General features: G+C 43.9%; 1 protein-coding gene across 6 annotated transcripts in view; it reads right to left on the bottom strand.

Annotated features, from left to right (window-relative positions):
* Nucleotides 1-287363: 287363 nt before the first annotated feature.
* The window catches only part of LOC141259373 (uncharacterized), an 18505-nt gene continuing 17510 nt past the window's right edge, over nt 287364-288358 (bottom strand). For 5 of the 6 annotated variants that reach the window (XM_073675264.1, XM_073675265.1, XM_073675267.1 and 2 more), the window contains one exon: nt 287364-288358. This exon is cut by the window's right edge and continues 409 nt beyond it. In XM_073675264.1, coding sequence (XP_073531365.1) covers nt 287395-288358 — 964 coding nt within the window. In that variant the 3' untranslated portion in view covers nt 287364-287394. The other variant, XM_073675263.1, reaches the window with a different exon arrangement.

The following is a 288358-nucleotide window of genomic DNA, read 5'->3' as shown; positions in this document are numbered from 1 at the left end:
CCTTCATGGTAAAATAGCTGCTAGGAAAACACTGCTAAGAACAGGCAACAAGCAGAAGAGACTTGCTTGGGCTAAAGAACACAAGGAATGGACATTAGACCAGTGGAAATCTGTGCTTTGGTTTGATGAGTCCAAATTTGAGATCTTTGGTTCTAACCACCGTGTCTTTGTGCGACGCAGAAAAGGTGAACGGATGGACTCTACATAAAATAAAATAAAATAACCTATGGTTTAAAATTCGCGCTAATGGTAGTAGAAGAAGGATACGGGAGAAGGAATGGCTAAAAAGTATTTTTATTGATACAGTTATTTAAAAACAAAAAGAGGGTTAAAATAGACGATATGAGAGGTAGATAAAAAATTAATAAATAAATAAATATGGTTCTGAGTTAAAGGATAAAACAGCTTTCCATAAAGTCTTGGGGTAGTCGATGCTGGGGTAGTAAAAAGGTGGACCTAATAAAAGAGGAATCGTATTACAATATGGTAATATGGTGTGGTGTCGTTGTACTAAAATATCGGTTCTAAATAAATATGGTATAAGTGTAAGTTACCTGTTAGGATTAGACTGGGTGTCCTTGTAGTAGCCCTGAGGCCCTTTAGGCGGCGGACTCTAGTGTCAGTAGGAAGCTTCACATATTCTGGATACCTGGGGTGCAAGAGAAGTGCATAAGAACTTGAGAGTAATAGACTAGACGTTATTAGTGGAAGTGGTATTTTACCTGCTGTTGGTGAACAACAAGGACAGAGGCGTGCGGTGTTTGTATTTCTTGGACCGAGGTCTGTAGGGAGCCACCTCTGGTGGTGGACTAGTCCGGGATGGATATGATCCTAAGATCGTAGAAGATATAGGTCGGATACTGCAGGCACTAGGTTCTCAGTAAATATGACAAAATTAGGACTTACCCTAAGGTAGATGTGTTTTATGTGAAGTTGAGTAGTCGTAGTAGTCCTTATTGGAGATGCGACAGGTGGGTCTGGTTATATCCCTGTCTTGGTGAGAGAGGTGCAGCAAGGTGCCACTGGTGGTACTGACGATGTGGCGTCTATGTAGTACCCCTTATCCTGTTTGGGAAATTAATGAAGGGTTAATGTTGGAGGTATAATGGAATTAGTCTGCAATTATGTTGTATACCTTATATCATGTATTGCAGACATAGGAGGACAGGTGCGTCGAGTATTCCAGTGGTACGGAGGGTGCAGCAGGTAGCTCTGGATGAATTTCTGCAGCAATGGTTCTATGGTAGCAGGCTCTGGTCCTGGATACCAAAAAGGTGCGGTAGGGGGTTCTGACTGGGGGATCAGACAGTCAGGCAGTGGTCAGGAGGTGCTGTCACGATGTAGCAGAAGGCTGTGGTAGCAGGATAAATATAGGGCAGACCGTGTGGTCTATGGGTCTGCCTAGGATATAATGCCGAAAGTTAGGGTATCTATTCCTGTCAGTAGTATGATGACAGGCGGTGGGGGCCGAGGCCCGAGGTTACTTACAGTCTGCAGTCCCGCGGTTATCGATAGGCAATGGAGCCCGGGGCGAGAGCGGAGTCCCGGCCGGTGACCGCCGCAGCTCACGTGCTTCCGGGTAGGTAGAGCGGGAGAGAGAGAGGGGGGGAGAGAGAGGGAGGAGGCGCGCTTTCGTTGAAAGTGCGCGAGAAGGGCAGAGTGACGCGCTGTCACGTGATCAGCAGCGTGCACTCAGTACGGAGGCCTGAGGGGGCCTGATCAGCTGGGTCAGAGACTTTTCCAACGCGTTTCGACAGCTGCGGCTGTCTTCATCAGGGATAGTCTGGCCCAGTGGGAGGTGTACTTTATATACCTGAGAGTGCTGACGTCATAGTCGCTGTCAATCATTAAAAGCAAACAATTCTATTTCACTGTTGAGTCCCCGTGGTCTTAACGTGTTTAATTTAAAAATCCATTCACTTTCTTTTTTTGACATACTTTTTATAAAGTCACCTTGTCTCCAGTGTTTATGAACTATTTCTATGCCCACCACTTGGATTCCTTGGGTGGATCCTTTGTGTTTTTCTAAAAAGTGCTTGGAGAGAGGGTGGCCTGTGAATTTGTTCTTAATATTCCTTAGATGTTCATTGATTCTGGTGCTCATGGCTCTCTTGGTTCTACCTATGTACATTTTATCGCATGGGCATACTAGTCCATAAATGACTCCCGTGGTGGTACATGTGATGAAATCTGTGATGGGGTATGACTCCTTGTAGTGACTAACTGTTTGTTGTTTAGATGGTTTCAAGGTTTTACATATTTTACATTTTTTACAAGGAAAAAAACCTGTTATTTTTTGTTTAAATGGGGTAACTGTTTGTTTATTGGCAATATTGTGTTTTATGGTGGGAGCTATGATTGACCCCAGGTTCCGTGCTTTTCTGAATATGAATCTTGGTCTGTTAGGCATCTGGTCACCAATTATTTTATCGTCTTTAAGTGTATACCAATGTTTTTGTACGATTCTCCTAAAGATATGGGTGTTAGCGGAGTAGGGAGTGATAATGGGAATGATCATATTGTGATTGGTTGGTCCTGGTTTCTCAGTGTTTTTCTCGGTTAGGAGATTTTGTCTAGGTATTACGGCTATTTTTTCCTTTGTATTTTTTAGGAAATCTGCATTGTATCCTTTTTCCAGGAATTTATTAGTGAGTAATTTTGCTTCATTATTAAAATCTTGATATTCAGAGCAATTTCTGTGGAGGCGCAGATATTGGCTGCGGGGGACATTAAGCAGCCAATTAGGAAGATGACAGCTATCTAGTGGAATATAGCTATTAGCATCAGTGGGTTTATGGTGTGTACGAGTCCGTATAGAGTTATTTTCCACAAAGATATTGAGGTCTAGGAAATTGATAGTAGTGGTGCTAGTGGTTGAAGTGAATTTCAAAAAGAATTCATTATTGTTGAGTTCTTGTATGAATAGATCAAGAGATGCTTGGTCTCCTGACCAGATAAACAATATATCATCTATAAATCTCCGCCATAGGACCAGGTTCGCATGGGGGAGACCTCCCGGGTGGATGGCTAGGGATTCCCACCAGCCAACATAGAGGTTGGCATAGCTGGGTGCGAACCTGGTTCCCATGGCGGTGCCCCACTGCTGGGAGTAGTAGTCCCCCTGATAGAGAAAGTAATTGTGTGTTAGGATGAAAAGCATACAGTCTATAATGAATTGGCTTTGTTCTGGGGGCATCTTTTGGTTGAGAAAGTGGGAAGAGGCTTCGCATCCTTTGGTATGTTGGATGTTCGTATATAATGATGTTATATCCAATGTTCCTAAAATGTAGTGGCTTTCCCATGGAGTATTATTCAGTATACGAATAGCATGTGTGCTGTCTTTTAGATGTGATGGAAGGGTTGGGACTAAGTCCTGTAGGTGATGGTCCACCAGTCTGGAGAGGTTGGATGTCAGGCACTGGATGCCAGAGATGATAGGCCTTCCTGGTGGGTTTATATTATCCTTGTGAATTTTTGGTAGATGATAAAAGGCAGCTAGTCTTGGATGTTGGATGTTCACATATTCAAATTCATTTTTATTTAGGTAACCTTCCCGAAGTCCTTTTATAGTTAGATCTCGTAGTTCTTTTTGGTACTTGCTAGTTGGGTCGGAGGGGAGTATTTGATAGGTTCTATGGTCTCCTAGGAGTCTTAGTGATTCCTTGTGGTAATAGTCTTGGTCAAGAATGACTATGCCCCCACCTTTATCGGCTGGTCTGATTACTATCTCATAGTTTTTTTGTAGTTGTTTCATAGCACGGATCTCTGGTTTAGTAAGGTTATTCTTAAATTTTTGGCATTTTTTGTTGTTAATTTTGCGAATGTCATCTGTGACATTTTTTTCAAAGGTCTTGATTGCCTCTGAATATTCTTGAAGAGGGTGGAAGTTGGATTTGTTTTTTAGGGAGGTGTGTTGGAATTTGGGTGGTTCCCCATGCTCTGATGTTTCAGGAATATCTTTCTTTTTGGTGTAATATTTTTTAATAGCTAGCTGTCGTAAAAACTTTTTAATGCCTATATATGCTTGGAATTTATCAAATTGTGTAGATGGAGCATATTTTAGGCCTTTTTTTAGTAATGCATTTTCGTTATTAGTTAATTTGTGTTTGCTTAGATTGAAAATGGATGTTTGGTTATTTATTTCCTTTGGTTTGTTCTTTTTCTTTTGGGCGAGTTTCCCTCCCCTCGTGCCTCTTTTGCATTTTTTCTTGTGGCCATCCGAAAAAAATCAACATTGCTGGTATGTTTTCGTATTAGTGGACGTGAGGTGGCGATGGCGGTGACGTTAGAAACTGAGGTTGCAGACACTTGGGGAGGGGTTGCTTCTATGTGGGTAGGTTGTCCATGGGCTAGGGGTGGGGAAGTAGTTTGGTGTGGAGTTTCATCGATAGTGGTAAGCAGAGGCGAGAACCTATTGTGTGTGCTAATTGGGGTAATGATATCCTGTGAGGTAGGGTTAGTCTGGCTTGAACCTGGTTCGTTAAGAATAGGGGGGGATTCTATGTCCGAAGTGGGGTGGATAGAGATTCTGTCAATGGAATTGAGGGAGTTGTTCGGGCTTCCGACTACCTCATCCAGGGTTTCAAAAAAGTTTAGTGGTTCCCTATCAGGGTGTTGGGTAGGGAGGGGGACTGCGTCTCTGCCAAATTTGGCTCTTTTCTTTTCGACTATGTCATGTTCCTTCTGATTGATTCTGCTTTTAATGCTGTTGGTTAGACTTAGGATTTCAGGGTGGTTCTGGTGTGGTTTTATTTCATTGAATAGTAGGTTAATTTTATTTTTATTTTCCATCAGCTGTCTTTTCCTTTTATTGATTATGAACCGAACAGCTTGTGTAGAGAAATTATGGAACATGGAGTTCCATTCCTCCAGGGTGGTTGGATCTCCTATGTCTCCCGATAGAGCTTTGGTCACTACTAGGCCAGAGGGTATAATATTGAAGGCCAGGTAGTGTTCGAGGGTGGCGACTTCCCATAGATCCCTCATTTCTTTTAGTAATAATTGTTCTAAAGTTCTGAGTGAATCTTTTATTGATTTTATGGTTTCTGGATTGGTATTTATAGTTTTTTTCTGGGTATGATGGAAGAAAAGTTGGATGTTTTCTATTCTTTCCCTCCTGTCATACCAGAGGTCTCTACATGCCTGGTTCCCACCGTGAAGCATGGAGGAGGAGGTGTGATGGTGTGGGGGTGCTTTGCTGGTGACACTGTTGGGGATTTATTCAAAATTGAAGGCATACTGAACCAGCATGGCTACCACAGCATCTTGCAGCGGCATGCTCTTCCATCCGGTTTGCGTTTAGTTGGACCATCATTTATGTTTCAACAGGACAATGACCCAAACACACCTCCAGGCTGTGTCAGGGCTATTTGACCAAGATGGAGAGTGATGGGGTGCTACGCCAGATGACCTGGCCTCCACAGTCACCAGACCTGAACCCAATCGAGATGGTTTGGGGTGAGCTGGACCGCAGAGTGAAGGCAAAAGGGCCAACAAGTGCTAAGCATCTCTGGGAACTCCTTCAAGATTGTTGGAAGACCATTTCCGGTGACTACCACTTGAAGCTCATCAAGAGAATGCCAAGAGTGTGCAAAGCAGTCATCAAAGCAAAAGGTGGCTACTTTGAAGAACCTAGAATATAAGACATATTTTCAGTTGTTTCACACTTTTTTGTTAAGTATATAATGCCACATGTGTTAATTCATAGTTTTGATGCCTTCAGTGTGAATGTACAATTTTCATAGTCATGAAAATGCAGAAAAATCTTTAAATGAGAAGGTGTGTCCAAACTTTTGGTCTGTTCTGTATGTTACAAATTGTATGTATCTGCTATGACTTTGATAGTTTTTTTGTGGTGTGGGGGAGGTGTCAGAAAATCTTACAAAAATTGGAGTCCCTAAATTTTACATATAACCATTTTAAATTAATAAAGCTTTTTCTTTTTTTACCTTTATGTAAATTCCTCTATTTTTTGTGATTACATGTTACATTACATGGTGCATGTTATTTCTTTAGACTGGCATTTTATCTACAATATAGGCAAAGGTTGTTACAGAAATCATAGGGTCCTTGTGGTCATTGGCGGTAAGCCACTGTCACCGAGCTTTGTGTAGACCTGTGTTTCTGAATCTTTTTAAATCAAGAAACCTCTGTACTCAACATCAAACTCCAAGTATATGATTATACACAATGCTTCATATTAGAAATACATGAGCACAGAGGGAGTAGCAGCCTTCCCCTGGCCCATCACCATAGATATGTGTACCTCTCGGGGTAAACAATTGTTAAGAACCTGGGGAAAACAGGACACAATTCTACTCTTATCTTTGTTTTTGCTGAGAGTAAGTTTTTGTACCGCTTTGCAGCATCTGAACAAGAGAAAAGTCAGTAAGAATTTGTCTCAGGAAGCATCCAACATTAAAGAGATTGTCTGAATGTTTGGCAGGTATCATGCACATATCCTCATCTAATAAATAGGAGAGGTGCACAATACCTGCCAATCATGCAGAACACAATGGCCCGGATTCATCAAGGTGTTTTCACCAGAATTCTTATATAAAACACCTTCAAATGTTGCAGATTTTTCAATCAGAACAAAGTTGCACAGAAATTTTGAGACTTTGGGCTTTTTCATACCAGTTTCGGCCAGTTTCACCAAATCTTTTGGAACTTGGACGGGGCTTGGCAACGCCCGACCTTAAATTCATTAAAAGTTGCAACGTACCTTATCCTAGAAATGTTACTGCAGTCCCTGACTGACTAGTAACGGAGGTGCACGGAGGCTCACACGAGTGATAAGATGTGCCAAATTCATTATTTGGAGTGCACCTCTTAATACATTGTGTACATCTTATTACTGCAAAACCATCATTAAGACTGATGTATGAAATACCAGTCTTATGGCTCATGCAGACGTCCATGGATCTGTCTGATTACGGACCGCAATGTACGGACTGACAGCAGGTCTCCCAACTGGAGCATGACAGTTTACTATATTTCTACGAGGCTGTCACGCTCGAGTTGGGAAACCCACAAACTGACTGTGCGTTGCGGTCAGTGATGGGACCAAGATCCACCAACGTCTGCATGATCCCTTAATGAATAGGCGCCAATGTCGTCAGCTCTGCTTACCTCATGATTTGGAAGCAAGTAACACCGCAAAACCCTTTTAAATCTCTATGTTGCAAAGGTGTAAATGAATAGTTTCAGGACATGTATGGTAACTTGTGGTCAATCTTGTTTAACACAACACTGGGCCGCATGTTGCTGGTGTTACTCTGAGTAGCCTGCACGGCCTAAAAATGCAATCATGGCCTACAGCGTCTCTGGACTTGTCTCCCATCAAGCTCATCTGAGACGTCATTGCAAAGGGAGCTGCCAGAATCGGAACATGATGATTTGTGTTCAAGTGCATTTAGGGCATGTGCACACGGTCAGGAGCCGCTGCGGGTTTTACGCTGCGTGTTATGCAGTGTTAAACCCGCAGCGGCCAGCTGTTACAACATAGTGGATGGGATCTGTAGAAATCCCATGTCCACTATGCGTCTCTGTGCACCTGCGGATCATCCGCGGACACGGACATGTGGTGCGTCTTTCCAGACAGCAGCATGTCAATTTCTTTTGCGGAGTCGCTAGTCTCCGCAAGAGAAATTAGATCACTATGTTTAGGATGAAGAAGCTGGCCACTGATTGCTGCTGCGTGTGTTTTGGGCAGCATGAATCACTGATGGGTCCCTTTTAACTTTCTGTATTATACTGCTTCCATCCAAAGCATAAATTCACATTAAAGATGCAAAGTTATCTGACAATGCCAGAAGTTCATGTTTCCCTGCATACTGTACTGTCGGGCTTGTTGATAGGTTGCGTGGTGTGAAGTGACCGGGCACTTTCCGTGTCATGTGTAATATGTGTTAAGCCATAGAAATAGAATGGTCTATAGTCTACCGCTTTACAAAAAGGCAAATGACATTCTGCTGTCTACTACTACACTCTGCTGGTAACTTAGGATATTGCAATGCCGACCACATTATACAGCCGCTGACTGTGCATCTTTTCTTTGCTATAAGGTATAAGCTTTAAACAAGTTTGGTTATTTCTCTCTGTTGCTTATATAACTGACATATTCCACAGCAATGTACAGCAGAATAGCAACGGTCTGAATTACTGTACAGGTTATAAAAATATAAAGCTTTTTTTCCAGTGATGTAAACAAATCGAAGCATCTGTGACTTTTCTTTTGTTAGCAGGAGGAGCCTATGATTATAAATGTCCCCATTTTACAGTCAACAGAGACTGCGGCTGTGTTCATATCAGTATTCTAAGCTGTAGACGTTACAATCTTTATGATTTATCATGGTTTCTCAAATAAGTCTGTAAAAATCATCTGTCCGTGATTGTTTTGATAAGTTGTCAAGAAAAAAAAAAAGAAAGAATTAGGTTGGTAACCCTGGTGTACAATGACGGGAGTGATGACTGTATCACAAGTGTTCTCTACATTGTAAGATATTTCAAGGGAAACTGTCACCTTGGAAAACGTTATGTACAGTGGGGAAAGTAAGTATTTGATACACTGCCGATTTTGCAAGTTTTCCCATCTACAAAAAATGGAGAAGTCTGTAATTTGTATGGTAGGTACATGTCAACTGTGAGACAGAATCTAAAAATAAAAAAAAACAGAAAATCACATTATAGGATTTTTACATAATTAATTAGCATTTTATTGCATGAAATACGTATTTGATACAATAGAAAAGCAGAACTTAGTATTTGGTACAGAAACCTTTGTTTACATTTACAGAGGTCAGACGTTTCCTGTAGTTCTTGACCAAGTTTGCACACACTGCAGCAGGGATTTTGACCCACTACATACAGATCTTGTATCATTTTTAAATAATTACAATGCATTTTATTGCATGAAATTTGTATTTGATCACTTACCAACCAGCAAGAATTCTGGCTTTCACAGACCTGTTAGTTTTTCTTTAAGAAGCCCTCCTACTCTGCACTCATTACCTGTATTGATTGCACCTGTTTGAACTTATTACCTCTATAAAAGACACCTGTCCACACACTCAATCAATCACACTCCAAACTCTCCACCATGGCCAAGACCAAAGAGATGTCTAAGGACACCAGGGACATAATTGTAGATCTGCACAAGAATGGGATGGGCTACAGAACAAAAGGCAAGAGCTTGGTGAGAAGGCAGCAACTGTTGGCACAATTATTAGAAAATGTAAGAAACAGAAGATGACTGTCAATCTTTCTCGGTCTGGGGCTCCTTACAAGTACTCACCTCGTGGGGTAAGGATGATTCTGAGAAAGGTCAGGAATCAGCCCAGAACTACACAGGAGGACCTGGTCAATGACCTGAAGAGAGCTGGGACCACAGTCTCAAACATTACCATTAGTAACACACTATGCCATCATGGATTAAAATCCTGCAGGTTACGCAAGGTCCCCCCTGCACACCAGCACATGTCCAGCCCCGTCTGAAGTTCACCAATGACAATCTGGATGATCCAAGGGCATGGGAGAAGGTCATGTAGTCAGATGAGACCAAAATAGAACTTTTTGGTATCAACTCCAGTCGCCTTGTTTGGAGGAAGAAAAATGATGAGTACAACCCCAAGAACACTGTCCCAAACATCATACTTTGGGGCCGCTTTTCTGCAAAGGGGACAGGACGACTGCATCGTATTGAAGGGAGGATGGATGGGGTCATATATCACGAGATTTTGTCCAACAACATTCTTCCCTCAGTAAGAGCACTGAAGATGGGTCGTGCCTGGGTCTTCCAGCATGATGACTCGAAACACACAGCCAGGGCAACTAAGTAGTGGCTCCGTGAGAAGCACTACAAGGTCCAGGAGTGGCCTAGCCAGTCTCCAGACCTGAACCCAATAAAAAATCTTTGGAGGGAGCTGAAACTCAATGTTGCCCAGCAACTGCCTCGAAACACGAAAGATCTGGAGAAGATCTGTATGGAGGAGGATGTCAAAATCCCTGCTGCAGTGTGTGCAAAGGTTTCTGTACCAAAGATTAAGTTCTGTTTTTCTTTGTATCAAATACTTATTTCATGCAATAAAATGCTAATTAATTATGTAAAAATAATACAATCCAATTTTCTGAATTTTTTTTAGATTCTGCCTCTCACAGGTTAAGTATACCTACGCAGTGTATCAAATACTCTTTTATCCCACTGTTCCTACAGATTTGGGGTTAATCTCCAGGTATATAGCGTTATAATTCTTCATCTCCATACTGAAAGCGCAGCTACCGGGAGAAACTTTTTTCCTTCCAGGAGCCGCCGCTTTTCAGTCATGGGGGTATGAAGGCTGCTGTAAGCACATCCCAGTACTTTGATTGACAGTCAGCTATGCAGCATTTATGTACAGAGCAAGCTATCAATAAAAGTGGTGGGGTGTGCTTAGAGCTGCAGCGCTTAGTACAGTGAGTATGCTATAAGTCTAAGAGGTACTAGCCGCTCCTTGCACGCCCCTATGGCTGAAAGCTGACTGCTCCCTGGTGAAATTAAATTAATTTTCTCCCAGTAGCTGCACTTTCAGTAAGGTGGCTGGGCACCATTGTAACACTATTTCCCTGCAGATTAACCCTATATCTTCAGGTAAATAGTGTTCTCTGAACTGACAGGTTCCCTTTAATTCATGTATTGCACAGCTGAGAAAAATCAGTATGGTTATCATTACATAATCAGAGACTCCGCAGTATATTATATACAGTGGGTACAGAAAGTATTCAGACCCCTTTAATTTTTTACTCTTTGTTTCATTGCAGCCATTTGGTAAATTCAAAAAGAAAAACTGAAATATCACATGGTCATAAGTATTCCGACCCTTTGCTCAGTATTGAGTAGAAGCACCCTTTTGAGCTAGTACAGCCATGAGTCTTCTTGGGAATGATGCAACAAGTTTTTAACACCTGGATTTGGGGATCCTCTGCCATTGCAGATCCTCTCCAGTTCCGTCAGGTTGGATGGTGAACGTTGGTGGACAGCCATTTTCAGGTCTCTCCAGAGATGCTCAATTGGGTTTAGGTCAGGGCTCTGGCTGGGCCAGTCAAGAATGGTCACAGAGTTGTTCTGAAGCCACTCCTTTGTTATTCTAGCTGTGCTTAGGGTCATTGGCCGAAGGTTCACCTTCCAACAAGACAAGTCTGAGGTCCAGAGCACTCTGGAAGAGGTTTTCAATGGTCACAGAGTTGTTCTGAAGCCACTCCTTTGTTATTTTAGCTGTGTGCTTAGGGTCATTGTCTTGTTGGAAGGTGAACCTTCGGCCAAGTCTGAGATCCAGAGTTCTCTGGAAGAGGTTTTCATCCAGGATATTTCTGTACTTGGCCGCATTCATGTTTCCTTCAATTGCAATCAGTCGTCTTGTCCCTGCAGCTGATAAACACCCCCATGGCATGATGCTGCCACCACGTTTCACTGTTGGGATTGTATTAGGCAGGTGATGAGCAGTGCCTGGGTTTTCTCCACACATACCGCTTAGAATTATCACCAAAAAGTTCTATCTTCATCTCATCAGACCAGAGAATTTTGTTTCTCATAGTCTGGGAGTCCTTCATGTGTTTTTGAGCAAGGAAGACTTCTGGTGGTCCCAAACTTCTTCCATTTAAGGATTATGAAGGCCACTGTGCAATAAGGAACCTTGAGTAATGCAGAAATTCTTTTGGAATCTTGGCCTGATCTGTGCCTTGCCACAATTCTGTCTCTGAGATCCTTGGGCAGTTCCTTTGAGCTCATGATTCTCATTTGGTCTGACATGCACTGTGCGCTGTGAGGTCTTATATAGACAGGTGTAAGCCTTTCCAAATCAAGTCCTATCAGTTTAATTAAACACAGCTGGACTCCAATGAAGGAGTAGAACCATCTCAAGGAGGATCACAAGGAAATGGACAGCATGTGACTTAAATATGAGTGTCTTAGCAAAGGGTCTGAATACTTATGATCATGTGATATTTCAGTTTTTCTTTTTTAATAAATTTGCAAAAATTTCTACATTTCTGTTTTTTTCAGTCAAGATGGGGTGCAGAGTGTACTTTAATGAGAAAAAAAATGAACTTTTTAGAATTTACCAAATGGCCGCAATGAAACAGAGTGAAAAATTTAAAGGGGTCTGAATACTTTCCGTACCCACTGTATGCTCTCATTTATACAAGGTGTACACTTTGCACTGTAAATATAACCCCTGACCTCTTACAGGACTGACTCCTATTATATGCTAATAAAAAGGGGCCCAGTATGGCCTTCTGAACGAGGCCTATAACACAGTACACTACACATGAAGGTCTGGGCGCTCAATACAGGCTATAGGACAGGAATATTTATATGGTGTTTGTGTGCTAGATTTCTCGTAGTGTGCCCATTGAGGTAGAGAGCAATATTCTGTTGGAGGACCATCTTTTTGGGTAAAATATGTGAAAGAAAATGTCCCCTTTTGACCATATGGCAATTGAGAAACACCTGAAATGCTGCATATACTTCCCTTTATACATCCTGCGCTGCTTCTGGTCGACATGTTGTTTACTTCATCCTTTATATCTTAAGTGAAAGTAAAAATTCAGATTCTTCCTCTTTCTTAGGTGTTTTCCACACATATCGCTATGACCTAACAACTTACCTTTGAGTAGGGCTGTGTTCAAACTACATAAATGGGCAGGTTTATCAAAACCATCTAAAAAAAAAACTTTCTTTGTTGTCCATAGTAACCAATCACAGTGCAGCTTTCATTTTACCAGAGGTGTTTAAGAAATAATATCTGAGCTTTGAGTGGTTGCTGTGACTGTGCAATGAAGAGTTTTCTTATAGACCGCATGAATATGATAAGTCTGATGTTTGGGGTTTGACATATTCCCCCAACGAAAAGTTCAGACACAATGTGAATAGTGTATGTCACATGAGCTCACACAATGCACTGCTCTTGGGTTACAGAAAGTCTGAAAAATTCTAAATGTAATGTTATGCCTGAATAACTGTGCCAAATCATGACAAGAAAAGCATTCACAAAAGCCTTACATTTAGAGTACACTTGCCAAATCCCGATTTTGTCAGGAAAATCTTCAGAACTGGACCGCAAAAGGGACAGACTTAGCAAAACCATGCTCAGAAGATGCTGTTTAATGGATTTAACAGAGGGGTTGTTTCTTTTCAGAAAATATTTTCTCATGGGCCCTGTCAATAATAATAATAATCAAAAAACCTTTACTCACCCTCCCCAGGTCCAACGCTGAGTATCTGCCACTGCTCCCGGTATCAGCAGCTCTGCCTATGTACATGGCACAGGCTGTTGAGTTCACCGATTGGCTGCAGTGCCGTCTACGGGAGGACAACGCTGCAGACAACAGACACCGGTAGCAGAAGCGTAGGCTCAGCATTGGAACAGGGAGGGTGAGTGAAACTGTTTGTTCTTTTGCTACTAACGAAGCTCACAGGAAAAAAAATTCTGAAAGGGAACAAGCCCTTTAATGTCCAAAGCTTTGCAATGAAAATGTTCATATCTATTCAAGAAACTATTCAGAATTAGTTAAAACATAGCTGTTTTTTCCAAAGTTAGTGCCACACTTGTTCATAGGCCACATTCACACGTTCAGTTTTTTACCTCAGTATTTGTAAGCCAAAATTAAGAGTGGAACAATCAGAGGAAAAGTATAATAGAAACACGTCACCACTTCTGTATTTATCACCCACTTCTGGTTTTGGCTTACATATACTAAGGTAAAATACTGAACAAATACTGAAAGTGTGAACATGGCTATAGGTTGTATGTGGTATTGCAGCTAAACTCTGTTTATGTCATTATAGCCAAATAGCAATAATACAAGACACAGTCTAAGACCATGTTCACACATTCAGTATTTGGTCAGTATTTTACCTCAGTATTTGTAAGCCAAAACCAGGAGTGGGTGATAAATACAGAAGTGGTGACGTGTTTCTATTATACTTTTCCTCTGATTGTTCCACTCTTAATTTTGGCTTACAAATACTGAGGTAAAAAACGGGCTAAATACTGAACGTATGAACATGGCCTAAGGCTATGTGCCCACGTTGCATTTATGAAGCAGAAAATTTCTGCTGCATAAATGCAAGTCCTCTCCCGGAAAAACGCATGCGGAATTCCACACGCGTTTATCGGGCATTTTTCGCGCGTTTATCACGCGTTTTCCACATGCGGAATTGCCTTGCGTTTTTTATGCATTGGACAAAGGCAATTCCGCTTGCGGAAACGCAAAATTAAATGACATGCTGTGGATTTTTGAACGCGAAAAATCCGCAGCATGTGCATAGAACTTGCGGAATCCCATTGGGGACCATGGGGTGCGGATATACATGCGTTTTTCAAGCGTTTACGCTGCGGAAATTCCGCAGCATATACGCTTGAAAAATGCTACGTGGGCACACAGCCTAAGAAGAGCAGTGCCACTTCTTCTAAAGCAAAGCAAGGCATGTTTTTCTATTCTACAACTATTTTATCTGTATGCAAAATATTAGTCTAGATACAATTCGGTGAAAGACCCCTTTCCAGTAGCAATGTCATAAATTATGTGGCAACTTAAGCATGCCATCTGATGCCAATGTAATGTATATGGAGACAACCAACTGCCCCTAGTATGCGTTGTGGGAGGAAACAAGGATACAACAAGCATGTCGGATAGTAACATAACTGAACCTTTGTTTAGCTGCAAGTGACAGCTGCCTATCCATCACTTTTTATGGCCACAACCACCACAGCTTTTCTTTATAGTTCTAAGGCTACGGTCACACTATCAGTATTTGGTCAGTATTTCACATCCGTATTAGTAAGCCAAAACCAGGAGTGGGTCAAAAATGCAGAATTGGGGACTTGTTTCTATTATACTTTTTCTCTGATTGTTCCTCACTTGGGTTTGGCTTACACATACTGATGTGAATTACTGACCAAATACTGATAGTGTGACCGTAGCCTAAGTAATAAATATTTGCTTAAAACTGCAAAAAAAATCTTCTGCCACTTTAAAAACCCTTTAGATAGTAACAGTTCTACATTGTTCCATGTCTTGCTAAAGAGAGTTTCTGTGTCTTTCGGATGGAGGCCTAACAATAAAGCCCTGTCCCATTTTAGTAATGAGCAGTCCGACCCTTTTTGGTGATCTAGAACAGGGTTCCCTAACTTGAGTCCTCAAGGCCCAACAACAGGTCATGTTTTCAGGATTTCCTTAGTATTGCATGGGTGATAATTCCATCACCTGCACAGGCAATAATTCCATCACCTGCACAGGCAATAATTCCATCACCTGTGTGATGCTAAGGAAATCCTGAAAACATGACCTGTTGGTGGGCCTTGAGGACTGGAGTTGGGGAACACTGATCTAGAAGATCACTTTGGCTCCGTTCACCAAAAAGAGTCAGCTCTTTTGGATCCTAAATAGATCCCTAATAAATATGTGTTCCGTCCATTTTCTATGATCCAGCCACAAACATTGGGGAGCTCTTTTGATGAGTTCTGATTTTTTTTATTTTTTAAAAGGAATGCTTATCACATTGTGGGCAAATCTTTCAATCAGTTATGTTGCAAAAATGGCAATGAGAGGACTAATACTTCTTAGTCATAGCACAGGCGAGAAAGTTTATGCTATCATTAAGCATAAAGTGGACTTCTAAGTTCCATCTCTGCAACATGTTTTATGGATCTGCTCATTAAACAGATTATATTTTAGATATGTTGGATCGGTATTATCTTCTATATTGCACCATGAGAGCAGACAAGGCTTAGGGTTCTTCCTACTATTCAGTACACTATTTGGCTAGTGTCTGATATTCCTAACAGAATATGGTGCTCAAAGAACTCTTTCTTTTCTCCTTTCCATCAATAACCAGTTTTATACATTTCTTAAATAAAGTGTTTGATGTTCAGTTTGTCACTTTCAAACCATTCTTGTTTTTATGAGAAAAAATGTTAAGAATTAATATACAGTATGTACTGACTGTAGATAGATTCCTAAAGGACTTTTCCTAGACTGGATTATTGATGGCATATAGAATAAACTGTAATATCTGATCAGTGAGGATCTGATTCTTCATTGTTAACCCAGGCACATCTTCACACAATCAGTTGCGGCTGTGCCTGGTACTGCAGCAGCTAATGTTGGTTATTCACGGAAGCGAAACACGAACCGTGCTCACATCGTAAAACCTGGCCCAACTACTGGGTATCCTGAGCTGAGCTAACATGATCATACATGCCTATGATGAGGCAGTTAGGTCAAGTCGGGAGACCTACTAGTCGGGCAGTGAATTCAGATTTGAGCACGGTTCATGTTTCAGACGTGTGAAACCGACCTCAGCAGCTGCAGTGCCAGCAAAACTAATTGTATGGCGCTGTGCCTGGGTAAACAATGAAGAAGAATGAGATCCCTACTGATCAGAAATTGATGGTCTATTCTATATCCCATCTATATTACAGCATCAGAAAAGCCCTTTAGGAATGTTGGAAACCTGTGTGAATCCTGCCTATAATCTGACTCTTATCAAAGCTACTGTATAACTAAATGTACAGCGCTGTCCTCGGCAATCAATGTGTCTCCTTGATTTGTACTACCATTACATTTAAACTAATTTTTTGTAGGTAATTGGCCATTAGCACTACTTAAAAGAGAATGCTATGCCCCTCTGCCACCAATTCCTTAGAGCTGTGCAGAGAAGATGAGGGCATTCATTTTTCTTTAAATGTTTAAGAAAATTTGTTTTTCAGGGTACTAAACACCAGAAAGACACTGCTGCTCATTTCCTGGTTTAGCATTTTATGTTTCACGTTTGCCTTTGAACACTGACAATCAACCACATTAGGCAATGCTGATTTGAAATAAAAAAAAGATATTGTTGGTCACTCCTTTTTGCATATTTATTAGCAGGAATGATGGGGCATTGGGTGCGGAGTGCTTTCCCCAGAGTACAGCTACAGCAGTTGTATCTTCATTTGATCTGTGTAATACTTAGCCATTTCCAGTAGGGGGAAACCTTACAGTCTCTTCTTATATTGCAGTAGAAGCTAAAAATATTTGCAATAGAGACAAAACAAAGCTACATAGTTTATCATCAAGGGAAAAAAATCCCCTTTACTTAACGCCCGCAGCATTGAAGGTTTGGATAATTATAGACGGCAAGTTGGCAAGCAGAGTATCTTCCTGCATATATCTCAATTCTTTACTCACTGTTTTCCACTTCTGGGTGCAGGTTAATTATATTTAGAAACAAAAGAAAATTCCTTTAACCTGACATTCAGTGTTCCAGAAATTAACAAATTTGGCACCTGAATGCAGCAGAGTACTGTAAAATCATTTCTATCTTATAAACAAAGTGATCTTAACAGTTTTAGAGAAATCATACTTTTAAAAAAGCCAGATTCAAGAAAGATAGCATCTGCTGAGCTGCTCTTCTCCGGCTCCTTTGTACCTGATTCAACTTAGTTGACAGGTGTCCAGTTATATACAAACATGGACAGTCCTGTCAATCAAGCTTAGCAGGTTGGGGAAAAACTGGAGGGCAGCAACCCAGCAGACACTTCGAGCTCTATTCATTAAGACTGGCATTGTATATGCCAGTTTTAATGAAGGAGTGTGGTAGAGCAAGATGGAACTAATTCATTAAGAGGCACATCTTATCACTGGCGTGATCACTGGCGTACGCCTCTGTGCGCCTCACCAGAGATGTTACTCCAGTCGGGGACCGGAGTACATCTCTGGTATAACCTTTGAAGAATTTGTCAGGCTGGTTTTTCCATGCCTCATCCTATCCATGATCCGCTCACTTTGGTGGACCTGCAGGGACATGCATGAAACCGCCAAAAGTCATAAAACCTTTACACAGCGTTGAGTTCTGCAAAAATGTTTTGACTTTTCAAAGTGTATTACTACAGAATTCTGGCAAAAACACTCTGATGAATCAGAGCCTTTATCCCTAACCCAGCACTTAAAGGGGTACTCTCAAGTTGTATGTTGATCAGCTCAGACCAATGCAGTCTCCTTAGTTTCATCATTTCCTGGTTTCTAGCAGGGCGGACTCTCTTCCTTTAGTGACAGTTCTGGTGAGTAGCAGAACTGTAGTATTAGTGAAACTATAAAGCTTAGCATAAGTTCCACTATAACACATTCATCCATCAGTGCTTTGCTCTGGAGTGTGCACTGTTAACACTGTATTTACACATAGAGATAACAGGGCATTTCATCAATCACACAACTACAGACAACTGAGAGCAGTGATTAGGAGACTTGCTGTGAAACCTGCAGGCAGGTGATTTTGCAAGATTTATAACAGCATCTTTTCAGACGATGAGAGGGAGGGGGCAGTAATGAGCAGCTAACTGCTGTTTAAAAATCAATGGGCTGGAGAGAACTGACAGGTATGTTAAGAGTTAAGTCCTCTCCTGAAATGTAACTTCTGTGCACACTTGGCCAGGGTCTTGAGGCGGAGCTCCATGGAAACAAACTGTACACTATAAAAGCTCTAGAAAGAAAGAGCAAGTCCAATGCAAACTTGCTTATTTTCATGCTGTCTAATTAAAGCAATTTAAGAACTTGAGAATACCACCTTAAGACCTGCTGGGAGTCAGCCAGCGGTGCTTTAAGGCTCATTTACACTGGCCAACCAAAGGCTGTAAGCAAGGCCAATTAGCTACAAAGAAGCTGATTTAATAGCCTGTTTAGAAAGGCATACTGCATCTCAGATGCGCACAGAACAATAGAAAAGCATGGATTTCTCTGGAATAAGACATCAGATATCAAGATATCATTATATTTAGCTATGACCTACATGCACTATAGACAGCTTAGGAGGGTTGATCCTACGGACAGATTCCCTTTAAAGACGTCAGATTTCACAGGCCAAGTTTAATTTACACAACTTCCAATATAAAGGGCTCTTGCATTTGTTGAAGGAACCTTGAAATTCTTTTGTAATCATTATTAAAATTGATTTTAATTTTCTTCCAACTCTCTTACCGAACAATTATTTTGCTTTACTGTTTTTTTGGGACATCCGGTTATGCCCTGCAGGCGAAACACAATGTGCCGCAGGAGGTTTCAGCCTGGGGAAGGATTTCTCACTGTCAGAGTCTTCGTTTTATAATTATTGCTTCTTTTCATTGAACACCTTCAATCCCCTAAGTTAGAGAGCAAAGTAGATCTCTAGCTAAAGTTGACCATAGTCTTGAGAAATAGTGACTACAGAAATGTTTTTCTGTTATTGGCCATTAGTTGTCATCTTTTATATACAGTATGCAGTGGCCTAACTAGAGTCTGATGGGCCGGGGCGCAAGATTTGGACAGGGCCCCCCCCCCCCCCAATATATATATATACACACTTTATTTATAAATATGCCCTCCATCCTTGTATTTATGTCCCTCATCCTGGGCCCCATCCAGGTATATGTCCCCCATTCTGCCGCTGTTCTTTAACGTATATAAAAAAAAAAAAACATTATACTCACCAGAGGCGAACATAGCAGTCATGTGGCCCCATAGCAGAAGTATAATGCACTAGCCATGGTCCTCCATACAGTATAATGCACTCCCTAGTCCTCTCTGTAGCATAATAATGCACCCCATAGTCCTCCATGTAGTATAATTTACAGCCTATAGTCAGCCATGTAATACAGTGGTGTGAAAAAGTGTTTGCCCCCTTCCTGATTTCTTATTCTTTTGCATGTTTGTCACACTTAAATGTTTCAGATCACAAAACAAATTTAAATATTAGACAAAGATAACACAAGTAAACACAAAATGCTGTTTTTAAATGAAGGTCTTTATAATTAAGGGAAAAACAAATCCAAACCTACAGGGCTCTGTGTGAAAATGTGATTGCCCCCTAAACCTAATAACTGGTTGGGCCACCCTTAGCAGTAACAACTGCAATCAATCGTTTGTGATAACTGGCAATGAGTCTTTTACGACGCTCTGGAGGAATTTTGGCCCACTCATCTTTGCAAAATTGTTGTAATTCTGCCACATTGGAGGGTTTCTGAGCATGAACCACCTTTTTAAGGTCATGCCACAGCATCTCAATCGGATTAAGGCCAGCACTTTGACTAGGCCACTCCAAAGTCTTAATTTTATTTTTCTTAAGCCATTCAGAGGTGGACTTGCTGGTGTGTTTTTGGATAATAGCTGCATAACCCAAGTGCACTTTAGCTTGAGAGCAAACAGATGGTTGGACATTCTCCTTCAGGATTTTTTGGTAGACAGCACAATTCATGGTTCCATTTACCACAGCAAGTCTTCCAGGTCCTGAAGCGACAATACAGCCCCAGACCATCACACTACCACCACATTTTACTGTTGGAATGATGTTCCTTTTCTGAAATGATGTGTTACTTCTACGCCAGATGTAATGGGACATACACCTTCCAAAAACTTTTGTCTCGTCAGTCTACAGAGTATTCTCCCAAAAGTCCTGGCGATCATCAAGATATTTTCTGGCAAAACTGAGACGAGCCTTTATGGGTTTTTTTGCTCAGAAATGGTTTTCGCCTTGGAACTCTGCCATGCATGCCATGTTGGCGCAGTTTCTTTCTTATGGTGGAGTCATGAACACTGAACTTAACTGAGGCAAGTGAGGCCTGCATTTCTTTGGATGTTGTGGGGTCTTTCGTGACTTCTTGGATGAGTCGTCACTGTGCTCTTGGGGTAATTTTGGTCGGTTGGCCACTCCTGGGAAGGTTCACCAATGTTCTCTGTTTTTGCCATTTGTGGATAATGGCTCTCAGCGTGGTTCGTTGGAGTCCCAAAGCTTTAGAAATGGCTTTATAACCTTTTCCAGACTGATAGATCTCAATTACTTTGCTTCTCATTTGTTCCTGAATTTCTTTGGATCGCAGCATGATGTCTAGCTTTTGAGGATCTGTTGGTCTACTTCACTTTGTCAGGCAGGTCATATTTAAGTGATTTCTTGATTGAGAACAGGTGTGGCAGTAATTAGGCCTGTGTGTGGCTAAGGAAATTGTACTCAGCTTACCAAAGATGTGATAAACCACAGTTAATTTATGTTTTAAGGGGGGCAATCACTTTTTCACACAGGGCCCTGTAGGATTGGATTTCTTTTTCACTTAATAATAAAGACCTTCATTGAAAAACTGCATTTTCTGTTACTTGTGTTATCTTTGTCTTATATTTAAATTTGTTTTGTGATCTGAAACATTTAAGTGTGACAAACATGCAAAAGAATAAGAAATCAGGAAGGGGGCAAACACTTTTTCAAACCACTGTATAATGCACAGCCCATAATCATACATGCAGTATAATGCACAGCGGAGCCCATGGTCATACGTGTAGTATAATGCACAGCCCATAGTCATACGTGTAGTATGATGCATAGCCCATAGTCATTCATGTAGTATAATGCACACCCCATAGTCATACATGTAGTAGTATGGCCACAGGCACTGTGTACTCACTGATTTAAAAAAAAATGAACGATTATACTCACCTTCCCTCTGCGTGGCGTCTTCTTGTGCGCAGGCGACGCAAGTGCATAACGTCACTGCCATGAGCCCCATATCACGTGCACACCAACATCAGCTGCTGGCCTCTGATTGGCCGGCAGCATGTATTGCGGTGCATGGACCCGATGGGTCTGTGTGCTGAAATACACTCCAGCTGAATGTGTATCTGAGGACACACATCCAGCTGAAGTAGGGGCTGGCATTGGCGGGCCCCTCACCTGCCGGGCCTGGTCGCCCCTGACAGCATTGTACATGCTAGTAATTCAAAGATACAGTCATGCATCAACCAGGTATTGTAACGGTCTGTGGCCAGGCTTAGGCCTTGTGCACATATCTGTATCACCACTCCATACAACCTTTGAACAGCTAGTGTGCGACACTGTACCTGTTAAAAACGTAATAGCATAAAATGTATTTGAAAGTGAATGTGCACTCTACAAGATGTTCAAAATTAATACATTTTAGAGGCCATTTAGAACTTCGATAGAGATTTAATAAGATAAAACACAGGCTACTCACAGCCACCACTAGTGGGAGCGCGGGTGCTCAATGTGACAATTACATTGACATCCATGAAAGACAGTATGCAGTGAGCTCCTGTGGTCCCACTAGTGGTGACTTCAAACCACCAACATCATATCTTTCAAATCTATGTCTATGTTGGATTTTTGGTGTTCACAAAACCAGAACTCCAACCTCTATAAAGATATATTAAGAAATTAATCAGCACAGAATGTAACATTTTAAAAACAAGATGATAGAAGTTTTTGATTCGCTGTAAAGTTTAGCTTTCTATGTATTAAAATAATAGTTATTGCCATCTCATCTGTACAGATATGTCAGCAGCATGCAATGTGTTTCCTGAAATATCGCAGGTGAAACATAATCTGGGCATATGTGCACCCAGGTGTGTTCCTATGGGTGTGTCTTTATTGTCATGCATGTTTGCAGTAGTTACTATGTAAGTAAGACAGAAGGAAAGCAGGAAACAAAAGAAAATAGTATATTAGTAAAGTGAACATTTTATCACCTGCTGTACAATAGAAGTTCTACATCTCATTAAATCTGGAAAGCTCAGGGTTAAGCTACAAATCTATCTAGAAGTATTTTTTGTTCAAACACCTTAAAGTCAAAGTATGCCCCCTAAATCCAGGAATCTGATGCACTGCTCCAAAGTGACGGATTCCAGTGTCTGCCAGTTTACTTATTTTTGGCTCTGATCTGTGGCTTTCACCCCTTGACTCAGATGTTACAGCATGGATTTAACAGACATACTTCATATCTACTGCACTTACTATCTATTTATACAACGGATTGACAGCTGTCCATGAGATCACTGTTACCAGATCACATCTCAGTGGCATCTCTCTCCACTTGCTGTTCACAAATCTTCAGTTGTAATTTTAGTCTCCTGGGTTTTCATGGAAATTTAGGAATGCAGATTACAATACACCGATTACTTCGGTTTTACCTGTCGCTGCGACCGTTTCACCTCAATGAGAGTTTATTCTTACTGTGACAGCTATAATCCCTGTGTAGTGTGTAAATCCGCAGAGTCCTCACTAAAACAATGAGATTTGCAATCTTTATACAGTATGTGTGACACGTTGTGAAATTAGTGCTGTGGCTGGTATGCAGTTACAAGTGTAAAGGAAGCATCAACAGTATACTGCCCCTCTGTGGTTAAAGCTAGAAGTGTAGGCCATGGTACCACACTGCATCAATGATCAATGTGATGTACACAGACTGCCAGATACTTGGAATCCACATGCCAGCAGTAATAGTGCCCAAATGTAGGTCACACTCTTGTACAGAGAGATTAGCACATTATCCCATTAGACAGAAGCGCAGGCTCACATCAGATATAAAGGCATTTTTGTTCGAGAATGACTTCAACACAATGAAATGCAAATTCTGTAAACCTATTGTGTCGTAGCATGAGATCTGAGAACTTTTACCATTATACCTATAGAATAGGACTCTGACATGAAAATAAAGATGTAGATTGATAGTCTAAGGCCCACTGCAAAAGCAGTTCTGGTGCCCAGAAACCCTCTTGTGCTATTTCTTGTACCGCTGTCATGATTCCTTTAGGCACATGGCCTCAGCTTTGATACTAGTTTTCCAAAGACTAGTCTACCAGACCACCTAATTTACCATAGCCTAGCCTCACTAGACCATCTAGTTTACCATAGACTAGCCTCACCGGACCACCTAGTTTACCATAGACTAGCCTCAGTAGACCATCTAGTTTACCATAGCCTAGCTTCACTAGACCAACTAGCTTACCAGACTAGCCTCACTGGACCACCTAGTTTACCATAGACAAGCCTCACTAGACCATCTAATTTACCATAGACTAGCCTCACCAAACCACCTAGTTTACCATAGCCTAGCCACACTAGACCACATAGCTTACCAGACTAGCCTCACTAGATCACCTAGTTTACCAAAGACTAGCCTACCTGGACTACCTAGTTTACCACAAAATAGACTCACTAGACCACCTAATTTAGCATATACACTCACTAGACTATCTGGTTTACCATAGACTAGCCTCACTAGACCTCCTTGTTTACCATGGACTAGCCTTACTAGACTACCTAGTTTACCATAGACTAGCCTCACTAGACCACCTAATTTACCAAACACTAGCCATACAATATTTTTGCCAGCAGGAGTCAACAATAAAATGTTTCTGGTGCCGGCCTGACGGACTCCTAGGGAAGGATCTGAGAGGGTGGATTTCAACCTCAATCCTCTGTTCCCTGGGAAATAAGTGGAGGCCAAATATTTTCAGAAGCTGCTTCATTTTTTTATTTATTTTTTATTTATTTTACTCACTTATATAGCGCCATTAATTCCGCAGCACTTTACAGACATTATCGGCACTGTCCCCATTGGGGCTCACAATCTAAATTCCCTATCAGTATGTCTTTGGAGTTAATTTATTGTTCCTTTTGGAATAAACATGCCCACTCAACCAATCCAAGCAGCAAGATCCTGTACAATGGTCTGCAGGAAAGGGGATCCGAAATGGAGATGGAGTTTATTTATAGAGGATGTTGTATTCATGAAGTGTTTGTGTTTTGCCTTATGAGGACTACATGCTCTATGTCTGTCTTTTAGGCTGGTCCGTCTCTTCTCCTGCCTCCATAGTACATCACTCAGATATTTTCTTAAAAAGTTGCTCTGATAGTAGTAAGTACAGCACCTTTACTCTCAAAACCAAAATATTTCTCAAATATAAAAAAATTGTAGCATCAGACTTGAGTAGCAATAAACCCTTACACTGATAGTTTGCTTTTACTATTAAAATGTGACATCCAGTTAATTGAAAGTTTTACTTTTACTCCTTATAAGGAATCATATAATGTAATGATCAGTCCACCAAGACATGGCAATAAATAATTGAGATTTCTACAAGGAAAACATTGGGAGAATGGAACATTCTAACCTTAAATACAGGGAGATTGCAAAAGGATGGGGCAAAATGATAGTTCGGTATTCATAACCGAGAGGAAAAGACACACTATCCAAATTACACACTATCCAAATTTCATCTACATACTACACATGATTCCCATCGGTGACAAGGCGAATCTCTAGGCGATAGTCCGGTTCTGTCCAGATACTTGCCAGAATGTCCTCAAATATGGACTCCAGTGTTTCAGTGATGTGTTGTCTCCAGTCGTTCAGATCCTGTAGCTGGCGGGTGCAAATACTCTTAGACCCCGATTTATCAAAACCGGTGTGAATAATGCTGGTGTTGACGAGGGGCGTGTTGGAGTCAGACGCTCTTGATTCATTAAGAGACTGGGGTAAGATTTCTGACGTAAGGCATGCCATAGTTCATCATGAATTAAATGAGCTGTGGCGTCATGACCCTAAATCCCCCCCTACGTTCACTTTGCCGGATATGGGCGAAACTAACATTAAAATGCCAAAAGTTGCTACATTTTTGCTCAACGTCATTTTGTGCAAATTTTTTTTGCAACTAAACAAAGTGTTTTACATCAGATTTGTAGTGCAAATACTTTTATGAATCAGAACCTGAGTTCTTGATGTAGCCCGACACAAACATGTTGCAGGGTGTTAGAGCTGACGATCCTGGAGGCCAGTGCAGCATTGGTAAGTCGAACTGAGACAATGCATGACTGGAACATGGTGTCCATATCTGAGGATATGCTGCCACACATCTGGACATAACTGCCATACATCTGCCATGTCACCAGTGGAAATCCCTTTGTAGGCTATAGGTAAAACCTGGCTAGATAGTGTGTCTTTTCATATCAATTAATTTGTTTTATGTTCTCTCAGTTATGAATACCATCCTTTTTTAATCACCCTATATAGTAAAAGAATGCTTGAAATAACTTATGCCATTGGTTTGTAATATTTAACACATTTTGTCTCTAAGATTTCATTCACACCTGCATTTAAAGGGGTACACCGGGGAGATAAAAATTGTACTGTCCCTGCCCTCATACACTATAAAGATGAGATGCCCAGTGCAGTTCTATTATTTGTATAACCCTTGTAACAACCAGGCTGAGAAGAGGGGGTGTGGCGGGAACGTGGCCTAATCCCTACGGTGACAGACACATTATTAGGGGGCTGGCTGCTACTAAAAGCCAAGAGCAGGCCACAACCCCGCCACGCTCCCTCACCTCAGACTGTAGACAGGGAGACATTATCAGGGGGGCTGGCGTGACAGGAGCTGCTCTTCAGTACCCACCCCTCCCTTCTGGTACGTTACAGCAATATGCAGCTCCATGATGTTACTATCAGCCAGTCTCCTGATAATTACTGTTTCTCTGAAAAGTACAGGGGGCTTGGCCACAACCCCTCTTCTCGGGACTGGCTATTATTCACAGGTGGGAGCTGAACACTGGTGTGTGATGTAATGTCTCAGACGGGAAGGGAAAGCAGTGAGGAGCAGCTGCTGTCACACTGGATTACAAGTGTTCTAAAGATAATCTTATTATTTATTTATATACAGTACAGACCACAAGTTTGGACACACCTTCTCATTTAAAGATTTTTCTGTATTTTCCTGACTATGAAAATTGTACATTCACACTGAAGGCATCAAAACTATGAATTAACACATGTGGAATTATATAGTTAACAAAAAAGTGAAACAACTGAAAATATGTCTTATATTCTAGGTTCTTCATCTTTTGGTGAAATTTCTGGTTTCCATTCGCCTTCCCTTTTCTGGACCTGGATCGTCCTCAGCGTCTAGGCATTTGGCTAAAAAATGAACCGCAGGGTTGCTTTCACTTGATGAGATAGAGTCACTTCTAGATAATGATGGTGTACGAAAATTTTTCCAGGTCCAGAAAAGGGAAGGCGAATGGAAACCAGAAATTTCACCAATACCAAAAAAAAGACAGGAGCACCATGGAGGGAACGGCAGCAAAAGATGAATTGAAGGTAATTAACTTATCTGATAAAATATTAACAGATGAACAGATCGAGGTTTTAGGCAGAGGACTTACCTTCTCCCCTGTTTCAAACTTCGATCAGCCATACAAGATATTAATCTATTTAGTCGGAAACTGCTTCTTAAGAAACATTTTTCCAAATCGGAAGATGTCTTTCTTAGAGAAGCATCAGCCGAAGAAAGAGAAGCAGTCCAAATATTGGAATCACTCCTCAATGAACAGGATGGGACTATCGAGGAGATTTTAAAATTCCCTCCATACACCAAAAAAAGATCAACAATGTTTCCTCCCTTGTCTGCTTGTCCAGTAATAGAAATGTTTACAAAACTATCCACTGAAGAGCTGAGACATCTTCCTAGTAAAAGATCTCATGACAATTTGAGCTTTGGTCAGAGAACCGCATTAAATGAATTAAAAAAGATGAAAGACATAGTTATAAAAAGAGCGGACAAGGGAGGCAACGTTGTTGTCTGGCCTACTATAAAATATGAAAGGGAGGCTCATAGACAATTAAATGATAAGCTGTGTTATCGAAAATTGGATAAAAACCCTACATTAGCTTTCAGTAAAGAACTGATGAGGACTTTGGATGATGCATTGCAAAAAAACATTATCCCTAAATCAGTATATGATGGCCTTATTATTTCAAATCTGGTAATACCAACCCTATACTCTTTACCTAAAGTTCACAAAGACATTGCTGACCCACCTGGCAGACCCACTGTCTCAGGCAACAATAGTCTCTGTGAACCAACATGCAAATTCTTGGACTACTATTTGAAACCCCTTATGCAAAATTTACCATCTTACATTAGGGATTCTACTGACCTATTGATAAGACTTCAGGATATTTCCTTTGATCAAAACATCATCATGGCTACTGCAGACATCAAGTCTCTTTATACCTCAATTAAACATGAGGATGGACTTAGGGCAGTAGAGTTTTTCCTAAAAACAACACATCTGGACCTTCACCTAATTCAATTGATCCTGCATCTACTTGACTTTGTGTTAAGACACAACTTTTTCTTATTCAAAGATAGAATATACTTACAGGAGAGAGGTACCGCAATGGGGGCGTCTCTTCCTTGGGTATTGGGAACATAATATTACTTTCCCAGCAGAAGAAAATGATGCGGTCCACATGTGGGTGAGATTCATCGACGATTTATTTATTATATGGCAAGGGGAAAAAGTACTTTTGGAGGAATTTTTTCAGAACCTAAATACCAATACACACAACATTAGGTTGACCTATGCCTCGAGTCCTGAGGAAATTGACTTCTTGGATCTAAAAATCAGAAAAGATGAAAGTGGAACAATATCTACGGATATCTACAGAAAAAACACGGCTGTTAATGCTATTCTAAATGCTAAATCATCTCACCCTCCTCAAGTCATTAGATCAATACCCACTGGTCAGTTCCTCAGGGCTCGACGCATCTGTTCAACCGATGTTTTATTTGAAAAACAGGCTGCGGATTTGAAAAAACGATTCAATGCTCGTAATTATAGGAATGACGTTATTCAAAATGGTTATCAGAGAGCTAAAATGACTACTAGGGATAAACTCCTGAAACCCAGAATTAAAAAACAGGATCAGAGCGTGAGATTCATTACTCCCTATCATGGTCAATGGAGGGAGATGTATGACATTATTAATAAATACTGGCCTATTCTCCGCTCTGACCCTGTTTTAAGTCGATTTATTTCACCAAAACCTTCAATAACACCAAAACAGTCAAAAACACTAACAGACATTTTAGTGAGAAGTCATTATATTCCTCCAAAACCACAGAATACACTTGCTGCCGGTACTATCCAAAGACCGGGATGTTTCTCCTGTGGCTCATGTGGAGCCTGCCCTCAAATTGATAGATCTAAGGAATTTTTTGATTCTACAAAAAAGAAAATATTCAAAATCTTTGAATTTATTAACTGTATATCATCAGGAATAATTTACTGGGCAATTTGCCCATGTGAATTAATTTATGTAGGACTGACATCATGTGAATTCAGGGTGAGAATATTGTAACACGTTAAGGATTAGTGTTGAGCGAACATGCTCGACACTGCTCGGTACTCGCCCGAGCATCACGCTACTCGGGATGTTCGGCGAGCACCGAGCATTTCCGGGTTACTCGGGCGGGAGCTCGGGTCTCCGCCCTGCAGTTTGAATGTGTCGCTCACTGTTCAGCCGCAAATATCTCTATTTAAAAAAGTGTGGTATACGCCAGTAAACAATAACTGTGGTTTTCCTCTTCCACGGTTCTAATCTACTCTTTATTACCATTTTTCCATTGATAGTGCAAGTGTAAGCTATTTTATTTAATTTACAATGGGCAAGGCGCGTGGTAAGGGACGTGGAAGTGGACGTTCTGGTGATGGTTCGTGCAGAGGACGGGGCCGTGGCCAAGGTGAAAATGTGCCACAACCAACAGCCACATCTTCTCGCTCCCACTTCTTGACCGAATTACTAGGGAAGCACAGAACAACACCAGTATTGAGAACTGATCAGTGTGAACAGGTTATTAATTGGATAGCAGATAATACTTCCAGTTACCTGAGCACCACCACCTCCGGTCTGTCTTCCACACGGTCAACTCTTAGTAGCCGTGAGTCTCGACCGCATACTCCTCCTCACCCTGATGCTCCTTCCTCCCACCATGCCGAGTGTCGTCAGACAGCAAGTGATCCCACACTTGGACACTCTGAAGAGCTGTTCACTGGTCCATTTCCATATTTGGGCCCCTCGCCTGATACGCTTGAAGTGGTGGAAGAGGAGATCCCATGTTGCGATGCCCAAATATTTGAACAGCCACGGCCACAGGAGGTCGACGTTGGCAATCTGTCACAAGAGGTGGACGATGACGAGACACAATTGCCAGGAAGTGAGGAGGAGGATCGTGGTGCGCAAGTGGAAGAGGAGGAGGTGGTGGATGATCTAGTAACTGACCCAACGTGGAAGGAGGACATGCAGAGTGAGGCCAGCAGCACACAGGGGGAGGGAGGCAGAGTACCCCAACAAGCAGGAAGAAGCAGTGTGGTGGCCGCAGACAGAAGGCAGGCAACCGTTCCCCGTAACACCAACACGAGGGACGTTGCCAGTACAAGCGGTAGGTCTTCCAGAGTCTGGAATTTTTTTAAAGACTCTGCTGATAACCCCAAAAAGGCCATATGTTCCACCTGCCATGCCAGCATCAGCAGGGGTGACAAAACTACCAGCCTGACCACCACCAGCATGATCAGGCACATGGCAGCAAAGCACCCGACTTTGTGGGGCGAAACCCAGGGTCCACGACCAGTGTCAGCGGGTGTCACCACTGCTTCTTCCACTGTTGTGCATGCAATAGAACCCCTTGTTGTGTGTGCAAGGCAATCCCCTGTCCATACTGCATGTAAAGATGCCCCCTCCTCTCAGTCTTCACTTGTTATGGCAGTTTCTCAAGAAACAGCATCAACGTCCACGTCCACGTCCCACCGCAGCGTTCAATTGTCCATATCCCAGACCTTTGAACGAAAGCGGAAATTCGCAGCTAACGCCCCACAGGCCACAGTCCTAAATTCGCACATTTCACGACTGCTTGCGTTGGAAATGCTGCCTTTTAGGCTGGTGGAGACGGAATCCTTCCGCAATCTTTTGGAAGTGGCCGTCCCTCGGTACTCGGTCCCCAGCTGACACTATTTTGCCCGGTGTGCCATCCCCGCACTACACAAGCACGTGTCCCAAAGCATCTGCCGAGCTCTCAACAACGCAGTTACTGGGAGAGTCCACCTGACAACGGACACGTGGACAAGTGCTTGTGGCCAGGGACGGTACATCTCTCTGACGGCACACTGGGTAAACATAGTGGAAGCCGGGACCCAGTCGGACCTTGGGACGGAACACATCCTCCCCACACTGAGGATTGCGGGCCCTATGTCAGTCAGAGTTGCCCCCACAGTGTACAGCTCCTGCGCATCCTCCTCCTCCTCCTCCTCCTCATGTTCAGCCTCCATCTCAGATATCACCACATCAGTTACAAGCTGGAAGCATTGCAGTACTGCCTCCGCCAAGCGGCAACAGGCTGTGCTGAAACTCATAAGCTTAGGTGATAAACCTCACGCTGCTTGTGAGTTGTGGACAGCTGTGAAAGAGCAGGCAGATCTGTGGCTGAGACCGCTGAACCTACATCCCGGCATGGTCGTGTGTGATAATGGCCGTAACCTGGTGGCGGCTCTGAGGCGAGGTGAGATCACACACGTACCATGCCTGGCTCATGTGCTTAACCTCGTGGTTCAGCGGTTTCTTAAATCGTACCCCGAATTGCCAGATCTGCTCGTGAAAGTACGCCGCCTGTCAGCTCATTTTCGCAAGTCGGCTACAGCTTCCGCCGCCCTTGCTGTGTTGCAGCAACGTTTGCAGCTTCCGGCACACCGACTGGTGTGTGATGTCCCCACACGTTGGAACTCTACCCTCCACATGTTGCAAAGGATTTGTGAGCAGAAGAGAGCAGTTGTGGAGTACCAGCTGCAACAAGGCCGTCGATATTCAGGTCAGACTCCACACATAAGACCTCAGGAGTGGACCTGGATGTCTGACATATGTACCATCCTGACAAACTTTGAGGAGGCCACCAAGATGGTGAGTGGCGATGACGCCATCATTAGTGTCAGCATCCCACTTGTCTGTCTTTTGCAACGCTCTCTGCAGAGAATTAAAGAGGAGGCATTGCAGCCAGAGTATGATGAGATGGATCAAGAAGCCGTAGCGGGCGATTACACACAGCCCAGCCTCATCTCATCCCAACGTGCATTGGGGGACAATGAGGGAGAGGAGGAGGAGGAGGAGGAAGAACAGGAGCTGCTATCATACGTTGTAGACGGTAGTACCTGTACAAGTGTCATACCGTCGGTTCAGCGTGGGTGGCCTGAGGACAGGGGGGAGGAGGAAGCGGAGGAGGAGAGCATGGTCAGTCATCTTCTTGGTGAGGACACGGAAATCTTGCCCTTTACCAGTCTGGCACGCATGGCTGACTTTATGTTACGCTGCCTTAACCGTGACCCTCGCGTTGTCAAAATGTTGGGTGACAGTCATTACTGGTTGGTGACACTTGTAGACCCCCGCTACAAGGAGAACTTTCACTCTCTTATTCCTGAGGTCGAGAGGTCTACAAAAATGGGGCAGTACCAGAAGGCCCTTGCTGCAGAACTCTTAAAAAAATTCCCATCTGAACACGCTAGCGGCAGAGGTCACAGTTCGTTGCCCAACCAAGGCGTACAGGTGAGAGAGATGCAACTCCAATCCAGCATTGGCAGGGGAACACTGTCAACGTTCTGGGACAGTTTTCTGACACCCGCCCAGCTTACAGGCCCTGAGGCGCGGGGTACTCTCACAAGGAGTGGAAAGTTTCAAAAGATGGTGAGGGAGTACCTTGCCGACCGTACCAGCGTCCTCTGTGATTCCTCTGTGCCTTTTAATTATTGGGTATCCAAGCTGGACACTTGGAATGAACTCTCTCTGTACGCCTTGGAGGTCCTGGCCTGCCCTGCCGCTAGCGTGTTATCGGAGCGTGTTTCTAGTGCCGCTGGGGGAATTATAACTGATAAGCGCACTCGCCTGTCAACTGACAATGCTGACAAGCTGACCCTTATCAAAATGAACAAGGGCTGGATTGGGCCAGACTTCTCATCACCACCAAATGACAGCAGAGTAACATAAAGTCAAATCCACTGTGTTATTTCGGGAGGTGTATTCACATGCACCGCTTCACACCCACACATGGGTATACGCTACCCCGTTTCGGCTGTTTAATCTTCTTCTCCTTATCCTCAGCCTCCACCACCACTATACCACCAGGGTGCCAGCATTGCAAGTTCCTCCGTCCTTATTTTTGGCAGCTTTTGCTTGCAAGGCATAAGCAAATACTATGGGACACCCACTCCCCAATAATGGGACTTATGTTTGTAATATGCTGTACTGCATGGCTCTTGTAAGGGGCATTGCAAGTTGCTCCGTCCTAATTTTTGGCAGCTTTTGCTTGGAAAGCATAAGCAAATACTATGGGAGATCCACTCCCCAATAATGGGACTTATGTTTGTAATATGCTGTACTGCATGGCTCTTGTAAGGGGCATTGCAAGTTGCTCCGTCCTAATTTTTGGCAGCTTTTGCTTGCAAGGCATAAGCAAATACTATGGGAGACCCACTCCCCAATAATGGGACTTATGTTTGTAATATGCTGTACTGCATGGCTCTTGTAAGGGGCATTGCAAGTTGCTCCGTCCTAATTTTTGGCAGCTTTTGCTTGCAAGGCATAAGCAAATACCATGGGAGACCCACTCCCCAATAATGGGACTTATGTTTGTAATATGCTGTACTGCATGTGACGCGCCCCCTGGGCCGTGTGTACACGTGTGTGGGATACCCGGTGCCGGGTCTCTGGGGTCTGTAGTCTCCGTGGCGGTGACCCGGTCCCGTGGCTCAGGCTGGTCAAACCAGTGGCAGTCTTTCTTAGGTTTTGAGGTTAATTGTCCGACTGCGCCACCCGTGGATTGCGGTCAGGGAGTACCACCGCTGCGAGGCAGACCGCTGAGGCTGGTGTTGTGTGCGCAGCAGAGAATGGGATAACTCCCCACGGGAGGAGTATAGCCTCAGGGCAGTGAGTGTGGATGATGGGGGTGATGGTGCACGAGCGCAGCAGGAATGAATCAGAGTCTTTTCAGTGCAGTTCAGGGTCTTTACTGATGATTATAAGGTAGACCCTCCCGGGAGTACTGGCTAGCATAAGAGGCCTGGTCAGTCTGTGAGCAAGCAGGAGTTCCCCTGGCCAGGTGGAGTTGTAGGCCTCCCCGTCTGTCTGCACTCTTCCTGGCTACCTTGCTGTAAGCGGGTAGAAGTAGCCCACGTCCCTGAATGTACCGTGTAGTGCTCACCCGTATGGCTGGTGACTTGGGGCCTTCTGTTAGCCTCCGCTCCACGACGGCGGTGCTGGTCCCTTACTTATGACTGAGCCTCCAGGCTTCTATGGCCAGAGGACCTGAAATCCCCTGCCGGCTGGTTTCTGCTGCTGGATATATAAGTCCTCACAGCCTCGGACTCCTGTGTCCGGTTCCTATTGTCTTCTGCCAGGGCGAGCTCTGCTCAGCTTCCAGCCCCTGGTCTTTAGCTCCTAGCTCCTACAGAGCTCCTTGCTGTTACTTTCCCTTGCTCTCACTCTGACTCTGACTGTTCTCTGTTCTCTGACTCACTCAACCTCGCCCCAGATCCAGTTTATAAGGGCAGAATTCTCCCCTCCCAGGACTGGGGCAGGAGGATGTTGCATGTTTAAGGGATCCTGACCAGGAAACCTCCCACTTGCTCTCCGACGTCATATCTCTATTACTCTGGTGACCAGACCCCTGGGGTGCCACACATGGCTCTTGTAAGGGACATTGCAGTTCCTCATAATTTTTGGAACGTCTTGCATTCACTGCTTAGGCCAACAGTGCACAGGAGACCCAGTTGCTATAAATGGAAAAAAAGGTTTAGTTAACGCCCTCTGACCTCCATGTCATTTCCAAGGGGCATTGGAGTGCCTCGAAATTTTTGGTAGGCATTGCACTCACTGTATGCCCTATAACTGTGTAGCCGAACCGCTCCTTTTGTTACAGAAACATATCCTACAAGACATATCTGGTTGACTGGCCTGATATTGATGTGAATGGTCCCTGTTCCTCCTGCTCTTTCTCCTTTGCCACTACCTCATCCATCATTTATCACCTGAAGCTTTGTTTTAACGGGAGTCATAGAACTTGGATAGTAGCAGGAAAACATCCAGCAATCCTCGGAGGAGGTAAGATATGCGCCAAAACGCTGACCACCTCAGGCCTAGCCGCTACTACATACATGCGCTTGCATTACAACAAAACAAAGCAGATGCTAACTTCTATCATCCTCATCATGCTCCTCACCTTGGCACTCTCAACTCCCCTGATGGAGATGCCAGGGCCCACCGGAGGAGTCTGATAGTCCGGTGGGCTCGGCCAATGCTGCCCTAAAGCAGGCCAGGCTAAGAAAAGTGTGGGAAAGGTTACCGGGACAAATAGGGGTGGCTGGGGACCGAGTATGGACACCCGGCCACCCCCTGGAGGCTGGGGAGCAAGCGGGGACACCCGGCCACCAGGCGGCTGGGGACTGAGTATGGATACCAGGCCGCCGACACAGCCATGGCGTGGTGGCCAGATTCCGCCTCCACATGCCTAAAAGGCCCAATTTAAAGTGCAAGCATGCAAGCAGTATGGTATTGCAGCCTGGGGGTGGGTGGGTGGCAGGCTGCATACTTGCGCTTGCATTGCAAGGAATGGGAGAGGTACAATTCAACACTGCCCTGGGACAAGGACTTGAATGGGGATAGTTGCAAGTCTGCAACGACAGGTGCAAGGTGGGAGGCATCTTCGCATGTACCATGAACAGGGGTTTGGCATGCACACACTACAGCGGAATAGGCTCTCCTTCCCACTAAATGCACTGGGGAGGGCACAGGTAATGTTTTGGTATACGCGCTTAATCTTATGTATAAGGCACACCAGGACAAATAGGGGCAGCTGGGGACTGAGTATGGATACCTCGCTGCCGAAGCAGCCATGAGGTAGTGGCCAGCTTCGGCCTCCTCCAAACTAAAAGGCCCCATTTCAAGTGCAAGCTAGCAGTATGGAATTGCAGTCTGGGGGTGGGTGGGTGGCAGGCTGCACACTTATACTTGCATTAAATGAAAACATAGCAGATGCTAACTTCTGTCATCATCATCATGCTCCTCACCTTGGCACTCTCAACTCCACCGATGGAAAAGTCAGGGCCCACCGGAGGAGTCTGGTTCTCTGGTGGGCTCGTCCAATGCTGCCTAAAGCAGCCCGAGCTAAAAAAAGTTTGTGGGGGGATGTTCCAAGGAGAAATAGGGGCGGCTGGGGACCGTTTATGGACACCCGGCTGCCCCCAGGCGGCTGGGGACCGTGTGTGGACACCCGGCTGCGGGGCGGCTGGGGACCGAGTATGGACACCCGGCCGCCGGGCGGCTGGGGGCTGAGTATGGATTCCAGGCCGCCAACACAGCCATGACGTGGTGGCCAGATTCCGCCTCCACATGCCTAAAAGGCCCAATTTCAAGTTCAAGCAAGCAAGCAGTATGGTATTGCAGCCTGGGGGTGGGTGGGTGGCAGGCTGCATACTTGCGCTTGTGTTGCTAGGAATGGGGGAGGTACAATTGAACACTGCCCTGGGCCTAGAACTTGCATGGGGATAGTTGCAAGTCTGCATCTTCTGATGCGGCAAGGATCACTTATGATGGGCACACTTTTAGACAGTGACCTGGGAGTCAGAGATGCTTCCAGGGGTCTTCCCCATGCTGTTCCCATGTCTTTTCAGCACTTTATGCATGCGTCACACAGCACATGGCCAGATAAGGTTGTAAAATGTTAAAATGACATTTCCTGGTGAATGCTACTTGTGAACATAGCCGAAGGTGTGGAGGAGTATTTTTGTTTTTGGTGATTTATTTTAACTTATACACAAGTCTTTTCCCTGGAAAGGAACTTCCTTAACATATTTCACAGGAAAAAAGTTTCACTTTCATTTTTGAACATTTTATTGTGAGCCCGTAAAAGTGGCTTAATGCCACTTGTTGACAGCAGTGACCTGGGGGTCAGAAATGCTTCCTGGGGCGATCCCCATGCTGTCCCCATGTCATTTGAGCACTGTCACTATCGTTTTGGGCACTTTTAAAAGACTGCCGGGGGTGCCACCGCAAAAATGCTCGAGTCTCCCATAGACTAACATTGGGCTCGTTGCTCGGGTCGAGCACCCGAGTATCACGGCGAGCTCCAAAACCAAAACCAAAAACAAAAATACTCCTCCACACCTTCGGCTATGTTCACAAGTAGCATTTTTTATGCGTTTTTGCACTTTTGTATTGCTTTCAACTATGACAAATGCATTCACCGTGAAATGTCATTTTAACATTTTACAACCGTATCTGGCCATGTGCTGTGTGACACATGCATAAAGTGCTGAAAAGACAAGGGAACAGCATGGGGAAGACCCCTGGAAGCATCTCTGACTCCCAGGTCACTGTCTAAAAGTGTGCCCATCATAAGTGATCCTTACCGCATCAGAAGATGCAGACTTGCAACTATCCCCATGCAAGTTCTAGTCCCAGGGCAGTGTTCAATTGTACCTCCCCCATTCCTTGCAATACAAGCTCAAGTATGCAGCCTGCCACCCACCCACCCCCAGGCTGCAATACCATACTGCTTGCTTGCTTGAACTTGAAATTGGGCCGTTTAGGCATGTGGAGGCGGAATCTGGCCACCACGTCATGGCTGTGTTGGCGGCCTGGAATCCATACTCAGTCCCCAGCCGCCCGACGGCCGGGTGTCCATACTCGGTCCCCAGCCGCCCCACGGCCGGGTGTCCACACACGGTCCCCAGCCGCCCCTATTTCTCCTTGGAACATCCCCCCACACACTTTTCTTAGCCCGGCCTGCTTTAGGCAGCATTGGACGAGCCCACCAGAGAACCAGACTCCTCCGGTGGGCCCTGACTTCTCCATCGGTGAAGTTGAGAGTGCCAAGGTGAGGAGCATGATGATGATGACAGAAGTTAGCATCTGCTATGTTTTCTTTTAATGCAACTGTAAGTGTGCAGCCTGCCACCCACCCACCCCCAGACTGCAATTCCATACTGCTAGCTTGCACTTGAAATGGGGCCTTTTAGTTTGGAGGAGGCCGAAGCTGGCCACTACCTCATGGCTGCTTCGGCAGCGAGGTATCCATACTCAGTCCCCAGCCGCCCCTATTTGTCCTGGTGTGCCTTATACATAAGATTAAGCGCGTATACCAAAACATTACCTGTGCCCTCCCCAGTGCATTTAGTGGGAAGGAGAGCCTATTCCGCTGTAGTGTGTGCATGCCAAACCCCTGTTCATGGTACATGCGAAGATGCCTCCCACCTTGCACCTGTCATTGCAGACTTGCAACTATCCCCATTCAAGTCCTTGTCCCAGGGCAGTGTTCAATTGTACCTCTCCCATTCCTTGCAATGCAAGCGCAAGTATGCAGCCTGCCACCCACCCACCCCCAGGCTGCAATACCATACTGCTTGCTTGCTTGCACTTTAAATTGGGCCTTTTAGGCATGTGGAGGCGGAATCTGGCCACCACGCCATGGCTGTGTCGGCGGCCTGGTATCCATACTCAGTCCCCAGCCGCCTGGTGGCCGGGTGTCCCCGCTTGCTCCCCAGCCTCCAGGGGGTGGCCGGGTGTCCATACTCGGTCCCCAGCCACCCCTATTTGTCCCGGTAACCTTTCCCACACTTTTCTTAGCCTGGCCTGCTTTAGGGCAGCATTGGCCGAGCCCACCGGACTATCAGACTCCTCCGGTGGGCCCTGGCATCTCCATCAGGGGAGTTGAGAGTGCCAAGGTGAGGAGCATGATGAGGATGATAGAAGTTAGCATCTGCTTTGTTTTGTTGTAATGCAAGCGCATGTATGTAGTAGCGGCTAGGCCTGAGGTGGTCAGCGTTTTGGCGCATATCCTACCTCCTCCGAGGATTGCTGGATGTTTTCCTGCTACTATCCAAGTTCTATGACTCCCGTTAAAACAAAGCTTCAGGTGATAAATGATGGATGAGGTAGTGGCAAAGGAGAAAGAGCAGGAGGAACAGGGACCATTCACATCAATATCAGGCCAGTCAACCAGATATGTCTTGTAGGATATGTTTCTGTAACAAAAGGAGCGGTTCGGCTACACAGTTATAGGGCATACAGTGAGTGCAATGCCTACCAAAAATTTCGAGCCACTCCAATGCCCCTTGGAAATGACATGGAGGTCAGAGGGCGTTAACTAAACCTTTTTTTCCATTTATAGCAACTGGGTCTCCCGTGCACTGTTGGCCTAAGCAGTGAATGGAAGGCTTTCCAAAAATTATGAGGAACTGCAATGCCCCTTACAAGAGCCATGTGTGGCACCCCAGGGGTCTGGTCACCACAGTAATAGAGATATTACGTCGGAGAGCAAGTGGGAGGTTTCCTGGTCAGGATCCCTTAAACATGCAACATCCTCCTGCCCCAATCCTGGGAGGGGAGAATTCTGCCCTTATAAACTGGATCTGGGGCGAGGTTGAGTGAGTCAGAGAACAGAGAACAGTCAGAGTCAGAGTGAGAGCAAGGGAAAGTAACAGCAAGGAGCTCTATAGGAGCTAGGAGCTAAAGACCAGGGGCTGGAAGCTGAGCAGAGCTCGCCCTGGCAGAAGACAATAGGAACCGGACACAGGAGTCCGAAGCTGTGAGGACTTATATATCCAGCAGCAGAAACCAGCCGGCAGGGGATTTCAGGTCCTCTGGCCATAGAAGCCTGGAGGCTCAGTCACAAGCAAGGGACCAGCACCGCCGTCGTCGAGCGGAGGCTAACAGAAGGCCCCAAGTCACCAGCCATACGGGTGAGCACTACACGGTACACTCAGGGACGTGGGCTACTTCTACCCGCTTACAGCAAGGTAGCCAGGAAGAGTGCAGACAGACGGGGAGGCCTACAACTCCACCTGGCCAGGGGAACTCCTGCTTGCTCACAGACTGACCAGGCCTCTTATGCTAGCCAGTACTCCCGGGAGGGTCTACCTTATAATCATCAGTAAAGACCCTGAACTGCACTGAAAAGACTCTGATTCATTCCTGCTGCGCTCGTGCACCATCACTCCCATCATCCACACTCACTGCCCTGAGGCTATACTCCTCCCGAGGGGAGTTATCCCATTCTATGCTGCGCACACAACACCAGCCTCAGCGGTCTGCCTCGCAGCGGTGGTACTCCCTGACCGCAATCCACGGGTGGCGCAGTCGGACAATTAACCTCAAAACCTAAGAAAGACTGCCACTGGTTTGACCAGCCTGAGCCACAGGACCGGGTCACCGCCACGGAGACTACAGACCCCAGAGACCCGGCACCGGGTATCCCACACACGTGTACACACGGCCCAGGGGGCGCGTCACATGCAGTACAGCATATTACAAACATAAGTCCCATTAATGGGGAGTGGGTGTCCCACGGTATTTGCTTATGCTTTCCAAGCAAAAGCTGCCAAAAATTAGGACGGAGCAACTTGCAATGCCCCTTACAAGAGCCATGCAGTACAGCATATTACAAACATAAGTCCCATTATTGGGGAGTGGGTGTCCCATAGTATTTGCTTATGCTTTCCCAGCAAAAGCTGCCAAAAATTAGGACGGAGCAACTTGCAATGCCCCTTACAAGAGCCATGCAGTACAGCATATTACAAACATAAGTCCCATTATTGGGTAGTGGGTGTCCCATAGTATTTGCTTATGCTTTCCCAGCAAAAGCTGCCAAAAATTAGGACGGAGCAACTTGCAATGCCCCTTACAAGAGCCATGCAGTACAGCATATTACAAACATAAGTCCCATTATTGGGGAGTGGGTGTCCCATAGTATTTGCTTATGCTTTCCCAGCAAAAGCTGCCAAAAATTAGGACGGAGCAACTTGCAATGCCCCTTACAAGAGCCATGCAGTACAGCATATTACAAACATAAGTCCCATTATTGGGGAGTGGGTGTCCCATAGTATTTGCTTATGCTTTCCCAGCAAAAGCTGCCAAAAATTAGGACGGAGCAACTTGCAATGCCCCTTACAAGAGCCATGCAGTACAGCATATTACAAACATAAGTCCCATTATTGGGGAGTGGGTGTCCCATAGTATTTGCTTATGCTTTCCCAGCAAAAGCTGCCAAAAATTAGGACGGAGCAACTTGCAATGCCCCTTACAAGAGCCATGCAGTACAGCATATTACAAACATAAGTCCCATTATTGGGGAGTGGGTGTCCCATAGTATTTGCTTATGCTTTCCCAGCAAAAGCTGCCAAAAATGAGGACGGAGCAACTTGCAATGCCCCTTACAAGAGCCATGCAGTACAGCATATTACAAACATAAGTCCCATTATTGGGGAGTGGGTGTCCCATAGTATTTGCTTATGCTTTCCCAGCAAAAGCTGCCAAAAATTAGGACGGAGCAACTTGCAATGCCCCTTACAAGAGCCATGCAGTACAGCATATTACAAACATAAGTCCCATTATTGGGGAGTGGGTGTCCCATAGTATTTGCTTATGCTTTCCCAGCAAAAGCTGCCAAAAATTAGGACGGAGCAACTTGCAATGCCCCTTACAAGAGCCATGCAGTACAGCATATTACAAACATAAGTCCCATTATTGGGGAGTGGGTGTCCCATAGTATTTGCTTATGCTTTCCCAGCAAAAGCTGCCAAAAATTAGGACGGAGCAACTTGCAATGCCCCTTACAAGAGCCATGCAGTACAGCATATTACAAACATAAGTCCCATTATTGGGGAGTGGGTGTCCCATAGTATTTGCTTATGCCTTGCAAGCAAAAGCTGCCAAAAATAAGGACGGAGGAACTTGCAATGCTGGCACCCTGGTGGTATAGTGGTGGTGGAGGCTGAGGATAAGGAGAAGAAGATTAAACAGCCGAAACTAGGAAGCGTATACCCATGTGTGGGTGTGAAGCGGTGCATATGAATACACCTCCCGAAATAACACAGTGGATTTGACTTTATGTTACTCTGCTGTCATTTGGTGGTGATGAGAAGTCTGGCCCAATCCAGCCCTTGTTCATTTTGATAAGGGTCAGCTTGTCAGCATTGTCAGTTGACAGGCGAGTGCGCTTATCAGTTATAATTCTCCCAGCGGCACTAAAAACACGCTCCGATAACACGCTAGCGGCAGGGCAGGCCAGGACCTCCAAGGCGTACAGAGCGAGTTCATTCCAAGTGTCCAGCTTGGATACCCAATAATTAAAAGGCACAGAGGAATCACGGAGGACGCTGGTACGATCGGCAAGGTACTCCCTCACCATCTTTTGAAACTTTCCACTCCTTGTGAGAGTACCCCGCGCCTCAGGGCCTGTAAGCCGGGCGGGTGTCAGAAAACTGTCCCAGAACGCTGACAGTGTTCCCCTGCCTCTGCTGGATTGGAGTTGCACCTCTCTCGCCAGTACGCCTTGGTTGGGCAACGAACTGTGACCTCTGCCGCTAGCGTGTTCAGATGGGAATTTTTTTAAGAGTTCTGCAGCAAGGGCCTTCTGGTATTGCCCCATTTTTGTAGACCTCTCCACCTCAGGAATAAGAGAGTGAAAGTTCTCCTTGTAGCGGGGGTCTACAAGTGTCACCAACCAGTAATGACTGTCACCCAACATTTTGACAACGCGAGGGTCACGGTTAAGGCAGCGTAACATAAAGTCAGCCATGCGTGCCAGACTGGTAACGGGCAAGATTTCCGTGTCCTCACCAAGATGACGACTGACCAGGCTCTCCTCCTCCTCCTCTTCCTCCTCCCCACTGTCCTCAGGCCACCCACGCTGAACCGACGGTATGACACTTGTACAGGTACTACCGTCTACAACGCATGATAGCAGCTCCTGTTCTTCCTCCTCCTCCTCCTCTCCCTCATTGTCCCCCAATGAACGTTGGGATGAGATGAGGCTGGGCTGCGTGTAATCGCCCGCTACGGCTTCTTGATCCATCTCATCATACTCTGGCTGCAATGCCTCCTCTTTAATTCTCTGCAGAGTGCGTTGCAAAAGACAGACAAGTGGGATGCTGACACTAATGATGGCGTCATCGCCACTCACCATCTTGGTGGCCTCCTCAAAGTTTGTCAGGATGGTACATATGTCAGACATCCAGGTCCACTCCTGAGGTCTTATGTGTGGAGTCTGACCTGAATATCGACGGCCTTGTTGCAGCTGGTACTCCACAACTTCTCTCTTCTGCTCACAAATCCTTTGCAACATGTGGAGGGTAGAGTTCCAACGTGTGGGGACATCACACACCAGTCGGTGTGCCGGAAGCTGCAAACGCTGCTGCAACACAGCAAGGGCGGCGGAAGCTGTAGCCGACTTGCGAAAATGAGCTGACAGGCGGCGTACTTTCACGAGCAGATCTGGCAATTCGGGGTACGATTTAAGAAACCGCTGAACCACGAGGTTAAGCACATGAGCCAGGCATGGTACGTGTGTGATCTCACCTCGCCTCAGAGCCGCCACCAGGTTACGGCCATTGTCACACACGACCATGTCGGGATGTAGGTTCAGCGGTCTCAGCCACAGATCTGCCTGTTCTTTCACAGCTGTCCACAACTCACAAGCAGCGTGAGGTTTATCACCTAAGCTTATGAGTTTCAGCACAGCCTGTTGCCGCTTGGCGGAGGCAGTACTGCAATGCTTCCAGCTTGTAACTGATGTGGTGATATCTGAGATGGAGGCTGAACATGAGGAGGAGGAGGATGCGCAGGAGCTGTACACTGTGGGGGCAACTCTGACTGACATAGGGCCCGCAATCCTCGGTGTGGGGAGGATGTGTTCCGTCCCAAGGTCCGACTGGGTCCCGGCTTCCACTATGTTTACCCAGTGTGCCGTCAGAGAGATGTACCGTCCCTGGCCACAAGCACTTGTCCACGTGTCCGTTGTCAGGTTGACTCTCCCAGTAACTGCATTGTTGAGGGCACGGCAGATGCTTTGGGACACGTGCTTGTGTAGTGCGGGGATGGCACACCGGGCAAAATAGTGTCAGCTGGGGACCGAGTACCGAGGGACGGCCACCGCCATAAGATTGCGGAAGGATTCCATCTCCACCAGCCTAAAAGGCAGCATTTCCAATGCAAGCAGTCGTGAAATGTGCGAATTTAGGACTGTGGCCTGTGGGACGTTAGCTGCGAATTTCCGCTTTCGTTCAAAGGTCTGGGATATGGATAATTGAACGCTGCGGTGGGACGTGGACGTTGATGCTGTTTCTTGAGAAACTGCCATAACAAGTGAAGACTGAGAGGAGGGGGCATCTTTACATGCAGTATGGACAGGGGATTGCCTTGCACACACAACAGGGGGTTCTATTGCACGCACAACAGTGGAAGAAGCAGTGGTGACACCCGCTGACACTGGTCGTGGACCCTGGGTTTCGCCCCACAAAGTCGGGTGCTTTGCTGCCATCTGCCTGATCATGCTGGTGGTGGTCAGGCTGGTAGTTTTGTCACCCCTGCTGATGCTGGCATGGCAGGTGGAACATATGGCCTTTTTGGGGTTATCAGCAGAGTCTTTAAAAAAATTCCAGACTCTGGAAGACCTACCGCTTGTACTGGCAACGTCCCTCGTGTTGGTGTTACGGGGAACGGCTGCCTGCCTTCTGTCTGCGGCCACCACACTGCTTCTTCCTGCCTGTTGGGGTACTCTGCCTCCCTCCCTCTGTGTGCTGCTGGCCTCACTCTGCATGTCCTCCTTCCACGTTGGGTCAGTTACTAGATCATCCACCACCTCCTCCTCTTCCACTTGCGCACCACGATCCTCCTCCTCACTTCCTGGCAATTGTGTCTCGTCATCGTCCACCTCTTGTGACAGATTGCCAACGTCGACTTCCTGTGGCCGTGGCTGTTCAAATATTTGGGCATCGCAACATGGGATCTCCTCTTCCACTACTTCAAGCGTATCAGGCGAGGGGCCCAAATATGGAAATGGACCAGTGAACAGCTCTTCAGAGTGTCCAAGTGTGGGATCACTTGCTGTCTGACAACACTCGGCATGGTGGGAGGAAGGAGCATCAGGGTGAGGAGGAGTATGCGGTCGAGACTCACGGCTACTAAGAGTTGACCGTGTGGAAGACAGACCGGAGGTGGTGGTGCCCAGGTAACTGGAAGTATTATCTGCTATCCAATTAATAACCTGTTCACACTGATCAGTTCTCAATACTGGTGTTGTTCTGTGCTTCCCTAGTAATTCGGTCAAGAAGTGGGAGCGAGAAGATGTGGCTGTTGGTTGTGGCACATTTTCACCTTGGCCACGGCCCCGTCCTCTGCACGAACCATCACCAGAACGTCGACTTCCACGTCCCTTGCCACGCGCCTTGCCCATTGTAAATGAAGTAAAATAGCTTACACTTGCACTATCAATGGAAAAAGGGTAATAAAGAGTAGATTAGAACCGTGGAAGAGGAAAACCACAGTTATTGTTTACTGGGGTATACCACACTTTTTTAAATAGAGATATTTGCGGCTGAACAGTGAGCGACACACTCAAACTGCTTTTTTTTTTAGATACCAAAGGCCCAAAACTGGATAGTACAGCGATTTGACCCGTGGAACTGCGAAACCACACTGGGATGTCGGGCCTACACAAGACTATTTTCAACAGATATATTTTTGTGTCACAACAGTCAGGAGACACTACTGTTTTTCTTCACGGAAAAAACTACCAAAAGCTGAATAATAGAGATTTTTTACCGTGGGATGGCAAAACCACAGTTATTGTTTACTGGGGTATACCACACTTTTTTAAATAGAGATATTTGCGGCTGAACAGTGAGCGACACACTCAAACAGTTTTTTTTTTTTTAGATACAAATGGCCCAAAATGGATAATACAGAGGTTTGAACCGTGGAAGTGCAAAACAACACTTCTGTTTCTCTAGCCTACACCAGACTATTTTCAACAGTTATATTTGTGTCTGAAAAATCAGAGACACGCTTTTTTTTTTTTGGGGGGGGGGGTGGGGGGGACACACCAAAAGGTTAATAAGACGAGTATTTGTACAGTGTGAAGGAGGAAAAAAAAAGGAGGATTTAGATGAAAAAAAAAGGATTTTTCCTGGCCCCCGACACCTGGTGCTAAGTCCAGCAATTTCAGCAACAGGAGCACACAGGACTGTAATGCAGCGTTTGCTGGCATAACCACTGTGTCTCCTATACAGCCTGCCTGCCTGGTATCTGGGATGGATATTAGTCCTGAAAAGGACTGTTTGTTTGTTCTTGCAGCCTTTACAGACCCTACACTAACTATTTCGCAGTTTATATCTCTCCCTAAATCAGCAGCGCTGTCCCTACACTGTCTAATCCGGAGCGACTGTGTCCAAGATGGCGGCGCCCCGTTTTAAATACTCGAGGTGACGCTGTGTGGCCAGCCAATCACTGTAATGCCCACAACCAACATGGCTGCAGCATTACAGTGACTGGCTGGCAATCCCTGCATGTTCATTGGCTCTGTAAAGAGCGCCAAACATGCAGGGCGGAGACGCGAGCTCCCGCCCGAGTAACCCGGAAATGCTCGGTGCTCGCCGAACATCCCGAGTAGCGTGATGCTTTGGCGAGTACCGAGCAGTGTCGAGCATGTTTGCTCAACACTAGTAATGACATCTATAACAACTTATGTGCTATGAGGATATATGTATACCACACTGCCCGGAATTTTTAATAGGCGTTTTTAGGGGAAGAATGATGAATTTTTAATATTTACCTTTTTGCTTGCTGTGTCTAAATAAAGCATTTATATGAAACTAATTTATATGACTACTCTATGTGATACTTATAAATTTAATAAGGGAGGAACAATAGATGTTTTGGATTTGTTTGGGTAACTCCTTATGCATTATTAATGGATCTATATATCCAAATTTTGTTAATTAATTTTACCATGAAGGCCTGCTGCACAAAGTCTCCTCTTAACAGTTGTTGTAGAGATGTGTCTGCTGCTAGAACTCTGTGTAGCATTGACCTGGTCTCTAATCTGAGCTGCTGTTAACCTGCGATTTCGGAGGCTGGTGACTCGGATAAACTTATCCTCAGAAGCAGAGGTGACTCTTGGTCTTCCTTTCCTGATGTGAGCCAGTTTCTTTGTAGCGCTTGATGGTTTTGCAACTGCACTTGGGGACACTTTCAAAGTTTTCCCAATTTTTCGGACTGACTGACCTTCATTTCTTAACCCCTTAATAACATCTGACGTACTAATACGCGTCTGTGCCCTGGGACTTAAGAGCCAGACCCGTATTAGTACGTCATCGCGATCGCGCGCGCACACAGGCTGTGCGGGCGCGATCGCCGCCGGGTGTCAGCTGATTGTCACAGCTGACACCCGGTACTATGTGCAGGGAGCGGTCACGCACCGCTCCCAGCACATTAACCCCCGCGATGCTGCGATCGAAGTCGATCGCGGCATTGCGGGGGCAAGGGGAGGTGATCGGCGATACTCACCTCCTCTTCCGGCTTCCAGCGCAGTCTGCAAAGGCTTCCCGGGTGTTGCCATGACGACCCGATGTCGTCATGACAACATCCGGGTCACCAGAGAGCAGGAAGATTGCTTGGACATGCGCAGTGCATCTCCAAGCAATCTTCACACTGTGCACTTCTGACAGCCTTCATGGCATAGGGATGGTGCTCCATTCCTGTGCCATGCAGGCGATCAGAAAAAAAAAGTGAAAGTCCCAGAGTGGGACAAAGTAATAAAGTGGATAAACTGTGTGAAAGTGAAAAAAAAAAAAAAAAAAAATGTGCAAAAATATTATAAAAAAATAAAAAAAATAATACACCAAAAATAAAAATATAATGTACCCATCAATAAATATTATTATAAAAAAAATAAAAAAAAAACAATAAAAGTACACATATTTGGTATCGCCGCGTCCGGAACAACCTGACCTATAAAACTGTCCAACTAGTTAACCCCTTCAGTGAACACGGTAAAAAAAAAAAAAAAAAAAACCAAGCAAAAAACAATGCTTTATCACCATACCGCCAAACAAAAAGTGGAATAACACGCGATCAAAAAGACGCATATAAATAAAAATGATACCGCTGAAAACGTCATCTCGTCCCGCAAAAAACAAGCCGCCATATAGCTCCATCAGCCGAAAAATAAAAAAGTTATAGCTCTCAGAATAAAGCGATACTAAAAAATATTTTTTTCTATAAAATAGCTTTTATTGTGTATAAGCGCCAAAACATAGAAAAATGATACAAATGTGGTACCGCTGTAAACATACTGACCCGAAGAGTAAAGCTGCCTCATCAATTTTACCACACGCGGAACAGAATAAAAAAAAAAAAAAAAAAACAATTCCTGAATTGTTGGTTTTTGTTTATTCTGCCTCCCAAAAATCGGAATAGAAAGCGATCAAAAAATGTCACGTGCCTGAAAATGGCACCAATAACAACGTCAAGTCATCCCGCAAAAAACGAGCCGTCACATGACTGTCTGCCAAAATCTGGAAAAATTATAGCTCTCAAAATATGGCGATGCAAAAACTAGATTTTACAAGAAATGCGTCTTTTAGTGTGTGACAGCTGTCAGTCATAAAAACCCCATATGATTCTGGCATTGCTGTAATCACACCGACCCGAAGAATAAAGTCGTCTAATCACTTATACCGCACAAGGAACGGCGTCAAAAATAAACTCTTGGGTTAGGATTGGGCTAGGGTTAGGGCTGGGTTTGGGGCTAGGGTTGTGCTGGGGCTAGGGTTGTGCTGGGGCTAGGGCTGGGGTTGGGATTTTTTTCAAAAGTAAGAAAAAAAGATGACGATATGGCGACTAGTGTTGAGAGCAAGTGCTCGCTACTTGAGTTTGCATCGGGTGCTCTGGTATGCATTGAGTATCGTGGGTATTTGAGTGACATGCTCGAGTCTCTGCCCCATATGCTTCGCGGCCAAAAAACTTTACGGGGATTGCCTGCCATGCACGAGCGATCCCCGCATGTTTTTTTTTGGGTGTCTAATAACCGTGAAACATGCGGAGCAGGGACTCGAGCATGTCACTCGAGCACACGCTGTACATGGTGCATACCTGAGTACCCGATGCAAACTCAAGTAGCGAGCACTTGCGCTCAAGAATAATGACAACTTATTCAATATGATGACCTAATGTAAACAAATAATGTGCCGTACCTCTGGGTTCAAAATGTTCACTATACACCTTAATAAAATCCTTGAGGGGTATAGTTTCCAAAATGGGGACACTTGTGGGGGAGCTCCACTGTTTAGGCACATCACGGGCTCTCCAAACGCGACATGGTGTCCGCTAACAAATTGAATGGAAAATCGGCTCAAATTGTTAGCGGACGCCATGTTGCGTTTGGAGAGCCCCTGTGTGCCCAAACATTGGAGCTCCCCCACAACTGACCCCATTTTGGAAACTAGACCCCCCAAGGCACCTATCTAGATGCATAGTGAGCACTTGGAACCCCTAGGTGCTTCACAAATTGATTCGTAAAAATGAAAAAGTGTTTTTTTTTCACTTTTTCATTGTTACGAATCAATTTGTGAAGCACCTGGGGGTTCCAAGTGCTCACTATGCATCTAGATAGGTGCCTTGGGGGGTCTAGTTTCCAAAATGGGGTCACTTGTGGGGGAGCTCCAATGTTTGGGCACACAGCAGCTCTCCAAACGCAACATGGTGTCGCTAACAATTTGAGACAATTTTGCGTTAAATTTGTTAGCGGACACCATGTTGCATTTAGAGAGCCGCTGTGTGCCCAAATATTGGAGCTCCCCCACAAGTGACCCCATTTTGGAAACTAGACCACCCAAGGCACCTATCTAGATGCATAGTGAGCACTTGGAACCCTCAGGTGCTTCACAAATTGATTCATACAAATGAAAAAGTGTTTTTTTTTTTCACTTTTTCATTGTTACGAATCAATTTGTGAAGCACCTGGGGGTTCCAAGTGCTCACTATGCATCTAGATAGGTGCCTTGGGGGGTCTAGTTTCCAAAATGGGGTCACTTGTGGGGGAGCTCCAATGTTTGGGCACACAGGGACTCTCTAAATGCAACATGGTGTCCTCTAACAAATTTAACGGAAAATCGGCTCAAATTGTTAGCGACACCATGTTGCGTTTGGAGAGCCGCTGTGTGCCCAAACATTGGAGCTCCCCCACAAGTGACCCCATTTTGGAAACTAGACCCCCCAAGGCACCTATCTAGATGCATTGTGAGCACTTGGAACCCTCAGGTGCTTCACAAATTGATTCATAAAAATGAAAAAGTGTTTTTTTTTTTCACTTTTTCATTGTTACGAATCAATTTGTGAAGCACCTGGGGGTTCCAAGTGCTCACTATGCATCTAGAAAGGTGCCTTGGGGGGTCTAGTTTCCAAAATGGGGTCACTTGTGGGGGAGCTCCAAAGTTTGGGCACACATGGGCTCTCCAAACACAACATGGCGTCCGCTAATTATTCAAGCAAATTTTACAATCAAAAAGTCAAATGGCGCTCCTTCCCTTCCGAGCCCTGCCGTGCGCCCAAACAGTATTTTTTCCCCAAATATTGGGTATCTGCGTGCCCAGGGGAAATTGCACAACAAATTTTGGGGTCCATTTTTTCTTGTTACCCCTGTGAAAATAAAAAAAATTGGGTCTAAAGTAACATTTTTGTGAAAAAAGTTAAATGTTCATTTTTTTCTTCCACATTCAAAAAATTCCTGTGAAGCACCTGAAGGGTTAATAAAGTTCTTGAATGTGGTTTTGAGCACCATGAGGGGTGCAGTTTTTAGAATGATGTCACTTTGGGTATTTTCTGTCATAAAGACCTCTCAAAGTGACTTCAAATGTGATGTGATCCCTAAAAAAATGGTTTTGTAAATTTTGTTGGAAAAATGAGAAATCGCTCGTCAACTTTTAACCCTTATAGCTCCCTAACAAAAAAAAAATTTGGTTCCAAAATTGTGCTGATGTAAAGTAGACATGTGGGAAATGTTATTTATTAACTCTTTTGTGTGACATATCGCTCTGATTTCAGGGCTTAAAAATTCAAATTTTGAAAATTGCAAAATTTTCAAAATTTTCGCCAAATTTCCATTTTTTCCACAAATAAACGCAAGTGATATCGAAGAAATTTTTCCACAATCATGAAGTACAATATGTCACGAAAAAACAATCTCAGAATCAGGGGGATCCCTTGAAGCGTTCCAGAGTAATTACCTCATAAAGTGACAGTGGTCAGAATTGTAAAAATTGGCCCGGTCATTAACGTGCAAACCACCCGCGGGGCTTAAGGGGTTAAAGTAAAGATGGCCACTCGTTTTTCTTTACTTAGAATTTGTATTATGGCAAGAAAAAAGCTGCTAACAGTCTATTCAGTAGGACTATCAGCTGTGTATCCACCTGACTTCTGCATAACACAACTGATGGTCCCAACCCCATTTATAAGGCAAGAAATCCCACTTATTAAACCTGACAGGGCACACCTGTGAAATGAAAACCATTTCCGGTGACTACCTCTTGAAGCTCATCAAGAGAATGCCAAGAGTGTGCAAAGCAGTCATCAAAGCAAAAGGTGGCTACTTTGAAGAACCTAGAATATAAGACATATTTTCAGTTGTTTCACACTTTTTTGTTAAGTATATAATTCCACATGTGTTAATTCATAGTTTTGATGCCTTCAGTGTGAATGTACAATTTTCATAGTCAGGAAAATACAGAAAAATCTTTAAATGAGAAGGTGTGTCCAAACTTTTGGTCTGTACTGTATAATTATAAAGACTGCACTGGGCATCTCATCTTTATATTTTATGATGGTAAGGACAGTACAAATTTTTTTTATCTCCTGGGCGTACCCCTTTAAGCCTCTGTCACAAGGCTATGCTTCAAGTTCTTTAATTTTCACTGCGCTATGTTTTCCAGTAAAAACACAACATACCTTATTATAGTGAATGACATCCATTTGGCACAGTTTGTGTCCGTGATGTGACTGTAACAATTCTTAACGCTGGTGTAAACCTAATCTGAGGTAAAGCAGAGACAAGCTGTGGATTGTCTGGGCCCTAGGGCAATAATGAGTCAAAAGGCCCCTTACCTTGCAATTTACAGATTTTTATTTTATAATTACTGTAACTACAAACTAAATATGATTGTTTATATTGCATGGTCTTTTTCCATTTAATTAGTTTTCCAGAACTTTCCTAGTTTTAGGAAACCAGTAGAATTGGAAAAAAAGTCTTTGATATTATTTATTATATCCACAATGGTGACAAGGCAGCAGTGATATTTTGTGCATAGTGAGATGACATCATGTCTGCATCGGTACCAGTTGTACTTTTGAATGCCACCATTCCGTCTGCCACATAGTGCACTGGGAAATGGGAAAAAATTCCAAGTGTTGAGAAATTGCAAAAAAAAGTGCAATTCCACAATGGTGCAGAAAAAAGCAAGAAATCTGGAAAGTGCGGCCTTAGTTGTGAAAATACAGTAGCTTATTCTTGTACTGGCAAAAAAATAAAGGAAAGTAGACAAAGAGCTGTTTAAATATAAGCTACAATATAATCCTAGATCTATAGTATGAAATGTATACAATAGTGGATATACAATTTCACGTATGTAACCTAACGAACTGTCTTTCAAAGATCAGATCAAGGAAACCCATAGAACATTGCAAATCCTTTTTATATATTTTCATTACCTAGATAATAGTGCCACCTGGTGGCAGCAAAAAAGTTTGCATTCATGTAGATGTAAAAGAAACTGTAGCATATTGTTTGTGCATTTGTGTAATCATTGAGGTTTATCATTAGGAAATATACATAAAAAAGTACATTATGCTTTGAATGGATCTATTTTTAGCTATTACGCCATCAAAGACAATGTTCAGCATTTTTTTTTCATCTTAAAGTTTCACATTATTCTCACTTTATTTTGATCATGTTGAGTGAGTGAAACAGTTTAAAATCTAATCACCTTGTTATTTTTCTTGTGGTATAGCACCTGTGTTTTAGAGATTCTGGGATAAATCTTGAATCATATTGAGACATTGAGCTGCACTCGGATGACATCTGAGTACAGTCCAATATCCACAGACTGACAGAATGGAGAAGATGGAGAATTTTTTTTCTCCATCTTCTCATCCGAGAGAATAGGAGCACACGATATTCTCAGTGTGATCAGAGTGTGATTAGCATAATTGGCACAATTCTCTTGGATGAGACAATAGACGGTCGTCTACACCTAGCCTTTTAGTGAATTGTGTTCATATCATATTCTAAAGTTTTTCTTTTCACTTGATATCAAGTGATTAGTCACATGATCCCAGAAAGTAATAAAGAGAGCGTTCGTTTCTGCCTTTACATATTACAGAACGCAGTGATAATTAATCTCTGAATATGTATGTTTATGTACATACAGTACCAGTCAAAAGTTTGGACACACCTGTTTATGCAGCAGTTTTTCTTGTTCTTATGAGAACCCAATCAGATGATTCGGGATTAGTTAGGCTGCAGAGTGAAGACAAAGCAGCCAAAAAGGGCACAGCACCCCTGGGAACCCGCTCAAGACTGTTGGAAGCCATGCCAAGTGACTATCTGATGAAGCTGGTTATGAGAATGCCAAGGTGTAAAGCTGTCACCTGAGTACTGTACTGAGTGGAGACTGAAGCCACACTGGCCATGCCTCTATGACTGAAAGCCAGAGGCTGCCGGGAGGAATAAAGTTCATTTCCTCCCAGCAGAGGGACTCTCAGGGCGGCAGCCGCACGGCATCAGAACGCTAATAACCTGCAAGTTCAGGGACGGACAAATCATTGGTGCAACCGCCCAAGAGGTAAGGGGGCCCATTTCTATCTCCAAAGTAGGTGCAATTTTTAATTTTAGGAGCTCTTGGGATGCTAAGGGCCCATATATTGTTGTTGCACAGGGGCCCTTTTCTGTCTGTGTACGCCAGTGTGCAGATTAATAAGTGTTTTTTGTTTTTTTTTTTTACACAAGAGGTTCCCTTTAAGATCCACTGTACACTTGACAGATTCCATTGTGACAAAATGTATGCATTTCATGTTTTTAGTTTTAATGGCTAATTTGTACACTTTCTTATACAAACATATATGTCAGACGTGGCCCAAACAAAACGTGGAAGGAGAATTTGCGGAGTATTCCCAGGACAGCCTCCATTGCTGGCTTACAAATCATAGGCTTTTCTAATTCCATTTTGATAACTTACAACTCACCATCTGAACTGGGAATCCCCTGCAATGTTTGTACACTGATTTCATGGCTCATTATTCAGACTGGAAACCTCAGTCAGTTGGCCTGTGGCCAGTGCATGTCAGACAGAGATCAGACACTTCTAGTTTTCCACTTCAGTTTTTTGACTGTACAAACCATGGGACTGGAGTCTGGTTGTGTGGATTAGGCCACATACCTACAGCCATGTTTCACGGGCCGTAAAATGGCTGTGGGTCCCGTGACCCAAACTTAAGAACCTCATATATGCCTTTGAAGTTGTCAAGTTCGGGTCAGGAGAACTTCAACTGGTCTGTGAATCGCAGTCCTAAGACCACAAAAACACGGATGTGTGAATATGGCTTGAAATGGGATTCCAATGATGCCTTCTGACTGAAATGTTCCTAGCAATGTCTGCCGGACGCAGCTGCTCCTCATACAATAATGCTGCATGGGAGGGGGAATTCCTGCATCCTATAATAGAATCCAACCAGCTCATCATCGTCTGCTCTGCTCTAGCTCCTTTGGTAAAATGAGATACATGCTACACATTTGTTTCATTTTAGGTGAAGAAAGTACAATGTCAAGCTTTCAAGTAAAAAAAATAATTGAATTACTATGATAAAACACATTATCATAAACAGGTTATAGAAATATCACTGAAAATAACCTTCTCATTTTCATCTGAGCACTTTGGGGCCAATTCATCAAGACTGGCTTTATGCACTCAGCTGCCATAGGGCTCATGCACACAACGATATTTTGGCTTTATAAAACCTCTGCGCTGAATGGAACTATATGAGGTCTGTATACACCGCTCTTCCAGTCTTGATGAAGGGTAGTTGAGTAAAATGCACCAAAGGGGTGTGCCTCTTAATGAATTTGGCTCATCTTTCAGCTGCCATGTGCCAGAGTCAGAAACGTACCCGTCATAAACAGGAAGCTTAAAAATGGCGAACATGGGACAAACTTTCAAAAAACGTCACAGAAAAAGATACAGCCTTACCAACACCAGGTCAGATTACCAATGCACTAGCAGGATACTGCAGGCCTCCATGATAAAGTCGGGGGCAGCACATGTGCAAAATACTGATGGGACAGCCACTCACTACACTCACACCACATGATGTATTAACCCCTTGATGCAGGTTGTGAGCTTGCGTATTTTGGCCAAAATATCGACCAATACCTCATGTGGTGTATTTATTTTATACACTATTCTATTTTGCAAATTTTTATTCAGGATGCGGCCAGGCCCCTTTAGTGCTGGCTGGGTGAATTTGGGGCGTCTGTCCTGTGGGGTGCGGTTATATAGTGCTGGCCAGCACTAGCACGCCTGATCTAATAGTATGGGCGTCATCAATAGGCTGTAAGCCAAACACTGTGCATCACACATATCTGTGTGACTAGCGTCCTATGCACACTCCATCTGTGTGTATGTATAATACTACACAGCCACTCCCTCCATGAATTAGTGAGTGGCTGTCGCATCAGTATTTTGCACATGTGCTGCCCCCGACTTTATCATGGAGGCCTGCTGCATCCTGCTAGTGCATTGGTAATCTGACCTGGTGTTGGTCAGGCTGTAGCTTTTTCTGTGATGTTTTTTGAAAGTTTGTCCCATGTTCGCCATTTTTAAGCTTAGTGTTAGGACTCGCCCTTGACGCGGGTTGCGAGCTTGCGTATTTTGGCCAAAATATCGACCAATACCTCATGTGGTGTATTTATTTTATACACTACTTTTCATCTTTTTTTTTGCACATTTAGATGTGCCAATTCTGGAACTTTGTCCAATTCATCCCGATTGCCCTGGTGCGGTGGCAATCGGGGTAACGGTAGTTGGGGTTGATGACAGCTGTGATTTGTCAAATATCACAGCTGCCATCAAGCCCTGGAGTTAGTAATGCAGAGGTGTCTATCAGACACCCCCATTACTAACCCAGTATTAAAAAATAAAACCACACACAGAAAAAAAAAACTTTATTTGAATAATCCCTCGCTGAGCGCAGCATGAGCCTGTGACGCTGATGAGTATTGTCTGCATTACCCGATGTTGTGAATAGCAGGAACTTTACTGCTATTCAGAGACGCCAGAGCCGGATCCAAGGAACATGGACTACATCGGAGCTTCGTGGGAACATATCTTCAAATAAATTGGTGAATGAGGGACAATCTCTTGTGTTTCTTTCAGTCTTTTTATGTTTTTCAGGTATCCATTTCTGGACTACGTCAGATTTGGTTGACTACGGTGGACCTGCATGGAATTTTTTTTTTTTCAATTGGTGGGGGAGACTTTATTCAAATAAAGTTTTTTTTTTCTGTGTTTTTATTTTTAATTACTGTGTTAGTAAAGGGGGTGTCTGATAGACACCTCTCCATTACTAACCCGACGGCTTGATAGCAGCTGTGATGTTTGACAAATCATAGCTGAGATCAAACGCAAATACCATTATTCCGATTGCCACCGCACCAGGACAATCGGTAAGAGCCGGGCAAAGCACCAGAATTGGCTCATGTAATGTGATGCGCCAATTCTGGGGTGGCTGCAGGCTGGTGTTTTTAGGCTGGAAAGGGCCCAATAACCAGGGACCTTCCCAGCCTGATAATATAAGCCCACAGCTGTCTGCTTTACACTTGCTGGTTATCAAAAATAAGGGGGACCCCACGTCGTTTTTTTTTTAAATTATTAATTTATTTAATACGTTAAATAAGGCTAAACACTCTTTAGTGCCACATGAAAGGCACTAAAGGGTGCAAGCTTATTAAATGAGGGCTAGTGACATTATATATCTGCAGGACATCTAGTTATTCTATATACATATATACAGTATTCTATCTCTCTGTTCTAACGGTTCTGGCTGTGAATTTACTATACTCGCCTGATGAAATTTTGGGTTTTCTTTGAGGTGTGCTTAAAAATTGGACGGCATACGAATGGTAAATCTGATTTTTTTCTTGCACCCATAGTCTTGCATTGGCGAGTCCCTTCCGATATACGTGGCCATACGCAGCATGCTGCGATTTTTTTTCCCCCACTGTCCGATTAGAGCTGAGAAAAAACTTGCAGATGTGCACTGACTCGTTTAATAACATTGGTATGAGTGCAATGCAATGTTTTCTCGAATTGCACACACCGATTTTATATGCAAGTGGGAGCGAGGCCTAAGTGTAAATGCAGTGGTTGTTTTCATCAGTGCCATGCACTTTGAATAGAATGTAAAAGTGTAAAGGTACATGCTCCACTTAAACTCCTCCTAGTGGAAGTAGTACAGCAGGTGTCCTCCCCAATACTATGTTCACCGTTTTAGCAATTGATGGGGTTGCAGTGAGCACTCCAAAAGATGTAGCATTTATCAGCTATACAGTAGGTGAAGAATGCTTTGGCTGGAATACAGCTGCTTGCTAAAGTATTCACCCCCTTGGCATTTTTCATGTTTTGCTACCTCACAACCTGAAATTTCATTGTTTTTTTTAAGGCTTTCCATTAGTTCATGTAAAGAACATGCCTACAACTGTGAACATTTGGTTTTCTTTTTATTGTGAAGCAAACAATAAATAGGACACAATTCCTGAAAAGTTCAGGGTGCATAACTATTTACCCCTCTAAAGTCAGGACTTTGTAGAGCCTCCTTTTGCAGCAATTACAGCTGCAAGTCGCTTTGGATAAGTGTCTGAGCTTTCCACATCTTGCCACTGGGATTTTTACCCATTCCTCAAGGTAAAACTGTTCCAGCTACTTCAACTTACTGGTTTCCTCTGGTGAACAGCAATCTTCAAGTCCGACCACAGATTCTCAGTTGGATTAAGGTCTGGGCTTTGACTAGGCCACTCCAAAACATTTACACGTTTCCCCTTAAACCACTCAAGTGTTACTTTAGCAGTATGCTTTTGGTCATTGTCTTGTTGGAAGGTGAACCTCTGTCTAAGTCTCAAATCACTGACTGAAACAGGTTTTGCTCAAGAATATCTCTGTATTTCGCACTATCCATCTTCCCCTCGACTCGGACCATTTTCATTGTCCCTGCTGCCGAAAAACATTCCCACAGCATGATGCTGCCACCACGTTTGGTGTACTTGGGGTGGTGAGCTGTGTTGGTTTGGCGCCAGACATAGCGTTTACCTTGGTGATCAATAAGTTCAATTTTGGACTTATCTGACCACAGCACCTTCCTCCATACATTTGGGGAGTCTCCCACATGTCTTTTGGCAAACTCAAAACGAGCCTTACAATTTTTGTGTGTAAGTAAAGGCTTTTTTCTGTCCACTATTCCATAAAGGCCACCTCTATAGAGTGTATGGTTTATTGTGGTCGTATGGACAGATACTCCAGTCTCTGCTTGGGAACTCTGCAGCTCCTTCAAGTATACCTTTGGTCTCTGTGCTGTCTCTGATTAATGCCCTCCTTGCCCGGGCTGCGAGTTTTGGTGGACAGTCCTCTCTTAGCAGGTTTGTTATGGTACCATGTTCTTTCCTTTTGATGATAATGGATTTAATGGTGCTCCGAGGGATCATTAGAAATTGGGACATTTTTTTTTTTTTTTTTTATAAATCAAGCCTGACTTGTACTTCTCAACAACTTTGTCCCTGACTTGTTTGACTACCCCCTTGGTCTTCATGGTTTTGTTTGGTTAGTAGTGACTCTTGCTTAAAGGAGTATTCCTATCCCATTGCAGGACCTTAGGTATCCATGGTTACGACCACTGATATAGTGACAGTTAGCTAGTTGCTAGTGGCCGTAAAAATGGATACCCAAGGTTCTGCAATGCCCTACATGAGGAAAGAGACATAGCGAATCAGAAAAACTATACTACATTTCTAATTGTAGGTATTTGCTAATATTATTATTATTACACCTACTACATATTGTGATAGGATCTTGGAAATGGGAATACCCCTTTAATGGTGCTGCAGCCTCTGTGGAATTTCAGAAAAGGTGTGTATATACTGACAGACCAAGTGACACAGAGTGCACACAGGTGGACTTCCTTTCACTAAGCATGTGACTCATGAAGCTGTGTTGCTTGAACCAGAAATTTTTAGGGGCTTCATAGCAAAAGGGATGAATACATATGCACATGCCAATTTTTAGTTATTTGATCCCATATATTTAATTTATGCCTAAATTTTTCTCACTTCACTAACTTAGACTATTTAGTGCTGATAGATCACACACAAATCGGATTACAAAAATATATAAACACAGGTTGTAATGTAACAAAATAGGTAAAAAGCCAAGGGAGTGAATACTTATACAAGCCACTGTACGCCTGGTATTAGCAGGAAGTAACGAGAGATGGGTAAGTATTTTAATGCCCCCACATTACTGGTAGCTAATGGAGGGGGCAATATAAAATAGTGATGTTGGAGTGGTCCTTTAGGTGAGAACCCCATAAAATGATGTAATTTCTTAAGAGATGGTAATTTGTTTATTGAGAATTGCACCAAGATCCTGCTTCAGAGCTGTAGTATTGACTCTAGGTTTCAGAGCTGAGACATGATTGATCATGCTTTTTTCTGTAGAACAGCTGCTTGTGGCCTTATGCTTACACGTTCAGGATTTGCCTATGGCAAATCCGTCATGTATTTTTCATGGAATCTGCAGCAGAATTCCAATGTTTGATCTTGGATCTGTGCAAAAGTATGTGCCAATCAATAGCTAAAGTGGTCTCGGTGATTGCAGTCTGAACCACGCCTTGAAACTGGTTGATCTCATGACTCCCCTGCACCACACTTGTGAACATGTTTATTGTAGTAATTGGGGCTTTCATTACAAAAGCTGTAATTACATTTGACCAACTCTGAAAAATTATTCAAGGCTTTTTACTACAGTAATACAACCAGATACTTACGCTCCTTGCTTCTTAAGACCCTCATACACATTAGACTGATATCTGAACCGGTTGATATTGGTGTGTTCGGCTGACAATACTCTAGTGCGTATGGGGGCACCGGCCGACTGATTGTCGGGGTAAATGTTAATCCCGCATGTCCGATGTCGAAATACCGATCGCTTTGTTCTCCAGGAGATAAACCACCAGCAGATATGTATGTTGGTGGCATTTTTTGAATGTACGACTTCTCGGCCAAGCGAGTTCCCCTGTGTATAGGGTACTCCTGTGTATCATTTGGCAGCCATCTAATGTGTATGGCCGGCTTTAGTTTGGTCCTTTTTGGCTTTGGACATAGCACCGAGTCCTTACATCATTCGGGGTGAGAACATTGTATGTCCAGTGCACACAGCATCCTGACAATGATCAGTCAGGACCTAGTGCAGCGGTGCCCTGAGCTGACAACGCGCAACTCTGGAGCGAGGAGAGTAAATGAATTGCAGTGTTAGACTTTGGATTGTAATATACGAAAAATTGGAACAATTTGAACCACCAGAGAATATATTTGACGGACCCCTGATGCAATTTATTTAGACAGTTTTCCACTCATAACAATAGAGACTGAATTTTGATCAAGAGAATCGGCGACGGGCCTAGCACAATAAAACCAGCATTTTGTTCCTTCTCCTCATTTCTATTTTTGTTCCATTTAAACTAAGTAAAAATTCTCATCTTTAGGGCTCGCTCACACGAGCGTACAACATGGCCGATGTTTTATCAGATAGCACTTGACCAATATTATACAATGGGGCAGTGCTGATCTGCAAGTTTTTTCTCATGCTGATTCGGCATGAGAAAACAATCGCAGCTGCTGCAAGTGCATCCGATGATCGGATCACAAGCACCCATACAAGTCTATGGGTGCATGTGAAAGATCGGACTGTGCTCGGATTTCATAGAATGCAGAAGATGAAGAAATTAAGTTCTCGGTCTTCTCCACACCTGTGCTGTGAATCGGGTCACAGTAAGATGACACTCGGATCAGAGTCTGACAGAGTTTGATCCGAGTGACATTCGCATAATCGGCCCAATTGTTTTACATGAAAGAACATACGCTCGTGTGACTCCGGCATTAACAGTATAAACCAGTAAGTGTTTATTTTTCCACCCCTTCTTCCAAGAGCAACAGATTTTTTTTTTTAGCAGACATAGCATTCTAACTATATTAAGATTTGTATTTTTTTGGGATGAGTTGTAGGTTAACCGCTTAAAGACTAGGCAACTTTTTGTTTTTGCCCTTTTGTCCCCCAACTCCACGCTTTCAAGAGTCAGAAGTTCATCTTTACTTTACACATAGCTATATGAGTACTTAATATTTGCTTGATGAGTTGTAATTTTGACTGACAGCATTAATTTTAACATTCAAGATAATGGAAAAAGAAAAATAATACCCAATATCCAATAATATCCAAAAAAATGCAATTACGCCATGGTTTTTTTTTTCCTTTGTTTTTACAGAGTTTTTTCTGTAGTGAAAATTGTCCAGGTCAGAATGGCTATGGTGATATCAAACTTACATAATTTTATTTTGATTTAAGTAGAGAGAAAAAAAAACAGAAATTTGTAAAATAAATAAATTAAAATAAATAAATAAAATTAATTAATTAAAAAATGAGGTTTGTGTCACCATTTTTTCAAAACCTGTATTTTTATTTTTTCATTGATTGAACTGTGTAAGAACTTGTCTTTTGCATGCGATCTGATGGTTTTATTGATATCAATTAGGGGTACATGTGATGTTTTGATTAGATTTTATTGTATTTCTTTTTTGGAGTGGAGGAAGAGCAGTGATAAAAAAAAATGCAACTTTTTTTTTCGTTGCAGCAATTAGCAATCAGGTTAATTAATTTTACATTTTGATAGATTGAACTTTTATGGATGCGGCGATACCAAATTATGTTTATTTTTATTTTTTGATTTGTAATGGAGGAAAAAGGGAGTGATTGACTTTTTATCACCCACAGTACTCCGGGACCCATTTTGCAGCAGATGTCAACGTTCGTCAATGGGGCAAATTTGTGACTTGTAACTGTTTAAACGGTCTTACCTTGTATTGAATTTATTGTCTGTACATGTCCCCGCTTAATTGTAAAGTGTTGCGGAATATGTTGGCGCTATATAAATAAAAATTATTATTTATTTTTCACAGCGCTTTACAGGATCATCACTGTCCCTTGTTGGGGCTCATAATCTAAATTCCCTGTCAGTATGTCTTCGGAGTGTGGCAGGAAACTGGAGAACCCGGAGGAAATCCACGCAAACACCGGGAGAACGTACAAACTCCTGGCAGATGTTGTCCTTGGTGGGATTGGAACTCAAGACCGCAGCGATGCAAGGCTGCAGTGCCTTTTCTATGCTATTAATTCTGCTGCATATTAACAAGGAATATTATACCCCAACTCATTTGCATTGGATGTGGAATATCTGGATTTTATCAGGATGCAGGCCAGGCACATAGACTGAAATCCTGACAGACGTGAAAGGCCTGTAGCAGAATTCCCTAATATGCGCTTCGGGAGCCAGATCAGATTCTGTTTATCCCCATGTGGCTTACCAGCAGTTGGTTGCTGCAGATACCAATCTGCACCTATAACACCCGGTATCACTATATGGACAGCTCTCCCAATTATTGCCAGTAGGTGCCGGACACAGTACTTCCTGCTGAACTGATGATTCCTGACCTTTAACCCATATTATTGCTCTAGATAGGGAAGGCAAAAAAACAATGAGGTAAAAGCAAAATATCCTCATCTATGGGAAAATGTTCTTTCCCATCTTCAATATGTCAATCCTTTGGAGAATTCACTAGACCACTTCCTCTGGCAGTGTGTTCATTAGTTGCACTGCACTTACAGGAAAAAATCTCTGTCTTCAGTTGAGCAGCGCATCATGTGATGCTTTTCTGATGATAAATGTCATCTGACCGCTGCAGCCAATCACATGCCACAGTAGTTATGCTGCTGTTAGACTGGTGACGTCTCCACTACCTGTGCCCACGGAGCGGCGTGTGCTGTATCCAGGTGTGTGCCGGGGGGGGGTATCACGCGTGCTGGATCCAGGTGCGTGCCGGGGGGGGTATCACGCGTGCTGGATCCAGGTGCGTGCCGGGGGGGGTATCACGCGTGCCGGATCCAGGTGCGTGCAGGAGGGAGTATCACGCGTGCCGGATCCAGGTGCGTGCCGGAGGGGGTATCACGCGTACCGGATCCAGGTGCGTGCCGGGGGGGGGTAGCACGCGTGCCGGATCCAGGTGCGTGCCGGGGGGGGGGGGGGTATCACGCGTGCCGGATCCAGGTGCGTGCCGGGGAGGGGGGTTATCACGCGTGCCAGATCCAGGTGCATGCCGGGGGGGTATCACGCGTGTGGGATCCAGGTGCGTGCCGGGGGGGGGGGTATCACGCGCTGCTGGATCCAGGGGCGTGCCGGGGGGGGTGTATCTCGCGTGCTGGATCCAGGGGCGTGCCGGCGGGAATCACACGTGCTGGATCCAGGTGCGTGCCGGCGGGAATCACGCGTGCAGGATCCAGGTGCGTGCTCGATCCAGGTGCGTGCCGGCGGGAATCACGCGTGCTGGATCCAGGTGCGTACCGGCAGGAATCAGGTTTTTTATTTGTTACAAATCCTAGCCAATGAAGTTGGCTGGGTGTCCAATAGTCGGGGTCTCGGTCCTGCTCGGCCCTTATTCACACTGACATCACTATGACACATAGTAAGGTTTTCATACTAGAGCAGTAGGTTAGCTACCAGGGGGCAGAGGGGCACTCTGAGGGGGCCCACCCGGAGCTACGCTATTGCAACTGTATGGGCGTGCGCAGAGAGACTCGATGGCCCTGCCCTGCTCGGCGACCGCCATTGGGCCCTTGAGTGGGAGGGGGGCCCCCGGTGCCAGCATTGGGGCCCCCTGCCCGTCATCGCAAGCTCAGTGATGAGAGAGGGAGCGCGACGCTCCCTCTCCCATCAGTCACCCTCCGCGTCTGACGTCACTGACGTCATGACTTAGCACCCGGCCCGCTGTGCTGAATATGTTCCGGCGCTTGGAGCAGCGAGGGAACGAGGAGGAGAGGTGAGTATTGTATTTATTTATTTGGGGGGTGGGAGTATGCTACAGACTCTGCCTATGGGGGCGGGGGTTTTACTATATACTCTGCCTATGGGGGCGGGGGTTGTACTATATACTCTGCCTATGGGGGCGGGGGTTGTACTATATACTCTGCCTATGGGGGCGGGGGTTGTACTATATACTCTGCCTATGGGGGATTATTCTATATACTCTGCCTATAGGGGAGATTATACTATATACTCTGCCAGTGGGAAGGGGGGGGGATTATGCTATACGGCGGGTACGGAGAGTAGTCAGACCCCTGTAAATTTTTCACTTTTTGTTTCATTGCAGCCATTTGGTAAATTCTAAAAGGTTCATTTTTTTCTCATTAAAGTACACTCTGCATCCCATCATGACTGAAAAAAAACAAATGCAGAAATTTTTGCAAATTTATTAAAAAAGAAAAACTGAAATATCACATGGTCATAAGTATTCAGACCCTTTGCTCAGTATTGAGTAGAAGCACCCTTTTGAGCTAGTATAGCCATGAGTCTTCTTGGGAATAATGCAACAAGTTTTTCACACCTGGCTTTGGGGATCCTCTGCCACTCTTCCTTGCAGAGCCTCTCCAGTTCCGTCAGGTTGGATGGTGAACGTTGGTGGACAGCCATTTTCAGGTCTCTCCAGAGATGCTCAATTGGGTTTAGGTCAGGGCTCTGGCTGGGCCAGTCAAGAATGGTCACAGAGTTGTTCTGAAGCCACTCCTTTGTTATTCTAGCTGTGCTTAGGGTCATTGGCCGAAGGTTCATCTTCCAACAAGACAAGTCTGAGGTCCAGAGCACTCTGGAAGAGGTTTTCATCCAGGATATCTCTGTACTTGGCCGCATTCATGTTTCCTTCAATTGTAACCAGTCATCCTGTCCCTGCAGCTGAAAAACACCCCCAAAGCATGATGCTGCCACCACCACGTTTCACTGCTGGGATTATATTGGGCAGGTGATGAGCAGCGCCTGGTTTTCTCCACACATACCACTTAGAATTATCACCAAAAAGTTCGATCGTCTCATCAGACCAGAGAATCTTATTTCTCATAGTCTGGGAGTACTTCATGTGTTTTTGAGCAAACTCTATGCGGGCTTTCATATGTCTTGCACTGAGGAGAGACTTCCATCGGGCCACTCTGCTATAAAGGCCCAACTGGTGGAGGACTGCAGTGATAGCTGACTTTGAGGAACTTTCTCCCATCTCTCCACAGCATCTCTGTAGCTCAGCCACAGTGATCTTGAGATTCTTCTTTACCTCTCTCACCAAGGCTCTTCTCCCACGATTGCTCAGTTTGGCTGTAAGGCCAGGTCTAGGAAGACTTCTGGTGGTCCCAAACGTCTTCCATTTAAAGATTATGGAGGCCACTGTGCTCTTAGGAACCTTGAGTAATGCAGAAATTCTTTTATAACCTTGGCCAGATCTGTGACTTGCCGCAATTCTGTCTCTGAGCTCCTTGGGCAGTTCCGTTGAGCTCATGATTCTCATTTGGTCTGACATGCACTGTGAGCTGTGAGGTCTTATATAGACAGGTGTGTGCCTTTCCAAATCAAGTCCTATCAGTTCAATTAAACACAGCTGGACTCCGATGAAGTAGAACCATCTCAAGGAGGATCACAAGGAAATGGACAGCATGTGACTTAAATATGAGTGTCTGAGCAAAGGGTCTGAATACTTATGACCATGTGATATTTCAGTTTTTGTTTTTTAATAAATTTGCAAAAATTTCTAGATTTGTTTTTTTTAGTCAAGATGGGGTGCAGAGTGTACTTTAATGGGAAAAAATGAACTTTTTAGAATGTTCCAAATGGCTGCAATAAAACAAAGAATGAAAAATTTAAAGGGGTCTGAATACTTTCTGTACCCACTGTATACTCCGCCTATGGGGGGGATTATACTATATACTCTGCCTATCGGGGGGATTGTACTATATACTCTGCCTATGGGGGGGTTGTACTATATACTCTGCCTATGGGGGGTTATACTATATACTCTGCCTATGGGGGGGATTATACCATATACTCTGCCTATGGGGGGGGGGATTATACCATATACTCTGCCTATGGGGGGGGATTATACCATATACTCTGCCTATGGGGGGGGGATTATACCATATACTCTGCCTATGGGGGGGGGTATGCTATATACTCTGCCTATGGGGGGATATTATACTATATACTCTGCCTATGGGGGGGAGGAATTATACTATATACTCTGCCAATGGGGGGGGATTATACTACAGACTTTGCCTATGGTGGGGGGATTATACTATATGAAGGACTATCTGGTGCATTATACTATATGTAGGCTATTTATACAGTGTGGGAGATAATGTGGGGTCTTTGCACAGTGTGGGGGCCATCATACAGTGTGGCAGATAATGTGGGGTCTTTGCACAGGGTGGGGGCCATCATACAGTGTGGCAGATAATGTGGGGTCTTTGCACAGGGTGGGGGCCATCATACAGTGTGGCAGATAATGTGGGGTCTTTGCACAGGGTGGGGGCCATCATACAGTGTCGCCGATAATGTGGGGTCTTAACACAGTGTGGGGGCCATCATACAGTGTGGAGGATAATGTGGGGTTGATCATACAGTGTGGGAGATAATATGGGGTCTTTGCACAGTGTGGGAGATAATGTGGGATCTTTCTATAGTATGGAGGCCATCATACAGTGTTGGAGCCATCAGTTTGGAGGCTACTAATGGGTCAGTATACTGTGTGGGGTACTATACAGTGAGGGGGCATTATACTATGTACAGGAGAGCATCATACTGTGTAGAGAGGGGCTGTACATGGGGGGAGACTCAGGACATTATTAAATGTTAAGTGCGCACTTATTGTTATAGGGGGAACTCAGGTTATTGTGACTGTCAAAGGGGCACACAGAGGGCATTATTACTTTCTAGGGGGCACAATAAGGGGACTGTTTTCTAGGGCACTTGCACACTCCATTACTATATTCTAGAGGTTTGTTTTACCATCTAGAGAGCACACAGTAGGTGCAGTAATAGGGACACATACAGCAGCAGCGGCTCAGTATTGGGGTATCAGCAGGATGAGGAGTTTGTGCAGGTTGGGAATATATGTGAACGGTGCCTGAAATGTAAGGAGTCAAATGTGTCTTTGTTGTGATCTCTGCAGACCTGAGACTCTCAGTCCTGGCTGGGGAAGTTGTTGTGTCGGTCTGGGCCAGATGGAAAAGTGAACAAATTTAAACAGAAAGAATGTCAGCTGTAAGTTACTATATATAACTGTGTTGTGATCTCTTATATGTTCTGCAGAACATATATCAATATGTATGGTCACCATATACCAGTAATATCAGTGTTGGTCTTTGTATAGAGATTATTCTCAGTAACAGCGCGGTCATCTGCTGAGGGTCTCCTACATTCACTATTAGGGTGCACCACCATAGTTGTAATCAGGGTTACCTGGTTAGGGGCCCATCAGACGTTTCGCCCCCCCAGAACCAAAACCCTAGCTACGCCTCTGTACTAGAGGTTATGACCATCCTGATTTTGGTACACCTTGACTCTGGTGGTGGCAGTGTTTACTAAGTGCCCCATGTTATGTATACGCACTATTGCTTTTACTTACAGCCGGGTATATTTTCTTTTTGTTCCTGTCAGGTTTTATCAGCTCCTTGCGAAGTAGATGAGAGCTGAGCTGCAGTACCCAAGAACAGCCACTACACAGTGTACAGCGGCCTCATGCCTGTGCCCATCAGACACGGAGGACAGGTCAGCAATGCAGGACTCCTGGACACGCCCTCTAATATTCTCACTAAAGCAGTGATACAAGTCGCATTGTATGTGGCGGAATATAACTGTGAGCTTATTGCTTGTGAACACCGGCAGGAGCGGGGTCTCTCCTCGGCTAACACAAACAATGGGCCGCTTTCTCCAGTACCTGTGTTCTGTCAGGCAGCCATAGGCCGCACCAGGCGCCATCCATCACGTCCGTGAAGCCCCGCCCCCGGACACAAGCCCCGCCTCTCTAATTGTCCCTTATTAGGTAACGGCACATACGGTCACACACCGAATACATATATTCCCGCTCTGCGCGTGCTGCCACATAACCGCTGCGGTAATTCTCTCAGCTACAAGTCATAATCCAGCGTGTGAAAAGACTTGAGAGCAGTGTGACCCTGCACGCTTCCTGCTGCACGCACACACACAATGGCCGCCGCTCGTCTCCTCAGCTGCTGGTTGTGGCGTCCTGTACAGCAGTCACACGCGGGCTGCCATTCTATAGCGCGCAGTTATATCACATCCTGCACTCAGTGCCGATACGACGCTTATTCTCCCTCAGCAAGCTGGACTTTGCCATAGTCAAATCCCCCCCGCGTGTGAGAAATGGTACAATCCCACTAGGGCGACTGTGAAGAAATTCTCCCAATATGGTAAAGACACGCAGACTGTACCACTGTAATGTGTGCGGATGGGGGTGTCACTGGTTTCGGCACATGGTAAATCCTGGAAGTGGAGCACGATTCGGAGTTGTTTGGTGGCAGGAGAAGCCAGTGCTCCTCGTTGTGCCTCAGGGGGAGGGAGCGTCCTGATTAGTGCAGGCCTGGCTGTTTGGCTGCTGTCATTGAGGCACATGTTTTTAAACCTTTATAGTGTGCCTGGTTTTTGCTACCTTGTTAAATCACGTTTTTTTAAGCCACTAAGGCGTATTCTCATCTCACATTTATCACACGTCCACAGGCTACACAATAAGTGTATAGTAGAAGCGGGTCTTACCAATATCATTACAGTAAGACCCTAGGTGTCAGAATTCCCATATAGATGAATGGGAACGTCTCCACCGACAGCAACGCACATCTCCGGCCCATTGGTGGGAGCCGTGTGTACGGCATACCCTAATTTATCTATAACCCATTCATAAATATTCATTCCTTATAATTACAAGCAAATCTGTGGGGGTCCGTGTCCTGATGCCCCTATGAGAGGTGCGCAGCAGACAGGGGCACACAGCTTAGCTGAGGCTTTCTATTGAATCTGTGAGCGTATCAAACAGGAGCTGCGCACCTCTTGGGGTGTGTGGGGGCTCTGAATGATCGGTCTCAGAACCTGACCCCGAACCCCCCCGATCTGATGATAATTGGGCAATGAAATCTGAAAAAAAATAATTTAGCTACTCTTTAAAGAGCACCTGGCAGCAGGATTGTGCTTAGTAAAGCACATACACTGTCAGGTGGGCACCATTACACTGAGTAAAATGATACCTTTGTTCATGAAATCCGTCCAGTGGTTTATCGGATCACACTCAGACATGCAAGTCAATGAGTCCGTAGAAAACATCAGACTGCACTCAGTTGACATCTGACTGCAGTCCAATTTCTACGGACTGACAGAATGGAGACAATGGAGAATTTTTTTTTCTCCATCTTCTCCTCATCCGAGAGAATCAAATCACACTCTGATAAAACTCTGATCACAGTGTGATTTGCATAACTGGCCCAATTCTCTCAGATAAGAGAAAATACAGTCGTGTGATCCTACTAGCCTAAAAAGGTGTAATATGTGAAGATTTGCAGCATTTCCACAGCGTAACAAGCATGTAGATTTTAACCCCTTTTTGCACCTAGTCAGGGTGCACGTGTATTTTGTGGGCTCTAACACAGACAATGGCATCACCCAGATCGATTGATGGGAAAAATAAGTTCCGATTATTTTTTTTTAACATTAAGCTATAAAGAAAACATTGAGTTTTGTATCACTGTGTTCATACTAATCTGGTAAATCAGGTGATTTTTACCGCACAATGCTGTAAAAAAAAATGTCAGAATTTCATTTTTTTCACCTCACTTTTTCCTGTTTTTCAATTATATTGTAGAATAATTGGTGTCATTCAAAACTACAACTCGGCCCGTAAAAAAACACAACAACCTTCATATGGCTATGTCAGTGGGAATATAAAAACAAATTATGGCTCTTGAGGAAAAAATTCACACGCAAATATGATAAATCTCCTGGTCATGCAGGGGTCCAAAATCTGCAACATGCTTATTTTTCCACTACATATGGATGAGGTTTTGAAAACCCTATGCACATGTACTGTAATTTGCTACAGATTTTAGTGGGAAATCCTCACTGAAAATCTGCAGCGAACATACCACATCTGAAACTGATCCCAACTGTTAATGTTGGTCTAAACTTAAATGGACTCTGTCAGCACAGAATGGCTGCTCACAGCAAGCACCGCCGCTCGATGCTCCATGGCGGGGCCAATCATTTATATACACCTTCCCACCGCTTGTTTTCGAATATGTCCTCTCTTCTCTGGCTCTGTGAAGCCTGAGCTGTCAATTAAAGAGGGAATGGGGGTTGGCGAATGAGAGAAAACAAGAAAGTGGGAAGGTGCAGTTAAATGATTGGCCACGCCATCGTGCACCGAGCGTTGGGACTTGGTTTGAACAGTCATTCTTTGCTTACAGAGTCCCTTTAAATTGATTCTGTCACCAGGTATTTGCCAACTAATCGGAGAGCGGCATGATGTAAGAGCAGAGAACCTGATTCCATTGATGTATCACTTACTCGGCTGCTTGCTGTAGTTTTCATAAACCCACTGTTGTCCTCCATAGTCATAACCTCTGTGTAACCTGCCCCCACCATTGACTGACATTGACTTTCTGCCTATGCACAGGTCAGCATTCAGAGAACTCGTAGATCTGCAGCAGATAAAACAATGAGTTTATCAAAACTACAACAAGCAGCCCAGTAAATGACACATCGCTGGCACTGCAGGGGCAGAGGAGCACTAGTCAGCTCCCTACCTTGACTCTCAGCAGCATGATGAGGTCACCTCATCACACTACTGATGTCACTGCAGCGTCACAGAATTAGTGAAGAAGTGGGGGATGGTAAGTGTGCCATAATAGAGCAAAGATTCAAGGGATTTTATTGCAGTCAGGGGAGGGGGGTATTATAATTATGCAAGGGGAAAAAGTGGGCACAGTATGTGAAGCGGACAGTGTGAAAAGCGGAACAGGATAGAAGTGGAGAGTTTAGGATTACAGTGTGATGGCACTTTGTGAAAAAAGAGCACTGCATGGAGGAAGGTGTCGATGGGAAGAGGACAGTGTAAAGAGGGGTAGCATAGGGGAGGCATTACGAAGAGAGGGCAGCGTGGGGAGGGACAGTGGGAGGACACACTGAAGAAGTAGTCAGCATGGGGGAAATCTGAAGATGGGGACAATGTCTTGAGGGTCAGCATGGAGATTATAGTTCATAAGGGGGGACGGTGTACAGGCAATATTTGATAGGAGTGGACATTGTGGCAGTTATAATTCATAACAGTAGCCAGTGTGATGGTTAGAGCTCAAAAGGAGGGACGATGTGGCATATTTTGTAAGGGTGGACAATGTGACGGTTATAGTTTATTAGGGCTGACAATGTAGCGGTTATAGTTCATAGGGGTGACAGTTTGGCGGTTGTAGATCATAAGGGGGCAGGATTTGGAGGCATTTTACAGGAAGGCAGTGTGGAGGCAATGTACCATATAAAAGACAGTGTATGGGTCATATTTTGTGCAAGAAGCACAGCAAGAGAAATTATTTTTGGGAGGGGGCAATGTGTATGGGCAGATATTTTTATTCACAGCACTATAATGACATTATTATTTTTAAGACCTGCCATACCACCCATATTGGGATGTTCTGCAGATACAAGGAGAAGAGGGAATTGGAGACAAACGATGAATGTGAAAAGTCATGCAAATAGGGATGAGAATGACTCCAATAAGAGCAGAAGCCACCGGTACCTGGATGTAAATGTTTATTTGTTATACTGACTACATCTAATCAATACTGTGGCTTTTGCATGTTCCGCAGTCTGATGACATCTGGTATCAACATCTCAAAGCATCTCCTTACCACTGTTAAGGACATGCTGGGAGTTGTAAACTAAAGGTGTCTTCCACTTTTTTATATGGCCTATCCTTAGGAGAGGTCATTAATATCTGATCATTTGGGTTGCGGCTCCGGACAGTTGTTCTTCCTGCTGGCGGCGGTTGATTGTGATCAGTTGTGCAACAGCACAGCATTGAAGAGCGGCTGATGTGCAGTACCTTGCTGCAACCACTATACAGTTGACGGAGCTGTGCAGATCGGCAACTGATCACATCCGGGAACAACTAATCGGTAAGTGTGCTAGGTATCGCTATCAATATAAAAGTACTGGACAACCCCTGTGATGATATTGCATTCAGTGGGACTGACTTGACATTGCAATTGATCACTGTGTTAAGGTTGGTTATGTATCCATGTTCTGATGAAGGGTTTGGTGCTGCATTCAGATACTAAGGGTGGTTCTCCTCTACATTCATGTACTTGTTATGATTATGGTGCTGTATTCATGTACTGATAATAGTTCTACTGCTGCATTCATGTACTGATAACGGTTGTGGTGTTTTATTTATGTACTGATGATGGTTCTGCTGTTTTATTCATGTACTGATGATGGTTCTGGTGCTGTATTCATGTACTGATTGTGCTTCTGGTGTTGTATTTATATACTGATGTTGGTTCTAGTCTTAAACAGATGTAGTAATAAATAACTTGTCAGATGATATGCTCATTTATATGTTAATAAAGTGGTGTGCCATCTGACAAGTTACGGATTACAATTTCTGTATTTATGATAGAAACGTTAAAACTTTGGCCCCAGCTCATCAATACTGCAATTTTTTTGATAGTTTTGATGAGGGTGTGTGTTGGTCAGACTCTTTTGATTCATTAAGAGGCATATGCCTTTTACTGAATCCAGCATGTCAATTAAGTGGCATGCGCCTCTGTGCACCACACCACAAATCTTACTCCGGTCTGGGACTGAAGTAAGATTTGTGGTGTAAGGAATGTCACCATTTGTCATGCATTTGACAAGCAGGGGTTACCACACCCCTTTTCTTCCCATCTCCGCCCACTTTGTCAGAACTGGTCGTGAAAACTCCAAAAGTCACAAAACTTTAGCACAGCCTCGCATTGTGCCAAAATTTTGCAACTTTTCAAAGATTTTTTTTTTACACCAGACTTCTGGTGTAAAAGCTTTAATGAATTGGAACCTTTGTATTTGGTGGGGGACGAAAGATGGGAGTCTGACCTCGGAGTGCTATGTAATCTGTGTAGATCCTGTAATCTCATGAAATACTGGTATAACATCTACTACATTATTAGTACTAAGTACTACCACTGGACAACTATTGCTTAATTAATTCAGGGTCGAATAGAAAATCCAAATAATGTGTACTAGTCTCCCGCAGCAGTGTTGTTCCAGTAATGTCAGCGCTGCTGTTCCTATTGGGTGACGTGACATTGTTGGATCACGTGATCTCTAGAGTCAATTAGCAGCCACCGACTGTTTACAGCCTTTTCCTATTTCGTCAAAGCAGATGTCCAAACTGATGGAATATTGGTAAGCTGCAGACAATCAGTGCCCACATGATGCAATAATGTCATTTTATCTGCTGAGAACAGCAGCACCATCACCGCTATAATAGTAAGTATACATTGTTTTTATTCTCTATGGGGCCCTGAATCCATTAATCATGGTTGTCCAGTAGTGGACAACCCCTTTCATTTTGGTTATCATTACCCTTCTTCTATGGGTGAGAGAGGGCCGTGTAAGAAGGTATGGTCTGTAGAAAGGGACATGGTCTGAAAAGGGCCATAGTTTCCCTCATCCCTCATGCAAACAGGGAACCTCTGTTTTTGTAGATAGAACATGAACCAGTTACAATGAATGTGCCATTTCACCCGTCCTTTTTTACGGACTGATTGCAAAAAAAAAAAAAAGCTGAAGTCCTACTTTAACTCAAAAATGCAAGTTAATGGTCCTGTGAAAAATAAGGATAGCAAACAGATATCAGATATGCGCTTATTTAATTGTTTGATGGATGGTAGAAGTGAAATTCTTTTCATTTATGAAAAATTGATGCAATAAAGATTGCAAAAACTCGTCCAGCGCACTGAAAAAAAATCACAAACCGTTTTTCACATGAGTAAAAAAAAAAAAGGATGTGTGAAAGCGGCCTAATGCAAAGAAAAAGTAGAAGTATTGTTGAAAGCAACAAATCAAGTAATTGTTTTCATTTGCCAAAGGCTTCAGAAAAATATGGGCTTGGATCTGATTCGTTCTTATGGGCAAATCCTTTACTTATTTGCATTTGTTTTGCTGTTTTATGATTTCAGTTAAAAGAGAATTGATAATGGTGACTTAAAGCGCACCTGGCAGCAGGATTGTGCTCAGTAAACCACATACACTGTCAGGTGGGCACCATTACACTGATTAATATGATACCTTTGTTGATGAAATCTGTCCTGTGGTTCTTTTTTAATCTTTATTTTCAGTTTTGAGTTAATGATATGTCTGTGCTTCGGGGCGGCCTTTGGGTAGTGGCTGTAACTGGTGCTCTGCTTATGTATACCTCTGTATGGCTTCTGATAGATCACTGTGCCTTCAGTGACCTGCCTCCTATTTTAAATACTGCCTATGTAATTGTGGTAGAAATCAAGAAATTTACATGTAGCAAAATGGCCCCGCATGCGCAGTAACATTTCTCGTTTGCCGAGAAATGGTAATGCGCAAGTGCGGCCGCGGCGCCATATTGCTGCAGACAATTTTTTTTTACTCCGGCAAAATGGCGCGTGCGCAGTAGCATAGATGCTACTGCGCAAGCGCCGAGCCTTTTTGCTGGAGGAAAAAGAAATTGCTTGCAGCAATATAGCACAGCTGGCCACGTTTGTGCAATTAAAGATTAAAAAAGAACCACAGCACGGATTTCATCAACAAAGGTATCCTATTAATCAGTGTAATGTCGCCCACCTGACAGTGTATGTGGTTTACTGCGCACAATCCTGCTGACACGTGCACTTTAATTAAGTGATTTTATGTCTTAAGGTAATTTTGATGAATTGAAAATTATGACCTTTTAGCATAAGTTGAAAAGTGGCATTACATATATTTTTCAATAATACTCAGAAGGAAGGTGCCTTCATAAGGCCTAAGACCTCATGAAGATGACCACGTATCACCTATGTCCTATTCTTGTTTTTCACTGAAAAAAATATGTAGATATCTCCAATTTTTATGCAAGTCATGGATCAAGATTGTGTTTTCAAGTCTATGGATCCTTGAAAAACTCAGACAGCACACTGATATCTTCCTAGCGCTCTTTTTTTTTCATGTTTGTTTCAGAGGAGAAGCTTGAAAAATGGAGCCTCAATGATTTTATACTGGTGACCTATTCTAAGGAAGGGTTATTAATATAAAAGTAGCCAAGTAAGGCCCAGCATGCATGGATGGGGGAGGGGTTAAAATGAAAGCTACTTACCAATTGCACAGCACCATATGGTAAGTAAATAGAATAATTTAAACTGAATGTGCAATAAAATATAAATTACTACAAAATACAGCCCACAAATTTACATAAAATAATGTACCAATATTACTAAATCTCCCCCAAATGTTGTAGCAATATATCAATATAGCAATATAACAGATCATTTGTCTTTAGTTTGACATCAGGGACTTGGACTTTCTTTTGTTTGCTCAGTTGTGTGTAGAAGATTAATGTTGTGATTTGTTATCCAAATTTAGCTTTTTATTAAAATATAGCAAACCTACAGTAGATAATAAATATAGTATTCATTAGAATAGAGAATGGCCTAGGACAGTGATGGCGAACCTATGGCACGCGTGCCATAGGTGGCACTGTGAGCCCTATTTGTCGGCATGCGCCATCGCCCGAGCACTATGACCTTTTCTAGGAGCTGGCCATTCTCTGTCAGCTGTCAAGCTGACAGCCGGCACAGAGTAGGTGCAGTTCATCGGTTCCCAGCAATCAATTGCACTCGCGTCTTTCAGGTGCGAATACAATTGAAGCCCTGACCACCGGGTCAGGGCGATGTCAGCAGCATGATCAGGTCATGTGATCACGCCGCTGACATGATTTGCCAGGTCCTGTAGTCTTTTGGGAGCACTGCTTTATAAGGCATGGCAGGAGCAGGAACTGCAATTCCCAAGAGGCTGCGGTGAGCCATCTTCCTATCCTGGAGCTTCGCCGTAGCACTGCTGTGAATGGCATTCTGGTATGTGACTGCAATTCAGTCCATAATCAGTGGGATACTGAGTCTAAATGAAAACTTCTCACATTGCCCATAGCAACCAATCACAGTGCAACTTTTGTATTATCAGCACAGTTTGAAAAATTAAATCTGTGCTGTGATTGGTTGCTATAGGCAACAAAAGCAACGAGGCACATTTACTAATGTTATCTATGGCCAGTTTCAGATATCGACTTTCAAGGTCTGTGTACAAATTAAGATGTCCGGAATGATGGCAGGTCTCCTGACCCAAACGCAACCACCTCATAAACATGCATAAGGGTGTTGAGAGAGAGGGTGCTGGGAGACCTGCAGCTGGTCCGGACATCACAGACAGATGTCTGAAACCAGCATAAAGCCACATTCACATGTTCAGTATTTGGTCCGTTTTTTTACCTCCAGGATTTGTAAGCCAAAATCACAAGTGGAAGAATCAGACGTGCATCACTTCTGCATTTTTCATCCACTCCTGGTTTTGGCTTACAAATACTGAGGTAAAATACTGACCAAATGCTGAACGTGTGAGTGTGGCCTAAGGGTATGTGTGCCCAATGTCTTTTACTGGTAGATTGCACTTCGAATTCTGGGGAGCAAAGGGGTGGAGAAATTTGAGGACACAGTTTGGGAAGCAAGGAAGGGTTGGGTGCAGATACAGTATGTGGAGCGGGGTGGGAAGCATGTATGGGTGGGTGCAGACACAGTATGAAGAGGGAGGGAAAATTTTCAGGGCACAGTATGGAGAGTGAGGGAAGGGATGGGTGAGGACACAGTATGTGAAGTGAGGGAGGGGATGGGTGCAGAAACAGTATGGTGAGCAAGAGGGGGATGGGTGCTGACACAATATGAGGAGTGAGTGAGCAGTGACTGCTAAGACTTCACGTGACTGGAACAAAACATCATCAGATGTGCTTCTGTTGATGCCATGTAACAGGCCTAGTAGTCAAGTGGCCAAAAAATGAGATATTATTGCTCCCTGTCTAGCCGGAGACCACCAGATTGACTTGCCAAGGAGCCAGTACACATTGCCTTCTGAAGGGTACCCATAACACAGTGCTTTCCGAACAGTACTTATGACTTTTCAGAGAAGCATGCCAAATACAGACTTTTACCTTTCAAGAAAAAGTTGTTTGTATCATTGAAAGTTCTGTTATTATGTTTGTCATTTAAGACAAAAAAAAAAGATGTTAATGTAGGAGTTGTTTTTCTAAACTAAAACCTCAGTATTCAGGTTAAATTGCCGTGTTGGCACTTTGAGATAAATAAATGGGTTATGGGTTGCAGTTTGTGCACTCTGTCTCTAAAAGGTTCGCCATCTTTCGCCTAGGACATAGTAGTCCTTCGGGAGTTTCGTCCACACCCTCAGGAAGTGCAAAGGTGGCAATCACTGTAAAAAACAAAAAGCATATCAACATCGATATTTTCATTTACTTTTAAGCACAGGCTTTCCATTGAACAACCTTTACATAGATCCAGGGAGCTAGTCTGACTACCATATGTGGAGTCGGAGAGGAATTTTTCCCCAAATATGAGACAGAGCCTCTGTGTCATGGGGTTCTTGCCTTCCTCTGAATCGACAGGTGAGGTTGAACTCAATGGATTTGTGTTTTCTTTGGACCTTAAAACTACAAAACATACTATATAAATATATAGATATAATCCCCTAATGATCAGTCTATATTAATAATTGTTATTTTTATATAGCGCCAACATATTCTGCAAACCCACGGAGAACAAACTGCTTGCAGATGTTGACCTTGGTGGGATTTGCACCCAGGACCCCAGCACTGCAGGGCCACAGTGCTAACCACTGAGCCACCGTGCTGCCATATTGAGCATTTAATGACCAAAAATTTATTTTTGTTCAGGGTATGTACACATTAGGTATATATGCACGTTACAGTAGCAGTGCTGTGTGTGAGATATTTCTTCGGAGCTCAGCTTCCACATGACACATGGCCACTCTGTAATCATAGGATGGAAGTCCTCTCCGACTGGAAATATAGTCATGGTCGCAGTTGACTGCAGGAGGTAATGTGGACAAGAATCTGAAACAAGGCGGCATGCTAGCCTAAGGCCACAGTCAACTAAAGTGTTAACATATACTTTGGAGAGGTGGAGGCACTGCAGAAGAAAATAGTTGGGTGCAAAAATCATGTTAGTGGATTAATACCTAACAGAGTTCACAGTCCATGACATGCAGTGTTACTGTGCACCTAAAAACATCTGAGCTTAAAGAGCTGATATAGCAAAAAAGGTAGCTCTTTTGAAAAGAAAAAAAAAACAGAATTTTAAAGTGTAACTCTCATTTTTATATATTAGAGGTTATGCATTGTGTTGCTGATCAGTCCGGGTTCAAGTCCTGAGACTCATACCAAAATCACTGAAGTCCACAGCTCCTGTATGTGTTGTTCATACATAGTGGTGTACAGGCTCAATAAAAAGTTTATGGGTCCATACATTCACTCACACAGAGCTGTGTACGGACCCTTAGGCCACGGCCCCACTATCAGTATTTGTTCAGTATTCAGTCAGTATTTTTTCTCAGGAGTGGGAGCCAAAACCAGGAGTGGGTGATAAATGCAGAATTGGGGACTTGTTTCTATTATACCTTTTCTCTGATTGTTCCTCCTCACCTGGTTTTCGTTCCCACTCCTGAGGAAAAATACTGACCGAATACTGACCAAATACTGATAGTGGGGCTGTGGCCTTGGGCTTACTGTTGAGCCCATACACTGCTCTGTGCGTAGTTCATGGAGGAGCTGCATAATTCAGAGCTGTGTTTTACCGATCGGTGGGGGTCTCAGGATCCATTTCCCCACTCAATAACACTATGCAGCAACTGTAATATAGAAAAAACATTTATAAAATGACCCTTTACACTTTATAGGTATGTCTAGACATTGAAGAAACTTTTCATAATAATTTGTTCTGCACATTTCTTGTTAATTTTTGCAAAAGATAAAATCGTCTACATTTCTGCAACACAATGGACATGCTGAAGATTTTAAATCTGTAACATACACTGATTTGTTCTACTTTGTTGTGACTTTTATGGTGGAATCCATTGTGAAAATCCATGTAAATTCTGCTATGTCTGAATCTGGCTTTAGTGTACAGGACTTTTTTTTTAACTATAGTTTTTTTGGGTTTTCTGTTTTACTTTATTTTTTCAATTTCACTGTTTAGTAGTTCTGGTTGTGCAACAAGGCTGACAAAATCATCTTTCTAACATTGCCTAAGGAATTGTTAATGAGAAATATGGTAACATCAGCCAACATTTTCCTTTCTTCATTTTCCCAAAACCTGTGTTTGGTTTTTCCACTATAACCAGGTTGCTCTTCATTACCACTCGTTCTCCATGAGTAAGCTGTGGATTATATATCCTTCTCCTACAGAAGATGTGCTTAGAAGCTGCTGGCTATGTATAGCACCAGCACAGTACTGATATAGGCTTTCTCTTGTTCCAGCCTACCTTCTTCAGAGATGTATCTCACTGACGCTTTCTCTATGGAGCATCTGTCACAGTTTTCGGAGTTATATTACAACATATTCTCAAAGGAGTATTCCATTACACATTGCCTCTTAGGTTCGGTTCAAATGTCATCGGGCCCTACAGATGACAGTACACATGAAGACATTTATTGCACAGTACCCACAGGCTTCTATAGGGCAGATATTTTTTCTTTTGACATACGTGTGACAGGTTTACATTGTTTTACAGTACTGAAGTTAAGGCTGCTAAGCTTCTCATAACAGCACAAAAATACAATTGATATATACTTTTTTGTAATGTGCGTCATGCATAAATATACATTCTCATACAATTTATTTCCTTTTTACATTTTTACACTATACCTTTTTCCTCTAAAGCTTGTTTCCTACCTTTGCTTTGTGAATGCTCATTGCATTTATTGTAGCCTTGCAGTGTGTGCAATGGTGCGACCGGGCTGGAGAGAATATGATCCCAAACAGACAGAACCATCTGAGATGTTTGAAGTGCATACTTCCTTTTTTTTTTCCCATTTTAGGCCTTATGTATGACACAAGAACTGTTTTTCTCTGAACAACTACTATAAGATTTGGGGTATTTCTCATTGACTTCCTGTTTCAAATGTTTCCTCTTTTCATTTTCAAGGGGGTCAGTGGTGAAAATAAGTTGTTTTTTTAATAACCTTTATTTCTTAAGAAAAGAAAAGTGGCATATTATTGGTCATTTCTTTGAAAAACAATGTATTCCGTTTTTCCTAATCTAAAAAGGCTGTGTACAAAATATAGATTGCATTCCCTTGCACAGCTAATACAGAGAATATAGGTTTTATAAGAGTAACGTGCATGTTACCTACACACTTTAAATGTACCAACAAAGGAAAAGAAAGCAGTTATATTAACGACCCAGAAGCCACCAATGCCTGCTATAAGCTTGTAAGAAGCTTAGGCCATATTCAGACAGCCTCGGTAAGGCACCATACGGAAGCTGTTTAATTTGCTAAGAACAAGATCTGATCTCATCAGAACAAATCAGAGAAACCTTTTGGAAAGGTTTCCCTGCTTTGTTGTGTGGGGAGTCAATTCTGTTTTTAACAATTCCAGTTCTCAAGGAACTTAAATAAATTAAGATCTGAGAATATCTTCTCTTTTTTTTTTTTTAAAGCTAGTCTGTCAGCACAAAATGATTGTCCAAACCAATAACAGATGTTCAGGGCACCCTTGGTGTGGCCAGGAAGGTCGGAGCACCTTCCCACCTACTTGTATTCTATCTCCACCTCTCTAGATGCAGAACCAGTAGGTGACAAGGTTCACGGAACTGTTTACCCATGCCAAGGCTGGACTGAGCGCCTTTGCATGGTTTGAACAGTCATTTCATGCTGACAGATTCCACTTAAATTTGCATATGGCCCCACTGTGGTGAAAAAATAGGAAATAATATATACTTGTCTATCTATACCCTCCACTTTTTCGTCAAGCTGGCTGTTTACCTCACTAGTCTCCTTTTATTTTGCCATTTGACCGCAGCCATTGGTTGCAAAAGTCAAGTGCCAACCATGCCAGTTGAGGAGAGGGGTCCAGCTTGGAACACAGTCAGTAGGATGGAGGAGCAGCGGGGAATTGATAGGTGAATATATGTCGTTTTTTATTTTTCTTCCAAACTGGGGCCATTATGTAAGTTTAACCCTAGAATGCATGACCATAAAAATCTACATTTTCACATACCTGGGGCCTTTTAGGCCCGTGTGCAAATAATAAATAAATGACCAACTGGAAATGACAAACAACTATATACCTGAGGAATACCTAGAGTTTCAAAATTCTAACTAAAGAAATCTTGCAGAAAATAGAAAACAATTAACAGGGCGGGTCTGCGAGGCCCCAGGTATGCGTTCTAGGGTTAAAGGGAATCTGTCACCTAATCTGAGAGCAGCATAACGTAGTGGTAGAGACCCTGATTCGAGCAATGAATCACTTACTGGGCTGCTAAATGTAGTTTTGATAAAATCTCTGTTTTTATAGCAGGAGATTATCACTAGAGGACTAGTAAACCTGCTACCAGGTAGTCCGTCGTATTCATGAGCTCTGTATAACCCCAACCCCTCACTGACTGGCAGCTTTTTGTTCATTTACAGTGCACACAGAAAGCTGTCAATCAGTGGTGTGGGCGAGGTTATACAGAACTGCATTCAGAGAACTTATAGATCAGCAATAGATTTAACAGTGACTTTATCAAAATGACAGCAAGCAGCCGAGTAAGTGATACATCGCTGGAATCAGAGTCTCAGCCCTTACAAAATGCTGCTCTGAGCAAAAAACTGGTGACTAATTCCCTTTAAAGAAAGTGATGAAAAATCCCTTTAATACTGCATAAGATATATTTAAGATATGTTTAGTCATTGCCACAGGTATTTCATCTACAGGAGAGCCAAATAAACATGTTCTGTTGAAGTTGCTTATAGTGTAACCATACTTTCAGGTAAGTTTTCAGGATAAGCTGTCGTGTGTACATGCCGATGGATAATATTATTTCTGGTAATTAAATGACCTTTTCATATTGTTTCTTTCTACTTGTGTGTCCCCCCCAGTTCTTTTCCCCCACCCCTGTCTATAGACTTGTATAGGCAGCAGGTGTAATATGACGCCTCGCTGAAGACAATTATGAGCATTTTTTTGAGAGAATGGTCAGTAGATAAGCGATAAGTGAGGTAAAAGGGTATTTTTCTTTAATAAGGTCTATTAGAAAATCTTCACTTGTACTGTTATTTTTGAAAAAAGAAAACCAGCAATAGCTTATTTACACCACACTAATGAAAAATTGAAGTATTTGCCCACAGCTAAATATCAGGTTTTAGTAATCATTTTTTTTAAGTGCTTTTGAAAAATTTAAGCCAGAATCTGTTTAACTTGTATAGTTACTACAATAAATTCCGCTGTGCACTGTTTGTATAGTAAAATATGTATGGACTCTTTAGTCCCGAACATCAAAAAGTCATATATTGTACAAACTGGTTGGAAGGAGTTGGTCATGTACAGACTGCAGCACGGCTGCAATGATTATATTCTATGGTCAGTTAAGTGGGGGGGGGGGGGATTCCTCATGAACGAAAATGTTAGTTGAAAAAATAAAAGCCAGGAAAACCCCTTTAATAATAGAATGTGATTATATTATTATTATATTTTATGACTAAAAGTAAAATCAATGATACCCCCACAAATCCTGAGAAGAGAGGTCCATGATTGTAGACTAACGGTAGCCACACATATTCAGTCAACCTCTGTCAGACTATATTCACATGCAGCAGATTTGTTGCAGAAATTTTATTACTGAAGTTCAGTTTCACACATATGAATGGAAATCACACAAATTTCTTCAAGCCTCAATCAGGTGAAGTGACAGTCTACATGGGAAATTTTTACACATCTTGTAAATATACCCTTATAGCACATAAGAAATTAGCTGTGGGTGCCGAGTTGTCTTTTAATCTCCCAGAGTATAATAGTGAATGACCCTGCATGTTTGTCCTCCTTTCTACTGTTAATGTGGTGCAGGGGACATAAAATGTATTAGAGGACCTTATGCTGCAGTAGGTTAACCACCAAGGGTCTGATCACATCAGATTTGGCCAAAAATCCTAAATAAACATATGTATATAAAAACTAAAAATATTAATATATATACTGTTGCTATAGCTGTCTGCTTAAAGTGTTTTACGGTAATCAGGAAGTCGGCACATGGAGTGTACAACCTATCAAGTGAAGACTCTGTTGTCGACTCCCTGCCATTGTGTCACTGTGTCCAGAAACATACACTATCTGACACCCAGCCATTTATTTAAGACTGCTGTGGTCTTTTATACAGAGGCATAATAGAACACGGAGCCTTGTGCACTGAATATCTCCAACAACGTACAATACAATGTACATGGATAAATATTAAAAAACACATCTATAGGTAGTGGAGAAAATTTGTGTGGAATTAACAGCATGCGGCAGACTTTCAATTTTGTATCCCTTCCCAACATCTGCCAATCATGTATGATGCATCCGGTAATGAGCGCCCCAAAACTTCATACGTGTAAAGCATGGTGATGGAGCAGAGCCAACGCCATCAGCTGCCGGTGTCAGTTGTATATTGTAACTGGTACCCTGCTGCAGTGCAAACCCTGATTATGGCCTTCTAACACACTAGATGCCATTATCAATAGCAACCATGATATCTAGATGATTGTGAGGTGAAAGGAAGGGGCTCCCTCTGTTACCCCATCACGCTCACCCCTGCATGGTGTGACCGTAGGTCGCTTTTACAACCTGATTCCAACCAATGAATTCTGGGACTGCTAATTTCAATGGCCTGTTAGGCACTGCCATAAGCAGTGGCAATTCTTCCCTTCTGAAGGAGGTAGCACCATTGCTGATATAAGGCCAAACAGTAGTGTTTCACCACACATAAGGTTTTGCGGTACTTAGGAGAAATGATTTTCTTAAGGGGTGTAGTTTCCAAAATGGGGTTACTTTTTAGGGTTTTCAGTACTTCATGGGCTCTGCAAATGCAACAATCTGTTCCAGCCACTTTTGCACTCTAAAAGCCAAATGGCAACCCTTCCCTTTCGAGCCCAAACAGTAGTTTCCAACCATATATGGGGAATTGCTGCCTGCATGAGAAATTTCAATACAAATTGTGGTGTTCTATTGCCCCTTATAAAACTTAAAAATGTGGGGCTACAGCAACGTTTAAGTGGGAAAAATAGATTTTTCACAGGCCAATGTCATAAAATTCTGTGAAGCACCTTAGGTCCAAAATCTTCAACACCACTAGATGAATTTCCCGAGGGGTGTAGTTTCTAATATTACATGACTTTTGAGAATTTTCTGCTGTTTTGGCAACTCAAGCAAATGTGACATGGCATCAGGGCTGGCGTCAGGCGGGGGGGGGGAGGGGGCACTCGTCATCTGAGGCCCCGGCGCAATACTTACCTCTCCCCGTTCCTCCACAGGTCCTGTGTCTTCCGTATCTCCTGACTGTGACGTCTCAGGTCAGAGGGCGCGATGACGTCTTTCCAGTGCGCCCTCTGCTGAGCAGTTACAGTGCAGAGAGCGGGAAGACCTTGGCGCTGAGAAGTCCGGAGCTGATCAGCGGCAGCGAGGAGAGGTGAGTATTTGATTTTTTTCATTTTTTTGAGTGGAGGCATGGAGCACTATATGGGGCCCATACAACATGGTGCATTTATATAAGGCCTATACAGCATGGAGCATTTATATGGGGCCCATACAGCATGGAGCATTATATGGGGGCCAGTATACTGTATAAAACATTATATGAGTGCCAGTATTCTGTATGGAGCATTATATGGGGGCCAGTATTCTGCATGGAGCATTATATGGGGGCCAGTATTCTTTATGGAGCATTATATGGGGTCCATTATTCTGAATGGAGCAATATATGGGGGCCAATATTCTGCATGGAGCATTATATGGGGGCCAGTATTCTGCATGGAGCATTATATGGGGGCCAGTATTCTGCATGGAGCATTATATGGGGTTTATTATTCTGTATGGAGCAATATATGGGGTCTATTATTCTGTATGAAGCATTATATGGGTCCATTATTCTGTATTGAGCATTATATGGGGTTTGTTATTCTGTATGAAGCATTATATGAGGTCCATTATTCTGTATAGAGCATTATATGGGGTCCATTATTTTGTATGGAGCATTATATGGGGTCCAATATTCTGTATGGAATAATATATGGGGCTCATTATTCTGTATGGAGCAATATATGGGGCCCATAATACTGTATGGAGGACTATATTGTCCGGTCTGCACTGTACGCTGCGAGGATTCGCCGGTTTCTGAGCTGTTGTAGAATTTACAATAGATATCGCTCATGTAATGTAATAAGTAAGTGAAATCTTTGGCATTGTACTATATATATATTCCTCTGCCATATCTGTGCATCATGAATCGTGGTATATGTTAAAGGGGCCCACTGAGACTCTTTCGCCCGGGGCCCACAAAAACCTGGAGCCGGCCCTACATGGCATCCACAAATATTCCAGCCAAATTTGGGCTTCAAAAATAAAAATAGCACTTCTATCCCCCTCCACACCAAGCCCTGCTTTGTACCTAACCAATAGTTTGTGACCACATATGGGTTATTTCCAATTGTGGAAAATAGCAGAAAAATAAATAATTTTTCATTGTTGCTTTAATTCCTGAACAGCACCTGAAGGGTTAACAGATTAGACAGTTCACTTTTTTTAACCACTTAACATTTTTAGAAACATAAAGATGTTCAAAAGCCTGAACAACAAGTCGTTTTTACATAGAAAGGCATATTATAAGTTCATTCTTTTGAGCGTTTTCCGCCTGAAAAAGACGTTATGTGCACATGCCCAAAAAGTGGTGATCCCTAAAAAATAGATTTTTAAAATTTCTTTGAAGGAATGAAAAATTGCTGCTTAACTTTTAAGTCTTCTAACATCCTAACAAAATGAAAGGATATTTCAAAATGGCAATGGAAAGTAGACATATGTGAAATATTATTTATTGACTATTTTGTGGAGTGTGACTCGGTTTTAAAGGGGTTTTCCAAAAAAAAAGAAAGTGGTCTCAACATGATAGAACTTGTGTAAAATAACAAAATCGGATACCCCCCCCCTCCCTTCCCCAGGTCCAGCTCTCCACCACTGTTTCTGTCTTAGTGTTTTGACTGCAGCGGTAACATCACATCAACTGCTCACAACACTGCTGCAGACAATCACTGAGCTCAGTGACTTGTGTCATCTACATCGGCAAAGCTGATGAGCTCAGTGATTATTTGCAGCGGTGATATGAGATAAATTACTGAGACATAAGAAGTGGCTGAGAACTGGCCCTGGATTTGGAGAGGGTGAGTACTATCTGATTTTGTAATTTTACACAAGTTCTAGCTTTTGGGGATCACTTTTTAAAAAAATGGAAATCCAATTTTAGTGCATAAAAATTCAAAGTTACAAAATTTCTAATTTTTCACCAAATTTCAGATACAGTGCATTGTGAAAGTATTTGGCCCCTTTGAACTTTTTCTACCTTTTGCCACATTTCTGGCTTCAAACATAAAGATATAAAATTCTATTTTTTGGGGAAGAATCAACAACAAGTGGGACACAATCGTGAAGTGGAACAAAATTTATTGGATATTTTAAACTTTTTTAACAAATTAAAAACTGAAAAGTGGGGCTTGCAATATTATTCGGCCCCCTTGAGTTAATACTTTGTAGCGCCACCTTTTGCGGTGATTACAGCTGCAAGTCTCTTGGGGTATGTCTCTATCAGTTTTGCACATTGAGAGGCTGAAATTCTTGCCCATTCTTCCTTGCAAAACAGCTCAAGCTCATTGAGGTTGGGTGGAGGGTGTTTGTGAACAGCAGTTTTCAGCTCTTTCCACAGATTCTCGATTGGATTCAGGTCTGGACTTTGACTTGGCCATTCTAACACCTGGATACGTTTATTTTTTAACCATTCCATTGTAGATATTCCTTTATGTTTGAGATCATTGTCTTGTTGGAAGATAAATCTGCGTCCCAGTCTCAGGTCTTTTGCAGACTCCAACAGGTTTTCTTCCAGAATGGTCCTTTATTTGGCTTCGTCCATCTTCCCATCAATTTTAACCATCTTCCCTGTCCCTGCTGAAGAAAAGCAGGCCCAAACCATGATGCTGCCACCACCATGTTTGACAGTGGGGATGGTGTTTTGAGGGTGATGAGCTGTGTTGCTTTTGCGCCAAACATATAGTTTTGCATTGTGGCCAAAAAGTTCGATTTTGGTTTCATCTGACCAGAGCACCTTATTCCACATGTTTGGTGTGTCTCCCAGGTGGCTTGTGGCAAACTTCAAACGAGACGTTTTATGGATATCTTTGAGAAATGGCTTTCTTCTTGCCACTCTTCCATAAAGGCCAGATTAATGCAGTGTATGACTGTTTGTTGTCCTATGGACAGACTCTCCCACCTCAGCTGTAGATCTCTGCAGTTCATCCAGAGTGATCATGGGCCTTTTTGCTGCATCTCTGATCAGTCTTCTCCTTGTTCGAGATGAAAGTTTAGAGGAATGGCCTGGTCTTGGTAGATCTTGGTAGAATATGATCGCTTGCACATTGCTCCTTGAGATGATTAAAACTTGGGAAATCTTTTTGTATCCAAATCCGGCTTTAAACTTTGCCACAACAGTATCTCGGACCTGCCTGGTGTGTTCCTTGGTCTTCATGATGCTCTCTGCACTTGAAACAGAACCATGAGACTATCACAGAGCAAGTGCATTTATACGGAGACTTGATTACACACAGGTGGATTCTATTTATCATTACCAGTCATTTAGGACAACATTGGATCATTCAGAGATCCTCACTGATCTTCTGGAGTGAGTTTGCTGCACTGAAAGTAAAGGGGCCAAATAATATTGCACGCCCCACTTTTCAGTTTTGAATTTGTTAAAAAAGTTTAAAATATCCTATAAATTTAGTTCCACTGCACGATTGAATCCCACTTGTTGTTGATTCTTCCCCAAAAAATTAGAATTTTATATCTTTATGTTTGAAGCCAGAAATGTAGCAAAAGGTAGAAAAGTTCAAGGGGCCAATACTTTCACAATGCACTGTATTTTCATAAAAGCAAACTTTATTGACCCAAATTTACAACTAACATAAAGTACAATGTGTTACAATCACTGGGATCGGAAGAAGCATTGCAAAGTTCTTATCACATAAAGTGACACTGGTCAGATTTGAAAAATGGAACTTTGTCAGGAAGGTCAAAACTGGCTTTGGCGGTAAGGGTTAATGTGGATTTCACAATGGTTTCAGCTTCATTCAGACATCAGTAAAACATGGTTTGTGTACAGGCTGTGATGTATGGATTGGGCTCAGGTCTCCTAACCTGAGCTTGACAGCCTCATAGGCATAGATGAGGCCTGGAGTCTGAATGAGGCTTTATTGTGGATTTACAGTCATCTATGCAGTGGGAAAAGTCAGTGCCATGTGATTTGGTCTTACTGCTTTCTGTATGCATGTTGTATAAACAGTGACAGCAGGTATTTGACATGAAAAACGTTTGTGCCGGATCATTGCCTCATGACAACTAACTCATTTAATTACATATTTTATGCAGACATGAAAATAATCCCTTGTGTAAATGGTTGTTGTATTGCCAACAATGAAACCATATGTCTGTGACCATACAGCAGCACATGAGAAGCAATTGACTTGCAATATCATCGATCGGTGCTTGTTATGCGCAGATTCTATGCAACAATCTACTTTAGTGAAGAACTTGCCCCTGCGCCATTGTTGATGAATCTGCTATACTGTGCATTACAATGTGTGATCTGAATCTGTGTTCTATAAAGGATGGATGATAACTAAAAGATAGAAAAAAGTATGGCGCCTCCTACTGGTGCTGACCTGTACTTGCTGTGTTTTTCTCCTTCCTGGGTTTTTAGAAAAGAAAATGATCTTGTATACATTGCTTAGTGCTACAAATCCATCGTAAACTCATTCAACTATATCCTTAACAAAACATGACTTGCTCATGCATGACAGTCTGCACTGAGCAACATATGAAATGATGACATAGCACAATGAGATGGCTTGGTAGTTCTGTGTTGCTTATTCAGCATTGATTCCTTTCATTAGCTCTATATGTGAAATCCTCTCTAGCATAAGAAGCGTCTGTCATTTACATTTGTGAAATAAGAGCAGCCGTCGGTGCGATTCCTGAGCTAGTCTTGTGTGTGTTATTGCAGAAACGTTCCTGCAGTGATTCTCAGGACAAGTCACATACATAGACCTGTGCCATGGAGGAGACCTCGATAGTTTGTTCTTGTCCCAAAGAAGCTTGGTGTAGGGGCCGGTACAGTAAACTAGATTCTGACAAGCAATTGTTACCTGCTTTGCATGTCTCCAAGGCGGACACCTCTGTGCAGGCTGAAATAAATTTGCTAACCATACTGTCAAGGTAAATGCACATGGGGTGAAATTTCTACTAATTTCTCAGCGAAACAGCTTCAAAATTTTCATGTGTACTAAACATATTCTGCCATGAATTTCATCCCTGTACATTGAAAGAACTGCCACGCTGCAGATGTTACTCAGTAACTCAGTACGGGAGGTCAATTTAGGCATGCAAAATTTCCATAATCTGCTGAAAAACTCTGGCGCTTCCACCCTAAAATAACAGCTCTTATTTGCAGAACTGCAAGGTTCACTGACATAGACAAGAATGTACTTTGCTCGACCATAAAAAAAAACTATGATATGAATGAGAACAGACACTATATCCACCGAGCATAGATCCCAACATCTGTACATTATTCTGGGGAAATGTAATTTATTGATAAATAATCTAATAGAAGTCCATTAAAAGTAAATGTGGGAAAGCAGTTCTTAGTGCAGCTTTTATTGTGTATTACATGAAGAATAGGCCTGTAGTGTTATGTTGAATGTCCATGTGAAGCAAATGTGTTCCTTAACAATATCGCAGCAAAAGAAAATTCCTTTATGTGTAGATCTGTGTTTTTAAGCTTTTTTTTATTCTTTTTTACAAAACTGCACATGAAGGTTTCAGATCTAACTTACCTGGAAGTTACATCAATATATTTCAGCAAGCAAGCAGCCACCTTGTGGGAGAGGGGATTCACGCCATGCCAGCTGCTTATTCCCATGCATGTTAACATGGACACTTACAGTTCAGTGCACAAATGGTCTTCTAGAGGTTTGCTTCTCATGGGAATACCAACCCATGCATATCTGTGAGCCAGGCTGCTAGCTCTTCCCTTAGCTGAAAGATTAATGTGTCACATTCAAATTTATTAAACGTCCTAAAAGGAACAAGCTTATTGGAGACAACATGAGAAAGTTAATAAATGTTCACACCTCCATTAGTGTAATTAGTGCACGTCACATGTTTATACGCTATACATTTATTTGCGTACCTTTGGCGTGCACTGAATCTTGACTATAAAAGTATTTACCATTAAAGAAGTAAGACTGTGATTCTAGTATGTTCACCCTGCCAATTAGGGCCAGTGCACTCCCACAGTAAGACTCCCCCTTGCAAATCTCTGCACAGATGGACTGTACAGCCATATTATAGCTTGCAGATGTCACACTTGATGGCGATCCTCCATTACATCACCGCCCTCTTCACTTAGGCTAGTTTTAAGGGTTACACAAGCAGATTTTAAGCAGGCATTATCTTAATTTCCTTACAACAAATGAATTCTAAAGCTTTTACATTGAAAATGTGTGATATGCTAAAAACGCAGACAGCACAAGCACCATGTAAATGATAGTAAATTAAAGCGGTCTTTAACACTTTAATGACATTTTCTTAGATCCCATAGTGCAAGTCACAGCCTAGTACCACGCAAAACGCATCGTCACAATGGAACCACAGTGTAAGACTTCATTGTCTGTGTAAATAGAGCTTTATTGAAATATAGAGGACAGAGGGAAAGTTGGAGCTATGTGAAATACAGCCTGCACACAATGCACAATGACACACACAGCATGAATCCAGAGTAGTCTACTGCGGCTTGTGAAAACAGCTGTGGACGCTACACAACCTGATTGACTTTATTCATATTTCATATGTTTAAGTGTCATGAAGAAATGTAACTTTATGGGGCAGAGCCTGATCTTGTCTCAATGAGGCTCTTTGTTTTTGTTGTCATTCTAGAAAATACAGTTTTGTGAATTTCTACAGTATAGTATGTGAAATCAGTAGGAGCCCTTGGTTATTGTGTCTGTGAATCTGACTTTAATAAGATTATCACTGCAGGCATTTCTGAAAAAAAAATTATAATAATATACCATATATACATACGCAGCGAGACTGTCCAAATCAAGAGGAAAAAACATGCATACCTTGTGGTAGCGTGTTGAACAAATGCCTGGATATGTAGTCCTAAGAGCCAGTCTGTCATGTATCTTTGCATACAGCAGGGTATGGGGGTGCACAGGGCTGGATGCATCAGTCATTCTGTACACATCCAGCCTACTACATAGCCAGTCTTTCAGAAACAATTCACATATATACAGTTTCCTTTGCAGCTTTCCCTACACTAGCAAACTCCCTCCCCCTTATGTATTTTTTTCATTCTGAATCTTTGTGATTTTTATTTTCCTTCATTCCTTACCTCTCTTCCTCCTCTCTCATTGTTCTTGCCAGCAATGTCCTGTCCATCTCTCTTCTCCGTCTTCAGATCCTGCATCGTCTTCTCTTATAACAAAAATCATTTTAGCACCTTCCCTAATTGTGGTGTGAGTTTTCTCTTCTCTCTGGTTATGTAGCCCTGCTCCCCCCTATTTTGTTTTGGGGGGGAGGGTGTACAGTTGAAAGGTCTGAGAAAAAAAATGCATTAAGAAAGAAAAAAAAAAATCTATCTGTATGAGGAACCCTGGCATAAAAGTTAGTGCAAGGTAGCTAGGAATAGGAGGATCAGCCAGGCGTAGAGCAAAGGCAAGAACTGGTTCCCCGCAGTTAAGTAGTAAGGGACTTGAGACTATTTGTTAAGATAGTTTAACATCTTTCTAATTATTATATATTCAAACATATTGGTTGATTAGAATGTTAATACTTAGTATAAATCATTGTAACACAGTATCATTAAAGACATTTTACAATGCTTTTCTCATCATTACACTTGCTAAGAATGGGTTAACAGTAGTTAAGCCCTCCGAGAAATCCGCTTGTGCTCTAAAACCTACTTTCCGCAGAAGCATCTCTGCTAGGATGAAATAGGGCAACAATGAGTGGGGTGGGCTCTAGGAATACTCCTCCTCCTTGCTGCCATCTGCAGTCTACCTGACATCAATGTGTGGGGGAGGGGGAGCGACACAGACAACAGCACATTGTAATAATGATTTTGACACAGTATTACTGCAGCTTTGTTCATTGCATTACTGTATACAGTATGAGAGAGCAAATACTGTCTTTGAGTAATCAAACACAGCTCCTGGGCCCCAATGCAAAATCTAATGTATAATGCTGGTGTATTCTTATGTGTAATAAGGGGCTTTTGGGACCCCTCAGTCTCAGAGGCCAGGGTTGAAATTGCAGCCTCTATTCCCCAGCCAGCCAGAGAGCCATCATAAGCTTGCTTAAAGTAGCACTCGGCTTTTTTCTTTTGTTATTCCATTGTCACGAATCCCTCTTTATATGAATGAGTATTACCTTACTGTTGTTGTTTCTTTCTATCAGAAAAATTCATAGTACACTCTCTTCGGTTAGGTCATGCGAGACGGTGACACCCTGAGAATTCCATGGCTGTATGTTGCCTGAAGGGGTTCACCATCTCAGTTCATAAAAGTTACCTATATGATGCAATTGCTTGGAATGTACTACACACTTTCTCTGCAAGTGGTAGAAAAACAAATATCACAGTTGATGAAGATGATTGCACAGCTATTATCAAACAGTTATAATGTAGGAGGCCACAGTTCTGCCTCCCTACTGTATACTGATAATTCCATTAGTGCACATAGGAGACTGTGGAGGAAAGGATAATCGCACTGCTGCCACAGCAGAGATGGCTCTAGCTTGTTACGTGATGCCACATGAGATTGATAGCAGAACACAGAGGAAAAAATGCAGGATGAAATGTGAAATTCAAGATGGAGGCAGAAAGGAATAAAACAGGTTTGAAGTAAAAGGAAATAAGTACACTATATATTCGAGAAGTGCAGAATGTGGTTGACAAACGTGGGTGATGAGATGCAAAGATAAAAAAAAATCCAGAGTGGTTCTGTAATACATATAGTAATGTATATGAAATTAGAATCATATAAGTAATCCTTGCAGATGCATGAACTGTTCCTTGGCCTACACTTCAAGATGCGTTTTATTTTAATGTGCTATCTAGTTTCATATCATTTTGAAATTGCTTATATATTTTTGACAAACGTCTCCCCTCCTGCCTAATAGAATGGTAACAAAGGTTGATTCCATCCTCCCCTTGTTCCTATGTCATATTGCCAAGAGAGGGGAGATATGGAACAAACTCCTTGGTGTCCTCAGAAAGCCCTTTTTGAATCAGGGCTACCACCCAAGAACAGTTGAAAATCAGATTGCAAGAGCTACCAGAATATCTTGTCATCATCTCCTAAATTACAAAACTAAAGAATAAAGCAACCGGGTGGCTCTCGTAATCGCCTACAATCCAAATCTGGAGGTGTTAATGGGAGGTGCACTGAAAACTACAACCTCTATTACAAAAAGATGCCCGATTTTAAATATATTCCCAGACCCCCCACTTCTGTGTTTTAGGCAGCCCCCAATCTAAAAAGCATCATAGTCAGAAGCTCTATATCCTCTCCAACGGGAACATTTACCTGCAAGCAGAAAAAAATTAAAACCTGTCCATTTATAATGACAATGGAAAAGATAGAGATTCCCAACTCACATCAGGACTGCAAGATTGTGGTTCTTTCAGCTGCACCACAACTAATGTAGCGTACTTAATTATATGTGCCAGATGTCCAACTGGGAATCTGTATGTAAGGAACATACATACAGACATACAGACATACATACAAAAAGTTAAAACAAGAATGAATTCTCATCATCACACAATTAAAGAAAAAAGAAAAGATCTACCTGTGGCCAAACATTTTTTGTAGCCCTGATCACGGCAGCATGGACATGAAATTGCTGGTATTGAAAAGGAAGTTCACATCCCAGAGAGACCGAAGAGCCTGAGAGTACAAGCTTATGATGACCTTTGACACAGAAATAAATGTGTCACATGGATCTATGTCTTTTTACATCAATTAAGGAATGTGTTCATCAGACCATTTGGGGGCATCACTACCCTGGACCAGACCTCAATCAGAGGATAACAAAACTTTCACACTCCTTATCTATGAACTCCTCCAATATTTACTGCCACAACTGTTTCTCCCTGTCCCACATTGATAGTTCTGCTTCACATCACTTATGTTGTTTACTGCACTATTTCTGTGTACTGTTGTGCATAAATATGTGACTCTTCAGATTTTGTGTTATACTATGCCTGATGAAGAGACCTGAGTAGTCTCGAAAGCTTGCGATTTATTATCTTTTCATGTAGCCATTAAAAGGTATCAATCACTGAGGACTCTCAAATTATAATTTTTCAAAAATCGAATTGATCAATTAACAAAATGGAAAGTGAATAAACACAAGAGAAATCAATATTTTGTGTAACAACCCTTTGCCTTTAAAACAACATCTATTCTTCTAGGTACATTTGTACACTGTTTATGAAGGAACTCTGCAGGGAGGTTGCTCCAAACATTTTGGAGAACCAACCACAGATCTGTGGATGTAGGCTTGTGAAACTCCTTCTGTCTCTTCATGTAATCACAGACAGACTCGATGATGTTGAGATCAGGGCTCTATGAGGCCCATATAATAATAATTTTATATAGCGCCAGTAGAATGTAATCCCGCAAGGGCAGAGTCCTCTTCCCTCTGTATCAGTCTATCATTATTAGTTTGTTTACTGTAAGTGATATCTGTAATTGGTATGTAACCCTTTCTTATGTACAGCACCATGGAATCAATGGCGCTATATAAATAAATAATAATAGCGCCAAAATATTCTGCAGCACTTTACTATTAGGCGGGGACATCTACAGACTATACAAACTAACACAGTTCAACAGTTACAGACAGAGTGAGGGCCCTACTCGCAAGCTTACACTCTATAAGGGAATAGGGGGGACACAACAGGTAAAAAGTGCTTGTCATGTATGTTTCAGCCATCAATACAATAAGTGGGGTATTTCAAATATGCTGCATGATCCGGTCATCAGCCAATATATGTCTAAGTACAGCTACCAAGTGCTCTTGGGTGCATGGAGGATGTGGAGACAGATGAGTAGGAGGGACCAGATTCTGAGGAAAATGTATAAAGAGGGAACAGGGAAGAGTTCGATTAATGTAGTGAGGTGATAAACCGATCTAAAGAGATGTGTTTTTAAAGCACGCTTAAAAATGTGGGGCAAGGTATTAGTCGGATCATCTGAGGTAGTGCATTCCAGAAAGCTGGCACAAAACGAGAGAAGTCTTGGAGATGAAGGTGGGAGATTCATATTATGGAGGATGTTAGTCTTAGATCAGTTACAGAACAGAGCATTTGTACGGTGATAAAAGATGATGGAGAAGATGTAGGATGGCGCAGAACTGTGGAGAGCTTTGTGGGTGAGAGACTTAAGTTTGTATTGTATTCTGTAACTAATGGGTAACCAGTAGTGATGAGCGAGCATGCTCGTTACTCGAGATTTATGAGCATACTCGGGTGTTTTCTGAATATCTTCAGCGTGCTCAGGTGTTATGTTTTAATCACTCCGTGCTCATGATTTGCGACTGTTTGACAGCTTTAATAAGAAACAGGCATTCCTCACATGTATTAAAGCTGTCAAACAGTCGCAAATCATGAGCACTGAGTGACTAAAACATAACACTGAGCACCGCTGAAGATACTCGGCCAGCACCCGAGCATGCTCGCCGAAAGGGTTAACAGAACATACTCGCTCATCACTAGTAACCAGTACAATGACTGGCATAAGGTGGAGGCATCGGTGAAGCGGCTGGACAGAAATAAGCAAATCGCAAGTTTGCGATTTGCATACTTCTGGCTACTTTCCGACTACACTTGTCTAGCCTCGGTCAATACACTTGCATTGAGAAAAGCCGCGCAAGTCTAGTTTTCATGTTCCTGCATGTATTTAAATCACATACTTGCATCACATGAACGCCGCTCCTGGTGCCGGGGAATTCTTCAGTGTGCATGGTGTGAGGATTCACAAGTCTGCAGGATCATATAGTGACTGCAGACTTGTACCCCAAGGCTGGTCAACTCCTTTAAGCTCCAAACTTGCAAGGAATCTCCCCATGCTTCACTGTTGCCTGCAGTCACCAATCTCCAGCTCTTCAACATAAAACTGCCTTCTGTTACAGCTAAATATTTCACATTTTGACTCATTAGTCGAGAGCCCCTGTTGGTATTGTTATGCCATTTCCCCAGTTTGTGTTTTTGTGCATAGTTGAATCACTTGGCTTTGTTTACATGTCAGAGTTATGGCTTTTTGACTGCAATTCCGTAAACAACACTTCTGGTCAGACTTCTCTGAAGAGTAGGTTATTGCCTGCTCTGAGTTGATAGCACTGCTGGACAACTTCCAGTTTCAAAGTGAAGTAAACCTAAGGTGTCTTTCATCTGCCACAATGTTTCTTCGACCGACCACTGCATTTACGGTCCTCAATGTTGCCCCTTTTTTGGTGCTTCTTCAAAAGAGCTTAAAAGCATAACTTGAAAACCACAGTCTGCTTTGAAATCTTTGCCTGAGAAAGACTTTGCTAATGCAGTATAACTACCTTAAGTCTTGTTGCGGTGCTCAGTCTTGTTATGGTGTATGATCTGTGACCTAAAACTGTCTTTCACAACTTCACTTTTGTAGAAAAGGTTGGCTGTTTTAAGCCTCTCACGCACATGTTTCTGTTTCAGTTAATGATTGTGTTTTAACCTTCATATTCAAATGATGATCATTACCACCTGTTTAGTGTAATTAGTTACACATACAACTGACTATAGTCCTACAAAATCCTTGATTTTATGCAAGTGTACCTAGGAGAATTGATTGTTTTGATGGCAAAGACTGGTCACACCAAATACTGATTTGATTTAGATTTCTCTTTTCATTAATTTTGTTATTTCATAAAAATAAACTCTTAGGCTATGAGCCCACGATGCAGAAATGAAGCAGAAAATTTCTGCAGCATTTCTGCATCTCCCTGGCAGAAAAAACGCATGCAGATTGTGCATGCGTTTTTCCTGCGGAATACATGTGGATTCACATGCGTACCCACATGCGTTAACGCATGTGTTTCCGCATGCGGACTGACAAACACTTTCCAGGCGATAGCATCACTTGGAAAGTGCTTGACAACTAGGTCACACTATATAAATCCATGCAAAAGGCATGGATTTATATAGTGTGACCGTAAAAATAAAAAAATAAAGCTATACTTACCCCCAATCCCCCCGCCGCGTGTGCTGTCGCGCTCGTCCTGGCTTCTTCCGGGTTGCCGGCATCTCGCGAGACAGCCTGCGGTCACATGACCGCGACGTCATCTCAGGTCCTGGAAGGTAAGCGCTGCAGGGGCCGCCGGACAGGTGAATATAAACTTTATTTATTATTTTATTCTTTTTTTTACAGGTACAATGGTACCCAGGTCTGGATGAGAGTCTTCTCTCCTCCAGAACTGGGTACCATCCGCACATAGAGACGCATAGAAGCCGCTTGTACAAATGTACGGACACGGATTCTATGCGTCTCAATGCAAGTCAATGGCGGCGCTTCCGCAAAATGAATGAACGTGCTGCGGATTTATTTGCGCTGCAGAAACGCTGCGGAAAAATCCGCAGCATGTGCATTGACATTGCGGAATGCCATTGGGGACCATGGGGTGCGGATTACCATGCGTTTTTGATGCGTTTCCGCTGCGGAAATTCCGCAGCATAAACGCATGAAAAACGCATCGTGTGCACGCAGCCTTAACTCTTTTTTTCTGTTAAAGCATTCTTATTTTGCAGCACTTTTTCCACATCTGACTAAAACTTTTGCACTCTACTGTACTTGGTGAAAAAAAGGATGTGTCTAAGTGGTTGAGGACAGTGTCCATTTAACTGTGTAAAAGGTATGGAGAACCTTTTTTTTAATGACTCCCTTAACAGCCTAGGTACTGTACATCGGAATCTTCTTATTAATAAAATCGATCAGTCAGTTATCTGATTGATATGTTTGTCTTTTATTCCTTTATTCCAGAACTGCACATTTCACTCCAGATGAACGGATGAGAGAAAATTAGCGACTTCATCTAACTAATGTGTTCTTAGGAGACTATGTAAGAACAATTTGACCCTATGAAGCACCATTACTGAGTCATGAAGAGATCCAAACAAATAGTCATAGAAAAATCAATCAACATTTTATTAAATATTAAACATTTAAACACGAGTTAAAAAAGAGTTGTGCTAAATAGCAACAACACATGAGAATAATAATAATAGTACATACAGAGTTCAAAGTATAGGCTCACAGCTAATGTGGTGTTAAAGGCACATGTTAAACAAAGGGGAAAGTTAGTAACTTGAAGTCAATACTTGGATGGATAACATAATCACCTATATGATTGGGCATGCAACTCCTAGTCATAAGTGAATTAGTTCCATATAATTAGTACTACCAGACATCAGTGAGAATGCCCGTACAAGTATTTATCAAGAACATGCATCACCCCAAGGGTCGTGTGCTAAGGACAGTAACACGGGGTAATTATCATAATTCCAACATAATTATTACGTGCTTCACCACCTGGTTTTCAACCCCTGCATACGTTTCAGTGCTAAACCGCACCTTTTTCAAGGGGAAAATGTACAACCAATATGTGTGTACTGTGGTAGATCAGCTCACTCAACTGCACACGAAGGTAAACACAAGAACGTTTCTTCTGCGGGTTTATTAAAGCACGGCATAAACCATGGCAGGTTCAACAAAATAAACACTGCCTTTCTGAGATAACAGAAAAATAAAAGATAATGTGTAGCTTAGTCCATATGATTGCAGTGATCCGCCCACTCAGGATACAACAACTGGGTTCAGTACGTTTTAACACAAACACTTCTCTAGAGCTGTCGCCTCCAGAGATACGGAACACCTAATGACTCAAAAGGCTGGCTATTTACCTTCTAAACTCCACCCTGGCGTGGAGATATGGTGAACAACTTTCCAACTGCTCTTTAATTCACATAAAACCCAGCCCTTAAAATGGCCAATTAACCCCTTTCAGCACTTGGTGTGCTGGAGCAAACTTCTTGGTTTTAAATCACTGAAGCTAATAACTTCAGTGAAACATATCTTCCATCCAGTACTTTGCCATGACTTTGTCACATATCCCCCCCCCCCCCTCTGCCAAAGCTGGATGTTTTGGTACCTTCAGTCACCAAACATGGAAGTCTAGACAGGGCATCTGCAATACCATGTAGCTTCCCCGGCCTGTGCTCCACATGAAAACTAAAAGTCCTGGAGCACTAGAAACCACCTGGTCATCTGGGCATTCTTCCCCTTCATTTCCCTTATCCATCTCAGGGGCGCATGATCTAACACTAGCCTGAACTTCCAGCCTAAGGGCAGTGACACACTGCCGTATTTCTCGTGCGAGGATCGTATCATAAACTTTGTACTGGCCGGCACCTCTCCTGACCTTGACAGCTGCATAGAAATCCTCCATACTGTCATGTTCAGGTCAGGAGAGGTGCCGGGCCAGTCAGTGCAGTGCTATTCGATCATCGCACGAGATATACGGCAGTGTGTCCCTGCCCTAACAGGTAGTACCTCCGGGTGTCAATTGCCTATTTGATGGCCAAGCACTTTTTTTCCACAATGGCGTTTTTTTCACAGGCAGAGAGTTTTCTGCTTAGATACAGGATGGAATGTCCCTCCCCGTTTACGTTTTGGGACATCTCGGCTCCCTACCCCACATTTGAGGCGTCCGTCTGGACCACGAATTCCTTACTGAAGTCAGGTGCGATCAAGACTGGCTGCTTACACAGGGGAAGCTTCAACTTTTAGAACACCATCTCTGCTTCCCAGTTCTCTTTCGCCATGTTCAGAAGTCCCCGAGGGTGCCATCCGTATAGCAGCTCGAACGGTGAGAACCCCGTTGAGGCATGTGGAACTTCTCTAATAGAGAATAGCAGGTACGGGAGTAGGCAATCCCAGTCTCGGCCATCCTTCTCAACAACCTTCTTCAACATGGACTTTAAGTTCTTGTTGAACCTCTCCATCAGGCCTCCGTCTGCGGATGGTACACTAACCTTCTGAGTTGTGTAATCTGGAGAGATTTACACAACTCCCTCATCACTTTGGACATAACAGGAGTTCCTTGGTTTGTCAGGATCTCCTTTGGCAGGCCCGTCCGGGAGAAAATATGGACTAGCTCTCAGGCTATACTCCTGGCAGAGGAGTTTCTCAGTGGTACCACCTCCAGGTACCATTTTGCATAGTCCATCACCACAAGGATGTATTGGTGCATCCTGGAGGACTTAACTAGGGGCCCGACAAGTTTCATGGCAATCTGGTCAAATAAGACCTCTATAATGGGCAACAGCACTAGGGGACTGCGGAAGTGGGATACAGGAGTAGTTAACTGGCAGGTAGGGCAGGACCGGCAAAAATTAATATCTCGGTGACATCCAGGCCAGTAGAACCTCTGAAGGATCCGCTCTTGAGTTTTGTTTACTCCCCGATACTCACCCAAGACATGAGAATGGGCCAGGTCTAGTACCCTACACCTACAGGTACCCGGTACTAACAACTGCTCTCTCACTTCCCCTCTTGGTTTAGTGACCTGATATAGCAGCTCCTCGTTTAAAGCAAAATATGGAAACCTTGCATTGGTCCCTGGCTCTTGAGCAACCGCATTTACATTGTCAAATGCACTTTTTAACATAAGATCCTGCATTTGAGCAGTTCCAAAACTCCCCCCAGAAACTCCCAACTCATGAATCTCGGCCTCATTGGTCACAGTCTTGTCCTCATCACCAGCAAGGACACACAGGGGAAACTCATCCACCTCCAACTGCGATAGGGATTCATCACGCTTATACTGGCTCCTGTCAGAGTCACTTGGTACCCTCTCCTCCCACCATAAGTCCCAGAACAAGATAAAGTCCCGCTCTATTATCACCAGGTGTAGCAGGTCCATAACCACTGAAACCTCATGGGACTCAGCCTCACAGTTTGTTTTTATAGTCACTCTGTCAATAGGTTAGTCGTTGGCGTCACCAATAAATAAAGCAGACGCCAACGTGTTTTCTGGAGATCAACTGGTGGGGGACTGTGGCCTTTACCAGAGTCCCCAAACTCCCTGAGTCCAAGAGTCCTAACCAGTACCCCAATTATTGTTACGGGACATGACTGCGGCCCATCACTGAGCTGATATTCCACACTGCAGGCGGGATAAGCATAGTACAAACCGCACCCACCCTAGGCTGCAGTCTGTCTGTTCGGAGGACATGGGACAAGGGGCAGCTATGTGTCCAGGACCGTGACAACTCCAGCAGAGCAAGTCTTTACCCGCGGCCTTTGGCAGCCCCTCAACAACCCCTTGGGACCTTGGACTCCCCCCAGTTGTCGCTCTACTGGCTCTACTACCCCTCTTGAGATTCAGGCTCCTACTCGGTACCCCAGTGTGGGGGTGCAATGCCGCCCATACCTTTCGACCACCTGGTACCTTTCCAACAGGCCAACCAGGTCGTCCGCATTCCAGGGGTCTCCCTTTGCAACCCAGGTCTGCGCCGACCTAGTAAGAGAGTGGATAAATCTGTCGATGACAACCCGCTCAACCATCTGGGCTGGAGTGGAGGTCTCGAGGCTGCAACCACTTTTGTACAAGATGCAGTAAGTTGAGCATTTGGGAGCGAGGTGGTTTCTCACCACAATTCACCCAGTGGTGAACCCTGTGTGCTTTGACTGACACAGTCACTCCTGAGCATGCCAGAATTTCAGTTTTTAATTTGGCATACTCCTATTCATCCTGTAAAGCCAAGTCATAATAAGCTATTTGGGGTTCACCAGTTAAATAGGGGATCAGCACCTCTACCCACTGCTCTGGCGGCAGCTTCTACCGCTCTGCTACCCTTTCGAACACAGTCAAAAATACGTCAACATCATCACCTGGGGTCATCTTTTGCATGGCCCGTCTTACCGCCTTCCGGATGTGGGAATCATCACCTGGACTTGGGGGAGGTGCTGCTGGCCTCCCACGAACCGCCTTTGCAAGCAACTCAATCTGCTGCTGTTGTCGGAGCTGGTCATGTTGCTGCTGTTGTTGGAGTTGGTGCTGCTGTTGCTGGATCTTTTGCTGCTGCTGGATCTGTTGCATAAGCAGCTTACTTGTCTCCTGATGTGCCAGCTGTTGCTGCTGTGCCAGGTGTTGCTGCTTTTGGTGTAGCTCCGGACCCGGGTACCATAGTGCCTGTAAATAAAAGAATAAAATAAAAAATATACATTATAATTACCTTCTGATGGCCCCCGGTGTCCTTAGCGATCCGTCCTGGCTTGCCGGCAGCTCGTGGTAGACTAAAAGGACCTGCCATGAGGTTAATTAGTCATGTGACTGGTCAAGCGACCGCCGACGTCAGCAGTCTCGTGACCCGTCACATGACTAAATTACGTCATGGCAGGTCCTTTTTAGACCATCGCGAGCTGCCGGCAAGCCAGGACGGATCGCTAAGGACACCGGGGGCCATCAGAAGGTAAGTATAATGTATATTTTTTATTTTATTCTTTTTTTTACAGGTACTATGGTACCCGGGTCCAGAGGAGAGTCTCCTCTTCTCCAAACCCGGGTATCATCCGCACATTGTGATGCGGATTCCATGCGTTCCAATGCAAGTCAATCCCGGCGAAAACGCCGCGATTCCGCAAAATAATTGGTAGTGCTGCGGATTTTTCCGCAATGATAATCCGCAGCGGAAATTTCCGCAGCATGTGCATAGCACATGCGGATTATCATTGGGGAACATGGCAGACCTTCTACCAAGCGTTTTTAAAGCGTTTCTGCAGCAGAATTGATGCTGTGGAAACGCTTAAAAAACACATAGTGGGCACACAGCCTAAAGGTGATAAGCAGCCCAAGAGTAAGAGCAAAAGACCTACTCTAAGACATCAGAAAGGAAGCTGATGCTGTAAAAAAAAAAAATATTGCAACCAATCACAAGGTAGTTTGAGACCACCTACATGTTCCATAATGCTTCTCGAAATGTGTTCTATGGATTGATGAGACAAAAGTGAAACTTTTTAGTACACATGAACATCGCTATATTATAAAGAAACAGAATGCTGCATGTCAACTCAATCATCCCAATTGTGAAGCATTGTTTCATCATGGTTTACCACTGTATGTCTGTGTTACATCTTGTGACCACGATAATGCAATAAAACTAATTCTGATCAGTGGTGAGTGCCGCATTAGATTCTTTTTTTTCTGAAGTGGAATTTATACATTCCTCGTGTCATTGCTGAGCCCAACTAGCTCTGGCATTATGACTTCTGAATGAATCCTTTGATTATTAAAATGGTGTATAGCGGCAGTTCCAACGTTATCTATGGATGAATTGTGATCATGGTTTCGGGCTGCTTTGGTGATTCAGGCCTGGATGTTAAGCCTTCATTAAGATAAGAATGAATTTAAAGGTGTCCTTTTACTGGAGAATTGGAGAGCAGCAGACCACAGCCTCAAGCTGAAGAGACATTGGGAAATGCAACAAGACAATGACCCAAAGCAAACAAGTAAATCAAGTAATGAATGGTTGAAATAGATGATTTGTGTTTTGGATTGGCCAAGTTAGAGTTCTAACTTTAACCCTATCAAAATGCTGTGACATGACCTGAACAGGACTGGGCATGCAAGGCATGCCAGAAATACTGATGAACTGAAACATATTTGCAGGGAGGAATGGTACATAATTCCTCTTCAACGTTGTTCAAATGTTATTTGCAACTACAGGAATCATTTGGTGGAGGCAATTGCTGACAACGAGACATCTACAGGTTCTGAAATTCATAGATTCACTTACTTTGTCTCTGTACTGTGCATTGATTAGTGCATTTTTTTCATTAAAGCTGAAATGTAGCGGTAGTTAATTCCAAAGGATACACTTACTTTTTCTCGCAACTTTATAAACGTGATGTAATAAGAAAGTCCTAAAGTGCTTTAACAAAGCTCTTAACCTGTGCCAGCAACTGCAGAAGTGATTGACAACTGGGCTCCAAGATCACAGAATCCTCTGATCAGGGTCGTTTAACACTTTAAATGCTGCAGTTATGTGTGTCTTTTGCATCTAACTTGACAGACGCTCTCTATCAACCCATTGACCTCCCACAACACTTTGTTGTAGAAAAGTTTAAGCTTGACATCCGTTACACATCATCACATCCACTTTAGCCAGAATCAGGACAGCCTGACATTCAGTAAGAATACTACAAATAGATTAGTCATAAAAACCTGACTAAACATTTACTGCATGATAGTACCAGTGTACTCCTTTGCACTGGAAAACTATTCCAAAAAATGTCCAATATATCTCATTCCAGAAGAGAGGTATTTCTCACTAGTTATTTTTGTATGCAGATTTTCCTCTTAATTCAATGATCTTCAGCAGGAGTGATTATGTTGCACTTTTTTGCTCATGGTTGTCCCTTTTACACCAATATATTTACTACCAATATATTCCCTGGCATAGTCTTCTGTTTACAGTCTGAGGTCATATCATTCCATCGGCTCCACCCGAGTCTCCTCTGTGTCTGGCTCCAAATCTGGAGGCTCACAATGTCCTGTGTCAATGCTGTTATCTGGAAATAGTTTTTCATTTGTTATCTTTAAACAGGAATTAGACTGAAACAGGCAGAGTCTGAGTATTATATTTACAAACTCATTGATAGTTCCAAACATTTATTGCTGTTTTAACTCCTTAAGAACTGACCTACTTTAGGCGTTAAAGTGGATTTGTTTCCAAGTTTTACAATACAAACGACACACATTGCTATTTAGATCTCTTAGACCTGATAAGTGCTTACTTAAAAAATCCATGTTTGAATAGCTGTACATGTTCAACATTTTTTTTACTCCAGAGAGAGATGAGTGCAGGATCGAGGTCCGGCGGACACATCAGTAGTCCATAGTTGCTGGACAGGAGCCCTTTAAACTGCCTCTTAATGACAGAATTCCCAATGCCTTTCTATATTAAAATAAAAATAATTCTTCATTTTCACAAGCTAACGGTAAAGAAATGTGTGAAACACCTGTAGGGTAAGAATGTTCACTGCACCCCTAGATACATTTTTTTGAGGGGTATTGTTTCTAAAATGACTGAGAAGGATTCCTCTGTATTTATACCTCAGGGGCTCTGCAAATGCAATATGAGACATAAAACCAATGTTACAAAATAATGGCCCCAATTCAGTAAAGCTTTCACACCAGAATTGTGCCATAACAGCCTTGAAAAGTCACAAAATTTAGGCACAACTGGGCGGAAATGGAGCAGTACAGCGGTGCAACTCCACAGCTTGTTTAATTCAAGACGAGCCTTGATGATCTGTATTCCAGAATTCTCTCTCCAGTACCTTACTGGTGTGAGATTTCTGGCACAGCACACTACTCTTCAGATGCTTCAGATTCATGAAGAGGGATACAGTGGGTACAGAAAGTATTCAGACCCCTTTACATTTTTCACTCTTTGTTTCATTGCAGCCATTTGGTAAATTCTATATATGTATTCTAAATACGTGGGGAAAAAACACTGTTTGGGCGCACGGCAGGGCTCAGAGGGGAAGGAGCGCCATTTGACTTTTTGAATGTAAAATTTGATTGAATAATTAGCGGACGTCATGTTGCATTTGGAGAGCCCCTAATGTGCCTAAACAGTGGAAACCCCCACAAGTGACACCATTTTGGAAACTAGACCCCTCAGGGAACTTATCTAGATGTGCGGTGAGCACTTTGAACCCCCAGGTGCTTCACAGAAGCTTATAACATTTTGCCGTGAAAATAACATTTTCACATTTTTCCCACAAAAATGTTTTTCAGACTCCAGTTTTGCATTTTCATAAGGGTAAAAGGAGAAATTGCACCATGCAACTTGTTGTGCAATCGCTCCTGAGTAAGCCGATACCCCATATGTGGGAGAAACCACTGCTTGGGCACACGGCAGGGTTCGGAAAGGAAGGAGCGCCATTTGACTTTTTGAATATAAAATTTGCTTGAATAATTAAGGGATGTGCCCCCGATGTGCCTAAACAGTGGAAAACCCCCACAAGTGACACCATTTTGGAAACTAGACCCCTCAGGGAACTTATCTGGATGTGTGGTGAGCTCCCTTAACCCCCAGGTGCTTCACAGAAGTTTATAACACGGAGCCGTGAAAATAAAAAAATCAAACTTTTTCCACAAAAATTATCTTTTAGCCCCACATTTTTTATTTTCACAAGGGTAAGAGGAGAAAATGGAAACTAAACACTGTTGTGCAATTTCTCCTCAGTACGCCATACTCCATATATGGGGAAAATACACTGTTTGGGCGCAAGTCAGGGTTCAGAAGGGAAGGAGCACTGTGTGACTTTTTGACTGCAAAATTGGCTGGAATCAAGAGCGGACTCCATGTCGAAATTTCAGGAGCCCCTGATATGCCTAAATAGTGGAAACCCCCCACAATTGACTTAATTTTGGAAACTAGACCCATAAAGGATTTTATCAAGGAGTATAGTGAACATTTTGAACCCAGAGGTACGACAGAATTTGATAACATTAGGTCATCATATTGAATAAGTTGTCATTAGTCTTGAGCGCAAGTGCTCGCTACTTGAGTTTGCATCGGGTACTCGGGTATGCACCAAGTATCACGGGTGCTCGAGTGACATGTTCGAGTCCCTGCCCCGCATGTTTCACGGTTGTTAGACACCCAAAAACAAACATGCGGGGATCGCTAGTGCATGGCAGGCGATCCCAGCAACGTTTTTTGGCCATGAAGCATATGGGGCAGAGACTCAAGCATGTCATTCGAACACCCGCAATACTCAGTGCATACCCGAGCACCTGATGCAAACTCAAGTAGCCTGCACTTGCGCTCAACACTGGTCGCCATATCGTCATCATTTTTTTTTCTTTACTTTTGAAAAAATCCCGCCCTAACCCCAACCCTAATACAACCCCTAACCCTAGACCAACCCTAACCCTAGCCCAACACTAACCCTAGCCTAACCCTAACCCCAATCCTAATACAACCATAACCCTAGCACAACCCTAACCCTAGAGTTTATTTTTTTACGCCGTTCCTCGTGTGGTATAAGTGATTAGACTACTTTATTCTTCGGGTCGGTGCGATTACAGCGATACTAGATTCATATCGGGTTTTTATGATTGACAGCTGTCACACACTAAAAGACGCTTTTTTTTTTTTGCAAAGACTAGTTTTTGCATCACCATATTTTGAGAGCTATAATTTTTCCATATTTTGGCCGAGAGAGTCATGTGACAGCTTGTTTTTTGCGGGACAAGTTGACATTTTTTCGGGCATGTGACATTTTTTGATGGCTTTCTATTCCGATATTTGGGAAGCAGAATAAACAAAAACAGCAATTCCAGAATTGTTTTTTTTTTTATGCTGTTCCGCGTGTGGTAAAATTGATAAGGTAGCTTTATTCTTCGGGTCAGTACGTTTACAGCGGGACCGCATTTATATAGTTTTTTTTATGTTTTGGCACCTTTACACAATAAAAACTATTTTATAGAAAAAAGAGTTTTTTTGTATCGCTTTATTCTGAGAGCTATAACTTTTTTATTTTTTGGATGATGGAGATGTATGGTGGCTTGTTTTTTGCGGGACAAGATGACATTTTCAGGGGTACCATTTTTATTTACAGTCATCTTTTTGATTGCATGTTATTCCATTTTTTGTTTGGCAGTATGATGATAAAGCATTGTTTTTTACTTCGTTTTTTTTTTTTGTTTTTTTTTTTTACCGTGTTCACTAAAGGGGTTAACTAGTGGGACACTTTTATAGGTCAGGTTGTTCCGGACGCGGCGATACCAAATATGTGTACTTTTATTGGTTTATTTTTTTTCCATAATTAAATATTATGGTACAATATGTTTTTATTTATTGGGGATTATTTTTTTCATTTTTGTTTTATATTTTTATAAATGTTTTTTTTATTTTTTTTTTTTCACTTTCCAATCCTTTTTTTTTTTTTACTTTTACACATTGTCCGACTATGGGACTTTCATTTTTTGCAGCCTGATCGGCTGTATAGCATAGAGAGCAGCAGCTCCCTATGCCATGCAGCCTGTCAGCGCTGTACACAGGGAGACATTACTTTGGTCATGCACAGCGCATGACCAAAGTAATTTCCTGCCTCCTGGTGACCTGGATGTTGTCATGACGACATCGGGTCACATGACGACATCCGGGAGCCGCCGCAGACATCGCTGGAGGCAGGAGAGGAGGTGAGTACTGGCGCTTACCTCCCCTCTCGCTCCCGCAATGCTGTGATCGACTTCGATCGCAGCATTGCAGGGGTTAATGTGGTGGAACCGGTGCGGGACCGCTCCCTGCACATAGCACCGGGTGTCAGCTGTGACAATCAGCTGACACCCGGCGGCGATCGCCCCGCACCGCTTGTGTACGGGTGCGATCGCATTATGCGTAATAGTACGTAGCTGGTCTATAAGTCCCAGGGCACAGCTACGTACTATTACTGACTTGGTCGGAAAGGGGTCAATACACTCTGCACCCCATCTTGACTGAAAAAAAACAGAAATGTAAAAATGTTTGCAAATTTATTAAAAAAGAAAAACTGAAATATCACATGGTCATAAGTATTCAGACCCTTTGCTCAGTATTGAGTAGAAGCACCCTTTTGAGCCAGTACATCCATGAGTCTTCTTGGGAATGATGCAACAAGTTTATCACACCCGGATTTGGGGATCCTCTGCCAATCTTCCTTGCAGATCCTCTCCAGTTCCGTCAGGTTGGATGGTGAACGTTGGTGGACAGCCATTTTCAGGTCTCTCCAGAGATGCTCAATTGGGTTTAGGTCAGGGCTGTGGCTGAGCAAGTCAAGAATGGTCACAGAGTTGTTCTGAAGCCACTCATTTGTTATTTTAGCTGTGTGCTTAGGGTCATTGTCTTGTTGGAAGGTGAACCTTCAGCCAAGTCTGAGGTCCAGAGCACTCTGGAAGAGGTTTTCATCCAGGATATCTCTGTACTTGGCCGCATTCATGTTTCCTTAAATTGCAACCAGTCGTCCTGTCCCTACAGCTGAAAAATACCCCCATAGCATGATGCTGCCACCACCACGTTTCACTGTTGGGATTGTATTGGGCAGGTGATGAGCAGTACAACCAACAGGAGCTTAGACCCCTAAAATATAACTTTTATTTAAATACACTATAAAGGACTCAATAATCACCACAACATCAAACAAGAAATGAAATGCCAGGGATAAGTCACATATCAGTCAGGAAGGATTACTGTCTCTGTTTGTCCCTATTTTGTCCCTAAATTCTCTCCCTTCCTGACAGCAGAGTTTGGCACCCTAATTTTTGCTCCGTGGCACCCTCACTCCATGTCGGTGTCCCTAATATATCTGGTAAATATCTATCTTTATTACACATCAGTCAGGAAGGATTACGGGCTCTGTCTGTCCCTATTTTGTCCCTAAATTCTCTTTATAATTAGCTTTATATTTGGGCCCCCGCTTATATATTTTTTTGTTCAGGTGTTGAAGGTGATGAGCAGTGCCTGGTTTTCTTCACACATACCGCTTAGAATTATCATCAAAAAGTTCTATCTTTGTTTCATCAGACCAGAGAATCTTATTTCTCATAGTCTGGAAGTCCTTCATGTGTTTTTGAGCAAACTCTATGCGGGCTTTCATATGTCTTGCACTGAGGAGAGGCTTCCGTCAGGCCATTCTGCCATAAAGGCCTGACTGGTGGAGGGCTGCAGTGATAGTTGATTTTGTGGATCTTTCTCCCATCTCCCTACTGCATCGCTGGAGCTCAGTCACAGTGATCTTGGGGTTCTTCTTTACCTCTCTCACCAAGTCTCTTCTCCCACGATTGCTCAGTTTGGCTGTAAGGCCAGGTCTAGGAAGACTTCTGGTAGTCCCAAACCTCTTCCATTTAAGGATTATGTAGGCCATTGTGCTCTTAGGAACCTTGAGTAATGCAGAAATTCTTTTGTAACCTTGGCCAGATCTGTGCCTTGCCACAATTCTGTTTCTGAGCTCCTTTGGCAGTTCCTTTGAGCTCATGATTCTCATTTGGTCTGACATGCACTGTGAGCTGTGAGGTCTTATATAGACAGGTGTGTGCCTTTCCAAATCAAGTCCTATCAGTTTAATTAAACACAGCTGGACTCCAATGAAGGAGTAGAACCATCTCAAGGAGGATCACAAGGAAATGGACAGCATGTGACTTAAATATGAGTGTTTGAGCAAAGGGTCTGAATACTTATGACCATGTAATATTTCAGTTTTTCTTTTTTTAATAAATTTGCAAAAATTTCTACATTTCTGGGTTTTTTTCAGTCAGGATGGGGTGCAGAGCAGGGCCGGCGTCAGCACCCGGCGTACCCAGGCAAGTGCCGGGGCCCTGGAAAATCAGAGGGGCCCACCGCCCACTCTCTGTCGGGGCCCACCGCCCACTCTCTGTCGGGGCCCACCACCCACTCACTGTCGGGGCCCACCACCCACTCACTGTCGGGGCCCACCGCCCACTCACTGTCAGGGCCCTGGCCGCTTCCTCGGCACCTGTTCAGTGACGCAGGCGCTGCTTGATTGCCGGCACTCCCCCAGTCCCAGACATGGCCGCGCGCTGTGCAGCTGTGTCTGCTAGTAATGACACGGAAGGGTCGACGGCACTGCACCTTTAATTGTGCTTGTGTGTCGCCCCTGCCGCTTCATTGCTAGCAGACACAGCCGCACAGCGCGCGGCCATGTCTGGGGGAGTGACGGCAATCAAGCACCGTCGGAGGTCCTGCACAGATGGGGGGGAGCGGCCCGGACCCGACCGCAAGTGGGCCCCTCTTACTGGTCCAGGGCCATGATGTCTGTGACACGCCTGGGGCCCTGCACTGCCCCATACCTGAGGAGCTGCTGGACAGGACACTGGACCGGGGACAGGTGAGTGAAGCTTCCCCAATCCCAATATTAAAAATATTTGTAATGGGTCTGTGTGAGTGCATGTATGTGAATGTCAGTGTGTATAACTGTGTATATATATTTGTCTGTTTTATATATGTTTTTAAGAATTTGTGTAAAAATGTGTGTATGTCTGTAAAAATGTGTGTGTGCATATGTCTGCGTACCGTGTGTGCGTGCATATGTCTGCGCACCGTGTGTGTGTGCATATGTTTGCGTACCGTGTGTGCGTGCATATGTCTGCGTGCCGTGTGTGTGCGTGCATATGTCTGCGTGCCGTGTGTGTGCGTGCATATGTCTGCGTACCGTGTGCGTGCATATGTCTGCGTACCGTGTGTGCGTGCATATTTCTGCGTACCGTGTGTGTGCGTGCATATGTCTGCGTACCGTGTGTGTGCGTGCATATGTCTGCATACCGTGTGTGTGCGTGCATATGTCTGCATACCGTGTGTGTGCATGCATATGTCTGCGTACCGTGTGTGTGCGTGCATATGTCTGCGTACCGTGTGTGTGCGTGCATATGTCTGCGTACTGTGTGTGTGCGCATGTCTGCATATGTGAAGGATGAGGTGGCAGGCTGGGCCCTGTGTACTATATACAGTATATATTTCTCTGCGGTATATGTGCATCATGAATCGTGTATGTGTTAAAAGGGCCCACTGAGACTCTTTCGCCCGGGGCCCAGAAAAACCTGGAGCCGGCCCTGGCGCAGAGTGTACTTTATGAGAAAAAAAATGGACTTTTTAGAATTTACCAAATGTCTGCAATGAAACGAAGAGTGAAAAATTGAAAAGGGTCTGAATACTTTTTGTACCCACTGTACACCTCATCATGAATCAGGAGTGTCTGACTCCAACATGCCCCCTCATGAAGACCAGCATGTACAATGCTGGTCTTGATGAATTGGGGCCATAGACTCTAAAATCCAGAGAGTGCTCTGTTCATTCTGAGCCACACTATGAGCCAAAAAAATGAAGTATGACCACATATAGAGTATTGCCATAGTTGGCAGAAATAGTGTAACAAATTGTAAGGTGTTCTTTCTCCTATTACTCCTTATAAAAACGATTAGAGTTAAATCTACATTTTCTTTTTGAATTTTTCGTTTTCTCTTGCCATTTTGCATTAGTTCTTGTGATGCATAGAAGGATTAACAAACTTCATAAAATATTATTTTGAAAAGTATAAGGAGTGCACTTTTTAAAATGTGTTGGGTTTTGTATAAGTTTTAAGATATCTGCCAATCAAAAGGCACCTGAGAACTGAATCGGACCCCCAAAAAAATATTTTTGAAAGTTCCTTGAAAATTTAAAAACGTTCTGCTGAAAAATAAATGAACATATTAAAAATAGTGCCAACAAATGGGAAATGTTAATTATTAGCGATTTTCTATGAAACGAATATTTGTTTTAAGGACAGACACATTCATCATTTGAAAAGTGCAAAACATTTTTTTTTGTACATTTCAGGGTTGTTTTTTTAAAATAACTTCAATTCATATCAATCTAAATTTACTATTAACATAAAGTACAATGAAAACCCAGATAGATCAGTACATAGTTGTTATGCATCAATTGAAACTATAAAACCTATAAACATGATACACAACTGATTGCTCAAATAGTATAATTTTATTTATCAGTAACAATTAAAAACAGTTAAAAAATGACAAGAAAGGGTAAAGGGAATCCTAAAATAATTGAAGTCCAGTGGGGTAATTAGAATGTAGTATATAAGCCATCCAATACAAATAACAAATATGGAACTGTTTCACATAACATCACAGGAAAAAATAATAATAATATGGTCATATAGTATACCTGATTCTTAGTCCCAGGTTAGGTTAAGGGTAATCAAGGGAAAGAACAGCACAGGCTTAAATAGATAAGGTGATCTATAAATACAATATATTGTGAAAATATAAGTAAACAACACTAAAGCGGATACATAATAAAGACCTAGTGGTACAATCCAAAGCACTGAGATATGTAAAGGGATTCCAAGGTATTCTTACGTATAGTGACACATGCCGGAGTTGAATTTTTTGCAGTGTAAAGAAGATATTTTGGCTTTTCAAGTTCTAATAATTTTATAAAGATAAATAAAATATAGACATAGGCTGTAAGTGGTATGTATGAACTCTACCATGTTAAACTTTTATTTTAGGGAATTGTGGTATATCCAGGACCGGCGTTAGGGCAGGGAAAACTAGGCACTTGCCTATGGCCCCCACCCACCCCAGGGGCCCCCAGCCAGTGGCGTTCTGCTAATAGCAGCAGACCATGTGGCCGCTATGGTACTCGTGAGTCAGAGGGTCCCGGTGCCAGCGCCAGCTCATGGCTCCCACCCCCGCATCGCACATTCAACTGTATCAGCATCTTAGATGCTGATACAGTTGAAAGCATTGATGGAGGACAGAACATTAGGTAATGCTTTCTCCCATCATTTCCCCTCTGCATCTGATGTCTCAGTCAGTAGGCGTAATGACGTCATTTCTTCCTCCCACTCTGTCCCGGGCAGTGGAGCTGCAGAGACCGGAGCAGCGGGGGAATGGGGAGAGGTGAGTATTGTATTTGAGTCAGTGAGTAGATGGTGGCCATAATACTGGAGGACTATTGTGTGTGCATTATAAAATATGGGGGGCTGCATTATACCATGTGGGGGACATAATATTGGAGGACTATGGGGCTACATTATACCATGTGGTGGCCATAATACAGGAGGACTATGGGGGACTGCACTATACCATATGGGGGGCTGCATTACACCATATGGGGGCTTCATTATACTCTATCAAGGAATATGGGGAGTGCATTATACTATATAGGAGCTGCATTATACTCAAGGACTATGGGGAGTGCATTATACTGTATGTACTATATGGGGGCTGCATTATATTCTATCAAGGACTATGGGGTGTGCATTATATTATGTGTACTTTATGGGATGGGGGCTGCATTATTCTCTATCAAGGACTATGGGATGCATTATACTGCATGGAGGACTATGGGGAGTGCAGTATACTGTATGGAGGACTATGGGGAATACATTATACTATGGGGAGTGCATTGTACTATACAGATGACTATGGGGGGTGCATTACACTGAATGGAGGACTATGGGGTGTGCAGTATACTATATGGAGGACTATGGGGAGTGTATTACACTATATGGAGGATTATGGTGCAGATATGCTGCACAGGGACAGATTGAACTACTAGTGATCATTCTGTGCCCATCCTTCTTCCTCAGCTGGTGTAAAGAGCCTGGGAAACAAGCGTCGAACGACTTCCATATTGTCGATCACGCTCATTTAACAGCCTGAACTCAGAGCATGTACATATAACCGAAATGTTTCTTTGTCATGGTGCAGTAGGTTATCATTTGGGGCCCCACTTTCAACTTTTGTCCAGGGCCCCACTTTGTCTAATGTTCTATTTGAGTCACAAATTGATATGTGACTAAAAGTGTATGATTTTTTTTGTAATACAATTTCGCTTTGATGCAAAATTGCATAAAGGTGCCTGTTTATACAAAGTGCTGATTGACATTTTGACAATGTGCCAGGTGCTTACTTTCAGAAAAAAAGTAAGTTTTAATATACATTTTTTAATTTAAATATTATTTATACGTCATAATTGTAAAAACTGTCCTGCCTACCAAAGGCACAAATTGTAAGAAAAAACCTCAAACCTCTGGCAGCAAAACAGGTTAAGTTGCAGTAACTTCTAAAAGAAATGTAAATTGTTCCAAACTTTGCACATTTTAAACATGATGCTGACAAGATATCTGGGTAGAATTTATCAAGCTTGTAAGGTGTGTAATAAATACTGTGAACTATAAAAAAAATTAAACATAAGGCACTTTGGGGAGGACTGGATGAAACTAGCTTGAAACCTTGTAGGATTTAAATCTGGTTCCAAACTTCTACTGACCGAAAATGTTCTTCCAATATCAAAGGGGGATTATTCAATTTGGCTCTTAATCTGCTAGGTTGCCTTTGTAATTTTCTCCACAATTTAGGGGGGGAGGGGAATTCCATAAGCCTTAGATATTAAAAATTTTCCTGAACAGTGTGGGACAATTGAAGATAATTAAAATAATAAAAAAAAAGCATAAGGACCAAACCTTTATTTTGCTTTAAGTACACATAACTTTAATAGGCGATCCTGGCCTTTACCCTTTAACCCCTGTACAGGAATCTGGATTTGCACAGGAGCCCTTGGGCTGGGACCAAGGAGTTAGCTTCTGGCTGGTGGTGCAGACTGGCAGGAGTGGTCTGATAGCCGGGTCAGAACCAGGAGGGCATTAAAGGTACAAAATAATAAGACACACGAGTAGTCAGAAAACAGACTGCAGTCAAAACAGGAAACAAATATACAAGACAGGAGCTGAGAGCACAAGACTGAACCAGAGGAAGAAGAAGGTTATATCTGGCAGTTTACAGCAGCAAGCTTAGAGTTTTAGTAGGGTGTGGTGCTTTCCAATTGGCCAAGGAGGGAGCAGATTACTTCAGCTGGATAGCACACACACCCATACTGCCAGACTAGATGGCACTACAGATTCTAATCTTAGTGGCTGAACAGAGCCTGACTTCCCAGAGCTTTTGGTTCCAATGTTTTATCCATCACCAGCACCACCTGCATAATGAATACGAAAGCACCTAATGACAGACGTAGATGTCACAAGAGCAGATCCCAGTAAAAATTTTTGACAGTAACCCCCCTCCTTTTAAGAGGTGCCTCTGGACCCTTAGGACCAGGTTTATTCGTGAACAGAAGATGAACATGATAAGTGTGACGCTGAGTCACTTCTCACGGACAAGCCGTGAGTAGGGATAGTCAAGGAGTCCAAGGTCAAAAGCCAGGAGAGTACGTCATTAACAAAAGGAAGAGACAAAGGCATAGTTAGGCAATGGTCCGAGCTTAAAATACCAGGAAAATAGCAGATCAGAACACAAAGGGGTTAAACAGATGGATGATCAGAACGAGGTCCAAGGTCAGGCAACAAAAGATCAACAAACAGAACAGAAGGCACATAGAGACAAACCACACAAAAGCTAAATGTACGTCTGGTAGAGGTCTGGAACTATAACAGCTCCGTTAAGTAGCCAGTCAATCACTTGGGACAATGAACCCCTGGAGACAGCCAGCACCTCCCAGTCTCAGCACGCCCCTGCACCAGACTGGACATTGAGCTGTCAAAGTACTGACAGCTTCAGAATGCCCCTGTACCAAATTGGATGGCTGGGCCATCAGTAACTGCATCCCAGACACACCGAGGGGTGGAATCATGACAGTACCCCCTCAAATAGGGGGGCGCACCAGAACCCTAGGCTTCCCAGGAAATTTTAGATGAAAAGCCCTGACTAACCACTCGGCCTTCACATCTCGAACTGGGACCCAGGATCTCTCCTCTGGTCCATATCCCCTCCAGTGGATGAGGTATTGGATGGAATTTTGGACCCTATGAGAATCCACAAGCCTCTGAACCTCATACTCCAAGCCACCATCGACAGAAACTGGAGGAGGCGGGGATGAAGGAGACACTGCTGAAGGGAGAAACTCCTTTAATAGGGATGTATGGAACACGTTAGGGATGCAAAGGGATAGAGGAAGCTCTAAACTGAATGCCATCGGATTGACCACCTCTAGGATCTCATATGGACCAATAAACTTTGGACCCAACTTCGTCGACGGCACTTTAAGTTTAATGTTCCTAAATGACAACCAAACCTTATCCCCAATCTTAAGAACAGGAACTACCGAATATCTTCTATCGGACTTCCGTTTTAGGCGAATTTGAGCAATCCCAATATTCTTTTAAACCTCCCTGCAGACATCGCCAAGTTTCTGCATGACTACCTCCACACCAGGACATTCAGAACTAATCCTATAAAATTTACCAAAATGGGGATGAAAAACATAATTACAGAAAAATGGCGAGGTTCCAGTATACTGATTTACTCGACTGTTAAAGGCAAACTCAGTGAGAGGTAAAAACGAAGACCACCTTCCGAAGTCCCCCTGCCGAGCCGCCACAAAGCACCTTAAAGCGCACCTGTCATCAGGATTGTGCTTAGTAAACTACATACACTGTCAGGTGGGCGACATTACACTGAGTAAAATAATACCTTTGATGATGAAATCCGTCCAGTGGTTCTTTTATAATCTTTAGTTTCAGTTCTGCCATAATGATATGCATGTGCTCTGGCGCTCTGCTTCTGTATTCATGTATTGCTAACTCTGGCCTCTGACAGGTCACTGTGCTTTCAGTGACCTGCCTACTATTTTACATACTGCTTGTGTAGTTTCTCTGCCCATTTGGAATTTACATATCCCAAAATGGACGCCCGCGCATGTGCAGTAGCATCTTTCCTTCTGACCCAGTTTGTACACCTGTTCCCGGGCATTCCGGTCATACCACAGATTCTGGCTGGCCTGGGCCTGCACCATATTCTCATGCAACAGCTGCGTCAATTACTGCATTTTATCACAGAGCCGCAAAATATATTTGATGACGGAAGCTTCTGGAGTGTTCAGTTCCCCTTCCCAGGATTTCCTTACCAGACCATGGGGCCCCCTGGACTCATCTGCCATACAGGCGCTCGAAGGAGGAGAAACCCATTGAGGCCTGTGGTACCTCTCTAAGCAAAGAGCAGGTATGGGGGGTACCGCTCCCAGTAGTGCCCTTGGGACTCTACCAGCATCTTAAGCATCTGCTTAAGAGTACCATTGAATTATTCACATTAACCACTGGTCTGTGGGTGATATGAACTTGATACCAGGTGCTGCACATGCATTTTCTTATAGAGGGCCTGCATTAAATGAGACATGAACTGAGTCCCCTGATCTGTAAGCATCTCCGTGGGAAATTCTATTCGAGAAAATAATGCCAAAAGGGCATCTGCCACCTTATTGGCCCTAATTGAGGACAGAGCCACTGGCCTCCGAGTACTGAGTAGCATAGTCTACCACAGTAAGGATGAAATGTTTTCCAGAGCTGCTCGGGAAGGTCAGCAGCTCGGGAAGGTCAGCAGCTCAACAATTTCCACAGCAATCCTCTATAAAGGCTTCTCTATCAAATGTAAAGGGAGCTTTGGGGGCAGACCCCCGCTTCCCCACTCTTTGACACGTGATACAGGAAAGGCAGTAGCTAGCAACATCTGTCCCCATTTTGGACAAATAGAAGTGGTGGGACAGCCAGGCCTTAGTTTTGCTGACCCCCAAGTGTCCAGCCTGTGGGATCTCATGGGCAATCCGCAGCAACTCCTCCCTAAACTGATAGGGCTCGATCAGCTGTCTTTTTCTCAGCCACTCCTGTTGGGAGTTACAGGGAATAGTCTCCCAGTACAACTTCCCCTGGTCCCAGAATACCCTCTCTTTGTCGGATTCAGATGAGCTTCTCTGTGAGGTTCTTCAACGCCTCTAGACTGGCATTTGAGTTCAGAGCCATCTGGAACTCTTGGCTAAAGACCCCTCTGGGACCAGCTCTAGGCCCGTAACTGGTTCTTTTACCCCGCTGGATGATGAGGGTCCAGAAGGCAGCAGATTACCTGCATTCTGGGCACTCTGCGGGTGACAGCAGCTATGTATGCTGTCTCCTCGGAGGATACCACTTCCCATCACCTTGAAAAGCGGTGTATATCAATTTCCAATTTCCCATCCTCCTTTAATACTTGATGAGCAGTGCTAATAGTTGGGGAGCTACCACTGGCCAGGTCACCATCCATCGTGACACTGGTCAGCTGCACGTGTCCATCTTCCTCATCTCCTTTAGCACTGATTCTTACTACTTTTAGGGGATCCTTAGCATCTTCACGCCACAGCGTGACATGGCTGAGTTCTCCTGTACAATGAAACACATCATCATGCATAACTGTGACATACACATGATTGACATTTGAATTGCATGACTGACCAGATCTGGGAGGGTTGTCAGGAACGTATTGAACGACCAACCGTCCCAAATCAGTCCCCAATAAAACATTTGAGGTGAGGTTCTCAGACACCCCCACTTCCCTCAACCCCTCTCTAGGCACCTCAGTCTAGGAAAACCCAGGCCATCAGTAAAGGTCAGTGAATACCCCCAATCCCAAGTGAATGAGAGTTATTTCTGCACCGGTTTCCTTCAGCACCATAGTTATAGTGTCACCCACAGTAACAGGCTGCAAGTTGTCAAAGGCCCTCTCAACTATCCCACCCATGAAAAGATCAGCTACATAGGTCCCCTGGGCCTTGGATGTGGGGTTCCTCTTCTGCCTCTCCAAGCAGGCAGTACTAATAATGTCCAAGTCGGTTGCAGGTAAAGCACCGGCGACAATCAGATGCAGGCCAGGTGCTGGGAGATGCATCGAGACCTCCCAAGATCGACAGGCATGGGCCAGTGGTGGTGGTTGTCAGCTTACCCACTTTCCAGCTAGTGATGACCAACTTCTGCTCAGGTGTACCGTTGGCCTCATAGGTATCAGCGATCTGTGCTGCCGTGACTGCCTTCTTTGGTTCCCGGTCCAGCATGAACTGTTGCACTTCCTTAGGGCAAAGATGCAGAAATTGGTCCTTCACCATCTGGTCCTTCAATTCCTCAAAGGTGGCAATCGATAGTCCCTGGACCCACTGCTCGAAGTTGGTCCTGAGCCTGTCCACCACATCACCTTAGCTGTCATGGGGTCCATGTTTGAAGATCCGGAATCTTTTACGGTACACTTCAGGGGTCAGCTGATATTTCTTTATGAGGACCTGTTTAATGGCCTCATAGTCTCCACCTTGTTCTCGAGGGAGTGCGGCGAACACCTCCAGAGGTTTGCAACCCTGGGGTTAAGTATTGAGCCCACTGATTATTGGGCAAGCAGTACTGTCTGCAGGGCTTTTCATACCCCTTCAAAAATTTGTCCAGGTTTTCGTCCTTTTGCATGATAGGAAAATGTTCAGGACGAGGTTTACCGGTACTGGCATTACTGGACTCATTGCTCAGTGGGGTAGATTGCACGCTCTGGAGTTGGACTAACTTCAGCTAGTTCTCTCTGTCAGCCTGTCACTCTGCAGCCTCTTGCTTGACTTGCCGTTCTGCTCGTTCTTGGAAATGCTGAATGAGCTTCAGTTGACCTTTTCCATCATCTGTGTCGAGTTGCAGTAGGGCCATCTGCAGGTGGGGTCCACGCTACTCTGGTTACTGATGTGGCTTGCATGCGTAGGTGGGACCTCTGAAGCACCACCATCCAAGCATTGGCTCACAAACCCTTCACACCAGGGTTCGGGTGACAGACTTGCTCCACGTCCCATTGCAATAGCTCAGTGGTCATTTGCTGCCAGTTTTTGCCAGTAGAATCAATCTGTTTCATCGTACGGATGTCAGCAAGAACCACCCTCTTCTGCTGTTTGTACCAGGCCTCCCCAACTGCAGCCATGATTGCCAAACAAAAGATAGGACAGAAAAACAAGAGCGAGGGGTGTAACTGTTACACGTACAGTAATGTCCCCAGTTTAATTAACCCCTTTAAAGTCCAGGGCATACTAATACGTACCTGGGCCCTGGACTTTAAGAGGCAGGTACGTGTTAATACGCCCTGGCGATTGCGCCCGCACACAGGCTGTGTGGGCGCGATCGCCTCCGGGTGTCAGCTGATTGTCACAGCTGACATCCGGTACTATGTGCTGGGAGTGGTCCCGCACCACTCCCAACACATTAACCCCCGGAATACTGCGATCGAAGTCGATCGCAGCATTCCGAAGGTAAGCGCTGGAACTCACCTCTTCCCCGGCGTCCCGCGCTGTCTGAGGTCAGGTCGCGTGGTTGTCATGGTGACCCGGATGTCGACATGACAACATCCGGGTCACCAGGCACCCGGAAGATACTTTGATCATGCGCAGTGCACGATCAAAGTATCTTCTGTCTCTGCAGCTCTGACATCCTGTATAGCACAGGGATGGGGCCCCATCCCTATGCTATACAGGCGACCAGAGTGAAAAAAAGTTAAAGTCCCATAGTGGGACAAAGTATAAAAGTAAAAAAAGTGTTAGAAAATGGGAAAAAAAAATTTGTAAAACTATAAAAAAAAAAAAAATAAAAAAAATAATCCCCAAAAAATAAAAATATAATGTATCCATCAATAAATATTATTCTGAAAAAAAAACAAAACAATAAAAGTACACATATTTGGTATCGCCACGTTGGGAACGACCTGGCCTATAAAAGTGTCCCACTAGTTAACCCCTTTAGTAAACACGGTAAAAAGAAAAAAAAAAAAAACAAAGCAAAAAACGATGCTTTATCATCACACCGCCAAACAAAAAATGGAATAAAACGCAATCAAAAAGACGAATATAAATAAAAATGGTACTGCTGAAAAGGTCATCTTGTCCCGCAAAAAACAAGCCACCATACAGCTCCATCAGCCGAAAAATAAAAAAGTTACAGCTCTCAGAATAAAGCAATGCAAAAAATATTCTTTTTTCTATAAAATTGCTTTTATTGTGTAAAAGCGCCAAAACATAGAAAAACGATATGAATGTGGTACCAGTGTAAATGTACCGACCCGAAGAATAAAGCTGCCTTATCAATTTTACCACACGCACAACGGCATAAAAACAAATAAAAAAATAAAAAATTCCTGAATTGTTGTTTTTTGTTTATTCTGCCTCCCAAAAATCGGAATAGAAAGCGATCAGAAAATGTCACATGCCTGAAATGGTACCAATAAAAACGTCAACTTGTCCCGCAAAAAACAAGCCATCACATGACTCTGTCGGCCGAATTATGGAAAAATTATAGGTCTCAAAATATGGCAATGCAAAAACTAGTCTTTGCAAAAAAAAAAAGTCTTTTAGTGTGTGACAGCTGTCAATAGTAAAAACCCGCTATAAATCTGGTATCGCTGTAATCACATCGACCCGAAGAATAAAGTCGTCTAATCACTTATACCGCACGAGGAACAATGTAAAAAATAAAATCTAGGGTTAGGGTTGTGTTAGGGTTAGGGTTATGCTAGGGTTATGGTTGTAATAGGGTTAGGGTTGTGTTAGAGTTAAGGTTCTGCTAGGGTTAGGGTTGTGTTAGAGTTAGGGTTGTTCTAGGGTTAAGGTTGTGCTAGGGTTAGAACAAGTAAGCAATGGAGGATATTATAGCCAATATCAATAGAAATGTAAAAGCAAGATGTGGTAATATTAAAATGTAACTTTTATTTGATATGCAATAAAATAAATCAAAGTGAGTATCTACTCAAATCACAAATTAAACACACAAGGTCCTCATGACAAGTGCATGTGCTGATATAAAATTCTACAGCAGAAAATTTTACTAAGTATATATATATATATATATATATATATATATATATATATATATATATATATCTCAAGAGAATGCCAAGAGTGTGCAAAGCAGTCATCATAGAAAAAGGTGGCTACTTTGAAGAACCTAGAATATAAGACATATTTTCAGTTGTTTCACACTTTTTTGTTAAGTATATAATTCCACATGTGTTAATTCATAGTTTTGATGCCTTCAGTGTGAATGTACAATTTTCAAAGTCATGAAAATACAGAAAAATCTTTAAATAAGAAGGTGTTTCCAAACTTTTGGTCTGTACTGTGTATATATATCTATCAACCACTAAAATGAGTATAACTTTAGCCAAAGTCTATACACATACAGGTTCAATGCATACCCAGAAGATATTACAGTAAGATAGGTTAAAGATAATAGCGTTATACACCTACCTAAGAAACTAGGCAAATGGTGACCAGGTGTACGCAAATTGCACTTAGGAACACTGATAATTTAGAGTACGACATAAGCATAATAAAAAGTGCTACTGTGCTGCACACCTATCCTTTAGATAAACATACAGGACAAACATCTAAATACACAAATCACCACAGAAAACAATAAGAAACTCTGTCTGTCATAAGTCAGAACAGACCTCTCAAAGAGTGCAAAGGACTCCTACTGTAGAAAAAAATGAAACAGTCTTACCAAGTCCTGCAAATCAGTATGGCTCACTCAGTGCCAGTGTGGCATTAATCTCATAAATCCCATTAACTGGTCACATTGAAGAGAGATAGAGGTGCTGTGCTCCCTACGCGTTTCCTCTCATCCAGATTTATCAGGGGAGACTTTCATGACTGGGAATTCTCCAGCATAACTCACCATCCAGTCGTTATCCAACTAGGTGGTCACATTTGACCATGTGCTAGGGTTAGGGTTGTGTTAGGGTTAGGGTTGTGCTAGTGATAGGGTTGTGCTATGCTTAGGGTTAGGGTTGTGCTAGGGATGGGGTTGTGCTAGGGTTGGGGTTGTGCTAGGGTTGAGGTTGTGCTAGGGTTGGGGTTGTGCTAGGGTTGGTATTTTTTCAAAAGTATAGAAAAAAAAATGATGACGATATGGCGACTAGTGTTGAGCGCAAGTGCTCACTACTTGAGTTTACATCGGGTGCTCGGGTATGCACCAAGTATCGCAGGTGCTCGAGTGACATACTCGAGTCTCCGCCCCATATGCTTCACGGCCAAAAAAACTCGCTGGGATTGCCTGCCATGCACAAGCAATCCCCGCATGTTTTTTTTCAGGTGTCTAACAACCATGAAACATGCCGGGTGGGGACTTGAGCACCCGCGATACATGGTGCATACACGAGTACCCGATGAAAACTCATGTAGTGAGCACTTGTGCTCAAGGCTAATGACAACTTATTCAATATGATGACCTAATGTTATCAAATTCTGTGTCGTATCTCTGGGTTCAAAATGTTCACTATACCCCTTGATAAAATCCTTGAGGTGTCTACTTTCCAAAATGGGGTCACTTGTGGGGGGTTTCCACTATTTAGGCGTATCAAGTGCTCTACAAACGCGACATGGTGTCCGCTCTCAATTCCAACCAATTTTGCGTTCAAAAAGTCACACCGTGCTCCTTCCCTTCTGAACGCTGCCGTGCGCCCAAACAGTGTATTTTCCCCACATATGGGGTATCGGCATACTTAGGGGAAATTGCGCAACAGTTTTTGGGGTCCATTTTCTCCTCTTACCCTTGTGAAAATAAAAAATTTGGGGCTAAAACATAATTTTTGTGGAAAAAGTTTGATTTTTTTTTTTCATTTTCACGGCTCCATGTTATAAACTTCTGTGAAGCACTTAGGGGTTCAGGGTGCTAACCACACATCTAGATAAGTTCCCTGAGGGGTCTAGTTTCCAAGATGGGGTCACTTGTGGGGGGTTTCCATTGGTTAGGCACATCAGAGGCTCTCCAAATGCAACATGGCATACGCTAATTATTCAAGCAAATTTTACATTCAAAAAGTCAAATGGTACTCCTTCCCTTCCGAACCCTGCTGTGCGCCCAAACAGTAGTTTTTCCCCACATATGGGGTATCAGTGTGCTCAGGGGGAATTGCACAACAAATTTTGGGGTCAATTTTTTCTTGTTACCTTTGCAAAAGTAAAAAAATTGGGGTCTAAAGTAAAATTTTTGTGAAAAAATTTAAGTGTTCATTTTTTTTCTTCCACATTCAAAAAATTCCTGTGAAGCACCTGAAGAGTTAATAAACTTCTTGAATGTGGTTTTGAGCACCTTGAGGGGTGCAGTTTTTAGAATGGTGTCATTTTGGGTATTTTCTGTCATAAAGGCCCCTCAAAGTCGCTTCAAATGTGATGTGGTCCCTAAAAAAATAGTTTTGTAAATTTTGTTGTAAAAATGAGAAATCGCTGGTCAACCCCGGGATGGTCACTGCCAAACTCCACAATAGCATAAGGAACTAGCTTCCACTACCAATCATTTATATAGACCGATTGGACACCCGTTACAGATAGCTTATGGCTTCAGGGGTGCGGTTTATAGAGCAAATGGAACGAAGCTATTACATTTTATATATTTAATCCGAAAATTAGGCAGTGTTTATAAAAATATATATAGACGTTACAAAATTTACAAAATACAGCATGTATAATCACATAAAATAAAAAAGAATAACAAAAGAAAAGTACTAAACCTACAGTACAGACCAAAAGTTTCGACACACCTTCTCATTTAAAGATTTTTTCTGTATTTTCATGACTATGAAAATTGTACATTCACACTGAAGGCATCAAAACTATGAATTAACACATGTGGAATTGTATACTTAACAAAAAAGTGTGAAACAACTGAAAATATGTCTTATATTCTAGGTTCTTCAAAGTAGCCACCTTTTGCTTTGATGACTGCTTTGCACACTCTTGGCATTCTCTTGATGAGCTTCAAGAGGTAGTCACCGGAAATGGTTTTCACTTCACAGGTGTGCCCTGTCAGGTTTAATAAGTGGGATTTCTTGCCTTATAGGTTATCCAGACAACCAAATATTGACCACTTATATCTCTGAATGTGTGATTAACAAAACTTTGGAAAACAGCCAGCCCATTATTTAGCCCAAAATGCATCACAAGATAATCATAGTGTCCCTCAGGTGTGTTAAATGCTGTCTCCCACTCATCTCTCTTAGGTCCTCTTCACATATCTGTGTCCAATACGTGTGTTGACAGTTTTCACACTTAGGGCTCGCTCCCACTCGCGATGCAATCTGATAAAAAATCGGATTGCACTCACCCCAATGTTACCCTATGGGGCAGCTCACATCCGCGATTATTTACTCATGCCGATTCGGCATGTGAAAACTATCACAGCATGCTGCGATTACATCCATGAATCGAATCGCATGCACCCATATAAGTCTATGGGTGCGGGTGAAACATCGTACTGCACTCAAATATCACCCGAGTGCAGTGCAATTTCCGCTCATGCCAGCAACAGATGAGATGGAGAAATTACTTTCTCCATCTCCTCCACAGCTGTGCTGGGATCCTCTCATGCGAGAGAATCGGAGCACAGAGCACTGACACTCTGCTCCCGCTCGCAGCAGAGCAGGAGCCGAGTGTCATTAGCATAAAACATCCGATGCTCTCGCATTGGATGTGATATGCTAGTGTGTCTCCGGCCTTACCGGAGACACTTACACGTAGACCCATTAAAATATATGGGGCTGTGCATACAGTACAGACCAAAAGTTTGGACACTCCTTCTCATTTAAAGATTTTTCTGTATTTTCATGACTATGAAAAGTGTAGATTCACACTGAAGGCATCAAAACTATGAATTAACACATGTGGAATTATATACTTAACAACAAAATTGTGAAACAACTGAAAATATGCTAGGTTCTTCAAAGTAGACACCTTTTGCCTTGATGACTGCTTTGCACACTCTTAGCATTCTCTTGATGAGCTTCAAGAGGTAGTCACCGGAAATGGTCTTCCAACAATCTTGAAGGAGTTCCCAGAGATGCTTAGCACTTGTTGGCCCTTTTGCCTTCACTCTGCGGTCCAGCTCACCCCAAACCATCTCGATTGTGTTCAGGTCTGGTGACTGTGGAGGCCAGGTCATCTGGCGTAGCACCCCATCACTCTCCTTCTTGGTCAAATAGCCCTTACACAGCCTGGAGGTGTGTTTGGGGTCATTGTCCTGTTGAAAAATAAATGATGGTCCAACTAAACGCAAACCTGATGGAATAGCATGCCGCTGCAAGATGCTGTGGTAGCCATGCTGGTTCAGTATGCCTTCAATTTTGAATAAATCCCCAACAGTGTCACCAGCAAAGCACCCCCACACCATCACACCTCCTCCTCCATGCTTCACGGTGGGAACCAGGCATGTAGAGTCCATCCGTTCACCTTTTCTGCGTCGCACAAAGACACAGTGGTTGGAACCAAAGATCTCAAATTTGGACTCTTCAGACCAAAGCACAGATTTCCACTGGTCTAATGACCATTCCTTATGTTCTTTAGCCCAAACAAGTCTCTTCTGCTTGTTGCCTGTCCTTAGCAGTGGTTTCCTAGCAGCTATTTTACCATGAAGGCCTGCTGCACAAAGTCTCCTCTTAACAGTTGTTGAAGAGATGTGTCTGCGGCTAGAACTCTGTGTGGCATTGACCTGGTCTCTAATCTGAGCTGCTGTTAACCTGATTTCTGAGGCTGGTGACTCGGATAAACTTATCCTCAGAAGCAGAGGTGACTCTTGGTCTTCCTTTCCTGGGGCGGTCCTCATGTGAGCCAGTTTCTTTGTAGCACTTGATGGTTTTTGCAACTACACTTGGGGACACTTTCAAAGTTTGCCCAATTTTTCGGACTGACTGACCTTCATTTCTTAAAGTAATGATGGCCACTTGTTTTTCTTTACTTAGCTGCTTTTTTCTTGCCATAATACAAATTCTAACAGTCTATTCAGTAGGACTATCAGCTGTGTATCCACCTGACTTCTGGACAACACAACTGATGGTCCAAACCCCATTTATAAGGCAAGAAATCCCACTTATTAAACCTGACAGGGCACACCTGTGAAGTGAAAGCCATTTCCGGTGACTACCTCTTGAAGCTCATCAAGAGAATGCCAAGAGTGTGCAAAGCAGTTATCAAAGCAAAAGGTGGCTACTTTGAAGAACCTAGAATATAAGACATATTTTCAGTTGTTTCACACTTTTTTGTTAAGTATATAATTCCACATGTGTTAATTCATAGTTTTGATGCCTTCAGTGTGAATGTACAATTTTCATAGTCATGAAAATACAGAAAAATCTTTAAATGAGAAGGAGTGTCCAAACTTTTGGTCTGTACTGTATGTCTGTGTGTCCCACACATGGACATGTCCGTTTTTTTTCCCTCAGAAAATACGTGTGTTTCGCTTCGGCTTCCTTGGGGGGGCCTGTCTTTTTTTTTTTTTTCCATGTAAAAAAGTATAAATTTTATTAAAAAGTAGATATCATAATAACACGAAATAGCAAAAAACGACAGTAACTAGTATCAGGTAAATGGTGTAGACACAGCACACACAGATCATTTGCACACAATGGTAGTAATGAGAAGGCATATACTATACTCATTACTTCCCTGAGGAAGCCGTTGCAAAACTCGCGTTGGGGCTTGATCAGCCCACCCATGTCACTTTGCATCCCATGGGTGAGCACTAATATGTTGAATTACTCTGCCATTATGTGTCTTTGAGCAGCCCTTTCCCTCATCTTGCTTCTGCCCTATGGTTACATACATTCACTTCTAGTTATTACTCAGCAGTATGCCCTCTCAGGGAGGACTACTTTAGGGATTAAGGTCCTGCTTTCCTTTATGCTATATACTAGACTCTCATGGCATATAAATAGTATATGCATTCTCATTACTACCATTGTGTGCTAATGATCTGTGTGTGCTGTCACATATTCTGTGTCTGCACCATTCACCTGATACTAGTTAATTTAGTTTTTTGCTATTTCATGTTATTATATTTACTTTTTAATATGTTTAATAAAATGTATACTTTTATACATGAATTAAGCATTATTCTTTTCACTTCTAAACCTTTTTGGGGTATAGAGGTTCAATACTTCTTGTCTGTTTTTGTCTCCTTTATTTGAATAAAGACTCCTCCACACTCGTTCACCAATTTATTTAAAAAAAAAAACAAAACAAGTCCGAAGTAATCCAAGGAATCCAACGTAGTCCCGAAATGGAAACCTGGAAGACAGAAATAGAGAGAAATAAAAAACATTACACACCTCTCTTGTTCACCAATGTTGCCTAAATGTTCCACCGCAGTCCAGGTTCCTCGCATCCGTCTCCGGTGTCTGTGAATAGCAGTTAAGTTACTGCTATTCACAGGCGTCATGTCTCGCTATGCTCAGGGGCGGTGGCGGGCTGGTATTTTTAGGCTGGGTAGGGCCCAATATCCATGGACCTTCCCAGTCTGATAAAATCAGCCCCCAGCTGTCATCTTTATCTGTGTTGGTTATCAAAAATAAAGGGGGCCCACGTAATTTTTTTCATTTATTTATTAGCTAAATACATGTACAGTAAACTACACATGAAAGGCACTAATTATATCTTTCACAAATATTTATCTACGAACCCCTATCTATCTTTGCACATCTAACACCTAAACCTTTGTCATTTCTATTCTGCATTTTATTCTAGTACGTGTGACACAGATGGTGCTCACGGACAGCATATGGATGCCACACAGATTGTACACATCGACACTGATAGACTGGTTTTTCCAGTACTGTAAATATCAGGACGTGTGAAGGGGATTATATGCACCTTTGAGATCAAGTTTGGTTAACCAATGGGTTCCCAATAGCTGGTTATAAAGATCAGGGATGAGTGGCAGAGGATATTTATTCTTCACAAGGATTTTGTTTAGTTCCCGGTAGTCAATACATGGTCTTAGGCCATCAACAAAAAAAGAAGCACGCGCCTACTAGTGATGTGGACTGTCTGATGAACCTTTTTTTGCACTGTCTGCTGTATAATCCTTCCTGGCCTCATGCTCTGGACCAGAAAGATTATATATTTTACCCTTAGAGAGATGGGAGTTGGGTACCAGCTCTATGGGAGAATCATAATCTCTGTGTGTCTAATTTTTCAGATTCGGACACAGAAAATACATCAACAAAATTTCTGACTATAACAGCTAACCACTGAATATGTCTTTAGACAGATTCAAAGATAAAGACATACATTTTTTTTCTGAGACTCAGGGCCCCAGGATATAATGTTGACTTGGTTCCAGTCAATAACTGTGTTATGTTTACGTAACCAAGGCTTGCCCAAGACCACCGCTGCGGACAGGTTTTTAATGACAAAAAAAAAGACAGATTTAAAGTGTAAAGCTCCAACAAGCAGGGACACCTCCTTAGTGACATAGTTTACAACACCCTGAGTGAGAAGTGTATCATCAATAGCAATGATGTACAATACAAAGTTATATTGTGGTACCGTGTTAGCCAGAAAAATCGATGTAAATACTTGTATGCCAAAAATGACAAAAGTATCCTTGGGGTGATTCATTTGTAATCTTGCCTGAAGAAGGAGCCTCTGAGCTCTGAAAGCTTGCATATATATATATATATTTTCTAAGGTATCACCCCAAGAATACTTTTGTCATTTTTGGCATACAAGTATTTACATCAATAGCAATGACTTTCATAGGAAAACATAATTGTAGCAAGTATAAACCAAGATCCCTGGGCATATAAATTTTTTGCTGAACTGCAATCAATAAAAAGTCATTAAGCCACACAGATTTTTCTAGATAAGATAAACAAACTGGTAGCAATAATTTTACAGGGTCATAGGGAAATACCTTTGTGCTTAATTGGGCATCCTCGGACCCACCTAGGCACTGGCGTTTTTCTGGCTGTGTTTTTTTAGGACAGGAATTCATCTGACATCCAGACTCTCCATAGTTGTTACCAAGAACCCTTTTGTGTTGTTGCTTGTTCCCTTGATGTTGATGGGACTGAGGAACTCAGTCTGCATGGGCTCCACAGTAAGGGTAATAGGTACACAAGTCTTAAGGCCCCGTCACACTTAGCGACGCTGCAACGATCCCGACAACGATACGACCTGTCAGGGATCGTTGCTGCGTCGCTATGTGGTCGCTGGTGAGCTGTCAAACAGGCAGGCTCACCAACGATCAGGGGAGCAGCGACATCGTGGAAAGAATCTTTCCACGATGTCCTGCTCCTGGTTACGAGCCTGCTGAATCAGGAGCAGGCTGGTAACTATGGTAAACATCGGGTTACTAGGGGCACACGCGCTCCTAGTAACCTGTTGTTTATCATGGTTACCACTCTGCTACAGTGAGCAGGAGGTTACCGCTCACTTTAGCAGGCTCGTAACCATGATAAACAGCGGGTTACTAAGTGCGCGTGTGCCCCTAGTAACCCGATGTTTACCATAGTTACCAGCCTGATCATTGCTCCCGCTGGTCACGCACAGCGATGTGTGCTGACCAGCGGGAGAGCAATGACCAAAAAATGGTCCAGGACACTTTGCAGCGATCAGCGACCTCACAGTAGGGGCCTGATCGTTGCAAAGTGTCACACATAGCGACATCGCTGGTGAGGTCGCTGTTGCGTCACTAAAACCGTAACAGCAGCGATCTCGCTAGCGATCTCGCTATGTGAGACGGGGGCTTTAGGTAGACGTTCAGAGTCAGCAGTGAGTTCATATCTTCATCCATGCAAACTCCTACCCAGATAGATTGCCTGAGACATATCCAAGTGAAAGGAGTCAGAAGAAGGGAACTGTACTAACATGTCCTTGATTTGATCAGAAAGTCTAGTACGAATTTGATGGCGAAGGGCCTGGTAATTCTACTGTGAGTCGGTGGCCCAGCGCCGATTCTCAGTGCAGTACTCTTCAACAGGACTTCGCTCCTGACAAAGTGCAGGTAATTTACTTACAGCAAAAGTTACTAGGTCAGGGTTGTCATATATGAGCCCCAAGGCCTCAAAAAAACGAGTGTACTATGGAGAGTTCTGGAGCTTCAGTGGGGTAGAGAAAAAGTCCAAACCTGTGAGTTACCCAGCAGCAGGGAAATAGTGAGTCCCACACGCTGGCTCTCAAAACCAGGCAATAGTGGATGGAGCCTGAAATCCACGTGACAACTTTCCTTGAAGGAAAAAAAAACTTTAAGTCACCTGAAAATCTGATCTGTCAAGCAGGTCTACCTTGGGTTCAGAATGGATCAAGAGAAATGCTTCATAGGCTTGGACCTGAGCGGTTTCATGAAGCTGAAACTGTTCTGCAAGATCCTGGACATAAAAGGTCAGATCTTGCATTTGATGCACCACCGCTTGGAGGGGATCTAAAATTTGAATATGGGCAAATATAATGTAATGAGGCTCTGTCAGTGGTTCCTTGGCAGCTCTAAAAATGGAAACCACTGAAAAGCTTAGCATAAGCCATTCTATTTACCAGATACCACTGGTAATCCTGGCCAGCACAATTTATCCCCTGTATGAGAATTTGGACATACGTAGGGTCTTTGGGCTGAGGCCAAGGAGTCAGCTGCTCTGCTAGCCAGTGGTGCAGGATGGTAGGAGTGGTCAGGTAGCCAGGTAAAAACCAGTAGCACAATAAAAGTACAAAATCGGAAGTCAAAAGAGTAGTCAGAAAATGGGTCAAGGTCGCAAAATGAAACAAATATACAAGACAGGAGCTGAGAGCAAAAGCCTGAACTAAAGGAAGAAGAAGGCTATATCTGGCTATTACAAGATGGGAGCTTTAGTAAGGGTGTGGTATGCGGTGGACAGCACACACACTCATACTGCCAGACTGGATGGCACTACATGTTCCAGTCACCCTAATCTTAGTGGCTAGACGGAGTCTGCGCCTCCCAAACTTCTGGTTCCGGCGTCTCCTCCATCACCAGGGAATCCTGAAGAATGAATATGGTTGTGCCTGGTGAAAGAAGGTGTCGCAGGAGCAGGGCTCAATGGAGATATGACAATATAGCTGTCAATAAACACACTTTAATTAGTGCTTCTCGGGCCTGCTAAAGATGAGGGGAGCTTTTCCATAGTCTAATTTTGATTCTAAGGCTATGTGCCCACGATTCAGAAATGCTGCATATTTTTCACGCTTCTCCCTGGCAGGAAAAACACAGGCGGATTTTACATGCGTTTTTCCTGCCAGGTAGAAACGTTTGTCAAGCATTTTTGCATGCATTTCTGCATGCGGGTTATCAAGCGCTTTTCCAAGCGATTTTAGCATCACTTGGAAAAGTGCTTGACAACTTGTTCACACTATATAAATCCATGCAACCGGCATGGATTTATAGTAGTGTGACCAAGTTAGTTAAAAGAATAAGAATGGTGAAAAATAAAGATTATACTTACCTTCCGATGTCCTCCCGGTGTTTTCTCTGCTGCGTCCGGTGTCTTGGGCGGCTCGCGGTGGTGTGAAGGACCTGCGGTGACGTCATTCAGTCATGTGTCAGGTCACATGACTCAGTGACGTCATGGCAGGTCCTTCACAACAGCGCGAGCAGTGCAAAAGATCGGACGGAGCGGACAAAACACCGGGAGGACATCGGAAGGTAAGTATAATCTTTATTTTTTATTTTAAATTCTTTTTTTTACAGTTTCTATGGTACCCAGGTCTGGATGAGAGTCTCCTCTCCTCCAGACTTGGGTACCATCCGCACATTGAACCGTGTGATATCCGCTTATCCACATGTAGTGATGCGGATGTCACGCGGTCCAATGCAAGTCAATGGCGGCGATTATGCTGCGTGTCCGCAAAATTAATGGACATGCTGCGGATTTTTGATCGCAGCATAAATGCTGTGGAAAAATCCGCAGCATGGGCATTGACATTGCGGCTTGTCATTGGGGACCATGGAGGACGGATTACCAAGCGTTTCCCAAGCGTTTACGCTGCGTAAATTCCGCAGCATAAACGCTTGGAAAATGCTTCGTGGGCACGCAGCCTAACTTTGATGATCAATGGATGCACATTTTGGATAAATACAATCTTTAATATTAGCTGAAACATGCAAGCGAACAAATTTTGTAGATTGTTCTGCACTTTTAACAGGACTATCTTTTGGGTGGAAGCCACCAAGGGCATCAAATTGAATACATACTTATTTTTTTCCGGTTAATCAGAAGACCTGTGAACTCGTCAAACAGGTCAAACAACTTAAACACCCAACTCAACTATGGGTGCCCAGGAATAACATTAGTTACTGGTCCTTTTAGCATCACCAATAGGAATTCTTCTCCCTGAAACAATAGGACAGGTGATAAGAATTAAGTGAATTATTAGCCTTTATAGCCCTACTACTGAGCAGCCTTAGTGAAAGGCTGCGTGCCCACGATGCGTTTTTCATGCGTTTCCGCTGCGGAAATTCCGCAGCGGAAACGTTTCAAAAACGCTTGGTAATCCGCACCCCATGGTCCCCAATGGCATTCCGCAATGTCAATGCACATGCTGCGGATTTTTCCTCAGCGTTTCTGCAGCGCTCATAAATCCGCAGCATGTTCATTAATTTTGCGGAAGCGCCGCCATTGACTTGCATTGAGACGCATAGAATCCGTGTCTGCACATTTGTACACTTGGATAATATGCGGATGGTACCCATGTCTCAAGTAGAGAAGACTCTCATCCAGACCTGGGTATCATTCTACCTGTGAAAAAAAGAATAAAATAACAAATAAAGTTTATATTCACCTTTCCGACGGCTCTCTCTGCATGCCGGCAGCGCTGAAGGACCTTCGGTGACGTCACAGTCATGTGACCGCAGGCCCTTCACCGCTCTGTCTCGCGATATGCCGGCAGCCAGGAACCAGACAGGAACGAGCGCTGCAGCACACGCCGGGGCCTCGGGGGTGAGTATAGCTTTATTTAAAACATTGTTTTACGGTCACACTATATAAATCCATGCTGTTTGCATGGATTTATATAGTGTGACCTAGTTGTCAAGCACTTTCCAAGTGATGCTGGAAAGCGCTTGTCAATCTGCATGCGGAAACGCATGTGAATCCGCATGTATTCCGTATGTATTCTGCAGGAAAAACGCATGCACAATCTGCATGCGTTTTTTCTGCCAGGGAGATGCAGAAATGCTGCAGAAATTTTCTGCTTCATTTCTGCATCGTGGGCACATAGCCTTAGTTTCTGTGCTTCCCGAGGACAGAATTACAATTGTACTGCTAGGACGTACGGTATACTTTTTTGTTTAACTGTTATGTTTACTTCTCTGGTGTTCCTATCTGCAAACATCCATGGAGACACAGGATTTCAATTCTTATTTATTATGCATAAAACTTTACTCATTTCATTTTTGTACCTAATTTGAGTTATATCACTTTACCTTATGGATATATAAACTCCTCAACATTGAAATGGCAATACCAAAAAGGAAAATTTGTGGACTTATGGAAATCACAGGATTGATAGACATGTTAGTGATATGTAATTGATGTAAAAATGGAAACAACATTTTCAAAACAGCTCGATTTATTCAGTATCGACTATGAGTGCCACCCAACCTGGCATGCTATCAATAAGGTTTGAGCCATTTTTGTCTGCTGATTATAAAACATCTATTTCTCAAGCATTCCTGGTAGCCATGGGCTAAGCAGGTTAGTGAAATGCAGGCTTTAGAATCAACTGACCCTTATCTGATTTCCTATAGTGTGTTCTATTGGGAACGTTACCAGCGCTTATTTCTAAATTGCCCTCCTTCTACATAAATCAGGAAATGTTATTCTCAGACTTTTTTTCAGCTACTTCTTCCAACACAGAGATGTGGGTAGAGCCTAAAAGATTTATGTAGATCACATCAATGAAACAAGTCAAGAACATGTTTTTCTTTCTTCTTCTCCATTGGTGCTGCGGTTGAAGGATAAGGAAAGTGTAATTTCTTAAACTAAATTCTCCTTCAGTCCAAAGCAGCAGCACAGCTTTCCCTACTGAAACTATATTGTCTTTTTTTCCAGAAACCGTGTGTGATGTTTTTCTGCTTGGTTGTAATAATTACACAATGAGCCTTCTCAGTAGCAGCGCTATACATGCTGACAATTCATGGAAGTAATTATCATCTTTCCTATCATTTCAGGAAGACAGGACGTCTAATGGTGCTGCAGCTTTCGATTAAAAGCAAAAGAAATGATAAGAAATTACACTACAGGGTAGTGGGATATTTTTTCTGTGCCCCCTCCAAATCTCAACCACTCTACACCTTCATCTTGCAAAAAGGCTGAAGTCAATGGTGCTAAAATAATACTGTATTCAATAATAATGGATAGTGGATACTTTTGTTGGGTATCCCGTTGAATGGGAAATGTGGAAAATAATTGACAATTACCCACAACTTTAGATACTAGGCTGGAGAACAGTAGATTAACCTATTCCATAAACTCTTTTCATAATCATTCATAGGAAGTCCACTCTACTGTATCAAACGGCTTTGAGGCATCCACTAATAACATCTCATGAGGTGTATAACCAAAGTTCAACTAATTTATATGACCACTTGAAGGACCAAACAATATTTTATATTGTATTTTATTCCAAGAGCCATAAGTTTTATTTTCTGTTAATGTGGCTATATTGGGCTTGTTTTTTGCTGTTAAGAATATTTTTCAAGTAAACCGTTTTATGTAAATAATTTTTTTTGTATTCTCTCTTTTACTGGGAAAACAGTGTTAATTACATACAGCACATGTTTTAATATGTCATAATTGCACATGTGTATGCAATAAAAACAGTGCACTGAAATAAAAGCAGTTTAGTAGCATGATGATCATGATCAGTATGTGGGTTACAAATTGGTGGATGACCATATATTGAAGAGAACGGTCCACTCGAGTCCAGGGGAGGGGTTACGAACTCTGGCATAGTTCACATGGGGTGGCCTTATCTATTGCAGTTTTTGTAGAAAGTCCTGTAAGTCTGATTATACAATTATTTGTTATCCAAAGCGATAGAAGTAAAGCCTATAAAGGCAATGCCACAGAAACAGATCCAGTTGGGTTAGAGCTTTGAGGGGAGTATGCTACAGAAGGGCCCGCTTAGATAAATCAGAAAAGACCTAGAGTAGATGACTCTGGTATTACAAGGGTCCCTGGTTTCATAGAACTCTTAGAAGCATTGTTTGATCCTCCGTATTGGAATATTTACATAGGATATCCTGTGAAGTGAGAAGCGGCACCAAAATGGGCAAGTGTAGATAGTGGGATATAATTAAACTAGTATGGCAGTCTATTTGTCTTTCCAGCGCTGTAGAAAATAAAATAGCAGTTATCTGTTTCTGGTGGGGAACATTCAACTAGTCTCTGAACTTAGGAAGTTGGAGAGATCAGTCTTGTTATCACACTTTATAATCAGTCAGAGTAGCTGAAAGCTATGTAACATGTTCATTTGTGGAAGCTCTTTGGTGGAGTTCAGGGATGATGGCATAGTGAATTAGATTCCTTCAATTTCATCCAGTCTTGCAATTGTAAGGTTGAAGTCTGTTTTAATTTCTAGTAGCTCCTTAGGCAGATTCTAGGTGGGTCACCACCCCTTCCAAGTCTGTGCAGAACAAAGAGGACAATCAGCAAACCAGTCTATCCACCAGCACTTATATAACATGGTTTAGAAATCAAGTGACTAGGTGTGGGTGTTTGTAGCATAAATGGAGACTCTGCATTCCAGTCTCCTGAGAAAGAGAAGTTTGGAGTGGTCACAGTGCAGTCTTGGATGGCCCGATTCTGGTTTGTCAGGTGTGCTATTTTTTTTATTGAAGTGGATTAAAATTTTCTGAGGAGGGCTAATGCTTTTGAGAAACTTGCTGGGGAACCTGTTCATCATTATCTTGGGTGAGACACTGAAGGGTGAAAGTGCTCACCACTAGAGTAGGAGCTTGTTGCCCATTGCCTGTGTGGAGAGTTGATAAGTTGAAGCTTAACTAGCTGTCTATATCTGCTTCTACTGCCACTTAGCTGCACACCAGCGTACATACAATTTACTGATTTAGCTTTAATAGATTTAGGAGGGCATCAAATCAAATATGGCATTACTATATATTCACCTTAATTTTCCTTGTCCCCCTAGGAGACTTGAAGCATCATTCGCTTGATGACTAAAATAATGCTTTGAAATTTATGCTTTACTTAAACATTGTTGCTAGAGATGCAACAATCGATTTGCAGCACCCTGGTTCAGTGTTCACATCAGTAATCTGCGGATGCCATTCAGGAGCCCTACAAATCATCACCTACCTATCTGCCAGTCAGTATCCTCCGTGCCTCTTCTGATTAATAATTCCGCGTCAAGTAAGAGGCTGATCACATCGCTCCTGTCCTGCAACAATGAACTACTAACGTGGCAATTGAACTAGGATCTTGCAAATCGATTTACTCATCTCTATTTGTGGCCTAAATACAGTGACAGGCAAATTATTAGGCCATGGCTTTAATGTGACTTGATTGTCAGGTTCACAAGAAGACCTGTGGGCCTTAAAGCCCCACCTGCCATGGAAATCCATAGGTGTCCTGTGATTGTCAAGGTTTGGGCTGTCAGAGAGAGCCCTCTCTTTCTTGCAAACACCCTAGATGCCATGATCACTACTGACCGTAGCATCTAAGGGTTAAAGAAGTTTGGGATGAAAGTCGACAGTCACTCAATGTGACTGCACACTTTTGAATCCTCACAGCATCCTCACCGCACACTGTTAGAATTCTCGGGTTCCGGCAGCAAAAGCGTGTGGTCCTGTCACCACAAGTGTGCGATATGCATCAGAATGGAGCAGGAAGTATGAAAATTGCATACTTACAGTCAGGTTACCGCTTGCTCTTGGCACCAGCGCCGGAGAATCCTGACAGTGTGTGGTGCGCACATTGTGAGGATTCAAACGTAAGAGTGACTGACGACTTTCATCCCAAATCTGGACAACTGCTTTAAAAGGTCGAATCGAGATGGTTCTCGGAGCATGGCTGCCAATTAGGCCATGCCTCTGACATGGCTTAATTGTCAGGTGCTCATAGAAGACCTATTAGCTTTTGGAAACCCACTGGTGTCATGTGATCGTGTCAGTGTGGGTCGATGGGCTTAGAGTGGGAACTAATTTTTCTGTCAGACACCTTAGAATATACAGTTACTACTGATCGAGCAGCTTAGGGGTTAAATGGTTGGTTCTCAGACAGGCTCCTGCAGTGATCATATGGGCACAGATCACCATGATGTTAAATATGCAACTTGGTGCCTTCACACAAGGGATTTCATCACACACATGTAAATAATGTGTCTTTAACACAGATATTTAAGCAAATACAATTAAAAGTGCATACACAGTTTTAACTCTAGATCAGTTATAAATACAATTTGGAATTGTGGACACTTAAAGGCTTTCTTCCTCAAAAATCGAGCTGATTTTTCTAGAGTACCAGTAGGACCATGTGACAGCTCATCGGGAATTACTCTTCCTGACAACCTAGAATCCTTCATTATAAGGGATTGAAATAGGAGACCTGTAATAGGTTTTAGGTAACCTATTTAGTTGACCATACGAGAGTATATATTCTCATCTACTAAAACATAGTCAAACTGGCTATCCATAGTGATCGATGCAATATCCATAAAGAACATTAATACAGCCTTACAGCAGTCAAATAAATGTAAAGTAGTGTGACAACAATGATTTAAAAAAGAAAATAAAAAGCTCTATTGCTTCCTTATTTAAGCTTTTTTACTTTGCTTTACTTTGTCGTGCCCCTCACTCTGCTAAAAGGAGTTATTTGAAGAGCCGCTCGTGAATGGCGCCACAGTGCGTATGATCGGCCACCGCTCCATTTACATGGTGCTCTACAGAGCTCCAATTCTCGGGGCCCCAACAGTCAGATGTCCAGCGATTTGACAGTTATACCCTATCCAGAGGAGAGGGGATTACTTAGGATAATCCATTTAAACAGGTTTTCCAATATTTATTTTTATTTGACCATAGTAATATTGAAAATGCTAAACCAATATTGATGCCTCTCCGACAACAGGACTGGAGAAGTGGTACTGTGCAGTGTATATACAGGACAGGATTAGTGGTATTGTGCATTATATATATACAGAACAGGAGAAATGGTACTGTGCAGTGTATATACAGGACAAGAGGAGTGGTATTGTGCAGTGCATATATACAGGACAGGAGGAGTAGTACTGTGCAGTGTATACATACAGGACAGGAGTAGTGGTATTGTGCAGTATATATACTGTATACAGAACAGGAGAAATGGTACTGTGCAGTGTATATACAGGACAAGAGGAGTGGTATTGTGCAGTGCATATATACAGGACAGGAGGAGTGGTACTGTGCAGTGTATATATACAGGACTGGAGAAGTGGTACTGTGCAGTGTATATACACAGGACAGGAGGAGTGGTACTGTGCAGTGTATATACACAGGACAGGAGGAGTGGTACTGTGCAGTGTATATATACAGGACAAGAGGAGTGGTATTGTGCAGTGAATATACAGGACAGGAGGAGTGGTATTGTGCAGTGTATATACAGGACAGGAGGAGTGGTACTGTGCATTGCATATATACAGGACAGGAGGCGTGGTACTGTGCAGTGTATATACAGGACTGGAGAAGTGGTACTGTGCAGCGTATATATACAGGACAGGAGAAGTGGTACTGTGCAGTGTATATACAGGACAGGAGAAGTGGTACTGCGCAGTGTATATATGCAGGACAGGAGGCATGGTACTGTGCAGTGTATATACAGGACTGGAGAAGTGGTACTGTGCAGTGTACAGTGGTGGCCAAAAGTATTGGCACCCCTGAAATTCTGTCAGATAATACTCAGTTTCTTCCTGAAAATGATTGCAATCACAAATTCTTTGGTATTATTATTATCTTCATTTAATTTGCTTGCAAGGAAAAAAACACAAAAGAGAATGAAGCAAAAATCAAATCATTGATCATTTCACACAAAACTCCAAAAATGAGCCAGACAAAAGTATTGGCACCCTCAGCCTAATACTTGGTTGCACAACCTTTAGCCAAAATAACTGAGAACAACCGCTTCCGGTAACCATCAATGAGTTTCTTACAATGCTCTGCTGGAATTGTAGACCATTCTTCTTTGGCAAACTGCTCCAGGTCCCTGATATTTGAAGGGTGCCTTTTCCAAACTGCCATTTTGAGATCTCTCCCCAAGTGTTCTATGGGATTCAGGTCTGGACTCATTGCTGGCCACCTTAGAAGTCTCCAGTGCTTTCTCTCAAACCATTTTATAGTGCTTTTGGAAGTGTGTTTTGGGTCATTGTCCTGCTGGAAGACCCATGACCTCTGAGGGAGACCCAGCTTTCTCACACTGGGTGTAACATACCTGGCGGCGTCCTTGCATAGTGGTCCATCTCCCACTGTGCAAGAGCGCGCATTTGATCTCCAGTCCAGTCTGCTAGCCTGGCTTCCCTCCATTCTGTCTGTTTGCCTCTGTTTCTGCTGCTTAAGGGCGACGCCCGATCACTTCCTGTTTCTTGTACCTGCTGCGGGCACACCCCTTGTGTGTCCTCAGCCTATTGCTGTCTGTCATCTGGTATTTAACCCAGCTCCTCCCAATAAACCCTGCCTGAGCATTGTGTTCTGTCAGTTGGCTTCTGGTCACTGATATGCCAGGTCCCGTTTGTTTCCTGCCTTCGGTATCAGTTCCCGTGTCTGAACTGTGTCCGGTCTGTATTATCTTCTAGCCTGTTGTCTTCTGCCTATCCTGGAGGCTGTATTTCCAGGCCTGTGTGAACACGCTCCTAGCCTGTTTGTTCCGCCTTCTAGGGGCCGCATACCTAGACCCGCTCCTGTATCTTGCTGCTGTGTCTGTTCTTGTCTGAATACTGTCCTAGCCTGTTTCCTGTTTTTCTCTATGTCCGTACCTTCCCTTTTTCTGCAGAGTCTGAACTCGTACCTAACTTCTGCTCGTTGTCACTGTACTTCCGTTTGTGAGTTTGTGGTCCACTCGCTACTTCACTGCAAGTACCCTGTGGGTATCTGGTTCTGCCTTTCCCTTCCTGTCTGTTCCGTGTGTACAGAGCCCTGTCCCTCCTGCTCTGCCTTGCTCACTGCTCCGGCGGCTCTTGCCCTGTCCACCGCATCTGCGGTTTCGCTTTGTTCAGCCCTGTCCACCGCGTCTGCGGTTTCGCTTTGTTCAGCCCTGTCCACCTCGTCTGTTGTTTCGCTTTGCTCAGCCCTGTCCACCACGTCTGCGGTTTCGCTTTGCTCAGCCCTGTCCACCGCGTCTGCGGTTTCGCTTTGCTCAGCCCTGTCCACCGCGTCTGCGGTTTCGCTTTGCTCAGCCCTGTCCACCGCATCTGCGGTTTCGCTTTGCTCAGCCCTGTCCACCGCATCTGCGGTTTCGCTTTGCTCAGCCCTGTCCACCACGTCTGTGGTTTCACTTTGCTCAGCCCTGTCCACCGCGTCTGCGGTTTCGCTTTGCTCAGCCCTGTCCACCGCGTCTGCGGTTTCGCTTTGCTCAGCCCTGTCCACCGCGTCTGCGGTTTCGCTTTGCTCAGCCCTGTCCACCGCGTCTGCGGTTTCGCTTTGCTCAGCCCTGTCCACCGCGTCTGCGGTTTCGCTTTGCTCAGCCCTGTCCACCGCGTCTGCGGTTTCGCTTTGCTCAGTCCTGTCCACCGCGTCTGCGGTTTCGCTTTGCTCAGCCCTGTCCACCGCGTCTGCGGTTTCGCTTTGCTCAGCCCTGTCCACCGCGTCTGCGGTTCTGCTCTGCTCAGCCTTGTCTACCGCGTCTGTGGTTCTGCTCTGCTCAGCCTTGTCTACCGCGTCTGCGGTTCTGCTCTGCTCAGCCTTGTCTACCGCACCTGCGGTTTCGCTTTACTCTGTTTGTTTACCGCATCTGCGGCTCTGAATTTGTCTCCCAGTCTGTACTGGACCCTACCTAGCCTGCGCTCTAGTCTGCCTGTTCCTGTATTCCCCGATGTGGGTCAACAGCCGTGTCCGGAGTCTGACCTGGAGTAGACCCTGGTTCCTCTGCTTGGTTCCTCCCTGGTGCACTGGCGTCGTATGCCGTCGTGCGACCTTGGTCGGATCTGGCAGATACTTAGTTACGCCCCTCCAGGCGCTCTCTGGTTCATGGCACAGTGGAACCACTAAACACGCACACGCCAGTCAGTCCGGGCGTGTGCATTACACTGGGCCCTACATTATGCTGCAAAATTTGTTGGTAGTCTTCAGACTTCATAATGCCATGCACACGGTCAAGCAGTCTAGTGCCAGAGGCAGCAAAGCAACCCCAAAACATCAGGGAACCTCCGCCATGTTTGACTGTAGGGACCGTGTTCTTTTCTTTGAATGCCTCTTTTTTTTTCCTGTACACTCTATGTTGATGCTTTTTCCCAAAAAGCTCTACTTTTGTCTCATCTGACCAGAGAACATTCTTCCAAAACGTTTTAGGCTTTCTCAGGTAAGTTTTGGCAAACTCCAGCCTGTCTTTTTTATGTCTCGGGGTAAGAAGTGGGGTCTTCCTTGGTATCCTACCATACAGTCCCTTTTCATTCAGACGCCGACCGATAGTAGGGGTTGACACTGTTGTACCCTCGGACTGCAGGGAAGCTTGAACTTGTTTGGATGTTAGTTGAGGTTCTTTATCCACCATCCGCACAATCTTGCGTTGAAATCTCTCGTCAATTTTTCTTTTCCGTCCACATCTAGGGAGGTTAGCCACAGTGCCATGGGCTTTAAACTTCTTGATGACACTGCGCACGGAAGACACAGGAACATTCAGGTCTTTGGAGATGGACTTGTAGCCTTGAGATTTCTCATGCTTCCTCACAATTTGGTTTCTCAAGTCCTCAGACAGTTCCTTGGTCTTCTTTCTTTTCTCCATCAACTTTAATCCATGTTAACTGGCTGCAAGTGTGATTTAGTTATTGCCAACACCTGTTAGGTGCCACAGGTAAGTTACAGGTGCTGTTAATTACACGAATTAGAGAAGCATCAGATAATTTTTCAACTAGTGCCAATACTTTTGTCCACCCCCTTTTTTAGGTTTGGTGTGGAATTATATCCAATTTGGCTTTAGGACAATTCTTTTTGTGTTTTTTCATTGAAGACAAATTAAATGAAGATAATAATACCAAAGAATTTGTGATTGCAATCATTTTCAGGAAGAAACTGAGTATTATCTGACAGAATTGCAGGGGTGCCAATACTTTTGGCCACCACTGTGTATATACAGGACAGGAGAAGTGGTACTATGCAGTGTATATACAGAACAGGAGAAGTGGTACTGTGCAGTGTATATATACAGGACAGGAGAAGTGGTACTGTGCAGTGTGTATATATACAGGACAGGAGGAGTGGTACTGTGCAGTGTATATATACAAAACAGGAGAAGTGGTACTGTGCAGTGCAAGGGCGGACACAGACTGCAGATGGCCCCTGTGCAAGAAATATTTCTGGGCCCCCCATCTCCATAATGCAACAATGTTATATAAACATATATAATGTTATATTTATCACTAGTTTAGAACACAATTATACAATTTAAACAATAAGTGTAAGCTTGATATTTAAGAACTGAATATAACACAAAGCAGTCATGCCATTGATATGTAATATTTGGATGTGCTTATCGTGGCCTATCACTTATCAAGTGGTCCAGACTTTCACTACTTTACATATAGGAGGAAATAATACTGTAGTTAGGAGAAATGGATTTTTTTTTTCAAAACTCGAAGGGATTATCCGGAACTATTTTTTTTTTTCTACTATGGGCCTATCAGCTAACAGGCAGATAACTTCCAGATGCTAACTTCCTGCCTGTCCTACCCAGTGCTGGCATAGAGGGGTCACAGGCGGCTGCGGCATGTGATTCTGCAGCTTCACATCAACAAAGCATCTTTTTTTTCCGGGCTGCTCTGTTGATGGGAGAGCACTGCCAACGTCATGATGATTGACAGAGCCACTGAATCGCTGCAGGAGCCGTCTGTGATCGCGGTCAGGAGCCGTCTGTGATCGCTGTCTGCCAGCAGAGATCGGCATTGAAATGAATATAGTTCTTTAAAGTGTACCAGTCATTTTTTAAGTATTATAACAATTTTTTTGTTAAATATACAATAGGCACTGCAAATAGCTTGTGATCGGTGGGCGTCTAGGTCCTGGAACCCCCATCAATTGCTCAAAACACCGCTCTGAAGTACGCTGCTCTTGTAAGCAGCACACGCATAGAGCAGTGCATGGGGTGAATAGTAATCCTATGGGTCCACACACTGTGTACATGCTCCTTACAACAGCAGCGCAAATAACATACAAGTGATCATGCCACCGCCCACTTGCACTGGGAATCAGGACTGCAATTTATTTTAAGGGATGTAACAGGCTCATTTGAACAATTGTACTCTACATTGAGTCAGTAATGATGCCGATGTTCAAGAGACAGGAAAGTGACCCCATAATGACCAGTGTACCAGGGGACTTCAGCGATTCTTCATACTGACTTATGGTCTATGTGAGATTGCAGCTTGCCCCTGCTGGGTACAGACCACACTAGTGCATGTCACTGGCAGCCGCTGTGAAGACAACTTGTGGATATGTGACTGGCACATTCCTCAGGTGACCACGGCTGCTAACATGTTCATATATGAATTTTTGATTTCTTTAAAACAATACTGTTCCAGAACTTCCACAGGAGAGGCTGCTTGTCTTACCATCCTGTCAATCTGGGCCACACACAGTCGTATTTTGCTGAAGCTTCCTGCTCCAAGCTGTAACTGCAGAAGGCAGAGAGGACACATGAATAGCATTCCCTGTCAGCCAATCACAGATGTGCTTATAAAGCAAAGTCTGTGATTGGCTGACAGGCAATGAGGCACAAATGTCAGTGTGCAGTACCTTTAACTTTATAATGGTGTATAAAGGGGTGCTCTGGAGACCTCTCTTATAGTGATCTCGACATGGTTAATGTCCTGCTACAGCATCCTCTCTCTCCCAGCACCTCCCCCCTCTTCTCATACTCTCAGATCAGCAGCAGGGCACAGGCAGGTCAAGTGTCAGCAGCAGAGGGGGAATCACTCCCTCCTCCCCACAGCCTCTGGGGGGGGGGGCTGCCACTCCTGTTAAGTGTTAATGCTACTGACAGCTCTGTGATGGTTCTCATGCATGACTCACTGATACACAATGCTACACTGACAACAGTGGCCCGGCAGCCCATTTTATGACCTAACAGTCCAGCCCACCGAGCATCTGCCCGATAAGACAGATTAGCAATCTGGGCCTGGGTCCGGATATTCAGAAACTCATGAAAGATGAAGTGTTCAAAACAAAAATGAAAGCTGTTCAGAAAAGGGCTTGGGATTCATGAAGAAATTTCTTGGTAACAACACAAATCCAAAACTTAAGTCCATCGTGGAGAACATACTGAAACATTTCAATGCCTTGGGTTGTCTGATGAATTAGAATTTACATTTTTTACATTCCATTTGCATTACTTTCCTGAAAACCTTGGTGCTGTTAGTAAAGAGCAAGGAGAAAGATTTCATCAGGATATGAAGAACATGGAACGATGATACCAAGGTAGATGGAACATGAACATGATGGGGGACTACTGCTGGATGCTTCACAGAGAATATCTGCAGACCTTCAATAATAGAAAAAGTATTAAAAGAAGCTTTGAAGAGAAAAGGAAAAGGCGCAATAATTAATTTCCAATAAAGTAGCAGAATGAATGTTCAATAAATTTTTCTATATAATATTGTGTAGATTCTTTGCTTCAATAAAGATTTTTCTTGTTCATCTCGCTTGTACGTAACTTCATGCGCTTTTTGCGCAAAATCCATACATGATATTTAAAAATAGAAGTGTTTTTTTTTTTTTTAAATCACAGCATAAAATAACATAAGAATCAGTCATTGCATTTGAAAATTTTTTCACAAACCCCAATTTTGCATATCTGTGTTATCATCAGTATGCTGTATCAGGCTTTTGTAAGTATTTGATCAGTGTGTGAGTTTGTACGATAAAAAGCAAAGCTTCTGCCACCGATTACAAATTTAAAAATGGACAGCACACAGATACACTTATATGGGTGATTTTAATCCCTGACATGAATTAAAACCGGACAAGTCCATGATTGTTTTGCGGACACACGGTCTGGAAAAAACATGGACATGTGAACAGCATATATATCCCTACACTCCTCCTTCTAGACCTGCCTTCATCACAGTTGACCACTCCCTCCTACTACAGATCCTCTCTTCCCTTGACATCAAAAACCTTGTTCTCTCCTGAATCTCTGCATACCTTTCTAACTGCACATTTATCGTTTTGCACTCTCATACTACCTCTTCATCCCGCCCTCTCTGTGTTGGTGTTCCTTAAGGCTCTGTCCTAGGACACCTACTCTTCTCCATCTATACCTTTGGCCATGGACAGCTCAAAGTCCCATGGCTTCCAGTACCACCTATAGGCTAAAGGCACTCACATCTACCTCTCTGGCCCAGATGTCACCTCTATGCTGTCCAGAATTCCAAAGTATCTATCAGACATATCGTCCTTCTCATCATGGTTCCTAAAGCTTAGTTTGAACAAAACTGAACTCATCATCTTTCCTCCATCTTACCTAACTCCCCAATCTCTATCGCTCACAATAAATGACATCACAATCTCTTCTGTACAGGAAGTCTGCTGCCTAGGAGTAACCCTTGACTCTGCCCTGTCCTTCAAAGCGCACATCCAAGCTCTTACTACCTGCTACCGACTCCAACTTAAAAATATTTCCAGAATCATTTCTTTACATAGCCCTCAATCTACTAAAATGTTAGTGCATGCCCTCATCATCTCCCACCTCAACTACTGCAATACCTTTAATGACACCACACACTCTGCAGTACCGGAAGTCCACTGCCTCAGAGTAACCCTAGACTCAGCCCTGTCCTTCAAACCCCACATCCAAGCTCTTCCCACCTCCTGCCGCTTCCAACTCAATCATATTTCCAGAATCCATCCTTTCCTCAACCCTAAATCTACTAAAATGTTAGTGCATGCCCTCATCATCTCCCGCCTCGACTACTGCAATATACTCCTTTGTGGCTTCCCTGCTAACACTCTGCCAGTTTTTTTGTTTTGTCTTTACGGTGTTCATTGAGTTTTAAAAATGATCTGATTACAGGATTCTCTAGATCAGTTCAATTTCGGTGTTAAATAATAAAAGTTTAAGTGGTTACATTTTTTTTTATGTTTGTTAAAGGTAAAAAAAAAGTTCTAAGACCCATTACATTTTTATTTTTTTCAAACCAGGCTGATTGTTTTATTGATAACATTTTGCGGAAGATACAATGTTTTGATTGCTTCTCATTGTATTTTTTAGGAAAGTGTTGTGCCAACAAAACTGCAATTCTGGTGGTTTCAATCTTTTTTCTCAATATGGCATTTATACATCGGGTTAATTAATTTTATATCTTTATAGACCAGACTTTTATGGACGTGATGATACAAGATATGTTTATTGTTTTCATTCCTTTATTTTTAATGGGGCATTAAACTTTTTTTTTAATATATTTTACTTATTTTTTAATTCACTCGGGGGACTTGAACCTGTGTTCATGTGATCGCTTATTTTATATACTGCAATATCACATTATTGAGACAGAGCGTCATAGGAGGACCAAGCCTGCAATGACAGGGGGCCTTCAGTAAGATCCTGGCAGCCATGATAACCCATTGTTTTCCCATAATTGCATCGTGGGGAGCCAATGGAGCCGCTGCAGTTGAACACTAGCAATTGCACCATTTAAATCACGCTGTCTGAGACTGACTGCAGCTTTTAAATGGTTACCGGCCATGGATAAAGCTCAGCTTTGCCCGAGGCTGTTAGAAATAAATGCCGGCTATGTAATATAACTAGCATTTGTCACTTACACAACAGGCTTAACTCAAGAGAACCCTTCCACACACCCCCATCTTCTCCATGACGGATATATCCGTCACGGGATGTTAACAAATTACTTAGACAATGTTCAGTAATAGAGCGCTCAGTGCACATAGGCTGCCATTGTTCTCAGAAGCACAAGTCTTGTTTATACAGTGCAATATGCTGCGGAGAACAATGGACTTTTAAGCCCGCCAAAACATCATTTCCCCCATTGAACGCGCACATTCCTCGAGTGGTCGTCAGCCATCATTGTGCAGTGTAAACGCATATTTTCAGCTGCACTCTTCTGCTAGCAATTTGCTTCCTGGACATGTAGGCGGTCTGCCCCTGCAGGACGTTAAAGAGTTAATCTGACATTAGTGGTTAATGGTAAGCAAGGAGTAGGAGGGAATGTGTCAGGCGTGTTTCCACAAGAACTGATGCCAGGGGAGTGTAAGATGTCACCACAGATGGTTGTTATGGAAACTGTCCTTGTCCCCATTCCCCAGCCTTCCTCTGCCTTCCCAAAGGCTGCAGGGTCAGTGTTACCTTGGAGACTGGTTGGATATTAGCAATCGGAGGGTTGTGCATCGGGTGTTAGAAGGCAGAGAAGAAATTTATTGAGAGGAGGAGAAAACATTAATAGGGGAAAAAGGAGGTGTCGGAAAACAAGATGAGAAGGAGTGAGAACGAAAACAGGACTAGGGGGAGGGTAAGACAAGTAGGAGAAAGGAGGGGCACACAGGCAAGAGGAATAGGAAAACAGACAATACCATAGGAAAGCAGAAGACAAGACAGGGAGCTGCTGTACTGTATATCTCCTACAGTCTATAGGGATGTGTAATCCTATTGGCCAGGAAGGGTTACCAGCAGATACAGTCTGGAAAGACTATACCCAAAGAGGATTTTAGAGTCTCTGGAGAAGGAGGGACCTGCCCAGATCCTTTGTGGTTTATAAAGCTTCCTAAAATAGCTTCTATGTAATGAGAACAAGGCCCATGGATTGGAGGAGGAGAAGCGCCGGCCCCCACCAGAGGGAGGGGGGAAATCATTAGAGGCCTCTATCTTCTAAAGCTGTTTATAACCATAGTCACATCGCTGGTAAACAAACACCGCCTGCAAAACATCCTCTTCTACTGCATTTCCTTTTCTCAGCAAAAGGAAAGGAGAATTTTTACATTGTTTTAATGTAAAAGTCAAATTAATTTTCCGGTTTTATTACATTTCCGCTCTCATTTCCAGACATTTGCACACTACGATAAAATTGGCAAATTGATTCCTATGAATAAACGAAGTACTGCTATGTCATGCATTCTATATTTAATAAAATTCTGAATTATATTTGATCAAGTGGATCTAAATGCCCACCTACACATGAAGGCCTATATCTGTACATTCATGCTTGCACTGATTTGACCATACATGTTTTTAGGGGGGGGGGGTGAGAATGAGCACTGTCAGTCAAACAATCAGCATGTCAACCCTTATCCTATGTGGTTGCCCAGATTCAGAGGTGAAATTTTCAAGGAGAAGCAACTTACCCTTGCTTTCTTTCTGTTCTGACTTAGCACACAAAAACACGGGCAAAGAACTAGTAGGTTAATGTGCTGCGGATGCACAGCTTCTATGACCATCAATGTTTGATCAGGTGCTATATGAATGGAGATATGCTTCCCTATAATCAATATTTCTGGGGAGGAGACCTTCATGCATATATAGTTCAATGAAACATGCTACTTATTTTTATTCAAAAGTAGAAACATTTTGCATGCCTATATTGAATAGGAGTCATAAAGAGGTGCAGTAGAGGCCTTACAAGTCTATATGGCAGCCATATTATGGTACTATACAAAAGTCACATTACACAGCAATATGCATAGGCTTTAACTTTGCAACTACTAGGAGATCATTATTTTTTTTAATAGCACAGGTAAGAAAAACAGATCTGATTTCTTCTTGTAAGCAGGGCTGCCACCAGGATTTTCCAAGCCACTTACTGGTAAAATTTTCGGGCCCCCTTAAGACTGCGCCCTGACTCCACTCCCATCGCAGACGTCTGTATAAGATGCATTGCTGTAGAGAAAAAATATTGATGGAGGTTGGACCAATCAGAGGGCTCGTTGAAGAAAACGTCATTCCTTTATGTGCGTTAGTGTGCTGTGAGTCCAGGCACGCATTCATCGTGGCTGGCAAAGAGATTGAAAAGAAGGAATACAATGCAATAAAAACTGTGCCATATTTCTTCAATTAAGATTAACTGCAGGGCAAAAAAAAAAAATACATAAAAATCATATCCATAGAGGCTCCTGCACATGGTGCATGAAGGCATAAGAAACAACAATATGGATCCTTTGTGTACTTCTACGAGGGAAAGTATTTTCATTTGGGTATTGCATCTAGGGCAAGGATGTCCAACAAAGTCACGGGCCAACCTTGATATTTTTCAAAAAATTGTTTACAATCGAAGAAGTTTTTCCTTATCATCAAATATAATGATGAACCTTTTCATATGGAAACAAACAAAGGTGTTATCCCTTGAACAAAGTACATTTTAATTAATAGATCTTAACATATTATTCCAATATTTTATTCTACAATATGTAAAAGCAGTAAAAAGCATATGGCCCAATAGTCTAATTTAAATATCTAATGACAAAGGAGAAAAAACCTTGAATAATACGGAGAATAAAGTATGATGCCAACAAAAATGCCCCCCAAACACAGTAAGATACCCCACAGTGAATTCCTCCACAGTGCCCTCCACAGGAATAGTATGATGACCCTCCTGTACACACCATCATACCTCCGGCAAAGTATGGAGACCCCAACACAGTATGATTCCCCAAAACCTACACAGCCCTCCATACAGTATGATGGCCACAAAAAGTGTTCCATACAGTATAATGGCCCCACATATAGTGGGGAAGTTAAGTATTTGATACACTGCCGATTTTGCAAGTTTTCCCACCTACAAAGAATGGAGAGGTCTGTAATTTTTATCCCAGGTACACTTCAACTGTGAGAGACAGAATCTAAAAAAAAATCCAGAAAATCACATAATATGATTTTTACATAATTAATTTGCATTTTATTGCATGAAATAAGTATTTGATACAATAGAAAAACAGACCTTAATATTTGATACAGAAACCTTTGTTTGCAATTAGAGGTCAGACGTTTCCTGTAGTTCTTGACCAAGTTTGCACATGCTGCAGCAGGGATTTTTGCCCACTCCTCCATACAGATCTTCTCCAGATCTTTCAGGTTTCGGGGCAGTCGCTGGGCAACATTGAGTTTCAGCTCCCTCCAAAGACTTTCTATTGGGTTCAGGTCTGGACCTTGAAATGCTTCTTACAGAGCCACTCCTTAGTTTTCACATCTCTGTGTTTCTGTGTTTCAATGCTTTTACTGAGGGAATGAGGTTGTTGTCCAAAGTCTCGCGATACATGACCCCATCCTCCCTTCAACCCAGGGCAGTTGTTCTGTCCCTTTTGCAGAAAAGCACCACTAAAGTATGATGTTTCCCCCACCATGCTTCACGGTTGAGACTGTGTTCTTGGGGTTGTACGGTTGAGATTGTGTTCTTGGGGTTGTACTCTCCTTCTACTTTCTCCAAACACGGCGAGTGGCAATGATATCAAAAAGTTCTATTTTGGTCTCATCTGACCACATGACCTTCTCCTATGCCTCCTCTGGATCATCGAGATGGTCATTGGTGAACTTCAAACCGGCCTGGACATGTGCTGGCGTGAGCAGGGGGGATTTTGCGTGCCCTGCAGGATTTTGATCCATGACGGCGTAGTGTGTTACCAACAGCAATGTTTGAGACTGTGGTTTCAGGTCATTGACCAAGTCCTCCCGTGTAGTTCTGGGCTGATTCCGGACCTTTCTCAGAATCATTCTTACCCCACTAGACGAGATCTTGCATGGAGTCCCAGATCAAGGAAGATTGACAGTCATATTGTGTTTTTTCCATTTGCTAATAATTGTGAAAACAGTTGCTGCCTTCTCAACAAGCTGCTTGCTTTTTGTCCTGTAGCCCATCCCAGCCTTGTGCAAGTCTACAATTTTGTCCCTGGTGTCCTTAGACAGCTGTTTGGTCTTGGCCATGGTGGAGAGGTTGAAGTGTGATTCACTGAGTGTGTGGACAGGTGTCTTTTATAGAGGTAACAAGTTGAAACAGGTGCAATTAATACAAGTATTGAGTGCAGAGTAGGAGGGCTTCATAGAGAAAAACTAACAGATCTGTGAGAGCCAGAATTCTTGCTGGTTGGTAGGTGATAAAATAGTTATTTAATGCAATAAAATGCAATTTAATTTTTTAAAAATCATACAGTGTGATTTTCTGTTTTTTTTATGTTTAAATTGTCTCTGACAGTTGAAGTGTACCTACATTAAAAGTTCCAGACCTCTCCATTTTTGTAGGTGGGAGAACTTGCAAAATCAGCAGTGTATCAAATACTTATTTTTCCCACTGTAGTACTCCATACAGTATAATGGCCCCAAATAGTGCTCCATATAGTAGAATGGCCCCAAATAGTGCTCCATACAGTATAATAGCCTCATAGTGCTCCGTACAGTATAATGGCCCCACATAATGCTCCGTACAGTTTAATGGCCACAAAAAGTGCTCTATACAGTATAATGGCCCCACATTAAAAAAAAACAAAAAAACTTGCCTCTCCCAGTTTCCCTGCTGCTCCCGTCTCTTCTGATCTTCTGCACACCTTGGCTCAGCAGGCGCGTTGTAATGATGTCATCATGCCCTCTGCGCTGAGACTTCAGACGCAGAGGGGGAATGATGGGAGAGGTCGCATCAGCTGACGCTTCTTCCTCCATCATTGCTTTCAACTGTATCGGCAATCCAGGATGCCAATACAGTTGAAAGTGCGATGTTGGGTGAGGGTGGAGCCGGTGTCGGCATCCAGGGCCAAATATACTCACTCTGTGGTGTGGAGTTTGACATATGTGATCTAGGGGAAGTATCTCAATAAAATGATATGCATTATTACTGTTTTCTTGGTGATAGTTTATTTTTTTCTTTTAATTTCTCATGTTGCGGTCTGTTGCAGTTTTCACACTTGCCAATTATCTCATAATAGAGTGACACTTTCTGTTCTGTAGAGATCACTTTTCAGTAGTCATCTCATTATCATCACAGGCAGGATTACAATGGCCAGTAACACTTATATATATAGTTGGCACAGAATCTACCATTCACAGTCATAAGAAACCAATTAGAACAAATGTGCCAGGACTGAAGTAAATACAGTTGATAATTTTATTAAAGACAATAGATTGTATTAAATATTAAAAAAAAAAGTATCAATATCCAACAAAACATAAAATGACAAATTATTGGGTGAGCCAACAAGGGAGCCCCAATAGTAAAAAAGGCACCAATCACTATACAAAATAGTATACACAGAAAAAGTACCTATAGAGATATATAATTATACAATTGTCGCTAAGAATATGGAATCACATATACGAGTGGAATTCTATATCCACACAGTGATTCAGATTGGAGTGCCAAATAAAGTAATTCCCAATTATTGATTGTCAAAGTTCAAAAGGTGCATATAGTAATCAGAGACTCACCCACCAAACACCTGATGCGCGTTTTACAAATGCTTTATCAGGGTTCCTTCACAAAACATATAGAAACTGTCATGGAAATCAGTTAACATCCTTTTTATTGTATCCTATAATCCACAAAAATGCTGTAAAGCATACTTCTGAATGCTGTTAACAAAAACTTAGGCACAATGGCTGCGATCAAGCAGTTACAGTTTCTAGCCCCTAATGGGACAAAAAAGTAAAACCTTAAAAATATAAAGTAAAAGTTCAAATAATTAACCCCTTTTCCCTCCAAGTTAATGAAAATATAAACAAAGATGGTATTGCCACATCCATAACAGTCCAAACTATTAAAAGTATTACATGCTAAATGCTCTAAAGCAAAAAAAAAAACAAAACAAACGATAAAAATACCCCTTTGGTTTTCATACCTACCCAAAAATAGTATAAAATGGCAGAATTGCTTATTTTTTTTACCATAAAACCTCACAATTTTTACCATTTTTAAGACAATACATGGTAAACATTAAAGTGTAGAGCCCAAAAAAATAAATGTCCCCTGCTAGATTTTTGTGGCATAGAAACAATCAGAGCAGCATACACTGCATCAATGCTTAAAAAGCTGTGCAAGGCTATCATTACTATGGGTTCTGTATCAAAGTCAAACATTCTATCACAATTTCCTTTGACCACTCTGATTTTGATACAATAGAAGACAAGATCATTTTAATAGGGCACTTAAAAGTGGTTCACCCTGGCTAGTTCGGTGCTTGGCTTTCTGCAGTCAGATCACAAGGGCTCTCTTATGGGAGATATTCTTCTAGTCCATTACTCCGGGTTATATTTTATCACCACTGCTATATGCAATATATTATCTGGCTCTAGGAAACATCCAATGTCACAGTCTAAGCTACCATTGCTATGCAGACCACACTCATTTTATCTAGCCATTAAATCTGCCACTAGAGACCAAGCATCAATAATAAATGTCTGTCTATCTCACCTGAAAAATCGGATTTGTATCAGTGATATGTGGCTGAAACTAGACTCAAGCGTAACAGAGCTGCTTGTGAGGACAGAAATTACTACAGAATGACAAAAAGGAACATGTAGAGATTAAATATATGGATTCAGAACAAGGGCTTGTGTAAATAAAAAAAATAGAGAGAATACACATTTGTTGTAATCTAAGCTGTGTCAGAATGATTTTTTATGCAGAATGATTGCGTTGATGGAAGTCAATAGTCCAAGCCTTTTAGTGAGTTTGAATATACAGTAGTCAGTCTGAATATAAAGCACTGTGGCTCAGAAGTTAGCACCGCTGCCTTGCTGTATAAGGCCATGTGCCCACGTTGCGGAAATTAAGCATATTTTTTACGCTTCTCCCTGGCAGGAAAAACGCATGCGGATTTTACATGCGTTTTTCCCGCCAGGTAGAAGCGTTTGTGAAGCGTCTTTGCATGCATTTCTGCATGCGGATTATCAAGCGCTTTTCCAAGCGATTTTAGCATCACTTGGAAAAGTTCTTGACAACTTGTTCACACTATATAAATCCATGCAACTGGCATGGATTTAGATAGTGTGACCAAGTTAGTTAAAAAAAAGAATAAGAATGGTGAAAAAAAAAAAAAAAGTTTATACTCATCTTCCGATGTCTTCCCGGTGTTTTGTCTGCTCCGTCCAGTGTCTTGCATTGCTTGCGGTGGTGTGAAGGACCTGCGGTGACGTCATTGAGCAATGTGATGGGTCACATGACTCAGTGACGTCATGGCAGGTCCTTCACATCAACGTGAACATTGCAAGACACTGGACGGAGCAGACAAAACACCGGGAAGACATCGGAAGGTGAGTATAAACTTTGTTTTTTATTTTAAATTCTTTTTTTTACAGTTTCTATGGTACCCGGGTCTGGAGGAGAGTCTCCTCTCCTCCAGACTTGGGTACCATCCGCACATAGAAACGCATAATATCCGTGTGTACAAATGTACTGACATGGATATTATGCATTTCAATGCAAGTCAATGGCGGCGATTACGCTGCGTGTCCGCAAAATTAATGGACATGCTGCGGATTTTTGAGCGCAGCATAAACGCTGCAGAAAAATCCGCAACATGGGCATTGAAAGTGCGGCTTGTCATTGGGGACCATGGGGGGCGGATGACCTAGCATTTCCCAAGCGTTTATGCTGCGGAAATTCCGCAGCATAAACGCTTGTAAAACGCTACGTGGGCACACAGCCTAACAGTCCTGGGGTCAGACTTGACTAATGGGAATATTGTACACTGCTCAAAAAAATAAAGGAAACACTTAAACAACAGAATATAACTCCAAGTAAATCAAACTTCTGTGAAATCAAACTGTCCACTTAGGAAGCAACACTGATTGACAATCAATTTCACATGCTGTTGTGCAAATGGAATAGGCAATAGATGGAAATTATTGGCAATTATCAAGACACACTCAATAAAGGAGTGGGGACCACAGACCACATCTCAGTACCAATGCTTTCTGGCTGATGTTTTGGTCACTTTTGAATGTTGGTTGTGCTTTCACACTCGTGGTAGCATGAGACGGACTCTATAACCCACAGAAGTTGCTCGGGTAGTGCAGCTCATCCAGGATGGCACATCAATGCGAGCTGTGGCAAGAAGGTTTGCTGTATCTGCCAACGTAGTGTCCAGAGGCTGGAGGCGCTACCAGGAGACAGGCCAGTACGCCAGCAGACGTGGAGGGGGCCTTAGGAGGGCAACAACCCAGCAGCAGGACCGCTACCTCCGCCTTTGTGCAAGGAGGAACAGGAGGAGCACTGCCAGAGCCCTGCAAAATGACCTCCAGCAGGCCACAAATGTGCATGTGTCTGCATAAACGGTTAGAAACCGATTCCATGAGGGTGGTATGAGGGCCCGACGTCCACAGATGGAGGTTGTGCTCACAGCCCAACACTCTGCAGGATGCTTGGCATTTGTCACAGAACACCAGGATTGGCAAAGTCGCCACTGGCGCCCTGTGCTCTTCACAGATGAAAGCAGGTTCACACTGAGCACATGTGACAGACGTGACAGAGTCTGGAGACACCATGGAGAGCGATCTGCTGCCTACAACATCCTTCAGCATGACCGGTTTGGCAGTGGGTCAGTAATGGTGTGGGGTGGCATTTCTTTGGAGGGCCGCACAGCCCTCCATGTGCTCGCCAGAGGTAGCCTGACTGCCATTAGGTACCGAGATGAGATCCTCAGACCCCTTGTGAGACCATATGCTGGTGCGGTTGGCCCTGGGTTCCTCCTAATGCAGGACAATGCCAGACCTCATGTGGCTGGAGTGTGTCAGCAGTTCCTGCAAGATGAAGGCATTGAAGCTATGGACTGGCCCACCCATTCCTCAGACCTGAATCCGATTGAGCTCATCTGGGACATCATGTCTTGCTCCATCCACAAACGTAACGTTGCACCACGGACTGTCCAGGAGTTGGCGGATGCTTTAGTCCAGGTCTGGGAGGAGATCCCACAGGAGACCATCCGCAGCCTCATCAAGAGCATGCACAGACGTTGTAAGGAGGTCATACAGGCACGTGGAGGCCACACACAATACTGAGCCTCATTTTGACTTGTTTTAAGGACATTACATCAAAGTTGGATCAGCCTGTAGTGTGTTTTTCCACTTTAATTTTGGGAGTGACTCCAAATCCAGGCCTCCATTGGTTAATAAATTTGATTTCCATTGATGATTTTTGTGTGATTTTGTGGTCAGCACATTCAACTTTGTACAGAACAACGTATTCAATGAGAATATTTCATTCATTCAGATCTAGGATGTGTTATTTGAGTGTTCCCTTTATTTTTTTGAGCAGTGTATAAGTAATTGCACAAGAACAAGTTTTCATATCAGTACTGGATTTTTGATCAGTTATAACATTCAGTGACTTGTGAAAGTATTCAACCCCCCTTGGCTTTTCCCCATTTTGTTACTTGACAACCTGTGTTTAAATATTTTTGTAAATCGGATTTATGTGTGATGCATCAGCACTAAATAGTCTAGGTTGGTGAAGTGAAGAGAGAAAAATATAAGCATAAATTAAATTTATTGGATCAAGTAACTAAAAATTGCCATGTGTATATGTATTCACCACTTTTGCAATGAAGCCCCTAAAATTTTTTGTCGCTAGCAATTACCTTCATAAGTCACATGCTTAGTGAAAGGAAGTCCACCTGTGTGCAATGTTAGTGTCACATGGTCTGTCAGTATATACACACCTTTTCTGAAAGGCCAGAGAGGCTGCAACACCATTAACCCCTTTACAACCCACGGTGGTTTGCATGTTAATGACCAGGCCAATTTTTACAATTCTGACCACTGTCACTTTATGAAGTAATAACTCTGGAACGCTTCAACGGATCCCCCTGATTCTGAGATTGTTTTTTCGTGACATATTGTACTTCATGATCGTGGTAAAATTTCTTTCATATTACTTGCGTTTATTTGTGAAAAAAATGGAAATTTGGCGAAAATGTAGAAAATTTTGCAATTTTCAAAATTTGAATTTTCATGCCCTTAAATCAGAGCGATATGTCACACAAAATAGTTAATAAATAACATTTCCCACATGTCTACTTTACATCAGCACAATTTTGGAACCAATTTTTTTTTTTTATTAGGAAGCTATAAGGGTTAAAAGTTGACCAGCGATTTCTAATTTTTCCAACAAAATTTACAACACCATTTTTTTAGGGACCACATCACATTTGAAGTCACTTTGAGGGGTCTTTATGACAGAAAATACCCAAAAGTGACACCATTCTAAAAACTGCACCCCTCAAGGTGCTCAAAACCACATTCAAGAACTTTATTAACCTTTCAGGTGCTTCACAGGAATTTTTGGAATGTGGAAGAAAAAAATGAACATTTAACTTTTTTCACAAAAATGTTACTTTAGACCCAATTTTTTTTATTTTCGCAGGGATAACAGGAAAAAATGGACCCTAAAATGTGTTGTGCAATTTCCCCTGGGCACGCAGATACCCCATATGTGGGGAAAAAACACTGTTTGGGCACACAGCAGGGTTTGGAAGAGAAGGAGCGCCATTTGATTTTTTGATTGTAAAATCTGCTTGAATAATTAGCGGACGCCATGTTGTGTTTGGAGAGCCCCTGATGTGCCTAAACAATGGAAACCTCCCACAAGTGACACCATTTTGGAAACTAGACCCCTCAGGGAACTTATCTAGCTGTGTGGTGAGCACCCTGAACCCCCAAGTCCTTTACAGAAGTTTATAACATGGAGCCGTGAAAATAAAAAAATCAAACTTTTTCCACAAAAATGATGTTTTAGCCACAATTTTTTTATTTTCACAAGGGTAACAGGAAAAAATGGACCCCAAAAACTTTTGTGCAATTTCTCCTGAGTACGCCAATACCCCATATGTGGGGAAAATACAGTGTTTGGGCACACGCCAGAGTTCAGAAGGGAAGGAGCACTGTGTGACTTTTTGAACGTAAAAATTGGCTGGAATCGAGAGCGGACACCATGTCGCGTTTGTAGAGCCCCTGATGTGCCTAAATAGTGGAAACCCCCCACAAGTAACCTCATTTTGGAAACTACACCCCTCAAGGATTTTATCAAGGCGTATAGTGAACATTTTGAACCCAAAGGTACGACACAGAATTTGATAACATTAGGTCATCATATTGAATAAGTTGTCATTAGTCTTGAGCGCAAGTGCTCGCTACTTGAGTTTTCATCAGGTACTCAGGTATGCACCATGTATCACGGGTGCTTGAGTGACATGCTTGGAGTCCCCGCCCGCATGTTTCAAGGTTATTAGACACCCCAAAAAAAACATGTGGGGATCGCTCGTGCATGGCAGGCAATCCCCGAAAGGATTTTTTGGCCGCGAAGCAGAGACTAGAGCATGTCATTTGAGCACCCGCGATACTCAATGCATACCCGAGCACCCAATGCAAACTCAAGTAGCGAGCACTTGCGCTCAACACTAGTTGCCAAATCTTCATCTTTTTTTTTTTTACTTTTGAAAAAAATCCCAACCCTAACCCTAGCCCAACCATAACCCTAGCCCAACCCTAACCCTAGCCCAACCATAACCCTAGCCCAACCCTAACCCTAGCCCAACCCCAACCCTAACCACAACCCTAACCCTAGCACAAACCAAGCCCAACCCTAACCCTTGCACAAACCTAGCCCAACCGTACCCCTAGCCCAACCCTAGCCCAACCCTAACCCCAACCCTAACCCTAGCACAACCCTAACCCCAACCCCAATTCTAACCCTAGCCCATCCCCAACCCTAGCCCAACATTAACCCCAACCCTAGCCCAAACCCAACCCTAACCCTAGCCCAACCCTAACCCTAGCCCAACCCCAACCCTAGCCCAACCCCAACCCTAGCCCAACCCTAACCCTAGCCCAACCCTAACCCCAACCTTAGCATAACCCTAACCCTAACACCAACCCTAACCCTAGCACAACCCTAACCCGAGAGTTTATTTTTTACGCCGTTCCTCGTGCGGTATAAGTGATTAGACGATTTTATTCTCCGGGTCGGTGTGATTACAGTGATACCAGAATCATATCGGGTTTTTATGATTCGCACACACTAAAAGACGCATTTTTTTTGTAAAATCTAGTTTTTGCATCGCCATATTTTGAGAGCTATAATTTTTCCATATTTTGGCCGACAAAGTCATGTGACGGCTTTTTTTTTGCGGGATGAGTTGATGTTTTTATTGGTGCCATTGTCAGGCACGTGACATTTTTTGATCGCTTTCTATTCCAATTTTTGGGAGGCAGAATAAACAAAAACCAACAATTCAGGAATTGTTTTTTTTTTTTATTCTGTTCCGCGTGTGGTAAAATTGATAAGGTAGCTTTATTCTTCGGGTCAGTACGTTTACAGCGGTACCACATTTATATAGTTTTTCTATGTTTTGGCGCTGTTACATAATAAAAGCAATTTTATAGAAAAATTTTTTTTTTTTGCATCGCTTTATTCTGAAAGCTATAACTTTTTTATTTTTTGGCTGATGGAGCGGTATGGTGGCTTGTTTTTTGCGTGATGAGATGACGTTTTCAGCGGTACCATTTTTATTTATATTAGTCTTTTTGATCACGTGTTATTCCATTTTTGTTTGGCGTTATGATGATAAAGCATTGTTTTTTGCTTTGTTTTTTATTTATTTTTTTTACCGTGTTCACTGAAGGGGTGAACTAGTGGGACAGTTTTATAGGTCAGGTCGTTCCGGACGCGGCGATACCAAATATGTGCACTTTTTATTGTTTATTTTTCATAATAATATTTATTGATGGGTACATTATATTTTTATTTTTGGTGGATTATTTTTTTTTATTTTTTGTTTAATATTTTTACATTTTCTTTTCACTTTCTGACACTTTTTTTAACTTTATACTTTGTCCCACTATGGAACTTTCACTTTTTTTATTCTGATCGCCTGCATAGCATAGGGATGGAGCACCATCCCTGTGCTATGCAGGCTGTCAGCGCTGCAGATGCAGAACATAGTTTGGTCATGCACTGCGCATGACCAAAATATCTGCCTGCTGTCTGGTGACCCGGATGTTGTCATGACGACATCGGGTCGTCATGGCAACATCTGGGAAGCCGAGGCAGACAGCGCTGGAGGCCGGAAGAGGAGGTGAGTATTGCGATCACCTCCCCTTGCCACCGCAATGCTGCGTTCGACTTCGATCACAGAATTGCAGGGGTTAAAGTGCGGGACCGCTCCCTGCACATAGTACCAGATGTCAGCTGTGACAATCAGCTGACACCCGGCGGCGATCTAGCCCGCACAGCCTGTGTGCGGGCGCGATTGCAAAGACGTACTAATACGTATAAGGCTCTTAAAGCCCAGGTCGCAGATACATATTAGTACGTCTTGGGCTTTAAAGGGGTTAAGCAAGAGGCACCACTAACCAAACAACACCAGGAAGAGCAATGAGATCTCCAAACAAGTCAGGGACAAAGTTGTTGAGAAGTACAAGTCAGGGTTGGGTTATAAAAAAATAACACAATCTCTGATGATCCACTGGTGCACCATTTAGGTTATGTGCCCACGATGCAGAAATGCTCCGGATTTTTCCTGAGCGTTTCTGCATCTCCCTGGCAGAAAAAATGCATGCGGATTTTACATGCGTTTTTCCTGCCAGGGACTAGCGGAAGTGAAGCGTTTTGCACATGCATTTCCGCATGCGGATTGTCAAGCGCTTTCCAAGCGATTTTAGCATCACTTGGAAAGTGATTGACAACTTGGTCACACTATATAAATCCATGCAAACGGCATGGATTTATATAGTGTGACCGTAAAAGAATGGTAAAAAATAAAAAATATACATTATACTTACCTTCTGATGGCCCCCGGTCTCCATAGCGATCCGTCCTGGCTTGCCGGCAGCTCGCGGTGGACTAAAAGGACTAATCAGATACAAACCCGGCCAGTAGGAAACAAACCATGGTCTATGAGTGCTGCGCTTTGTACATGTGCCGGGAGGTGAGGAGGGAAAGCACATGTCACAGCGCCCTGTGACGTGCGGGGGAGAGAGGGAAAATGGTAACTAGGCTGATAGGCGGCGATTTAGGGGAATAATAATCAGATAGTCGGATATTTCTTGGCGACCCCCGGACACTAAGCCTGTTGAAAACCAAAAAGATAAAACTACTTTTCTCTGCAATCAGACCTCTACCATGGGCCATACTGGCATGTATAGGCTTACTTTTTCATAACCTGTATGCCCATAGTAGCGGTCTGATATCTCCCAGGGGGTGACAGATTCCCTTTAATACCGTGTATTGCCCCCTCTAACATCAATGACAGCTTGAAGTCTTTTGTGGTAGTTGTGGATGAGGTTCTTTAATTTCTCAGATGGTAAAGCTGCCCATTCTTCTTGGCAAAAAGCCTCCAGGTCGACTTGGTCTTGTGTTTTGGATTGTTGTCATGTTGGAACGTCCAAGTACATCCCATGCGCAGCTTCCAGGCTGAGGAGTGCAAATTTGCCTCCAGTATTTGCTGATAACATCTTGCATTCATCTTTCCTTCAACTTTTACCAAGTTTCCTGTGCCTTTGTACAGGCCTGGCATCAGCACCCAGCAAACCCAGGCAAGTGCCGGGGCCCTGAGCAGGCGTGGGGGCCCACTCATGGTCAGGCACCCGGCGTGCTATGGGACCCGTGAGCGGAGGAAAGCGGTGCCGGTGCCAGCGCCCGCCCCCGCTTGCTCAGGTCCCCGGTAGCAGGCACAATATTTACCTCTCCCCGTGCCTCCGCAGCATTTCTGGTGTCTTGCGCGGCTGCTGCACTGTGACGTCTCAGGTCAGAGGGCGCGGTGACGTCTTTACACCACACCCTCTCCTGAGCCATCACAGCGCAGAGCGGGAAGATGCTGGTGCGAGTGGGGAGTCCGTAGCTGTGGCAGCAGGTGAGAAGTGAGATGAGTATCTGATTTTTTTTTTCTAAATGTATGGGGGCATTATATGGGGGGGAGAGGTGACATTCTGCATGGGGCATTATATGGGGGGTGACATCCTTCCTGGGGCATTATAAGGGAGGGGGAGAGGTGACATCCTGCATGGGGCATTATATGGGGGGGTGACATCCTGCATGGGGCATTATATGAGGGGGAAGTGACATCCTGCATGGGGCATTATGTGAGGGCACAGCCTGCATGGAGCAATATATCGGAGCCAGTATTCTGTATGGAGCGTTATATGGGGGCCAGTATCCTCTATGGAGCGTTATATGGGGGCCAGTATCCTGTATGGAGCATTATATGGGGGCCAGTATCCTGTATGGAGCATTATATGGGGGCCAGTATCCTTTATGAAGTGTTATATAGGGGACCAGTATCCTGTATGGAGAGTTATATGGGGAACAGTATCCTGTATGGAGCGTTATATGGGGGCCAGTATTCTGCATGGAGCATTATATGGGGTCCATTATTATGTATGGAGCAATATATGGGGCCCATAATACTGTATGGAGGACTATGTGGTGCCTATTATACAGTACGGAGGACTATGTGGGGTCATTATTCTGTATGGAACAATATATGGGGCCCATAACACTGTATGGAGGACTATGTGGTGCCTATTATACTGTACGGAGGACTATGTGGGGTCATTATTCTGCATGGAGCAATATATGGGGCCCATAATACTGTATGTAGGACTATGTGGTGCCCATAATACTGTATGGAGGACTATGTGGTACCCATTATACTGTCCGGTCTGCACTCTGCTCTGCGAGGATTCACCGGTTGCTGAGCTATTGTAGAATTTACAAGGGCCGCTATGTGTGAACACAGCCCAAGGTGTGGAAGAGCATTTTTGTTTTAGGTTATTTTTTTTTTGCCTTATATACAAGTCATTACCCTGGAAAGGATGTTCCTTAACATTTTTCACAGAAAACCCATTTTAGTTTAGTTTTTGTATGTTTTATTCTGAGTCCGTAAAAGTGGCGTAATACCTCTAACAACATTGTTGACAGCAGTGACCTGGGAGTCAGAGATGCTTCCAGGGGTCTTCCCCATGGTGTTCTCATGTAATTTCAGCACTGTTCTCATCGATTTGGGCAATTTTTAGGCTCTCTGCAGACCGCCCGGGGGGGGGGGGAGCCAGAAAAATACTCGAATTTTCCATAGACTTACATTGGGCTCGTTGCTCGCACCAAGCACTCAAGCATTCCAATTTGCTCGACCTGAGCAACGAGTACCCTAGCATTTTAGTGCTCGCTCATTACTACACACTATTCCTACTCACAGGATTATGGTATGGGGTGGCATAATGTTTGTTACCTGGACCACTCTAGTTTTCATTCCAGGTACACGAGCAGCTCAATGTTACATGGCCCGTCTCATGCTGCACATAACACATCTGCATCTCTGGCTGCTATGGGCATAAAAGGGGACAAACTTATGGTGTGGCACCCATGCTCCCCTGACCTCAACCCCATTGAGAACCTCTGGAGCATCATCAAAAGGAGTGTCTATGATGGCGGGAGGCAGTTCACATCTAAGCAACAGCTCTGGGAGGGTATTCTGTCCTCATGCAAAACAATTAAAGCAGAAACCATCCAAAACCTGACAAATTCAATGGACGAGAGAGTTCAGAAGCTCCTTTCGAACAAGCGGTCCTATGTGCAAATGTAACATCACCTAGAATAAAGTTTTGAGTTGAAAACTGTTTGATTTCAGTTTCTAATAACCTGCTAATGCTTATAATTTCAAAAATGACCATTTTTTTGTTCTTTATTAAAATGAAAAGGTTGAAAACTCTGCTGTGCATAATAATTTGGAACATGCATTTTGAGTGCAGTTTGAGTTTTTTATTTTTTTTTAAATATACTGTTATCATAGGCAGTTTGTACAAAAACCTTTCAATTGTACTCTAATAGTTATTTGACTGGAAAATTACAATGACTGCAATTCATATAGGTAATTTGGGAAAATCTGAGAAAATATTATTTGCATAATAATTTGGAACACAGTGTATATTAATTTTGTCATGTAACCAGTGGTACAGTCATTTGTCCAAAGCGTCCCTGCAGACATTTTTCAATATGATAGTGCCAAGCCGCATGTAATTTGTTGTACTGTGGCAAGCAGCCTGTGAAGTCTAAATGTGACTCCATGGCCTGCAGCATCTCCAGACTTGTCTCCCATTAAGCACATATGGGATGTCTTTGATCAACAATTGTAAAGGGAGCTGCGAGCAGTGGATCTTGATGGTTTGCATGCCCAGGAGCAATTTGTGAGGTAGAAAATATCTCAGACAACCATTAATAACATCATTGTTGGCATGCTAAGGCATTTAAGTGCATGTATTTCTGCACCTGGCATTCATACTCGACACTGAATAAATTGCGATGTTTTGAAAATGTTTCCATTGTTTCATGAGTCGCATATTATAAACATGTCTATCGATCCTATGATACCCATAATTAAAGAACTTTTCCTTTTCGGTATTTCAATTTCAATGCTGAGAAGTATATATAATAAAGGCAAAACCAGGGGAGGAATCCTGAGGAGATAATTTGCATATTCCCACTGCATTTTGGGGTAAGTGAAGAGTCTCCGCGAGCTCAAAGAACACTGGATTTTGGCTGTTGGAGCTGAAAAGAGGACATCGGTAAACCAGGGGAGGAGTCCTGAGGAGATAATTTGCATATTCCCACTGCATTTTGGGGTAAGTGAAGAGTCTCCGCGAGCTCAAAGAACACTGGATTTTGGCTGTTGGAGCTGAAAAGAGGACATCGGTAAACCAGGGGAGGAGTCCTGAGGAGATAATTTGCATATTCCCACTGCATTTTGGGGTAAGTGAAGAGTCTCCGCGAGCTCAAAGAACACTGGATTTTGGCTGTTGGAGCTGAAAAGAGGACATCGGTAAACCAGGGGAGGAGTCCTGAGGAAATAATTTGCATATTCCCACTGCATTTTGGGGTAAGTGAAGAGTCTCCGCGAGCTCAAAGAACACTGGATTTTGGCTGTTGGAGCTGAAAAGAGGACATCGGTAAACCAGGGGAGGAGTCCTGAGGAGATAATTTGCATATTCCCACTGCATTTTGGGGTAAGTGAAGAGTCTCCGCGAGCTCAAAGAACACTGGATTTTGGCTGTTGGAGCTGAAAAGAGGACATCGGTAAACCAGGGGAGGAGTCCTGAGGAAATAATTTGCATATTCCCACTGCATTTTGGGGTAAGTGAAGAGTCTCCGCGAGCTCAAAGAACACTGGATTTTGGCTGTTGGAGCTGAAAAGAGGACATCGGTAAACCGCGCGCCGATAGGCGCGCGCATTTTGAAGCTTTTTTTTTAAGCTTTTTTCACTGTTTTCAGAACATTAACAATAAGAACATGGAAGAGTCCAGGAGCCATTTGGTGAGCTGCATATCCTGCTACATGTTCACAGACTTGCCAGTGGAAAAGCCAGACTTCACATGCCAGAAATGCAAGCTTGTGTCCCTGTTGGAGGAAAAGTTGCGAAATCTAGAAGAGAGGTTAACTACCTTGAAAATCATTAAGGAAGGTGAAGAGTTCTTAGACAGAGCAGAATTATCTCTTCATGATTCAGAAAGAGAAGAAATTCGAACTGCACCTGACGAAACAGAGGAATGGAAGCATGTGACCCACAGAAGCAGGAGGATCGAGAGGCAGTCAGCACCCATACTGCTCAGGAACCAGTACCAGGCTCTCACACAGGAGAACCATGAAGAAATACAGCAAGATAAGACTTTGCCAGCAATGAATAACCTTGTAAGCCCTCAGAATCCTCCTGGATGGAGAAAGAAGAACGTTGTGAAGAAAAAACGGAGAGTGGTGGTCATGGGGGATTCCCTGTTAAGAGGAACAGAGGCCGCTATCTGCAGACCAGACATAACCTCAAGAGAAATGTGCTGTCTTCCAGGAGCAAAAATTAAAGATGTGTCTGACAGGATATCAAGACTCTTCAGACCTACAGATCACTACCCATTCCTGCTAATACATGTGGGGACAAATGACACCGCAAGAAAGGACCTGGAAACCATCTGCAGTGACTTTGAAGACTTAGGCAAGAAAGTGAAAGAATTGGGAGCGCAGGTGGTCTTCTCATCCATCCTCCCAGTGGATGGCCATGGAACAATGAGGTGGAATAAGATTCTACAGGTGAACAACTGGCTACGTCGATGGTGCCGTCAACAAGGATTTGGATTTCTGGATCACGGAATGAATTACCTATACGATGGACTACTTGCTAGAGATGGGGTGCACCTTACGAAGACTGGAAAACATGTATTTGGAAGTCGCCTTGCTACACTCATCAGAAGAGCTTTAAACTAGAACAATGTGGGAAGGGAAGCAAAAGGCCAGAAAAAGCCATACAGCTGACAAATACTATTGAGATCTCTGCTACTGGAAGTGGAAAAGAAGAACAAAGACAAAAAAATCTAAATAATAAAAATGTGGGAGGAAGAGAAACCAATCACAAACTAAAATGTTTTTATACAAATGCACAAAGCATGGGCAACAAACAAGGAGAATTGGAACTACTAATGCAGGAAAAGGAATATGATGTCATTGGAATCACTGAAACTTGGTGGGACGATACACATGATTGGAATAAAAGGCTAAAAGGATACAACTTATTTGCAAGAAACAGACTTGATAAACGAGGAGGAGGTGTTGCATTGTATGTTAGAAAAGCGTATATCTGCACAGATATTGAAGCTTCAGAGACTGGGAGTTCTGTGGAAACTGTTTGGGTAAGAATACAAGGAGAGAACAACGGAAAGGACACCATTGTAGGCATTTACTACAGGCCACCTGGGCAAGCTGAAGATATGGATGAACTCTTTATGTATCAAATGACCAAGTTCTCCAAAAAATATGACGTAGTGGTCATGGGAGATTTCAACTATCCAGACATTTGTTGGGAATCTCTCTTAAGTAAAACTAACTGGTCAAGCAAATTCTTATCCTCTCTTGCTGACAACTTTATCTTCCAAAAGGTAGGGGAGAAAACAAGGGGATCTGCTACTTTGGATCTAATCCTTATAAACAGGGAGGAAATGGTTGAGGAGGTAAAGGTGGCTGGGACCCTAGGAGGCAGCGATCATGCTATTATAGAATTTTGGATAACTAGAGGAGGAAGACATGTGAAGACTCAAACTTCAAGGTTAGATTTTAGAAAGGCAGATTTTAAGAGACTCAGAAAGAGAATAGGAGGGATCCAATGGCTGGATGTCCTTAAGCACAAAAATGTCCAGGAAGGATGGGAAATTTTTAAAAATGAGATTCTCAAAGCACAATCGTTAACAATCCCGAAAAGTAGGAAGAATGGGAAGCATTTAAGGAAACCAGGGTGGATGAACACAGAACTTAAACACATGCTAAAAAGAAAGAAAGAAATGTTTATTAAATGGAAAGAGGGAGGCATATCTAAAGAAGATTATAATGCAGTCTGCAGATCCTGCAGGGCACGTATCAGGTTAGCTAAAGCTGACAATGAATTAAGGCTTGCAAGAGATGTCAAAAGCAATAAAAAAGGATTTTGGGGGTATGTCAAAAGTAAAAGAAAAGTCAAAGATGCTATAGGATTTTTACAGGATGAAAATGGAGAAATGGTAAGAGAGGATGTTGAGAAGGCCGAACTTTTTAATTCCTATTTTGCATCTGTTTTCTCTCAGAAAGAAAATGTAACATCAACTGATCTTCACTGTCCTTTTAAAGGAATAGAGGAATCCAAGTTATCAGTAAACAGAAAGATTGTGAGGGAATATTTAGCTAACATAAATGAGTTCAAGTCTCCAGGTCCAGATGAATTACACCCCAGAGTACTGAAGGAGATTGTAGAAGAAATTTTAGAACCACTCTCCATAATCTTTGAAAATTCTTGGAGAACAGGAGAAGTCCCAGAAGACTGGAGAAGAGCAAATGTTGTTCCTATCTTCAAAAAGGGGAAGAAGGTGGACCCAGGGAACTATAGGCCGGTGAGTCTGACTTCTATACCAGGAAAGATCTTTGAACAAATTATTAAACAACATGTATGTAAGTACATGGATAAGAATGAAGTGATTAACCAGAGTCAGCATGGGTTTGTAACTAACAAGTCATGTCAGACTAACTTAATTTCCTTCTATGACAGAATCACTGACTGGGTGGATCAGGGAAATGCTGTAGATATAGTATATCTTGACTTCAGCAAAGCATTTGACAAAGTATCTCACATCATCCTTATTGAAAAAATGACCAAGTATGCAATGGACCAGGCAACTGTTAGGTGGATTCATAACTGGCTTAGTGATCGGACTCAAAGGGTGGTTGTAAATGGCTTCACATCCAGCTGGATGAATGTCTCAAGTGGGGTACCACAGGGCTCCGTCCTGGGACCTGTATTGTTCAACATCTTTATCAATGATTTAGATGAAGGAATTGAGGGTAAACTGATTAAATTTGCTGATGACACAAAGCTAGGAGGGATAGCTAATACTAGAGAAGAGAGAGAGAGGATTCAAAAAGACCTAAATAAACTGGAGCAGTGGGCAGCAACCAACAGAATGGTTTTTAACAGGGAAAAATGCAAAGTACTACATCTGGGCAATAAAAATGAAAAAAGCATATACAGAATGGGAGGAATAGAGCTAAGCAACAGTACATGTGAAAAAGACTTAGGTATACTAATAGATCATAGACTGAACATGAGTCAACAGTGTGATGCAGCAGCAAAAAAGGCAAATACAATTCTGGGATGTATTAACAGAAGCATACAGTCTAGATCACGTGAAGTCATTATCGGTCTTTACTCCTCTTTGGTCAGACCTCATCTGGAATACTGTGTACAGTTTTGGGCACCACATTTTAAAAAAGACATCGACAAACTGGAGCAAGTTCAGAGAAGAGCGACCAGAATGGTGACTGGTCTGCAAACCATGTCCTATGAGGAACGGTTGCAGGATTTGGGAATGGTTAGCTTGCAAAAAAGAAGACTGAGAGGAGACTTAATAGCTGTCTACAAATATGTCAAGGGCTGTCACATTGTAGAAGGATCATCTTTATTCTCATTTGCACAAGGAAAGACTAGAAGCAATGGGATGAAACTAAATGGGAGGAGACACAGATTAGATATTAGAAAAAACTTTTTGACAGTTAGGGTGATTAATGAGTGGAACAGGCTGCCACGAGAGGTGGTGAGTTCCCCTTCAATGGACGTCTTCAAACAGAGGCTGGACAGACATCTGTCTGAGATGATCTAGTGAATCCTGCTTTGAGCAGGGGGTTGGACCAGATGACCCAGGAGGTCCCTTCCAACTCTACCATTCTATGATTCTATGATTCTATGAAGGCAACCTAAAAGATAAGTTAAGGAAATACACCAACATTTTTTTTTTTTGCACATATAATGCCTACTCACCATCAATATTCTCGCTGCTTATTTCATCCCACCAGGTTACAACAATAAATCCCCCCTTCATTATAGGAAGTTTGGTCATGAGATCTGCAGTCTGATAATAAGTCCAGTACATGTCATCCTGTCTATTGTTTAGACTAATTCCTACCATCTATCAAATTCCTCCTGGCAGTTCTCATACTCTTCCCCTCACAACCCTACTTGTCCCTTTGTATGTCTTGCCATACAGCTAAAATAGATATCACTGTTTTGTTACATTTTGTACTCTGCTCTTAAAAAATTATAGTTGTACTGTCATTTTTTTTGCTATGAGCAGAAAACTCAGGTTTTGTTTTTTTAAAACTGTTTTAAACAATCTGGCCACTAATTTCTGTAATGTAATCCCAACACACATTTGTTGTTGAGATAGGGACTCTATGTGGGCCATATAATTACTTCTAGGACTGTTTACTTTACATTGAAAGTAGTTCCTAATGACTTTGGCTCTTTGGCTGTATGTTTGGGGTCGTTGTCCTGCTGCAGAATAAATTTGGAGCCAATCAGATACCTTTAAGATGCATGATGTATAAGTATATGTCTGTATTCATCAGCATTGAAGACACCATTAATGGTAACGAAACCCCCAATACCATTTGCTGAAATGCTTCCATGAACTTACAAAGACACTCCACCATGCTTCACTGTTGCCTGCAGACACTATTGTACCACTCTCCAGCTCTTCGGTAAACTGTAAAAGTAAAGAAAAAAAAGGTTGTGACTGGTGTAAAAGTAAATTTCTAAATTGCTGTTTTTTGTTCAGGTAACAGGGAGAGACACCTACAGGGTTTCTGATCAACAGAGACTATAAAGAAGACACTGTTACTCTATGGAAAGAGAACATTACGGACTATAGTAAGTATTGTTGTTTGGGACTGTGTCAAGGAGAAGAGAAATTTATCCTTTTCTTGAAGAACGTTTTCCCTGGAGATTGAGGACTTGAGATAACACACAACACAGCGTGTCAGCCATTTCTGTGCGAGTGAAACAAGGTTTGCCTGCCGACTGCAAGAAAAAGATCCCGTATACAAGGAAAGGACTCAAGTGAATTCATCCAGCTCTTTCACACCAGGAACAAGCGGAGGCCGCCATCTGCGCCTGATCTGCACACGCGTGAGTTACCCATCAGTGTGAACTATTAGGGTTTAGCATACTTTTCCGTAGCTAGGACGCTGTAGCAGTGTGGCCCGACTAGCGGAAAGCCAGATAGAGAATTAGCTCAGAGTAGTTTGTGAAACTTGTTGTGTACTGTTTGTTCTGAGCTTTCATTGCCATAGCTGGAGCATAGTTTGTGACTCGCTCCAGCTATATCTTCCTATGTTCATGTTGGTAATATCGTTAATGTAAATATTGTTATTTTCATCTTCTCCCAGCATATAATTCCTTTGTACATAATAAAGCCGGAGTTTTGTTTCAGCCTTCTCGTCTGTTGTGCCGTACTTGAATCCTGCCTTGCGGTGTTCTTTGGACACCACTATAATTATACCAATGAAAACATCCTGCAAGAAACTTGCCCTCATACAGCTCTGTCGGCCAAATAGTTGGATAAACGATTTAAAAAGTTATATGTCTCAGGATAGTTCTTGAACTGCTCTTTGTTTGTTCAGTCAGCCTCATAAAAATCAGTAGAAGACTAAATTTACATTTATCATGTGCTCTATGCAGAGCACTTACTTTAGGGTTTCAATATAAATCCACAAAAACACGCAATTCAGATGAAACCTATGGAACCATTCACTATAATGAGGCAGGGGTCACAAATTACTGAAGTGCGGGAAATTAATATATTGCTTAAACATCCAAAAATACATAAAAATTCTGGAATCAACTCTCTTCAACTGCAGGAAATTTCAACTCATCTTTAGGGTAGGTTCATATGAGCCTATAAAAACTTGTTTGATTTTGTTTCTCACTTGTCATTCATATGGAATCCAGTTTTCTTTTTTACAGCAAGAGCCATTGAATAACAGTCATTTGAGTGCTGTTTGCTTCATAAACAGCACTCAGACCGAATATACAGTCGTGTGAACAAGCCATTCTACTTAGAGCAAACCTCCTAAAAATGATAGTACTTCCCAAGCTACTTAATCTCAAGCAGATACTCCCTATTGTTAAGAATTAATCATTTTGGCCCCAATTCAAAGTGTTTTGCCAGATTTCTGTGGTAAAATTCTTCGAAAAGTTGCTAAACTTTTTGCTCACTCAAAGTTGTGCAATAATTTTACGATTTTTGCCAATTTCACGTTAGTCCTGGACAAATCCGCCAAAGTGGGTGTGGCATGTTATTAAGACCACCCCTTGACAAACTCTTCAAAAGTTACAGCACATTAGTAGCATGTCTTACACCAGAGATCTACTCCAGTCCCTGCCAGTGATAGCATGCGCCTAAGTGGCGTGAGTTGTTTTTTTTTAATTAGGTGCATCTTACTTCTGCACGCCCATCATTAAGACTGACATATGAAACAACAATGTTAATGATTTAGGCCCTTTGTCCTTAAACACCTGACCAACTTTATACTCTAGTATATGTTCTGGGACTTGTTTGGATGGATAAACCCCAAGAAATTCAAACTTTAAAATAGCCTTAGAAAACTCTTAGGGTATGTTCACACAATAGAGTTGCATCCAGAAAACTGGGACAATTTTTTTCTCACTTGTCATCCGTGTGCTGTCTGTATGCAATTGTTTTTTTTTTTTTTTTACTCAGCAGCTATTAATCATTTACAAGACCATTTACAGTTTCCTATATTACAGAACTGCATTATATCCATAAAAATTTGTTGCTATAATGTGGCTCTGTATGACATCTGATTTTTTATCACACCCATAGACATGAATAGACATCAATTTCGGAGGAAATTCATGCATGCGTCAAATTTTTTTATATGCATTGAAAAAAATTGTTCATCTGCACTGCCCCATAACATTAGGCTGAGTGCGACCCGTTAATTTAACAGATAGCACTCAGACCAAAAATATGGTCCTGTGCACAAGTCCTTACACCTTATCTCCACAAACTATTTTTAGAAAAACTATTCTTCCTCTTCCAAATGGACTGGGAACAGTCATCCATCCTCAAAGAATCTAGGGTGGCAAAGTTTAACCCCTTTACCCCCAAAGGTGGTTTGCACTTTAATGACCAGGCCAATTTTTACAATTCTGACCACTGTCACTTTATGAGGTAATTACTCTGGAATGCTTCAATGGATCCCCCTGATTCTGAGATTGTTTTTTCATGACATATTGTACTTCAAAGCGAGAGCACAAAAATCCATAACGTATGAAAGCAGAGATCTGCAGCTGTTCCCGGACCTCTCCAGAGTAACACTTCAGAAAAGAAGAATCCTTAAACCGCTACTAAAGATCTTGACAGACCAGCGGATTCCATACAGATGGGGTTTCCCCTTTGCCCTGCACGTGAGCCGCAATAGAACAACGTCAACCTTGAGAGTCCTGGAGGACCTGCCGATTTTTTGTGACTCCCTGGGATTGTCATGCCCAAAGATTCAGGACTGGGAGGCTCCTAACCCCCTGGAAGCTCCCCCACCTTTGTGGTCCCAGAAGGAGCGACGGGGAAGGAAGAGAGGAGGGTGGTGGGGGAGGGAGACGTGGAGTCATCTCTCCAAAATTCCCCCCGTTGATCACTAACCCCCTAGCTTAGGGGTTTCTATAGTTTCTTTGTCCCCCCTCTCTTTTGTATGCCTTGGGTGGGGGGGGCCTAGCACAGGCCGGTGCTAAACAAGATGTGATAGTGGTGGCACAATCCATCACTTAATTGCTGGACATGTTTTATTCATTCATTATACAGTTATATGAAAAAGTTTGGGCACCCCTATTACTCTTAAGCTTAATGTTTTATAAAAATTGGTGTTTTTGCAACAGCTATTTCAGTTTGATATATGTAATAACTGTTGGACACAGTAATGTTTCTGCCTTGAAATGAGGTTTATTGTACTAGCAGAAAATGTGCAATCTGCATTCAAACAAAATTTGACAGGTGCATAAGTATGGGCACCTCACCAGAAAAGTGACATTAATATTTAGTAGATCCTCCTTTTGCAAAAATAACAGCCTCTAGTCGCTTCCTGTAGCTTTTAATGATTTCCTGGATACTGGATGAAGGTATTTTTGACCATTCCTCTTTACAAATCAATTCCAGTTCAGTTAAGTTTGATGGTCGCCGAGCATGGACAGCCCTCTTCAAATGATCCCACAGATGTTCAATGATATTCAGGTCTGGGGACTGGGATGGCCATTCCAGAACTTTGTAATTGTTCCTCTGCATGAATGCCTGAGTAGATTTGGAGCGGTGTTTTGGATCATTGTCTTGCTGAAAGATCCATCCCCTGCGTAACTTCAACTTTATCACTGATTCTTGAACATTATTGTCAAGAATCTGCTGATACTGAGTGGAATACATGCGTCCCTCAACTTTAACAAGATTCCCGGTGCCGGCATTGGCCACACAGCCCCAAAGCATGATGGAACCTCCACCAAATTTTACTGTGGGTAGCAAGTGTTTTTCTTGGAAAGCTGTGTTTTTTTGCCGCTATGCATAACGCCTTTTTGTATGACCAAACAACTCAATCTTGGTTTCATCAGTCCACAGGACCTTCTTCCAAAAAGAAATTGGCTTCCCCAAATGTGCTTTTGCATACCTCAGCCGACTCTGTTTGTGGCGTGCTTGCAGAAACGGCTTCTTTCGCATCACTCTCCCATACAGCTTCTCCTTGTGCAAAGTGCGTTGTATAGTTGACCGATGCATGGTGACACCATCTGCAGCAAGTTGATGCTGCAGCTCTCTGGAGGTGGTCTGAGGATTGTCCTTGACTGATCTCACCATTCTTCTTCTCTGCCTTTCTGATGTTTTTCTTGGCCTGCCACTTCTGGCCTTAACAAGAACTGTCCCTGTGTTCTTCCATTTCCTTACTATGTTCCTCACAGTGGAAACTGACAGGTTAAATCTCTGAGACAGCTTTTTGTATCCTTCCCCTGAACAACTATGTTGAATAATCTTTGTTTTCAGATCATTTGACAGTTGTTTTGAGGAGCCCATGATGCCACTCTTCAGAGGAGATTCAAACAGGAGAACAACTTGCAAGTGGCCACTTTAAGTAGCTTTTCTCATGATTGCATACACCTGGCTATGAAGTTCAAAGCTCAATGAGGTTACAAAACCAAAAAAAGTGCTTTAGTAAGTCAGTAAAAAGTAGGTAGGAGTATTTAAAACAAGAAAATGATAAGGGTGCCCATACTTATGCACCTGTCAAATTTTGTTTGAATGCAGATTGCACATTTTCTGTTAGTACAATAAACCTCATTTCAAGGTAGAAACATTACTGTGTCCAACAGTTATTACATATATCAAACTGAAATAGCTGTTGCAAAAACACCAATATTTATAAAACATTAAGCTTAAGATTAATAGGGGTGCCCAAACTTTTTCATATAACTATATAATAAGTGCCTGGGGAGCCACTGAGAGGTGTTGTACTCTTGTTCAGTATTCCATCCTCTCTACTTTTAGTGGGTTCCCCTTTGGGAGACGAATACTCCCACCCCTAGTTGGTAGTTAAAGAATCTTTCAGGGCACCCTCTCGAATTAATTAGTTAAAGGGGTATTCCCTTTTTTCATCTATAGTTTATTAGCGAATACCTGGATAGTTCCAGGGGGTTTCACTTTAAATTTGCCTATTCTGTGGGCTCATTTTTTGCTACAGGAGGGTCCCCCTTTTTCTCCAGGAGATATCCTGGGAACAAGTATATTGAACATAGAATTTGGTGTAGTGTCAGTGTGTTTAATGCATTTTTTTTTTTTTCATCAGTGTCTCCCCACTTCCCTCATGCGTCTCCCCTCCCTTCCTTTCCTATGCGGGCTGAGGTTTCTTCGTCAGAGGATGGGGGATTTCAGAGACTCCCCAGCACAAAGGTTTCCAGATGGAGAAGGTGTTCAGAAGCGTTCCGTCAGTAGAGGCACATTAAAAAGCACATTCCATACAATAAGATATAAACATGGCACGTATAATTTCACTTAATGTAAGGGGTCTTAACTCCCCTAGAAAGAGACGTCTCGTGGTTCAGGAGATGAGATCCCTGAGGGCGGATGTAGTCTTCCTGCAGGAGAACCACTTTGACAATAAGAGCACGTTCAATTTTGCTTCCCAACAATACCCCACAGTATATTCGGCCCATAATAACAACAAAAAGGGAGGGGTAGCAATATTAATAGCCACTAACTGCCCGATACAGGTGAAGGCAACACATGTGGACCCGGGGGGTAGATACGTTTTACTAGAATCCTCATTACAGGGTAATCGCATAATTTTGGGCAATGTTTACGCACCTAATTCGGGACAGATAAATTTCTTACGTAGGGTATTTACCCTGATTCATAGACTGCAGCCAGGTCCTGTGTTATTGGGTGGCGACTTTAACATCCCCTTTTCTGAGTCCTTTGATAGGCAGTCTATAGTAGATAAGCCTCCCTCAGTGCAGCTAAGCAGAATGTCCCTGGAGTTTCGTAAACTCATAAGAGCCAATTCGCTGCTCGACCTATGGAGAATAGAGCACCCAAAAGAAAAAGGTTTCTCCTTCTACTCGCCCCCCTATCGCACCCATACCCGCATAGTTTATTTCTTCGCTAACATTGCAGTTCTAAGGACGATGAGAAAAATTGATATAGGGGAAATTTCATGGTCGGATCATGCACCGGTGATATTAGACATAAAATCAATGGGCCCCCCAACGCGAACATGTCACTGGAGGCTTAACGAGTTTCTGATTAAAGATCCAACTATTAGGAAGACCCTCGAGTCCCACCTAACAGACTTCTTCAATTTGAACATGAATTCAGTATCCTCACCGGCTGTACTGTAGGAGGCCCATAAGGTGGTTGTAGCATCGGCGTCTCTGCCTCCTGCTAGGCAGAGACGCCGTCCCTCTCACCTTCCTGCTCAGCGCGCGGCGTCCTCCTGCGCTCCTTCCCTCGCTGCTGCCGGCGTGCGCTCCTTCCCGGGCACTGTGCTTAGGGCGCGCGCGCGCCCCCCTCTCTTAAAGGGGCCGCGCGCGTCGTCCTAAGGAGTCCCCGGCCAATTACCGGAGGACTTCCCATATATAAGGCACCTCCTCCAAAATGGAGGTGCCCGAGCAAAGTTGTTTGCACTGTGTCTCTCCTGTGCTTCAGCCCTCAGGTTCCACTGCTAGCCTGACTCCTCGTCCAGCCTGCCAGCCTGTTACCTGCCTTGTCTGTCAGACCGCTCACCTGGGAGCGTCCACCAGTTACCTGCCTGTTACCTGCCTCGTCTGTCAGACCGCTCACCTGGGAGCGTCCACCAGTTACCTGCCTGTTACCTGCCTCGTCTGTCTGCCCGCTCACCTGGGAGCACCCGCCTGTTACCTGCTGTGTCCGTCAGCCTGCTCACCTGGCAGCGCCCACCAGTTACCTGCCAGCTACCCGCCTCGTCTGTCTGCCCGCTCACCTGGGAGCACCTGCCTGTTTCCTGCCAGCCTGCCTGGAGACCCTGCCGTCACTTGCTGTGACCATCTTCCTGGTAAACCTAAAGACTGTTACCTGCCCTGCTTTCTCGAACTGTGACCACCTGCCAGCTACCAGAGACTTCTGCCTGCTTGCCGTGTCCATCCGCCATACCGGTCAGTCCCAGCCATCTGACCCGTGGGAGCCACCTGCTCTCTTACAAGGTCATCCCCAGAGTAGCACCTGGTCCCTCAGCCCGGATCCTCCCTGGTCACGGTGTCGTTAGCTGCCGTACGACCAGGGTCGGTTCGGGTGGATACTTAGTCACGCCCCTCTGGGTCCCTCCTTGCACCTCGGCACAGAGGTTCCACCACCCGGCCCCGTAACAGCGGTGATGAGGGGATTTTGTATCAGGGAAGGGGCCAGATTAAAAAAAAAAATACCCAAATCCAAAAGTCTAAACTAACCTCTCATCTTAAATCTCTAGAAAATAAACTGTCCTCCTCCCCGAATATTAGTATCTTGAGAAAGGTGATTGCAATAAGAGACAAACTGAAGGATTTGGCCATATGTAAGGTGGAATAACTTCTCCTCTACTCCAAACAGAGGTATTATGAGAAGGGAAACAAGGCTCACACTATATTAGCCAGACAGCTCAAAGATAGACTTACAAACTCAATCCCCCAGGCACTTAGAGACAGAGAGGGCACTATACTATACGACCCAATGAATGTTTCTAAAATCTTTCAAGAGTTCTATCAGAGACTCTATAACCTCCAGGAGACATTACCACTGGATCCTTCTCGTAGGGTGACCTTACTTAGCAATTATCTGTCCGCGCTTAATCTGCCAGTGTTCTCCCCGGAGGCGGTGGAAGCCCTTAACGCCCCAATCTCAGCTGAGGAATTGTGTGATAACATAAAAGAACTTCCACTGGGCAAGGCCCCTGGCCCTGATGGGTGGACATGTCTATACTACAAGACATACATAGATTAGCTGTCTCCTCATATGATTAATCTGTTTAATTCTTTCATGGGGGACTCACCGATTCCAGAAACTCTCTCCCACTCTCATCTAATCCTCATTCCCAAGCTAGGGAAGGACCCATTAGATTGTGATAATTATAGGCCCATTGCTCTACTAAATTCAGATTTGAAAATATTTACCAAAATACTAGCAAATAGGCTTAACCAGTGGCTTCCACAAATAATAGATAAGGATCAAGTGGGATTTATCCCATTTCGCCAAGGGGGAGATAACACCAGGAAAGTTGTGGACCTCATAGATGTGGTTAATACCAATAAGACCGAGGCCCTTCTCCTTAGTTTAGATGCAGAGAAGGCCTTCGATCGCCTCAGTTGGTCCTTTCTATTTGAAACAATGAGGGCGTTCGGAGTGTCTGGGTCTTTTATGATGGCATTGAGGGCTATTTACGGAACCCCTTCAGCATCTATTAAAACCCCCATTCATACCACCCCTAAATTTAAAATTTCGAATGGAACAAGACAGGGGTGCCCTTTATCTCCCCTCCTTTTCGCCATGTGCATAGAGCCGTTGGCGGCGGTGATTCGCCAAAATTCTAGTATCTCTGGTGTGGAGATTAAGGGGAAAATCTTCAAGATATTACTGTTCGCGGATGACGTCCTAATGACCCTAACCTCTCCTCTCGTATCACTTCCCAACCTTATGGCCACGCTAAAGGAATATGGGCTTATGTCAGGATACAAAGTTAACACAGCTAAAACGGAGGCATTACCCCTGAACATTATCCCCCAAGCCCTTGATCATCTGAAATCAAACTACAAATTCCATTAGGGAAAACAGATGAAATTATATATCTAGGAGTCAACCTTTCCTCATCCTATAACACCCTATATGCTAGGAATTTCCCATCCCTATTTAGAGAGCTGAAAAACTTGCTAAGAAAATGGAAATCTATTTCTATCTCCATGATGGGAAGAATAGCCTCGGTCAAGATGACCCTTCTCCCTAAATTAATTTATCACTTTGAGACCCTTCCGGTGAGAGTCCCTATGGGAGAACTCAAATCCTTTCAAGCAGCAATAATGAGATTTATATGGAATGATAAAAGACATAGAATAGCCAAACAAATCTTAACCACTCACAGAAACCAGGGAGGTATGTCAGTACCGGATGTTATTAAGTATTATTGGGCGGTTCATCTCAGAAGGGTCCCCTCGTGGGCTTCGTTATGGGCATACAATAAATGGACTGAAATAGAGAAGTTATGGCTGGCTCCCATTCATCCAAACGCCCTACTTTGGACCAGTAGACCCTTAAAGATAAGTCGTCCCCTTTTGGGTCCTATCAGGTTCACAAGGGAAATATGGCAGACCTGCGCTTAGAGATTTGAACTAACTTCCCCAAGATCGCCAATGATATCCTTCATATATCAACCGCTAATTCCAAATAGCTCCCATGGATAAAGGCAGGCCTTTTTAGATTTGCAGACCTGGTAGATGGAACCTCATTGGAATTACACACTTTTGACCACATTAAAGCTAACTTTAGAATAACAAACAGGTAATTCTTTCAATTTATGCAGATTAAATCTTTGGCAGTTTCTTTGTTTGGGTCGTTGAAGGTGTCCTCTCCTACTGAGTTTGAAAAGATATGTAAAAGGGGCCCGGCAACAAAGGGTCTGATATCGGACATATATGGTCTAATTAACACTCCCCGGGGGGATCCACCTCCTAAACACTCATACATGACTAAGTGGGAGAGGTTTCTGGGAAGGGAACTATCACCGCAGTGCTGGCAGTCCATCTGGGATAAAGCATCCAAAACCTCTCTTTGCACTTTATACAAAGAGAATCAATATAAATTAATGATGTTTTGGTATCATACCCCTGAACTACTACACAAATTAAACCCCTCTATCCCGGATGACTGCTGGCGCTGTGGAGCTGCTACGGGGTCCCTTACCCACATTTTCTGGACATGCCCGATCCTGACCCCATTATGGGAAAATGTCAGATCCCTCCTGCGGGAAGTATTGTTCACTGAAATCCCTCTAGACCCAGCTATATATTTATTAAATGTTACTACAAGAGGGATGGGTAAACACTCCTCAAAGCTGCTTCTCCACATCCTAACAGCAGCTAGATGCCTCATAGCTCTTCATTGGGAAAAAAACGCCCCCCCCCCAATAGAGATTTACTAAGTAGAATTGCGGATATACGAAGAATGGAACTCCTGACGGCAGTAATAAACGCCAAATTAGATGTATTCAATAAGGTGTGGGGACCATGGGACTATTACTGGGCCCAATTTAATACCTGATATTTATTCAAGGAAAGGAGAACAGAGTTTACTGCTGAAATCTTCCAGTATTTTGCCTTATTACCCTTCCCCTTCCCCCTGTTGTTTTCCTGTCTGTGTAAGGCTGAGTTCACACGATGCGTTTTTAATGCGTTTCCGCGGCGTTTTTGCAGTTGCGTAAACGCCGCAGAAACGCATTAAAAACGCATGGTAGAAGGGCAGCAATGTTCCCCAATTGAAATCCGCATGTGCTGTGCCCATGATGCGGATTTTTCCGCAGCGTAAACGCTGCGCTTAAAAATCCGCAGCATGTCAATTAATTTTGCGTAAACGCAGCGTTTTCGCCGCCATTGACTTGCATTAGAACGCGCCAATTCCGCAAGACTGCATTTGTACTTGCGCTATTGGCGCATTCTAATGTGCGGATGGTACCCGAGTGTGGAGGAGAGGAGAGTCTCATCCACACCCAGGTATCATTAAAAAAGCTGTAAAAAAAGAATAAAATAAAAAATACATGTATATTTACCTTCTGTCGGCCCGCGCACCGCTCCTACTTGGTTCCCGGCACTTTGCAGTGAGTTGAAGGACCTGCGCTGACGTCAGAGTCATGTGACGGGTCAAGTGACGCTGACGTCGGCAGGTCTTTCAATTCAAAGTTGCCGGCGAGGGAGAACGGATTGAGCAGGACAGCGCGGGCCATCAGAGGGTAAAGAATACATTTATTTTTTATTTTTTACCACTTTCTCGGGTCTCACTATATAAATCCATGCCGGTTGCATGGATTTATATAGTGTGACCTAGTTGTCAAGCACTTTCCAAGTGATGCTAAAATCGCCTGGAAAGCGCTTGTCAATCCACATGCGGAAACGCATGTGAATCCGCATGTATTCCGCAGGAAAAACGCATGCACAATCTGCATGCGTTTTTTCTGCCAGGGAGATGCAGAAATGATGCAGAAATTTTCTGCTTCATTTCTGCATCGTGTGCACATGCCTTTATAAAGGTTTGTAGTGTTTCTGAAATTGTAAACAAATATAGATTATCGCAAATGATTGAGTAAGCGAGCAGCTCCTACAGTTATACCAACTATGGAAATATTCGGCTGCTCGTATAATAGTGCATGGACTAAACACTGTTTTTTAAAAGACTACAAGAAGAACGCAGATAAGTGTATGATCCATAGCAGATTTCCAACATGCTCTATTAATTTCAGTTTATGCGTTATTTATTTGGTTCTATTGTTAAACCTATAAATTTTCAATACAATTTACAGTATTAAAAAAAAAAAGTTGACCTGTGATTTCTCATTTTTCCAACAAAATTTACAAAACCATTTTTTTAGGGACCACATCACGTTTGAAGTGACTTTGAGGGGCCTTTATGACAGAAAATATCCAAATGTGACACCATTCTAAAAACTGCACCCCTCAAGGTGCTCAAAACCACATTCAATAAGTTTATTAACCCTTTAGGTGCTTCAGAGGAATTTTTGGAATGTGGAAGAAAACAATGAACATTTAACTTTTTTCATAAAAATGTTACTTTAGACCCAATTTTTTTTTATTTTTGCAGGGGTAACAGGAAAAATGGATGCCAAAATTTGTTGTGCAATTTCTCCTGAGCACGCTGATACCCCATAGGTGAGGGAAAACCACTGTTTGGGCACACTGCAGGGATCGGAAGGGAAGGAGCGCCATTTGACTTTTTGAATGTAAAATTTGCTGGAATAATTAGCGGACACCATGTCATGTTTGGGGAGCACCTGATGTGCCTGAACAGTGGAAACCCCACACTAGTGACACAATTTTGGAAACTAGACCCCTCAGGAAACTTATCTAGATGTGTGGTGAGCACCTTGAACCCCCAGGTGTTTCACAGAAGTTTATAACATTGAGCCGTCAAAATAAGATTTTCACATTTTTCCCACTTCACTTGGAATTTTTCTCCCCATTTTCGATTATGGTAAAATAATTGGTGTCATTCAAAAGTACCACTAGTCCTACAAAAAACAAGCCCTCATATGGCTGTCAGAGGGGAAAATAAACAAAAAAGTTAAGGCTCTTGGAAGGAGATGGAAAAATAAATGCACCAAAATGGGTGTGGGGAACAAAAAAAAAATCGCTTGATTCTTAAGGCGTTCTTCAGTGGTAACTCATTGATTGGTGGGGTTCGACTACTATGACCTGCATAGATCTGAAGAATGGAGAACTTTTATACCAACATGACACTTCTATCCTAATTTCAAAATGGAATAGCAGGTTGGTAGCCGCATAGGGGATTAATGGAGCGGCAGTCGAACATGCTGCTCCATTCTTAAGGGGTATAATAGTTCCCCATTCTGTAGATTAATGCGTGTCATAGCAGTCAGGCCCCACCAATCAAAAAGTTATCACTTATTCTGTGGATAGGTGATAACTTGTTTTAACCGGAGAACCCCTTAAAGCTGTGTTCACATGTTGCGGAAAACGTCCACTGTGGATTTTGTTACAGGCAAAATAAGCATGTGAGACTTGCAGATTTCATTCTACTAAGTTCACTAAACATTGAATAGTGAGAAAACTACAATGAAAATCTGTAATATAATGGGCATGTGTTACGCCACCCGGTGGCACATGTGGATTAGTGGACCCACTGTGCCACAGGGCCGGGTTTACCTAGGTAGGTGCGTATCTAAGCGGCTACCTGGTGTTCACTGCAGCTACAGATGGTGGATAGAGGCTGGGCTGCAGGTAGCCGCCAGGTACCACTCCTAGGCAGATGCTGGTACTGCAACAGCTGACCCCAGGAGTTAGGTTAACTGACACTGAATAGGGCTCCATTCAGACTTAGTAGATTCAGGTTTACTGCAGAATGGTACAGACAGAGATTCAGATAGGGACAATGTTCAGTTACCGGCCACACCAGGACCAGTGGACTTCGGGAACAGGACTGGCCAAACCAGGACCAGGGGCAATGTTCGGGCTTCTGGCCACATCAGGACCAGGGGTCCTCGGGAACAGGACTGGCTGCCCCAGGACCATGGGACAACATTCAGGGTACTGGCCACACCACGACCATGGGACAATGTTCAGGGCACTGGCCACACCAGGACCAGGGGACTTTGGGAACAGGACTGGCTGCACCAGGACCAGGGGACAATGTTCAGGGTTCTGGTCACATCAGGACCAGGGAGCTTTGAGAACAGGACTGGCCGCACCAGGACCAGGGGACAATGTTCGTTGTTCTGGCCATATCAGAACCAGGGGGCTTCGGGAACAGGACTGGCTGCACCAGGACCAGGGGACAATATTCAGATACTGGCTGCACATGGACCAGGGATTTGAGTTCAGGACCTGGCCACAACGGGACCAGGGATTCGGGTTCAGGACAATGGCCACACCAGGACCAGAGGACCTAACAACTCACTAGTAGGGAAGACTACTAATGAAAGCTGTTGCTTCAGGGACTCCCTAAGGAAGAGGGAGTCTGTTATACAGGATTACTCTCAGTAATAGGCTGAGAGCCATCCAGCAGGTGAACTCATTATATTAAATGCTTCCTAGCTATTCGCTGGGGGCATTTTACTATGTGCACGAGATGACCCTTTAAGAAAGGGGAAGCCGTCCCACGCGCACACTAGGCGAGCTGCCAGGAAGTGCGGCGTGCACAAGAAGGAGACATGCCAGCAGAAGGGGCCCATGCTGCGGGGCTGGCGCAGTGAGTATGCCAGTGTCCTTGCATGGAGGGGGAAGGGAAACCATGCAGGCAAGCAGGTAATGATGTTACAGCATGGTGCAAATTTGAAATCTGCACCATATTTTCACTTTCGTGTGGACTTTTTTCCCCATGTTACTGGGATTTTGGAAAACCCATATACTTGTATTGTACTGTAAATTGCTACTGACACCACACTGAAAATCTGCGACAGATCCATGACGTGTGAACTTGGCCTAAAGTGCATCTCTGCCACTGTGTAATAGTTTGTCACAGGACATGGAATGGTTAAACATTCTAGTATTTCTCTAATGGAAATAAAAAAAATCTCCTAATTGATAGCTGAGAAAACAAGTTATCCCCATACACAAAATAATCCACTATACCAAAACGAATATACCAATAATATCACATCGATAGGACACATACTGCCACACCATAACCAGACAAAATATTACCACCAGAGTCACCGATACTACCATACTGATCATTAACAAAAACCACAGTATTAACACTAAGATTATCACCAGTGACATTATACACAGGAGCTATATATATATGCGTGCAATATTATTCGGCCCCCTTGAGTTAATACTTTGTAGTGCCACCTTTTGCGGCGATTACAGCTGCAAGTCGCTTGGGGTATGTCTCTATCAGTTTTGCACATCGAGAGGCTGAAATTCTTGCCCATTCTTCCTTGCAAAACAGCTTGAGCTCATTGAGGTTGGAAGGAGGGCGTTTGTGAGCAGCAGTTTTCAGCTCTTTCCACAGATTCTCGATTGGATTCAGGTCTGGACTTTGACTTGGCCATTCTAACACCTGGATACGTTTATTTTTTAACCATTCCATTGTAGATTTTGCTTTATGTTTGGGATCATTGTCTTTTTGGAAGATAAATCTCTGTTCCAGTCTCAGGTCTTTTGCAGACTCCAACAGGTTTTCTTCCAGAATGGTCCTGTATTTGGCTCCATCCATCTTCCCATCAATTTTAACCATCTTCCCTGTCCCTGCTGAAGAAAAGCAGGTCCAAACCATGATGCTGCCACCACCATGTTTGACAGTGGGGATGGTGTTTGGAGGGTGATGAGCTGTGTTGCTTTTTCGCCAAACATATCTTTTTGCATTGTGGCCAAAAAGTTCGATTTTGGTTTCATCTGACCCGAGCACCTTATACCACATGTTTGGTGTGTCTCCCAGGTGGCTTGAGGCAAACGTCAAACAAGACTTTTTATGGATATCTTTGAGAAATGGCTTTCTTCTTGCCACTTCCATAAAGGCCAGATTTGTACGACTGATTGTTGTCCTATGGACAGACTCTCCCACCTCAACTGCAGATCTCTGCAGTTCATCCAGAGTGATCATGGGCCTTTTGGCTGCATCTCTAATCAGTCTTCTCCTTGTTCGAAATGAAAGTTTAGAGGGACGGCCGGGTCTTGGTAGATTTGCAGTGGTCTGATACTCCTTCCATTTCAATATGATCGTTTGCACAGTGCTCCTTGAGATGTTTAAAACTTGGGAAATCTTTTTGTGTTCAACTCCGGCTTTAAACTTCGCCACAACAGTATCTCGGACCTGCCTGGTGTGTTCCTTGGTCTTCATGATGCTCTCTGCACTTGAAACAGAACCCTGAGACTATCACAGAGCAGGTGCATTTATACGGAGACTTTATTACACACAGGTGGATTCTATTTATCATTATCAGTCATTTAGGACAACATTGGATCATTCAGAGATCCTCACTGAACTTCTGGAGTGAGTTTGCTGCACTGAAAGTAAAGGGTCCGAATAATATTGCACGCCCCACTTTTCAGTTTTTAATTTGTTAAAAAACTTTAAAATATCCAATAAATTTTGTTCCACCTCACGATTGTGTCCCACTTGTTGTTGATTCTTCCCCAAAAAATTAGAATTTTATATCTTTATGTTTGAAGCCAGGAATGTGGCAAAAGGTAGATAAGTTCAAGGGGGCCAAATACTTTCACAATGCACTGTATATATATACAGTACAGACCAAAAGTTTGGACACACCTTCTCATTTAAAGATTTTTCTGTATTTTCATGACTTTGAAAATTGTACATTCACACTGAAGGCACCAAAACTATGAATTAACACATGTGGAATTATATACTTAACAAAAAAGTGTGAAACAACTGAAAATATGTCTTATATTCTAGGTTCTTCAAAGCAGCCACATTTTGCTTTGATGACTGCTTTGCACACTCTTGGCATTCTCTTGATGAGTTTCAAGAGGTAGGCCCACTTATTAAATCTGATGCATATCAATTTAGTTATGTAGTGATGTCTGTACTAGGAATTGTTATATCCTAAAACTCAGCTGTCAGAAGTATAATATAAATGATGTTCTTGGGATGTCTAGTTATATTTATATGTACATATCCCTAGCCTGACTCCTTCCTTTTTATGTGGTTCTCTTCCCTTTGGAAATATTTTATGTGGTTTTATTTCATTATGAATAATAAATGTTTTATAATACCATAGTTCTTATGTCATATGTATAGGAGTAAAATGAATATGGTGGACATATGAACACTGTGATTTTGTGTGCATTGATATTGCTCTCATTTCTTTGGGTTGATAGTAAAGCCCGCCTTCCTTAGGGCATCAAGTATGGCTTGAACTTTGTCCAGATGACTTTCCCATTCCTAGCTGAATATGACGATGTCATCTAGCCGCTGCATACTTTTTGTGGGGTGCTAAGATCCGGTCCATGGCTCTCTGGAAGGTGGCCGGAGCTCCCTGCAACCCAAACTGCATCCTGACGTATTGATAACATCCATCTGGCGTCGAGAAGGCTGTCTTCTCCTTGGCCTCTTTGTACAGGGGAATTTGCCAATATCCTTTGGTGAGGTCCAGAGTGGTGATGTACCGAGCGGGTCCTAGCCTTTCAATAAGCTCATCTATTCTAGGCATTGGGTAGGCGTCGAACTTCGAGACCTCGTTCAGATTCCTATAGTCATTGCAAAACTGTCATTCCCGATCTGGTTTCGGCACTAAGACTATAGGACTGGATCATCCACTTTTGGACTCTTCAATGACTCCCAGGTTAAGCATCCGCCTCACTTCTTTTGAGATCACCTCTCTGCGGGCCTCGGGGATCCGGTATGGTTTTAAATTGACGCGAACATGAGGCTCTGTGAGAACCTCATGCTCTATGACCTGAGTGAGTCCTGGCAACTCCGAAAACAGGTCTTTATTTCGCTGTAGCAACTCTTTGCACTGTTGCCTTTGGGCACGTGACAGTGACTCTGCCACCTTGACCTCTTTCACATCGGCCTCAGCCTCAGCCACTAAACAGGGAGCTTCTACAGGCTCTCTATCTTGCCATGGCTTAATCAAGTTAACATGGTATTTTTGGTAGGGCTTCCTCTTCCCCGGTTGGTGCATTTTATTGTTGACTTCCCCCACTTTCTCTACCACCTCATAGGGGCCCTGCCACTTGGCCATGAACTTGCTCTCCACTGTGGGCACTAGCACAAGCACTCAATCTCCTGGGTTGAACGATCTCACCCTGGCCGACCTATTATACACCCTGGACTGTGCCTCTTGTGCCTTGAGGAGGTGCTCCCTCACAATGGGCATCACGTTGGTAATCCTCTCTTGCATCTGGGCAATGTGCTCCACCACGCTCCTATAGGGAGTGGTTTCAGCTTCCCTGGACTCTTTTGCCTCATCCAGGAGTCCTTGAGGGTGTCGTCCATAGAGTAGTTCAAACGGGGAGAAGCCTGTGGAAGCTTGGGGAACTTCCCTGATGGCGAACAACAGATAGGGAAGCAGACAGTCCCAGTCTCAGCCATCCTTTTCCACGGTTTCCTCAACATTGCTTTCAAGGTTTTGTTAAACCTCTCGACCAGTCCGTCCGTCTGGGGATGGTACACGGAGGTTCTCAGTTGTGCAATCTGCAATGTCTTGCACAATTCCCTCATGACCTTTGACATAAATGGAGTTCCTTGGTCTGTTAGGATCTCCTTAGGCAACCCCGTTCTTGAAAACATGTGGACTAACTCCCGGGCTATACACCTGGTGGAGGAGTTTCGTAGTGGTATGGCCTCCGGATACCGTGCAGCATAATCTAATACCACCAGGATATACTGATGCCCTCAGGCGGACTTGACCAGAGGCCCCACTAGATCCATTGCTATATGTTCGAATGGAACCTCGATGATGGGTAGGGGTACTAGGGGACTACGGAAGTGGGCCACTGGGGAGGTTATTTGGCATGTGGGGCATAAACGACAATAACTCTTTATTTCTCTATAGCAACCTGGCCAGTAGAATCTCTGGAGGATCCGTTCTTGAGTCTTGTCTGCACCCAGGTGACCACCCAACACATGAGAATGAGCCATGTCTAACACCCTGCGTCTATAGGGCCCTGGCACCAGCAACTGTTCTATTACCTCTTCCCTTGGCTTGGTTACTCTGCACAGCAAATCCCCATTCACAGCAAAATGAGGGAACCGAGTGTCAGCCCCCGGTTCCTGAGGCACCCCATTTAACACAGTAACATTTTCAAAGGCCCCTTTCAGAGTTAAATCCCTGAGTTGGGCAGTTCCAAAGTTTCCCTCGGACTCCTCCAGCTCAGGGATATTGGCCTCAGGGGATGTTGCCTCATCCTCATCGCCCACAAACACACACACGGGAAACTCATCTACCATATTCTGCAGGTAAGTTTCCTTAGGGGCGATCTGGCTGTCGTCCGAGCAACCAGGTGTCCCGCTTTCCCCATTTCCCAGAACAATGCAAAGTCACGTCCAATTATTATGGGATGCAATAGGTCCTTAACAGCCGCCACTTCATTGGATGTGGTGCCACAGTCCTTGTTTACATCCACCTGGGCCACAGGATAGCTCTTAGCGTCATCATGGATACACCGGACACCCACCACCTTCCCAGGAACCAGTCGATGAGGGAGTGTGGCCCTTATCAGGGTCATCAAACTTCCTGAGTCCAATAGTCCAGAGACTTGTGCCCCATTTACTGACACTGAGCATGCCTGAGGGCCCTCGCCATGTTGAGGAACTGCTCTGCAGGCGGGGTAGGCAAAATAGGAGCAATGCCGGCCCATGTTGCAGTCCATTGGCTCAGAGTTTATGGGACACCGGGCGGCAATATGGCCAGGGGTATGACATCTCCAACATACTATATTATGGGGTGGGACCTTGGGCAGCTACTCAGACCCCTCCTGAACTTTAGGACGCCCCCCAGGTGTGGCGCTAGCTCCCTTCTTTTGGGTGTCCGCCTCCTTTTGGGAACCCCAGTATTGAGAGGCTACGACCCCTTGTTTTCCCAACGGACTCTCAACCGCCTGGTATCTTTCCACCAACCCCACCAAGTCATCGGCATTATGGGGATCTCCCTCGGCAACCAGGGATTTCACCGACTTCGGGAGAGAGTGTATAAACCTGTCTTTAATGACCTTTTCCACCATCTGTGCTGGGGAGGAAGATTCAGGTTGCAACCACTTTTGGATCAGGTGTAGGAGGTCGAACATCTGGGACTGGGGAGGTTTGTCACTGCAATAGGCCCAGTGGTGCACCCGTTGAGCCCTGACAGTCAGAGTCACTCCCAAGCATGCCAAAATCTCAGTTTTAAATTTAGCGTACTCTTTCGTGTCCTGCAAGGCCAAGTCATAATAGGCCTTCTGCTTCTGGCCTGTCAAATATGGCGCCAGTACCTCCGCCCACTGCTCTGGAGACAATTTCTCCCACTCTGCCACCCTCTCAAAGACCGTCAGGAACGCCTCAAAGTCATCACCCGGGGTCATCTTTTGTAATGCTCTTCTTACCGTCTTCCTGACGTGTAAGTCATCACCTGGATCTGAGGATGTGGCGGTCGTCCTGCCACGGATCTGCTCTGCCAAGATTTCCATTTGTCTTTACTACTGTTGGATCTGCTGCATCAGAAGTATATTTGTTTCCTGATGCTGCTCCCGTTGCTGCTGCTGCATGCTCTGCTGGCTCTGCAGGTACTGCTGCTGGAACTGCGCCTGCTGCTGCTGAAGTTGCTGCGCTTGTTGCGCCTGCTGTGCCTGCAACAGATTTTTAAGCAGGTCCTCCATTTTGGCCGGCGACACTTGCTGACTTCTGGCCGACTTCACCCAGGACATATACGTCTTCTTGTAGCAGTCACACTGACGCTTGGGATCTGTGCCCGCATTCTCCACCAATTGTAGGGATTTGTACTCACTGAGCCCTGTTGGAGGTAGGTACAGGTTCACACAGTTATGCAGTCCGCGGGTTCAAACAAACTGGTGATTTATTTAGTGTCCATACACCAGTGAGGAAACAAAAGTAACAGCCTTTTCCTGGCACAAAAAGGAATAACAGAACAAAGCTCAAAATAACAAGTCCACGCAGCACGGCCTCAGACGTTTAAACAAAGTGCTTTTCTCTGCCTCCTGCAGAGTCTACGCAGCTCTTGTAAGGTCTGCTCACCTTGCCCAACACACACAGACAGACTTAGACAGGCTCAGCTGTCTTAAATCAGCCTTCCAAGACCTGGACTGGAGGTAAGTGAGCAGCTGTTCCCCCCCAGCTCTTTCAGCTGCTTTTAAAACCCGACCCTGTAATCCGGGCCCATTAAATTCCTCTCAGCACTATGTGTGCTGGAGCTTGCTTCTCCGGGTCCTACATCACCGAAGCTTGGCACTTCGGGGACACATACCTCCCGCCCACGTCCTGTCCGGCAGTCACCTTACAATATATATATATATATATACACTAGTTATTGAGCCCGTTCTACGCCCAGGTGGCGAGCATTTTTACTGGTATATGGTCTCCCATCCTGGTATTTGTGCTGCCCCCATCCTGGTATTTGTGCTCCCCAATCCTGTTCCCCCATCCTGTTATGTGCTACCCTCATCCCTACCCTGGTATGCATGGCACCCCTCACCCCCAATCCTGGTATGCATGGCTCCCCTCACCCTCAATCCTGGTATGCATGGCACCCCTCACCCCTATCCTGGTATGCATGGCACGCCTCATCCCTATCCTGGTATGCATGGCACGCCTCATCCCTATCCTGGTATGTATGGCACCCCTCACCTTCAATCCAGGTATGCATGGCACCCCTCACCCCCAATCCTGGTATGCATGGCACCTCTCACCCCCAATCCTGGTATGCATGGCACCTCTCACCCCCAATCCTGGTATGCATGGCACCTCTCACCACTAATCCTGGTATGCATGGCACCCCTCATCCCTATCCTGATATGCATGTCATTCCTCATCCCTATCCTGGTATGCATGGCACCTCTCACCTCCAATCCTGGTATGCATGGCACCCCTCACCTGCAATCCTTGTATGCATGGTACCCCTCACCCCCAATCCTGTATGCATGGCACCCCTCACCCCCAATCCTGGTATGCATGGCACCCCTAATCCACAATCCTGGCATGCATGGCGCCCCTCATCCTGGTATGCATGGCTCCCTCATCCCTCATCCTGGTATGCATGGTACCCCTCATCCCTATTCTGGTATGCATGGCCCCTCATCCAAAACCTGGTATGCATGGCCCCAATCCTGGTATGCATGGCACCCCTCTTCCTCCAATCCTGGTAAGCATGGCACCCCTCATCCCCCAATCCTGGTATGCATGGCACTCCTCATCCCCCAATCCTGGTATGCATGGTACCCCTCACCTCCAATCCTGGTATGCATGGTACCCCTCATCCCCCAATCCTGGTATGCATGGTCCCCTCACCCACCAATCCTGGTATGCATGGTACCCCTCATCCCCCAATCCTGGTATGCATGGTACCCCTCACCCCTTAATCCTGGTATGCATGGCACCCCTCATCCCCCAATCCTGGTATACATGGCACTCCTCTTCCCCCAATCCTGGTAAGCATGGCACCCCTCTTCCCCCAATCCAGGTAAGCATGGCACCCCTCTTCCCCAAATCCTGGTAAGCATGGCACCCCTCTTCCCCCAATCCTGGTAAGCATGGCACCCCTCATCCCCAATCCTGATAAGCATGGCACCCCTCATCCCCAATCCTGGTATGCATGGCACTCCTCATCTACCAATCCTGGTATGCATGGTACCCCTCATCCCCCAATCCTGGTATGCATGGTACCCCTCATCCCCCAATCCTGGTATGCATGGTACCCCTCATCCCCCAATCCTGGTATGCATGGTACCCCTCATCCCCCAATCCTGGTATGCATGGTACCCCTCATCCCCTAATCCTCATATGCATGGTCCCCTCACCTCCAATCCTGGTATGCATGGTTCCCTCACCCACCAATCCTGGTATGCATGGTCCCCTCACCCACCAATCCTGGTATGCATGGTACCCCTCTACCCCCAATCCTGGTATGCATGCTACCCCTCTACCCCCAATCCTGGTATGCATGGTACCCCTCATCCCCCAATCCTGGTATGCATGGTACCCCTCATTCCCAAATCCTGGTAAGCATGGTACCCCTCATCCCCCAATCCTGGTATGCATGGTACCCCTCATCCCCCAATCCTGGTATGCATGGTCCCCTCACCCACCAATCCTGGTATGCATGGTACCCCTCATCCCCCTAATCCTGGTATGCACGGTATCCTCTGCACACATACAAAAAAAAATAAACACTTATACTCACCTTTCTTCCCTGTCCTCCAGCGCTGCTGTGTCCTCTTCTGCCTGAGGCGGAGTGCGGCGCCGGAGCTCCGCGCTGTCCGGCGCCATTTTGCTGAAGACACACTTCTTCAGTAAAATGGTGCCGGATAGAGCTATGCGCATGCACCAATTCCGACGCCTTCACTCCGCCACCGGTCTCCGGCCAGAAGAGAGGCGCCACAGCAAATCTCCCGCTCAGGTAAGTATGTAAGTATGGCTCCGGAGATCGCGGTATGCGTTCAGTGTCTACGCATACTGCGATCTCCGGCGCCATACACTCCTCTTACCTGTAACGGCTCCAAGCTCTCTTCTGTCTGGAGCCAGACTGCGCGTCACGCATGCGCACTCTATAGAGGCTTCAAACAGAGGGACGCTTAGCCGGTTACATTATAGATATATATACAGTATATACTGTATGTAGTAAGAAAACTGACCAGCACATCCTAAGTGTGAACAGGTGCTAGCTGCAGAGACTGTACAATACACTGTGTGCAGAATTATTAGGCAAATGAGTATTTTGATCACATGATACTTTTTATACATGTTGTCCTACTCCAAGCTGCATAGGCTTGAGAGCCAACTACCAATTAAGTAAATCTGGTGATGTGCATCTCTGTAATGAGGAGGGGTGTTGACTAATGACATCAACACCCTATATAAGGTGTGCTTAATTATTAGGCAACTTCCTTTCCTTTGGCAAAATGGGTCAGAAGAGAGATTTGACGGGCTCTGAAAAGTCCAAAATTGTGAGATGTCTTGCAGAGGGATGCAGCAGTCTTGAAATTTCCAAACTTTTGAAGTGTGATCACCGAACAATCAAGCATTTCATGGCAAATAGCCAACAGGGTCGCAAGAAGCGTGTTGGCCAAAATAGGCTCAAAATAACTGCCCACGAATTGAGGAAAATCAAGCGTGAAGCTGCCAAGATGCCATTTTCCACCAGTTTTGCCATATTTCAGAGCTGCAACGTTACTGAAGTATCAAAAAGCACAAGGTGTGTGATTCTCAGGGACATGGCCAAGGTAAGGAAGGCTGAAAAACGACCACCTTTGAACAAGAAACAGATAAAAGGTCAAGAATGGGCCAAGAAATATCTTAAGACTGATTTTTCAAAAGTTTTATGGACTGATGAAATGAGAGTGACTCTTAATGGGCCAGATGAATGGGCCAGAGGCTGGATCAGTAAAGGGCAGAGAGCTCCACTCCGACTCAGACGCCAGCAAGGTGGAGGTGGGGTACTGGTATGGGCTGGTATCATCAAAGATGAACTTGTGGAACCTTTTCGGGTTGAGGATGGAGTGAAGCTCATCTCCCAGACCTACTGCCAGTTTCTGGAAGACAACTTCTTCAAGCAGTGGTACAGGAAGAAGTGGGTATCGTTCAAGAAAAACATGATTTTCATGCAGGACAATGCTCCATCACATGCATCCAACTACTCCACAGCGTGGCTGGCCAGTGAAGGTCTAAAAGAAGAAAAAATAATGACATGGCCCCCTTGTTCACCTGATCTGAGCCCCATAGAGAACCTGTGGTCCATCATAAAATGTGAGATCTACAGGGAGGGAAAACATTACACCTCTCGGAACAGTGTCTGGGATGCTGTGATGGCTGCTACACGCAATGTTGATCGAAAACAGATCAAGCAGCTGACAGAATCTATGGATGGAAGGCTGTTGAGTGTTATCATAAAGAAAGGTGGCTATATTGATCACTCATTTTTTGGGTTTTTGTTTTCGCATGTCAGAAATGTTTATCTCTAAAGTTTGTGCACTGCTGTTGGTTTACCTGGTGAAAATAAACACGTGAGATGGAATTATATTTGGTTTTTATTAAGTTGCCTAATAATTCGGCACAGTAATAGTTACCTGCACAAACAGATATCCTCCTAAGATAGCCAAATCTAAAAAAAAAATACTCCAACTTCCAAAAATATTAAGCTTGGATATTTATGAGTCTTTTGGGTTGATTGAGAACATAGATGTTGATCAATAATAAAAATAATCCTCTAAAATACAATTTGCCTAATAATTCTGCACACAGTGTATATATAAAAAGAAAGCACAGCAGCACTCCATTATGGCCAAGATACATAAAGACAATAAAAACATTTGATCTAAACTGTGTTATTAGTAAGCTTTACTTACAAAAAATGGAGGTTCTTAGCGCATAAATTGGCCAATTCATGTGTGCCCAACAACCGCTGCAAGGTGACCTCTCGTCTGATGGGTACTTCTCTGCCTACATGCCTCTCTTGACATCACACCTTGAGAGAGGGATCCGCCCCTTCAAGGACAGGAAACCGTCTGAAATAAAAGGGCGGTACCTCTCCTTCGCTTCAGTTGGTTTCCTGTCCTTGATGGGAACCTGTCTGGAAAGAAGATGCAAGCTTACCTGAGTCTGTTCCGGTGAGGAAAAACGACCGCTGGCCTGTGCATCGGGTTCCAGCCTCCAGAAGCGCCATCCGCAGCTCCCTTGGGGCCTTTATCCGAGCGGGCGCACGTGGTGAGGCAAGCTCGGGCTTCCTGCAGACCGCTGCGCTGCCCTCTCCCTGCCGCCTCAGTTGGCCGCATTTCGGAGCGGCAATTTACGGGTATGACACGCCTGACGTCACGGCGCGGGGCACGCTGGAAGAGGCGTGCCGAGTGACGTCAGGGGGCGGCGCCCAATCCAAGATGACGGCGCCCTGTATTCGCTCCCTGGCCGTTTTTTTTTAAGCCTTGGCCTGGGGGAAGGGGGGGGCCCACCTCAGCAACGGAAGAGGCAGACTGACATCTCTCACATGGACAGCCGCTCAAGTAATTGTAGTGGCAGCCGCAAGAGTAAGGTATCGGACATCTCTGAACCATCCGGAAAGGAATCATCGCATATTCCTCTACAGACTCCGAATCCGGTACCCATTTGTGACTTCAGGGGTGAGTGATCTTCGTGAATGTCAACTTTTAGTAATGGGAAGTCTCTTATGTGCTTCCTTCTGTAGGAGCCTAAGAAGAGTAGCGCCAAGCAAAATCACAGGATTTGTGCCCTATGCCAAATTTCCTTTCCCATAGATTGGCAAAAACAGCTTTGCTCAAACTGCATTAATAGAACCATAGCAGAAAGTTCTCTGGATTTCGCATCCAATCTAAAATCCATAGTCCACGCAGGTTGCAAGATCTCTCATGGTGTGGCTCCAACAATTAGAAGACCAGCTTAGGGATAAAAAGATCCCTAGGGATAGAATCCTTTCTAAACTGCCCTTAATGCAGGCAGCGTCAGCCTTCCTGGCTGACTCTTCAGCGGACTCAGTTAGACTCTCGGCTAGATCAGCAAATTTATCTAATGCTGCCAGATGGGCCTTGTGGCTCAAGGGTTGCCCGGGTGACCTACAATCTAAACATAAGTTATGTTCCCTCCCTTGTGACGGCAGACTCCTGTTTGGCCAGAAGCTGGATGACCTTTTATAGAAGGCTGGAAGGAACAAAGGTTTCCCAGGATTCTCGGGGGACTCAAAAAGATTTAGCTTTCGGAGAAGAAAATTCATCCAGACTACCAGAAATATCTGAGACTAGCCCTGTTCATTCAGGAGGAACTGAGGCATTTTCGGTTTACTGCCCTACCCTTCGGCCTCTCCATAGCCCTGAGAGTATTTACGAAATTAATAGCAGAAAGTGACCTTAACATCAGCCCGTAGGGTGAGTGACCTGCAGGCCCTTTCGGTCGATCCTCTGTACACGCAAATTCATGATGATAGGGTCATCTTGCGTCCGGATCCGGCATATCTTCCCAAAGTGGTGCCTAGATTCCACTGTAAAGAAGGAGATTGTATTGCCCTCAATTTGCAGCTATCCGAAAACCCCCGGGGAAGTTAGATTCCATAACCTAGACGTTAGGAGATCCCTACTACAGTACATTAACATGACTAATGAATGGAGGAATGACTATTCCTTGTTCCTGGCCTTTCAGAGGAGTAGGAAAGGTTACGAGGTGTCCAAGGGTACCATTTCCAGGTGGCTTAGGGAGGCCATTTGTCTAGCATATACATCCACAGGAATTCCGGCCCCGGACAATGTCAAGGCTCATTCCACCAGAGCCGTAGTAGCCTCCTGGGTGGCGAGGGCAGACGTCTCAATCGATTAGATATGTAGAGCGGTTTCTTGGTCTACACCATCCACCTTTTATAAGCATTATTGGTTGGACCTGTCCTCCTCTGACCTTACCTTTGGGAGAAGGGTACTTCAGGCAGTGGTCCCTCCCTAGGGTGCTCATAATTCTCCAAAATTCTCTCAAGGTGTGCTGTCATGGTTACTTACTGGTAGCCGGTTTTTCCTGAACCCATGACGGCACCCGTAGTTTTCCCCCCGTTTTTTGTTTCTCACACCCTGGTGTGCACTTTTTTGGGTGTTATATATATGTTGTAGGTGTTGGTTATGTGTCTAACCTTTTCAGAAGGTCCTCTCAATGCTCTGTAATCAACTGAAGCGAGGGAGAGGTACCGCCCTTTTATATCAGACGGTTTCCTGTCCTTGAAGGGGCGGATTCTTCTCTCAAGGTGTGCTGTCATGGGTTCAGGAAAAACTGGCTACCGGTAAGTAACCTTGGTGTTTTTGTAAGTAAAGCTTACTGAGTAATAACACAGTTTAGATGAAATGTTTTTATTGTCTTTATGTATCTTGGCCATAATGGAGTGCTGCTGCGCTTTCTTTTTATATATATTGTGCAGTTTCTGCAGCTAGCACCTGTTCACACTTAAGATGTGCTGGTCAGTTTTCTTATTACATATTACTATAGGAGGTTGTAACTGCCTCCTGTCTGACCTTGCACTCCTCCCATTTAACCAGCAGGTGATGTAAATTCTATTCTACCAGCCCATTTAAACTGTAGGTGTTTTAGCCCAGAAGTGACATGTTTTGTCCAAAGTTGTAGGTTTGTAGCCCAAGAGAGGCATGTAGGCAGAGTAGTACCCATCAGATGGGAGGTCACCTTGCAGCAGTTGATGGGCACACATGAATTGGCCAATTTATGCGCTAAGAACCTCCATTTTTTGTAAGTAAAGCTTACTGAGTAATAACACAATTTAGATCAAATGTTTTTATTGTCTTTATGTATCTTGGCCATAATGGAGTGCTGCTGTGCTTTCTTTTTATATATATATTTACTGGTGTTATGTGTGAGGGGAGGTATGTGTCACTTCGGCTGCTAGCCTGTGTGATCTGAACCTACAACTTTTCTCCAGCATATTATATGTTGGGGGTTAATTCACCTAAAAAGGGTGTGGTTTTATGTGAATGGAATAGAGATGGGTGGAAAGTCATTCACCCTACCTCCCCTCGGGGTGTGGCTGAGCTAGGTTAAATACGCAGTCACTATTTTTTTTTCTGTTGTTGTGTGTCTGGAGAGGCAAAGTCTCCAGATTGGAACACTATAGCTCAGGAGGAGCTAAAAGCTGTGCTACTACCTATGTGGGCGAACCCCACACTCCTATGGACTGTGCTATCGTTTATCTTTTGTTTTTCCGTTATGCCAGGAAGGCCATCCTTATTTTATTGAACCTGCAGAGTGTTATGCCATACAATAAACCTGCAGAGGAAACCGTGTCCCTAGTCTACTTCTGGAAGCAGCCGAGTGAGTCGTCTTACCACAATATCAGGGGCGGAACTACCGCCCGTGCAGCCGGTTCATTGAACGGGGGCCCCGAGGGAGAGGGGGCCCCTCCAGCCTCCAGCACAGCCGCCATCAGGGCATGTCTGCCCTGACTCCAGTGTGGGGCCCGGCCGGTAGGGGCCCCCTCGGAGCCCCGTTGGGGGCCCCCCTCTTGTGCATCTCTCGCCTGATGGGGCCTCCGGCCCCATGCTAAGCGCCGGGTCCGGGACATCTCAGCGCTGCGCTGCGCTGCCGTGGCAGCGCCTTCATGATTCCCCTGACTTCCGGTCATGTGACGGCGCCGTCACATGGCCGGAAGTCAGGAGAACCTGGTGTCAGCGATTTGGACGAGTGCCAGGATTCTGCAGGGATCGCATGGGGGTAAGTATAACAAGTTTTATTTTTTTTTAAATACAATTAACTAGGAGTGGGGGGAATGGGAGATGCACATGGGGGGGGGGATGAGAGATGCACATGTGGGGCGGGATGAGAGATGCACATGTGGGGGGGGGATGAGAGAGGCACATGTGGGGCGGGATGAGAGAGGCACATGTGGGGGGGGGAGATGAGAGATGCACATGTGGGGGGGATGAGAGAGGTGCACATGTGGGGGAGGGGGATGAGAGAAGTGCACATGTGGGGGAGGGGGATGAGAGAGGTGCACATGGGGGGGTGAGAGAGGTGCACATGGGTAGGTGGTGAGAGCCGCACATGTGGGGGGATGAGAGATGCACATGGGGGGGATGAGAGAGGGGCACATGTGGGGGAGGGGGATGAGAGATGTGCACATGGGGGGGTGAGAGATGTGCACATGGGGGGGTGGTGAGAGATGTGCACATGGGGGGGTTTGAGAGCTGCACATGGGGGGGATGAGAGCTGCACATGGGGGAATTGGGAGAAAATGAGCTGCACATGGGGGAATTGGGAGTAGGGGGATAATGAGCTGCACATAATGAATGTGGGGTGGGGGAGAGTAAATGATGATGGGGTGGGGAGAGCACGGACATGATATAATGAATTGGGGCAGGGGGTGCATGTAAATAATGAATGCGGGGAGCAGGAAGCATAGAGTAGGGGGCGTTGCGGATGCAGGAGTGTAACTGGTAACAAATTGGCGGAAAGAGTAGAGGTTCTAATTAAATTATATATTAAGTGCCTATTTACAGTTAATGGGGGCACCGTGGTGGATTACAATTTATATTTGGAATGGTAGGTGGCATAATAACTAACCATATATTGATGGTGGATGCACGTCTGTATTCAGCTGCGTAATGTAGAAGTTGGGGAATGTGCTCTAGATAACTGTGTTATTTTATGCAGAGACAAGTCCTGGCTGGAAGACGTGATGGCGGTCTGTGCTGAATGAAGGAGAAAAGCGTAGCTGAAGGACTTCACCTAGAGACGTCACCAGTGAGTCAGTGTATTACATGTACACTTACACTATATACTATGTACCGGGCTCCTGTGTATAATGTCACTGGTGATCACTGTATTACCTGTACACTATATACAGAGCTCCTATGTATAATGTCACTGGTGATCACTGTATTACCTGTACACTGACACTATATACAGAGCTCCTGTGTATAATGTCACTGGTGATCACTGTATTACCTGTACACTATATACAGAGCTCCTGTGTATAATGTCACTGGTGATCACTAGATTACCTGGACACTTACATTATACATACCATGTATAGAGCTCCCGTGTATAATGACACTTATGGTAATATTAGTAATGTGGTGGTAATATTAGTAATGTGGTGGTAATATGTGGTCTGGTCATGGTGTGGCAGTTTTTCTCCCTTCTGTGTGGTATTATTCGGCCACTATGTTGTGGTAATATGTGGTCTGGTCATGGTGTGGCGGTATTCCCTGTATGTGGTATTATTGGTCATTTAAAAAAAAAATGTATATGACACATTCCCTTAAAGAAAACTAAATAAAAATATATCTAAAAAGAGTATTGGATATTTTAAGAAAATTTTAATAGCTTAGAGTAGGGCCCGGCCAGAAGAGTCTACCTTATCGTGGTGGCGGCTTTAAAAATCTTTTGGCCAAAACAAAAGCTGATGGCTATGTATGTGGCGCCGTCACATGGCCGAACGTCAGGAGAACCTGGTGGCAGCGACGTGGACGAGCGCCAGGATTCTGCAGGGATCGCATGGGGGTAAGTATAACAAGTTTTATTTTTTTTAAATACAATTAATTAATCAGGAGTGGGGGAATCAGAGATGCACATGGGGGGGGATGAGAGATGCACATGGGGGGGATGAGAGATGCACATGGGGGGGTGAGAGATGCACATGGGGGGGTGAGAGATGCACATGGGGGGGATGAGAGATGCACATGGGGGGGATGAGAGATGCACATGGGGGGGATGAGAGATGCACATGGGGGGGATGAGAGATGCACATGGGGGGGATGAGAGATGCACGGGGGGGTGAGAGATGCACATGGGAGGGATGTGAGATGCACATGGGAGGGATGTGAGATGCACATGGGAGGGATGAGAGATGCACATGGGGGGATGAGAGATGCACGGGGGGGTGAGAGATGCACGGGGGGGTGAGAGATGCACATGGGAGGGATGAGAGATGCACGGGGGGGGAATGAGAGATGCACGGGGGGGGAATGAGAGATGCACATGGGAGGGATGAGAGATGCACGGGGGGGGGAATGAGAGATGCACGGGGGGATGAGAGATGCACGGGGGGGCAAGAGATGCAGGGGGAGGGATGAGAGATGCACATGGGGGGGATGAGAGATGCACGGGGGGGGATGAGAGATGCACGGGGGGGATGAGAGATGCACGGGGGGGATGAGAGATGCACGGGGGGGTGAGCTGCACATGGGATGAGAGCTGCATATGGGGGGGATGAGGGCTGCACATGGGGGGGTTATGTTTACATAACTTTGTTGCCTTATGAAGGGCAGGGGGGGGCCCCCAAAAATTTCTTGCACAGGGGCCCACTACAGTCTGTGTCCGCCCCTGCACAATATATATACAGTACAGACCAAAATTTTGGACACACCTTCTCATTTAAAGATTTTTCTGTATTTTCATGACTTTGAAAATTGTACATTCACACTGAAGGCATCAAAACTATCAATTAACACATGTGGAATTATATACTTAGCAAAAAAGTGTGAAACAACTGAAAATATGTCTTATATTTGTTATGCTCGCACCCGTACTGACTGGCGTAGGAAATTATTAGTGATCCCACTGTACTATGAACCGAGGAGTACCTGGAGGGGCGTAACTAAGTTTCAACCCGATCCGACCAAGGTCGCACGGCGGCTTAGTCGACTCCGTGGACCAAGGAGGAACCGAGCAGAGGGACCAGGTGCGACTCCAGGTCAGACCCCGGTCACAGTTGTTGACCCACACCGGGGAATGCAGGAACAGGCAGGTTAGACTGGCATACAGGCAGGTGGGTATTGGCAAGTACGGCTGGTATGCAGACAGGTGGGTACTGGCAAGTACGCCTGGTATGCAGACAGGTGGGCACTGGCAAGCACGGCTGGTATGCAGACAGGGAGATACTGGCAAGCACAGCTGGAGTGCAGACAGGGAGGTACTAGCAGGTTGGAGCGCAGGCTGGGTAGGGTCCAGTACAGACTGGGAGACAGGTACAGTGCCGCAGATGCGGTAGACAAGCAGAGTAAAGCAAAACCGCCGGAGCGGAGGACAAGGCAGAGCAGAGAGGAACTGCTGGTTCGATGAGCAAGCAGAGTGGAGCGAAAACCACAGGTGCGGTGGGCAAGGCAGAGCAGAGCGGAACCGCTGGAGCGGTGGACAAGGCAGAGTAGAGAGAAACCGCAGGTGCGGTGTACAAGGCAGAGCAGAGCGGAACCGCCAGAGCGGTGGGCAAGGCAGAGCAGAGCGAAACCGCAGGTGCGGTGGACAAGGCAGAGCAGAGCGGAACCACCTGAGCGGTGGGCAAGGCAGAACAGAGAGAAACCGCTGGAGCGGTGGGCAAGGCAGAGCAGAGAGAAGCTGCCGGAGCGGTGGGCAAGTCAGAGCAGAGAGAAACCACTGGCGCGGTGAGCGAGGCAGAGCAGAGAGAAGCCGCTGGAGCGGTGGGCAAGTCAGAGCAGAGAGAAACCGCCGGAGGGGTGGGTAAGGCAGAGCAGAGGGAAGCTGCCGGAGCGGTGGGCAAGTCAGAGCAGAGAGAAACCGCCGGAGTGGTGGATAAGGCAGAGCAGAGGGAAGCCGCCGGATCGGTGGGCAAGTCAGAGCAGAGAGAAACCGCCGGCGCGGTGGGCAAGACAGAGCGGAGCGAAACCGCAGGTGTGGTGGACAAGGCAGAGAGGACAGGGCTCTGTTCACATGGAACAGACTGGAAAATACAGAAAGATGGCTAGAACACAGGAGGAAGATACGGAGGAAGGTAAAAGGGACAAGCAGAACCAGATACACACAAGGTACTTCCTATGAAGTAGCGAGTGGACACAAAACTCACAAACAGAAGTACAGAGACAACGAGTTGGAGTTAGGTGCAGGATCAGATACTGCAGAAAAAGGGAAGGTACGGACATAGAGACAAACAAGTAACAGTCTAGGATACAGTTCAGACAGGAACTGCTACTGCAATGAGATACAAGAACAAGCCTGGGTATACAGCCCCCAGAGTGGCGGAAACAGACTAGAAGTCACAGGTAACAGGCCTGGGTATACAGCCCCCAGAGAGGCGGAAACAGACTAGAAGTCAGAAATAACATGTCTGGGTATGCAGCCCCCAGAGAGGCGGAAACAGACTAGAAACAGTACAGGACCTGGCAATTCAGTAGCAAAGACTAACTGAGTGAAGGTGTTGCTCAGGCCCCTCCTTCTGGGTGGAGGGTGTTTAAATATCCAGTGACTCACAGCAATAGGCTGGAGACGCATTAGGGGTGCGCCGACAGCAGCTACAGTGCTGGCCAAAAGTATTGGCACCCCTGCAATTCTGTCAGATAATACTCAGTTTCTTCCTGAAAATGATTGCAATCACAAATTCTTTGGTATTATTCTCTTCATTTAATTTGTCTTCAATAAAAAAAAAACACAAAAAGAATTGTTCTAAAGCCAAATTGGATATAATTCCACAACAAACCTAAAAAAGGGGGTGGACAAAAGTATTGGCACTGTTAGAAAAATCATGTGATGCTTCTCTAATTCGTGTAATTAACAGCACCTGTAACTTACCTGTGGCACCTAACAGGTGTTGGCAATAACTAAATCACACTTGCAACCAGTTAACATGGATTAAATTTGACTCAACCTCTGTCCTGTGTCCTTGTGTGTACCACATTGAGCATGGAGAAAAGAAAGAAGACCAAAGAACTGTCTGAGGACTTGAGAATCCAAATTGTGAGGAAGCATGAGCAATCTCAAGGCTACAAGTCCATCTCCAAAGACCTGAATGTTCCTGTGTCTTCCGTGCGCAGTGTCATCAAGAAGTTTAAAGCCCATGGCACTGTGGCTAACCTCCCTAGATGTGGACGGAAAAGAAAAATTGACGAGAGATTTCAACGCAAGATTGTGCGGATGGTGGATAAAGAACCTTGACTAACATCCAAACAAGTTCAAGCTGCCCTGCAGTCCGAGGGTACAACAGTGTCAACCCGTACTATTCGTCGGCGTCTGAATGAAAAGGAACTGTATGGTAGGATACCCAGGAAGACCCCACTTCTTACCCTGAGACATAAAAAAGCCAGGCTGGAGTTTGCCAAAACTTACCTGAGAAAGCCTAAAACGTTTTGGAAGAATGTTCTCTGGTCAGATGAGACAAAAGTAGAGCTTTTTGGGAAAAAGCATCAACATAGAGTGTACAGGAAAAAAAAAGAGGCATTCAAAGAAAAGAACACGGTCCCTACAGTCAAACATGGCGGAGGTTGCCTGATGTTTTGGGGTTGCTTTGCTGCCTCTGGCACTGGACTGCTTGACCGTGTGCATGGCATTATGAAGTCTGAAGACTACCAACAAATTTTGCAGCATAATGTAGGGCCCAGTGTGAGAAAGCTGGGTCTCCCTCAGAGGTCATGGGTCTTCCAGCAGGACAATGACCCAAAACACACTTCCAAAAGCACTATAAAATGGTTTGAGAGAAAGCACTGGAGACTTCTAAGGTGGCCAGCAATGAGTCCAGACCTGAATCCCATAGAACACCTGTGGAGAGATCTCAAAATGGCAGTTTGGAGAAGGCACCCTTCAAATATCAGGGACCTGGAGCAGTTTGCCAAAGAAGAATGGTCTACAATTCCAGCAGAGCATTGTAAGAAACTCATTGATGGTTACCGGAAGCGGTTGTTAGCAGTTATTTTGGCTAAAGGTTGTGCAGCCAAGTATTAGGCTGAGGGTGCCAATACTTTTGTCCGGCCCTTTTTTGGAGTTTTGTGTGAAATGATCAATGATTTTATTTTGGCTTCATTCTCTTTTGTGTTTTTTCCTTGCAAGCAAATTAAATGAAGAGAATAATACCAAAGAATTTGTGATTGCAATCACTTTCAGGAAGAAACTGAGTATTATCTGACAGAATTGCAGGGGTGCCAATACTTTTGGCCAGCACTGTATAAGAAACAGGAAGTAACCGGGCCGCCGCCCTAAGCAGCCAGTCAAGAGACATGCACACAGCATGAACTGGAGCAAGGTTTGTAGTCTGGACTGACAGGTAACATTGCGGTCTTGCATAGTGGGAGGTGGTGCACTATGCAAGCACGCCGCCAGGTATGTTACAATAGTCTAGGTTCTTCAAAGTAGCCACCTTTTGCTTTGATGACTGCTTTGCACACTCTTGGCATTCTCTAGAGCTTCAAGAGGTAGTCACCGGAAATGGTTTTCACTTCACAGGTGTGCCCTGTCAGGTTTAATAAGTGGGATTTCTTGCCTTATAAATGGGGTTGGGACCATCAGTTGTGTTGTGCAGAAGTCATGTGGATACACAGCTGATAGTCCTACTGAATAGACTGTTAGAATTTGTATTATGGCAAGAAAAAAGCAGCTAAGTAAAGAAAAACGAGTGGCCATCATTACTTTAAGAAATTAAGGTCAGTCAGTGCGAAAAATTGGGCAATCTTTGAAAGTGTCCCCAAGTGCAGTTGCAAAAACCATCAAGCGCTACAATGAATCTGGTTTGCATGAGGACCGCCCCAGGAAAGGAAGACCAAGAATCACTTCTGCTTCTGAGGATAAGTTTATCCGAGTCACCAGCCTCAGAAATTGCAGGTTAACAGCAGCTCAGATTAGAGACCAGGTCAATGCCACACAGAGTTCTAGCAGCAGACACATCTCTTCAACAACTGTTAAGTTGTGTTGTGCAGCAGGCCTTCATGGTAAAATAGCTGCTAGGAAACCACTGCTAAGGACAGGCAATAAGCAGAAGAGACTTGTTTGGGCTAAAGAACACAAGGAATGGACATTAGACCAGTGGAAATCTGTGCTTTGGTCTGATGAGTCCAAATTTGAGATCTTTGGTTCCAACCACCGTGTCTTTGTGCGACGCAGAAAAGGTGAACGGATGGACTCTACATGCCTGGTTCCCACTGTGAAGCATGGGGGAGGAGGTGTGATGGTGTGGGGGTGCTTTGCTGGTGACACTGTTGGGGATTTATTCAAAATTGAAGGCATACTGAACCAGCATGGCTAACACAGCATCTTGAAGCGGCATGCTACTCCATCCGGTTTGCGTTTAGTTGGACCATCATTTATTTTTCAACAGGACAATGACCCCAAACACACCTCCAGGCTGTGTAAGGGCTATTTGACCAAGAAGGAGAGTGATGGGGTGCTACGCCAGATGACCTGGCCTCCACAGTCACCAGACCTGAACCCAATCGAGATGGTTTGGGGTGAGCTGGACCGCAGAGTGAAGGCAAAAGGGCCAACAAGTGCTAAGCATCTCTGGGAACTCCTTCAAGATTGTTGGAAGACCATTTCCGGTTACTACCTCTTGAAGCTCATCAAGAGAATGCCAAGAGTGAGCAAAGCAGTCATCAAAGCAAAATGTGGCTACTTTGAAGAACCTAGAATATAAGACATATTTTCAGTTGTTTCACACTTTTTTGTTAAGTATATAATTCCACATGTGTTAATTCATAGTTTTGATGCCTTCAGTGTGAATGTACAATTTTCATAGTCATGATAATACAGAGAAATCTTTAAATGAGAAGGTGTGTCCAAACTTTTGGTCTGTACTGTATATGTAAAAGAATTGTAGTGGTAGGTCTCATACACATCCTGTAAAAATTATGAAGGAGGGCATCATACACACCCTGGAAAAATCAAGAATGAGGGTTGCATAATGACCCTCTAAAGATTTTGAGTGAGGGCCTCCAAATGACCCTACATTTAAATTGGCTTTATGTTCTGCTGCTGTCATCCGGTGAGATTGAGAAGTCTGGGACAATCCAAACCTTGTTCATTTTGATAAGAGTCAGCCTGTCATCATTTTCAGTTGACAGGTGGATGCGCCCATCATTTATGCCCCCGGCGGCACTAAAAAGCCGCTCAGACCAAATGCTAGTAGCAGGGCAGTCCAGCACCTCCAAGGCGTAGAGGGACAGTCCATGCCACATGTCCTGCTTGGATACTCAATTGTTGTACGGCACAGAGGAATCACGAAGGACGCTGAAGTTGGCTAGGTACTCCTGCACCATCTTCAAAAACGTTTCCCTCCGCTTCAGACTTCCCTGCGCATCAGGGCATGGACATTGGGAGGGTCTAATGAAACTGTCCCAGACCTTTGATAGTGTTCCCCTGCCTCTGTTAGACCCTGTGTGTGTCTTCCTCATCTCTCCTCCATTGTTGCCCAAGGATCTATGACCTCTGCTGCCAGCGTTGTCAGATGGGGATTTTTTTACTAATTGTTTGACTAGGGACTTCTGGTATTGCACCATTTTATTAGCCCTCTCGCCACGGCAGGAAGGAGCGATGAAAAGTTCTCCTTGTAGGAAGGGTCAAGAAGGGTGAACAGCTAGTAATCAGTGTTGGCCAAAATGCGTATAATGCGAGGGTCACGAGAAAGGCAGCGGGACAAAGTCAGCCATGTGTGCCAGACTCCCAACAGGCAAAACTTCCCTACCCCACTAGGAGGACGACTTTCCATCTTCTCCTCTTCAGCCCATCGACACTGAACAGACGGGATGAAGCTGGTGTGAATAGTACCCTGTGTAGTGCAGGCAACCATCTCCTGTTCCTCCTCATTATCACCAAATCTGCGCTGAGAGGAGACTGGGTAGTACCTGTGTACTTTCTTCCTCCATCTCCACCTGGTCCACATGTAAAACTTCCTCTTTAATTGTGAGCAGCAAGCGTTTGAGTAGACACAGAAGGGGATAGTTACGCTGTTTATGGCGTAATCGCCGCTTTCCATCTTGTTTGATTCCACAAAGTTTTCTAGAACCTCACCGATGTCAGATATACATGCCCTCATTGGTTGTTATGTGCGGTGGCTGACCAGAATACCGACAGGCATGTTGTAGCTGGCACTCAACTATTGCCCTCTGCTGCTCACAAAGCCTTGCCAACATGTGTAATGTGCAGTTCCAACGCGTGGTCACATCACACACAGTTGGTGAGCTGGCACATGGAAGCACTGCTGCAGCAATGCCAGACCGGCAGCAGCTGACTTGAGTAAATAAGCGCACATGCGGTGTACCTTCACAAGTAGCTCAGGCAAATCTGGTTAGGTTTTCAGACACTGCACATGGTACATGTGCAACCTTGCCAAGCCTCAGAGGTTATAGCCATCATCACACACGACCATGTCTGGTTGTAGGTTCAGTGGTGAGAGCCACAGATCTGTCTGGTCTGTTATACCTTTCCACAACTCTGCAGTGGTGTGCTGTTTGTCACTTAAATTAGTTTCAGCAAAGCCTGTTGCCGCTTCACCAAGGCAGTGCTTCCAGCTTGCGACTGATATGGACGTGCTCAGAGAGGACAATTCGGTGATGGAGGGTGAGGATGGGGTGCAGGAACTGGTGGCTGAAACCCTGATGGTACTAGGGACTGCATTCCTCGGCGTCAATAGCATGTGTGCTGTACCAGGATGTGACTCAGTCCCGGCCTCCAGAAGGTTCACCCAGTGTGCTGTTAGTTAAATGTAGCTTCCCTGGTCACAAGCACTTGTCCACGTGTCGGTTATTAAGTGGACCTACCCAGAATCTGCGTTGGTCAGGGCAATGGTGATATTATAGCATACGTGCTGGTGAAAGGATGGGACGGCACACCGGGAAACATAGTGGCAGATGGGGACAGAGTACCGAGGGATGGCCGCCACCATGAGGATGCGAAAAGCCTGTGTCCACAAGTCTAGACGGCAATATTTCCAGGGCAAGCCATCTGGAAATGTGGCTGTTTTGTGTTTGGGCCTGTGGGTGGATGGCTGGGTCTTTTTGCTTGCGTTCCAAGGTCTTGGGTAGGGACAGCTGAACGCTGCACTGGGATAAGGAATTGGACGTGGTAGATGATGTTGCTTGCAAATGTACAATGACAGGTGCAGGGCAGGAGGCATCCATACCTGTGTCTTGAACAGGGGATTGGCAAGCACATAGCACACGGGGAGAAGCAGTGGTGTGACCCGCAGACACATATTGTGGTCCTAGGCATTCGGCCCACCTAGTCGGGTGCTTTTGTGTCACCCCAGGCCTGGATGCCACAAATATTAAAGGCTGTGTCTGAGAGCAGGAGGGAGGTTCCCTGGTTAGGGACCATTAGCATGCAGCACCTCCTGTCCCAGGCCAGTAGGGGGAGCTGGCTGCCCTATAAAAGCTGGAACTGGGGCAGGGTTAGAGAGACCAGAACCCACTTCTGAAGTGTCCAGAAGGGTTCTCAGAGAAGAGGGACAGGTCAGCAGCAGCTGAGGAGTCCGTGAGGCAGAGGAGGAAATGCAGGCCAGGGACAGAGGCGACGAGAGCCGGTCCTGGCAAAGAATTAATCTAACCGGACATTGGGGTCCAAGGCTGTAAAGACTCTAAGTCCCACAGCAGAGAACCAATCCGCGAGGGATTTCATGTCCTTTGGCCTAAGAAGCCCGGAGGCTCCGCCACAACAGAAGGGACCAGCAAGGCCAAGAGAGGCCAAAGGTAAAAGGAACCCAAGTTGCAAGCCATACGAGCGAGAAGTACACGGCCAGCTCAGGGACATGGGCTATTACACCACGAAGAGGGGGATAGTCAGAAAGAGCATAGAGAGAACGGTAGGCCTACACATTCACCCTGACCAGTGGGGCTCGCCCGAATGCTCTCAGACACCCAGGCCCATTCCTAACCGGTACCACTGTTGGGTCATTAATAATACCTACAATAAAGACCCTGGACTGTTTGAAGTGGACTCTGAACTCTTACTATTGCGGCCTGCACTATCACCCCCAGCATCCACCTACACTGCCCTGAGGCTACACTCTTCCCGTGGGGAGTTATCCTACCCCTGGGCTGCACACCAACACCAGCCTCAGCGGTCTGCCTTGCAGCGGCGGTTAACCCTGATCGCAATCCATGGGTGGCGTAGTCGGACATTCAAAACACTGATAAATAGACTGCCACAATTTGGTCTGACCACCCTGAGCCACGGGATCGGGTTGCCACTACTACCCCCAGCATCGTACAGAAGCCCGGTTCCGGGTACCCCACGGCCCAGGGGGCGAGTCACTTTGATGACATGTGCCTGAGGATGCTGGTGGTAGTTAGGCTCCTTGTGATCTTGGTATGGCACAGGTTGCAAATGACTTTTATTGCCTGAACTTCAGACCTTTTATCCGGCTCCCGGGCAGATTCCAAGAGACTGCAGTGCTTGGGCCAGCAGCTATATTTCGATGGCCGCCCGCCCATAAATTTCTTCTTGCTCTGTGAACATGCGCATGCAGTGTACTCTACTGAACACTGAGGCACTTGCAATTATGTCAGGGCGTACTTTGTGGGTGGAGTTAGCATGCAATTTGTATGGCCACCTAAAGGATGGTATAAATATCCCAATGGCCCTTGACAGAAAAGATTCCACACCCCTGACCTAACCATTGGCCTGGGAACTTGCCGCCTTTGAGTGCTATGGGGAACAGTTGCCTGCCTTCTCCCTCTGGCTATCCTACTGCATCTTCCTGCCTGTTGCAGATCCCTCCTCAGTGCTGCTGGCCTTGCTCTGTATGGCACCTTCCCAGGTTGTGTCAGTGACTTCATCTTCCACTACCTCGTCTTCCACTTCTGCACTGTGGTCCTCCTGACTTGTTGGTAACTATGTCTCATCATCATCTACCTCGAGACACTAATTGTCATTCCCCTCCAACGTCTTCTTCTGACCGTGGTTGCTCAACTATTTGGGCATCACTACACATGAACTCCTTATGTCCCTCTTGAAACGTGCAGGGCCAGAATAAATGGTAATGTAAAGAGCACCTCGGAGTGTCAGAGAGTGGGATCACTGGTGGGAGGAAGGAGGATCAGGGTGAGAATTATGTGGTCCAGACTCTTGGCTAGTGAGACTGGACCGTGTGGAAGACAGGGTAATGCTGGTTAACATACTGGACGCATTATCTGCCATCCAACCGACCACCTTTTTGGTTTGTTATGCTCCCGTAGCAACATGTCAACTTCCTCGTCCCTTACCGCACACCTTGCGCATTTTAAATTAGGTATATATTTATAAGCTTTCAAACTTTCCAGTATTACTGAATATACTCGTGTATAAGCCAACTTTTTCAGCACATTTTTTATGCTGAAAAAGATCAACTCGGCTTATACTCAAGTATATACTTACATATCCGGCTATTGAAGGTGGTGAGGGAGGTTGCGGCAGCAGAGGAGCGGTGCACAGGCAATAGACGGCTGCTGCAGCTAACACGTGTGCCCGTTGCTAAAGGGAATGAATATTCACGCTTCTCCACGCCCATGGGAGTTTTCTTTAATAGCGCACACTGTAGCCGCTGGCTTCCTGCTGCAGCTCAGCGATCCTCTGTGCCCGCTCTTAGAGAGTATGAATATTCACTCTTCTCCATGCCCATGGGAGTGGAGAAGAGTGAATATTCATTCTATTTAATAGCAGGATCTGTGGCTGCTGCTGACACTGCGTGCTATTAAAGAAAATGCACATTCACTCCTTTCCACGCCCATATCCCGGCGTAGAGAGGAGTGAATATCCCAGCAGCTCACCTCAGCATCTGAGGGCACATGGCAGTGAAGTCATATGCTGCTCAGATCAGCCCCTGGCAGACAGGACGCAGCGCTGGATCAGAGGGAAGGAAGGTGAGTAGAAGTGTTTATTTTTTTCATGTGCGCAGTGATGGGGGGTCATGCTTACCAGGATGGGGATGTGGATGAGGGGTTCATACATACAACGACAAGGGTCCATGCATAACAGGACAGGGGTCCATGCATACCAGGACAGGGGATGAGGGGGCCCTGCATACCAGGATTGGGGATGCTGGGCCATGCATGCAAGGACTGGGGATGAGGGGGCAATGCTTACCAGGATGGGGAAATTTACCAGTAGCTGCTGCATTTCCCACCCTAGGCTTATACTCGAATCAATAAGTTTTCCCAGTTTTTTTGTGGTAAAATGAGGTGCCTCCGCTTATACTTGAGTATATATGGTAAATATTTTTTTTTACCTATGTAGCCCTGAAAAGGTTTTTCTTTTAACGGTGCAGCAGCAGTATTTAAGTATTGCAATAGCAATATTAAACATAGCCTTTATGCCTGTAATCCAAAACTATCCCGCATCTGAATGCAGGTAACAGTAGTTTTACTAGAAAAAGGAAAATATTTAACCTTGAAAAGCACCTTTCTTTTAATGCTGCAGCAGCAGTATACAAGTACTGCAATAGTAATATTAACCCCTTCACGACCAGAGCATTTTTCATTTTTCGTTTTTTGCTCCCCTTCTTTCCAGAGCCAGAACTTTTTTATTCTTTGTTCAATATGGCCATGTGAGGGCTTATTTTTTGCTGGATGAGTTGTATTTTTAAACGCCATCACCAGTTTTATCATATCATGCACTGGAAAATGGGGAAAAAATCCAAGTGCAGTGAAATTGCAAAACAAATGCAATTCCACAGTTGTTTTTTTTTTTTTTTTTACCACGTTCACTCAATGCTAAAACTGACCTGCCATTATTATTCTCCAGGTTATTACGAGTTCGTAGACACCAAACATGTAAGCTCTTTTTTATTTAGGTGGTGAAAAAAAATTTCAAAGCGTCTCCATTTTTTGGGATCTGGGGCCGGGTGAGGGCTTATTTTTTGCGCCTCGGGCTGACGTTTTTATTGATACCATTTTGGGTAGATCCGATGTTTTGATCGCCCGTTACTGCAATGTTGCCGCGACCAAAAAAAATAATTCTGGCGTTTGGATTTTTTTTCTCGTTACGCCGTTTACGGATCGGATGAATTTTTTTTTATGTTGATAGATCGGGCGATTTTGAATGCAGCGATACCAAATATGTGTATGTGGGGTTTATTTTTTATTCTATTTTGAATGGGGCAAAAGGGGGGTGATTTAAACTTTTATATTTTTTTAAAAACATTTTTTTACACTTTTTGCTAGCTTCAATAGTCTCCATAGGCGACTAGAAGCAGCAATTATCTGATCGCCTCTGCTACATAGAGGTGATGAGCAGATCAACTCTATGTAGTAGAAATGCTCCTGTGCTATGAGGGCCGACCACTAGGTGGCGCTCATAGCAATCTTTACATGACAACCACAGGGGTCTGCTGCAGACCCTGGGTTGTCATGCCCACGTATCGGTGACCCGCGATCACGTAACGGGGTCACCGATGGGCGGGGTAAGTGACACGCTTCTGACATGGCGCTGTTAAATGCCGCTGTCAGAGATTGACAGCAGCATTTAACTAGTTAACAGCCGCGGGTGAATTGCGATTCCATCCGCAGCTGTTGCGGGCACATGTCAGCTGTATAAATCAGCTGACATGTGCCCGGTTCAGTTCGGGCTCAGCGCTGAACAGGGGGTGTCGACGTGGTGAGTACTATTATGTACCACATCGGAAAGGGGTTAAGCACTGCCTATCCAATATGCCTGCTATCTCTCAAATGACTCTCCTTGACCCTTTACAATCTAGATTCTGCTCTCTACTGAAACTGCCCTTACTAAAGTCTCTAATAATCTACTAACAGCTAAATCTAATGGTCAATACTCCCTGTTGATTCTCCTGGATTTCTCTGCAATATTCAACACTGTGGATCTCCACCTCCCTCCTCCCTCCTCATTATGCTCTTCGCTATCGGCCTCAAGGACGCTGTTCTCGCCTGGTTCTCCTCCTATCTCTCTGACCACTCCTTCACTGAACCTTTTGCAGGCTCCTCTTCCCCTTACTGTCAGGATTCCTCAGGATTCAGTCCTAGGTCCCCTCCTTTTTTCCTTATACACTGCCCCTATTGGACAATCACTAGATTCGGTTTTCAGTACCATCTCTATGCTTATGACACCCAATTATACACCGTCTCCTATCATCACCCCTACATTACTACAAAATACCAGTGATGGTCTTTCTGCTGTCTCTAACATTATGTCCTCCCTCCATCTAAAACAGAATCTTTCAAAAACTGAACTTCTTGTGTTTCCTCCCTCCACTAACCTACCTATGCCTGATATTGCCATTTCCGTGTGTGGTTCCACCATTACTCCCCAGCAACATGCCCACTGTCTTGGTGTCATATTTGATTCAGCTCTTTCCTTCACTTCCCACATCCGATCACTCACCCGCTCATATCACCTACACTTCAAAAACATCTCTAGAATTCAACCTTTTCTTACCTTTGACTCAGCTAAAACTCTTATTCATTCTCTTCTGGACTATTGCAACTCTTTACTAATCTGTCTTCCTCTTACCAAACTCTCCCCTCTCCGTCCTGAATGCAGCAGCCAGGATCATATTCCTTTCTAACCGCTACACCGATGCCTCAACCCTGTGCCAGTCATTGCACTGGTTGCTCATCTGATACAGAGTTCAATATAAACTTATCACTCTCACCCACAAAGTGCTCCACCCTACCCATGCCCTCCATTCTGCTAATGACTTAAAACTGAAATCCTCAATCCGAACCTCCCATTCCTGTCTCCAAGACTTCTTGCATGCTGTGCCAATTCTTTGGAATGCACACTACCCAGGACAATTAGATTAATTCCCAATACCCACAGTTTTAATGATGGCCTAAAAATGCATTTTTTAGACTGGTCTCTCGAACCACTTCACTTATCTAACTATCCCCATTTTGCCCATACAAAATTTTCTTTAAAATCATGACCCTCATAGCATTTGTTCACACAACCTCCTTGCACTTAATAACCCTCTGTGTCTTTTCTTGTACACATACTGGCTGGTGTCCGGTCATGTAGCGTTATGTGCATACCCTATTTACTATATTATAGCTGGGCCGTACAATATAAGCACATTTCACCCGATTTCCTCATAGATTGCAAGCTTGCGAGCAAGGCCCTCACTTTTTTTGGTATCTCAGTTGTGTTATTCTGTAATGGCTATTGTCCGTACAAGTCTCCTCTAAAATTGTAAAGTGCTGTGGAATATGTTGCTGCTATAAAAAATTAATATTATAACAACTCTCCCTGACGTGCTTCCTGAAGACAGTGTGCTGAGAATCATGTCTCCGGGTCTTATGACCCCATGAAGCGATGCGGCAGGCCAATCACAGTAATGCCAGTATTTAACATGGTTACAGCATTACCTTGTAAGTCAGGAAATCCCTCCAAGTTTATTGGCTGTCTAACAGGTGCCAAAAAAGCAGGACTCAAGTATGGCGCTCAAACACCCACGATACTCGATTGCGTAATTAGCGTGCCCAAGCACTCATCACTAATATATAATATATACAAATAATAGTGATCACATGTGACAAACATATAAGCTCTGTTAGTACTATATAGTGTATGTTACTTGTAATCACTAGATTACATGTACACTTACACTAAATGCTATTTGCACAGCTCTTGTGTAAGTTTACATGTAATATAGTGATTACATATGACATACATAGGAGCTCTGTAGATAGTATATACTGTCAGTGGACCGGTAATACGGTGCTCATCAGTGACATTATAAACAGCAGCTCTGTAGACCGTATATAGTGTAAGAGCACAGGTAAATCCCGGGACTTATCAGTGAAGTCTCCAACTGAAGTCATTCATCTTCGCTTTTCTTTATCCGGCATAAACTGCTATGAATTCTTCGTCACGACTGGTCTCTGCAGAATGAAACGCAGACATATATATATGGCTGATCACTTTTAGAGTACCTTCTCAACTTGTTCTCCCACTTTTTCAATGCACCAGATGAAGAAAAGTACAATAGTGCCAACACTATGTGTCCTGCACAGTAACATGTGTTACGGTAAACATTTATACTTTATTATTTAGACAATACATATATCTTTGATAATTTTGTATTTTAATATTAGCTTTATAAGTGTTATTCATAAATAACAGGGCATTGTCTCTGATATAGAGATGTCTTTGTATTAAAGCTTTCCTTTGTTTCTGAAAGTATAGTAAACTAGATATATCCAGTCTCCTAAGGAATTCAGCAGAATACATAATTTACGGCTTTGTTACTCCCAACTTAGATATCTTCCTTTTTAGGTAATGTAATGTATTAAGCCACTCCCACTTTCCTTATCTTTGTGGTTTGTAATAAAAACTTGTGACTAGGCATATGAGAGCAGACAAGCCTGGGACACAGACAGAATTGGTTGTGTTTTCTTGTCTCTGATTAATCAACTCCTTGATTCGATCAAAACTGGCAAACGTGTGAAACCTTTTGAGTTTCCCCTAAAACTTTCCATATAGGTTTCTTCATCACACGGTCCCAAAAACTTTAAATATTTTACAGTATTTCTGTCCATTTTGATGCTCTCAGTAGAAAACTCCCCCTGCAACCCCTATACTGTATTAAGGCATATGTCCCCTATTTGGGCCCTGGACTATGGTAACATTCCTTTTTGCCCCCATACAGTAGTAATGCCCATCTTTATGCTAAAATACAACACTAATGGCCCTAATATGCCGACCACACTGTCCTTATTAACTACAAACGCTACAGCACCCTCTTTATGAATATACACATTGTCATCTTAACTAAAACTGCCACACCAACCCTCTATGAAATTTAACTGCCATATTGTCATCACTTAAGAACCAAAATCATCCTACTCACCCCTTAACTATAACCACCACACACCCCACTTATGAACTACTAGATGGTGGCCCGATTCTAACGCATCGGGTATTCTAGAATATGTATGCGGCCGACCGGGCGCGACTAATCAGCGAAGCAGTGTTTAAATGGGTTGTGCACTACTTTAAATTACCCCCCCAATGTACCCCCCCGGGGCCCCTAATGAATTTTGTAATTACGTCATGTTGTCAATACTGCTTGTGACAACATCGCTGACCACGTGGCAAGTGTGAAGGGAGGACCGGGGAGCGAGGCCGCTGGTCGGGTTACTTCTGCTGCGAGCAGCTGGGAGATGACCGGCTAGCACCGGTCATCTCCCGGCTGCGTCGCCGCTGATCTCCCGACGGTGGCCTGCGTGTTTCAAATCCGGCGCCTATTCGCGGCCGGGCTGCGCCAGTCGCTGATTGGTCGCAGCCGGCTGGCCGCGACCAATCAGAGAAGCGGTGTTTTAAATTTCGCACCAATATCGCTGATTGGTCACGGCCGGGTGGGTGTGACCAATCAGCGAAGCGTGTTTCAAATCTGGCGCCAACAATTCGCGACCGGACTGCACTCGTTGCTGATTGGTGGCAGCCGCCGGCCGCGACCAATCAGGAGAGCGGTGTTTTAAATTTCGCACCAACCGTGTTAGTAAGGACCAGGGAGCGGCGCTGCCTGTGCGGGTACTTCCGCTGCGAGCCGGTCATCTCCCGGCTGCATTGCCGCTGACCTCCATGCGGCTACCGTCGGGAGATCAGCGGCTAGGGCCGCTGATCTCCTGATGGCAAGTGTTAAGGGAGGACCGGGGAGCGCCGCCGCCTAGGCCGCCGGTCGGGGTGCTTCTGCTGCGAGCAGCCGGGAGATGACCGGCTAGCCAGTCATCTCCCGGCTGCATCGCCGCTGACCTCCGTGCGGCAGATGAGCCGCTAACGGCCGCCATCTTGTTCTGAAATCCCGCGTCACTGATTGGCCGCGGCCGGACCAATCAGTGACGCGGGATTTCCTGGACGGACAGACAGATGGGATAAGCCGATTATATAGTAGATACCCATGACACTGTCTTCCCTAAATTATACATACCATACTGCCCCCTAATGCATATTTACCACATTACCCCACTTTAAGAATTAAACCCACTACACCGTCCTCTCTTATGAACTATTGCTTCCACACTGTCCCCACCTCTTGCACTCCTTATGTCAACGTTGCCCCCTTCTCCCATACAGAAACATACTTTTCTATACTAAAAGTACCTTACCTATCCCAGCTGCCACATATTTGCCACCTCTGCAATGCTACAGTGACGTCAGCAGTGTCATTGCACTGCTGCATATTGGGGAGCTTATTGGTGCTATTTCCCCGGAAGTACTGTCATGTTTCCATCTTCATTTGTATTTAGGTCTTAAAGACCTTTTCAGTAAATAAAGGATTTTGTTATTTGGTCAGGCGGCGAGAGAAAAAAAAATATATATATATTTTTTTTTTTTCATGTGGGCCCTGCCCCTCTAGGGACCGGACCTGTGGTGCTTTGTGACAAATACAGCTTTGGTCAGAATCAGTATTTAAATCAACATATGGTTACTAGACAAAATTGGTTTAATAAAAAAGACATACAAATAAATTATGTTCAATACTTTGCCAAGTCATTGACAAATAAAATATAGCTTGCGAAATAAAATACAGTTTATATTAAAATGTACTTTAGAAAATTGTGAAACTGAGCTTTTACTCTGAAAGCACGTGCTAAATGGCAATTTCTACAATTTTGAACCTGAGTTTGCTGCCACCTTCTGGACAATTGGAATCCAACACTTATTGGTACTGATACCATAGTTCAGAAACATACATCAGTACCAAAATGTTCTGTATTTAGAAGTTATTTAAATATTATTCTGATATTTAGATACCCTATTTACTTAAAGGGGTTTTACCACAAAGACCTTTTTAATTAATAGATCTTGGATAGTAAGTTACACAATTAGATGTGTTAAAAAAATGTTCCTTTGCTGAAATTATCTGATAAATGTACCCCTGCTGTGTACTGTGTAATGGCTGTGTCTTACCATACAGGAACATGGTCTGATCATACCACATCTCCTGGGCAGGGGAGGAAGCAAAAGAGTATACAGACATTACAGCACAGGATCACTGTTGCTGTTCTAAATGATATTAAACATTTCCCTGCCTGTTTTAAAACATACAAAATCCAAAACAGAAACAAAAATGAACATATACTCTGCTATAAGTAAATGCAATAGTGCATATAACATTGGGTACTTAGTAAACACATTTTATAAAAAAAAAAATAAAAAATGCGTAAAAGCCATCCCACCAGCATCAAGGTGTACTCAAGTTTGGGATGGTCCTAACCTCTAGTATTAAAACCTTACCGTGCGTCATAGTGACATTCTGTGTGCATAAGGGCTGAGCAGGAACGGGGCCCAAACATGGACACACTGCTGGTAGAGAGCTTTTTAAATGTACAGTAATATCCAGCTCAAAAAGAAGGGATCCTGTTTTTGATCAAAAACGATGTTTACTAAGTACTCAATGTTACTTATATGCACTGTTGCTTTTACTTATTAACTTACAGCAGGGTATATGTGGCCAGTGTGAACATGCTCCTATTTTGCATGCATACCAACTTGTACTCCAGTTCATTTTTTTCTGTTGTGTTTTAAAACATGTTTTACCTCACAGAAACCAGCAGCTGTGATCCCCTGCTGTCCTGTCTGTATTATTATTATGAGCTGTGGTATGATCAGACCATGTTCCAGCACGGTCAGACACAGCCATTACACAACATGTAGCAGGGATACATTTATAAGATTATCTCAGCACATAAACATGTTAACATCCAGTTGTGTAACTTATTTTTATTACAAGATCTATTCATTAAAATGTACTTTGTTGATGGCATAACCTTTTTTGTGGTAAATTGTTGTATACTGACCCAATAGAAGCTATGGCACTATTTAACTATGTTGTGTTAAACTTTTGCACAACGTTTAGTTGCTGTGTCATCAAAAATAACCAGAGGAATGAATTAACAAGAAATGGCAACTATGGAGACACATAGTAAAAAAGTTCCTTAAGGATATGTTAATGCAGAGAAAAACTACCTCAGAAAACTGACGTGGTCTTTGATGCTTTCTTTTTCCCCATTTTTTTTAGGGGGGGGGGGGTAAAGGTTTTATTTTTTCCAAGCGGAATCGCCATAGGAATTGATATTTTGCTTTTTTCCATACTGAAAAAACTGTGGAAAAACATCACCATGCACAGTATTGGCTTCTTTTCCCATGAAAATAGTAAGCTTATTCAAAGAATATGACGTTTTATGTGCATTTTGGAGGAGGACCTACTCTAAAATACTGGGCAAGAAACTGAGTGTGAACATACCCAAAAGTCTAAAGCATATAGGTTAATGGTTATAATACTCTCCTCATTCCTTTGGATGCAAAGGTACATTATTATACAGTCCTTTACTACCAATAAGGGTTTGGAGTCCATTACGAATGGACTCCAAACCCCCCCCCCCCCCCCCTCTTCACCTCACACTCAATGTTTGTACTGATCACCACACCAGGATGGAGGCAACTCTATTTTATTAAACTTACACCAATGTTACATCATTCACATAAGTATCAAGAGCAGGGGAGGGAACATAACGGTGCTGTCATGATGGACTCCTGGAAATGTAATTAACGGTAGGAATAATTCCTATTTTACCAGGTCCTCCATCATGACAGCACGACAGGAGAAATACCAAATCAATGGTTCGTTAGGGCAGGACTCCTGCTTGAAGGACTTTATGTCCATAAGCTAGTTGTTGGCTGGACAGCACATCTAACTTATAGTTTTTACTAAATGTAGATATATTGGACTAAGTTGCTGCTTGACAGATCTGGTTCACTGATGCTCCTGCTTTCTCTGCCCAGGATACCGAAATTGCCCTAGTAGCATGGGCTTTAATGCTAATTGGCGGATTCTTTCCCTCTGACTCGTACGCAAGGGTGATAGTTTTAGTTATCCACCTAGCCAAAGGTGGTTTGGATGCCTCTTTCCTGTTTCTTTCTGAGTATTGTAGAAACAAGTTTGAGTCCTGCCTCCAGGGAGCTGTTACTTCCACATAGCGGATCACTGACCTTTTAATATCCAGGTTATGAAAAATTCTTCTTTGTCGTTCTTTGTAAACTGGCAAAAAGATGTTTTTTTCCTGATTTATGTTTGTATTGGATACCACTTTGGGAAGAAAGGAGGGATCTAGTCTGAAGATTAACCTGTCCTCTAAAACATTCAGATAAGGATCTAATACTGAAAGAGTCTAGATCTAGCCCACTCACTTTGCGTTGGTGACTGCCACCAAAAAAGCTGCATTCATGGAGAGTAGATCGATACCCGCCTGTTCTAGGGGCTCAAAGGGAGGTTTACATAGGGCTCTTAATACTAGATTTAGATCCCATGGAGGGACATGGTTCCTAATCATAGGCTTTAGGCGAGTAACTGCTCTAGTAAGTCTTGATATCCACGGGTGGTCTACCAGGGAGTAGTCCAGGAAGGCACTTAGGGCAGAGATCTGTACCTTTAATGTGCTTGGTCTCAATCCTTTATCAAATCCCTGCTGGAGAAATTCCAGGATTTTAGGGATATCTGGACGAGAAGAATCCAGAACTGACTCTCCTGTAAAGGCACAAAATTGTCTTCATATTCTGGAATATATTGTTGACGTTATTGGTTTCCTACTAGCCTGCAGAGTTGTTATTACCCGATCTGAGAGGCCTTTGGAACTCAGGATCCGCCTTTCAGGAACCTCGCCGTCAATTGCAGGAAGTGAATGTCTTGATGCAATAGAGGTCCCTGAGACAACAGATCCTCTCTGTCCGGAAGTCTGAACGGGTAATCCAGAGACATGCTGCGTAACAGCGGAAACCAGTTCTTCTTGGGCCAGTAGGGAACTATCAGAATTAGAGTCACCCGTTGTTCTCGGACTTTCCTCAATATTCTTGAGATAAGCAGAATTGGTGGGAAGTCGCACAGAAGGCCTATTCCCCAGGGCTGAGATAGAGGGTCCATTCCCTCTGGTTTGTCTTTGGGTTCATGGAAGAAAAAAAAAAATCGCTGAAGTTTCTTGTTCTTTCGTGTTGCAAATAAGTCTATGCAGGGCATGCCCCATCTCTGGGCTATTCGCTGTAAGACTTCTGGGTTCAGTTCCCACTCGGAAGACCAGATTCTCTCTGCTGAGAAAATCTGCTACTCTGTTTTCAGATCCTTAGAGATGGACCACTGACACTGAAAGAACATTTTCCTCTGCCCACAGGAAGAAGTGTTGCGCCAATAGTTGTAACAACTTTCCTTTTGGGCCTCCCTTCCGGCGTAGGAAGGAGACTGTTGTACTGTTGTCTGAGAAAGTCTTTATGTTACATTCCTTGACCAAATCTTGGCATCGCTGGATTTTTTCCCAGACTGCCTGTAATTCCCTGAAATTGGATGATATTCTTTGTACCTCGGGAGACCATGTGCCTTGAAGATAACAGCCCTCCACATCTGCGCCCCAACCTTTCTGACTGGCATCTGTAGTCTGAACAGAGGGTAAAAGGATCCAATCTATTCCCACTTTTAGGTTCGACCAGGATGTCCACCAGGAAAAGGAAGATCTTAGTTCTGCCAACAGTCTCAACTCTTTGTCCAGGCCAGATGCCTGTCTGTTCCAGGACGACAGGATTGCCTTTTGTAAGGGCCTTGAGTGAGCCTTGACCCATCTTACACTTGTGATACAGGACGTCATTAGGCCTAGGATTCTCATGGCATGCCTGACTGACGTGGAGATCCTTTTCTGGAAATTTCGGATTTTAAGTCTGAAATTTTGAAGACGGGAATTTAGGAGTACTCCTAGGAACACTTTTTTAGTGCTTGGCTGGAGGTTCGATTTTTTTCCCAGTTGATGTACCACCCTAGAGATTCTAAGGTCTCGACAGCCTGTTTTTGCCGTTGAACTAGAAGAGACCTTGATTCGGCCACTATAAGCATATCGTCCAGGTAAGTAATTATGATCTTACTTTGTTACCTCCGTCATTACTTTTGTAAAAATTCGAGGAGCGGACGATAGGCAGAATGGTAGACAGGTGAACTGAAAATGGTACACTATGTTTTCCTGTTTCAGAGCGAACCTCAGAAATTGCTGATGATCTGGATGAACAGGAACATGGTAATATGCATCCTTTAGGTCTAGGTTGCACATTACCGAATTCTTTTCTATTAATGGGATGCTGGATCTTATTGTCTCATTTTGAATCTCCTTTATTCTAGTCAATGATTTTGGGGGTTGAGATTTATGACTGTATGGCGTTTGTCCAAGGGCTTTATTACCAAAAAGAGGGAGAAATAGTGCCCCATCCCTAGTTCTGAAGGGGGCACCAGTTTGACAGCACCCAGTGTCTCCAGGCTTATTATGTCCTGCCAGAGGCTTTCTGAGGCCAAAACGGAATGAGGTCGTGTAATCTGAAAACGGTGCGGGGGAGGATGGGAAAAGTCTATTTTGTACCCTTCCCTTATGATCCGTAATATCCATTGTGTAAACGGAGCCTCCCCCCAACTTCTATGGCATCAGGGTCTGCCCGATAGACCAGAGGAAAACTGGGCTGCTCTACCCTTTCCCCCCTTTTGGTAAGACCATCTACCAGATTTACCCTTGCCCCTATACATTCAGTACGGAAAGTATTCAGACCCCTTTAAATTTTTCACTCTGTTTCATTGCAGCCATTTAGTAAATTCTAAAAAGTTCATTTTTTTCTCATTGAAGTAAACTCTGCAACCCATCTTGACTGAAAAAAAAAACAGAAATGTAGAAATTTTTGCAAATTTATTAAAAAATAAAAACTGAAATATCACATGGTCATAAGTATTCAGACGCTTTGCTCAGTATTGAGTAGAAGCACCTTTTTGAGCTAGTACAGCCATCAGTCTTCTTGGGAATAATGCAACAAGTTTTTCACACTTGGATTTGGGGATCCTCTGCCATTCTTCCTTGCAGATCCTCTCCAGTTCCGTCAGGTTGGATGGTGAATGTTGGTGGACAGCCATTTTCAGGTCTCTCCAGAGATGCTCAATTGGGTTCAGGTCAGGGCTCTGGCTGGGCCAGTCAAGAATGGTCACAGAGTTGTTCTGAGGCCATTCCTTTGTTATGTTAGCCGTGAGCTTCGGGTCATTATCTTACTGGAAGGTGAACCTTCAGCAAAGTCTGAGGTCCAGAGCACTCTGGAAGAAGTTTTCATCCAGGCTCTCTCTGTACTTGGCCGCATTCATGTTTGCTTCAATTGCAACCAGTCGTCCTGTCCCTGCAGCTGAAAAACACCCCCATAGCATGATGTGGCCACCACCATGTTGGGATTGTATTGGGCAGGTGATGAGCAGTGCCTGGTTTTCTCAACACATACCACTTAGAATTATCACCAAAAAGATCTATCTTCGTCTCATCAGACCAGAGAATCTTATTTCTCATAGTCTGGGAGTCCTTCATGTGTTTTTGAGCAAACTCTATGCGGGCTTTCATATGTCTTGCACTGAGGAGAGGCTTCCGTCGGGCCACTCTGCCATATAAGCCCGACTGGTGGAGGGCTGCAGTGATAGTTGACTTTGTGGAACTTTCTCCCATCTCCCTACTGTATCTCTGGAGTTCAGCCACAGTGATCTTGGGGTTCTTCTTTACCTCTCTCACCAAGGCTCTTCTGCCACGATTGCTCAGTTTAGCTGGACGGCCAGGCCTAGGAAGACTTCTCGTCGTCCCAAACTTCTTCCAGTTAAGGATTATGGTGACTACTGCGCTCTTAGGAACCTTGAGTAATGCAGAAATTATTTTGGAATCTTGGCCAGATCTGTGCCTTGCCACAATTCTGTTTCTGAGCTCCTTGGGTAGTTCCTTAGAGCGCATGATTCTCATTTGGTCTGACATGCACTGTGAGCTGTGAGGTTTTATAAAGACAGGTGTGTGCCTTTCCAAATCAAGTCCTATCAGTTTAATTAAACACAGCTCCAATGAAGGAGTAGAACCATCTAAAAGAGGATCACAAGGAAATGGACAGCATGTGACTTAAATATGAGTGTCTGAGCAAAGGGTCTGAATACTTATGACCATGTGATATTTCAGTTTTTCTTTTTTAATAAAACGTCAGTGGTCACGCGACCAGTCACATGACTAAATGACGTCACCGTAGGTCCTTTTAGTCCACCGCGAGCTGCCGGCAAGCCAGGACAGATCGCTTTGGAGACCGGGGGCAATCAGAAGGTAAGTATAATGTATATTTTTTATTTTACAGGTACTATGGTACCCGGGTCTGGAGGAGAGTCTCCTCTTCTCCAAACCCGGGTACCATCCGCACATATGCAGCAAATCTGTCTTCCAAAACTGTATCTATCTGTCTCCCGGTACGTCATCTGACTCTACCTGCAAACCCCATGCTGCATATCTGACTGTCTTCCCAAACTGTATCTATCTGTCTCCCGGTACGTCATCTGACCCTACCTGCAAACCCCATGCTGCATATCTGTCTTCCCAAACTGTATCTATCTGTCTCCCGGTACGTCATCTGACCCTACCTGCAAACCCCATGCAGCATATCTGACTGTCTTCCCAAACTGTATCTATCTGTCTCCCGGTACTTCATCTGACCCTACCTGCAAACCCCATGCTGCATATCTGACTGTCTTCCCAAACTGTATCTATCTGTCTCCCGGTACGTCATCTGACCCTACCTGCAAACCCCATGCTGCATATCTGACTGTCTTCATAAACTGTATCTATCTTTCTCCCGGTACGTCATCTGACCTTACCTGCAAACCCCATGCTGCATATCTGACTGTCTTCCCAAACTGTATCTGTCTCCCGGTACGTTCCCTGTATCCATTATCTGCTGTGTATCCACTATCCCTGCTAATTTCATTCTATCTGTCCTTGGTATGTTCGGTCCAATCTGCATGTTCATCACTTCAATCCTTTGATCCCAGTACACACTGGTCCCTGTCTGTTTCCGGAATTCATTTAGACTCTGTGTCCTAATTACTCCCCCGCTCCACCCATGTTTTTGTGAGCAGTGTCCCTGCGTCTCCTCCCCTCCTGCACACCTGACCTACCTAATGTGCTGGCCAGAGCTCCATAAATCAAGCAAGCCAAGTCTGGCACAGACAAGTCTGGCTTTTAAAGGGTTGCTTTTTAAGGGGCTAAAAATTAAATATGCCAGATATGGGCCAGAAGTGATCAGAAGGTATGGATAACGATCTACCATTATTAATTAGATTCTCTTTCTGATTCACACCTAACATTCACTGTGCTTACATATGCCCTTACTGTTTTTGCCCCACTAATCCTCACTCTCCTTCTCTATCCCAAACCCCCTCCCTCCTCCCAAAACATAAAACAAGCCGGACACTCTCCTTCTCCCACCTGCTGTCCCTCTCTCCTTCTCACTGCTGGCGACATATCTCCCAATCCTGGACCTCCACAGCGTGCACTTTCCACCAATTCCCCCACCTATCGCATCAAACAAACTGTAAACTACAGTAACCTCTCTTACGCAAAACCTGTCCCCCTGACGCCCACCTCGCTGCTCCCTCTCTCTGGAGCACTCTGGAATGCACGCTCTGTCTGCAACAAGCTCCACCTTGTCCACGACCTCTTTACCTCTCGTCATCTCTCCTTCCTGGGCATCACGGAGACATGGCTGACACCTCTGCTCAACAGGCCTACTTCACAACCCTCATATCCTCCCTATCCTACAACCCCAAACAGCTATGCAACACTTTTAACTCTCTCCTCCGCCCTCAACTGCCCCCTCCGACATCTCTGAGGAGTTTGCCACACACTTCAAAAACCAGATTGACCAAACACGGCAAGTCTTTACTGTCCGACCACCACAACCCCTTTGTCTACCACACCAGTTCCCCACCCCCATAACCTCCCTTCCCAACATCACGGAAAGAGACCTTACTCGTCTTCTCTCCAAATCACACCTCACCACATGTGCTCTCGACCCCATCCCATCCCTCCTCCTCCCCAACCTCACCCCCACACTCATCCCATCCCTAACCCATCTCTTCAACCTATCACTATCTTCTGGTACTTTCCCCGAGGCCGTCAAACATGCCACAATCACGCCCATTCTCAAAAAGCCATCCCTCGACCCAACCGCCTTGTCCAGCTATCGCCCCATATCGCTGCTCCCATTTGCCTCCAAACTCCTTGAGCAACACGTTCACGCTGAACTTTCCTCCCACTTTTCATCTAACTCTCTCTTCGACAACCGACAATCCGGCTTCTGCCCCCACCATTCACCGAAACTGCCCTTACCATAATCACCAATGACTTACTTACAGCCAAAGCTAACAGACAATTCTCTGTACTCCTTCTTCTTGACCTGTCCTCTGCTTTAGATACAGTTGACCATTGCCTCCTACTACAGATCCTCTCTTCCTTTGGCGTCAAAGACCTTGCCCTATCTTGGATCTCCTCATACCTTTCTAACCGCACATTTAGCGTCTCCCACACTACCTCCTCACCCCGCCCCCTTTCTGTTGGAGTCCCTCAAGGCTCTGTCCTAGGACCCCTACTCTTCTCAATCTATACCCTTGGCCCGGGACAGCTCATAAAATTCCATGGCTTCCGGTATCATCTGTACGCAGATGACACCCAGATCTACCTCTGTGGCCCAGATGTCACCTCTCTGCTGTCCAGAATCCCAGCATGTCTAGCAGCCATATCCTCCTTCTTCTCCTCCCGCTACCTCAAGCTCAATGTGGACAAAACTGAACTCATTATCTTTCCCCCATCTGACATATCTTTCCCACCTGATCTTTCTATCACAATAAATTACATCACTCTTTCCGCTGTACCGACAATCCGCTGCTTCGGAGTAACCCTTGACTCTGCCCTGTCCTTCAAACTCCACATCCAAGCTCTCGCCACCTCTTGTCGCCTCCAGTTCAAAAATATTTCCAGAATCCGTCCTTTCCTCAACCCTCAATCTACTAAACTGCTTGTGCATGCCCTCATCATTTCCCGCCTCGACTACTGCAACATCCTCCTCTGTGGCCTACCTGCTAACACTCTCACACCCCTCCAGTCCATCCTCAACTCTGCTGCATTACTTGTTCATCTCTCGCCTCGCTACTCCTCTGCTACCCCCCTTTTCATATCCCTTCACTGGCTTCCAATTCCCCAGCGTATCCAGTTGAAACTACTAACACTGACCTACAAAGCCATCCATAACCTCTCTCCTCCATACATCTCTGAACTAATCTCCCGATATATTCCCTCACGTAACCTCCGGTCCTCCCAAGACCTCCTTCTCTCCTCCACCCTTATTCTTTCCTCACACAATCGCCTCCAAGATTTCTCCCGAATATCCCCCGTCCTATGGAATTCCATGCCTCAACACGTCCGATTATCCACCACATCTGGATCCTTCAGACGGAACCTGAAAACCCATCTCTTCAAACAAGCTTACAGCCTGCCATGATCTTGCTTTCTGCCACCCCACCCCTAACACCGGAGCCACTGCAACCCCTCAACCTACTGTCTCCTCCCCCATTACTGTAGAATGTAAGCCCGCAAGGGCAGGGCCCTCTTCCCTCTGATCGTTCTATCATTGTTAGTTTGTTTACTGTAAGTGATATTTGTATTTGGTATGCAACCCCTTATGTACAGCGCCATGGAATCAATGGCGCTATATAAATTAATAATAATAAGAATTTACACCAACACTTGTCACATTTAAAGAGAACCTGTCAGAAGGATTTTGTAAAGTACACAGCCATATTGGTGCTGGGATACTGATTAAAATGATGCCTGCATTGAAGAAATCCAAAGAAATCTGCTTTTTGTGTAATCTTTGTGTGAAGTTTTCATTTAATAATATCTTCGGGCATCAGGGCAGGGGTCTTTTCTTGTTGCTCTGGTCCCTCATTCATCTTTCTGTTTAAATGACTGGTCACTGATACGTCAGTGATCTGCCTATTTTAACCCCTTTACGTCCAATGACTGACATAGCCCGTCATAAGCTGTGTCAGTTCCTGCTCCTTGCCAAGCTATGCCCGTCATGACTTTGAACTGTCCAGTGCTGACAGCTGTCACTGACAGCTCTGCGGCACAAGAAGAGATGCGTGGACCCATGCTGTCGGTCCTCGCACCCAGATTGCTGTGATTGGTCAGTCAATCTGACTGATCGATCACAGCATGATCCGGCAAGAGGTGTTGGTGGCTCCTGCACTAAACAGCCAGGAGCAGTGTCAGTGCTGGCTGTTAACACCCTAAATGTGGTGATTGAACGTGATCGCAGCATTCAGGAGGCAGGCAGAGGGACGGGAGCTCTGCCTTCAGATTGGTGTTATCGCGAGGGCCCGATCGTTGCCACAGAGACCCAGGATCATCATGTCACGGAAAGCTTCTGGTCAGCATGGTTTAAGAAGCTTTCAATATTGGCATAATGCACTGCAATTATACCGGTGAAAAAAGTGAAAGTCCCATAGAGGAACTATATGAAAAAGTAAAAAAAATAAATAAAAAAATATATAAAAATAAATATTACACTAATAAATACATATTTTTATATAAAAAAAATAAAATAAAACACAAAAAGTACACCTATTTGGTATCACCCAATCTATAAAAATCTCACATTAGTTAACCTCTTCAGTGAACGCCGTAAAAAAAAAAAAAAAATAGCAAACTATGGTTTATCATCATACCGCTGGAAAAATGTGGAATAAAACGCGATCGAAAAGACAAATATAAATAAAAATGTTACAGCTGAAAACGTCATCTTGTCCCGCAAAAAACAAGCTGCCAACTATGTAGATTGTTAGTGGAACATAGTTCAAATGCAAAATAGTTTATTTGCTCAAAAACTAATCTGAGAAAAGCAAATTTTAACCATCACCTCAGATGCACCACTTTCTTTTCCCTTTTCTTCCTTGGGGAAGCGACTCAGTCAGAAAAATATAGACCTCATATTGTACTGGTCAAATCTCAGATGGTCTTAAGACAAGGTATTTGCATCTCGTCCTGTTAAGTTAAACATTTACCTTAAAGCGCACCTGTCAGCAGGATTGTGCTTAGTAAACCACATACACTGTCAGGTGGGCACCATTACACTGAGTAAAATGATACCTTTGTTGATTAAATCGGTCCAGTGGTTCTTTTATAAGCTTTATTTTCATTTCTGCCATAATGATATGCTCATATGCTTTGGGGCGGGACTTTAGAGAGGGGCTGTAACTGGTGCTCTCCCTAAAGTCCCGCCCCAAAGCATGAGCATCTCATTATGGCAGAACTGAAAATAAAGATTATAAAAGAACCACTGGACGGATTTAATCAACAAAAGTATCATTTTACTCAGTGTAATGGCGCCCACCTGACAGTGTATGTGGTTTACTAAGTACAATCCTGCTGACAGGTGTGCTTTAAGGACATATTATCTGGTGCTTGAGTAATAATCAGAACGGTCAGTGTGAAGGTATTCTTCTTAATTAACAAAGATGCTTCTCCTTTGTCCCAGGAGTCTCGCGGGTAAGGGGACATTTTAACTCTTCCATCGATTCCTACCTTTATAGGTTTATTGCAGAGTTGCCGCTGATCACTCCAAGAGTGCACAGACTGGATATTTAACCAACTTACCACTTAGTTGAATCTACCAGTTTATGAATTCAATCTCACAAATACTTATTGGGTATAATGGCTCCAATGATTTAATTTCCAATTAGTCATTTTCCCAATTTTAACCGGAAGCATACACTGGTCTTGAAATATTTTTACCACATCCGGTATAACCATGTCTGTCGTGCAACTCCATTCATTAGGAGAATGGACTGGGATATTGCTGGTTCTTCAGTACCATACCGGCGAGTCCCACTCGTATAGCAGTGTTCAAAATATTAGCAGTGTGTTCAAAAACATGAGTTAAGCACAAAATCTTGATACTAGTTTTATTTCCATGCATTGGGAACATTGCACACGGTTTTCTAATTGAAAACATGAAGAGAAATGTATATAATTTTTAACAACTTTACAGAAAATAAAAAATGAACATTGGGCTGTACTAAGAAATAGCAATGTCTGCATTTGTCTCTACAAACTCACAATATGTACTTTTATTTTTCATGTCACCCCACAAGTGTTCTATCGGATTAACCCCTTTACCCCAAAGGTGGTTTGCACGTTAATGACCAGGCCAATTTTTACAATTCTGACCACTGTCACTTCATGAGGTAATAACTCTGGAACGCTTCAACGGATCACACTGATTCTGAGAATGTTTTTTTTGTGACATATTGTACTTCATGATAGTGGTAAAATTTATTTGCTATGACTTGCATTAATTTGTGAAAAAAATAGAAATTTGGCAAAAATTTTGCAATTTTCAAACTTTTAATTTTCATGCCCTTAAATCAGAGAGATATGTCACACAAAATCATTAATAAATAACATTTCCCACATGTCTACTTTACATCAGCACAAATTTTAAACCAATTTTTTTTTTGTTAGGAAGTTACAAGGGTTAAAAGTTGACCAGCAATTTCTAATTTTTCCAACAAAATTTACAAAACCATTTTTTTTACGGACCACATCATATTTGAAGTGACTTTACAGGGTTTTATGACAGAAAATACCCAAAAATGACACCATTCTAAAAACTGCACCCCTCAAGGTGCTCAAAACCACATTCAAGAAGTTTATTAACCATTCAGGTGCTTCACAGGATTTTTTGGAATGTGGAAGAAAACAATGAACATTTAACATTTTTTCATAAAAATGTTACTTTAAACCAAATTTTTGTATTTTTGCAAGGGTAACAGGAAAAAATGGACCGCAAAATTTGTTTGTGCAATTTCGCCTGAGAAGGCAGATACCCCATATGTGGGGAGAAGCCACTGTTCGGGCAGACAGCAGAGCTCGGAAGGGAAGGAGCGCCATTGACTTTTTGAATGTAAAATTTGCTTGAATAATTACATAGTTTGTAAAGCCGAATAAAGACTTGCGTCCATCAAGTTCGACCTGTAAGTTCTGTAGTTGCTAAAGTTGATCCAGAGGAGGGCAAAAACCCCAAATGATTTAGCCAATCTTCACCTGAGGAAAAATTCCCTCCCGACTCTGAAACCAGCAGTCAGAATAAATCCCTGTATCAACCTACTATTTTATTCTATTTTTAAGTATATGCAGAAATCTGCCTGGTATCTAGAAAAGCATCCAGTCCCCGCTTGAACTGGTGTAGTGAATCCGACATTACCGTCTCCTCACTCAGTGAATTCCATATTCTCACTGCTCTTACCGTAAAGAACCCCTTCCTATGCTGGTGCTGAAACCTTTTCTCTTCCAGTCTTAGTGAGTGCCCTCTTGTTACCGTAATATCCCTCCTTTTGAACAAATCCCGGGCAAGGTCTCTATACTGTCCCCTAACATATTTGTACACATTTATTATGTCCCCCCTCAACCTTCTCTTTTCCAGGCTGAATAGTCCTAGTTTTGCCAACCTCTCTGGGTATTGCAGTCCCTCCATTCCCTTTATTAATTTTGTTGCCCTCCTTTGTACCTTTTCAAGCTCATTTATATCCTTTCTATATATTGGGGCCCATAACTGAGCACAGTATTCCAAGTGTGGTCTGACCAGTGCTTTGTACAGTGGAAGAACAATGTTCTCATCCTTTGCAGCTATACCTCTTCTGATACATCCCATTACCCTGTTTGCCCTTACAGCAGCGGCCTGACTTTGGGCACTCCAATTTAGTTTGCTATCAATCAAGATGCCCAAGTCCTTCTCCATCTCTGAATTCCCCAATGATTTCCCATTCAGTGAGTACTGGTGACTTCCATTTTTCCTTCCCATATGTATGACCTTACATTTCTCCTCGTTAAACCTCATTTGCCATTTAATGCTCCACCTACCCAGCTTATCCAAATCCCTCTGAAGGTCTTCACTATCCTCTTTTGTATTAATTGTTTTACATAACTTTGTGTCATCTGCAAATATTGATATTTTACTATTTATCCCGTTGACTATGTCATTAATAAAGATATTAAATAACACTGGGCCTAGTACAGACCCCTGTGGTACCCCACTAGTGACGCTTACCCAATCTGAGTATATTCCATTTATAACCACCCTCTGCCTTCTATCCTTTAGCCAGTTAGCTACCCACTTGCAGACATTTTCCCCCAGCCCCATCATTCTCATTTTGTATACCAACCTATTATGTGGCACGCTATCGAACGCTTTTGAGAAGTCGAGATACACGACATCCACTGGTTCCCCCTGATCTACTCGAGAGCTAACCTCCTCGTAGAAGTCAATCAGGTTTGTTTGGCAGGAGCGATTCCTCATGAATCCATGTTGGTTCGGGGTTAATAGATTATTAGCGTCAAGATGCTCCATGATTGCCTCATTAATAAAGCCTTCAAAAATTTTGCCCACAACGGACGTCAGACTCACCGGCCGATAGTTTCCGGCGTCACTTTTTGCTCCCTTTTTGAATATTGGCACTACATTCGCCTGTCGCCAATCAAGTGGTACAGACCCAGTCTCAACAGAGTCCTTAAATATAAGATATAACGGTCTGTCTATCACATTACTTAGTTCCCTTAGTACCCGTGGGTGTATGCCATCAGGTCCTGGTGATTTGTTTATTTTAATGTTACTGAGGCGTTTCTGTACCCCAGCTTGGGTTAGATTTGTCATACTTAGTGGAGGATTAAGCTTGTCACTTCTCATTTCGCCTGTTAGTTCTTTTTCCTTTGTGAAAGTTGACGAAAAAAATTTATTTAATAGATTAGCTTTATCCTCATCTTTCTCTATGATTTTGCCTTCATCACTTTTTATCGGTCCAATATTATTCGATTTAATCCTTTTACTATTTATATACGTAAAGAACAGTTTGGGATTTGATCTACTTTCCCTAGCAATACGTCTCTCTGTTTCCTCCTTTGCTATTTTTATTTGTTTTTTGCAGGTTCTCGTTTTTTCCTTGTAACACATTAGTGCCTCCTTGCTGTTTTCCTGTTTTAATCTCTTGAATGCCTCTTTTTTGCTATTTAACGCCCCTTTTACGTTCTTATTCAACCATATTGGTTTCCTCTTATTTCTGGCCCTTTTATTCCCATAAGGTATATACCTCTCGCACTGAGTATTCAGAATTCTTTTGAAGGTTTCCCATTTACTATTCGTATTTCCTTGATTAAGAACTTTGTCCCAGTCTATAAGTTGAAGGTTTTCTTTCAGCTGATCAAACTTCGCCCTCCTAAAGTTTAATGTTTTAGTTGTTCCCTTATTGATAACCCTACTGAAGGGCATTTTGAAATTGATAATATTATGATCGCTATTACCTAGGTGCCCCCCTATCTGTACCTCAGTTATTCTATCAGGCCTATTAGTCAATATTAAGTCCAACACTGCCTTCCCTCTCGTTGGTTCCTGCACTAGTTGGGAGAGATAATTATCCTTGATATTTGTCAAGAACCTTTTTCCTTTCTGCGATCTACAGGTTTCTGTTTCCCAGTCAATATCCGGGTAGTTGAAGTCCCCCATTACAATCACCTCATTATGTTTTGCTACTTTGTCTATTTGTCCTAATAGCAGTTTCTCATTCTCCTCTGTTATATTGGGTGGCTTATAGCAGACCCCCAGTAATATTTTATTATTATTTTTTGCCCCCTCTATCTCTACCCACATGGACTCGACCCCCTCTTCTCCCTCTCCTATATCTTCCCTTAGTCTGGGCTTTAGACGTGACTTTACATATAAGCAGACTCCTCCGCCCTTCCCCTGTTTCCGGTCCCTTCTAAATAAACTATAATCTGTTAAATTTACCGCCCAGTCGTAGCTATCGTCTAGCCAAGTCTCTGTTATACCTACGATGTCATACCTCTCCTCCGATATAAGCGCCCGCAGCTCATCCGCCTTATTGGTCAGGCTTCTTGCGTTGGTCAGCATGCAAGATAAAACTTTGGGGTTATTTAGCATCCTATTCTTCTCTAACGATCTAACTGTACTATCCCCACCCCCCTCTCCACCCTCATTATATTCACTTCTCCCCTTCCCCCTTGCTTGCCTCACATCCCACCTATTTCCTTGGTTTCCCCCCCCCGTCTCTAGTTTAAAAACTCCTCCAACCTATTAGCCATCTTCTTCCCCAGCACCGCTGCACCCTATTTTTGCAAGGGTAACAGGAAAAAATGGACCGCAAAATTTGTTGTGCAATTTCTCCTGAGAAGGCAGATACCCCATATGTGGGGAGAAGCCACTGTTCGGGCAGACAGCAGAGCTCGGAAGGGAAGGAGCGCCATTGACTTTTTGAATGTAAAATTTGCTTGAATAATTAGCGGACGCCATATTGCGTTTGAAGAGCCCCTGATGTGCCTAAACAGTGGCAACCCCCCACAAATGACACCTATTTGGAAACTAGACCCTTCAGGGAACTTATCTAGATGTGTAGTGAGCACCTTAAACCCCCAGGTGCTTCACAGAAGTTTATAACAAAAATAAAATGTTCACATTTTTCCCACCAAAATGTTTTTCAGCCCCCAATTTTGCATTTTAATAAGGATACCAGGAGAAATTGCCCCATAACATTTGTTGTGCAATTTCTCCTGAGTGCGCCGATACCCCATATGTGGGGAAAAAACACTGTTTTGGCACACGGCAGGGTTCAGAAGGGAAGGAGCACTGTGTGACTTTTTGAACGCAAAATTGGCTGGAATCGAGAGCGGACGCCATTTTGTGTTTGGGGAGCCCCTGATGTGCCTAAACTGTGGAAACCCCCCCACAACTGACCCCATTTTGGAAACTACACCCCTCAAGGATTTTATCAAAGGGTATAGTAAACATTTTGAACCCAGGGGTATGACACAGAATTTGATAACATTACGTCATCATATTGAACATGTTGTCATTAGTCTTGAGTGCAAGTGCTCATTACTCGAGTTTGCATTGGGTACGCACCAAGTACCGCGGGTTCTCGAGTGACATGCTCATGTCCCCTTCTCGCATGTTTCACGGTAGTTAGACAACCAAAAGAAACATTCGGGATTGCTTGTGTATGGCAGGCAATCCCCGCATAGTTTTTTCGGCTGTATAAAAGCCGCAAAACATGCGGGGTGGGGACTCGTGCAGGCTACTCGAGCATCCGTGATACTCTGTGCATACCCGAGCACCCGATGCAAGCTCAAGTAGCGAGCACTTGCGCTCAACACCAGTCACCATATAATTTTTTTTCTTCACCCTCAAAAAAAATCACAACCCCAACCAAAAACACAACCCCAACACAACCCTAACCCCAACACAACACTAACCCCTATCACTAACCCTATCCCGAGGGATCCATTCACTATAGTGAGCGAGCAGAGTTACTCTGAACTCCGTCTGGCATGTCGGTGTCCTTTTTTCCAGAGGTTCACAAAACTGTGGCCGACGGCACTTTTATGCACGCCTAATAAAAAGACAGACACTGTGGGATCACAGGCCAGACTGCGTCCACGGTGCCTCCATCTGCCTCAATACAGGGAATCTTCCGCCAGGGGTTCCGTCTGAATCACGTATTTTGGAGATTTACACGGAAATGCTGGTGTAAGCACTCAGTACAGAATAGATGTGAGCCGAGCCTTACTGCGATCTTTGGGACACAGAATGAACAAATCAGCAGCAGGTGAAGAATTGGTTATTTTTTACGCCGTTCCTCGTGCGGTATAAGTGATTAGACGACTTTATTCTTTAGGTTGGTGCGATTACAGCGAAACCAGATTTATATCGGGTTTTTATGACTGACAGCTGTCACACACTAAAAAAACTTTTTTTTTATAAAGACTAGTTTTTGCATTGCCATATTTTTAGAGCTATAATCTTTCCATATTTCGGCCAACAAAGTCATGTAAGGGCTTGTTTTTTGTGGGACAAAAAGACGTTTTTATTGGTACCATTTTCGGGCACGTGACTTTATCACTTTCTGTTCCGATTTTTGGGAGGCAGAATAAACAAAAACCAACATTTCAGGAATTTTTTTCTTTCTATGCCGCTCCGCGTGTGATAAAATTGATAAGGCAGGGTTATTCTTTGGGTCAGTACATTTACAGCGGTACCACATTTATATAGTTTTTTTTATGTTTTGGCGTTTTTACACAATAAAAACTATTTTATAGAAAAAAAAAAATTTTGCATCCCTTTATTTTGAGAGCTATAACTTTTTCATTTTTTGGCTGATGGAGCTGTATAGCTGCTTGTTTTTGCGGGACAAGATTAAGTTTTCACTGGAACCGTTTTTATTTATATTTATCTTATTGATTGCATTTTATTCCACTTTTTGTTTGGCGGTATGATGATAAAGCGACGTTTTTTGCTTCGTTTTTTATTTTTACCGAGTTCACTAAAGGGGTTAACTGGTGGTTTTATAGGTTAGGTCGTTGCAGACGCGGCAATACGAAATATGTGTACTTTTATTTATTTTTTTTCCAAAATAATATTTATTTATGGATATAATATATATTTTTTATTATTATTATTTTTTGATATGACTAACTTTCTGCAGTCTGATCTCAGTTATAATGTATAGCAGTGCAGGATCACTGCTATACATTATGACCTGACAGCCTTGTAGACACAAGTCACTTTGATTGTGCACTGCGCATGATCAAAGCAACTTGCTGGTGTCTGGATGTCGGATGGCTGGATGGCTGACAGCGCATGGTCTCCGATTCAAGGTAAGAGGGGCTGTTTTTCCTTTCCTTGCTCCCGAAATGCTGCAATTGACTTGGATCGCAGCATTTCAGAGGTTAATGTGCCGGAAGCGGTGTGGCACTGCTCCTGGCACCGAGTGCCAGCTGCCAGAATCAACTGACACCTGGCAGCGATCACGCCTGCACAGCCTGTGTGCAGGGCCAATCGCTGGTCAGTAATAGTACGTCCCTGGTCCAATTGGACCAGGACACATGGACGTACTATTACTGATCACATCATAAAGGGGTTAAAGTCTGGGGATTGGGCTTGCCACTCCATAACCTCAATTTTGTTGGACTGGAACCAAGATTTTGCTTGTTTAATGGTGTGTTATGGTCGTTGTCTTGTTGAAACACCCATTTCAAGCGCATATCCTCTTCAGCGTAAGGCAACATGACCTCTTCAAGTATTTTAATATATGCAAACTGGTCCATGATCCCTGGTATGTGGTAAATAGGTCCGGCATCATAGGAAGAGAAACATGCCCATATCATGATGCTTGCACCACCATGCTTCACTGTCTTCAGAGTGTACTGTGGCTTGAATGCAGAGTTTGGGGGTCGTATGACAATCTGTCTGTGGCTCTTGGACCCAAAAATAACAATTTTACTTTCAGCAGTCCACAAAATGCTTCTCCATTTCTCTTTAGGCCAGTTGATGTGTTCTTTTGCAAATTGTATCCGCTTCAGTACTTGAATTTTTTAAAAATCTTTTAACAGTGGGACTTTGTGGGGACTTCTTGCTAAGAGATTAGCTTCACACAGGTGTCTTCTAACTGTCAGAGTACTCACGGGTAACTTGAGACTGTCTTTGATCATCTGATCAATGGCTGAGCCTTTGCCATTCTGGCTATTCTTCGAGCCATTCAAATGGTAGTCTTCTGTTTTCTTCCACGTCTCTCTGGTTTTACTTTCCATTTTAAAGCATTGGAGATAATTTTAGCTGAACAGCCTATCATTGTTTGCACTTCTTTATAAAAGTTTTATCCTCTCCAATCAACTTTTTAATCAAAGTACGCTGTTCTTCTGAACAATGTCTCGAACGACCCGTATTTCTCAGACTTTCAAGGAAAAATGCATGTACAACATGTGCTGGCTTCACCCTTAAATAAGGGCCACCTAATTCACACCCGTTTCTTCCCAGAATGATTGACCTCACTAATTGAACTCCACACTGCTATTATTTTGAACACACCTCCTTCCAATTAATTATTCAAATACACAGACTCAAAAACATGCAGATCATGAATGCCGAGTGTGTTGGTTTTCTTAGAATCTACTGCACCAACTGGTAAATTGGTTGACATGTGGTAGTATAAATGTCAGTCATATTGGACGGCTATTATTTTGAACACTACTGTACCTCCCTTAGGAGGCAGATCGGTATAGTGCCGCCCGACTTGGCCCAATCAAGTTTACTTTCCCACTCCATACCAAGAGGGTAGATTGGGGCAACTGATGGTTTATCAGCCCCGCTACCGGCGAGTCCAACTCACGCCTCCATTAGGAGACCAAACCGGTATAGTGCCACCCCACTTGGCACGATCAAGTTTCTTATCATTTTATACCAGGAGGGTAGATTGGGACAATTGTTGGTTTATCAGCCCCCCTACTAGCAAGTCTAACTTGCAGCTCCGTTAGGGCAGACTGGTATAGCGCCGTTCAACTTGGCACAATCCAGTTCATCTTACTACTCCAAATCAGGGGGATAGATTAGGGAATTTACAGTTTAATCATTTAGCGTCCAGAAGGCCATTTGGAGACTCCAGCTAGGAGCCTTAACTGGACTTACAGTGGTTTTATTAAGCTTAGCACAGCCATGTCCATCTTGCATCTCCAACTAGGAGGGAGAACTGAGCTGTAGATGTTTATCAGGTTAAATGCTTAGCTGTCCATCTTATGATCCCTAGACTGGGAAGATCAAATGGACTTAAACTGGCATTCTGATAAGCACCACCATTTACACCCCTTACCAAGAGGACCACTGGGACACACGTTAAATGCAGACCAGTTTAATATGCTATCCAAGTATGAGGGATTGACTGGAATCTGTTAGAATCACCAGCTACCCTTTGGACTGTATTAAATAGAATCTCCACAGACCAAGGGCATCATCCGTTAGCCATCCGTACCAATATCAGCAATTATTGCTAGTAAAGGGTAGTGAAACTTTGAGACCTTAGAGAAAACAGATCTACAAGCCCCAAGTTGTTATTATTATTATTTATTATTATAGCGCCATTTACTCCATGGCGCTTTACATGTGAAAAAGGGGTATAATACAAGAACAATTACAATAATCTTGAACACAATGTGACAGCGACTGGTACAGGAGGAGCGAGGACCCTGCCCGCGAGGGCTCACAATCTACAAGGGATGGGTGAGGATACAGTAGATGAGAGTAGAGCTGGTCAGCTGGCTATCCAGGCAAAAATCATAGCTGTACATTCCACTGAAAGTCATACTCCACCGAAGGCCCCATTAAGTCCCACCGTCTGGCAGACAGCCGAGGAAAATCCTAGACTTAACATGGCAGGCTCTTCCACAATTATGAAGCAGCCCAAAACCTTCAGGCAGGCCAACAAGACACCTGAGGTGGCACGTCAACCAAGAAACAAAAGCCCAGACTTGAAATTGGCAGGTTAAATACTAGACACAAGGTGTGAAGATATTCAAGGTAATCCCATCAATCACTATGCACTGGCAGGCGGGTTTTACAGAGCTCTACATATGCAAATCCAAAACCTCTTGCAGCAAGAAGAAGGGGGGGGGGGCTGAGAAGCAGGGAGTGAGGTCCCTCACAGCAGTTGCACAGGATTTGTTCCTTCCTTCCCCCACTCAATGTGCTCCTTTGTGTGAACCACATAATTCAACAGCGAGTTATGGGAAAACGATACATCCGAGTGATGCACAAAATATTTTTGGAAACCTAAAAGAATGGAGAATCCCGCCATTCCTTTCTTCACCGCCCAGCAAGCAAGGATAGGTAGATATTTGGCACAGCCTTTAAGAAGCCCCTAGGGCCACTGTGTTTGGTCTCCATGCGAAGCAGGGGCCCGGCTGGATCTGATGACACCAGAACCAGCTCCCTAGGATCGTCCAGTAAGGAGGTATAGCCCATCTTAGTTTTGGGGAATCTGTAGCTGGGAGAGAACCGGGGTGGAGACTTGGGCTTGAGCAGGGGGCAGTAGGGGGAGTGATCTACAGAGTTTAAAGGTATCTGTAGCTAGAGACCAATGTCTTTCCCTGGGGAGGTCGGGACATCAAGTCGTGTGAGGAAAGTCCTGCAATAACCAGAGGGCCCGCACGCCTCCCATGTGGCAGCCCATCCCCCGAAAGCCAGGCCTTTCCATCTAAACCGGTAACTGACTTATAACAACTGCTTTATATCTTTTGTACCCGTGCTTTTGTGTTCGCAACTGTGATCACTGTGTATGTATAACCCTTATGTACACTGCTCAAAAAAATAAAGGGAACACTCAAATAACACATCCTAGATCTGAATGAATGAAATATTCTCATTGAATACTTTGTTCTGTACAAAGTTGAATGTGCTGACAACAAAATCACACAAAAATCATCAATGGAAATCAAATTTATTAACCAATGGAGGCCTGGATTTGGAGTCACCCCCAAAATTAAAGTGGAAAAACACACTACAGGCTGAACCAACTTTGATGTAATGTCCTTAAAACATGAGGCTCAGTATTGTGTGTGGCTTCCACGTGCCTGTTCTGCATTAAAAACATCAAATGATGCTCCTTCCCTTCCAAGCCCTCATGTGCACCCAAACAGTGTTTTTCCTCCACACATGGGGTATCGGCGTACTCACGAGAAATTGCACAATAATTTTTGGTGTCCATTTTTTCCTGTTACTCTTGTGAAAATAAAAGAATTTAAGGGTTTAAAGTAAAATTTTAGTAAAAAAAAGTTAAATGTTAATTTTTTCCTTCAACATTGCTTCAGTTCCAGTGAAACAACTAAAAGGTTAATAAATTTTTTGAATGTGGCTTTAAGCACCTTGAGGTGTGCAACTTTTAGAATAGTGTCACTTTTGGGTATTTTCTGTCATATAGACCCCTCAAAGTCACTTCAAATGTGATGTGGACCCTAAAAAAATAGTTTTGTAAATTGTATTGGAAAAATGAGAAATCGTTGGTCAACTTTTAACCCTTATTACTTCCTAACAAAAAAAATAAATAAATTGTTTCAAAAATTGTGCTGATGTAAAGTATACATGTGGGAAATGTTATTTATTAACTATTGTGTGACATAACTGATTTAAGAGCATAAAAATTAAAAGTTTGAAAATTGTGAAATTTTTTACATTTTTTGCCAAATTTCCCATTTTTTCACAAATAAACGCAAGTCATATCGAATAAATTTTACCACTATCATGAAGTACAATATGTCTCGGAAAAAAAACTCAGCGGGATCCGTTGAAGCTTTCCAGAGTTATTTCCTCATAAAGTAACACTGGTCAGATTTAAAAAATGAGGCCGGTCATTAACCTACAAAGTGGCTTAGTCCTTAAGGGGTTAAATAACGCGCCGGCACAATAATTGCTGTGATCTGTAAAAAAAACAAAAACACAGTCTCAAACAAAATGGTGCCAGCAGCGCATGCGCTGCCACTTCTCCAAGTAATCCCCCTTGTTCTTAATCTGCGCATATGCCGCCTATTGCCTTGAACAGCCAGATGTTTTGAGCATCGCTGATAGAGGTCTTCTCTTCAGCGCGCTCACTGTGCAGAGAACCAGAGCAGGAGTACGCCGAAGAGAAGACATATCGCCTATGCTCAAAACATCTTGCTAGTCAGGGCAGTGGACAGAACAGTTTCCAAAAAAGCTGTTGCTTCATCAGGGGCATAGCAATCGCAGTATTGGGGGCGAGACAGCTACCGGTTCTGTGAAAGAAATGGGCCCGTCAAAGCAAGAACTACTTTCAGCTGGATCTAGTTTTCTTTTTAATGTTGATGTGACGAGAGCCAGAACATAGAACATTTTTACAGTGTTGGGGTAAGGACGGGGCACATTATACTATGGGGGCCAAATTAGGAAAAGGTTTACAGCATGGGGGAAATTGGGGGACTTTATTAGTGTTCAGGGAAAATTAGAATACATAAGCACTGTTTAGGGCCAATTGGGGTTCATTGTTACTATATAGGACCAAATGAGTAACATTATTACCGTATGGAGCCTACTAAAGGACAATGTTACTGGATGGGTGCAAGAATGGGGAACAATGTTTCTCCACAAGAGAGACATTAATATTCCCTGTTGTGGCCTATACATTATAAATTTATGGAGCCACAATTTGGGACATTCCAGCTGTATCAGTACATAAAAGGTGGATGCTATTACTGTTTGGCAAAAATACAGTAGTAATGTACACCATTTATGCCCCCAATCAGGATGGGTCATTACTGCTGTATTTGTGCGCAGACTAACATTACTATTGTTCGGGGGCATGCAGGGGAATTTTAATATTGCATTGTGTCACATCACAAAAAGGGACATTAATACAGGAAGTTGCAGATGGGGATATTTCTACATTGTAGGTGTCACAAAGGGAGAAATCACTACTGTAATGTACTTTAATTTTGGGGATGTTACCGTGGGTGGCACTATTCTTCATCTGCTGCAAATATAAAATTAGGGTAAAAAGTCGGAAGGGTGCTATAGAAACAATCAGCCACAGATGATTGTTACTTTCTACAGAAACAAGTTGTTGCTGGATGAATAAAAGTGGAAATGGATTACTTAAATTGGATACGTCACCATACCTAACTGGTATACTACCTGCATAACTCCCGTGTAGTACTGTCACTAGTATTAGTACCGTGGTTTTATGGAATAACCAGTATGGTGATAATACTTGTATATGGTCATCAGGTGGTGGTATTTATCTCATGTGGTTTATTATTGGTATACTAGTTTTGGTACTCTGGACTTTATTCAGTGACAATATTTGTTATTTGGTAACTATTACTACTTAGGAGTATTACATATAAAATGATCTTATAACTGTGTTTTATGTGAGATTTAAATATTTTTTTTGTTTAATAGGGGAGGTGAACCCATTTCTTTATAAAATCTAAAACACTTAAAGGGCCCATACATCTGACAAACATGCTAATGCATGGGGGGTCTGAGTCCCACTTTTACTTGGGGGCCCGTAAGTCTTTAACCCCTTCATCCCTGAGCCTGTTTACACCTTCCTGACCAGGACAAAATTTTACAATTCTAACCAGTGTCACTTTGGAGGTAATAACTCTGGAATGCTTCAATGGATCCCAGTGATTGAGATTTTTTTTTTCATGACAGATTGTACTTTCCATTAATGGTACATTGAGGACGATATTTTTTACGTTGTGAAAATATAGGAAAGTTTGCAAAAATTTTAAAAATTTCGCAATTTTCCAACTTTAATTTTTTATGCCCTTAAACCAAAGAGTTATATCTAGAGATGGGCGAACCCCTGGATGTTCGGGTCCAATCGAACATCTAATAAAAGATCAGTTTGGTTACCAGAACGGTACTTGTGGTTTCCCACGCAGTCATCTGCGTGATAGAGCAGGAAACAGGGTCTCTGATCGGTGGTAAGATTGTTACCGCTGGTCAGAGAGCTGCGGGATCCTGCAGCTGTGACCCATGGTAAAAAGATTACCGCTGGTCACAGGCATTGGCTAGTACTCCCATCAGTCTATGCCTGCTGTCACTGGTTACGAGAGCAGGCGCCGCTGATGGGAGTAGTCATCAGCTGGAGCCTGTGCTCAACATAAAAGGAAAAAAAAAAAAGTAAAAATATTGAAATAAAAAAGTTATACTCACCTAACACCTAATCCCTGAAGCCCTTGTCCCCTGTAAAAAAAAAATCCAAAATAAAAAAACACCATACTCACCTGAAGCACGTCATCTGTGAAAGAGAAAAAATAAACCACAATACTCACCTATCCACCGTAATCCATACTGTCCCACGACGATTGGATCTTTTGTAGAGCAGTCACATCAGCAGATGTGACTGCTGTACCCGGCTACACACTGACAGGAGTGTAATCACTGTGTATAGCACTGAGCTGCCGTGAGAGAGTTTACAGTAGTTCATCAGTTGATGATTTCCGGTGATTTCACTTGCTGCATGATTAAATTCTCACGCAGCGCCGATGCCGTGAGGTCACAGGAGCTCATCAGCTGATTAACTCCTGTGAACTCTCTCACGGCAGCTCAGCGAATATTTTTTATGGGGACAATGGCTTCAGGAATTAGGAGAGTATAACTTTTTTATTTTTAAATAAATGGGTAAAAGCATGTGGACTTTAATTTCAAATAAAAGGATTTTTTTGCATGCAGTGTCTTTATTTCTAAACTTTTACTATGGGGTTAGCAATGGGGGTGTCTTATAGACTCCTCTCCATTAAAGATTTTTCTGTATTTTCATGACTATGAAAATTGTACATTCACACTGAAGGCATCAAAACTATGAATTAACACATGTGGAATTACATACAGTTATATGAAAAAGATTGGGCACCCCTATTAATCTAAAGCTTAATGTTTTTTAAAAATTGGTGTTTTTGCAACAGCTATTTCAGTTTGATATATGTAATAACTGTTGGACACAGTAATGTTTCTGCCTTGAAATGAGGTTTATTGTACTAACAGAAAATGTGCAATATGCATTCAAACAAAATTTGACAGGTGCATAAGTATGGGCACCCTTATCATTTTCTTGTTTTAAATACTCCTACCTACTTTTTACTGACTTACTAAAGCACTTTTTTTTGGTTTTGTAACCTCATTGAGCTTTGAGCTTCATAGCCAGGTGTATGCAATCATGAGAAAAGCTACTTAAAGTGGCCACTTGCAAGTTGTTCTCCTGTTTGAATCTCCTCTGAAGAGTGGCATCATGGGCTCCTCAAAACAACTGTCAAATGATCTGAAAACAAAGATTATTCAACATTGTTGTTCAGGGGAAGGATACAAAAAGCTGTCTCAGAGATTTAACCTGTCAGTTTCCACTGTGAGGAACATAGTAAGGAAATGGAAGAACACAGGGACAGTTCTTGCTAAGGCCAGAAGTGGCAGGCCAAGAAAAACATCAGAAAGGCAGAGAAGAATGGTGAGATCAGTCAAGGACAATCCTCAGACCACCTCCAGAGAGCTGCAGCATCAACTTGCTGCAGATGGTGTCACTGTGCATCGGTCAACTATACAACACACTTTGCACAAGGAGAAGCTGTATGGGAGAGTGATGCGAAAGAAGCCGTTTCTGCAAGCACACCACAAACAGAGTCGGCTGAGGTAAGCAAAAGCACATTTGGAGAAGCCAATTTCTTTTTGGAAGAAGGTCCTGTGGACTGATGAAACCAAGATTGAGTTGTTTGGTCATACAAAAAGGCGTTATGCATGGCGGCAAAAATACACAGCAATCCAAGAAAAACACTTGCTACCCACAGTAAAATTTGGTGGAGGTTCCATCATGCTTTGGGGCTGTGTGGCCAATGCCAGCACCGGGAATCTTGTTAAAGTTGAGGGACGCATGGATTCCACTCAGTATCAGCAGATTCTTGACAATAATGTTCAAGAATCAGTGATAAAGTTGAAGTTACGCAGGGGATGGATCTTTCAGCAAGACAATGATCCAAAACACCGCTCCAAATCTACTCAGGCATTCATGCAGAGGAACAATTACAATGTTCTGGAATGGCCATCCCAGACCCCAGACCTGAATATCATTGAACATCTGTGGGATCATTTGAAAAGGGCTGTCCATGCTGGGTGACCATCAAACTTAACTGAACTGGAATTGTTTTGTAAAGAGGAATGGTCAAAAATACCTTCATACAGGATCCAGGAACTCATTAAAAGCTACAGGAAGCGACTAGAGGCTGTTATTTTTGCAAAAGGAGGATCTACTAAATATTAATGTCACTTTTCTGGTGAGGTGCCCATACTTATGCACCTGTCAAATTTAGTTTGAATGCAGATTGCACATTTTCTGTTAGTACAATAAACCTCATTTCAAGGCAGAAACATTACTGTGTCCAACAGTTATTACATATATTAAACTGAAATAGCTGTTGCAAAAAACACCAATTTTTTATAAAACAATAAGCTTAAGATTAATAGGGATGCCCAAACTTTTTCATATAACTCTAGTTAACAAAAAAGTGTGAAACTGAAAATATGTCATATTCTAGGTTCTTCAAAGTAGCCACCTTTTGCTTTGATGACTGCTTTGCACACTCTTGCCATTCTCTTGATGAGCTTCAAGAGGTGTGTCCAATCTTTAAATGAGGTGTGTCCAAACTTTTGGTCTGTACTGTACATTATGTTCATCTCGTGCTTCTGAAGATATGGACCTCGTAAATTAAGCTGGCTCCCATTGCTACAAAAATGCCAAACGTGGATGCTAACTACGGTTTAGGCCCACTGTGTGGCTCCGAAGGGAGGTGAGCATTTAGATGCGCAGAATTAGCTGGATTTCTTTTTGGGGGAAAGGAGCAATTTCACTTTTCCAGAGTCTTTGTACTACCAGTAACGTGGAAGCCCCCTATATTTCCATTGACAGGTGATGGACCTGATTGGGTGCTTGCTTTTTTTTTCTTTTTGTGGATTGAGCTGAAGCTTTTGTTGGGAACATTTTACATAACATTTTGGATTAAGTTTATCCCGCACCCCTGATCCGAATTTTAAAGACTCAGCCATCAGGCTGTTGAGTTTGGGTCACGGGATCCATGGCCAGTATATGAATCATGGACTGTGAAAAAAAGTGTGAATTACAGCTTAACTTGTAATTAAAGGGGGTACTCTGGGGAGATAAAAACAATTTTGAACTGCTCCTGTACTCATACACTATAAAGATGATATGGTCAGTGCGCTTTACTTATCTCTATAACCCTTGTAATTCCATGTGACATGACCTGCTCCGCCCTCTTGTCTGGGTCATTACATTATACACCAGTGTTCAGCTCCCCCTGTAAGAAAAAGCCAGTTTCCTGAGAATAGCAGGGGTCGTGGCATGTGGCAGGCTGTTCCTAACTGCCTGTCCCACTATGTCTCTATTTAGTCTAAGAACAGGGCCGTGCTCCCTTCCAGTAGCAGTCATGGCAACAAGATGCAAATACACGCTGTGATCTTCTGCTGTACAACCCATGACAGTGCATAATGTATACTGACAGTGGCAAAATGCAACAAAAGCTCCAACAGGACTCCCAATTATTGCAAGTCGTTAATAGCTTAGGTCTTTTTATGTAGGAAAAATTTACTTTCTGGGCCCCCTATGTTCTGTAGACCAGGTGCGATCACAACCCCTGTACCTATTGTAGTTACGCCCCTGTATACTGCTATACGTCATACAGGGAGCAGAGATAGAGCACTACATTGGTTTATTCAATACAGCCATGGTCAATCTCCCCTCCCTCATATCAACTTGGTAGTGTCCTGACTCCTCCACTCAGGATTGTCAGGGGTCTACTCAGCCTGAGGAAAGCATCCAACCATCTGCTGCAGCATCTGTCAAAAATGGTATAAACCCCCCAGGTCCCATTGCTCTTTCCTTATACTGTGCACCAAACATACATGGGCTTATAAAATATATATCTACACCATATCTATCTCCTATCTATTGTCTATAGTGTTGAGCGAACATGCTCGACACTGCTCGGTACTCGCCCGGCGAGCACCGAGCATTTCCGGGTTACTCGGGAGGGAGCTCGGGTCTCCGCCCTGCATGTTTGGCGCTCTTTACAGAGCCAATGAACATGCAGGGATTGCCAGCCAGTCACTGTAATGACGCAGCCATGTTGGTTGTGGGCATTACATTGATTAGCTGGCCGCACAGCGTCACCTCAAGTATTTAAAACCGGGCGCCGCCATCTTGGACACAGACGGCTGGGATCAGACAGTGTAGGGACAGCGCTGCTGATTTAGGGAGAGATATATACTGCAAAATAGTTAGTGTAGGATCTGTAAAGGCTGCCAGATAAAACAAACAGTCCTTCTCAGGACTAATATCCATCCCCGATATCAGGCAGGCAGGCTGCATAGGAGACGCAGTGGTTATACCAGCAAACGCTGCATTACAGTCCTGTGTGCTCCTGTTGCTGAAATTGCTGGACTTAGCTCCAGGTCTCGGGGGCCAGGAAAAATCCTTTTTTTTTTCATCTAAATCCTCTTTTTTTTTTTCCCTCCCTCACACTGTACAGATACCCATCTTATTAACCTCTTGGTGTCCCCCCCCTCCAAAAAAAAAAAAAGTGTGTCTATGACACTTCAGACACAAATATATATTTTTTTTAAAAGAGTCTGGTGTAGGCCAGAGAAATAGAAGTGTGGTTTTGCAGTTCCACGGTTCAAACCGTTCCACTTTTGGGCCATTTTTACCTAAAAAAAAAACAGTTTGAGTGTGTCGCTCACTGTTCAGCCGCAAATATATCTATTTAAAAAAGTCTGGTATACACCAGTAAATTATAACTGTGGTTTTGCCGTTCCACGGTAAAAAATCTCTATTATCCAGCTTTTGGTATTTTTTCCGTAAAGAAAAACAGTAATAGTGTCTCCTGATTGTTCAGACACAAATATATCTGTTGAAAATAGTCTGGTGTAGGCCTGAGAAATAGAACTGTGCTTTTGCAGTTCCACGAGTCAAATCTCTGTATTATCCTGCTTTTGGCATTTTTTGCAGTAAAGAAAAACAGTAATAGTGTCTCCTGATTGTTCAGACACAAATATATCTGTTTAAAAGAGTCTGGTATACACCAGTAAATTATAACTGTGGTTTAGCTGCTCCACGGTAAAAAATCTCTATTATCCTGCTTTTGGCATTTTTTCCTAAAAAAAAAAACAGTTTGAGTGTGTCGCTCACTGTTCAGCCGCAAATATATCTATTTAAAATTGCCTGGTATACCCCAGTAAACAATAACTCTGGTTTTGCCATTCCACGGTAAAAAATCTCTATTATTCAGCTTTTGTTTTTTTTTCCGTAAAGAAAAACAGTAATATTTTCTCCCTGATTGTTCAGATTGTTTAAAAGAGTTGTGTGTAGGCCAGAGAAATAGAACTGTGGTTTTCCTCTTCCACGGTTCTAATTTACTTTTAATTACCCTTTTTTCATTGATAGTGTGAGTGTAAGCTATTTTACTTCCTTTACAATGGGCAAGGCGCGTGGCAAGGGACGTGGAACTGGACGTTCTGGTGATGGTGCGTGCAGAGGACGGGGCCGTGGCCAAGGTGAAAATGTGCCACAACCAACAGCCACATCTTCTCGCTCCCACTTCTTGACCGAATTACTAGGGAAACACAGAACAACACCAGTATTGCGAACTGATCAGTGTGAACAGGTTATTAATTGGATAGCAGATAATATTTCCAGTTACCTGGGCACCACCACCTCCGGTCTGTCTTCCACACGGTCAAATCTTAGTAGCCGTGAGTCTCGACCGCATACTCCTCCTCACCCTGATGCTCCTTCCTCCCACCATGCCCAGTGTCGCCAGACAGCAACTGATCCCACACTTGGACACTCTGAAGAGCTGTTCACTGGTCCATTTCCAGATTTGTGCCCCTCGCCTGCTCCACTTGAAGTGGTGGAAGAGGAGATCCCATGTAGCGATGCCCAAATATTTGAACAGCCACGGCCACAGGAAGTCGACGCTGGCAATTTGTCACAAGAGGTGGACGATGACGAGACACAATTGCCAGGAAGTGAGGAGGAGGATCGTGGTGTGCAAGTGGAAGAGAACGAGGTGGTGGATGATCTAGTAACTGACCCAACGTGGCAGGAGGACATGCAGAGCGAGGCCAGCAGCACACAGGGTGAGGGAAGCAGAGTACCCCAACAGGCAGGAAGCAGTGTGGTGGCCGCACACAGGAGGCAGGCAACAGTTCCCCGTAACACCAAAACGAGGGACATTACCAGTACAACCTGTAGGTCTTCCAGAGTCTGGAATTTTTTTAAGACTCTGCTGATAACCCCAAAAAAGGCCATTTGTACCACCTGCTATGCCAGCATCAGCAGGGGTGACAAAACTACCAGCCTGACCACCACCAGCATGATCAGGCACATGGCAGCAAAGCACCCGACTTTGTGGGGCGAAACCCAGGGTCCACGACCAGTGTCAGCGGGTGTCACCACTGCTTCTTCCACTGTTGTGCGTGCAATAGAACCCCCTGTTGTGTGTGCAAGGCAATCCCCTGTCCATACTGCATGCAAAGATGCCCCCTCCTCTCAGTCTTCACTTATTATGGCAATTTCTCAAGAAACAGCATCAACGACCACGTCCCACCGCAGCGTTCAATTGTCCATATCCCAGACCTTTGAATGAAAGCGGAAATTCGCAGCTAACGCCCCACAGGCCACAGTCCTAAATTCGCACATTTCACGACTGCTTGCGTTGGAAATGCTGCCTTTTAGGCTGGTGGAGACGGAATCCTTCCGCAACCTTATGGCGGTGGCCGTCCCTCGGTACTCGGTCCCCAGCTAACACTATTTTGCCCGGTGTGCCATCCTCGCACTACACAAGCACGTGTCTCAAAACATCTGCCGTGCCCTCAACAACGCAGTTACTGGGAGAGTCCACCTGACAACGGACACGTGGACAAGTGCTTGTGGCCAGGGACGGTACATCTCCCTGACGGCACACTGGGTAAACATAGTGGAAGCCGGGACCCAGTCAGACCTTGGGACAATCCTCCCCACACCGAGGATTGTGGGCCCTATGTCAGTCAGAGTTGCCCCACAGTGTACAGCTCCTGCGCATCATCCTCCTCCTCATGTTCAGCCTCCATCTCAGATATCACCACATCAGTTACAAGCTGGAAGCACTGCAGTACTGCCTCCGCCAAGCGGCAACAGGCTGTGCTGAAACTCATAAGCTTAGGTGAGAAACCTCACACTGCTTGTGAGTTGTGGACAGCTGTGAAAGAACAGGCAGATCTGTGGCTGAGACCGCTGAACCTACATCCAGGCATGGTCGTGTGTGACAATGGCAGTATCCTGGTGGCGGCTCTGAGGCGAGGCGAGATCACACACGTACCATGCCTGGCTCATGTGCTTAACCTCGTGGTTCAGCGGTTTCTTAAATCGTACCCCGATTTGCCAGATCTGCTCGTCAAAGTACGCCGCCTGTCAGCTCATTTTCGCAAGTCGGCAACAGCTTCCGCACCCCTTGCTGTGTTGCAGCAGCGTTTGCTGCTTCCGTCACACTGACTGGTGTGTGATGTCCCCACACGTTGGAACTCTACCCTCCACATGTTGCAAAGGATTTGTGAGCAGAAGAGAGCAGTTGTGGAGTACCAGCTGCAACAAGGCTGTCGATATTCAGGTCAGACTCCACACATAAGACCTCAGGAGTGGACCTGGATGTCTGACATATGTACCATCTTGACAAACTTTGAGGAGTCCACCAAGATGGTGAGTGGCGATGACGCCATCATTAGCGTCAGCATTCCACTTGTCTGTCTTTTGCAACGCTCTATGCAGAGAATTAAAGAGGAGGCATTGCAGCCAGAGTATGATGAGAGGGATCAAGAAGCCGTAGTGGGCGATTACACACAGCCCAGCCTCATCTCATCCCAACGTGCATTGGGGGACAATGAGGGAGAGGAGGAGGAGGAAGAATCTTGTATCATGCGCTGTAGACGGTAGTACCTGTACAACTGTCATACCATCGATTCAGCGTGGATGGCCTGAGGACAGGGGGGAGGAGGGGGAGAGCATGGTCAGTCGTCATCTTGGTGAGGACATGGAAGTCTTGCCCGTTACCAGTCTGGCACGCATGGCTAACTTTATGTTACGCTGCCTTAACTGTGACCCTCGCGTTGTCAAAAGGTTGGGTGAGTCATTACTGGTTGGTGACACTTTTAGACCCCCGCTACAAGGAGAACTTTCACTCTCTTATTCCTGAGGTGGAGAGGTCTACAAAAATGGGGCAGTACCAGAAGGCCCTTGCTGCAGAACTGTTAAAAAAAATTCCCATCTGAACACGCTAATGGCAGAGGTCACAGTTCATTGCCCAACCAAAGCGTACATGCGAGAGAGACGCAACTCCAATCCAGTAGAGGCAGGGGAACACTGTCAATGTTCTGGGAGTTTTCTCAGACCCTCCCTTCGGACAGACCCTGAGGCGCGGGGTACTCTCACAAGGAGTGGAAAGTTTCAAAAGATGGTGAGGGAGTACCTTGCCGACCGTACCAGCATCCTCCGTGATTCCTCTGTGCTTTTTAATTATTGAGTATCCAAGCTGGACACTTGGAATGAACTCGCTCTGTACACCTTGGAGGTCCTGGCCTGCCGCTAGCGTGTTATTGGAGCGTGTTTTTAGTGCCGCTGGGGGAATTATAATTGATAAGCGCACTCGCCTGTCAACTGACAATGCTGACAAGCTGACCCTTATCAAAATGAACAAGGGCTGGATTGGGCCAGACTTCTCATCACCACCACGACAGCAGAGTAACAAAGTCAAATCCACTGTGTTATTTCGGGAGGTGTATTCACATGCACCGCTTCACACCCACACATGGGTATACACTTCCTCATTTCGGCTGTTTTATGTTCTTCTCCTTATCCTCAGCCTCCACCACCACTATAACACCAGGGTGACCGTGGTCCGTGTTGCCATTATTGAAAGTTCCTCCGTCCTTATTTTTGTCAGCTTTTGCTTGGAAGGCATAAGCAAAGACTGTGGGAGACCCACTCCCCAATAATGGGAATAATATTTTTAAGATGCTGTACTGTATAGCTCTTGTAAGGGGCATTAAAACCGTCTTGTTAAGCTACTGCGACCTCCACCACTTTTCCAAGGGGCATTCAAACCGTCTTGTTAAGCTACTGTGACCTCCACCACTTTTCCAAGGGATATTAAAACCGTCTTGTTAAGCTACTGCGACCTCCACGTCTCTTCCGAGGGGCATTAAAAGCGTCTTGTTAAACCACTCTGAACTCCACAGCTCTTCCAAGAGGCACTGAAATGTTGTTTTTAATTAACTCTAACCTCCACGACTCTTCGAATGGGCATTGCATTTCCTCCTAATTTTTGGTAGCTTTTGCTTGGAAGGCATAAGCAAAGACTATGGGAGACCCACTGCCCAATAATGGGAATGTTTTTAAGATGCTGTACTGTATGGCTCTTGTAAGGGGCATTAAAACCGTCTTGTTAAGCTACTGCGACCTCCACCACTTTTCCAAGGGGCGTTCAAACCGTCTTGTTAAGCTACTGCGACCTCCACCACTTTTCCAAGGGGCATTAAAACCGTCTTGTTAAGCTACTGCGACCTCCACGTCTCTTCCGAGGGACATTAAAACAGTCTTGTTAAGCTACTGCGACCTCCACGTCTCTTCCGAGGGGCATTAATACTGTCTTGTTAAGCCACTGTGACCTCCACGACTCTTCCAACGGGCATTGCATTTCCTCCTAATTTTAGTCAGCTTTTGCTTTTCAATGCATAGGCGAACACTAAGGGAGACCCACTCCCCAATAATGGGTAGAAGGTTTTTAGTACGCAGTAATCCACGTCTGTTTCAAGGGGCATTGCAGTTCCTCATAATTTTTGGAAAGCCTTCCATTCACTGCTTAGGCCAACAGTGCACAGGAGACCCAGTTGGTATAAATGGAAAAAATGGTTTAGTTAAGGCCCTCTGACCTCCATGTCACTTCCAAGGGGCAATGGAGTGCCTCTAAATTTTTGGTAGGCATTGCACTCACTGTATGCCCTATAACTGTGTAGCTGAACCGCTACTTTTGGTACAGAAACATATCCTACAAGACATGTGTGGTTGACTGGCCTGATATTGATGTGAATGGTCCCTGTTCCTCCTGCTCTTTCTCATTTGCCACCACCTCATCCATCATTTATCACCTGAAACTGTTTTAACGGGAGTCATAAAACTGGGATAGAAGCAGGAAAACATCCAGCAATCCTCGAAGGAGATAGGATATGCGCCAAAACGCTGACCACCTCAGGCCTAGCCGCTACTACATACATGAGCTTGCATTCCAAGAAAACAAAGCAGATGCTAACTTCTATCATCATCATGCTCCTCACCTTGGCACTCTCAGGGCCCACCGGAGGAGTCTGGTTGTGTGTGGGAAGGTGACAGGAGAAATAGGGGCGGCTGGGGACCGTTTATGGACACCCGGCCGCCCCCAGGCAGCTGGGGACCGTGTGTGGCTGGGGGCCGAGTATGGACACCCAGCCGCCCCCTAGCGGCTGGGGACCGCCTGGGGACTGAGTATGGATACCAGGCCGCCGAAGCAGCCATGAAGTAGTGGCCAGCTTCGGCCTACTCCAAACTAAAAGGCCCCATTTCAAGTGCAAGCTAGCAGTATGGTATTGCAGCCTGGGGGTGGGTGGGTGGCAGGCTGCACACTTACGCTTGCATTCCAAGAAAACAAAGTATATGCTAACTTCTATCATCATCATCATGCGCCTCACCTTGGCACTCTCAACTCCCCTGATGGAGAAGCCAGGGCCCACCGGAGGAGTCTGGTTGTCTGGTGACCTCGTCCATTGATGCCCTAAAGCAGGCCAGGCTAAGAAAAGTGTGGGGAAGGTTACCGGGACAAATAGTGGCAGCTGGGGACTGAGTATGGAGTCCTCGTTGCCGAAGCAGCCATGAAGTAGTGGCCAGCTTCGGCCTCCTCCAAACAAAAAGGCCCCATTTCAAGTGCAAGCTAGCAGTATAGTATTGTAGCCTGCGGTTGGGTGGGTGGTTGGCTGCATATTTGCGCTTGTATTGCAAGGAATGGGGGAGGTACAATTGAACACTGCCCTGGGACAAGGACTTGCACGGGGATAGTTGCAAGTCTGCATCTTCTGATGCGGCAAGGATCACTTCTGATGGGCACACTTTTAGGCAGTGACCTGGGTGTCAGAGACGCTTCCAGGGGTCTTCCCCATGCTGTTCCCATGTCTTTTCAGCACTGTATGCATGTGTCACACAGCACATGACCAGATAAGGTTGTAAAATGTTAAAATGACATTTCCCGGTGAATGCATTTGTCACGGTTGAAAGCAATACAAAAGTGCAAAAACGGATAAAAAATGCTACTAGTAAAAATAGTCCAAGGTGTGGAGGAGTATTTCTGGTTATTTATTTTACCTTATACACAAGTCTTTACCCTGGAAAGGATGTTCCTTAACCCCTTTCCAACCTGGTCAGTAATAGTACGCACCAGGTCGGAAAGGCTGGTTCAGCGGGGGCTCCGGCGCTGAGCCCGCACTGAACCGAGCACGTCAGCTGATTCTTACAGCTGACATGTGCCCGCAACAGCCGCGGGTGGAATCGTGATCCATTTAACTCGCACTTACGGGAAGCACATCCTAGGCCCCGCCCATCGGTGACCCCGTCACGTGATCGCGGGTCACTGATGGGTTGGCATGACCACCCAGGGTCTGCAGCAGACCCCTGTGGTTGTCATGTCTCGCTAGCTATGAGCGCCAACTAGTGGTCGGCGCTCATAGCACAGGAGCATTTCTCCGGCATACAGGCAATCAGACAACTGCTGCTTTTAGTCTCCTATGGAGACTATTGAAGCATGCAGTAAGTGTAAAAAAAAATGTTTTTAAAAATATTAAAAAATAAAAAAAATATAAAAGTTTAAATCACCCCCCTTTTGCCCCATTCAAAATAAAATAATAATAATAAAAAAAAAACACACACACATATTTGGTATCGCCGCGTTCAGAATCACCCGATCTATCAATATAAAAAAAGAATTAATCCAATCGTTAAACGGCGTAACGAGGAAAAAAATTCTAAACGCCAGAATTAAGTTTTTTTGGTCGCTGCAACAATAAAATGCAATAACGGGCGATCAAAACATCGGATCTACTCGAGTACGGTATCAATAAAAATGACAGCCTGGCGCGCAAAAAATAAGCTCTCACCTGGCCCCAGATCCCGAAAAATGGAGACGCTATGGGTCTCGGAAAATGGCGTCTTTTTTTTTTTTTTTTTTTTTTAGCAAACTTTGGATTTTTTTTTCAACTCTTAAGTAAAAAAGAACTTATACATGTTTGGTGTCTACGAACTCGTAATGACCTGGAGAATAATAATGGCAGGTCAGTTTTAGCATTCAGTGAACGTGGAAAAATTTTTAAAAAAACATCTGTGGTATTGCACTTTTTTTGCAATTTCACCGCACTTGGAATTTTTTTTCCGTTTTCCAGCACACGATATGGTAAAACCAGTGATGGCGTTTAAAAGTACAACTCGTCCCGCAAAAAATAAGCTCTGACATGGCCATATTGACCACAAAATAAGAACGCTATGGCTCTGGGAACAAGGGGAGCAAAAAATGAAAACACAAAAACAGAAAGACCCAAGGTCGTTAAGGGGTTAACGTATTTCACAGGAAAACAGTTTCAGTTTCGTTTTTGAACGCTTTATTGTGAGCCCATAAAAGTGGCTTAATACCTCTGACCACGTTGTTGACAGCAGTGACCTGGGGGTCAGAAATGCTTCCTGGGGCGATCCCCATTCTGTCCCCATGTCATTTGAGCACTGTCACTATCGTTTTGGGCACTTTCTAGGCTTTCTACAGACTGCCGGGGGTGCCGCCGCAAAAATGCTCGGGTCTCCCATAGACTAACATTGGGCTCGTTGCTCAGGTCGAGCACCCGAGTATCACGGTGAGCTCGGCCCGAGCTTCGAGCACCCGAGCATTTTAGTGCTCGCTCAACACTAATTGTCTACTTATACAAATCTGCCTATTCCATGTATGCCACATGGCAAAATACATTATGCACTGTCATGGGTTGTACAGCAGAGGATCACAGCGTGTATTTGCATCTTCTTGTTGACATGTCTGCTATAAGAAGGGAGCACACAATGTTCTTGGAGTGAATAGAGATAGATATGAGAGGAAGGGCAGCTAGAAACAGCCTGCCACATGCCACACCCCTTGCTATTATCAGGAAACTGGCTGTTCCTTGCAGGAGGGAGCTTAACACTAATGTATGATGTAATGACTTGGACCTGAGGGTGGAGCAGTGAAGGATCAGCTCCTGTCACACAGAAATACAAGGGTTATAAAGATAATTAAAGGGAACCTATCCGGTCCCCCGTGCCCCCTGAACTAGCAGCAGTTGCATGTACAGTACAGACCAAAAGTTTGGACACACCTTCTCATTTAAAATTTTTTCTGTATTTTCATGACTATGAAAATTGTACATTCACACTGAAGGCATCAAAACTATGAATTAACACATGTGGAATTATATACTTAACAAAAAAGTGTGAAACAACTGAAAATATGTCTTATATTCTAGGTTCTTCAAACTAGCCACCTTTTGCTTTGATGACTGCTTTGCACACTCTTGGCATTCTCTTGATGAGCTTCAAGAGGTAGTTACCGGAAATGGTCTTCCAACAATCTTGAAGGAGTTCCCAGAGATGCTTAGCACTTGTTGGCCCTTTTGCCTTCACTCTGCGGTCCAGATCACCCCCAAACCATCTCGATTGGGTTCAGGTCTGGTGACTGTGGAGGCCAGGTCATCTGGCCAAGCACCCCACCACTCTCCTTCTTGGTCAAATAGCCCTTACACAGCCTGGAGGTGTGTTTGAGGTCATTGTTCTGTTGAAAAATAAATGATAGTCCAACTAAACGCAAACCAGATGGAATAGCATGCCGCTGCAAGATGCTGTGGTAGCCATGCTGGTTCAGTATGCCTTCAATTTTGAATAAATCCCCAACAGTGTCACCAGCAAAGCACCCCCACACCATCACACCTCCTCCTCCATGCTTCACGGTGGGAGCCAGGCATGTAGAGTCCACCCGTTCACCTTTTCTGCGTCACACAAAGACACTGTGGTTGGAACCAAAGATCTCAAATTTGGACTCATCAGACCAAAGCACAGATTTCCACTGGTCTAATGTCCATTTCTTGTGTTCTTTAGCTCAAACAAGTCTCTTCTGCTTGTTGCCTGTCCTTAGCGGTGGTTTCCTAGCAGCTATTTTACCATGAAGGCCTGCTGCACAAAGTCTCCTCTTAACAGTTGTTGTAGAGATGTGTCTGCTGCTAGAACTCTGTGTGGCATTGACCTGGTCTCTAATCTGAGCTGCTGTTAACCTGCGATTTCTGAGGCTGGTGACTCGGATAAACTTAGCAGAGGTGAGTCTTGGTCTTCCTCTCCTGGGGCGGTCCTCATGTGAGCCAGTTTCTTTGTAGTGCTTGATGGTTTTCGCAACTGCACTTGGGGACACTTTCAACGTTTTCCCAATTTTTCGCACTGACTGACCTTCATTTCTTTAAGTAATGATGGCCACTCATTTTTCTTTACTTAGCTGCTTTTTTCTTGCCATAATACAAATTCTAACAGTCTATTCAGTAGGACTATCAGCTGTGTATCCACCTGACTTCTGCACAACACAACTGATGGTCCCAACCCCATTTATAAGGCAAGAAATCCCACTTATTAAACATGACAGGGCACACGTGTGAAGTGAAAACCATTTCCGGTGACTGTCTCTTGAAGCTCACCAAGAGAATGCGAAGAATGTGCAAAGCAGTCATCAAAGCAAAAGGTGGTTACTTTGAAGAACTTAGAATATAAAACATATTTTCAGTTGTTTCACACTTTTTTGTTAAGTATATAATTCCACATGTGTTAATTCATAGTTTTGATGCCTTCAGTGTGAATGTACAATTTTCATAGTCATGAAAATACAGAAAAATCTTTAAATGAGAAGGTGTGTCCAAACTTTTGGACTAAATAGTCCTTGTATTACATACTTTTTCTAAAAGATCTAATTCTATTTCTAAAGTCCAGTTATGATATGTAAATAAAGGCTTTGACTAGTTGTGGGGGTGTTAAGTGTCCCCAGTCTAGTTGGTCCACTTAGCATATTATCACACCCCTGTGAAGAAAATGCAAGGTAATCCCATGTCAATCACTGTGTACTGCTGGCAGGGGGGGTTTAACTGAGCTGTACATATGTAAATCCGACACCACTGCAGTTCAAACAGAGGGGAGGGGGGCTGAGAAGCAGGAGTGAGATCCCTCACAGCAGCTGTGAGTGGCACAGGATGGCCCATCCCCCGGCCATGTGCTCTTTGTTCAAGAAACATAATTCAACAGCAGTTATGGGAAAACGATATATTCGAGTGATACACAAGATAGGTTTTTGGAAACTGGAAGGAAGGGAGAATCCCACCAGCCCTTTCTCCATCGACCAGCTACCAAGGATAGGGAGATATACTGTACAGCACAGCCCTTTCAGAAGCCCATAGAGCCCCTGTGTTTGGTCTCCAAGCGTATCATGGGCCCGGCTGGGTCCATTGACACCAGAACCGGTTCCCTGGGACCATCCAGTAAGGAGGTATAGCCCATTTTAGTTTTGGAGTCTCTTAGCTAAGAGGGAACAGGGGTGGAGACTTGGGCTTGAGCAGGGGGCAGTAGGGGGGAGTAACCCAGAGAGTTTAAAAAATCCTACAGGTCTCCTCCCACCTGTCTTTGTTCCTGGGGAGCCCATGCCATCAAGACATGTGGGACTAGTCCAGCAACCTAGTGTGGGCCTACACTCTCCCCATGTGGTCGCCCTCCCCCCACAAGCCAGGCTGTCCATCTAAACTGGTAACTGACTTTAAGATCTGCTTAGCTCGATGTACAATGCTTTTGTATTCGTAACTCTGACCACTGCATATGTATAACTCTAATGTATATAGTAGATTGTTTAGTGAGCCCTTATGGTGATTAAATAAATGATTTAATCTTGGGATGTTCTTTTATCTCAACCCCCAAACCTTACGTCTGTTGTTCGGTCCAACGAACATGCTACCAGGCTGGTTTCTAGCCCGATATAAGTGTTATATCAAATAGAGACTGGTGGCAGCTCTACCAGGCCGACAAGGCTCTGCTTCACTGCAGTAGTGAAAGAGCCTCTCAGCTCTGGGATGTGAGTGAGTGTGGGGCTACGTCAGTGTCTGAGTGGACCACCTTTTCTCACTCCCTAGTGCCTCTCTGTACCCGCGTGGACAGGAGGTGCAGAACTGTACCAATCTGACCTTACCCATCCTTAATGACGGTGCAGAACGTCACGTTGGTGCTAAGGGTAGATCCGTAACACGTGCTTCGTCTGACGTAGTGTGACGTCAGGCGGGTGGCGGGGTGTGGATCCACCGCAAGAACCGGCAACAGTGGGATTCTGCGGGGCCCCCTGGTGCCGTTCCGTCACAACCCTGTGGGCGAGATAACATAACTTGCAAGTGCGGCCTCATGGCAAGCATTATACTTACCTCGAGCATGCGCACGGCTTCTTCACTTCTCATCATTGATCATCTGAAGCCGGGTGTACGTGTGCCAGCTTCAGAAAGGCACACTGCGCATGACCGGCTTCCGATAAGATGCTAAGTGTCGCCGACTAGTCTGGGGAAACTAACGCCCCCCCATGACAAATCAAAGCCCGCATTTACATATCATAAACAAACTTTAGAAAATGATGATTACTTACTGGTAATCGGATTTTCCAGAACCCACAACAGCACCCATGGAGAGAGGGATCCGCTACAAGGACAGGAAACCCTACAGGTTTAAAAAGGCGGACCCCTCTGCTATGCCTCAGTGGTTTGCTGAGCATCAGAGGAACTCCGTTGGTTAGTTTAAACAATACATACATACATAGATGGAATCTTCCACACTTAAGAATTCAGTGCAGAATATCGCCAAAATATGGCGAATACTTAAGAAAAGGTATACATATATTTCTGTATATTCATTTCATATGTATGCCCCTTTTTTTGTGACACTCTGTGATTTACGCATGCATCCTCCACCATAAGGAGGGTGAGAAGGGAGGGAATAAGTGTGGGTGCTGGAAAATCCGATTACCGGTAAGTAATCATTTTTCCCATTCCCCACGACAGCACCCATGCAGAGATTACAAAGGAATCCCTTTAGGGAGGGACCACTACTTGTAGGACTTTCCTACTGAAGGATAGATCAACACCTAGATCCACCCTGTAGTGCTAGAAGAAGGTGGAGGGTGAAGACCACGTGGCAGGCCTACAAATCTGCTCCAGAGAAGCATTTGCCCTTTCCGCCCAAGAAGTAAAGACAGCCCTCGTGGAGTGTGCTTTAATTTCATCAGGAGGGGAGAACCCCCTTGAGGCGTAAGCCAGAGCAATCCGAGTCCTGACCCATCTTGCTATGGACCCCTTGGACAATGCCTGGCCCTTCTTGGGACCCTGGAAGAGAACAAACAAGGATGTGGTTTTCCTAATACCCTTGGTTGACTCCAAATATTGTAATAGACATCTCATGACATCTAGGGTATGGTAAACCCTTTCCCCTTCATTTTTAGGGTTCTCACAGAATGAAAGTAATACTATATCCTGTGCCCTATGGAAGGTGGATACTATTTTCGGAAGAAAGGCACGGTCTGGGGAAAGAATAACTCTGTCCGACAGGAATTGAGTAAAGGGCCGATTTTTAGATAGAGCCTGAATCTCACCCACCCATCTGGCCGATGTAAGGGCTACCAGGAGGGCCGTTTTAAGGGTTAAATTTTTTAGAGAACAATCTGATAAAGGCTCAAAGGGAGGCTTAGTAAGAGCTCTGAGGACCAGGTTTAAGTGCTTTCGGAGGAGGGGCAGATTCCGACCGACTGACTGCTCTGAAAAAATGTTACTATCAAGGGGTGGGATGCGATGTTCCCTCCGAAAAGGGCCACCAAGGCTGCAGAGTGAACCTTAAGGGTTCTCTTTTTTAGCCCCAATTCCCAACCCTTTTGTAGGAATTCCAGAATCTCCACATATAGGACCCTCTGATTCTTTAAGGGATTTATTCCTGAAAAAAACAGGAATTTACTCCATATCTGGTAATATATAATAGATGTTCTTTTTTTCCTCGACTTAGTAAGGGTGGATATTACATTTTCCGAACACCCCTTATTTCTCAGAAGCTGCCGCTCAAGCGCCAAGCCATTAAATGAAGTTTTATTATGTCGGGTTGATGAATCAGGCCCTGGGATAGGAGGTTTGGAATCTCTGGAAGTATCCATGGAGTTGCTACTGAAAGGCAACGTAGCCAGGTGAACCATGTCCTTGTGGGCCAGAACGAGGCCACTAGAATTATATTGACCCTTTCTGTGCATATTTTACTGAGAACCGCAGGAATTAGATGTAGAGGGGGAAAAGCATAAAGAAGACCTACTGGACATTCGTGCAGAATGGCATCTACACCCCCTACGCCCCGGAGGTCCCCCCCCCCCCCCCCCCCGGGAGGTATTTTGGATTTATTGAAAAGAATTTCTGGACCTTCCTGTTCAATCTATTTGCAAAAAAGTCTGTTTTTGGAACCCCCCAGAGATCTACTATTTTCTAGAAAACTTCTGCGTTTAAAGATCATTTGTCCTGGTCTACCCTGTGACGGCTGAGGAAATCTGCTTTTACGTTTTCTCACCCCTTCATATAGCCTGTCGAGATGAAACTTAGATTCCCTTCTGTTTGCATCATAATTTTTTGTGCCTAGGCCCTCAGCCCTTCTGACCTTGTTCTTCCGATTGTTTATATAAGCTACTGCTGTTTTGTTGTCTCAGAGTATTTTTAGGTGTCGATTTTTGACAACTGGCAGGATTTTTCATAAGGCCAATCCTACGGCTTCCTGTTGGAAGCCTTTATTACATCTTGTGGCCATCTCCCCTGCAGAATACATGTCTACATGGGCCCCCCACTCCCAGAGGCTTGCGTCCGTGGTGAGTATTACGGGGTCTTTCGCTTCCCATGGAACCCCCTGGGATAGATTTGCCTCGTTTGTCCCCCATGTTAAAGACAGCTGAGTATCCCTTGATACCACTATCTTTAGGTCTAAGTTTCCCCCTAATCTTTCCTCTACTCTCAGAATGTCCCACTGGAGAGATCTGAAGTGGAACCTCGACCAAGTCGCTGCTGGGATACATGCGGTTAGAGACCCCAGGATGGACATGGCTCTTCTTAATGTAGCTTGTGGGTTGTTTACCAGTTCTAAAGCTAGGGCCTTTATTTTCCCCTTTTTTTCTTCCGGAAGAAAGGACATTTGCTTCCCGGAATCCAACCAGATTCCCAAAAAAGTTCGTTTTTTGTCTTGACTCTAACTTGGACGTTTTTAAGTTTATTAGCCACCTTAAGGAGGCTAAGATTTTTGAAACTTTTGATACCGCTTGATTGCATTCGGACTCCGATTTTCCTACCACAAGAAAGTCGTCCAGATACGGGATAAAAATTATGTCTGATTATTATGTCTGATTCCCTTACGTGTGCTGACATTTCTGCCAGTATTTTGGTAAAAACCCTCGGGGCCATGGACAGTCCAAAGGGGAGGACTTCAAACTGTAGATGTGTTAACTGCCCTTTGATGTAGACCGCCACTCTTACGAATCTTTGATGACCTTGAAAGATGGGACCATGGTAATAGGCATCTTTAAGATCTATAGTGGCCATGAAACATTTTGGCAACAGGAGTTTTATTACTGAATAGATGTTTTCCACCTGAACCATTTTAGTGCCAGAAATTTGTTGAGGTTTTTTAGGTTTATGATAGTTTTGTATGATTGATCCGGTTTTTTCCTTAGAAATAAGGGGCTGTAAAAGGGGCTGTCCTTCTGGGACATAGTGCTTTTTTTGATTAGGGACATAACCTCTAGCTCTAGGGAATATTGAACCAACCCAGAAGGTTCGTGTCTGGTGACGATATAGGTATCTGGAGGAGTGGAAAGGAATTTCAGTTTCAGCCCCTCCTGTACTGCGTCTAGAACCCAGGGGCTCCGGGAAGTATTTTCCCAGACAGGAAGGAAGTGCTTCAATCTTCCACCTATCTGGGACCAGGCGTCATTGTCTTCCTGATTTTTTTGGAAACCCCGACAAAAAACGATGCCCCTGGGAGGTTTTCTCCTTGCTTCTTGGTTCCTTCCACTTTGAGTCTTTTGACTTCAGCCCCCACTTCCTGAACGGACGGAAATGCCTTTTGAATTTTGGTGCGCTCACCTGGAGAAACCCTTTTTTTTTTAGTCTCCCGCCTTATCCAGGATCTCGTCGAGAGTGGGCCCGAAGAGGTACTTTCCTTCGAAGGGAATACCGCAAAGCCTGGACTTTGAATTGAAGTTTCCTCTCCAGTTTTTTAAAAAGAGGGCTCTTCTGGCTGAATTTGACAAGGCACAGGTTCAGGCTGTCAGACAAACGGCATCTGCTGAAGCGTCAGCAAGAAAGTCTGCTGCTTTAATTATACACTGCTCAAAAAAATAAAGGTAACACTTAAACAACAGAATATAACTCCAAGTAAATCAAACTTCTGTGAAATCAAACTGTCCACTTAGGAAGCAACACTGATTGACAATCAGTTTCACATGCTGATGTGCAAATGGAATAGACAATAGATGGAAATTATTGGCAATTATCAAGACACCCTCAATAAAGGAGTGGTTCTGCAGGTGGGGACTACAGACCACATCTCAGTACCAATGCTTTCTGGCTGATGTTTTGGTCACTTTTGAATGTTGGTTGTGCTTTCACACTCGTGGTAGCATGAGACGGACTCTGCAACCCACAGAAGTTGCTCAGGTAGTGCAGCTCATCCAGGATGGCACATCAATGCGAGCTGTGGCAAGAAGGTTTGCTATGTCGGTCAGCGTAGTGTCCAGAGGCAGGAGGCTTTACCAGGAGACAGGCCAGCACACCAGGAGACGTGGATGGGGCCCTAGGAGGGCAACAACCCAGCAGCAGGACCGCTACCTCCGCCTTTGTGCAAAGAGGAACAGGAGGAGCACTGCCAGAGCACTGCAAAATGACCTCCAGAAGGCCACAAATGTGTATGTGTCTGTACAAACGGTTATAAACCGACTCCATGAGGGTGGTATGATGGCCCGACGTCCACAGATGGGGGTTGTGTTCACAGCCCAACACGTGCAGGACACTTGGCATTTGCCACAGAACACCAGGATTTGCAAAGTCGCCACTGGCACCCTATGCTCTTCATAGATGAAAGCAGGTTCACACTGAGCACATGTGACAGACGTGACAGAGTCTGGAGACGCCGTGGAGAGCGATCTGCTGCCTGCAGCATCCTTCAGCATGACTGGTTTGGCAGTGGGTCAGTAATGGCGTGGGGTGGCATTTCTTTGGAGGGCCGCAGAGCCCTCCATGTGCTCGCCAGTGGTAGCCTGTCATTAGGTACCGACATGAGATCCTCAGACCCCTTGAGAGACCACATGCTGGTGCGGTTGGCCCTGGGTTCCTCCTAATTCAGGACAATGCCAGACCTCATGTGGCTGGAGTGTGTCAGCAGTTCCTGCAAGATGAAGGCATTGATGCTATGGACTGGCCCGCTCGTTCCTCAGACCTGAATTCGATTGAGAACATCTGGGACATCATGTCTTGCTCCATCCAACAACGTAACGTTGCACCACACACTGTCGAGTTGGCGGATGTTTTAGTCCAGGTTTGGGAGGAGATCCCACAGGAGACCATCCGCAACCTCATCAGGAGCATGGCCAGGCGTTGTAGGGAGGTCATACAGGCACGTGGAGGCCACACACAATACTGAGCCTCATTTTGACTTGCTTTAAAGACATTACATCAAAGTTGGATCAGCCTGTAGTGTGTTTTTCCACTTTAATTTTGGGGGCGACTCCAAATCCAGGCCTCCATTGGTTAATAAATTTGATTTCCATTGATGATTTTTGTGTGATTTTGTTGTCAACACATTCAACTTTGTACAGAACAAAGTATTCAATGAGAATATTTCATTCATTCAGATCTAGGAGTGTTCCCTTTATTTTTTTGAGCAGTGTATTTGGCAGGCATGCTAGCAGCTCATCCCTAGGGCATTTTTTCCAGATCTGGTCTTGCAACTGAGCCAGCCATACACTCAAAGATCTTGCCGAGCATACTGCTGCTATATTCGGCTTGAATGTTGTGGCTCCTGTTTGCCACGCTCTTTTTAGAAAACTCTACTTTCCTATCAAGGGGGTCCTTCAGGAGCCCCGCATCATCAAATGGGAGGAACTTCTGGAGACTTTGCAGACTGCCACATCTATCTTGGGTGCCTTATCCCAAACTTCAGAGTCCTCTGCCCCGAAAGGGTATTTTCTTTTCATCAGTTTGGGGATGTAAGCCTTTCTGTCTGGTTTTCCCCATTCCTTTTTAATCAGCTGGGAAATGGTTTTGTGAACTTGAAAACACTTGTTTCCTACTTTCTAGACCTCCAAACATTTGATCTTGTACGGATCTGGGCTCCTTTGTCTCTTCCACTTTCATGGTAGCCCTAACTGCTTTCACCAGCCTACTAATTTAGTCAAGTGGGAAACAAGAGGGGTCTTCATCGCTATCTGAAGAGGATGACGATGCTGTGGAGCTTGTATCAAATCTCCCTAGCTGGCCTTCCTCTCCGACGTCTTCTGACGCTGTGCCTGCCTTTAACCCTTTAAATTACTTTTTAATTTCACTTCTAATCATGGACCGCATGTTATCCTTCAACGAGGGGGACTCTTCTGACAAGGTTCTCTCAATACAATCTTTGCATAGCTTTTTAGTGTATGTGGCATCTAATCTACTTTTGCATAGTGCACATTCCTTGTGCTTAGATTTTGCTTGAGTTTTTCTAGGCCCTAAGGACAAAGTGTAAAAGAAGGACACATTTAATAAGGTTTTTCCAGGGTTTCACCCCTGACTTACCCCACCTAACTCAAGACTATCGAGGTCGGAGGGGCTGCTTCTATGGGTTCTCCAGGCAGAGCTGTGTCCTCCACTCTTGAAGTCCTGCAGCAGTAAATGGAGGAAGGGGGGGAGCTTTTATTCTCTTCCTGTTCCCCCCCCCCACGAGAAACCCATTGGTCTTCGCTGGGGAAGCACTCTGCCCCTCGGGCCGTACCCTCAGATGACACCCCCGCTCCCCCCCCCGGGGACACACTGACCCCCCAGGCCGTGCCCCCGGGAGCCATCGCTGTCCGACTGCCAACGATGTCCCGCGCCACCGGATGTGACGCAAGATGTCGGCGAGGGTTTCGGGGAAGCACTCTGCCCCAATAGGCCATGCCCCCAAAACTGACATCACGCCGACCCAGAGATGCTTTGCGCTCCCTGGGCGCGAGATTCACCGCTCACCGGCCGACATCCGGAGCAGCGTTGCACATCTCCCAGAGAAGGATACGGACACCCGGACCCCCCAGGAAGCCACAACGCTCAAGGTAATCTTCAATCCCCCGGCAGCGCCTGGGGAGCAGTATTGGCTTCCTCAACTACAGAAAACCACTGAGGCATAGCAGAGGGCTCTGCCTTTTTAAACCTGTAGTTTCCTGTCCTTGGGGCGGATCCCTCTCTACATGAGTGTTGTCATGGGGAATGGAAAAAAAGTATGTAATGTAATACACTGACTGTTAGGCAGGGAACTTATATATGTACACACAACTGCTGCTGACTCTGGGGGCACGGGGGACCCGACAGGTTCCCTTTAAAGCGCACTGACCAGCTCATCCTTATAGTGTATTTGTACTGTTCCTGCACTAATATTTTATTTCGCCGGTGTACCCCTTTAAATGGAAATTAGACTTGTCTGACTCCACCTTCTCCATGAGCACTTCACAGTGATTTTTTTTCTTTTCTTTTTTTTTTTAAATTCCTTACTTTCAAAGCTTGTTTTATTCCCTGTACCACAACTGCATAATTTATTAAAACAGTCTGTGTAAAAACAAACCAGAAATCTAATCTACTGCTGCATATGATGAACCTACCTTAAAGAATCACTCCCAGTTTTTTAAACCGCACAACTAGTCTCAAGTGCGGTGACATAACTTACAAGAAAAAGAGTAAACAGTGATGTATCCCAGAGTGCAGCAACAGGTGAGTATATTAACTCCCTTCACGACCTATGATGTATTAGTCCTGCATAGTTTTCTCAAGATAAACACACATGGACACAGCTAGTAACTCATCCACCAATATCCAGATCATCTTATACATAGAGGCTGTAGTACATCACAATAATAAAAAAAATGAGCTAAAAAATTCTGACAAATAGCAAATTTTATTGAGAATGCAAGAAAAACAAAATTAGTATGTGAACTATACTGAAGGATGCAAACAGAGTAAGTTGTAGATAGACCCAGCAAGGTATGCAAATGAGGCAGAAAGCACATCAAATATTCTCAAGCCTATTGTGTCCTGTGAGCTTAACATCTTTTGTAAGGTGCACGAGACATCAATCAAGCACATGTACCCAGCGAGCAGATAACTTATGCATGTGAAGATGATATTGGATGATTATTTCCATGGACCCCACACTAATCTTGACATTTTGGGCTAGGTGGCATATGGTTACACGGCAATTTTACAAAATGGCGACCTCCACTTGATGGATGGTGTGTTCATCACTAGCAGATTGGGGTCGTCCTGGAATTCGAGCTGTTTGCACCGAAGTCTGACCACACTTCAATTGACGATGCCAGTTCTTGACTACATCATATGATGGGGAATAGTGATGAGCGAGCACTAAAATGCTTGGGTACTCGTTGCTCGGGTCTAGTAAATTGGGATGCTCGAGTGCTCGGTCTGAGTAACGAGCCCAATGTAAGTCTATGGGAAACGCAAGCATTTTTCCGGTGGCCATCCCCCCTAGGGGTCTGCAGAGGGCCTAAAAATTGCCCAAATCGATGGGAACAGTGCTCAAATGACATGGGTACAGCATGGGAAAGACCCCTGGAAGCATTTCTGACTCCCAGGTCAATACTGTCAATGTTGTCAGAGGTATTACGGCACTTTTATGGACTCATAATAAAACATACAAAAAAGAAAAACCAAAATAGATTTTCCTGGGAAATATGTTAAGGAACATCCTTTCCAGGGTAATGACTTGTATATAAGGCAAAATAAATAACCAAAAACAAAAATACTCCTCCACACCTTGGGCTATGCTCACACGTAGCGTTTTTGCATTGCTTTCAACCATGCATTCACTGGCAAATGTTATTTTAACATTTTACAACCTAATTTGGCCACGTGGTGTGTGAAACATCATCAGACACATCCTGTTTCATTTATGAAGGAAGTATTGTGAAAGTCACAAACACTATTTTTACAGCCTTACTATTCTTAAAGGGTCAGCAGTTGGCTATGCTTTGTTGTTCCCATTACTAAAGAGTGTGTCTCTTATACTGTTATTGCACATGCAGTGACTGCCAAAAATTTGGACGCAACCCTATACCCCTTTGAAGAGACATAAAGGGTCTCAGTACAAAAAATGTACCCATTATAAAAGGAGTGGGTCTCCTATAGTGGTAATGCCCATGCTGTGACTGCAAGGGCTGCCAAAATTTGGGAAAAACCCCACTAATAATTTAAACACACATAGAGCTGGGCCACAGTAACAACATGTTCCCATTAGAAAGGAGAGGGTCTGCTATTCCGTTATAGGGTATGCAGTGAGTCCAACGGCTGCTAAAATTTAGGAAGAACCCTACTAAACTTAAAGACACATGAAGCTGGGCTACAGTAATGAGTACGACATGTTCCCATTAAAAAGGAGTGGGTTTCCCATACTGTTTGTCTATGGCGTGAATGCAACGGCTGCCAAAAATGTGGAGGAACTCCAGTGTCACTTGCAGGAGACGTAGAGGTCGGAGGGCCTCCTGAAAACAACGTTCCCATTATTAGGAAGTGGTTCTCCCATACTATTTGCCTATGCAGTGAATGCAACGGCTGCCAAAAATTTGAAGAACTCTAATGCCCCTTGCAAGAGACGCAGATATGGTAGTGATATGGAGGCGGATGTAGAGGATGAGAAGGAGGAGGACAAGAGCAAATAGACAAAATCAGGAAGCATATACAATGTCTGGGTGTGAAGACAGAGGTGCATGGGAATAGAGTTAGCGATCCCCCAAAAAAACAAACACTGTATTTGAGTTTGTTACGCTGCTAGGCCAGGACCTCCAAGGCGTAGAGAGCCAGTTCATGCCATGTGTCCAGCTTAGATGCCCAATAATTATACGGCACAGAGGAATCACGGAGGACGTTGGTACAGTGGGCGAGGTACTCCCTCACCATCTTCCGAAATCCCGCTCCTCAGAGCCAGTGCGATGGGAGGGTATTAGAAAAAGGTCCCAGAACTTTGACAGTGTTCCTCTGCCTCTGCTGGATTGCATTTGTGTCTCTCTTGCCTGTACTCCTTGGTTGTCCAACGAACTGTAACCTCTGTCGCCAGCGTTTTCAGGTGTGAATTTTTAAAATAATTCCACAACAAGGGTCTTATAGTACTGCACCATTTTATTAGGCCAGTCCTGCATGGGAATAAGAGACAGAAAGTTCTCCTTGTAGCATGGGTCTAGAAATGTCACCAACCAGTAATGACTGTCACCCAAAATTTGGACAACGTGAGGGTCACAGGAAAGGCAGCGTAACAAACTCAGCCATGAATGCCAGACTGCTAACAGGCAAGACTTCCGTGTCCTCACCAAGAGGACAATTGACCATGCTTTCCTCATCCTCCTCCCTGTACTCAGGCGATCCACGCTGAACAGATGGTATGACAGTTGTGCAAGTAGTATCATCTATAACGCAGGAAACTATCTCCTGTTATTCCTCCTCATTGTCACCCAAACCATGTTGGGATGAGATGAGGCTGGGCTGTGTGGAATCACCCTGTATGCTTCCTTGCTCCATCTCATCATGCTCTGCCTAGCGTCGCTAATCATGGCGTCATCGCCGATCACCATCTTGGTGGAGTCCTCAAAGTTTTAGAGGATGGTACATACAGTACAGACCAAAAGTTTGGACACACCTTCTCATTTAAAGATTTTTCTGTTTTTTCATGACTATGAAAATTGTACATTCACACTGAAGGCATCAAAACTATGAATTAACACATGTGGAATTATATACTTAACAAAAAAGTGTGAAACAACTGAAAATATGTCTTATATTCTAGGTTCTTCAAAGTAGCCACCTTTTGCTTTGATGACTGCTTTGCACACTCTTGGCATTCTCTTGATGAGCTTCAAGAGGTAGTCACCGGAAATGGTCTTCCAACAATCTTGAAGGAGTTCCCAGAGATGCTTAGCACTTGTTGGCCCTTTTGCCTTCACTCTGCGGTCCAGCTCACCCCAAACCATCTCGATTCGGTTCAGATCTGGTGACTGTGGAGGCCAGGTCATCTGGCATAGCACCCCATCACTCTCCTTTTTGGTCAAATAGCCCTTACACAGCCTGGAGGTGTGTTTGGGGTCACTGTCCTGTTGAAAAATAAATGATGGTCCAACTAAACGCAAACCAGATGAAATAGCATGCCGCTGCAACATGCTGTGGTAGCCATGCTGGTTCAGTATGCCTTCAATTTTGAATAAATCCCCAACAGTGTCACCAGAAAAGCACCTCCACACCATCACACCTCCTCCTCCATGCTTCACGGTGGGAACCAGGCATGTAGAGTCCATCCGTTCACCTTTTCTGCGTCGCACAAAGACACGGTGGTTGGAACCAAAGATCTCAAATTTGGACTCATCAGACCAAAGCACAGATTTCCACTGGTCTAATGTCCATTCCTTGTGTTCTTTAGCCCAAACAATTCTCTTCTGCTTGTTGCCTGTCCTTAGCAGTGGTTTCCTAGCAGCTATTTTACCATGAAGGCCTGCTGCACAAAGTCTCCTCTTAACAGTAATTGAAGAGATGTGTCTGCTGCTAGAACTCTGTGTGGCATTGACCTGGTCTCTAATCTGAGCTGCTGTTAACCTGCGATTTCTGAGGCTGGTTACTCGGATAAACTTATCCTCAGAAGCAGAGGTGACTCTTGGTCTTTCTTTCCTGGGGCGGTCCTCATGTGAGCCAGTTTATTTGTAGCGCTTGATGGGTTTTGCTACTGCACTTGGGGACACTTTCAAAGTTTTCCCAATTTTTCGGACTGACTGACCTTCATTTCTTAAAGTAATGATGGCCACTCATTTTTCTTTACTTAGCTGCTTTTTTCTTGCCATAATACAAATTCTAACAGTCTATTCAGTAGGACTATCAGCTGTGTATCGACCAGACTTCTGCACAACACAACTGATGGTCCCAACCCTATTTATAAGGCAATAAATCCCACTTATTAAACCTGACAGGGCACACCTGTGAAGTGAAAACCACTTCCGGTGACTACCAATTGAAGCTCATCAAGAGAATGCCAAGAGTGTGCAAAGCAGTCATCAAAGCAAAAGGTGGCTACTTCAAAGAACCTAGAATATAAGACATATTTTCAGCCGTTTCACACTTTTTTGTTAACTATATAATTCCACATGTGTTAATTCATAGTTTTGATGCCTTCAGTGTGAATGTACAATTTTCATAGTCATGAAAATACAGAAAAATCCTTAAATGAGAAAGTGTGTCCAAACTTTTGGTCTGTACTGTATGTCTGACATCCATATCCACTCCTGAGGTCTTATGTGTGGAGTCTGAACTGAATACCGATGGCCTTGTTGATGTTGACAGCAACTGCCTTCTTCTGCTCACAAATCCTTCCCAACATCTGCAATGTAGAGTTCCAATGTGTGGGGACATGCACACCAGTCGGTGAGCTGGAAGCTGCAAACGCTGAAGCACGGCAAGGGCGGCGGAAGCTGTAGCAGACTTTCTAACATGGGCACACAGGTGATGTACTTTGACAAGCAGATCCGGGTAGGTTTAGAGAAACCGCTGAACCATGAGGTTAAGCACATGGGCCAGGCATGATATGTGTGTGACCTCGCCTCAGGGCCACCACCAGGTTCTGGCCATTGTCAAATACGACCATGCCTGGCTGTAGGGTCAGCGGTGTCAGCCACAGATCTACCTGCTCTTTAAGAGCTATCCACAAATCTTCAGCGTTGTGCGGTTTGTCACCTAAGCATATTAGCTTCAGCATATCCTGTTTCCGCTTGGCTGAGGCAGTGCTGCAGTGCTTCCAGCTTGCGACTGATGTGGTCATTTTGGAGATGGAGGCTGAAGAGGAGGTGCATGAGCTGTAGATGTGGGGGCAACTCTGATTGACCCAGGGCCCGAAGTCATCAATGTCAGGAGGACGTGTTCCATCCCAAGGTTCAACTGGGTCCCAGCTTCCACTATATTAACCCAGTGTGCCGTCAGCGAGATGTACCGTCCCTGCCCACAAGCACTTGTCCACGTATCCATGGTTAGGTGGACTTTCCCAGTAACTGCATTGTTGAGGGCATGGCTAATGTTGTGGGGCACATGCTTGTCTAATGCGGCGGCTGGGGACAGAGTACCGATGGATGGCCGCCATCAGGTTGCGGAAAACTTCAGTCTCCACGAGCCTAAAAGGCAACATTTCGAGCGCAAGCAGTCGTGAAATGTGTGAATTTAGTAATGTGGCCTATGAAGCGTTGGCTGCGTATTTGCTCTTGCATTCCAAGGATTGGGGGAGGGACAACTGAACACTGTGCTGGGACAAGGAAGTGGACGTGCTTGCTGATGGCGCTAGTTGAGAGTGTGCAACGACACGTGCAGGGCGGGAGGCATCTTCGCATGCGCCACGTACAGGGGATTGGCGTGCACACACAACAGCGAAACAAGCAGTGGTGTCACCCGCAGACGGTTTCTGGACTCTGGGGTTCGGCCCCCTTAGTCGGGTGCTTTGTTGCCATGTGCCTCCTCATGCTGGTAGTGGTCAGGCTGCTAGTTTTGCTACCCCTGCTGATGCTGGACTGGTAGGTGGAGCAAATGGCCTTTTTGGGGTTATCTGCATAGTCTTTAACAAACAACCAGACTCGGGAAGACCTAACAGTACTGGCAACTTCCGTCACGTTGGCGTTACGAGGAACGCTTTCCCACCTTGTGTCTGCAGCCACCACACTGCTTCTTCCTGCCTGTTGTGGCTCTACACCTCCCTCCCCCTGTATGTCCCCCTGCCAGGTTGTGTCAGTTACTATATCATCCACCACCTCGTCTTCCACTTCCGCACCCTGGTCCTCCTCCTGACTTTCTGGCAATTGTGTCTCACCATCATCATCAGCCACCTCTTTGGGCATCGCTACACGAGTTCTCCTCTTGACTCGCTTGAAGCTGAAGAGACCCGAATCTACAAATGGAAAAGTGACCAGCTCTTCTGAGTGTCCAAGTGTGGGATCAGTTGTCTCCGGGCACTCGGCCTGGTGGGAGCAAGGAGGATTAGGGTGAGAAATATGCGGTCCAGACTCGTGGCTACTGAGACTTGACCATGTGGAAGACAGGGTGGTAGTGACAAAGTGACTGAAAGCATTATCTGCTATCCAACCAACAACCTTTTGACACTGGTCTGGGTTCAATAGTGGTGTACTGTGGTCCACTAGTAATTGGGACAGGAAGGTCGAGGGTCAAGATGTGGGTGGTTGTTGTGGCATAATTTCAGCTTGCCCACGGCCACATCCTCTGCATGCACCATCACGTCCACTGCCCCATCCCTTGCCACGCATTTTGCCCATTTTAAATGGAGGACAATATTTTCCACGTTCACGAGAAATGGCTGATTTTGGGACGCAGTTATATGATACGTCTGACAGAACCTCGGTTTTAAATAGCAAGACTGTAATTTACTAATATTATTGTACACAGAGACCTAGTGTGAATAGTTTGACCAACACTCTGAAACGAAATGGAAGGCAGAAATTGCGGATTTATAATGCAGTTATATGTGATACGTCTGACAGAGAACCACAGTTTTAAAAAGCAGGCCTGTAATTTACTAATATTCTACACCGAGACCTAGTGTGACACTGCAACAAAATGAAAATGGAAGAAATGGATTATTTTAGAAAACGGTTATAGGTGATATGTCTGACAGAGAACCATGGTTTTAAATAGCAGGCCTGTAATTTACTAATACCATTCTTCACAGACACCTAGTGTGCATAGCTTGACCGACACACTGCAATAGAATGGAAAAGGAGGAGAATATTTTCCATGTTCAGTTCAAATTTCTGGATTTTTATCGCTGATATATGGAACAGATCTGGCTGTATTCTGCAGTGCTAACAAGCAAATGTTGCAGAAAAGTGGTGTACTCTGGTTTTCTTTTTAAGCAAATAACCAGGATTAAAGGGGTTGTCCACTACTTTATATGATCCCCCAAGGGCCCATAAGTGGTTCTCTAAAAACCTTGTGGTGCCTTTTCTGCCTGTGAGCCACGCTATCACTGGCCACTCACAGGCATCACGTGACCCCCGGCTGCAGCCGGCTCTGACGTCTTGACAAGTCCAGGCTGCAGCCGATGGTCCCTCTTCCGCGTACCACCGGTGGCTGCTGGGTTGGGGGCGGGGTTACCCCGCGTGTCACACCCGGCATCCACCGCGCGCTCTCCCTCTCCTCATTCACTGGGAAAATGCGCGGTGGATGCTGGGTATGACACACAAGGTAACCCCGCCCACAGCATAGCATCCACAGCGGGGAGCGCGTCACTGATGTCACGCCTCACTTGACGTGACATCAGTGATGGGTCAAGTGATGCCTCTGAGCAGCCAGCGATAGCGCCGCTCAGAGGCAGAAAAGGTATCGCAAGGTACTTACAAAAACACTTCTGGGCCCCGGGGTAATACATTGGGGGTTCATATAAAGTTGTGGACGTCTTAAACCCCTTTACTACCCAATGTGGTTTGCATGTTAATGACCAGGCCAATTTTTACAATTCTGACCACTGTCACTTTATGAGGTAATTACTCTGGAACGCTTCAATGGATTCCCCTGATTCTGAGATTGTTTTTTCGTGACGCTGATAGTGCGCAGCTTAGGGTGAGAGGTATTAACCAACTACATACCACGAGAGGTGGCAAGATAAGCCAACGTTTGGCTAGGTTAGAGGCCAGATGGATCTGGACCCTGGAAACCGTGCATTCAAAAGGATTAAATGAGAATCTCAGTTTTGTCCCTTTTATTGGATTACCTAGCACAGCCGCATGTTCAATTGTTGGTTTTAAGTGTTTTTTTAATTGTATGCTTTTATTCAATTCTAGATATCCACCAATCCATTTATACTTTATCTGTGTTGTGGGATCGATTTGGTTGTTACTCTGTCATCATCCATAACGGACATGCCCTCATGGAATGTGTCATCCCGGGGTTATAGATCTTACCCTGGATAAAACTTGCCAATGTGTGTGTTGTTTATTTCAATGTACCAATTGTTGTATTAGTGATTATATTATGGAGTCAGGAATAATTATGACAAGGTTTATACAAATACAGTTGGTTTATTATGCCGATATATTATTTGTATTTTGATGTGCTAAAAAAACTTGGTCTTGTTACACTATAATTGCCTTAGGGTGTCGTATGTAATGGATTGGTCTACAAAAATGACTAAGTAGTTACCTAAAGGTAAAGTAAGGCTATGCCTACCATCCTAGTCCCACACATCTTTTTCGGCTGCCAGTACGCATGCGCGTCAGCTTCTCTGTGCGCACCCCGGTCTTCGGCATCTCTTCGTGAGGACCTACGCGAGTCACGGTCATGTGACCATGAGGTAGGTCTCACATGATGCTGACGCGACAGACCGCCCAGATTATGATGACGCGACATGCATCACTAAGGTCCTTAAGCAACGTGATTCGTGGACATGTAATTAAAATGGTTGCTGGGACACTAATGCACCGCCCCCTGACGAAGGTTTGCCGAAATGCACGTTGGGGCGGATGTGCCCCCACCCAGCAAGCAGCACTGCTTCAGTTCCTCTTACTTAAGGCATATACCCGAACCATATATAGTTTGGATATTTCACTTAGTACCCATTTGCAGCATTTCTCATAGGCACAACTATATATTGGTTAGGATCACTGTGAGTGGTTGATTCACCATCTGTTACTTTATGTGCCTTGCATGTCCTGTCTGTTTTTGCATGTTTTTCCATGCCATTTGTCTACTAGGGGAGATATGTAGTTTGATAATTGTATGTTAATAAAGTTCATATTTTTATACTAATTACCTTCAGGGCTTTGTGTCGCATTTTTTCCTTTTGCTTCATCAGGTCTTATATAGACCTGATGACGCTGTTCGGCCAGCCAATCACTGCAATGCCCACAACCAACATTGCTACGTAATTACAGTGCGTGGCAGGCAATCCCCTGCATGTTCATTGCCTCTCTATAGAGCACCAAACATGCAGGGAGTGGACCAGAGTTCCCGCCCGAGCAACCTGGAAATACTCGCCGAGCTTGTCGAGAACCATGAAGCTCGGGCAAGTACTGAGCATGTTCGCTCATCACTAATGGGGAATCACCATAAACCTCTTTCATCTCATTGAATGTCTCCTTTGGTGTGCGGCCTTTCAAGTAAAGGAACTTGATGACTGCTCTGTATTCCACTGGATCCATTATCAAACCTCACACCACTTCAGCACCTGTAAAATCAAGACCGTTATCAGTTCTGAGTTGCAAATTTGCACGTAACCGATTGACACTAATATCATTACACGTGAAGGTTCAGTGTCCTGTGATAAATAGAAGTGGGTCAGGGGAAATTTTTAATTAACAGCCCTCTTAGCTGGACCTAGCTGAAATAAGATGGGAGGACTGATGCAGCTGTGACAGACAAAAGTTCTTGGATGCTGCCAAAACACAGCAGCTGCGTCAAAACTACAGTATTGTGGCCACAGATCTGTAATAGAAGAAACTTCTAGATAAAATCTAAAAGACCAAAGAAACCAAACCTAGGGGTACATTATTTATTGTAATATATGTTTACACGTGATAAACTGGTATACATACAAAAACACTGATCGTGCAGCCGTAAGGTGGAGAGAGGGTTACTGCAGGTTGTAGGCTTGTCGGAAGAGGTGGGTCTTCAGGTTCCTTTTGAAGGTTTCCACGGTAGGCGAGAGTCTGATATGTTGGTTCCAGAGAAGGGGGGATGCAAGGAAGAAATCTTGTATGCGATTGTGGGAAGAGGAGATACATTAAAGGGGGATTCCCATTTCCAAGATCCTATGTAGTAGGTATAATATTAGCAAATACCGCCAATGAGAAATTTTGTATAGTTCTCCTGATAAGGTACATCGCTTACCAAGTGCAGTAGCTTCGGTATCCACTAAAAGCTTTCTGACTATGAGAGGTCATAACCATGGATAGCTAAGCTACTGCAATGCCCTACAGATGAGGTAAGCGACATACTTTATTAGGAGAACTATACTAAATTTCTCATTGGAGCCATTTGCTTATCTTACACCTACTACCTTTTAGGATAGGATATTGGAGATGGGAATACACTTAAATTGCGGTGTTTTTTTCCTGCATTGAAGACAGCACCTCCAGGTAGGTAACGCAGCGTACAATACACGTTTTTCGATGCCTTCTCACTTGTAGTTTTTATGCTGTCACGTAAATGAGTGAAAGCCCCTGAAGTAGCTGACAAACTGCAGATTTGGTAAAAGGAAACAACAACAACAAAAAAAAACACTTTGATAGCTAAAGGGAATCTATCACCCCCTGGGAGATATCAGACCTCTATTATAGGAATACAGGTTATAGAAAAGTAAATCTATTACACACAGCTGAGTCATTCCATGTCAAGTGGACCAGTGGTCCCCACTCGACCTTCTCCGATTTTGCTGAAAATTTATAAGGATGTACATGTATGTTTGAAAAGAGGTTCTGTAAATTTTTAGGGTCAGTTCTCAAATACATTGGGCACTGTTGACCTTTCACTGGAGGTTCCACCAAGCCTGCGGCTTCAGCTAAGAGGATTTTGCAAACTTTGGCACATAGCCATTAGAGTTCTATACTGGCTATGATGCCGAAATTTGGCATACTAGCTCAACTTTTGCTGCTAAACACGATAAAATTATTACCCGCTATGACAAAACAATATTTCGGCCGCAATTTTGTGTCAAAGTAGCTTGTAAAACGCATCGCATAAAATTTATGCCAAACTTTGCCCATATATAACTCAAGACCAAAAACCAATAGTAACTGGTGCTTTGCCCTGTACACCAAACATCTACATGACTTTGCATTGCTGCAATATCACGGTCAAATCATATGTATTTGTGGAAATATTCACACCCACATATGATGAAAAACTTAAAAATAGGTAAAATTCGTTTTTTTAGGTCAAATTTCTCAAAAAGCGTACCCCTAAAATATATTAATTCTGATATCAATAGAGCACATTTTTCTCTACAATGATCATTGTTTTTTTTTTGGAGTCTCTCAGTTTAAGAAAAGAAAAATGCCACTGAACATGGTGTTATTTATTAATAAGCAATGAATGGTAACTGCACTATTCAAACCCTTGCGTTGGTCCATGGTGGTTATACCACAACCAATTCCCTAAGAATTGGTATTATAATGCTATTAAGAATTGTAATAATGCAGTCTTTCGAGAATTGGCAGCCCCATCGCCTAGGAGCCTTGGCCGATAGCCGTGCAAGGCCAGCCGCGGGCGGTCTCTATCGCAGGTTCCGAAGCCTGAGGGTGGGTGTCTTTGCCTAGGATCCCAAGCCTAATATTGGGTATCTTTTGTTGGTTCCCAAGCCATAACGTTCAGTCTAAGTAGTCTGGAATTGTTGCTGAATTTGCAACATAATCTGTTCAGAGAAGCTGTATTGTCGGTTTTTGTTTGTGTTTGGAACACAAACGGAATGTGTTCCAGCAGATCCAACGGTTACGCACCACTTTGGCCGAAGCTCACAAAACTTGGAAAATCCAATTTCAGGGCCATTCCGATCCCGATAGGCAACAAACATTTCCCTCATATTGCTCAGTAATAGTCGCTTTTGCATCTGCTTTTTTTCTCCTGCTATTCGCACTGATACATCGTCTTTTTTACCAGGGCACATTCGACTGAATTAATCTTCAAAAAATGCCTGCACCTTTTTCTTCACTTCCTCAGAAACTTTCTTGCCACACTAGATTCTAGGTAAGGCTAAGATCCCATGTTCACATTTAAGCTTTCGATCTTGTTTGACCATTCGTTCAAAGACACCGAATTCGTCTGATATAGCCTTAATGGACCAACTTTTAGGTGCCAATGTCAAGATTTGGACCTTTTCTGCCCAACTGGACACCTGCAGCTTTTGCTTCAAATCTGCCAAAAGATGATTGTAATCCAGGCACATTTTGCACTGTGCTGTTTTTGTTTGCTCAAGGAGTCCTGAGGAGATAATTTGCATATTCCCACTGCATTTTGGGGTAAGTGAAGAGTCTCCGCGAGCTCAAAGAACACTGGATTTTGGCTGTTGGAGCTGAAAAGAGGACATCGGTAAACCGCGCGCCTCTCGGCGCGCGCATTTTTAAGCTTTTTTCACTGTTTTCAGAACATTAACAGTAAGAACATGGAAGAGTCCAGGAGCCATTTGGTGAGCTGCATATCCTGCTACATGTTCACAGACTTGCCAGTGGAAAAGCCAAACTTCACATGCCAGAAATGCAAGCTTGTGTCCCTGTTGGAGGAAAAGTTGCGAAATCTAGAAGAGAGGTTAACTACCTTGAAAATCATTAAGGAAGGTGAAGAGTTCTTAGAGCAGAATTATCTCTTCATGATTCAGAAAGAGAAGAAATTCGAACTGCACCTGATGAAACAGAGGAATGGAAGCATGTGACCCACAGAAGCAGGAGGATCGAGAGGCAGTCAGCACCCATACTGCTCAGGAACCAGTACCAGGCTCTCACGCAGGAGAACCATGAAGAAATACCGCAAAATAAGACTTTGCCAGCAATGAATAACCTTGTAAGCCCTCAGAATCCTCCTGGATGGAGAAAGAAGAATGTTGTGAAGAAAAAACGGAGAGTGGTGGTCATGGGGGATTCCCTGCTAAGAGGAACAGAGGCCGCTATCTGCAGACCAGACATAACCTCAAGAGAAATGTGCTGTCTTCCAGGAGCAAAAATTAAAGATGTGTCTGACAGGATATCAAGACTCTTCAGACCTACAGATCACTACCCATTCCTGCTAATACATGTGGGGACAAATGACACCGCAAGAAAGGACCTGGAAACCATCTGCAGTGACTTTGAAGACTTAGGCAAGAAAGTGAAAGAATTGGGAGCGCAGGTGGTCTTCTCATCCATCCTCCCAGTGGATGGCCATGGAACAATGAGGTGGAATAAGATTCTACAGGTGAACAACTGGCTACGTCGATGGTGCCGTCAACAAGGATTTGGATTTCTGGATCACGGAATGAATTACCTATACGATGGACTACTTGCTAGAGATGGGGTGCACCTTACGAAGACTGGAAAACGTGTATTTGGAAGTCGCCTTGCTACACTCATCAGGAGAGCTTTAAACTAGAACAATGTGGGAAGGGAAGCAAAAGGCCAGAAAAAGCCATACAGCTGACAAATACTATTGAGATCTCTGCTACTGGAAGTGGAAAGGAAGAACAAAGACAAAACAATTTAAATAATAAAAATATGGGAGGAAGAGAAACCAATCACAAACTAAAATGTTTTTATACAAATGCACAAAGCATGGGCAACAAACAAGGAGAATTAGAACTACTAATGCAGGAAAAGGAATATGATGTCATTGGAATCACTGAAACTTGGTGGGACGATACACATGATTGGAATACAAGGCTAAAAGGATACAACTTATTTGCAAGAAACAGACTTGATAAACGAGGAGGAGGTGTTGCATTGTATGTTAGAAAAGCGTATATCTGCACAGAGATTGAAGCTTCAGAGACTGGGAGTTCTGTGGAAACTGTTTGGGTAAGAATACAAGGAGAGAACAACGGAAAGGACACCATTGTAGGCATTTACTACAGGCCACCTGGGCAAGCTGAAGATATGGATGAACTCTTTATGTATCAAATGACCAAGTTCTCCAAAAAATATGACGTAGTGGTCATGGGAGATTTCAACTATCCAGACATTTGTTGGGAATCTCTCTCAAGTAAAACTAACAGGTCAAGCAAATTCTTATCCTCTCTTGCTGACAACTTTATCTTCCAAAAGGTAGGGGAGAAAACAAGGGGATCTGCTACTTTGGATCTAATCCTTATAAACAGGGAGGAAATGGTTGAGGAGGTAAAGGTGGCTGGGACCCTAGGAGGCAGCGATCATGCTATTATAGAATTTTGGATAACTAGAGGAGGAAGACATGTGAAGACTCAAACTCCAAGGTTAGATTTTAGAAAGGCAGATTTTAAGAGAATCAGAAAGAGAATAGGAGGGATCCAATGGCTGGATGTCCTTAAGGACAAAAATGTCCAGGAAGGATGGGAAATTTTTAAAAATGAGATTCTCAAAGCACAATCGTTAACAATCCCGAAAAGTAGGAAGAATGGGAAGCATTTAAGGAAACCAGGATGGATGAACACAGAACTTAAACACATGCTAAAAAGAAAGAAAGAAATGTTTATTAAATGGAAAGAGGGAGGCATATCTAAAGAAGATTATAATGCAGTCTGCAGATCCTGCAGGGCACGTATCAGGTTAGCTAAAGCTGACAATGAATTAAGGCTTGCAAGAGATGTCAAAAGCAATAAAAAAGGATTTTTGGGGGTATGTCAAAAGTAAAAGAAAAGTCAAAGATGCTATAGGATTTTTACAGGATGAAAATGGAGAAATGGTAAGAGAGGATGTTGAGAAGGCCGAACTTTTTAACTCCTATTTTGCATGTTTTCTCTCAGAAAGAAAATGTAACATCAACTAATCTTCACTGTCCTTTTAAAGGAATAGAGGAATCCAAGTTATCTGTAAACAGAAAGATTGTGAGGGAATATTTAGCTAACATAAATGAGTTCAAGTCTCCAGGTCCAGATGAATTACACCCCAGAGTACTGAAGGAGATCGTAGAAGAAATTTTAGAACCACTCTCCATAATCTTTGAAAATTCTTGGAGAACAGGAGAAGTCCCAGAAGACTGGAGAAGAGCAAATGTTGTTCCTATCTTCAAAAAGGGGAAGAAGGTGGACCCAGGGAACTATAGGCCGGTGAGTCTGACTTCTATACCAGGAAAGATCTTTGAACAAATTATTAAACATCATGTATGTAAGTACCTGGATAAGAATGAAGTGATTAACCAGAGTCAGCATGGGTTTGTAACTAACAAGTCATGTCAGACTAACTTAATTTCCTTCTATGACAGAATCACTGACTGGGTGGATCAGGGAAATGCTGTAGATATAGTATATCTTGACTTCAGCAAAGCATTTGACAAAGTATCTCACACCATCCTTATTGAAAAAATGACCAAGTATGCAATGGACCAGGCAACTGTTAGGTGGATTCATAACTGGCTTAGTGATCGGACTCAAAGGGTGGTTGTAAATGGCTTCACATCCAGCTGGATGAATGTCTCAAGTGGGGTACCACAGGGCTCCGTCCTGGGACCTGTATTGTTCAACATCTTTATCAATGATTTAGATGAAGGAATTGAGGGTAAACTGATTAAATTTGCTGATGACAAAGCTAGGAGGGATGGCTAATACTAGAGAAGAGAGAGGGAAGATTCAAAAAGACCTAAATAAACTGGAGCAGTGGGCAGCAACCAACAGAATAGTTTTTAACAGGGAAAAATGCAAAGTACTACATCTGGGCAATAAAAATGAAAAAAGCATATACAGAATGGGAGGAATAGAGCTAAGCAACAGTACATGTGAAAAAGACTTAGGTATACTAATAGATCATAGACTGAACATGAGTCAACAGTGTGATGCAGCAGCAAAAAAGGCAAATACAATTCTGGGATGTATTAACAGAAGCATACAGTCTAGATCACGTGAAGTCATTATCGGTCTTTACTCCTCTTTGGTCAGACCTCATCTGGAATACTGTGTACAGTTTTGGGCACCACATTTTAAAAAAGACATAGACAAACTGGAGCAAGTTCAGAGAAGAGCGACCAGAATGGTGACTGGTCTGCAAACCATGTCCTATGAGGAACGGTTGCAGGATTTGGGAATGTTTAGCTTGCAAAAAAGAAGACTGAGAGGAGACTTAATAGCGGTCTACAAATATGTCAAGGGCTGTCACATTGTAGAAGGATCATCTTTATTCTCATTTGCACAAGGAAAGACTAGAAGCAATGGGATGAAACTAAATGGGAGGAGACACAGATTAGATATTAGAAAAAACTTTTTGACAGTTAGGGTGATTAATGAGTGGAACAGGCTGCCACGAGAGGTGGTGAGTTCCCCTTCAATGGACGTCTTCAAACAGAGGCTGGACAGAAATCTGTCTGAGATGATTTAGTGAATCCTGCTTTGAGCAGGGGGTTGGACCAGATGACCCAGGAGGTCCCCTCCAACTCTACCATTCTATGATTCTATGTCTTTCGGCTCAAGCCCTCCAATTGAAGCAATCTTGCTAAAAAATGCATTTTGTACCTGGCTTATCTTTCTCCTTGCATATCCAAGTGAATCCCGCTGGCTTACCCGTGGATATTTCAGAGGAGAGATGCCAATGGATGTTAAGCTTGAATTTAGACTTTCTGGAGAACATTCCATTCCATCTGGATTTGATTCAGAGGAAACTGGATCAGCTGATTTTTTTCCTGTTAGCAAATTCTTTTCGACATGATGCACACATCTTCTGGCCAGGCTTCACATCATTCTTTGTAAATTCGTTCAACTGGTCAGCTGCTAACAAATTGATAGCTCGCAAATTCTTTTTGGTGTTATGACCTTTCTTCCCAAAAGGATTGCAACACGATTTTTGCAAATGCTCATATTTGGTCAAGAATAAAGCTTCATGGTGTAAACAGATTTGTGAATGTTCGTCAAAATTTAGTCCCACTCGTCGACGCAGCAATTTCTGTTCATCCAAAGCTTGTAAACAATTTCAACTCATCCTTGCTATGGGTGAATGTCTTAAGGTGGCACTTCGAATTGTTCGCAAGGCCGATTCTTCATCAATTTCATTCTCCATCGCTAATAAATAATATATGCATTGAAATGTAACAATAGTCAATAACTTTTCATAAACAAAAAGGTTTATAGGTTTGATAATAGACATTGCTAGCAACAATACAACTCTGTAACATGTGATAAGAATCTGAAAATCGAACACAAAATCAATGCATTACGCGCATAAATAACACCATGTTCAGTGGCATTTTTCTTTTCTTAAACTGAGACTCCAAAAAAAAAAAAAACCAATGATCCTTGTAGAGAAAAATGTGCTCTAATGATATCAGAATTAATATATTTTAGGGGTACCCTTTGAGAAATTTAACCTAAAAATAGGTAAAATTCGGGTTTTTTACGTTTTTCATCATATGTGAGTGTGAATAATTCCACAAATACATATGGTTTGACCGTGATATTGCAGCAATGCAAAGTCATGTAGATGTTTGGTGTACAGGGCAAGCACCAGTTACTGTTGGTTTTCGGTCTTGAGTTATATATGGGCAAAGTTTGGCATAAATTTTATGAGACGCGTTTTACAAGCTACTTTGACACAAAATTGCGGCCGAAATATTGTTTTGTCATAGCCGGTAATAAATTTATCGTGTTTAGCAGCAAAAGTTGAGCTAGTATGTAGTGTTGAGCGAGCACTAAAATGCTCGGGTGCTCGAAGCTCGGGCCGAGCTCACTGTGATACTCGGGTGCTCGACCCGAGCAACGAGCCCAATGTTAGTCTATGGGAGACCCGAACATTTTTGCGGCGGCTCTCCCGGCAGTCTGTAGAAAGCCTAAAAAGTGCCCAAAACGATAGTGACAGTGCTCAAATGACAAGGGGACAGCATGGGGATCGCCCCTGGAAGCATTTCTGACCCCCAGGTCACTGCTGTCAACAACGTGGTCAGAGGTATTAACACTAGGACTACTGGACTCGTGACCCCGCCTAGAACTACTGAAAGGAGTCATTTTGACTCCTTGCTTGTTTTCGTTTATTTTTAGAGTTTCATTTGTGGTTATTTAATAATTATATTTTTTGTAATGTATTATTATTGTGAGATCCAACAGTAATGCTTTTGATTGTTTTTTTTCTGCTTTTCTTATTTTTCTACAGAAAATAACAATAATTATAATAGACGTTTTTCAAACATTTTTTTTTATTCAAGTGCACACATATAAACAACAACTGAAGAACAAAAAGCAGAGAAAATGTAGGTGGAGGAGCATAAAAATGAAAATATGGCGCAGAATTCACCTTCTAAACATTTGGTGTTTCGCATTTTAGGCATTGCCTTTGATTTATGGCAGTACATTGCCCACACAAAGACTTACCACAAGTCTTACAATTTCCGACAGATCTATTTTTCTTGCACTTTTCTTTGATCTGGCAAAATTTTGTTTGAACCATCACTTCTGAGCATGTAGAAACTTGGGACGTGGAACCCTTTTCCCTATCTGTGACATAAGGACCACTCAACTCTCTCACAAGCGTTTGCAAAAATGCCTTGCGTGACATTTTTTGGTGGGTAATCTCCTTGAATATTATCCATGCATTTATACCCGCAAAGTCTAAGGCATTTTCAAATGCATGAACAGGCCATCTGCTTGTGCATGTTCGTGTGGTATATTTTCGTGCCATCTGATCCACTACATCTACTCCATATTTTGTAAAATAATTATCGGTTGTAACATTGCGACCTTTTTTCAAAAACGGGGCCAATAACTTCATTACCACATGGTCAGCTAAACGGTCCTCAGCACGGCGTGTGTCATCTTTGCCTAGATAAGGGAAGCCATTTGCCAGATATTTGCTCCTCTTATCAACAGCTAGCCAATATTTGTGGCCATATTTATCTGGTTTGGAAGGCATGTACTGCGTGAATGGACACCTAGTTTTGCTTGGGAAAAGTTGCTCATCCACCGTTATGTATGGGCCAGGTTTGTAACACGCAATACAATTTTCAATAAACCTGTCCCACACAGTAGAAAATAGAGCAAACTTGTCCGTTTGCAGTCTCTCCGATCGAGTAGATTTCTCATCAAATCTGAGAAACCTCATAATTTCAACAAAGCGGTCCCTAGACATTGTCGCTTTGCAAAACGGTATTCCCCAGTCATTACACCAAATACTGTTAATCGAGTGACGGTTCGTGCCAGATATTCCACAAGCATAGAATATCGCAATGAATGCATCTAGCTCCTCATCAGATAGAGTAAACTGT

This window comes from Phyllobates terribilis, unplaced genomic scaffold (genome assembly GCF_046119375.1).
Source record: "Phyllobates terribilis strain yellow unplaced genomic scaffold, ASM4611937v1 Scaffold_3__8_contigs__length_932513732, whole genome shotgun sequence".
Lineage (NCBI taxonomy): Eukaryota > Metazoa > Chordata > Amphibia > Anura > Dendrobatidae > Phyllobates > Phyllobates terribilis.
Note: the sequence above shows the minus strand (reverse complement) of the source record. Positions and strands in the feature narration are given on the sequence as shown.